We start from the raw sequence: 283,829 nt of genomic DNA, 5'->3' as shown, positions 1-283,829 counted from the left end.
TGATTGTATTACAAAATGGCCTCCGAGTGCATTCGAAGCTTGTTAATAACTAGCTATGCTGGAGCTTTGTTCGCCTATCACGCTTTTTACGCGCTATAATGGTGGCCGCTATAAATTGTGTTCGTAATATGCGAACAATCTTTTTGACAACTCTGCATACATCAAATCTGGCACTCTTCTCTTGCAACCTTACCGTGCTCTTTTTTTCGTTTACGCCAAAGAAGGTGAGCAAAAATGTGCGAAATGTGAACAAAACTATTGCTCTCCTTCTTTTGCGTAAACGAAAGAAAGAGCAACACTGCCGTCCAGGAGAAGAGTGCCCAGTTTTGATGGATGCAGAGTTGTCGAAAAGATTGTTCGAATATTACGAACACAATTTATAGCGTCCGCCATTATAGCGCGTAAAAAGCTGGATATAGTTTTCAAGCCGCTCGCCCAGGAAACACATCGAAGCTTATTGTCACATAACACATTGTTAACAATAAGCTTAATTCGATGTGTTTCCTGGACGAGCGGCTTGAAAAATATTGTGGCGGACAGCTAAATCTGGACTATTTGCCCAACCCAAGTAACACAATTGGTTTTAAGAATAGAATCAATATATATATCCAGCTTTTTACGCGCTATTATGGTGGCCGCTATAAATTGTGTTCGTAATATGCGAACAATCTTTTTGACAACTCTGCATACATCATATCTGGCACTCTTCTCTTGCAAAACTACCGTGCTCCTTCTTTCGTTTACGTTAAAGAAGGAAAGCAAAACTATGCGAAATGTGAACAAAACTATTGCCTTCCTTCTTTTGCGTAAACGAAAGAAAGAGCAACACTGCCGTACAGGAGAAGAGTGCCCAGTTTTGATGTATGCAGAGCTGTCAAAAAGATTGTTTGCATATTACGAACACAATTTATAGCGTCCGCCATTATAGCGCGTAAAAAGCTGGATAGTCACTCTACACTGAGAAAAAAACCATGGTAATGCGAAACATGTATGCATGGTCATCTTAACTATATTGCAATATTGTAGCGCTTACCATGATTATTGTCAACTTGAGAAGTTTCGTGGTTAAAACTACTATGACAACAAGCAAATCGCTGACTATTTCCGTGGTTAAATTGACTTTTCTCTCATACTTCTAATGACAATATTTTTGCAGCTTGATATAACAATATTGAATTGTCAACAGGACCATAAAATTGGTAACTTACTAACTGTAAGAATATCATGGTAGTTTTAACATTTTTATGGGTTATCGTAACAGTATAAGCTTAGTGCTTTTCAACCGACTATGGAAACGCGTTTCTTGATGACAATTTTATGTTTATTTTGCCCTTTTTCTTTCTGTCATTTGAAACCGCACCGCCATTACGAAAAATTTGAGTAACGAGTGATGTGCTTAGTTGTGAGTTTTTTTGTTTTTATTAAAATTTTTTTGATATTATGAACAGTTTGTTAGTGCAAAACAAATAATAAAAAAAATCTAATCTTTAAGTGACAAATTGTATTAAATTATTTTCTGGGTACGTGAAAACAGGTTGAATTATTTTACTGTGTAGTGTACTAACAAAAACAAACTGCTAAACTGTTATGGTGTAATCGGTGTTATTTATAGCTTGTCTGTTTTATTTTTTTAATTGCGGATGGTGCTGGACTTCCGCTCTAAACAGTTCAATCGGTGGTTTAGACGTGTCCGTGAAGTGTTTTTGGATAAAACGCGAAATGATGTCCAAATATTTCCATTTAACTTGACTGCGGCGAGGGAGCTGCGGGATAGACTGTTGGAAACGTATATTTGGAACTGTAATAAAGGCAATTTATATATCCTATCTGCATGCAGACCATCATCTATAGGTAGTATTCGATATTTTTTGATTGTATGAATTATTGGTATTATCTTTTCTTTAATATTCGTCAGGTATATTTGGATTACTACACATGAGACGCAAACTACTAGGAGCAAATTGTGATAAATAACTTTTTTAGGAAATGTACTGGCTAAGCTATGGCTTTACGATTGCCAATTGCAATCCTTGAGCGTAAAATATACCCTTGTGAATTAGTCAATGACCTGGTGAGTAACGGTTGAAAATTTAATAGTCATAATTTAATTGAAATGTTTTATACAGATCGAGTAATCCTTAAGCGACAAACATGCTCTTGAGTTAGGCCTTAGAGAGATCGCAATATGTGGAGGCGCGAGTGGAAAAGCACTATCGCAAGCGATTGAGCAGAGAATCATTACTGAACATAGATTGCAAATTGCATCAAAAGTTGCGAAACACAAGAATCTTGCAGACAGGTATGCATTTAATGTTTTTATTGTATTAGCTATTAATATGCTTTGATTTGAAATTCTCTTTTATAAAAATTACTCAATCTGAGCAATTACTTTAGATACATTAATTTCTCTTCCATGAGTAGGTGGTTTGTTGAGTCCTTCAGCAACCGCCAGTTTTAGTTTCATGTATAGCATGTAACCTAACCTAATAACCCAATAACCAACACTCTCTACTTTTAAAAGCCGCAATTACCGTCACCGAGAAAAATTGGAATAATGCGAACGATTGCCATGTCCCCATTATACTATATCTGCTCGATTTTTCGTACTTCTGAGCGATAACACTGATCTTGAATAACTGTCAAGAATTGCGTTATGAAACTCCCTCTTCTGTTGAGTACTCTTACCACTGCGTCCATTATTTTGAACTATTGTGCTATGCCCCGTTTATTTCTTTTACTGTACGCTTCAAGCTTACCTATCACTTGTTAAGTAAGTAATAGGCTCGTAGCTGGAGCGAGACAGGTACCAATCAGGGATGACTTGGTTTTTGAACGTTGTTACCTTGATCGGCGACGCAAAGCAGATCTCCCTTGGCTCTGGTAGACCATTTTTGGGATACTGCACTCTACATCCTATTAGTGCTCCACAATTGCAGAGCAAGTGTTCCGAGGTATCACGCTCGGCATTACACAAGCGACAAATGTTATCTTGTATGAAACCGAGATTCCGAAGATGGTATTTACTCGCACAATGTCCTGTCACAAGACCGGTAAGCGTGCTGAGATTTCTTGATGTCAACTTTTGAGTAACCCTAATACACGGCGTTATAATTTTTTTGATTGTTTGAGGGATTGTACGGCCATCCAATTGGCCATGCATGTTCGGCTCTCCCGTTGTGTCAGCTCACTTTTCAGCACACAGTCAGAGATGCAGCGAAATGGATTTGGAACCGTGAATGGAGGGTTAGATCCACATCTGGCTGGTTCGTCTGCAAGTTCATTCCACTCTATAGCGCAATGACCAGGAACCTAGTACAATTTTACCGAGTTCACTTGGCTTAGTTGCCGTAAGAAGCAATTGCAATCCCAGACAATTTTTGAGGAGCACTTAAAAACTTTAAAGGCTTTTAGTGCCGCTCCCATACCAATGAAACACAAATTTCCTCGTAACTCGTGAACTAATCAAGCAAGTGGAACAAAATATGACATATGGGTGTTTTTGGAGACAAGAATGTTTTCTATGATGAATTGAAACCTTTCCCCGCTTCAGGAGAGGGGGCTCCTATACAAATGAAATACAAATTTCCTTATAACTCGAGAACTAGTTAATCAAATGGAACCATATTTGGCATGTGGGTGTTTTTGGAGGCATGAATTTTTTCTATGATGAAATTGGACCCCTCTCGGTTTTTAGGAGGGGGGGGCTCCCATGCACATGCAATACAAATTTCCTTATAATTCGAGAAGTAATCAAGCAAATGGAACCAAATTTGGCATGTGGGGGGGTTTTGGAGCCAGCATTCTTTTAATGATGGTTTGAGACCCCTCACCCCTGTGGTAGGGGGATAAGGACTCTCATACAAATAAAACAGAAATTTTTGCGTAACTCAAAAACTAATCGAATTCGAGCAATTTTAGATTCTTTCATAAAACATTAATCTTGTTATTGATTAACCACCAAAAACTATCAATAGTAACATTAGATAATTCAGCGTGCGACGGCCACACGCCGCGAGTGTTGCCGGCGACCTGCAGTCGGAAGCGCCGGCCACTGTGAGGGGCAGCCCCCCGTAGAGATTACCTCTATCTAGGTTTATTTATTTTCCTAGATCTACTGACCTCTATTACTTTCCTTCAGTTGGGTCACCCCTGCGAAATGGTACTTTCTACGAAAAGATTTTCCGTGAAATGGTACATCCCGCGTAAGGTTTTTCGCGAAATAGTATTTTGCGAAACTCTATATTCCGCGTTATAGTCAACCGAGAATTGGTGTTCCGCAAAATGGTATTCGGCTAAATGGTTTGCAATGATGGCGAATATCTAAATGCTATCCGCTTTATTTTATCAGGCTAAGCAATGGGGGAAGTTTGTCGGGTCAGCTAGTTTGTTATATACTACAAAGTTTTAAATAAACATGTATTTTGTTCTACCAGCTCAATAGGGGCAAGATGGGTTAGACTGAAAAAGACTTGTGTGGCACTCTATGTTTGTCCATATATCTATATTTTTGAGTTTATTTATTGTTGTTATTAAATAAGTTTTTAGCTGGCCCGGCATATATTTTATCCACAAAACAGTTAATGCGGCAAAAGGGTAGTTTTCCGACATTTCACTTTTTGTCTGATATAACTTTTATTTTGTTTCGTTTTATTTATTTTGGTTATTTTTGGATTTATATTATTAGTGATTTATCTAAATAAATGATAAGCTGCTTAAAATTGAATTCGTAGAAAAACGCATCGGGTACTTTCCTTAGGTGACCCGTCTTGCTCCACCTGACCCTGTATTCTATTATAGCTGTTATCGCTGCCTGGACGACTGTGGGCCAGTCTCCCATAGCTACAGATATTCTTGTTCTGGGACCGTACACTCCAGCACCCATTTTGACTTCCATTTTTGACCTGTCGGTATAGAACTTGATTGAACCACTGTGGAGGCTAGGCCCCTCCCCAACTCATACCGAACGTGAGGGTTCGTTTAATGTGTATGGGATGTCATAGTTGGTTCTAGCTTCCATCCAATCACTATTCATTTCCGCAGCTGGACCGACAAACAGGTAGAAGATTCAGGATACTCAAGTGACCGGTTTTATCTCCGTCGAGTATTGTCTACAATCGTTTAAGTGTTAGGACACTTTTCTTAGCCTCTAACTGAACATGTTGGTTCAGGGGTAGTAAGTGGAGGATAGCTTCTAGAACCTTTGAAAGTGTGCTTTTCATTGCTCCAGTTACGGCCATACATGATAATCGTTGAAGTTTGTTCAAATTTTCAATAGCTGTGGCTTTTATTAGTTTTTGGCCACCATACTTACGAGGCATAAACTATCTTAGGTCTCACAACGGCGGTATAGACCCACATCACCATTTTTGGTTTGAGGACCCATTTTTTTCCTACCAGTCTAGAACATACCCATAAGGCAGTCTGCCTTGCTAATTATTAAATCTAAGTGTGCGTGCCAAGATAGTTTAGCGTATAGGATTACTCCTGAGACGAGACTCTACATTTAATTTCTTCCTTAAGGTGTAGAGATTGTAATTTCAGTTTCTTCTTCCTAGTGAAACAACACAAACAATTGTTGTTATAGAGGGATTGATGCCCAGGCCTTCTTTACTACACCAAGGCCCGATCCGATATCACGTCGTCGAATTTTCAAAGAACCATGATGACCAAATCATCAGCAAAACCCACAAATTCGAAACCTTTTGCCTCTTAGCTTCTCACAAGATCAGGTCCAAGACTTCCTGCCTCATAGCATTCATGAATGTAGGTTCATTGTTTTTATTAGCAATGTCGATATTGTTTAACGAGAGAAATTCTAAAAGGCACTCATCTCGATTGCTGATGTCGGTGCCAGCGAGGTGGTGTGGCTGTCAAATCACATACAGTACCACCCCGCTAATCCGACAAATTCATGGCCGGATTAACGAATTTTGACTCGATAATCCGGCAATCAAACTAACGTCAGCGGGGTTTTGAGATGTCGTATTGTTTACATCCAGACATAAACAATTCCGGAAATTTCCGAAAAAAATGTTGCAAATACGCAATACGCAAATTTGTGTTGTACTAAGAAATGCTCAATTTATTGTATAAAATACTTTTAAATTCTTGTTTAGCTCAGAAATGAGCGCAAGAACGTCAATCTTTTGAGAAGAGTGATGAAAAATGGAGCTCCTGGCAAAATTGAACGCAGTTATAAGGAGCACCATTTACCCTTTCCATTTAGTTGGAATGAGTAACATCTTGACTCAAATAAAGACACCCAATGAAAGCAGTGTTCGGTTGAATGAAGCTAAGTACAATGCTTTTTAATTCAGAATTTTCCGGATTAGCGAGATCCGGACTATCGAGTCGTCGGATTATTGGGTGTCGGATTAGCGGGGGGATACTGTACATTGTCCATGTCCCATTCATTGGTTTTAATACCTTTGGTGCTGGGACCTACTTAAAGGTTGATTCGTTTTAAAACAACTGAAATTAATTAGAAAGCAGTTAAACGTAACCTTTTAGTTATAATTTAACTATTATTAGCTGTTATTTTCGATACGCTGGCTGGTTCCAAATTGTCGCCATTCATGGATGTTTAGTCCGCAAAATTTTGACAATTTCACACCCCTGGTCGGTGCTTCCCCACAAAATGCGATAGCGTTGGCATCGCAGCCGATAATACAGTCTTTGTTGACTTCTATGCAGAATTTGACGAACGCCGCAACCTCTTGAGTTGCAACCTTAGGAACGTCTCCAGGAAAATGGGGCGATGCTACGATAATATCGGATTTCCCTTGGCGATTGATACCTCAACTCTGATCGCCACTATGTCTCGTTTGATGAACTCTGTAATGGGCAAACAATTAATGTTTGCGTTGGCCAAGACAGCAGCTCTCGGAGGATCATATTTGTCATCATAGAAGAACTTACATGTTCTTGTTTGAATACCTTGTATTCTTCCTTTGTAGACCCAGGGCTCTTGAATCAGGGGTGGTATTGCGATTTTCGTTTCGAGTGATTTTAGTTCGTTTCGCCCATTCATTTAACGTGGTCGAAACGAACCAAAATCATATGGGTATGGTATGGGTATTATATTTAATATACATACTGGGAAGTACAAACTTTACAACTGGGCGGCTCAGACGTATTTTCATTAGCAGCACTAGCTAGTACAATAAGAACCTTCCCTGGCCCTAAAAACCGCATACAAATTTTCACTCCGATCGGTTTAGTAGTTTCCTAGTCTATAAGGCACATGCAGAACAGACAAAATTCATTTTTCTGTATACCCAACAAACATTTTTGTTTAATAGTATACCTTATTAAAACCATTGTATAGCTAATACCGAGTAGCAAACGCCTGATAAGTTGTTATATAACAAAAATATTTGTTGGGTACAATATTTTCTTTTTCTTTATATTTTCCGCAACATATTTTTAAGAAAATTTGCATCTGTTACTTGCTTCCGAAATATCGAACATAACCGGATTGCAGCTCTTTACAAAAACTAGGAATGAGCCAACACCATCCAGCAATCACAACATTTAGCCTCTATTGTGCGAACGGTATTGTTGCCGGGTCCAAGATCCACGTCATAGATCTTCTTGATTCGTCGTAAATACAATACAATGATCACGGTTTGCTCACCAACAGATGTTTTATATCGGAATCCACAGGCCAGTGAAACTTTTTATTTTATTAGGCCAGTGAAAAAAAAAGAATCAATCCAAAGTTTTAATCGCCGTCATCATAACTCCATACCGTACGGACTACAAGAAGCACCATTTGTGCTTTAGGTAAAGAAATAGAAAAATCATCTTTTATTATCTTCAAATACACCATAATAACTCTTTTTAGGACCAGCAATGAACTCGATTAGGACTGTTTCAAACGGTTGAGGCTAATATGTTGTTTTCCAGGTACAGTGTTTTACTGGATATTTCAGCAAAAAAAAAACAGAAGTAAATACGTTTCGACAGAGGAAAGCGGCAATATAGTAGACCGACAGGAATCAAAAGTTGGTACATATTTTTCCTGACCGGTAGAGTGGCAAGCGTAGCATCCAGATGATCAGACAAACCAGTTCGAACATCCTGCCACACGTACAAACAAAAAGCAGGTTCTGGAACTGCCAACGATGGCTGATTCGTGTCGGGAATTGAGGATTACACTTTCGGTACCTTCAGTCGAATAATTCAAAATGACATCCTATGTAACACCAGCTAGACCAGTGATGGCCAAACTGCGGCTCTTGAATTTGGCCTTTGCGGCCCGCGAACTGGTTTGATAGATGGCGGACGGACACTATAGGTTGAATTTATTAATGTCAGAAGTCATTTAGGGCCGCGGATCTATTGGGGAGATCTGATTTAGCCCGCAATATGCTTGTACCGTGGCCACCACTGAGCTAGACCATCGTCAAACTATTTCCGTCAGCAGACACTGGAGCACAATAGACTTCTAAAACCGATCAGAGTCACAATTAGCAACTCCGAGACTGAAATATTTCAATCGTAAAATCTACTTCTACCAGCAGTTATGACGTCCTACTTGATCGGAAGATTTCGGCCGGCCTTTAAACTACCCCGAAACTACGGCATATCCAACGAACGAACGAAGTGAGTATTTAATTTTTGTCGTATTTCAATGTTTATTCAATTTTGTTCATTTCAGTCGTCTGTTATTCAAGTTGCTGACACACTACGAACGGACATAACGAAAACATCGCTCACAGTCGATGGTATTTATTATGTGGTTAATCCAGGATTTGTTGAGCAAAAAGTCTTCATCTCAAAAACTAGAATGGAACGTAAAACGCTTCCGATGCTGGTTCCAAAAATTTAGCGTACCGATTTGACCACAATGATATTTCAGTTGGGAATTAACGATTTCCTGCAGTTTGATTTTATGGATGCTCCGCTAGTTGAATTACTGTTGCCTGCTTCAGACCTATTGCACTCTTTATCTGCATTAGACAACGAAAGACAGCCGGCATGATTAGATTGCCGTATGACAGACTTTCCCTTAGAACCGAACATATATAAAATGCTAATTATGTCGGTTGTACCAACCTGTTCTGATGAAATTGATCAGAAACCAATTGTTAAATCACTTGACGGAGATCACCTTTGCTTGCCGTTTATAACAGTTGAAATAACAATATTTTCAATGCATGGTGCACGATGGAGAATCTTATCCTGTAGTTAATTGGCATCATGGATAGACTTAAGTTAGACGTGTTGTCTGCAGTCAAGAATACGGCATATGTCCAGAAAACTATTTCCAGGATTATCGATTTTCCCATCCGTACAGGATTCTGCTGCATAATGCCCCCGGGAGATGTTTCCAATTTATTCGAAGTCCCAATAACCGATGATCGTCATTGGATGTGCCATCATGATAAGGATTTTTAGAGTAGTAGCTACACGGGCTCGACAACTTTGAGGTAAATATTGGTATGTGTTAGTTTAGCACACGTCTAAAACCGCTTCTCATCCCAAATAGGATAACGTGAAGTTTATGCCACATTCGATTAATGTTCAGGCAGTTCAAACTAATAGGTAGCCAGTGGTTTCACTTCAGTATATTCCAGCTAAATATGCCAGATCTGACCGGCTCTGCTGCAGGCTGAACATCGCAAATTGTGGTTTTAGCCGCGGATGAATCTATACTCGGAATGCAGGTAACCACAGTCAGCAAACCTACACTGCAGAGCCACACCAAAAACGTACGTAAAATTCCTGTTAAAATTATAGTAATCTACGATATATATGTATAGACATAACCGATTGTTTGTTATTTGGATTGTGAAATAATGAGAAATCCGTCTAATTTATTTATATATTACCGTTCACATTATGCTTACTTCGAAAGAATCATATGAATCTTTTGCAATAATTGAATGTGGTGCATCTGCAAGTATACTTGAAAGTTTCTCTGCAAGTATACCTGCAGGTGCACCACATTCATTTATTGCAAAAGATTCGTTTGATTCATTCGGAGTAAGTATAACGTGAATGATCATAAAAACTATAAAATTTATAGTTGAGATGACTACGTTCATGGTTATTTCAACAATAGTTAATAACGTCATTTTTACCACGAAATTGTCACGACAACCAACTCGTCCCGTTCATTGCGTGTTTAAGATGACTATTTTCTTGTCAGCAATATCATACAAAACCTGGTCATGATAACAAAACCATTGTCATGATGACAATTGTATAGTTTTAAATTATAGTTGTCCCAACCATACATGGTCATTTTTACCATAAAATTGTCACTGCAACCAGCTAGTTCCGTTTATTTTTTTGTCCAAGATGACTATTTTCTTGTCAGTAAAACTATACAAAAAGTGGTTAAGATAACTAAAGCATTGTAATGATGACAATTTTATGGTATACAGATTATAGTTATGCCTACTATGCGTGGTCAACCGTACCATGCGTCCATTGTTCAAGCTTATAGTCGAAATAACCATGAAAATGTTGTCTAGACCAGTTTTCCCAGTCGGTTGAAAACCACCATACTTTTCTGGTCAAGCTTACCCCTAAAATGGTAGAATTTACCATGAAATTTTTCTGTGTGTACTGAAGACGTCCCGTTCCGTAACGTTGGCGTTGATGTTCGCTGACGATCAGTGTGATTCCAGCTTTATCGATACTATCGATACGTTTGCCATCTCTCTTATAGTTAAAATTCATCAGATGACATTGAAAAGAGAAGAAAACATTCAAGTTTATGGCTTCTTACAGCTGATGTTTTGACTTAAGTATATATTGTATGATTTTTGAAGATAGTGCCTAATCGGCTAACGATTTTGAAGTAATTTACTCATTTCAGTTGCAATTGTTGAAGGTAATAGCACTATTTAGTTTTGAGCTATTTGGAACCAACATGGATGCTGTGTGCGACTTGGAGACGGAGGAAAATTCATATGTGCTCTTTAAGCAAGATAGCATGTTTGCAGAAAGTTTTCCTTTAATGAAGGAAATCCGGAGACAGGGAAAACTTTGCGATGTTACATTGAAGGTTAATAAAATATGCAATATAGTTGTGACAAGCTAGTTTGTATGTAATCAATTTCAGGTGGATAACCATTCCTTTTCCGCACACCGGATTGTTTTAGCTGCAACGATACCGTATTTCTACGCAATGTTTACTCATAACATGGCCGAAAGCAGAATCAAAGAAATCACTATGAAAGAGATTGAACCACAGTTAGTATTATGGCTGTTTAGCACCTCTATATAATCTATACAAGGTAATATATATTTTCAGTGCGCTAGAGGGTCTAATTAATTTCGCGTACAGCGGTGTAATTAAAATTGACAACCAAAATGTTCAAGGATTAATGGTTGGTGCGTCTTTTTTACAGTTGAACAGAGTAAGAGATGCTTGCGCCGATTTTTTAAAAAGCAGGTATGATAAATTAATGATCTAGGGTTCTTTAGTGTTATATTAGTTATCGTAACATGGTTTTAGATGTACCTAATTCTGTAAAAATACATATTTTTGCTTTTAGATTTCATCCGCAAAACGTCCTAGGTATTCGTCATTTCGCAGATACGCTAAGCTGCACCCAACTGATTGTCTCGGCCGATCGATATATACATCAATATTTCTCAAAAGTTGCTTTCTCGGATGAATTTCTTGCTTTGAAATTTGATGAACTAGTCGATATTGTACGACGTGATGAGCTTAATGTACCATCTGAAGAATGCATTTTCGATGCCTGCATGAAATGGGTAAAATACGATACAGAAAATCGCGAAGGATTTTTACCAAACTTATTGGCAAATATAAGATTGCCTCTGCTTTCGCCACAATTTCTAGCAGACAGTGTTGCAACAGAGGAATTGGTTCGAACATCTCATAAGTGTCGCGATTTGCTTGATGAGGCGCGAGATTTTCATCTTATGCCCGAACGAAGGGCATTAGTATCAGCGTCTCGAACAAGACCGCGTTGCTGTGATTATGTAGTTGGACAAATTTATGCTGTTGGAGGTATAATAAAAGAAAAGTGTAAACCTATAAACATTACTAATCTAGCCGGTTTTAGGACTAACTAAAAATGGGGAGTCTGTCAGCACTGTTGAAATTTACGATCCGGTGTCCAAGGAATGGAAAATGGGTGAAGCCATGTCAATGTTGCGTTCTAGAGTAGGTGTGGCAGTTATGGATGGAAAGCTATATGCTTTTGGTGGATTTAATGGAACTGAGCGGTATGTATTACCTCGCATTACGTTTATAACTTATAGTCATTTAGGCTACCTGTCGAAGTTGCAAATTAAAAATGCAGGTCGTTCGAATTTATTTTATGTGAATCGATTTTACTATCGTATTTTCGCATATATTGTTTATTGTTTATTATTTAAAAATTTCATCTAAACTATTTGTAGTCTTAATGAATAAAAATAGTAATAACACTGGAAGAAAACTATCTACGCCGAAGTCGTTTTTTAAAAGCAATACTAGTCAAATTAGAATCGAATAGATCCGCAACAGAGTTGAAGCTGGATGGCATGATGCAAATCGGATCGTGTTCTCCATAGGTGGCATTGCGTTGCGGTATGTGCAGGAAAAGTGGTCTGAGTGATCTAACAGGAATGTACCGTGCAAGCACCAAATTTGACGCGGTTAAGAAATTTTCAATTTTAAACATTAATTACAAAATGACGGTTTGGCCAATAAAGTCAAGGTTTTGCACAGTAATAGTTAGACTAGCAAAGAATATGTAAAAAATAAACAAACAGTAAATATGCATTGAATTCTTTATATTTTGTCAATTTTTTGTGAGACGCTCGGGGTTCCTAAATTGACGCATGAATTTTGCAACGTGCCTTATTTGACGCGAAATGTTCCTTATTTGACGCACTTGAAAAATTAGTATAATTTAACAAAAACGACGATGTATTTTGTATTTTAGATAACTGCGCATTATTTTAAATAGTTACACAAGGTTTTCGTTATTTGTGTGGATATATTTCACCCCAGTTTTTGCGAAAACGTTGGGAGAATTGGGACAGCCCTCAGCCGATATGTTTATATTGCAAACACAACCAGGCTATTCAAAAATCTGGCATAATTTGTGCTTAACAATGAAAATTCTGGAAATGACTTTCCTAAAACAGTTATACATTGTTTTGAATGACAGCTAGGAAAGTATCAAGATTCAGGGTGTCGCAGGAAAAACTAAATTAGCCACTTACCGGAAACTGCAGTAACTGCGGGGTTGGATCGGTCAGACAAACGAAAAAAGTGTCCTAATTTAACCTAAACCAATATTTTTGATTGCCCTACCCGTTTGGGGAACTTGATTTTACGCATAAGCAAAACAAGTCATTTACAGTTTATAGGACCTCCTCTCCAACGCTAAAACCATATGTTTGCCCTGGGAAAGTGTTTTCTGCAGCTTTTTCCGACGAACTGTGGCCTCTGTAACACCTAATGGGACGGTAAACTGTTGAACAAATATCTTTCTTGGTGACTTACGAGGTATTTAGTGTCGGAATAGATGACATACTTTTTATATCTTACTCTGTAAATAATAAGGAACACTAAGAGCCTAATTTGACGCAAAACATTTTTGTCCAGAAATAAGCTAAAAAGCTTTTACAGTTCGAATAACGTATACAATATATTAATAATATTTAAGTTTTAACAGTTTTCGAAGATATTAGAACAAAAAAGCACTTTTACGCGTTAAAAAATATAAAACATAGTTGAGTGTTTCTTTAGCGTTTGTGCTAAGGTAGGAAAAAAATGGCGCATTTGACAAACCACCCTTTCTGTTCATTTTTTTTTACAATTATCAAAAGCTTTTTATGCCCTCCCATGGGTAGGTGGTTTGACGCGTACTTCGGCCAAACGACCTAAAAATTCTTAGTTCCGCATGTAGAATGTTTATAGTTTAAGTTGGGTATATGTGTAGTATGTAGTATTGCATAATTTAGCTTTATGTGTAGCATGTGTCTCGTAAAGCGGAATGGAGCGAAATCGAACGGATTTGATTTTAAATTCAATCCGTTTGGGCCGAAGCACCGGGAGGGCTTAATCGGTTCCCTAGATGAATTGCTGGTATGCACAGAAATTTCTCTAGAAAACTGAAACCAAATCCTACCCACCATTCATGAGATTTTGACTTACTCATGAAAATTAAAATGTATCGCTAGTTAGAACGAACGAGTGTTCAAAAATGATGTGATGTCTTTATTTGCGTAATCGAGACATTTTCTATGAGATTGCCATAGAATTTGTGGCTGTTATGCGATTATGGACAGCACAGCACTGAAAAATATACACACACGTACATGTATACATGTGTATGCATGTATGAGTGTGCATGGGTGTATAGGTACGAATGAATATATGTTTGAGTGTTCTATGATGAGTCGGAAATTCTTCTTATACCTATGCTGCCACATTACAATTATTAATGGGCAGGAAGTTATAGTCAGTAGATGTGTTTCCTGTATCAGTTTCCTATGCTATTACTATTATTACTAATATTGCTATCGTTGCTGTTACTGTCACCTCTATTGTATTGTTTTGGATGTAATTATAATTTTTTTTTTTTTTTTTTTTTTCTTATTTCCCTCCTTTATTAGAATGATTTGCATGTCTTGTGACTAACCGCGTTAACGGTATTCAACTAACAACATAAAATGATCATGTATGACGCTGTTTATCTCCCAAGGGCCTTCCTAATGCTGATGAGCCTCTGTCGGAGAGTCCATCAAGTCGAACGGTGGCAACTCACCGGCGGCCTGCTCCTCTCCATTCTTGCGGCTGTCGTCGCGGTCGGACTTAGTGGATCACTCGAAAAGATTTATAGCCTCGATATATATCTTGTTCTGTCCATTGCCCAATGCTGGCAGACTTCAACTGAAATTCCATTTCTAACTAAATCTTTTTAGAGTCAAAACTTCTTCAAGTAAAAACAGGTATTCGATTCTCTGGCTGATTCAAGCGATAGCGAAGGGCTGTCCTCAATCATTTCCACTTCCTAAAATGGGGTCATAGTACATAATATATGGCCGGGGTATGAGGATTTATTTTTCGATTCAATACCATCCTCACAGAATTATCAACGTTGTTAACATCTTATTAAGTCTTGCTTTAGTGACAGCTTGCACTTAAGACCTAACACGGCATATATACATATCTCCAAGTGAAGTTCTTTTTGATCCACCTCATCCCTTCTTAGTTACAGAATCATTTCAATTGACCACGGTCTGAAGAGCATACCGACAAATCGGTTGACTACCGCTACAAATATGCAATTAATGCCACCGGGAATAATACGAGCGAGTACCAGTCCCCATTACATCGCATCTGCTCTATTTTTCGGAAGTTCAAGTAGTTTTTCGATAGTTCTGAGCGATAATATTGCTCTTGAATAATATTCCGCACAAAATATTCGAAAATTTACGCCATCAGCTACAATACTGCAAAGATGGTAGATAAAGAGGCGGCTGTGGTTTTTAATGAGCATAGGTTGTGGAACAGCGCTGGGTCAATCGTGATGACATGGGTATTTGGGAGATCAGTAGCGTCCAGCCTAGCGAGTAGTTAGTCGGTAGTAGCATAGGTGATGGACAGACATAGAATTCTCGTGATATTACTAACTTGAAAATTGCAATCAACATGTTGACTAAAAAATTCCTCTTTTCTTTTCTTTTCTTTTCTTTTCTTTTCTTTTCTTTTCTTTTCTTTTCTTTTCTGCCTGATCTCTATCGCTTCTTCTCACGGCAACAATAATGTTGCCGTGAGGGGAGGCAAGAGACCAGCCACAGATGACCACACTGGTGACAACGATGGAGAGGACGGCCGGCGTGGAGCCTGCTTCAGGTTTAAGATTGACTACGAACAAGATGAGGAAACAAACAAAGGAAGGAGAAAACAAGATAAGTACAAGCCATCTTATGCTATATTAACCAAGCACACAATTATATCAAGCCAAGTTCTGTCACTCTTCTTCCGCCCATTAATCCATAATCACGAATACATTATGGAGCTAGCGTAATCCGCACGGATTCTTTTAACATTATCACAACCACCTTATCTCAGCCCTGGACAGACTTGGCTCTAACTGCCCCACCTTGTGCTGCAAACAGAAACAGAAACAGAAACAATTATCAAAAGCTTTTTATGGCATGAATGCGTTTCATAAGTGTAAACAAAGTGTCAAAGGTACACTTTTGCGAAATATTAATAGTCAAGATAAGTTATTATAGAAAATTTCTGAAAAGTGCGTCAACTTTGGACCCGCGTCAAGTATGGTGCGTCCACGGTATATATTCAAACACTGCAGTATTTCCGGGGAGTCGATTTCACCGATTAATACTTTTCCTAAGAACAGAGCTTGGGCAACGAATCTTCTTTGTTCAAGTTTTCGCATACCTACCCAGAAGTTGACAGCGATCACTGTAAGTTGGTAGCAACAAACGAATTTTCGTTGCACTAATTCTATTCTACGGACACGGTACGGACACCAAACAACAGAACTGGTTTCGAGTATCGGTCGCACGAAAGAGTGGTGTAACGACTAGAGACACAACGGATCCCGGAACTCATTGGCTATTTTAAAAATGAAACCAAACTGCCAGTTAGCTTTCGTAATGATTTCACTGTAGTGTACTCTAAACGATAGCGCTTCATCTAGAGAAACTTCTAAGTCACGTACCTGCGTGACTCTATAGAGTCATGGTGTGACTGTACATAAAAGGCTTTTTTATCGGATGAAGCAACAATTTTGGATGCTGACGGTCAGAAAATGTTACGAACACCAGTTATTAAAAACGTCAACGAACTGCTGAAGCTCATCGCAATGCAGGCTATTTCGAACAACTTTAAATATTTTTACGTCATCTGCATAGATCTTTCGGTAACCATCCGAAAGCAGCAGCGATATATCATTGATGAACAACATAAAAAGCAATGGTCATAAGTTGCTACCTTGCGGTACTCCTGAGATATTCAGCAGCAGTTTAGCTGAAAGTTGCAATCCGATTTTCACACAAAAAGTGCGGTTCTTCAGGTAAGATCGGAACCATTCCACAAGCGCAGGTAAGATTCCTAGTTTCTTGAGTTTTGCTAACTCGGTCGAAAGCCGCTCTCAGATCTGTGTACACCGAATCGATTTGAGCAGCAGCACTCATGTTCAGCAAGCATGTTGAACACTGCGCTAAGTTAGTGGTTGTTGAACGTTTAGGATAGAACCCGTGAATAGCTTGTCATTCATAATGTTTTCAAAAATCTTCGAGCACGCACAAAGTGATGTGATGCCTCTGTAATTCTGCACATCACGTTTGTCACCTTTTTTCAATACTAGAAACATAACGAAAAGCTTTCAGTTTGTGGGAAATACGCATTGCCGGAGTGATAGATCATAGAGTAAATAGTAGCCATAACGGACGTATGAATACAGCAGCACATCTTTTCAGCACACATGATGGAATTCCATCTTGACCCGTAGAAAAGGAGAATTTCAGCTTATCGATTGCAGTTTCAACGTGACGGTGCGTGAAAAAAAATGATAGGTTAAAATTGATAACATTGCTAGGTATGTTGCGTAGAGTACTGTTATGTACGTTGAAAGTTTTCAACAAAGAGAGTGCATTTTTCAGCTAGCGAACTGCCATGCCTATCACCAAGGATAGCAGCCCCGCTTTTTCATGTTTGGTATTTACAAACGACCAAAACAACTTGGGATTGCGTTTAAGATTGTTCTGCATTCGAATGGTGTGCTGCTTGTAGAGGTATGGGTTATATTTTCGGTAGATGCTGCTTACACGTTTGAAGTGCTGTTTAGAAATTGGACATCGCAGCAGTATTTTCGCAGAGCCGAGAAGCACTGTCTTTTTAACAGCCGGAGATGCTGATTAGTCCAGGGAGGTTTTCGAGCTGGTCTTCGGTAAGGAACAAAACGAGAGATTGCAGACCTAATAGCCGAGTTGAAGTATTCCAAGGTTTCATCTACGGACGGGGAGGACTCCAAAAACTGCCAGTCAATTTAAGAAACGGCAACGATTAGTGACTCAAAATCAGCTCTGCGGAAATTCTAACTCGAAGCGTCTGGGATATTCACAAATTGTGCCGGCTCTGTTAGGCTGACAGAAATCTCAAGCGCTAGTCGAGCGGAAGCAGTGGTTCACTCACTTCAAACACTTCACATCCATAATATTAACAACGCTGCATCCCAGTGTCACGTTATTTGATGAGATAAGCGGTCATCTGAAGAAGGCGGTAGCGTTGGGCTGGCAGGATTAATGAGCCTCCCTGTGACGTTGGTGTTTCACAAATTATGGTCCACCTACTATAGGATTCTGCGCTAGGCCCGAAATCGATGAGTGTCCTAAAGGGACTGGAGAAGTAACCACCATTGGAGTGACCAATGACGAGCCTGAGCCGAGGTTAGCGCGAGGTCCAACCGATGGAGTACTAGCAGGAGCAGCCGCTTGTTGGCAATGGTAATAGAACTTTTGACTTAAGTAAATTTTCCCCTCCACTGTGTGGCTCAGCAAAAGCCCTGCAATATTTTTTAGATGAATCTCTATTGCGTCGTATCTTCGATGGCGTCACTCGATGGCGATAGAAATGATGCCTTTGAGAGCTTTTGATGCAGACGAATCATACAAGCATTACAGGTATACCTCGATAGTACGTACCCTCGTTAGTACGTACCCTCGATAATACGTAAATTTTGCCTCGATAGTACGTACATTTTCCAGCAATACTTTCCAAACTTCATTCCAAACTTCACAAAGTGCAAAATATTTGATTAAAAAATAATAAAAATTAACTGCTATACTAAATCAGTACTACTAAAACATATATTTATTCAATTGTGTATGCAAATTTGCAAATTTCATGCAATATGATCGGTGCTAAGTCAGACCGAACCAAGCGACAAAAATCTAATTTCGAGAAAAACGAAGTCAAAGTTTACTACTGCTCTGTAATTTAAAGCTATCAGTCATTCGAAAGCATTTCATATCTCTGACTATTTGCAACATTTATGTAATCTGATTAGAGTAAAATATACTATTAACACGGGGTACAACACATATCGTTCTCACAAATATAAAAAATATATAAAAATATATTTACCTTTTACCGACAGGTTTCGGGTAACTAATCAATCAACTTAATCATTTTTGCGTTATCCCAGTTGATTTCATGCTGCAAGTTTGCTGTGTGTACTGCCACACTGAAATCGTTGGTTCGCTTATTTCAACTGCCTTTTTGTGCTCTTTTAGTCCAACTTTACGTCGGGTCTGCCCAATAAATACCGTCGGGCAGTCTTTGCATGGTATTTGATAGATTCCGGACATTTCGTTTGCCGGAATCTTATCTTTCGCGTTGCATAGAAGCTCACGTAGTGTGTGTTGCTTTTGTGCACGACGTGAAAACAATGCCTTCTTAGAGCATTTTCGATCGGGTTTGTCGATGGGGGCAAAACGGCATACTGATCCTTTCAATATTGTTTCTCTTTGGTTGAAGTGTGTTAACGTTTTGTTTGTGTTGCTTTCGTTCATGTGTCCGTATAATTTCGTCTACAAATTCCTTAGAGTACCCATTCAGATTGGCAGCATCGTAGATTTTTGTCTTTTCTTCCATAAAATCTATTCTTTCCATGGGAATGCTGACAAGTCGATGTGCCATGGAGTGGAATGCGGCTTGTTTTTGAGCTCCAAAGCGGTTGGAGTCACAAGTGATGTAACGATCTGTCGAAGTGGGGATATATACTAAATTTTAGCGTGTTATCAGTATTTCTTGAAACTAGTAAATCCAAGAACGGTAATTTGTTATCCACCTCTCGCTCTACGGTAAATTTCATCGTAGGGTGTCGGAAATTTAATAGTTCCAGAGTTTGCGGTATGTAGCGCTCTTTCACCATTGCAAAGACTTCATCCATATAACGTTTCCATATTCGCGGGAAAAATTTTTGCTTCTCCAAATCCGCTTACTACGTGAGCTTCTATGCAATGCGAAAGATAAGATTCCGGCAAACGAAATGTCCGGAATCTATCAAATACCATATAAAGACTGCCCGGTGGAATATATTGGGCAGACTCGACGTAAGTTCGACTAAAAGAGCACAAAAAAGCAGTTGAAAATAAGCGAACCAACGATTCCAGTGTGGCAGTACACACAGCAAACTTGCAGCATGAAATCGACTGGGATAACGCAAAAATGGTTAAGGGAATCAGGAAGACTTCACAACTAAATGCACGGGTGTCAATGTTCATCAATGATCAATTGATGAATGAAGGTGAGGCTCGCATCATATCTCCTCTCTTCAAATCAACAGGCTAATATAATTCTCTCTTCAACGCAATCAGTCGATGGGCTAGTTGCCCGAAACGGGTCGCTAAAAGGTAAATATATTTTTTTATGTTTGTAAGAACGATACTTATTGTGCCCCGTCTTAATAGTGTCGTCAGTTCTTACGTTAGCGCAAAAAGTGAAGTAAAGCTTAGTAAGATGTAGTAAGAAAATTTTTAATCATTTGCTCTCATTAACTAATTTTTTGAAATTTTGTGACTTGGTCCGATCTGATTTAACACCGACCATATTAAGCATAATACAACAATGCAACAAAACCTAGCCGAACCTTGTGATTCTATAGTGCGTACACTTCGATAATACGTACGCTAAACGAAGCAAAGGTGTACGCACTATCAAGGCATAACTGTATTGAAAATCTTTACGGACTAAGTTAGGCATAGCATTTTTGTTTTATAGTTTTTAACATCTCTTTGAAGTGATATTCATTTAGGTTCGCCGCACTGATTTTGAAAGAAAAATATTTCAAATTTGGAATAATGAAATAGTACATAAAAAACTTCACTGCCACACTTGCCCCGTTCTACCTTACGCATCAAGATATTAGGTGCTTTAATGCAATCTTCGACAGTATGCTACTAACACTGCCTAATATTTGTTTTGTACGCTAATGAAAAATATTATTTTCAGTCTATCAACTGTCGAAGTGTATGATCCATTGCACAAAAAATGGAGTCAAGGTAGGTTTTATTGCTGGTGTACGACTAGGTTTTTCTCTCTTAAACAGCATTATTTGTTTTTATAAGGAAAAGCAATGCGTTGCAAACGAAGTGCGGTGGGTGTGGCTGCCCTGGATGATTTAGTGTATGTATGTGGAGGTTACGATGGTGTAACAAGCTTAAGCACGGTAAAACTGATTCCTGACGAGAAACAATTAAATAATAAATTATTGATTTATTCAGGTTGAGTGTTATTCACCAAAGACAGATTCCTGGACGACAGTCGCACCTATGATGAAATACAGATCAGCAGGAAAGTTTTTGCATTTTTGCTAAGCATTTTGTGCTTACCTAGTATATAGCAAAAGAATAATAATTTATTTTTCATTATTTTTTATTTTCAGGAGGAGTAGCTCCACTGAGTGGTTATGTGTATGCATTGGGTAAGTTAGTGTAATCATACAAGTTTATGTATTAATGTACATGCATTAGGTGAGCTAAGGATTACAAACTATTACAGGTGTTGACCACCAACCAAGTTTTTAATCAGATTGTGAAAAAGTTTGTTATCTGAACGATCTAGTAATATTTGGATTAGTAGTCTGGATCTAGTAAGTTTGGATTTCTAATAAATCTTCTTAATTGAATTTGTAATCCGGCTTAAAATGTACCTAATAAACCTGAATAAGGATAGAGGGGTCCTCATTTAGCATTAAATCATTTAGCATAATGCTGTTTGGTATAACGCTATCTATAATCTATTTGTATCATCATCTATACTCCTAAGTGAGTCTAACTATTTATAAATAGGTTGGATTTAGCTAAAACTTGGTTAAAACTATTCAAAATGCCCTTAAGGTGTACCTACAAACTCAAGTGTTGAATAGAAAATTTGACCAATTTTGACTACTGGCTAACAATACTTGGATTATACTCCGTAACAAACAACGCACATTTAAGTACCTCCTGCCAAATTTTTGTTTGAAAAACTACTCAGAATTTAAATTTGCAGACTTTAAGGGCATTTTGAGTAGTTTTAACAAAGCTTACAGGTAGACACAATTAAAAATTCGTTAGGAGGTTTATTCGTTTCATTAGGTTTACGTTATTTTTCCTTAGTCATCCCATGAGTTAGGATAGCAAATAAGAAATTTGGCATTTGGCATAGGCATAGTCTAGTTTTTCAGTGGGTCAAATTGTCCCTAATTTTTTTTTCGAGATTTTCTGCTATAAATATCTACTATGCTCTGATTTTATATTTCAAAAATAAGTATCAAGCTATAACTTTAGACATAAAAAATATGAAAAATAACCAAGTGTAACATCGGATAAGTATGCTTCCATTGGGAGCAAAAATTGTCTTTTATCCATTGTTGAGATTCTACTAAATTTGTCAAAAATAAATGTTTTGCTTAAGGACTTATTAAAATGTCTTTAAGGCTAGACCCTTCTACTATCGACAGTCTTCACAGCCACAGGACAGGACAATTATGTGACCTAGAGTAATGATCTACTGACTCTAGCAGCACCGCTTAGGGGCTTATATTATAAACTTTTGCAGAAAACGCCATAGATTTTTTTTTTAATTTTTGGATTTTCAAGAAATCATTGAAAATTATGTATCAAGAAGTCACTAGCAGATATCAATTGGCTACTTTGTTTTCATGCACTTCTGTTTTAGGTGGTCACGATGGTCTTTCTATTTTTGATTCCGTAGAACGATACGACGTAACAACAAACACGTGGACAAAGGTACGTTAATAGCCAATTCTATTCCTGTGTGATATATGCATTTATAAAACTAATTTTTGTAGGTCCGTTCAATGCTGAATCGGAGATGTAGACTAGGCGTAGCTACATTAGGTGGAAAATTATACGCGTGTGGTGGTAATAAAACGATTCCATCTTTACCGTCACCGTCTTTATTATTTTGTATATAATTGAAATTTATATACTTAAATTTGACATACTTTACTCATCCGTTTAGGCTACGACGGAAGTTGTTTCCTTAGATCTGTCGAGGTTTATACACCAGAAAAGGACCAGTGGCAGCTTATAGCACCAATGAATGTTAAGAGAAGCAGAGTGGCTCTAGCTGCGAATATGGGTGAGTTACTTTATACTAACATGTTATATTTTCATTCAAAATGTCATATATTGCAGGTAAATTGTGGGCTATTGGTGGTTACGATGGCGAATCCAATCTGTCTACAGTAGAGGTACGTACCTACCATAAGATGTCGTCTTTATTGCATACTAGCTCACCTGACAAACTTTGTACTGGCACAAATTAAACTGAATGTTTTATAACGGTAGTCTATACAATAGACGAAGGGGAATGCTAGAAAAAGAATGTAATTAAATCAAATGTGCTTTACAGTATTCTCAGAGTGAAATAGGACGTGAGCGGAAAATTAGAAAAGGGAAGATCATCAAAGCAACACTTATTAGGTTCCCAGTTCGTCCTCTTACTAAGCTAAGGGATCCGCTATTTAAAGCAGCTTTAACCTGAATTAGCCCAATGATGCCATACGGCATGACTTAACAAATGTTATACTTCGTGCTATAAAATAAAAAGAAATCGGTATGCGCATCACTTAGTAACATTATTTTGAAGGCCAATAGATACAGTTCGACAGGAAATATTAAATGAAGTATTTGAGCTTTCTATGTTGATGCAACAGCATGTCAAAGTTGAAAGTTTGACTGATTTTGCGGGGTAATTCTGAGCTGATTCGGGTTCAATGCGAGCCAATTTTAATCAGATTTGAACTATTCTCTTAGGCTGCGGCTTAGGCTCATTATTTGCCGGCATTGCGTAACCCTTGAATTATAAGATAGTGCTAAAAGGCTAAAATCTTTATAACCTTTAAGCATTCGACCTCTATCTGACAGGCGGCGTCCAAGGGAAAGTGGGGTATAATTAGCCCCTATTATAAGTTAGTTAGTTAGTTAGTTAGTGGTAAGAGGAAATAGAAGAACTACCGTTCTTCTTTGGGAAGATTGATATTACTTTTTGAGAAAAGTCAAGTCAGTGCTTAAAACCATAATTTTACTCATCCATTTCTTAAATTATTTATTGTGGCATGCAGCAATTTTACGAGTCCAACGCAAACCTATATTTGAGAAATAAGAAGAATAAGCTTGTGAAACAAGGAGGGATACAGAGATCAGGCAATGACGAAAAATTGGTAATTCAAATTACTAAATAGCAAACGTGTGTGGGATACGCAGAAAAAAACCACGCTAATAATATTCGCGTGGGAGTCTAAATAGGTGGATTCTCCGCAATATAAAAGAGATATTTTTTTATAATTTCTAAAAAATTTAAGCTATTCTCGACAAACAATTTTTTATTATAATCATTCTTCAAACATTTTTTCAGATTTTTCACACATTGCACTATGAGTAAAAACGAGCAAAAAACGAACACAATTAAGATACGGTCTGCAGGCTGCAGGCCGAAAGATGTATAAAAAATAAAGATGTTTTACAGTAAATTTCCCGAAGAATCGCGTGGTGTCCACCCCTTTTTTGTTTGTTTATTTATTTGTTTAATTGTTTATTTGAGAAGGGAACATCCCGATGGAATGGAACAGTTAGGTATAACGTTCCTTTAGGCACAAAACCTCATATCTTCTAGTACCAACAGATTTACACCAAATGATACATTTTTTAGCTTAAAACAAGGTAAGGAGCACATAGTTTTCTTAATAAATAACTTACAAGAACTAGATGTATACAATAAATAGGAGCTTAGGACTAACACGTTACTATTGATATTATAAAGGACAAACTAAATTTGTTTTAGAGCCCAACGAAAACGGGTTTTTAGAACGGTTCAAGATACATTAAAATCAAAAGCATAATATTTATTAAAAACGCGACACATGCTACTGAGAGGCTCATTACTACCATAGTTAGAACGTGAGACGGGAAGGTAAAAAAGGCATGGTACGAAGATTTCAATGGCGAATATTTATGTTTAGGAGTTGTAGAATATCGGAACAACCAACGAACGACGTTAAGATGTCGGAGATAAAGGTAGCTTTGGTAACATCGCGCCGTAGTGTCAACGTATCAAGCCCGATAAGATTGCATTGATTTTGGTAAATTGGGAAGTTTAATGGATTATTCCAAGGTAGGAGCCGTAAAGCGAAACTCACAAATTTGCGTTGGATTGCCTCAATCCGTTGAACACTGTTCTGATAGTACGGTGCCCACACATTCGAGGCATATTCTTATACAGAGCGCACTAAGGAACAGTACATAGTTTTCAAAAATTGTCTGTCAGACATATTCTTAATTACGGAAAAGAGTATAAAATCGTCGCCATATGATAATTTCATGTATTTAAGAGTAGGATGGATATCATTGAGGTACAGCAGAAAAGTATATGGGCCTAGATGGCTGCCTTGAGGTACGCCAGATTTGACCGAAAAGAGCAAAGAGACAGTATTTCCAATTTTGGTTGACATAGTTCGACCGGTAAGGTAGGATTCAAAACATTTCAGGATATTGCCGCATAATCCAAGCCTCTGAAGTTTCGAGATAGCGATTTGATGATTTATTTTTATTGCGATGTGCCCCAATTTGCTCATTTCCCCCTATTTTTTAATATTTTTTACCCTTTTTGGAATATATCAAGCAACGTTTTGAGATAACAAAACTTAAAAACCTAATAATTTTGTGTAAAGGAGTCCGCAGAATCGAATTATGTTTATTTCATTTAGTTTAGAGCACATTAATTTTTTGGTTGAGTTCCCATTTGAGTTCCGGTTTGATAACGGTAGGTCAATCAAAAAAATTAATGTGCTCTAAACTAAATGGGATAAACTCTAATTGAATATGCGGAGTTCTTTACACAAAATTATTAGGTTTCTAAGTTTTGTTTTCTCATAGCTTTGCTTGGTATACAGTGGACCCACGTTCGTTTGAACGATTGCTCATGCAAACTAACGGGGCTCAAATCAAACCAGCGGGGTTCAAATTAAGAAGTGTTCAGATTAAAAATGGTCAAACGAACGGGGGTTCACGGTAGTCCAAAAAGGGTACACAAATGTTAAAAAATAGGGAAAAATGAGCAAAATGGGGTATTTCCCGATGACAAACAGAAAAGGGTGGACACCACGCGTTTCTCTGGAAAATTTTACATAAGATCATCTTTATTTCATCCGCCTGCAGGTCGTATCTTGCGTCCGTTTTTTTGTTCGGTTTTGCCTATAGTGCATTGTTACAATTTAGATAAATAGAATTAACGTTCAAAATACGTTTACACAGAAAAATCATTAAGATTTTTATTTTATATATTCGAAAGCTAATAAATCAAAATGGTTATTTTTTCAGGTTTATGACCCCAAAACTGATACATGGACATTTGTGGCCCCAATGCGGCACCATGGCGGAGGCGTCGGTGCCGGTGTCATACCAAATGTTATAAAATAAGATCTTATACAGTATTTAAGTATGGACAGCCAAATCGTTTGTTTTGTTGCTATTTGTTGACGTATTTTTCTTTATTTTAAAAACATGGTGCAATAGCTGCGCATTCTTTGTGTTACGCTGGAATGGTACATTATTCCTTTTTGTTTTGCTTAACAAGGAATGGTAATTGTTAAAACAATGCTTTTCTTTTACGCTTTTTAAATAATCTTGCGTGTACCAATCAACCCAATTATGAAAGCTATGCAAAAATGTAAGTCGCAGTGTGCGTATGCGTGTCTACGGATAAAACACAGGATAAACTACAGAACATTGTATGACGACGTCAAATTACACTAGTGAATGGTTTATTTACATGAATTTATCACATTCAGTGGGTTTAATTTGAGTTTACGTGAAAGGTTCTAGTGTCGAATGCTATTTATTTATTTATTTGCTTTTTTTAAATGGGGCTTTTACGTGTCGAATGCTTTAAAATGCATATTAAGCACCTTTTCTTCCAGAAAAGCTAAACAATTTGGACAATTATCTTCCGGGTGAAAATAGAAATCTTATTTCAAATTTTAACATCATGCAAGCAAACCACCCACGACTAGGCCGTCCCGTGCAACGCAAGACCAACAATTGAAAAAAAGAGTATACAAACCGAGTGAGGGATATTCTTAGCCGAACCTGCCAGCATAGGAAAATGAACTCTCACTTGGCTCAGAAAACCTGCCTGATACTACCTTACGAAATCTCTTGCTGTTGGGGATAGACGACGAAACAATTGCAGGGAAGAGGAGAGTGAGAGAGCACCTCGAAGATGCCGTTGATCAGCGGTAATTACTGCAATCGTGCCTATCGCATATTCTCGCTTGTTGCAATGCTTAGATAGTTTTTCGAAGGTGTTTTTTTCTTCTCTCCATTGCTTGCAGGCGTTCATCGTTAAACTAGACATTTTGTGCATTAGGGGTTTCTTCATCTAGCACCGCGGTTGTGACCTTATTGACGATAGAGCGTATCTATCCTCGAGGGTCGAAAGATCTAGCTCCACAGAGGAAGGTAGAACTTCATCTAGTAGGTGCGTGTAGTTCTTGGTAACTGGCGGGTTATATAATTGCCAAATGTCTAACCGAGGAGGTAGAGCCGGCAAACCTGTGCGGTCGCATAGAGCTTCGGAGGGGCCTCGCGCTTTGTGATGACTAAACAAAAATGTTAAACAAATTCTAGTGGACAAGCCCTGTCTGTATACAACACAATTGTCTGTTCCAAAATATTAGCATGATTTCCATTGTTTCCATTTCTCTTTTAACTAAATGCAGATTGTAAATTGTTAAGAAAAAATGATGAAATCAGTCCTCGCTACTTTAAAATGAGTCGTTACATAACGTGCCAAACGACTCGGCTCAGTTTGCACGCCGTTTGTTTACGGAAGTTTCAATCAAATGTGTACTTAACACAATGAAATCTCTGGGTCCGGATGGTATTCTACCCATGTTTTTACAGAAAATGGACGACGTTTTAATGTCCGAGCTCATCAACCTTTTTAGAGCCAATTTCGCGTTGGGACCTATCCCAGAGAATTGGCGGAAAGTAGAGGTTGTGTTCATAAGCATAAGCATAAGCTTGGAATACCGCTCGTATGCTGCTACTCCGTTATTGACCAGGACCAATGAAAAGTGCAAAATGATGCCTGCAAAAGCATACTTGGAACAGCACGCTATTCCTCATCGTGCATCCTTATCAGGTCCCTGCATGCTGATCAATACCAACGGTGACCACATCCGAATGCGGGTCCTGGTGAGATGGGAAGGAATGTTAGTCCAATATCTGTTGCTATTAAAGAACAGGGAATCCTCTGCATCTTCACAAGTATTTCGGGAAAGTAATTGTTGTTAGTAGATGGGGGAGCTAGATGGATAAAGTAAGTATGCAAGCTCCAGTTACATGCAACTAAGCTGGATTTTCGATAGGTTTCTTATATAGCCGGTAATTACGAAAATCACGAAAATTAAGATATAAAACATATCCTTTTTTATTATAAATCTAATATAATGGTAATGCTACTCATAAACAACCATAATTTGTTAATATCGAAAACTACTATGCACCTGCGAGATTTACGGCTCGAAAACCGTCTGGCAATTTATTATACCTGAAAACAAAAGCAGGCATAATGAAACGAGCCAATATAGTCCCTAAGTTGGTAAGCATTTCCTCTCACCAACGCTAATATGCAGAGGAATAGCGCCCTACACGCTCGGAAAGTAGAGGTTGTGTTCATACTTAAGAAAGATATAAAAGAGAAAACCATGCATAAGACTTTCCGACCAATAAGTCTGACATCAACGCTTAAGTTGATAGAAAAAATCACAAATCACAGGAAACCGCACTGCACTGTGTAGTAACGTTAACTGAGAAATCACTCAAATATCAGGAAACGGAACTTTGTGCTTTCCTTGATATTGAAGGAGCTTTCGATTCCACGTACTTCGTAAAAGTTATTATGACTCTCTTTCAAAACAGAATCGGACACACTTCAATAAGCTAGATTTAAGCAATGCTTTCGAGCAGAGCAATCACAGCATCATTGGGAAATGCATCGTTCACGATTTCGTTGATTGAAGAATGTCCACAAGTTCTCCCCCTTGCTTTGGACACTGGTGGCTGACGCACTCCTTCACTAGATACCGCAGCTTGGTTATGAGACTATTGGGACTTATAGGCCGTCAACGTAGAACTTATTATCAGAGAAGTTTGACGCAGTTTGAAGTTGTTTATCAGGATCTCAAAACACCACTGTGTTATGATGCTTACAACACGAGCTTAATATCACAAAAACAATCGTTAGCATTCACTAGGTGAAGAAAACGTAGTTTTCCCCTATACTGATTGGTGTCAGGTTTAATTCCTCGGAATAATTCTGGATAAAAAACTTAACTGGAGATTATGCTGTTAAGACAGCATCCCGTTGGAATCAAATACAGGATTGTAGACTAAACGCTTAAACAGTTTATCTACCCAAATTCTACAGTAGCTAAAAAACTCAACTTCGTAGTGAACTACGCACAATCACGGGACTCCTAACTGGACTCAGCACCGCTCTTATTTAAAGAATATCGGATGATACTCAAACCTGCCGCTTTTATAACTCTGAACTTGAAAGTTCAGCGCATCTACTCTGCAATTAAGGTGTCGTTGCTTTATCTAGGCATAACTTCTCCGGAACAGTCCCGGCGTAGTGGTCAGCATTCACGCCTCTCACGCCGAGGACCCGGGTTCAAATGCCAACCCCGCAGAAGTCACGAATGACATAAGCTGTTAAAGTGACTATAATCTAACAAAAAAACTATGCACAGGAGGCTTTGTGGATACCTTTGCGGAAAAAAGTGCTTCTGATCACCAGATCTAGGAAAGCTGCAAAGTTGATGCATCGTTGGCCGTTCTCGCTCGTGTCGGTGTGCAGGCTGTGGGGTCCAATTACCGGTCTATACACTGCAGTCACTTTTTACGCGAGGGACAGTTTTCAAGTTTTCTATGAAATCGCATAAAAAGCAACTCTTTTGCACTCCTGGCTTCTTATGAAAAATTATTTACGTTTAGAACTTATTTAATTATTTATTTCTTTTTAAATTGATATATGATTGCTTTTTAACGGAACGTGATTAGAATCAAATCGATATTTTTTGGATGCATGTAAAAAAACGAATATATGTATCACCCTAATAAGCGGATATACGATCATCCTAAAGATCTAAAAAGATGGCCTATATTTTATAACTTCCCTAAAGACACTTGCAATAATGTTGCAATTATATAATGGCTCCGCTTGTTGACCCTTTTCATATGCTACTTCTTTGGAGTTTTAGTATTATTATTTAAATAATTGTTCCTAGAAAAGGACATGTATCACTCTCGCGTAAATGGCACAATTCTTGTCAAGCAAAACTTATACCGTGTAAGTATACCCTATAAGTTATACGAAGTAGTTGAACCAGTGCTTTTATTATTTTTGTCGTATTAACATATATAATTATTCACTAAAGTTTTTATGAGCGTCTTAGCGGAATACGAACATTAAATGAAGGAAAACTTTCCGATTGTATACATGTTTGTGGTTGGTCATTTGAATGTGTGTGGGCCGCGTGTTGATAGGGCAAATTTTTATATTATTTACTATTGTAGACGTATCTTAATTGATGTTATTTTAAAAGTAAGTATATATTAGGGCATTAGTCGGATAAAAGATATAAAAATGTTACGAAAATTTGCAATAATTTAGAAAACTTTGCTAATGGTTGTCAGGATTAGATTTATATACTGATATACCCTTTGACTAATTTGTATGTTCTGACGTTACTATTAAATCATATTCCACATATAGGGGACAGGAATCAACAGTGAGACAATGGGAATAACTTCGCCATAAAGCATTCCAGATTTATGATACTTTTCTGGAAATTTGAGAACAAATCTTATGTTTTTAGTATATTTTCCAACACATTTTTAGAAGGATCAAAGTAGTTTTTATTGCAGTAATTTTCATGTAATTTTTAATAACAAAATGCATATCAAATCCAAATTAAATCTCCTGCATGGCATCACATAGTAGGTAATAAGATTCAATATTAAAAAAATAAAACAATCGAATAATGATTATCGATATTTCACTATTTTTCCTAAAACATTCCTTTTGGAAACAATGAGACAAACTGACGTGGGTAACATTGAGACAGTGCTCTCGCCATACTATTTTTTGTGCTGAATTGCAAATTAATCCATTGTGAATTTGTGATTGACTGTAAATGGGGTTTTGAGTGTAAGTTTAAAGTCAAATGACCATCGTTTGGTCTTTTATATGTACAAATAATCGAAAGTTTCGACCATACCCAACAATAATGTATTGTATCCTTGATAGACACACTAAATTACACGACCTTGAAATTGTTCTTTATAACCTAAAAATATGGTTTAACCCATTAAGCCCCACACTTTTCCCAGCAGAGATAGAAAGTTGAAACTTTCAGGAAAATTCTCTTTTAGGTCAACTAAGAAAAAGCCGCTGACATGTATTTTTAATTTTGACCCTGTGTCCCGGAACGCTACGTTGCGAAAACGCAACGCTGGGCGTTAAGGGTATACCATTTTTGCATACCTTCATTATTGTGCATATAAATACTTCATACTTTTTTACCGTTAAATCAAATTTGGGAGTTTTTTTTTGTGATTTTGAGTATTAATAAACATTAAATGAACGACTTAGAGTATTACATGTTATGTTTTATGATAGATATCGAAACATTTGGGTTGGAGGCCATCTTTGCACTCGTCGCATAGTATGCAGTTTGAATGCTAAATGCATGTCATCGCAGATGATTAAATGCCTACCAACACGTTCCGGAAAGGTTGTAACATTAAATTTGGGTCCATGAAACTGTCGTTGCCATCACTCAATTCCTGCAGATATTCCGGAGGCAAAGGTACTTTAACAATTTTATTACGCTCTTATCACAACGGCTTCTCCATCTGCCATCAGTGTTTGAAGCTGCGAATTCTATGTTATGTAAACTTTTATAATGTTTCCGGGATATTTTAAATAAGCGAAAGATAAGATTTATATTCATTTGTTTACTAAAAAGCAACGACATCAAATGAAGCACCGCAGCGAACGAACGAAAACAAATGTTCCCGTTGCAAATTTTGAATAACGTTACTTCCTAGCGTTGCGTTTTCGCAACGCAAAACTTTAAACCTATCTTAAAATTACAAAAATAATCAAAATTATGAAACAAAGTTTTTTTTTGGTAAGCAACCGATTCTAACTAACACTGATTGATAGATCAGGTGTTAATAGAGGTAAAATCGAATTTTATGAGCATTTTTCCTTAACTGTCTGAAAAATAGCAAAACCTGTTGTTTTGTCACAGCTGTAATTATGTTACATGTAACATCTGACCTTTGATCAAAAACAGGTCGATTAGTATTTTTTCCAATCTTTATTTCTCAGGGTCCAAGTTGATACCTTCAACCGGGCCGTCTCTAGAAACGAATGAAAGTGCGTTGCGTTTTCGCAACGCTGGGAGGAAATGGGTTAAATTGAGTTAAAACGGGTGTCTCACTTACTCATTATCTCACTCTTCCCACCTATTGGCCAACAGTGAGACAAAATGGCTATTTCTCATTTGTGGTTATAACCTTATAACTAGTTTAACAGGGACAATGGCTTGCTTCTGGCGCTGGTGTACATTAAATCGTGCATATAAACTAGCGCCAGAAGCAAGTGGTTTTTACTCAAAACTAGCTATCTTCAATGATCCATTGAAGAGCTCGTTGGTAGCTATTATCAATTTTGTTTTTTAAATTTTTGGAAAAAAGTGTCTCACTGTAGAGATCTCTCCCCTACTGAAGTTTCTATTTTACTGCAGAAAATTTGAAGTATTTATTACTAGACCGGACTTTAATACATGTGTGAAAACCTTTCAGCTTATCAATAGTTCAATAGCACATTTCTTCATAATTCGAAATTTCGTATTTTCGAATTCAATTCTTACCATTTTTCCCACTATTTATGTATACCCGGTGTATTTTTATTATTCTAGTCTCTAAATGTTCAATGAAATATAAACTTGGATTAGACGCGGCATTTAATGTGATAAAGATTTTTGAATCATGTCCAATATGTTTAACTACGAATTTAGATGTAACTTCGATTGTTGTATTAAAGCTTATTAATATTAAAATTATATTTTCGAAATGTATCTACTTATTAACTATAGAACTAATAACAAAGAACGTTTGTCTCATTCAAAACATTGTTAATCCTACCAAGCAGTTGAAAATTCAGCTAAATTTTATTTTGTCAAGCTAGATATTATAAAAATTTTGAAATGACTTACGAAGCAAAATTTTTATATGCAGGACATCGCCTAATAAATACATGTGTTGTTGCTTGAAATATATTTTTATTAATACGAGTGGACCAACCAGGTGTGATAGCATTTTCGAAATAACTTATTTTTTATCATTTCAGCACCAACCGAAAAAATTCATGTAGTTTCTAAGGAAAGGGTTTTAGGGTTTCAGGTTTTTTTTAAATTCCGCATAATGATGTTTACAAATAAAAATCACAAATTCGTTTTGCTAGTTAGCATTACCAAAAGAAAACTTGGGAATAAAGGGCTTCCCAGTTAGTTTCGAAGCAAGATACTCGTCTAACAAGCCAGTCGTATGTTCAAATCTCGGATGGTCGAATGGTTGAATAATGCGCTCCAGAACCACCACGAAGTTCCACAGCCTCTTATTCAGCAACTCCTATCTCTTCCTCCTCGTGGTACTATCCGGAATACGTTCCTTCGCGGAAATCGGACAACCGGTGGAAACTAGGACAGCGAATGCGGCACTCATGCGAAGGCTGGGTGTAAACTCTCCGCCTGCAGGATGGTTCTTGTAGAAGGTATAACTACTGGGAACCAAAGCAGAGGGTCTAAAGCCCCTAAAGGAGATGGCTTTAATAGCTGTTATCCATGGCTATTATGTAAAAGCTTGAATGGATAAACCCCTAATCCAAGGTGTGACGCGACCTGTGCCGAGAGATGAATGGTGGAGGGGGTTCTATAAATTCTCTCGCCGCAACGGAGCCTGTGGAGTACCAGAGCGCCTTCCACAGTAATCTGCCCTTGTTGCATCAAGCCGGTCACTGATGTTGTGGACGATTTCTTACCGTGCATGCTCCCTCTGCCGAAAAAAAAACAAAGACACGAAAGAGGTGGAGGGGAGAACAGGAGCATAGGGTAGGAACATCTAGCCCTGTTCCTCGTCTATCCTCAATACGCCCGGAGGGCCGAGTCACATATACCAATCGATAAGGTTCGACGAATTGAGCAATGTCTGTGTGTGTATGTGTGTATGGGACGCTTGACTTTAGTCGTCTGTTTCTCGGAGATGGCTGAACCGATTCATTTGATATTACGCTTATTTGAAAGGTGTTATCACCTTGTCAAAAGGCAAAAGCGGGAAAAGCGGCAACGTTACAATTTAGATAATTAATTTTCACACGTCAAAAAAAAGTTCGAATCTCGGCTGGTAGAAGCTGTTGGTTGGAGTCAATAGGATCGTAGCAACTGGCCCTGCAATTGTCCTGTACTCTAACAGCTGGCTGCGAAGTCTGTAGTATAAAAACAGAAGGTCAAGTTTCGATAACGGAATGTAGCACCTAGGCTTTGCTTTGCTACTACCCATAAACGCATAACAGTCCCATGTGATTTTTCGCCACTTTTGAAGTAAGCCTGGGAATCATCTTTAAATTGTTCGTTCTTTAACAGTAATGTTATGTTTGTTCCCAAAATTTTGAAAATAATATCAAACTATGTCAGTTACAAATAAACGCATAACAGTCTCAGTAGTGAAAACACGGTGCTCCAAATAGCGTTATTATCAAAAAAAATTCTCCATAAAATCCGAGTATACCAGTCGATTTGTATTACTTTCCACCATCTTCAGTCAAAATTTTAAAAAAATCGTAGGCACAGTTTTGGAGAAACGGCCATTTAATGTCAAAAAGGCATAAATCTCGTAGCAAAAGACAAAATACACATACAATTGTGCTTATTTTATCACACAATGATTTGAAATAATCATACTGCTGTCATGATCATAAAAAGAACATAGTAGGCCTTGTTCTGCACTACAACAAAAGTTAATGTAAGATTTATTTTTTTGAGATAGAGTAAGGTGGGGCAAAAGTCCGATTCAAGGATTTATCAGTGCCGATTCCGCATAATTTGACAACATTAATATGGACTTGACATGCTTTGACAGCTTAAAGTCCATCATATACATTTACTACTTACGAATCATAATTGCAGAGTTAAATGGAAATGTTCAATCAGTGCGGTTTGGATGTTTTATTTCGTAATACGGGAAACGCAATATAAACATAGTTGAAGCAGCATTTCACATTACTCAAGCATCTCTTTTGAAAATGCGGTGAGAAAAATTTACAAAATATATTTCTATTTTACATAATTTAATCAAATCCCGCCAAGCACCAAATGGGACAAAAGTGCAATTCAATTAGTGTAGGTATTAGCAAGTGCACTAATTTCATATATTCAAACTTCGAACTTTTGCCTCGCAGTCAACGCACTTTTTCCGTGCTAATTTGGCAAAAGTGCGATTCGGCACCTGATCAGAAAAATGATGAATTTTAATACTATTGCTCCAGATGATTTATTGCTGAATGTGAAGATGTTGAGTTGTTACATCAATATTAAATATAGTTTACTGTTGTGCTTCATTTCATGAAAATTGAAGACAACTTCAAATGTCGCACTTATGCCCCACCTTACTCTAATGGATAATCACGAAGAAAATCGTAGGAAAGTTTTACGAAAAATAAAAATGCCCATTAGCGTGGCAAAAGTTCGTTTGAATCCAATTCATAATTACCAACGCATTATTTACTTGTCCATGAGGGGTTAGTCCCGACGTAGTGGTTAGCATTCACGCCGAGTCCCAACCCCGCAGAAGTCACGAATGACCCAAGCTGGTTAAAGTGACTATAATCTAACAAAAAAAACTTGTCCATGAATCGCACTTTTGCTCCGCCCGTGAATCGCATTTTTGCAGTACAAGACTTTTTAAGGGGTTTGATCAAATTATGGAAATAGAAATATATTTTGAGAATTTCTTTCACCGCATTTTTAAAAAAGGTGTTTGAGTGATACGAAACGCTGCTGCAATGTTTCAACAAGCAATAGCCTCCATATCAACAGGAGCCGTATTTGCCATATAACGAAATATTACATCAAAACCGCTCCAAAGTAACATTTACACTTAATTCAGCAATTGTGCTTCATAAACAACAAATGTTTACGATAAATTCAAGCTATCTCATGAGATAGCTACTGCAGTATTCGACTATTCATACTAATGTTGTCAAATTACGCGCAATCAGCACTGATAAACCATTGAATCACACTTTTGCCCCTCTTTACTCTATACATATTCACAAACATGTAGTTAATTAAAGCAAAATTCATTAATACACGAGAAAAAATTGGAAAACTTTTAGTACTACAATATTTTATGTCTAAAGCTCACTAAAGAAGGCTACAAGTCCTAGCCAAAGCCTAGCCAAAGCCTAATAGCCTAGGCTTGTAGCCTTCTTTAGTGAGTGGCAAGTGACTTTACATAATAATTTATTATTATTATTCAAAACTCATTAAGTCATTCATATTTCTGTTATATTACATGCAGCACATCTCAAAAATATTAGAATACTTCTACCGATATTTGGTACTCTTGTGCGCACTAAACAAGCGTATTTGTATAGCTATGCGTCAATTTTCTTATGATTTATGCTCTTTTCATTTTAAAAGGGCATATCTCCAAAACCGTGCCTACGATTTTTTTTAAATTTCACCCAAATATAGTGGTAAGTGCTACAAATCGGCTGGTGTACTCAGATTTCATGGAGAATTTTTTTTGATAATAACGCTATTTGGAGCACCGTGGAAAATATAACAATAAACATCTGCTTTTACCAAATGCCTGGACCGATTTGACTGAATAACTACCAAACGCAAAGTGTTGTGGCCTAGAACCCAAGTAACAATTTGGGTTTTATTACATTCTTATAATGGAATTTAAGACCAAAATTGGTCATGAAGACCGCCATAAGAGTACAATAAAACTCACATTGTTGCTTTGGAAGAATTCTATTGAACAGAATTCGGATCGGATGTACGGCTCCGAAGATATGTCCGGAACAAGTTCCGGAATATATGAAACTTGAGCATAGAAGCATCTTGAATCATAACAATCCCGTCATGCGACACCTCCGAGTACTCGAAATTGCAAAACTAGACCATTGGAAGTCGTATAAAATGTTCAAGATACCAACGGACACATCTGAACACGTCCGGGAATGTTCCGGATCAGGGATCAGTTTCCGAATTGAACTAAAATACATGTGACATCTTTAAGTACTCAAAATTGAAAAAGTAGTTCATTTGTCTTCATATAAAGTGTCCAGGATTACATTGGCCACAGTCGGACACGTTCTAGGAACGTTCCGAATACATCCAGGAAAACGGCCAGTCTCTAACTTAGAACAAACCCCAGAATGCGACCCCGTTATTAACTCATAATAACAAATAAAAGGAAGACATTTTTTCATTCCTTTGAAATATTATACAAATTTATCAATATATTACATAGACATGCATATGTATTGTTGATACAATAATTTAGAAAACTTTGTTCTGAAGGCGTGTCGAATTCGAACTTAAATGACAAATGAGATGGTATAACAAAGGTTCCTTTCACCAATAGGTGGATTAAATCGGGTTTTTAGATATATTGCCGCATATTTTTATTTTTGTAAATACTATTATAATCTGCTTGTGCTATCATGCACAATACGACAGAGCTAATAGTAAAATTATCATAACAAATAGTTACGCTATAACACCTATAAGCTATAACGCTTTATTGTTCCACTTCCAGTTGTAGATTCGTTGATTATATCAACTTTGCTTCCAAGATTTATATAATGTCGGTTATGTGATAAGCAATGTTAATGGACTTCTCTTTTGGGTTTTCGGTATTATTTTAAAGTTTTACCGATATAAATATAACGTAATCGAACTAAAAATGTTCGGCGGTACATCAAAAAACGTATGAAGATAGGAAGTTTTGTGCTCAAACCGTTTATTTTATGATAGATCCCACTTGCCCCGGGTGCTCTAAAGTGCCGCCTTCATTTCGACCCATATATTTAATGCCGTTTGACAAATTATAGAGGAGAAACGTCTACAGTGAGACACTTTTTTTGCAAAATTTTTTAAAATTCTTGGGGATAGCTACCAACGAGCTCTTCAATCCATTTGAAAAGTATATTCTTCTACAGTGTGACACATATATATACGAACAAAAATCATTTTATGCTTGCAACGGCATATACAATTAATACAATCAAACTAATACGACGTATGTGTCATCATGACTTAAGTCTTACTTGAAATAGTTTTATTTTCGTATTGTGTCTCGTTCGGTGTACATGTGCCAATGTTCGAGTTATGGTCGTTGATAATAAATAAATTCCGAAACGGTGCTGCATGCAGCACTGTTTTTCGTGACCTCAAACATCTCGGCATAAGAAGAGGATTTACATACTATACAGGAAAAAGATTTGTCGAGATGGGATCTGTTGTAACCCGTAAAAAACCCGGAAGAAAACGAAGCGTTAGAACTGCAGAGGTCAAAAAGGTTGTTCGAGTGCGAATTCGTCGCAGTTGCGACCGGTCCGCACGGGAAATGGTAGTTGAGTTGAATATCAACAAAGAATCTATTCGTCGAATTTTAAAAATCGATCTGGATGTGAAAGCATTCCAAAAATGTAAAATCCATGGATTAACGGAAGCAACAAAACAAAAACAGCAGGAAAGATGCAAACTACTGCTCCGTCGAAACGGTGATTCCGAAGTGATCTTTTCTGGTTGTGGTAGGTTTCGATCATCGACGTTCCGAAGCACAAACGGAATACCAAAATTCATCAGCGGTCTTGGTATGGGAGGCATTTCAAAGAAAGGGAAACTTCCTCTTGTATTTATTGAAAAGAATGTGAAAGTTAATGCAAAATACTATCGAGAAATGGTTTTAGACCAAAATGTAATGTCTTACGTTCGGGGAATGTAGGGTGAAGAATATTCCTGCTTTCAACAGGATGAAGCTCCTGCCCACACTGCAAATCTTGTGCAGACGTGGTGCAAAGCCAATTTGACGGATTTCATGTCGTAAAAGGTATGGCCTCCAAGTTTTCCTGATTTGAACTTCTGGATTTTTGTATAAGGGGACATGTGATGACATTCTGATTGAAGTAGTGCCTGCCGCATGTAACGACTTCAAAAAGCGTTTGAAGTGTGTTATCCAGGCAAAAGGCGATTCGATAGAGCAATTGTTGTTTGCTGCGTTCTGTATCTATGGGTTAACAACTTCTAAAATAAAATTCGAAAGAAAGCCTTTATTTACAAAAATATATGACTTTGTTTTGTTCGAATACATATGTGTCACACTGTACCTAGTTGTCTCACATTTCACATTGATAATATCATCAAAAAAATGGCGAAAAAGTACGGTGTTGTGCCATTTAAAAAATAAATTGACGATTAATAGTAAAATTGAAAATTTGATATCTCTGTATAAGGCGCCAGCTCGTTATTTGCTTTTACACCTGGCTACATTGTTAATAGATAAATCGTCCCGCAAGGAATATTCGAATAATTTTTAATTGAATACTGTCAGTACGAGTAGTTGAATTTACCGAATAGTTCAATGAGTACGAATAATCCCTGAATAAAGCTCGTTAATCGTTCATATTCGTTCGATTAATCGAATTAATCAAAGAAATATTCGAATATTTTTAATCGAACACTACTAGCACGAATAGTTGAATTAATCGATGAGTGCAGACAACGCTCACCGATTAATCGGTAATCGAATAATTGAAAATTTCGGATATCACTAGTCCCGCTCAAACCGTTGTGGGAGTATGAGGTGGGATCATCATCATCATTATCATTATCGGTTGTCTGAAAAAAAAAGTTTCAGCCGTTTTGGTTATAAGCTAAATTAGTTACAATCACAAATCTGGCTTTAGTTTTCAATAGGTCGCATAATCAACCCTTTTGCGTGGATTATGCGACCTTTTGAAAACTAAAGCCAGAAATGTGTAGGTGTCTTTTTGTCTCACTGTTCCCCAATAGATGGGAAAATTGAGACAACGAGTATTGAATACTAAGACACGTATTTGAATTAAATTTAACTGGAAATTAGCAGTCATTAACTTTTCGTCGAAAAGCCCAATTTCGGAAGAAGTTTTTGGGCCCAAAAGTGGGGTTCTGTTTGTCAAAATTTAAATTCCGCATTCTTCTTGCCAATCTGAATACAGCGAATATATTTTCAGGAACAGAATTTTTGTTTCAAATAAACTGCTTTTGAAATTGGCAGAATCGATGACGACTAATTTCACCTTAAACCATATTTTTTGGTTACAAAGAATAATTTAGAGGCCGTGCGGTTTATTGTGTATATAAAGGATACATTATCGTTGCGTATTGTTTAAAATTTCCGATTATTTTCACATCTGCCTGCATTTTTATATAAAGGACTAATTCTGATCATCTGACTTTCAACTTACACTTCAACTCATCTATTAAATTTTAGTCCAAATTTAACATGTTTGGGCTCAGTTTATATGGAGAAAGACAAACGATAAACTAAATGTAAATAATCTGAAAGCAACGATTAAACACGGCGTGGCTGGAGTGATGGTATGAGGTTGTATGTCTACTAAAGGTGTTGGCAATTTAGTCGTCATCGATGTCATAAAGGATCAAACTCATTGAAAACCTTTTGGAGTATTTCTCTAATCTAATCTAATCTCACACTAACGCAGCCAATACTTGAAGGCATCCTGGAAAATCACGATTGCTTGAATCAATCATTTTTCTTGTCAACGGCCAGGCCAACTGCGCAGCATGTACCGCAGAGAGAATTCCAAAGATTCCAGTGGAATTAGAAATTATACTCAATTCCAATCAAACCTTTGAAATCGAGGGGAAGGAAGAAAGCGTGGACCTCCCGTACCAAACGCTTCCAATAAAGGTATTGATATATTTTCAGTTTTCATTGTACAGTATACAGTCGTTGGGAGTATCTTTGCTAATAAGGATTAAGTGATATTCCGGACCCTCGGGGATGAGCTTGTGATTTTTATACCAAAAGCCAGGCTGCAATAGGCCAAGGTTATAGCGCCTTAGTTCGCTCTCTGAAAAGAGACAAAAACAAAAACAAAAACAAAACAAAACAAAGGCATAACAAAGCAATCAAGGAAACTGCAGATATATGGTATAAAGTAATAATCTTGCAGGCGCAAACAATTTTGACAAGAAGAAGATATGAGAAGAAATGGATATTTATAGGTGTATTTGTATATTAGTAGACGAATTCAAAATTCTGTTTTCTTTTCTAATTTACCTTCGAAGAATGACTCCTATTCACATACTTTTTCTGCAAAGTCGTCTCATTTCTATATTTGCTATATTTTATATTTTATAAATTTATATTCATTCTGAGACGCTGCTTTCCGAGCTATGATCGTGTTCTTCTGCTTCTGTTAAGTCAGGTTCAGACTCTTCACTGTCCGAAACTTCCGGTAATTCGTACAGTTTGTACACCTCCTTACGTAATAGAGATTTATCATGAAGCAATCCCATGTAGTCGTCTCTTGTTTTCCCAAACACTGCTAGGTCTTTATCCAATGATTGATGCCAGGTATCGCATGGTCTGCACTTTCTCTTGGGGCCTTTACATGCAAAATTAAAGGCGGCGTGTAGCAAATGATTTTCCTTCCTTCTCATGATATGCCCCCAGTACATAATCCTGTGGATTAAAAACCTTTTGGAGTATTTCGACAAAAAACTTGGAAATCATCATTTGAAAAAAAAACGATCTTAGAAAGCACTTGATGGACGAATGAGAAAATTCCCAACGAATACGCGAAAAACATAGCATTCCAAAACGACTAAAAGCAGTTGCAATGAGCAAGGGATACCCTACTAAATACTAAACCTTGAAATTTAGCCATATCTGCGAAATCAAAACTGTTAATTCGAATCCCGTACGAATATGAATTTGACTGCATTTTTTCATACGTTAATTTATTTTTTTTTTAGATAAATAAAAACCAATTTCCCGCAACCAGATATCATAACTTCATATTAACATTTGACACTATGATTTTACCTAAATAACATATCCCTTAAACTTCTGTTAAACTTTCAAATGTAGAAAAACGAAATCTGCATGTTGGCGTACGAACACGAATTTGTATCACTGTATATACCTTTGTATTTAAGGTGAAATTAGACATCATCGATTCTGCCTATTTCAAAAGCAGTTTTTTTTCTTTGAAACAAAAATTCTGTTCATGGACATATATTCGCTGTATTCAGATTAGCAAGAAAAATGCAGTGAATACATTTTTATAAATAGAGCCCCGCTTTTGGGCCCAAAAACTACTTCCGAAATTGGCCTCTCCGACGAATAGTTAATGACTGCTAATTTCCCGTTAAGCTGTTTTCCTTTTTCAAATGATTGTAATACTCGATTTTTCTCCTATATTTTTTTTTTTATTTTCTTTCCTCCTTCATGGATTTTTACAAGTGTTGACGGCGCCACTTTTTGGCCAAAAATAAATTGTTTTCAATATTGCTCTAACTTTTTTGTTTTAAGCGAAAAAAATATGCTGTTATTTGTAAAAAGTTATGTATATATCTTCAAACTTTCAAATATTTGAAAAAGAAATCAAAATTGGATGATCCGATCAAAAGTTAGGACCAAAAACAAAACAACATGGGACATTCCCCTAGTTATATGTATAATCGTTTTTCATGCACTTCCTGGGGTCGGATCAATGACACATTCCAGCGTTATGGGACATTATCCCTACTATGCAGATCGGTTCCTGTTTCACCAAATCCCTGGCATGCTTCTTAGTGAAAAATGAAGTACTCTTTAAACAACTATTTTCATTGGCGAAACTAGCGCTCATTTCTAGGGGGGCTATAGCCCCGGAATTTTTTTCAACCGTTTTATTGATCGGCCAAGTAAATTTTTCTAGGGGGGGCTAAATCTCTGCTAGGGGGGGCTTAGCCCTCCCTAGCCCCCCTCTAGTTCCGCCAATGACTATTTTACAAGGTATTTGCCAAAAAATGTGTGAAACAGGAGGCGATTCACACGGTAACAATGAGTGCTAATTGTGTCCCGTAACGCTGAAATGTGTCAATACAAAATTAGTATCAAAATAAGCGGAAAATCCCTTAGAATCGAAATCGGAAATAAGTTATGATTTTTTTAAAGTTTGTGTTCCTTTCCTATATGTTTTTACGTGGTACCTCGAGGCTAAGTGAGAGTCTGATTTATTTGTGTGAAGTGTTGCTTATTAATTTTGGGTCCAATCTAGTACAAACTCAGGTTGATAAACGAAGCAACATTCTCAAATGAAAACTAATTTGAACAGTCACATACATCCGACTTGAAGATTAAAATATTAGAATAAATTGTTAGCACAACTTGTACTAATAAAAATAATATCGACATTGTTTTCTAATCTCAAGTTTTTAATCTTGACCTTGAAATGCGGTCATACATATATATTAATATTTTTTTGAAACGATGGTTCTACAATCGATGAAGGGACGGTAGGGGAAAGAAATGAAATTTATTAGTGAAGGAGGGGGAAGAGCGGAAAGGTGAGGAGAGGGGGGTATTGGTAGCTATGCTTAACAAGTAGTCTTTTTGACTCCTACCTTTTGTCCAATGCTTCCATGCACCTTCCAGCATTGGACAAAAGGTAGGAGTCAAAACGACTACTTGTTAAGCATAGCTACCAATACCCCCCCACTCTCTTCACGTTTCTGCTCTTACCCCTCCTTCACCGAAAAATTTCATTTCTTTCCTCTGCCGTCCCTTTATCGATTGTAGAACCATCGTTTCAAAAAAATATTGACATTGTTTTCGTTTTCAGGTGAAGTCGAGAAAAATTATCAAAAAGATGCCCAGATAAATACCAAAAAGCAGAAGGTGAAACTTTTGCATTTGTATTGGTTTGAAACATGTGGCTAAAGCAGGCCTTTCGCAAAAACTTTTCCTATGGGCCATTTTACATTACCTTTCTACCTTTAGGAAAATGAATCGAGACCCATTTATAATTTTCCGCTATCTCTACTGATAAGGGAATTATATGCTAAGTAGAAATGTACCAGAATATTGCAGGTAGGAAACACCCTGACATTAGTTAAAATGAGGTATTAAAGAACTTTTGTTGATTCACGTTTATTTGAGTACGTCAAATGCTTCACATGGGAAACGAGATACAAGACTCATGGCATTGCTGATATGGCTCCTCGTTGATTTGAATTAGCAATGTTTGCGTATGGCTATTAGTTGGTAATGGGAATCGTACATAATATTATGATAACTTATCGAACGAACTATTTAAACGAATCGATAAATGGGGTTTCCGTATTTTCACGGTTGAAAAGAACAACGTGGTAGCAAGTGGGCTTGAATGAAGATTATAAATTAAAGCTCAATAAAACATCGAAGTCTTCCGATTTTGTACGAGTTATTTTATTGTGTTACATAGCCTAGGGTGCTACATTCCGTTATCGAAACTTTATCTTCTGTTTTAATACGACAGACTTCGCAGCCAGCTGTTAGAGTGCAGGGCCAGTTGCTACGATCCTATTGACTCTAACAGCCTCTCCCAGTCGAGATTCGAACATACGACGAGGCACGGAAAGAAATTTGATTCCGATGCCATGAATGAAATCATGAAATGTGAATTCCTGTCAAATCATGACTGAACTGCCATATCAGACAGCACAAAATCATGAATAATAGTTCATGATTTTGCGTTGTGTTTTACTGCAAGAAGCTCGTGATATCATGATTATTATTTATGGTGTATTTTCATAAATCAAGCCTGGAATCATGAGTCATTTTGCTTGTTTTGGAGATCAAATTTCTATCCGTGCGGGCTTATTAGGCCAGTGTCATACCTCGAAGCCAACTGGGAGGCATTGGGTTACATACCGATTGCTATTTCTTGGTTAACGTTTTCAACTGATGCAAAATTGGGTTTTGAATTGCTTTTTTAAATTTTCTTCAAAAAATTTTAGCCTTCTCGAATGTGGGTGAAAAATTTTTAGATGTCAAACTTCAGATATAGGCAAAAATTGGCAGTCTGATAATATAAATAAATAGATGCTGGCAGAAATGATAAATAGGCTATCCCACATTAGCAATCAACATATACAGCTTTCCCCCGATGCGGTTAAAAATAATAAAAATAGGAAAGCGGTCACCCCGCCTGGAGAAGATCCTGAACTATCTTGCATCCAGAAGGCTTCGCCCTAGGCTCTACAGAACAACTTTGCCGATCGCGTATCGTATATGTTTTGGCCAGAACTCTACACGGTATAGACTGTGTGCATAATGACAAGTGGTGCTGCCAGCGGCTAGCGTGTAAATTTTTGTGTAACCATTTTCAATGATTATATTACCGCACATGGTAGATAGCGCAGGAAAAATGTCTAAATTAATCGTATTAGCGTATCGATGGTTAATTTTGAGCATGTGGAACTATTTATTATTATTTCATAAGCAAGCAAACTAAATAAATTCTGTACTTGTGTGTTTTTATCAGAATGGAAATAGGCTTGTGCTATTCGGAAATTGTTAAGGAACTGACTTTTAAAATCGATGGTTGAAACGGAAAAGAAAGGTCAAGACTGACCATATCAATCCTTAACATATCGGAAAGCAAAACCTAAACGGTAATAATATAATTTTAGGTTGCATTATCCGTCAAACATCAAATATTGCGACTGCCTTCATTGCACAGCTTCACATAAATATCAACAAGAAAGTAATTTTGAATTGAATAAACTTATTTACTTATGTGTCCATGTCCGCCGGTCCGGCAGAACAAAGGGATGAAATCAAAGATCTCCACTGCTGACGGTTACCCGCCTTGACTTTTACCTGTCTCCAGGACAGGTACTCGTCTACAGCCCGGATGTCGTTGGCTAGGCTGCGTCGCCATGAGCCTCTGGGTATGCCTCTTCTACGCTGGCCTTTTGGATTCCAGTCGAGTGCTTCTCTGCAAACCTCGTTCGCTCCTTTCCTCAAGGTGTGTCCGATCCACTTCCACCTACGTTCACGAATTTCTGTGGCTATCGGCCGTTGATGACACCGACGTTGGAGTTCCTCATTGGATATCCAGTTATCAGACCACCAGGCACGAATGATGTATCGCAGGCACCGGTTAATGCATAATTGCAGTTTTTGCGTTGTCTCCGCTGAGACGCACCACGTTTCGAAGGCATACAGCAGTACGGATTTAACGTTTGAATTAAAGATTCGGGTTTTCGTACGTAGAGTGATCTGGTTTGAGCGCCAAATGTTTCGCCGACCTGCAAAGGCATCCCTGGCCTTCCTGATCCGTGTGGCTATATCAGTCTTGGTACCACCATCGGGCGTTGTCTGGCTACTAAGATATTGAAAGGCGTCTACCTGCTCACCTTGTTGTCCAGCTACTGTCAAGTTGGTGGAATTGTCAGTGTTCACTACCATAGATTTAGTTTTCGCTACATTGACTGTGAGACCTGCTGTCTGGGAGCTCTCGGAGAGGTCATCTAACTTGCTCTCCATATCGTTTCGGCATTGTGTGAGCAAGACAATGTCGTCGGCTAGGTCAAGGTCATTTAGCTGCTCCATAGTTAGAGGATTCCAAGGTAATCCTCGATTTGGTCTACTGTCAATTGCTCCAACTAATATCTCATCCATAACGATGAGAAACAGAAGCGGTGATAAAATGCAGCCCTGTCTCACGCCAGCAGTAATCCTTATGGGGTCGGACAAGATGCAAAACCTTGCACGAGAACGCCTCGTACTGAGCCTCGATGAGATGGACTAGCTTATCTGGAACTCCTCTACGCCTAAGTGCGCCCCAGATGTTTTCGTAGTTGAGTCGGTCGAACGCCTTTTCGAAGTCAACGAACACCAGCAGAAGAGAGTCATGGAATTCGTTGATCTGCTCCAATATAATGCGGAGCGTGGTGATATTGTCTACACATGATTGGCCAGCACGGAATCCAGCTTGCTGCCGCCGGAGAGTAGCGTCGATCTTCTCCTGGATCCGGTTGAGGATTACCTTACAGAGTACTTTGAGAGTAATACAGAGCAACGTGATGCCACGCCAGTTACCGCATTCAGTTAGGTCTCCTTTCTTAGGGACTTTGACCAATATGCCCTGCATCCAGTCCACCGGAAAAGTTGCGGTTTCGCATATGTTGCTAAAAAGCTGATGCATCATCTGGGCTAACAAAGATGGGTCAGCTTTGAGCATTTCGGCTGAAATACAGTCTATCCCTGGCGCTCTATTGGATTTCATACTCTTAATGGCTGCTACAATTTCATCCAGCGATGGCGTCTCCAAGTTGACGCGATTAATTCGTCGAGCTGTAGGCGTCATACGCTGCTGGTTTTGTTGGTCTCTGACATTTGAAACTCGGAAGAGTCGTTCAAAATGTTCAGTTCATCGCTTAACTTAACTTAACACTTGACTTTATGTACTAGTCTATGGGGGAAGAGCGATCCACCAATGACCATGTTGTTATTACCACAGAATTCTGTAAACAGCTCCCCGTTTTCGCTCATCTCTCCTGTGCCATGGCTTCCCATGACGCGTTCAAGGTCCGCGTTGTTTGAGCCAATCTTCGCGTTGAAGTCGCCCACGTGGATTTGGATGTCCCCCTTCGGGATTTTCATAACCATGCTGTTCAGCTGGCTGTAAAAACTCTCTTTCTCCTGCAGGTCGGCAGCATCTGTTGGCGCATAGCACTGGACTGCTGTAAGGTTCCTAACCCATGTTCTGAATCTGGCAACGATTATTCGCTCATTTATCGGTTCCCACTTCATCAGGGCCGCATGTACCCCTGGGCTCAGTAGGAATCCAACTCCTCTTTCTCCAGTAGCATTTTCACCTCGTATGCCAGAGTAGAGCAAGACTTGCCCGGATGATGTCCTGTGTTCGCCAGTACCCGGCCAGCGGACCTCGCTCACTCCCAGGATTTCAAGCTTCAGGCGGCTAGCTTCCCTTGCAAGTTGAGCCAGCTTGCCCTGCTGAGCAAGGGTCAGTATATTCCATGTTCCGATTCGTGTCCGTGTTTTCATGCTAAAGGTCGTTGCCAACAATCCAGAGAGATATCTTCTTTCATTTTCGGTAACTTTTTTGTGTTCCGGTACAGTAGGCTGTTAACCTAAGGTCCTTATCTCGCTGATAGGGCTGCCATCTTAATGTGGGCGGGAGCCACTGTGCCCCCTTTTCTGTTAGCATACGACAACCGAAGTTGCGTACTCCAGCCGGCACCTCGTGGAGGTAGGAATAGGAGTTAATGAACAAAGGTTATAGAATGCACATGTTCACCCTTTGCCAGCCAGCGTTGAGGAAACGAGATGAGATAAAATAAATAGTGCAAAAGCAGCACCATAAGCGTGCTTAAAGTTGGGAAATATGATCGTTTTTCAGCGCTTGTCTTTTTCAGTAGTCGATATGACCATATGCGCAAAATTTGTATAAATTCATTTGGGAAAATCAACTCATTAATATTTTCAATCCTATACATCACTATACCTATACACTTAAGTCAACTGTTTTTCTGCTTTTCTTCTCCGATTGCGAGTAACAGCCAGTGAAGAAAATGACAAATAAAATTTTTCACTTTTCTTATATAGTTGGATTTCGAATTTGGCATGGTTCGATTTTGGCATGCCTCGTTTTTGGCAACACAAGAAATTTCACTTCCAAAAATATGCTTAAATATCAATCAGTTTTTGCATACATGCTTTAAATGACGTAAAAATGATGCACTCAGTATGTTCATGAAAAAAAGTTATATGGTTTCGAACAATAATATTTTTATTGCCGTAGGACTACGTCTTACCGCAGGGTATCCACCTTTTTGCGTGCGTAATGGCGGCTAGTGGTAAACTTTCAGAAAACGTTTGCAAGCCTTTGGCAACTTTGTTCACGTCAAGTTGATATTTCCAGCCTTGATTGTTGTTATAGAACTTTCAAGCGTACGTGAGCGGAGTTCCCAAAAGCAAATAAACATTGTCAAAAAGTGTACCCACTAGCCGCCATTAGGCGCGCGAAAAGGTGGATAAATAACTTAGTTGCACCGGACGGATAGCTTTTGGGCGGCTTTTTAAACATAAAATGATTGCAATCGTTGATGAATGATATTTAGTCAATTTCTAAAGCATTTACATGAAAACATTTTTCATGTCGAAAAAGGGTCTCGATTTTGGCACGGTTTCGATTTTGGCAACATAGGCGACACGCATTTGTTGCCAAATTCGAAATCCTACTGTATTTCAAGATTGCAATTGCAAATACGTAGACACATATACACATTCATCATACATACACATATACATAAATACATCATAAATATAAGAGGCTTATGTCTGTCGCCAAAACGAGGGGCGCGATACGTATTTTCGTGGTAATAATAGCCCACATTAAGCAAAGACTGAAACCAATCATAGCAGATTACATTCAAGACGAGCAAAAGTAACATAGTTGCACTTTATAGAGTTACATAGCGTTAGCGTTACATAGCGTACCGCCAATTTGCTCTCAACCAGACGCGAGGCGACGCGCGGGAGTTATAGCTAGTATATATATACACTGAAGTCGCTTTTTACGCGAATTTTGTAATTTACGCGGTTTTTTTTACGTGATTTTCGGAATTTACGCGGTTTTTTTACGTGATTTTCGGAATTTACGCGGATGTGCTCAAAACGTCTATTTTTCGCGTAGTGTTAAAATCCAGTTTTTTTACGCGAAATTTTGTTTTTCTACGCGTATTTTGGAATTTACGCGGTTTTTTAAGCGAATTTCGGAATTTATGCGATTTTTTTACGCCGTTTTGATTTACGCGGGACGTATCCTTCGCGTAAAAAGCGACTTGAGTGTATATATATATATACACAAACATACACCATACATATATTAAATACAATTGACCGTTGATTGATATATTTTGATTTGAGAGTTTAAGTTTAAATAGCTTTTTAATAAATCGTCCGATTTTCAACAACTTGGTTTCGTTTGATAGGTCTCAACAGTAATTTTCAAAAAATAATGAATGGTAGGATGTTTCTTATAGAATTAATACTTACATGTAACAAAAATATGTTTTAAATGCTTTTTTCCACATTTCTTTATGTAACTTTTAAACCACTAGCCCATTCGTCATGAAATTTGGTATTTAAGGGTTTGAAAGGCTCGCGTTTCATATGCAATCAATTTTGTTCAAATCGGTTTAGGGACATATGAGAAAATGATGTCCCGTATTTTTCGTATTTTTATACCTAATTTTTGAACTAAAAGTCCGATCAGTATGAAATTCAATAGCGATCTATGGGACACCTAGACCTATCATTTGACACTGAGATCATTAAAATCGGTCCAGCCATCTCTGAGAAACATGAGTGAGATTAAAAGCGTTCAACACACACACACACACACACACACACACACACACACACACACACACACACACACACACACACACACACACACACACACACACACACACACACACACACACACACACACACACACACACACACACACACACACACACACACACACACACACACACACACACACACACACACACACACACACACACACACACACACACACACACACACACACACACACACACACACACACACACACACACACACACACACACACACACACACACACACACACACACACACACACACACACACACACACACACACACACACACACACACACACACACACACACACACACACACACACACACACACACACACACACACACACACACACACACACACACACACACACACACACACACACACACACACACACACACACACACACACACACACACACACACACACACACACACACACACACACACACACACACACACACACACACACACACACACACACACACACACACACACACACACACACACACACACACACACACACACACACACACACACATCTACGGTGGATGCCATCTTGTCTATTACTAAGACAGCCGAGGTGGCAATCCAGCGTAAGAGGACGGGTATCCGCTATTGCGCAGTTGTCACGCTTGACGTTGGGACTCCATAGCTAACTCGCTTCGGAACGTCCAAGTGCCGGTGTAGCTGTACAGGATTCTGCAGAATTATTTCCAGAATCGGGTGCTGTGCTACAAAACGGAGGAGGGTCAGAAGTGCGTTCCAATCACCGCAAGGTTTCCGCAAGGTTCCATACTGGGCCCGGTGTTGTGGAACGTCATGTATGACGAGGTGTTGAAGCTAAAGTTCCCGGTAGGGGTGGTGATTGTCGGTTTTGCGGACGATACCTTGGAAGTCTACGGTGAATCTATCAGAAAGGTTGAGCTGACGGCTGCCCACTCTATAAGCATTGTCGAAGATTGGATGCGCTCCAGGAAACTGAAGCTAGCGCATCATGAAACGGAGGTTATCGTGGTGAACAACCGCAAGTCAGTGCAGGAAGCAAATATCAGCGTCGGGGACTGCACTATTTCGTCAACGCGGTTTTTAAAACTCCTGGGAGTCATGGTCGATGACAAGCTTAAGTTCGGGAGCCACGTCGACTATGCCTGCAAGAAGGCTTCCACAGCTATTTCGGCATTGTCTCGTATGATGTCTAATAGCTCTGCGGTATATGGCAGCAAGCGAAGACTTTTAGCCAACGTGGTCCAGTCCATACTTAGGTATGGCGGACCGGTGTGGTCATCGTCGTTAGGAACCAAAAGCTACCTAGGTAAGCTGGAAAGTACCTATCGTCTCATGTGCTTGAGAGTGGCGAGTGCGTATCGCACAGTTTCATATGACGCAATCTGCGTCTTGGCGGGTATGATGCCTATTGACATCATCATCAGTGAGGACGTTGAGTGCTTCAACCAACGTGGAACTAGTGGCATACGGAGTACCACAAGATCGGCCTCGATGACCACATGGCAGCGGGCATGGTCTGATTCCACAAAAGCCCGGTGGACACACCAACTTATTCCGGAAGTATCCGGGTGGTTCGGCAGGCGCCACGGCGAAGTCAAGTTATCATCCCAGTTATCATTCTCACCGGTGTTATGGGACATGCCTTTGTCCTAATATTTTGTTATTGTGATACATTTTGGTTGGTATGTATGTTTGTTTTATAGGCAGAGAATAACTGGTTTATCGCTTTTCGTTTTTGTCGGTTATTTCTGCGTATGAACAATGATATTTTGATTCCCTGTATTTATATAGTAGAAAGGCAAAAAGATAAAAATCAGCATTACGTACAGATATACATGCTAATAAAGCGTATTTGATGCGCACAATTGGCATATCCGTACTATTTTGGAGGCGATTTACGTGATTACGAATAATTTTGAGCGTTACGACTATATAAGTATTTATATACGATAATATCCGATTAAGCGCGAGTCGCTCCGTACTACCAAACGATTTTGTGCTGAAAATCGTATGTATGTCAGTTATTATCATAATATACGATAGAAAATCAGCTTGGTCCCAATTTATCTAGCCCACTTTATCCGGAATAGTTACCATGCTGCATCAATATCCGAACACTTAAGCAGGTCATATGTTTAATATGCTCCGTAAACTATAATCTCACTACAGTAGTAATTGCTTTGTACTGTAATCAAATATAAAGCTTAAATTTGCAATAACACGTCAATTATACAGTCAAAACTCAATAAAATACATTAAAATAAGAGAAATAAACAGGCTTGTCTGGTTCATAAATCCGGACACCTCACATCTCAGTGAATCAATATCCGGACACTTTTCGTTTTCCGGACAGGCAAAACTTTCTCGTATTTTGTCTAAGAAATGCATGCCTGAAAGTAAACAACTTATCACTTGTAAAAGGTAATATTAAATAATCATCTATATCTAATCTCTCTATACGTTTTTTACTTTTAATGCCACTGTGTCGTCATTAACGGTACGATTTTAGTTAAGTGCTACACTGATCCATTTACCTAGCCAGAGAACGAAAGTGATTAAGTACTTCTACATTAAATGCCTTAAAGTATTTTGGATTTCCAAATATTTTGACGGTTCCATGGATCGAGACTCCTTCTCTTACCACAGGCAAAATGCTGGTTCAAAGTGTCCTTTCGCATTTTCTAAGAAAAACATTAGGTAGTTACCATCAATAGTCAAACATGTTCGGATTTAAAAACATGGTTTTAATTGGATAAGTTTTCTTCTTATTTAATTTTAGGTTTCGTATTCTACTAAGACGCTCCAAAAACTTCAGTCAATGGTTTTATATCCGGACAGCGCAATTATTTATAGGAATACACTTTATTTCAGCACATTAATGAATGGCACCGTCTCAATTAATTAAAACTAACCTTCTTTGTTGATACTAAGTCCTAAAAAGTCTTTATAAAAATAAATTCCAAAAACCTTAAACCGCGAAAGCCACTGTTTGATGCTAACGTTACGTTTGGATTTATTTAAGTTATTTTGCGCAGCCTACTTAACCACCGATTATGTTTAAACGATCTTAGGTATATTTGCAAAGTAATCCACTTAGCTACACCCTACACCTCATAAATTGCATTTATTATTGCTTAATAAGGATAAATTAGTGAGAGTGTCCGGATATTGGTATCATCCGGATTTTGATGCAGCATGGCACGATTTCGAATTTGTTAGGAGATATTTACGATAATTTTCGTACATTGATATACGAGTTGATGCTAGCTGGGCACCTCCGTCAGCGCATAAGTTTCTATCGAATTTGTTAATAACATATAGAACTAACGTCCTGGCCAAAACATATACGTTACCCTAGATACCTTGTTGGAAGGTGTAATCATTTATACCAGCCATCGAGCATGCAGCCAATAAAAATCGATACGAGCCACGCTGTCGGAGTAGAGATCGATCACATCCCATCAAGATCGATTAGAGGAGAGCGAGGATCATCTACCGATAATTAGCGTTACCAATGACGGAGAGATCAGTCTGCCATCGATCACGGCCTAGAACAGGTGTCCCAAGGGGGAACCTCTTTAATTTATATCGCACGTTATAATAGTATTGTGTACAATAAATGTAGTTTGTGTCTAAGTTATTAAATAATTGTTTAGTACAATAAAAGGTGTTATTAGTGCACGGTGTGGTTTTCTTGCTGGATTCACGGAGCCTTGATTGCCCGTGTCGTCGTCATCACTAGTCCGAGGAAGGAAGGACAATTGGTCGTTGGCCGTGGACGATAGGCCATCCAAGAACCACATACCTCATTGGGAGAAGGACGGATTCTCTCCCAACAAAGCTGGTCCTTCGAACCGGATCCAGGAAGGAAGGATCTGGACCATTCAAGGCATCAAGCGCGGGGCGCTTCGTTCAACTATTGTGCTGCAGGTTGCCATTGTGAAGGGGCAACAAAGGAACCGACGCCAGCTAGTCGCCATTGCGGAAGAACTGACGCTATCGGGTCGCTATTGTTAATCGGCAACAAAGGAACCGACGCCAACTAGACGCCATCGAGTCGCCATTGTGAGACGCCAACGGACGGATACCAAGACAACAAGTTATAAATCGGTCAGCACTGGTCATCCGCGGAAGGCTACGAGACGGACCTGCGGCGTTCTTTACCTGTGAGGTAGGTAGAACATATTACGTATATGTCCGCCGAAGCTTTTCCGTCTTACTATATCTAACACTGGTCCTTTATTACCACTTTCGGAAAACCTTTTCGAGCGTCAGAGCGACACAGGAGACCGGTTTTGGACTCGGTCAATCGGTCGATCGATAGGAAAGGCAGACAAGGAGTAGTGTCGTTTCGGAAAAGGACTATTGCTGTCGATCTGTTGGGAATACGGCTGTGGTAAACGGTCGTGTAACTGGTTGCATCATCCGGAAATTGGTTTGGTTAGGTAAAAATTACACATAGTTATGTCCAGCTGGAGCCTGGACTGGTCGGATTCTATCGTAAATAAATTCTACCTTTTGATGCAAACTGGATTTATACTTCTACGTGGAATTGCCCTGTGATTCGGAGACTTCTACTATCGGTGTTTCTCAATTGATTTCGATCAAATTGCTCATTTCGGTGCAGATTAACGGTTGGCCAGGTAAGGCTACGGTATATGTCCTGCCGAAGCCGTATTTGTGATACTACAATCAATTTATTCCCTTTCGTGAACTGCATTGGCGAGGTTATTCAAATTCATATTGCTTATGTGAGGATTGGTTGTGAGAGGATTACCTACGTGATAGCCATCATTGGATCTGAGAGAGCTTTTATTTTTTGGTTACTGCGCCGCTGTTAGTTCTCCAGGTAGGGCTTAACAGTATATGTTCGGCCGAAGTAGGGCCACATTGTATACTACATTCGAGTTCTTCTCTACCACTCTACTCCTGAGCTAACATCATGCCGCCTGCTGCATCGTCTACAGCGAAGAAGGTTGCATCCTTGAAGTCACTGCAAACCAAATTGAAGGGCTTGCATGCTTCGTTTCGAAATATCGCCGAGTTTGTGTCCAACTACCCACAGGACACAACCGCCAGTCAGATAGCAGTACGTCTCGAACGATTGACAGATTTATGGGACAAGATAACGGAAATTACTTATGAGGTTGAATCTCATGAAGATTTTATTGTGGAAGAAGATGCCTTCGCTAAGGAGCGTTTAGAGTTCGAAAATCGTTACTTTGATATTAAATCGTTTCTGATAGATAAGGCAAGGGAGTTGCAGGATCCTCCGGTTTTAGAGCAATCTACAAGGCAATTAGATAACTCAACGCTAGGGCAAGTGGATCACATACGGTTGCCTCAAATCAAACTTCAGTCCTTCAATGGTAATATAGACGACTGGCTTAGCTTCAGGGATCTATTCACCTCTATGATTCACTGGAAATCGGATCTACCGGAGGTAGAAAAGTTACATTATTTAAAAAGCAGCCTGCAAGGGGAGGCAAAGGCTTTGATCGATCCAATTAAGACTACCAGAGGAAATTATCAAATCGCTTGGGAAACTTTACTTAAACGCTATAATAACAGCAAGTTGCTGAAGAAGCGGCAAATTCAATCACTGCTTAACCTGTCCACTGTTGCAAAGGAATCTGGTGCTGAATTACATGCGCTACTAGAGGCTTTTCAACGCATTGTCCACACTTTAGACCAGATAGTACAGCCAGCGGACTATAAGGATCTACTATTGGTTAACATTCTCATTACTCGTTTGGATGGTAGCACTCGCAGAAGCTGGGAGGAGTATTCTGCCAATAAGGAGCAAGATTGTCTCAAGGACCTGGTTGACTTCTTACAACGTCGAGTTCAAGTTCTCGAGTCTCTTCCATCAAGGCATTCCGAGAGTAAACGTGAGTCTTCGCCAGTTAAGAAAAGGGTGCCATCGTTTAGAGTAAGCCATAATGCAACACAAAATTCTACTGGTAAATGTCCAGCATGTCCTGAGACACATTGGCTTCACACCTGCCCGGTCTTTCAAAAAATGTCTGTTGCTAACAGGGAATCCTTGCTACGAATTCACTCACTCTGTCGCAACTGTTTCAAAAGGGGCCATCAAGCGAAAAATTGCCTATCTAAATATTCCTGCAGGAAGTGTAAGGCTCGGCATCATACAATGGTTTGCTTTAGGTCGGACGGAGAAGGCAAGGACTATAAACCCAGCGAAGATCAAAGACCGTCGACAAGCAACATGGTGGTAGCTGAAACATCAGAAGAAGCAATTACGAGGGTGTCGAACCAGGCTTCAACTCAAAGTGTCTCTGCTAGCGCTTCCACGGAAAGGATTACAACTATACTTCTAGCAACGGCAATAATAATAATCGAAGATGACAATGGTTTGTGTCATCATGCTCGCGCCTTACTCGATTCGGGATCAGAATGTAATTTCATTTCTGAAGCATTATGTCAACGGTTAAAAGTATCCAGGCAAGGGGTCGAGATTTCAGTTCTTGGAGTAGGTCAGGTCGCAACAAAGGTGAAGCACAGTGTCCGTGCAACAATCAAATCAAGAGTCTCAACATTTGCCAAGAAAATGGATTTCCTCGTTTTACCAAAGGTTACCGTAAATTTACCAACATCGCCTGTAAAGCACTTCGGATGGGATATACCGGAGGATATTAGACTGGCTGATCCCGCTTTCTTTCAATCGAGAGGTGTCGATTTGGTCCTGGGCATTCAAGCGTTTTTCAGTTTCTTTCAGACTGGAAATGAATTATCACTAGGAGATGGTCTACCGCAATTAACGGAGTCAGTTTTTGGATGGGTGGTATCCGGAGAAGTAGAATCTACTAAAAGGCCATCACAAACGGTATGTAACATGGCGGTATCAGGCACATTGGAGCAGTTAATGGAACGGTTTTGGGCCTCTGAGGAGGTAGGATACGATAACAACTACTCGCCTGAGGAAATGCGCTGCGAGGAGCAGTATCAGAGGACAACTCGTCGAGATTCGAATGGCCGGTACACAGTAACGCTACCAAGGGACGAAAATGTACTAAATCGGATGGGATCATCAAGGGATATCGCTTTAAAACGTCTTCTAGGATTGGAAAGAAGGCTCGAACGAGATGCAGAACTGCGCAAACAATATGAAGCGTTTATGTTAGAATACCTTCAATTAGGGCACATGCAGAAGGTGGAATGCAGTGCGCAAGAAGAATTCAATCGTTGTTATTTACCACACCATCCTGTCGTAAAAAACTCCAGTACCACTACCAAGGTTAGGGTGGTCTTTGATGCCTCCTGTAAAACGTCAACTGGGATTTCACTTAATGATGCGCTATTTGTTGGACCGATCGTACAGCAGGACTTGCGGTCGATCATACTTCGCTGTCGAACTCGTCAGATAATGGTTGTCGCTGATGTAGAGAAAATGTTTCGCCAAATTAACATGGATAACGCAGATACCCCATTGCAAAGTATATTGTGGCGATTCAATCGAGATGAACAGTTTGTAACGTACGAACTTAAAACGGTCACGTACGGAACGAAACCGGCACCGTTCCTAGCAACTCGAACACTAAAACAACTCGCTGAGGATGAACGGGAACAGTTTCCTCTCGCGGCTCAGGCAGTAAATGAAGACATCTACATGGACGATGTGATATCTGGAACCAACGATATCAACACCGCAGTTGAATTACGGAGACAGTTAGACAGCATGCTGGCGGGCGGAGGATTTAAACTACGAAAATGGGTATCTAATAGCAAGCAGGTACTGGAAGGTATACCAAGGGAGAATCTGGCACTCCCTGAGACGGAAGAAGTTAGCTGGGACCGTGATGCAACGGTAAAAACTTTAGGACTGTCTTGGCTACCTAAAACGGATTGTCTAAAATTTCAATTTGTCATTCCTCCACTCAGTGAAGAGGAACTTCTAACAAAGCGAACGATTCTATCTATTATCGCATCGCTGTTCGACCCTCTAGGGCTATTGGGTGCAACCATAGTGAAGGCAAAAATATTAATGCAAAGATTATGGCACCTCGATAACGGCCAAGGGGAAAGGCTGTCATGGGATGAACCGGTACCGGAAATGGTAGGTGAGGAATGGAAAACCTTTCATTCAGAATTACCATCCCTAAATTTACTTCGAATTCCGCGATGTGTGATCCCGGCTGGATCAGTTTCTACCGATATTCACTGCTTCTCAGATGCTTCGGAAAGGGCATTTGGCTGTTGTTTATATCTTCGAAGCACTGATGGGAACGGAAGATATACAGTCCAACTACTAACATCGAAATCAAAGGTCGCGCCACTGAAGGTACAATCTCTTCCTAGGCTGGAGCTGCGAGGTGCAGTCCTAGCCGTAGAGCTCGTGGAGAAGGTTTTGGATGCACTCAAAAATACATACAAGGTTTACCTGTGGACAGATTCCACATGCGTTCTGCAATGGATCAAGTCTCCGCCGGCTACATGGACCACTTTCGTGGCTAACCGGGTTTCAAAAATTCAAGCACTATCGGAAGGACATTCTTGGCAGCATGTACCAGGGAAATCTAATCCAGCGGATTTAATCTCTCGTGGCATTTCACCAAATAACCTGCATGAAAACAACCTATGGTGGAAGGGCCCAGACTGGTTGAGTAGAGGGGAGGAAAATTGGCCACATCAACAAGAAATTATTTCGGAACATCTACCAGATCGACGTGGAAATACAGTAGTTCATACCGCCATAAACACAACATCCTTTTCTACTGAATTCACAGCAAAATTTTGCTCATTTACAAAACTTATTCGCGCCACAGCTTACTGGTTACGGTTAATTGCTATTTTGCAACATCCTTCAAATCCCAAGCCGAACGGATTTCTTACAACACAAGAGTTAAAAGAGGCGGAATTAGCGATTATTCTGCAAGTCCAAAGGGAATCATTTCCTGAAGAATTACAGGCGTTGAAAAAGGGTAAATCAGTATCTCGCCGGTCCCCACTCAGATGGTTTAATCCTACTATCGGTGCTGATGGTGAATTAAGAATAGGTGGAAGATTGAGTCACTCTGAAGAAGCACAGAGTGCAATACATCCAGTAATTTTGCCTGCTAAGCATATTTTAACGACGCTGCTTTTCAGACATTATCACGAACGTTTATTACACGCAGGACCTCAATTACTTTTGAGTACCGTACGGTTACGCTACTGGCCTTTACGTGGAAGAGAGACAGCTCGAAAAATCGTTCATCAGTGTCAGCGATGTTTCAGGGCGAACCCAACTACGATGAAGCAACAGATGGGAGACCTACCAGCTGCACGCGTCAGGATTAGCAGACCTTTCGCCAAAACCGGAGTGGACTATTTCGGGCCGGTGTATCTACGTGACGGTAGGAAACGATCAACAGTAAAGGGATACGGTGCGGTTTTTGTGTGCATGTGTACTAAGGCAGTACACTTAGAGCTGGTTACTGACCTTTCAACCGAAAGATTTCTGCAGGCATTACGACGATTTATTGCTAGGCGTGGGAGAAGTACCGATATATATTCGGACAACGGCACAAATTTTGTTGGCGCACGGAACCACATCAAGGAGCTGTTTAAGATGTTCAACGATAGAGAATACCGCGAATCGGTTACCAAAGAATGTGCTAAGGAAGGCATGCAATGGCACTTTAATCCGCCAAGCGCTCCACATTTTGGAGGCCTTTGGGAGGCCGCAGTACGCTCAGCTAAACATCACTTACTTCGTGTAATAGGGGACAGTACGCTCACGTTCGAGGATTTCAATACCCTGTTGGTCCAGGTAGAGGCTTGCCTGAACTCACGGCCATTAACGCAACTGTCTGACGATCCGATGGATCTACGGCCACTAACACCTGGTCATTTTCTAACCGGGGGATCCTTGCAATCTCTCCCGGAACCAGATTTCTCAAATATAAAGGTAAACAGGCTAAAACGCTGGCAGTTAGTACAACGACAACTGCAAGATTTTTGGAAGCGTTGGCGGACAGAATATTTGGCGCAACTGCAGGGCAGAACTAAAAACTGGGAGCCTCCAACGAAGGTTGATGTCGGAAAGCTGGTGATCATCGCGGATAGCAACCAGCCACCAACGCGCTGGAAGATGGGCCGAATTCATAAGCTACACCCTGGTCCTGATGACATAGTACGAGTAGTCACCATCAAAACAGCCACTGGGTATCTGCAACGGCCGATCGTAAAAATATGCATCCTACCATCCACCGAATCCGAATAACTGATGGTCACGACTTTAATTTCGCTACGAGCTAAGTATTCCAATCCAATGCATCGAAAGGGAGTTTGTTTATTTTCAGAAGTTCCTGACACTTCAGGGTAGGTGAGAATGTTGGAAGGTGTAATCATTTATACCAGCCATCGAGCATGCAGCCAATAAAAATCGATACGAGCCACGCTGTCGGAGTAGAGATCGATCACATCCCATCAAGATCGATTAGAGGAGAGCGAGGATCATCTACCGATAATTAGCGTTACCAATGACGGAGAGATCAGTCTGCCATCGATCACGGCCTAGAACAGGTGTCCCAAGGGGGAACCTCTTTAATTTATATCGCACGTTATAATAGTATTGTGTACAATAAATGTAGTTTGTGTCTAAGTTATTAAATAATTGTTTAGTACAATAAAAGGTGTTATTAGTGCACGGTGTGGTTTTCTTGCTGGATTCACGGAGCCTTGATTGCCCGTGTCGTCGTCATCACTAGTCCGAGGAAGGAAGGACAATTGGTCGTTGGCCGTGGACGATAGGCCATCCAAGAACCACATACCTCATTGGGAGAAGGACGGATTCTCTCCCAACATACCTAGTTCACATATTCGTTATAATCGCACAGTGAGACAACCTGAAACTATCCCGAACACCGTATGTATATATGTTCTTGTTGAAAGTGTGGAAAATAGTTCTAGGTTATCTCACTATGTGATACTTGCGTACAGTAATGATTTGTATAACGTGGGTACCACAACGCGGTTTTCTATAACGCGGTTTTCTGCGTAAAACGTATACACGTTGCACTTGCATATGAATATTGAATTAATTTGGACTAAACCCGAATGTTGAGTTATTTTGAGTAGATAAGACTGTGCTGTCCATAAAAATGTTCGATGAAAATGTTGTTGACCATACACTCAAAAAAATATAAACGTATATGCTATTGGGATACACTAATAAAACGGTGCAATATATTATACCCGTTACAATTTATTATGGTACACATACAAAGTATTATTTTCTATGCATCAAATTGACATGACGTTTAACCATGATCCTTATGCGTTCCACACATAACGCAAATATGCTTTACATTTATTACGGATTACATAACATCTCATCACCTATCACATAAATATTTACCTTTAAATGGGTATCAAAATTAATATTACGTTTCCGTGCATATAAATACAAACAGAATTTAATATTATAAATTATGAATTGCAACGTAATATTCAATCATTAAAATGATAAAATGTAAGTTGATAATTCATTTGCTGTATGTAATATTACATTGGATGTGATATTAAATTATATTAAAGAATAAAAATATAATTTAATAAAATATAATTGTTAAATATTATTTTTTTCTTTATTTTTGAGATATTATCAATAAATTAATAAATAATTTAATAAAATATAATTAAAAACATAATTTATAACAAGGCCACTCCAATGGTCCATATTGGTGGGCTGCAATCTTTTAATCAAAGCACTTCGATCAAGCTGGCCACTTTAGCTTTGATGTCCTGTTATCGCAGGGACCTGCTGAAGATTGTGCGGAGAACGTAGCGGGCAACTTTATACGAGATGTACACTACGTCTTTGGCGGAAATGATACCATTGCCTTCGATTTTCCCGAAGTATCACCACATAGTTGTGGAGATGTAGCATACATTCCACCATTAAAGTTGTATTATAAGACTGTGTGAGAAAAAAGAGATCAAAATCATATATTTTCCTTCAGGAGATAAAATTACTTACACAGTCCGCCCTGCGAATGGCTGGACTTGGTTCCCAAGCCGCCTGATGATGAAACTTGTGATAGGATTTGCTGTTAAAGTCATTAAACGACGGTTGATTCTTAATTTGCGATGCTACCGTGTTGGATTGGTATACATTTTCCCATTTTTATCATGTACGTGTATTTTTTGGTCCTCTAGGATGTTTTTCTGTACGTTTGTGAACGTGAAGTGCATTTTTGGTGCGCACACAATCAATTTTGCTGACAAATGTTAAATTTGTTTGGTTGGCACCTGTTAGCACAACGAATTGGAAATTCTATTATCTGCGGTAACGTTCCGGGAGCCTGTATTACATTACTTATCCAGAGCACTAGCATTGAAGAATTGCCTCCAAGAAACATCACTTGAATCCAGAAAATGACAAAAGAACCAACAGCCATTATACTGAAAGCAGCAAGAACAACAAACCGGAAAGTCGCAGAGCACCACGAACCAAAAATGAATTTTGATTAGTTATTTTTAAATTATAATTACCTAAATCAACCTACCAGCCCGAATGAGGTTGCTGATTGATACAAGAGATGTTTTACGGACAATCCGAAACCGAAATATTGACGAGGATGTATTTTATTTATAACGCGGGGAAAAACGGAAAAGCACTGACTGTACTCGCGCTGCGCGATCTGACTTGACAATGACGTTTTCGGTAACCCTTTAAAAAATGTGGCGACCAAATTCAGTAGAAATGGTACCAAATGAATTGGATTGGATTGACGATAATACATTCCATAGATGCCACACATAAGATCAATATGTTTTAAACCATTGCACAGATTTGTAATGATTTGCTAATAATAGTTATAAGTTTAGTCAATTAAACTATATGCCTTCATGTAAAATGCTATTTAATACCATAGGCATTCAACTAATATGTTTTATGGCAATTAATTATTATTTGAACAAAAGAAATAACGATAATTTGTTTACCAAATGCATTCTATAAAATGAACTATTAACATGTGTTTTATAGTGAAAATAAGTGAAAGTTATAGCGATGTACTTATAGGATGCATGTTTGTTTTGTTTACGTTTAATATTCATTATCTATACCTATAAAGAAGGATTTCTGTCTGTCTGTCTGTCTGTCCTGTGTTCCTTATAGAATCAAAAACTACTGAACCAATCGGCGTGAAAATTTGCATGTAGAGGTTTCTGGGGCCAGGAAAGGTTTTAGTGATGGTTAGATACCCCTCCCCCCACTAAGAGGGGGGGTTCCCATACAAATGAAACACAAATTTCTGCATAACTCGAGAACTAATCAAGCAAATAGAACCAAATTTGGCATGTGGGTGTTTTCGGTGACAAGAATTTATTCAAGGGTAATTTGAGACCCCTCCCCTCTTTATAAGGGGAATTATAACTCCTCTCCCCTTTAAGAGGGGGGGGTTTCCATACAAATTTCCTCATAACTCGAGAACTAATCAAGCAAATGGAACCAAATTTGGCATGTGAAAGTTTTCGAGGGCAAGAAAATTTTCTATGTTGAATTAGGACCCCTCCTCACTTTAAGAGGGGGGGCTTCTGTACAAATGAAATACCAATTTCCTCATAACTCGAGAACTAATCAAGCAAATGGAACCAAATTTGGCATGTGGGTGTTTTCGGTGACAAGAATTTATTCTATGGTAAATTGAGACCCCTCCCTCTTTATAAGGGAAATTGTAACTCCTCTCCCCTTAAAGGGGGGGGTTTCCATACAAATTTCCTCATAACTCGAGAACTAATCAAGCAAATGGAACCAAATTTGGCATGTGAAGGTTTTCGAGGGCAGGAAAATTTTCTACGGTGAATTAGGACCCCTCCCCACTATAAGAGGGGGGGCTCCTGTACAAATGAAATACAAATTTCCTCCTAACTCGAGAACTAATCAAGCAAATAGAACAACATTTGGCATGTGGGTGTTTTTTTTGGTGACAAGAATTTATTCTATGGTGAATTGAGACCCCTCCCCTCTTTATAAGAGGAATTATAACTCCTCTCCCCTTTAAGAGGGGGGGCTTCCATACAAATTTCCTCATAACTCGAGAACTAATCAAGCAAATGCAACCAAATTTGGCATGTGAAGGTTTTCGAGGCCAAGAAAATTTTCTATGGTGAATTAGGACCCCTCCCCACTTTAAGAGGAGGGGCTCCTGTACAAATGAAATACAAATTTCCTCATAACTCGAGAACTAATCAAGCGAATTGAACCAAATTTGGCATATGTGTGTTTTTGGAGACAATTTTTTTTTCAATGATGAATTGGGACCCCTCCCCACTTTAGGAGGGGGGGTCCTATACAAACGAAATACAAATTTCCTCATAACTCGAGAACTAATCCAGCAAATGGAACCAAATTTGGCGTGTAGGTGTTTTTGGAGGCAAGAATTTTTTCTGTGATGAATTAGGACCTCTTCCCACATTAGGAGGGGGGGCTCCAATACAAATGAAATACAAATTTCCCCATAACTCGAGAACTAATCAAGCAAATAGAACCAAATTCGGCATGTAGAGGTTTTTGGAGGCAAAAATATTTTCTACGGTGAATTAGGATTCTTCCACACTTCAAGAGGGGGGGCTTCTACACAAATGAAATACAAATTTCCTCATAATTCGAGAACTAATCAAGCAAATGGAACCATATTTGGCATGTGGGTGTTTTTGGAGGCAACCATTTTTCCCATTATGAATTAGGACTTCTTACCTTTTTAGGAGGGGGGGGGGGCTCCCATTCAAACGAAATACAAATTTGCTCATAACTTTAGAACTAATCAAGCAAATGGAACCAAATTTGGCATGTGAGAGTTTTAGATGGCAGAATTTTTTTTCTGTGGTGTATTACGACCCCTTTCCCTTTTAAGAGGGTGGGCTCCCATACAAATGAAATACAAATTTCCTTATAATTTGAGTACTAATCAAGCAAATGGAACCAAATTTAGCATGTAGGAGATTTTTGAGTCTTGAATTTATTTTATGATAATTAGAGACCTCTCACCCCTGTGGTAGGGGGATATGGACTCTCATACAAATAAAACAGAAATTTTTGCGAAACTCAAAAACTAATCCAACTCGAGAAATTCGAGACTCTTCCATAAAACATTAATCAATAACAAGACCACAAAAACTATCTATAGTAACACTAGATCATTCAGGACGAGCCGGTCGCGAGTGTTGCCGGTGACCCGCCGTCGGAAGCGCCGCCCACTGGGGGGCTTGCAAAACTCGAGATAGTGACAAAGATCATCCGAGATTCATGATTTATGTACAACACAGGTTAATTTGTGGCAATACGAAGTTTGTCGGGTCAGCTAGTTACATATAATGTAAAAACCAATGTAAACAAATCGTAATATTTTTCCGGTATGCTTTGAATGTTCCGTGCATTATTGATTTCAAGAAAAATAATAATAATTGATGTGTTATGGGAATCATGATTCAAAAGTATAGGGGGGATGCTTTAAATTTATATGTAGTAGGATTACGGATTAAGTAATTTGTCGGCATAAAATATCCCAAATCTTTCACATGAAACAGATTACACGTTGTAACATGAATAAAACGTTTCGAATTTTTTGAGTGTATAATAGTTGACTCTCTAAGTGATATACGGAAGCCATGAAGTTATGGGTGACTAAAGTCAGATAATCGGTACAACTTTAAAAAAGTAATAAGTAAGTGATCTTAGGAAACCGTCAGATGTTCCTGCGGAAAATACGGATTATATCGCGTATACTGTGAGTGCAAATTGTACTATTGAGTGTGACTATTTGTCACTCAATTTGGCTATCGAATGGTTCACCGGGAGAAAATTCAGAGCTTACCTGAAAGTGGTCAATGAGTGATAATTCTTCTGAAAATACAAATGATTTTTAGATCTAAATGTAATAGAATACCACCAGTTTATGGCTCGACTTAACCACTAAAACGTTCACTAAAAAATTACGATTAGCCGTCAAAGTGAACAATAAATGAAAATTCACGATGAAGCCCACGTTATAATTTGAAAAAGGTTTAATATGAAGCATCTATTTTTTATTTATATAAGAGGCTTATTTCTACCGAAAACCAGGTCTCTGACAGGACGTCATAAGAGGCTTATCGGTAAAGCGGGGTACGCTGCTGAAAAGTAATGGGTTAAAAGATAGGACAAGAAATGCTCAAGAAATCGATTTCTTTTACGATTTCTTAAGCAGTACGCACCTCATAAGAAATATTATTTCACGTCCAGATGACGTTGGTTTACACGCAAGTGAATTAAAACGTCACTTTTCCGTACGGAATAATATCCGGCGCAATTATTACCACAAGAAAAAATGACAGGTGGTTGCTTGCATTGGAGTTGTCAAAATTTCTTCGGTAAATAACAAGATTTTTTCTTGAGCTGTTTTCTTTTCAGCGGCGTACCCCGCTTAACTAAAAAATCTGAGGGGTTGTGCACAAGACACGACCGCATAGGTGACGTAGGACTACGTAAGTCTCTTTGTAGCGATAGTAGCTTGTATCCATGTAGGTAATAATACGATGCTTCATGTATACAAGCTACATACGCAACGTTTATCAAAGTACAGTAGAATTTCGAATTTGACAACAAATGCGTGGCGCCTATGTTGCCAAAATCGAGACCCTTTTTCGACATGAAATTTTTTTTATATAAATGCTTTAGAGGTTGACTAAATATCATTAATCAACGATTGCAACCATTTTATGTTTGAAAAGTCCGACAAGAGCTATCCGTCCGGTGCAAATAGGTTATTGACACCCTGCGGTAAGACGTAGTCCTACGGCAATAAAAATATTATTGTTCGTAACCACATCACATTTTTTAATTAACATACCCAGGGCATCATTTTCTCGTCATTTAAAGCATGTATGCGGAAAATGATTGATATTTAAGCAAATTTTTGGAAGAGAAATATCTTGTGTTGCCAAAAACGGATACTTTTGTTGCCAAAATCGAACCATGCCAAATTCGAAATCCAACTGTAGTAACATTGTATACGTTCAATCCTCTACCGATTTTGGAGTTATATCCATGAATTGATTGAATCTATTTTATTAAAACGAATAGAAGTCACGCTAAACCAAACAGTAAATACATTTTCATGATCTGTTTCTACGTTGAATAATGCTTTTCCTCTGGTAATCGGTAGACGGTACGCGCGAGTTTTCAAAAAGCTGAAAAACTTTTCTGCAGTTTACAAAAGAACACTGATAATAAAGCATTTACAAGTTGCAGACGTTTTGGAAGTGGCAGAAAATGTCGCCCGTGACCAGTAAACTCATTCCCGCGATTTGTAGGTCGTCCGCAACGACGAAAAGTTAACCTTTTCCCTCGTTGCCTGTGTTATTATGGTATTAACTGGGCAAGAAAATATAATAAACTCTTCAATCATTGTGTGATCCTTAAAAGGACCGATTGTTTGATTATCATAACTCTAGCTTGCAATAAACTTGCACTAACGCACCACGGCTTGTTGCAACGGACCAGCCAGAAAGCCTCAACAGCTATGCGATCGACGAAGCCGTTCGTGTATGACCATGAGTCACGACGAAATACCATTCCAGGCCAGGTGGCCAACTGCAAGTGGCATGGCATAATTCTGGTGGTTTTGTTGTCGCGAGCAGCATATTTCTTGCTCCAGAACTTCAGCAGCCAGATATTCCATCACGGCAGCGAGACGAGTGCTCTAGCTCCAACACGCTCAGCATACTTTCCTTTCCTCGGCAGCCGATGAACATGACCAACTGACGACGATGTACACCGTAAGGCAAACAAGGGGGGCTCCGTAGCCGCAAGGTTACCGAGTCTGCTTTGACAAGCGAGTGGTCGTGGGTTCGAATCTTAGTAGAATCAAGCCATTCGATGTCAAGTGACTTTAGCATGGGTTTATTCTCAGGCCCCTCCATTTACCCTTCCTTCGTGCTGAATTCTATATTTACCCTCTGAAGCCTCTTGACAGTGCAAATGTCCCTCCTATAGTTAAGTGTACTGGTCAGAGGTACGAATGAGTCCTCGCCAGGGACGGCTATAATATGGGATAGTGCTGGCAGCGAGGAATAAGTGGGTAAAGTAGATTAAGCTTTGAAGGAAGGGTAAACCCCAATACACGCACGCATAAAATTTAATAAGCATATCGCTCACTCAGTAGCGATTATAGTAAAAAGAAATGCAGTGCAGGTCATACAGCAAACACCCGGGCGATATTACAATAGATCAACTATACTGGTCGCAGTAATGAGTCCACACATGAAAAAAAGGCAAACAATGTTTCAAATACAACTTTTAAAATTATGCCACGGATGTGACTCGAAATCTGCCTGCCCGATGTGTCGCAAGCCAGCTGCTTGCCGATGTGTAGCCAACGAAAGCCGCTGACCGAATGACGACGCGCAGTAAAAGGCATAGCAGCCAAAACCATATCTTTCACTGGCGGATGAGTCGACGAATTCTTTGGTTTGTTGGCGTCTCGCTTGGTGAATTTGGATGTCTTTGTTGCCTTATCCGAGGAAGCAGCAACAGCTGAAGCTCAACAATTTTCGATCGGATTCTATAGGGCGTAAATTAAATACAATCATAAGGAAGCTTAACCCATAGCTCATATCGTATATATTTCTGTCATCCGTGCCAGGGAAGCACTGACGAGGGAAGACAAAAATATGAAAAAAGTATAAGGGTCCATGCCTAGTGGCACGGGCGCAGGCTTGAAGTAGGACTACGAATGTAGTGCAATTCGTCTCCCAATGCTAAAGCCGGTGATTTTTGTATGAATTTCATATATAGATGCTCAAGTTGCGCATTAAAGAATTGTGTTCTTACATGAGAGAAATTCATAATTTCAACTCTTCAGCTAATTTATATGGTGGACCTGAAAGGTCCGTTCATTAATCTCTAATTCTCAAATTTCTGACTCGTAGTGTCCATTGTCAATTTTCGTCCTTCAGATAGTGATGTCCGTTAATCGTTCGATTAATTCAACTAATCGAATAACACAAGGAATATTCGAATAATTTTTAATCGAATAATGCCAGCACGAGTAGTTGAATTAATCGAATAGTTCAATCAGTACGTATAATCCCCGAATAATGCTCGGTAATCGTTCATAATCGTTCGATTAATCGAATTATGCAAAGAAATATGCGAATATTTCTAATCGAAGACCACTAGACCTTTCCAGTTATGTGTGTATTGGTGCTTGAAAATGAGGCAAACAACAACAGTAAACAAAAGTGATGCATTCCTTTGTCACCAAGGTACAGAATGAGTTTCGTCTTCCGCTGGCTTAAATACCAGCAAATTTTCAAAATATGTGCTTGAATTAGGAACAGGATGAAAAATTTGACCGAAATATGTGCTCTGCAGTGTGGCAAACGGAGAAACACAACTAGTAATCGCTATTTTTCGGTTTGTTCCTCCAGCATCAGCTGTTCCCCAAAATGAGGTAAACATCATGTATATACACGCGTATTTCGTGTTCGCTAGTGTGGGTGCTTGAGCTGTCAGAAAGCTTTCTAGCACGAATAGTTGAATTAATCGATTAGTGCAGACAAGGCTCACCGATTAATCGGTAATCGAATAATTGAAAATTTCGGACATCACTATTCCCACCAATTTAAACCCTTTGCTTCCGCGACCAAACTTTGGGTTTTCTAGCATATTTAATATTCTATTATAGCAGCTTATTGTCAATTGCAAGTAAAATTGTACCATCCAAAGTGCGATATCGCTCATAAAGTGCTATTTTGCATTAAATCATTTCGATCTTCGGCGCACTTTTTCGTTATCTTCCAAGCAATAAGTGCGCCGAAGAGACCGAAACGATTTAAGCTAAAATAGTACTTTTATGAGCGATTGCGCACTTATTGATTGAACAATTTTCCTTGCAATTGACAATAATAGATCGATGTTTCGAATCCAACACGGTCGGCGTAATTTCCACTCCACACCAAACAATAATCGGCTGCTGCCGAGTTTTACCACCTTTGCCGCGTCCGGATCCGGACAGGGAGATAAAGTCGTAACTCTCATTATTATTTGTAACCCAAACAACGCGAAAATGATGCCGTTCGCAAAATCAATTCAACTGCTTCATATACTTATTCAGTAGTTCTTAAAAGAACTGATTGTTTTCTACCAGCTGTTAATAATACAAATCGAAGAAATTTACTGCTTGGCAGCAGCTTTTTTCGGACCGCATTCTCCGTTAGAACTTCTTTTGGCTTTGGAGTTTTCGAAGCCTTTGCTATGGTCTTTATTGACTTAGTAATCTTGCTTCTCGCTAGCAAGTTTGGTAGGCGAACGAACCGGAAGCGCCAGTTCTTTGTTTGGACCAGCTTTCTCTTGTTGAAAACTAACTTCAAAGCCTTTTTCACGAATGTGTCCAACTTTGAAACGTCACAATTGTAGCTGGCGGCGATATACTTCTAGACGGCTTGCAACGAAGATCCGTTGACTCTTCGGTTTATTGGCGTCTCGCTTAGTGAATTTGGATGTCTTCGTTGCCTTATTCCGGGGAAGAACAGCTGAAGCTCAACGATTTTCGAGCGGATTCTATAGAGCGTAAATTAAATACAATCAAACTTTGATCCCTTTGATTCAAAGGGAATTTAATCCATAGCTGTTCTCCTATATATTTCTGTCATCCGTGTTAGGGAAGCATTGGCGTGGGAAGGCAAAAATAAGATTAAAGCAACGTCATGAGTTAGAAGACCGCATGGTGAGTCACCACATATTTATCGTTTTATAGATCAAATCAGAAGAAATTCTTCATGATTTAAAGAATCAGCGACATTTGGAAATTTAAGTAAAGAAATTTAGTATGCAGAAAATTTTCATCTCTTCATAAACAAATTCGTTCGTCCTAAAAAGGACGTGTTGTGGTAAATTATGTGGTTGAAAATCCGGCCAGCAGAATGGCTTGAATGTTTGAAACAACACCTCCCAGGGCAATGGTGACAATGGTTACCGGACAGAGCATTTTCCATTAATTCAAGCTCTTCCGCTCCCGCAACCAAATATTCTAATATAGCTGATAATAGATCGATGCTCCGGTACCAACACGTTCAGCGCACTTTACACCAAACAATGATCCGCTACTGCTGCTGCCGCTGCGCTGCGTTTTACCAGTTTGCCGAGTCCAGTGAGGGAAATCGCAACTCTCTGCTGTCTGTTCTGCTTCTGCACCGTACCAATGCCAATGCAAAAATGATGCCGTTCTGATTATATACCAGAGCAAATGGCAGCAAGTTGTAACAAAGGCGGATCAACGTAGGGCAGAGAATCATAGACACGAAAGAGAGGCGGTACAACGAAACCGTATAGTTACTATATATATAGTTCGGCGGATAGAAAATCGGGAGCCAAATAAACGTCAAAAGCGGAGCCAAAAGCTTTTCAAAATCCAAAATGCAGGAGTAATGTTAAAAAAACACTCTTTATTTTCATAGAACTAGTCATTTTCAACACCCGCCAGTGATTATTTTTCGTAAAAACCTGCACATTTCACCATAATTTCAAATTTAATTTCATAAATCAGGGATGCCAATTCGCCTGGTTTTCTATCCGCCGAACTATATATATAGTAACTATACGAAACCGTACTCCGTACATTGTTTGAACACAGGGATGGCACGGCAACGAGCATGGCAGACGTGCACTCGCAGTTGTGTTTGTCTTAATACAGTTTAAACATGTAATTTCTGACGGGCTCATACTTCGAACACTCATACTAAACTGCCAAAATCACTTTAAAATGTAAGAAAAATCAATTTAACTGCTTCGTATACTTTTATTCAGTTGTTCTTAAAAGAACTGATTGTTTTCTACCAGATATTAGTAATGCAAATCAAGGAAATTTACATCTAGGCAACAGTTTTTTTCGGGCACCTTCTCCGTTGGAACGATTTCCTTTGACTGGGGCTTTCGGTGCCTTTGCTACGGTTTTCATTGGCTTAATAGATTTTTGTTCGGGGCACCCGCATATTTACTCCAGTAGTACAGCTTTAATCGGAGCCGCCTTTGCAGCAGTTAGCAAAGATATTGTTTTCGTCCGTTTTATCAACCTTGAACAAATCGGAAGCGCCTGTTCTTTTTGTTTGGACCAGCTTTTCGACAGCTAATTTCAAAACCTTTTTCACCTTATTGTTATGGATTTTTTGAAAAATTTCCAATCGATTGATACCAATATCTCTAGAATCTGTTGACGGATGACTGAGTTATAGGCGTGCAAACCATAACCACTTTTCGTTACATGTTCCCTTTTCGTTTTTCTAAAGTGCACCCCAATATAGAAATCAAAGAAGTAGTCCTACTTCAAAAATCAATTTTTCAATGACGCGCGATTTTCCGATCAATTGGTGTAAATATCTTGGAAATCTATTGAAAATTCACTAAATTATTAGCCGAAGCGTCAAAACGCATTTCCACTTTGATGACGTCATTTCCAACAACCAATCACAAAGCGAGAATTCTGGTAAAACATAGGTTCATTATTTTCGATTTTTCAATAGTTCAATATGAAGATTCCATACTTTTCTTCATTTGAGCTAACTCTTAGAAGTTTTCCAATCGATTGGTGTAAGAATATTGAAAATCGATCGGGAAACCACTAAGCTATTAGCGTTCAAAACCTGACCACTTTTCGGGAAAGTTTTTTCGGAAAATCCCCCCTATACTAGCTACCTTAATCAGACTACATAAATGTTGCAAGCAGCCAGATGTTTTTATTCAGTTAAATAAAATCCAATACGACCATAAAAACCATTCGTTTCAGTTTCCGACTCTTTTAGTATGTACAACATCTAAGAGCTATATTATACGATTTAAGAACTCAAGGAACTAATACAAAGATTAAACATCTTCGCCAATGGAATGTATCAGCAGTTTTCTAAATTCTTAAAAGACATTTATATTTTCCGGGTTTTCAATGAGGAGAACGTGCTGCTCAAGCCACAAGTACTGATACTGAAGATTCCGGCTCAACTAGTCTGAGATAGAAACAGAAATGATACAAATACTGCGAACGTTCGGTGTTTGTTGAAATTATCCATTGCGCAAGTATAATTTGATAAATATAATATGGTAAACAGCTCTTCAACAGCTATTGTGCTCTTCTGGGAAAATTTTAGCGAAAATCTAACTATCGTAGTTAGCCACTGCCGTCCGACAATCCGCATATCCGCATCCGCGTTGACGGTGTTCGTGTTGCTGATATTTTCTTTAATATGGCTTTTAAAAACGATGATCATCTTACCCCACAAGGGTGGCCATCTTGCCCCGTAGGTTGGTAAAAAAATGCAAAGCCTAGGTGCTACATTCCGTTATCGAAACTTGACCTTCTGTTTTTATGCGACAGACTTTGCAGCCAGCTGTTAGAGTACAAGACAATTGCAGGACCAGTTGCTACGATCCTATTGGCTCTAATAGCCTCTCGTCGAACATACGACGACTGGTTTTTGGCTAGCATCACAGAACAGAAGTGAAAGTTAAAATCCAAACACGTACATGCTACTTCCTTAGATACTAGCGAACCTGGCGGTGGCGGGTCACTTTTTTCCACGAAAACACGCAAATGCTTACAAACGCACACGAAAAAATGTAAAAGCTGATATGTAATTGGCAGCGAGTGTTCTGCTTATAGGGTGCGGGTGGGTATTTCCAGCCCATTAAGCGGTAGCCTGAACAATATTTAGGAACTACGTAGGAACTATATTTATTCGGGACAAGATTTTTATACCAGTTGATAGAATAATATTTACTGAATATCGGCGTGTATTTTGGTCTTAATAAAACGCTACTGAATTTGAGTTATAGTCGCGAGAAATGATGAAGTCGCTGCGACTAAATGGAGCCCATTTTCTATAGTGGTGTTTGTGTTTTTTAAATCCGACAGGCCGAAATAGCTAGTACAGCCATTAAATGCTGCTGGCGCTAGTGTATTACTGAATCGTTCATCTACACTAGCGCCAGTTGTCACTCAAATACCAGATATGTCAGCACATATATTGGTAGTAGTGTAAATAACGCACCTTATGCTGCAATTAAAAACAAAATGCTGCTAATGGCTAGTGAATGAAAATTGATTTATATTTTCATATCAGAGGGGAATTTTTGTGTTCTTCCGTGATAAAAAGAAGTAGAATTGTTCTGTGATAGCATATTCACAGCTGTTAAGTTTCTAGAATAAGTAAACGTGATCACAAGCTGCTTTAGCTTCCAGCTTCTTGGACAAGCAGCTTTAGATCCAGCTTCTTGGCCAACCGGCATATTATTCCGGGAATTCGTCGATGTACCAAAAAACTAGATGCTGCTTCTCATGATTCTACCGTTGGATGTCACTACCCGTTTTCTTCGTGTGATTCTTCTGTTGCTGCTACTCTGGACCCGGGACACCCTTTAACAGGCACTATGGAAGCCCCAACCCCCTCCGAATCTGTTACTCGCTACTGTTATCGTCCCGGACCTGATGTCGGAGTGCGGGATGGGGTCTTCCAGCCTGTAATCGCAGGCATGTATGATTACAATTTTGAACTTTCGATACCTGACAATCCTTCCTGTTCCAGTATACCGGCGCCGTGCTCTGCCGAGGAGCAATCGAAGCTTGTTACAAACGACATTTCGCTCATGTACCAGAATGTACGCGGGCTGCGAACAAAAATCGACGAAATCTACTTGAGTACCGTTGACTGCCTGTACGATGTCATAATGTTTACCGAAACAGGCCTGGATGATCGTATTAATTCAATTCAACTGTTTGGTAATTCGTTTAATGTTTTTCGATGCGATAGGAGCCATTTGAATAGTGACAAACGGTCGTTTGGAGGTGTTTTGATTGCCGTGGCAAAACAGTACTCATCTGCTCTATTCGAACCCGTACATGGCAAACATCTGGAGCAGGTCTGTGTTAAGGCGACCATTCATGGTTCTAAATTTTTACTTTGTGCCCTGTACCTACCGCCCGATAAACGAAACGAAGTGGCAATCGTCGATGCCCACATTGCCTCTGTACGTGAACTTTGCGGCAGCAGCTCTGACAATAGCACTGTGATCGTTTGCGGTGATTATAATCAGCCACATATCGCTTGGACTGCACACAGCAGCGGGATACAGCACAACAATTCCGTACAGCTTTCTGTGGCAAGCGCAGCACTGATCGATGGCATGGACTTTTTAAACCTTTGCCAGGTTAACATAGAGCGCAATCATCTTGGGCGGGTTCTCGATTTGGTGTTTACTACTGAAACCGATTTGTTGGTCGAAAGGTCCGTCGTGCCATTAACACAGCCGGATTTACATCACCCTCCCTTACTCATCTCGCTCCCCGCCACTCACCATCAAGTGATCACTCCAGAGTGTGCTGCTTCTGTGAGAGGTGAGTTAAATTACCGGAAAATCGACTACGACGCTCTTATTGCACATCTTTGTAATATTGAATGGACCAGGTTATTCGATACAGACTCTGTTGACACCATGGCTGCGCGCTTCTGTGATGTTATTCGCTTGTGGTTATATGAGAATTTGCCCTTTGTAAAACCCGCTTCAACTCCTGCGTGGAGCACAAATTTGCTTCGTCGTCTAAAGCGCGTGCGCAATAAATTCCAACGTAAGCATCGTCGGTGGCGTACTAATCAAACTAAACAAGATTTTAAACGGGCTAGTGAAGATTATAGGCGGCTAAATGCAAGCCTTTACAAGTCGTATGTCTTACGCATTCAAACAGACCTACGCAGAAACCCGAAAAAGTTTTGGACGTTTGTAAATTCGAAACGAAAATGTTCCTCGGTTCCTTCTGATGTTTACCTTGACGATACCGAATCATCTTCTGAATCCGATTCGTCTGTTTTCGCCTGCGACCCTGGACCAACAAGGGCTACTGATTGTGGTGCGTCGCTGGTCCCAGCCGATTTCGTCGACATCGATGTCTTTGCGATTACCCCGGATATGATTACTGCTGCCGCAAAAAAATTAAAAACATCGTACTGTGCTGGGCCTGATGGAATTCCTGCCGTTGTATTTTGCCGTTGCGCTGAAGCTTTAGCTATGCCGCTTTGTTGTATATTCAACAAATCATTTGCACAGGGGAAATTTCCTAAGATTTGGAAGCATTCATTTATGTTTCCGGTCTTTAAGAATGGGGACCGCCGAAGTGTCAGAAATTACCGTGGCATTACCAATTTGCCCGCTGCCTCCAAATTGTTCGAAATAATTGTGGGTGGCGCCTTAATTCAACGTACTCGACACTACATTTCTTCGGACCAACACGGTTTCATGGCTGGCCGCTCCGTGACAACAAATCTCCTAGACTTCACCTCTAACTGCATTGCCGTAATGGAACGTAAGCTACAAGTGGATGTGATATATACCGATTTAAAAGCCGCCTTCGACCGCATAAATCACCGCATACTGCTTGACAAAATCTTGCGACTGGGTGCCTCGCAACAATTTGTCACATGGCTACGCTCGTATTTGTGTGGTAGGGTTCTGCAAGTGAAACTTGGGTCTAAGTTATCGTTGCCGTTCACAAATATATCTGGTGTACCTCAAGGCAGTAACTTAGGTCCATTTTTGTTTATTTTATTCTTCAACGACGCTGCCTCTGCTCTTGGAACTGGTTGCAGACTGGTATATGCTGACGATCTAAAAATTTACTTGACGATTCGTTCTATCGAGGATTGTCTTCTTCTTCAGTTACTATTAGACACATTTGTGGACTGGTGTAAATCGAACCACATGACCATCAGCATTACTAAATGCGAGATTATGACATTCCACCGTATCAAATCGCCGATCGTATATGACTACAGAATTAACGGACAGGTATTGAGAAGGGTCGATTGCGTTAACGATCTTGGTGTCACACTAGACTCGAAAATGGCATTTGATCGTCATCGTGCACAGATAATCTCAAAAGCAACGCGCCAGCTTGGATTTATAGCCAAAATTGGCCGAAATTTCAGTGACCCACATTGTCTCAAAGCACTTTATTGCGCATTAGTCCGACCGATCCTCGAAAACGCGTGTATAGTGTGGACTCCACACCAGCTGTATAGGACCCTTCGAATTGAACGAGTTCAGAGAAAGTTTATACGACTGGCTCTACGTAATCTGCCTTGGCGTGACCCAAACAATTTGCCTCCGTATCCTGACCGCTGCCGTTTGCTTGGATTGGATACATTAGAATGTCGACGTAAGATTCAACAGGCTTTGTTCGTGGCCAAACTGTTAAATGGAGAAATTGACTCACCGAAATTACTGTCGCTCATGAATTTCCGTGCAGCTGAAAGGACTTTGAGGCCGTCATCATTGCTGACTAACCTGTTTCACCGTACCGAATTTGGCCGCAACGAACCAGTTACATCGTGTGTCAGAGTGTTTAGCTGTGTTGAGGAGCATTTCCAATTTGGCGAATCACTGAGTAAATTTAAGCGGTTGGTGAGAACAAATTTATTATAGATATTAGAGTAAGTTCATTTAGACGTATAAGTCAGATGAAGTGTAAAACAAACAAATAAACAAACAAATAAACAAATAAACAATGATGTGTTTTCCAAACCATCGTCAAGAGCGGATACGCGTAAGCGATTGCTTGTAGTTTTTCAGCCTGGTTACGTGCTAGTGGTAAAACAGTGGTTTTGATGTTTATTGAATAAAATTAAGCAAACTACTTACATTTTTATGAAAATAGTTATAACACATTAAAGCCTATGAGTGCTACATTCGTTTCAGTATTGTTATATAGCGGCAAAGTTTTTATTTGGGAAAGTGTAGCCAAAAAAGGTAATGTATGCCGAAATTAGTAGCGTGATGGGAATACCCTCCCGTACCCTATTGCTGGTATTCACTTCTATACGAAAACCTTCCCGAAGAAAAATAAAAGCAAAAAAGACTCTGTTACCAGTTCTGATCGTCGAATCGTTCGGACTTCCACTTCTGTTCTGTGCCAGCATCATACCTCAAGGCCAACTGGGAGGCAACCCGCAGGTTGGTAAAATGCAAAACAATCGATGCATTTTTGCTTGTGAATATTTAATATGTGTTATAACTTTTAGCATCAAACATGCATACAGGTTATAGAAAAAACCCTAAAAGACAAAATATTGAGGATTTTGAGATTTTTGGTATAGATTTCTATGGATATAATTTATGGTGAGCTTGAGGTGGGCATCTTGCTCCGTGTTACCCTAACAAAGGTTCTTTTCACCATTAGGATGTGAATTATATCAGGTTTTTATTCAGTGATCGAGTTGGAACTAACTTAGGTTAAAAAATAAAAACGCTATTATATTATATAAAGGATCCAGTCATTACATTATAGGTACTATATGCTGACTTTCCACATCAGGACAACAAACAATTCAACATATTTCTGTAAAATATTGAATTCCATAACATGATTTAGTAGATTATGTAATCAAAACACATGCGATTGCAGAAAACTTTTGTATATTGGGTGGATACTATAAAATATAGTCATGCTAATAAATACATACTTTAAATAATTTAAAAATGTAACTAAAAATTTTCCCAATTCATCATTTAATTACCAATTTTTGTTCTTTAATTGAAATTGAAGAATAGTGGGATAACGAAATATTTATCATTTTGAGCGAGGTTTAACTGTGTTGTAATAATGCAAAGAATAAGTAAAACTACCCCTGATTATGAAAAAACCTGATTTAATCCACCTAGTGGTGAAAGGAACATTTGTTATACTGTCCTACTTGCTATTTGAGATAGAAATCGACACGTCTTCGGAAAATAATTCATCTATTGGTTAACGTTGCATTGTGCGTTGGTTTAGATAAAATTTTTGAAAATTGAATAAGTTTACAAAATTTGAACAAAATAGAAGCACTTATAAATTTTGATAGTTCTTTTTCTCATGAAATTGCTGAGTAAGTTGTTACTAATGTGGGTAAGTGCAAGTAAAAGTAAGTTGTAAGAAGAAATATTTCACATATACATTGCGTAGTAAAGGTCTAGCTTATAGGTTTTTGAACTATGCATAATTTCCTGTAATGCCATTCTATTTGATTCACATCAATAAAGTTTTCTTGAATAAATTTCATCAATTTTTATTGACCTTCGGTTACTCACGCTGTTGTATTTTGTACAACATGTGTAGGTTTTTGAATGCCATATTGTTATATAGTTACAAATCATTGTTTAACTAACGTATATAAACTTGTTATGTGCAAACGTTCAATAACTTGTTATGTGCAAAACGTCAGAATGATTCGATGCATTAATACTTTAAATTGTTAGGAAAACATCAGCATAAACCGACAGAAAATCACAGAAACGAAGCAAACAGCATGTGAGGTATATCGCAATTGGCCTCAACTGGTATTCTCTCTCGTATCTTCATATAGAAAAATGGTGTTTGTATGCAGTAAAACTATCAGCAAATGTAAAATGTTTAAAATGTATCCGTCTGTTGGTAGTCAAAAAATTCAGAATCAAAATTAGGGTGTTTTTTAGATTCAAAGTTCTACAGATCCTAAACAAGCAGACATAGAGGTATACTATATTCAGTAAAGTTGTGTATTTTTACTATTTGTATAACTTTGTAATACATGAAAAAGTCATACAACAATTACAAAAAGAGCTGAAATAGAAAAACTGATTTTGCAAATTCATATACAATAAATAAGATTTCTCTATCTTCGCTGAAGAGACAGAAGGTTACTGTCTTCAGCAAAATTTCTTGTAATAATATGGTCTAAAACTTTACAGAACACATCAATGTGTTAATAAATAAATAACAAATAACATCAATGTGTTACATTGAAACTGAAGAAAAATAATTTTTTTATTTTACTTTTAGGGGAATTGGTCAAAATTTAAATTCTACCAGACGATAGAACATTCAGTTTCAAAAAAACTCTTCCAAAGGTTTGATAAACTTAAAACCAAGTTTTCCTAGTCAAAACTCTAGTGCGCACGTTTTCTTTGGTTTTGGGCTATTGTGCGCGCGAGTAACTGTGTTACAAAAGTTGGCGCGAGTGTTCGAGGGTTAATATCTTTTGACCGGAAAAACCAATTCTTATGAAATTTTGCATATATATTCGTAGTGTCAAAACCTCTCGTTTGACATTAAAATAATTGAAATTAGGCAAATTAACTTGGTTAAAATCATTATAAATTATAGTTAATTTTGGTGTGGTGAATACGGTTGCTCATAACTTTCAAACTAAACGTCCAATCGAAAAACAATTCAATAGTGAACTATCCGGCTATATTACCTTTCAAATGAAACTAATAACGCATAAATCGGTTTGGCCATCTCTGAGAAACAGGCGATCATTTGAACCTTGTCAAAGCTGGTTTTTTAAACGTATCTTTTAAACTGCATATTTGTTTTCGATGAAACTTGGTAGAAAGTTTAGCGATAGCAAGAGCTTTCATTTGGTACTAAGATCATTGAAATTGGTCGTGTAATTCCGGAAAAAACCGTGTCACGTAGTTTTCACATTTTTGCCTATAACTTTTAAACGAAACGTCGTACCACGAAATAACTGAATGGTGATATACTAGGCATAAATACCTTTCAAACAAAAGTAATAGCGGATGAATCGGTTCAGCCATCTCCGAGAAACAGGCGATAGAAAATGAGCTGCACACACATACATACACAAACACACACTCACACACACACACACACTCACACACACACACACACACACACACACACACTCACACACACACACTCACACACACACACTCACTCACACACACACTCACTCACACACACACTCACTCACACACACACACACACACTCACACACACACACTCACACACACACTCACACACACACACTCACACACACACACTCACACACACACACACACACTCTCTCTCTCTCTCTCTCTCTCTCTCACACACACACACACACACACACACACACACACACACACATACAGACATTGCTCAATTCGTCGAACCCTATCGATTGATATAAGATACTTGGCCCTCCGGGCCTTGGTTCTATTTCGTGTTTTTCGACCAATTTCTAAACCTTTGTTATATAGTATAACAAAGGTAAAAGAAGTATTGTTGCGCATGTCGTTTGGATCGTTCATACTAGCGAGTGGTAGTATCCAGGTATTGCTTTAACGGTCTCGTTTAAATACAAATGTATTATAAAAACTGCAGCTTTCGTGACGATGACATTCATTCGCAAGTTACATTCAATATCGGCAGCATGTACGAAAATTTCTATAATTTTGTGTAAGAGAACGGATTGCAAAGTGTTTTGAACCATACAAAAATATTGTGAGCCTTTCGCTTTTGTTGGAGTACAGTGTGTATACAAAGAAAATAATAGACAGGTATGAACAATAATTCTCGTGTGGGTTTAAATTCTTGTAAATCGAATATCGAATAGAAACTACTGACTGGATCTAGAAAACCTATTTATTAAAAATATTTAGATCCGGTTACATATTCACAATTTATTTACTATAAAATTATTTTTAATTTCATATTTTTAAAAATTGTTTATTATTGTTTTTATATTTATTATACTATAATAAAGAGATAGAAATTGGTCTAAAATGTAAAATTATTCCGAGATCTGGAGGGCCAAGCGTCGTATACTAATAGAGAAAACTTGACGAACTGAGCAATGCCTTTGGAAGTGTGTACCGCTTTTTTTTATTTCTGTTATAGAATACACAAGTTTTATAACCTTCTATGTATAACCAACATTTTATAAAATGAACTTTTCAACCCGAACCAAATAATTTTTAACTTTTTATCATTTTTTCTGGTATTGTGAAAAATAACATATCATTACAAATTTGCTTTCAATAAATTTACCCAAATTTGCCATACAGTATATAATAAGTCTCGCTATGTTGTAAGTTTTTATTTATTAAAGTTCTTTTCTAACTATTTTGAATTATGACATCACATAGCACAGAATAACTTTTTCAAATGCATTCGATTTTAAACGATCAGTGATCTATAAATATGGTTTGAAAAAGTGAAGTTTTAAAGTTAAAAAAATCAGAGAGGTTGTGTACAAGATACGACCGCATATAGGTGACGCAGGACTACGTAAGTCTCTTTGTGGCGATAGTAGCATATATCCATGCATGTAATAATATGATTCTTCATGTATACATGCTACATGCAGCATATATTTGGTTTGTTGAGACTGCAGGTTGAGAATATTCAATTATTTTCGAATGTATGTTAATAGCGCCTCAAATCTAACTTCAACATCAAACACTATTTAGTTAGACATATATGTATTTACGTATTTGATTTGATATCAAAAAATTGTTACGTTAAAATGATTTGGTTGTGCTGCAGGTTGAGAAATCCAAATTTTTGCAAGTCGATAATTTTTTACAGCGTTTTATTCATTCTCATGATTGAAAGTTACTGAATAAGTTAAAGTTGTTTTCAAAATGTTTTGTACCTTAGTGCCTTATATTGAGTTGACTGTCAAATAAACGTTAGCATCACTACTGGTCCCTCTTGCCTTATCTTGTCCATCATTTTCGAAAGAAATTGATCTAAATGTAATGCTTAACGATGGAAACTATGTAAAGAATTGCCAGCAACTAACTGATGCAAAGCAGCAAATGAAACGTTCAAAAATATTCTCGGATAAGAGAGTCGCTGATTTCCACGTCACATGCACAAATGCAAGACAACAGTTTCGGACAAATTCTTGCAGTGCCTATATGGATACAATCTGGCAAAAGGAAAAGATGACTTTTCTATGACGTTTTGCCTTCAGGACATCAAATTTGACTAATTTCAATCTTAAATGTTAATGGCGGTTCAAGAAAAAGGGGGGGTTTTATACTTTAAGAAAATTGTTTACCTTTAGGACATCACATTGGATTAGGTTCTGAAACGATAACATCGGTTGAAGAAGAGGGTTGATTTTGCACTCTGAGGTACTTCCCAAGCACAGATATCAAATTGATATGTGTTTAAGCGCCGAAAAGAATCTTCGACCTATTGGGACGAGGAGTTTGTCACTTTTTTGCAAAAAACACGTGCAAACCATGATGACGTCTTTTCTTCGACCAATCAGGATGCGAGGATTTCTAGTTGGACAATGCTTCATTCATTGAACGTCAGGGGCCTGCGCACGAAAATCGATGAGCTGTTTGTAGCTGTTTGCGATGCTGAGTTCGACGTTGTCATTCTAACCGAAACCTGGCTAAATGACGAAATTACCTCACTTCAGTTGTTTGGAGCAACCTACAGTGTTTATCGCAGAGATCGGGATCCTTCTGGTAGCGGTAAAACTCGTGGTGGAGGCGTCCTCGTCGCTGTATCGAATAAGCTATCTTCAAAACAAATAACGAGTGTCGGTTCAGAGCTTGAGCAATTGTGGGTGTACATTTCTTATCGTAATACCAATATCTGCGTGGGCGCTGTATACCTGCCTCCAGACTCCTCCTCTGATGTCACCGTAATTCAGAAATATGTCGACTCCTCGCTCACTGTTGCTAATTCCTTAAATCCCAACGCAGTCCATCTACTATTTGGGGACTATAATCAGCCTGGACTAGTTTGGAACGGCACACCCTTTGGCCATGCGGTACCCGACCCCGTCGAATCCACCTTCACACAGTCTAGTACTGCGCTACTTGACGGCATGTCTTTGTTGAACATGCTTCAGATGTCTACAGTTAAAAACTGCCGATATCGAACACTTGACCTTGTGTTTGTAAATGCAGAAGCTTCTTCGCAATGCACTTGTTTCGAAGCATGCGACCCGCTTGTCGATATCGACACGCAGCATCCACCGCTTTCAGTATTCCTTACGTGTTCTCACCAAGTACTCTACGAAGATGTGTTCGAGGTAAAGGAGTTTAATTTTTCAAAAACGGATTTCTCTGGGCTCCAAGAATCACTCTCCCACATTGACTGGAATAATCTGTTAGACAACACAACCGATGTTAACGCCGCAGTAGACATTTTCTCGAACACACTAATTCAGCAATTCACAACATTTGTACCTCCCCCCCGCCCTCGACCGAAGCCGCCTTGGTCGAACAATCATTTACGGCTATTAAAGCGGCTGAGAGCTGCCGCACTTCGCAATTACACCAATCGACGTGATCCCCTGGCAAAGCGGGAATTTACTTTTGCCAGCAATAATTACCGAAGGTACAATCGATTTCTCTACTCTAAACACGCGTTACGTACTCAAGCAGATTTGAAACGAAACCCCAAACGCTTCTGGTCTTTTGTTAACGAGAAGCGTAAAGAAAACGGGCTACCTTGCAGCATGTTTCTAGCAGACGAAACTTCCAGCAAGACGAGTGACACTTGCAATCTCTTTGCTAAACACTTCTCGAGTGTGTTCGCAACTGCTTCAGCTAATCCGACTCAGGTCCAAAATGCTATCCGTGACGTTCCGGACAATGTGCTAAACCTTAGAAGCATCCGCTTCTCAGACGAAGATATCTTTGTTGCACTGAAAAAATTGAAGTCTTCAACATCAACAGGGCCTGATGGAATCCCGTCGATAGTGTTAATAAACTGTGCGAACGCCCTATGTGCTCCGTTGAAAATACTTTTTAATCAGTCACTGGCGCAGGCGATATTCCCAACGCGCTGGAAAAAATCGATTATGTTTCCAATTTTTAAAAAAGGCGATAAACAAAACATAGCAAATTATCGAGGAATTACGTCTCTTTGTGTGGGCTCAAAGCTGTTTGAAATTCTAATTGGTGGAGTGCTATTCCGAGAAGCTAAAGCATACATCTCAACAGACCAACATGGATTTTTTCCAGGCAGATCAACTACGACAAATTTAGCACAGTTTACTTCGCACTGCATTAAAACTATGGAAAGCGGAGCTCAAGTAGATGCCGTGTATACGGATATAAAAGCAGCATTTGATCGCGTAGACCACCTCATCCTATTGGCGAAACTCGAGCGCTTTGGAGCCTCTTCCAACATAATTGAATGGCTGAAATCATATCTAATTGGCCGCACCTTATCTGTAAAAATAGGCGGTCACGAATCACAATGCTTCACAAACTTGTCGGGCGTACCACAAGGAAGTAATCTGGGACCATTTCTTTTTTTATTATTTTTTAACGACGTCTGTAAGATAATTCCATCAGGTCGATATTTAATTTATGCTGACGACCTAAAGCTTTACCTTGTTGTACGCTCGACAACTGATTGCATCGAACTTCAGCGACATCTGGACGACTTTAGCGATTGGTGTGCTCGAAATTTGCTTACCCTAAGTGTGTCCAAGTGCTCTGTGATCTCTTTCGCACGCAAAAAGAACCCAATTCACTGGAATTATTCCATATCTGGAGAACCAGTCAGTAGATTAACGGTAGTCAAAGATCTAGGTGTTCTTCTTGATGATCAAATGTCCTTCAGAAATCACTACTCCCATGTCGTTTCAAAGGCGAATAGAAATTTGGGGTTTATTATTAGACTTGCTAAAGAATTCACTGATCCGTACTGTTTACGAGCATTATACTATTCCCTTGTTCGTTCCGTATTAGAAGCCTCAGCTGCCATTTGGAGCCCATACACAGCTGTTTGGTCAAACAGGATCGAAGCTATTCAAGCAAAGTTCTTGCGCTACGCGTTAAGAAATCTACCCTGGAAAAACCCTCTGGAATTACCTCCATACGTTGAGCGCTGCCGCCTGCTTGACATGAATACCTTGGCTAAAAGAAGAGATATATGTAGAGCAGTTTTTGTGGCAAAGCTGCTTTTAGGCGAAATTGACTCTCCTCTTATCCTTTCCAAAATCGACATCAACACCCCATCCAGAAACTTTAGGTCATGGGATTTCTTAAGACTGCAATATCAGCGCACTGATTACGGCAAAAACGAGCCTATAAGGGCAATGTGTGACGTGTTCAATAAATACTACGTGCATTTTGACTTTTCTATGTCCATTGATGTGTTTAAAAATAATTTAAAGAGATTACCCTAGTACGTAAGATTTCTATTAATTGTTTAAAGTAGTCGTAAGTTAAATGTGATCCAAAATGTATTGTAAGCCCTGTAAACGTATACTATGTATTGATATCTAAAGATGATGGGGTTTTTACGCCTGCTTGAGAACGGTCGATGTATGATCATCTCAAGGAGGCTTTTCCCCATCCAATCCAATTCATGAAGGCCTGTATGGCCAGATGAATAAATAAACAAATAAACAAATAAACAAATTATTTTCAGTTTTTCAACAGCGTACACTTACGAAATAATAGCGTTCTTCTTTTGAGCCAATTCTTAGAAGATGTTCTGATCGATTGGTGCAAAAATATTGAAAATCGATCGTGAAACCGTTAAGCTTTTAGTGTTCAAAACCTGACCACTTTTCGAGAAATATTTTTTGGAATGACACCCTACCCAGCCAAACCTTGCCGTAAGACGTAGTCCTGCTTCAAAATTGGATGACTGGACTCGGCACTTGATTACTTGGGGTACGGGAAGCTATTTTCAGCCTTCCCTTAAATGCGCACGATGATAAAAGCTCATCTTAAAAAAAACTTTTGTTTCTGTCACGTTTTCTATTCCAAAACCAATTATTTTTTGTAAAAAACATGAGTAAAATATGATATTCTAGACAGATACGATTATGTTGTTTTTAAACAACATTGAACCCTTATCGAAAAATGGAAGAGAAAAATTAAAATAAATGTTAAACAAGATAAGTTATTATTAATCAATTTATTTATCAGTTACTAATAAACCAAAGTGATATTTATAAAAAACATTGATATCTCCTGTATTACACAAAGAAACTCCACACTTTTGACAAAAGCTGTATGTAAAACCTATGTATTAGGGGTACTTGCATCGGTTTTGATTATCGGACTACGTTATCCAGTGTGAAGATTGATCTATTCGAACATCTTTAACTGGGACTGGCTGAGCTGGGCCTTTGTGCTTCTTTTGCTGAAGTTTCTTTTGTATTCCTGAGCTGCTGGTCTATCACGTTTTGCAGATGGTAGTCCAATATTACTCACCTCACCTGGTAAGAGTTGTATTTGCTTACTACCGCTAAAAGTCATGAGCAAAACCTTCCATGCCAGAAAGTAGATACAATTTGAAACCCCAAACTGTGGCTTATATGTGGCTCATTTGGTGAATATTGTTTCATATAGCTAGACATTTTCGATGCGCACATCGCGCACGCTCATCAACGGATAACTTCGGTTCCATTGGCACACAAGTGAAACGTTCTCTAAGGGATTCTATAACTGGTCGAATCTTATAGAGTTTATCATGCTAAGGATGTTCTTTAGGCAACATGCCTTCATTGTTGTTGAAATGAATAGAAGAGTTAATGAAGGTATTCTGACACATAGTAGACTTGATAGGATCATAACCATACTTGTTGCTCCGATACGACTTTATATTCGGAAATTTAGCTACTGAGCTATATTCTATATATCAATATACCCAGATACTTCGGTTCTGGAGATACTTATGGGATTAAAGATATTCTTCTGAGCAACATATGTATTACTTTCGTCAGCAATATTATCCATCAAATTCGGTGTGAAAAAATATGAAAAAAGAAATCGTACGGTGTATCGCAATTCATCAACTCATCGGGCAAAATGCTATCACCCTGAAAAGTAATTCGCTTTTCATCAAAGGTCATTTTTCTATTTCGAACAGGTTGAGTGGTGGTCCTGGAAGTGGAAGTGGAAGATTTAGCCGAGGGTTCACCCTTTTCATTCGCACTGCATTCTTCGTCTGAAATGTCTTCTGAAACAGATACTGCATCATCATCTTCAAATTCGTAGTCGGAGTTCCCAATGTTCCATACCGATCTGTAGTATTGATGCTCATCCTCAATATTTAAATCTGACTTCTCAAACCCATCTTCTGAGTCATCTAGATTCTCTAAATATTGTAGAATCCTATTGTCGGTGGAGCGGGTCATGTTTGCCTGTGAGTAATTGAAAGATTCTATAAAGGCGATGTTGTTTTAAAACAACAAACACAATTTGTAAGTGACCAAACTCGTGACTTTAGTCATGACCTTGAAATGCGGTCAGCAATATATTATTTTTTTTTTTTTTGAAACGATGATTCTACAATTGATGAAGGGACGATAAGGGAAAGTAATGAAGAAGGATTTTTTCGGGAATGAAGGAGAAGGGTGGAAAGGAAGGGGGGGGGTAATAGGTAGCTATGGTTAACAAGTTGTCGTTGTGACTCCTATCTTTTGGACTTTTGGTTTGGACAAAAGATAGGAGTCACAACGACAACTTGTTAACCATAGCTACCTATTACCCCCCCCCTTCCTTTCCACCCTTCCCCTTCATTCCCGAAAAAATCCTTCTTCATTACTTTCCCTTACCGTCCCTTCATCAATTGTAGAATAATCGTTTCAAAAAAAAAAAAAAAAACAATTTGTAAGAAAAATCTTAGTTTGCAATATTACTAAAACAGTAATTTCATACTTTAAATAATGTAATTCCCGACAGACTATCCATTTCTATTCACTACTTACCCCCAACATTTTCCTTTTACGTCTAAAGAAAAGCAACGTCACTCAAACTATGCAAGTATTCACATTTCGAAAACTTGACAGTTAAAATCAAAACAAAACACTTCGGCACAATGCTCCCAGTTGACAAATATTCTTTATTGAGATCAAAATAGCTGTTCCAGAAGATAATTTTTCTAAAGCCGGTAAAAATAATTTACTTTGGGAATGTTTTTCACTATGTTATTGTAAAGCAACATTGCGCATTTAAGGGTTAAGCGATTGCTTTTATTTCTTCAGTCTAGGCCTAGTTGGAAGGAACAGGTGGTGTTGATGTTCCATTACAGAAATTGAAAACATGTGTGTGTGAATTAGGGGCGTAGCCAGCAATTTTTCTTAGGGGGGGGTTTACAAAAAAAAAATTACATAGCCTAACCTTAAGGGGTTTATTCAGGAAATGGGGAATTATTTTCAATCATCATGAGTTTTTTTTGGTTTATACTCCGGGTTCTTCATTTGACTTAAAAAAAAACAAATTGATGTGAAAGAAGGTAAATGTTGAAATTGCACCTCCCAGTTGGCATCGTGGTACGTTGTATATTCAAATCTTGGCTGGGAGAGACTATTAGTGTCAAAAGGATCGAGTCCCTTCCAAGCGCGGCAAAAGTCGAGTCAAGTTGACAGCTTAACCTGCATGCTTTTCAACATCGTCCTTGAGAAGATGATCCGGCGAGCAAAATCGAAACGAGAGACTCAATTTTCAGTGAAAGCACAGACAAACAGACGTAATACTGGAGTCTTATTCCATCGTCATTAAAAACGATCATTTCAAATTTTCGCTTAAGCCAAGACTCAAACAACAGTCGCTGCGCGAGAAAGCCGCTCGCCTGTGCTGGCGCTATTGTCAGATAATATACAAATAAATTTATAGCTTTGCTAAATTTATAGCAACTTTCTCTGCGTAGCGCGAAGACGGCACCAGGTGTGGGGCTAGTGTTTTTTCCAAGTTTTAGGGGTGTCATTGTAACGATGTTTTGTTAGAAAATTTGTTCGAGGTTTTACGTATGTTAGTCTATGATGAAAGTATCAAACTTCTTGGCTACGCAGATGACTTTGATTTTGTAGGAACAAAACTTCGCAACGACGGAGGCCATCTGCGCTAGACTGAAAGCGGAGACTAGTAGGATTGGGCTAAAAGTAAATGCGTCACAGACCAAATACATGATTGGTAGAGGCTCAAAAAGACGAACGTGCACTTTTCGTGGACGGTAATCGTTGGGATCGCTGGTGGCCGCGGTTAACACAAATAAGGAGATCCTGCGGCGCATTTCAGCAGAAAATCAAGTCTACTTTGCCCTTCGCAAAACGCTAGCAAACCGTACGATGCTGACAAAGTACATAGCCCTTATTAGACTGATAGTTTTTATGGATTTGACGATACTGAGGGAGGACAGCCCGCACTTGCGGACGATATTTCATGGAGCAAAAGCTGAAAACGAAGAGCGGTGGAGGTACACTAGAATCTCTTTTTACGTCCATTTATTTTACGTTATTTCCTTTTGCGTCAATATTTTTACATACGGAATTTGACTTAATGTCGTCTCGTTTTACATCTAAAATTTGAATTAACGTCCACCCTTTTTTCGACCGATTGTTCTTATGTCCCTTAATAGTGGACGTAAAACGAAATTTGCATGTATATGAATCACGAGTAGCAGACACAACTTGGGGAGATTACCTTCGGACATCTGGTAACGGTAAACTACGGTGAACCGGTCAGTCATAAGGAATAATTTTCTATTTAACAACCCCACGGGCACCCAGGACAGAGGGGCTCTACGTGCGAGATGACTTAACTTAGGCTTGCGATTTGCGCCTTCTGAAACGCCTGGGAAATAGGTGACGCGTAACCCGAGATTGAGTTGCATGCAGTCGACTAGTTGAAACAGCACGAGGTCTAGGGTACTGACGACGACAACGAGGATCGTACAACTAGTTCCGTAAATTTTCCGGTGCTCTAAGCAATTGGTAGCAGAAATTTCAACCTTCAAAGTGTAACACAAATTTTCGCTGGGGAAGGAGGGGTACTCCCAAACCCCCCCGTCGCTGCGCCCATGGATATCTGGATATCTGAGCATGATATACCAAACCCCCTTACATAACGCTCCGGAGAATTACTCGACACGGGAAACTGCTTTGCACACAAAGTACGCCTTACCTGTCCTAGCGCTTGTCATCGAAAGAGGGCGATGTGCGAGCGATGTTGCCAATGTTTATGACGACTTCGCATGACAGCGTTGCCAATAATTTCGTTAGTAAGGGGGAAGGAATCTAGAAGCTTAGAATCTCGTATGCATGTACCTCACAATGTGTTCATATCTTAATCTTATGTGTTACTAGCTGACCCGACAAACTTCGTATTGCCACAAATTAAACTATGTTGTGTACAAAAATCGTGAATCTTGTGAACCTTTGTCACAATCTCAAATTTTGCAAGTTGCTGAGCAGTTCATGGGTGTTTTAATATATAAATTTTCCTCACAGTAAAGTAGAAAACAACTCCCCCCAACGCTCAGCCTGATAAAATAAAGCGGATAGCATTTAAATATCCGCCATCATTACGAACCATTTCGCCGAGAGTTACGCAGAATACCATTTCGCGAAAAACCTTACGCGGGATGTACCATTTCACGGAAAATCTTTTCGTAGAAAGTACCATTTCGCAGGGGTGACCCAACTAAAGGAAAGTAATAGAGGTCAGTAGATCTAGGAAAACAAATAAAGCTAGATAGAGGTGATCTCTACGGGGGACTGCCCCCCGCAGTGGCCAGCGCTTCCGACGGCAGGTTGCCGGCAACACTCGCGGCCTATGGCCGACTCGCGCTGAATTATCTAATATTACTATTAATAGTTTTTGGTGGTCTTGTTATTGATTAATGTTTTATGAGTCTAAAATTTCTCGAGTTTGATTAGTTTTTGAGCTACGCAAAAATTTATGTTTTATTTGTATGAGAGTCCTTATCCCCCTACCACAGGGGTGAGGGGTCTCAAACCATCATTAAAAAAAATCATGCCTCCAAAACCCCCCACATGCCAAATTTGGTTCCATTTGCTTGATTACTTCTAGAGTTATGAGGAAATTTGTATTTCATTTGTATAGCGACCCCTCCCTCCTAAAGCAGGGAGAGGTCTTAATTCCTTATAGAAAACATTCTTGTCTCTAAAATACCCACAAGTCAAATTTTGTTCCATTTGCTTGATTAGTTCTGGAGTTATGAGGAAATTTATTTTTCTTTTGTATGGGAGCCCCCCCCCCTCCTAAAAAGGTAAGGGGTCATAATTCATCATAGAAATAATTCATGCCTCCAAAAACACCCACATGCCAAATATGGTTCTATTTGATTAATTAGTTCTCGAGTTATGAGGAAATTTGTATTTCATTTGTGTAGGAGCCCCCCCTCCTAAAGTGGGGAGAGGTTTCAGTTCACCATAGAAAAAATTCTTGCCTCCAAAAACACCCACATGTAAAATTTTGTTCCATTTGCTTGATTAGTTCTTGCGTTATGCAGAAATTTGTGTTTCATTTGTATGGGAGCCTCCCCCCTCTTAGTGGAGGGAGGGGTCTCCAACCATCATAAGAACCTTCCCTGGCTCCAAAAACCCCTATATGCAAATTTTCACGCCGATCGGTTCAGTAGTTTTCGATTCTATAAGGAACATTCGGGCAGACAGACAGAAATCACTTTTTAATGGGAATAGATTTGTATGGGAGCCCCCCCTCTTAGTGGGGGGAGGGATCTCAAACCATCATAAGAACCTTCCCTGGCACCAAAAACCCCTACATGCAAATTTTCACTCCGATTGGTTCAGTAGTTTTCGATTCTATAAGGAACATAGAGCAGACAGAAATCCATTCTTATAGGCATAGATTTGTATGGGAGCCCCCCCTCTTAGTGGGGGGAGCCATCGAGAGAACCTTCCCTAGCCCCAAAAACCTCTACATGCAAATTTTCACGCCGATCGGTTCAGTAGTTTTCGATTCTATAAGGAACATACGGACAGACAGACAGAAATCCTTTTTTATAGGTATAGATATTGTTGTTGCAGTTGAAAACCGTAATAATCGACATTCGATTTTATTCTTGTTCTGTGTGTTGCAACTACCTCGCACGTGGTGCGCTATGTTCAAACATTGATGCGCTATATAGCGACGTAGTTGCGACACACAGAACAAGAATAAAACCGAATGTCGCACGCCGATTATTACGGTTTTCAATTGCAACAACAATATCTTAATCACATATTCAGGAAGCCCAACAGCCTTTTGATGTGCTGGTGGCCGGCCAAATAAAACAAAAAGAAACATTCAGGACTATTATGTTGCGTGTTCTAATAACCGCTGTATAAAATGTATGATAGTCAAATACATACATAGATAGGCTTTTAGCCAACGTGGTCCAGTCCATACTCAGGTATGGCGGGCCGGTGTGGTCATCGGCGTTAGGTACCAAAAGCTATCTAGCCAAGCTGGAAAGCACCTATCGTCTCATGTGCTTAAGAGTGGCGAGTGCGTACCGCACAGTTTCACATGACGCAATCTGCGTCTTAGCGGGTATGATGCCTATTGGTATCATCATCAGCGAGGACGTAGAGTGCTTCAACCAACTAGAAGCATACGGATACTGGAACTAGAGGCATACGGAGTACCACAAGATCGGCCTCGATGATCACATGGCAGCGGGCATGGTCTGATTCCACAAAAGGCCGGTGGACACATAGACTTATCCCGGAACTATCCGGATGGGTCAACAGGCGTCATGGCGAAGTAAACTTCCACTTGACACAGATTCTGTCAGGGCATGGTTGTTTTAGACAGTATCTGCACAAATTTGGGCATGCGGAGTCCCCCGAGTGTCCCGAATGCGCGGACGTTGAGGAAACTGCAGAACATGCTTTCTTCATATGCCCTCGTTTCGAGGGCGTGAGAAGAAACATGATGGCAGTTAGCGGACAGGACACTACTCCGGATAACTAGGTCCAAAGGATGTGTTCTAGCTCGGACGTCTGGGGTGCGGTCAATGCGGCTGCTACCCAGATCGTACTTGAGCTACAAAACCGCTGGAAAGCCGATCAACGGCGAATAAACAGCCTAACTACCATAGTCCAGTAGTTATCTAAGAGCGTGCGTTAAGCACAATAGCCCCTCCCTGAAGTAATACCGATAAGGTGGTTCCAGGGGGGATTGAGGCTGGAGACTCGAGTAGGGTTTTAGTGGGTCTGGATCTTCACGATCTTCACGGGATACCAAACCCCACTCCCTGAGCTGTCTTCTCAGGTGTCTGATAGCAGATTTCCCTACTCGTTAAAAAAAAAAAAAAAAAAAAAAAAAAAATACATAGATACAAATGATTGTCAAAATTTTTACACGTATATTGCCTTCCCTTTGGTACTCGTTCAGATATGATTTCATTTAATTTAACTTGTTTTAAAAGGAACGAATTAGATTGAGGCAACAATCAATTAAACAATATATTAGTGCAATTTGGTACCGCTTTTGTTGGAGATATGCCGAAGTAACTACCCTAATTTTGGATGTTGGGGTCATAAAACTCAAAGATACAATTTTTTACCATGCATTGGATGCATGCAGAAAGGATGCTAAACTCTTCGAAATATAACATTTTCAAAACAATTTGTTTTCTTAAAACATGTCGGTAGCACACATATTCCAAGCAAAAAAGTGTTTGCTACTTTAGGAAAATAGGAAAAATTCCAAGTTTGCATATTCTTGCTTTCCTTCTTGCACCCTTGCTTTCATAGTTACGTAATAGTTACACGTATATTGCCTTCCCTTTGGTACTCGTTCAGATATGATTTCATTTAATTTAACTTGTTTTAAAAGGAACGAATTAGATTGAGGCAACAATCAATTAAACAATATATTAGTGCAATTTGGTACCGCTTTTGTTGGAGATATGCCGAAGTAACTACCCTAATTTTGGATGTTGGGGTCATAAAACTCAAAGATACAATTTTTTACCATGCATTGGATGCATGCAGAAAGGATGCTAAACTCTTCGAAATATAACATTTTCAAAACAATTTGTTTTCTTAAAACATGTCGGTAGCACACATATTCCAAGCAAAAAAGTGTTTGCTACTTTAGGAAAATAGGAAAAATTCCAAGTTTGCATATTCTTGCTTTCCTTCTTGCACCCTTGCTTTCATAGTTACGTAACTGCTCCTCAAAAACTTGCACAACACAGTTTAATTTGTGGCAACACGAAGTTTGGCGGGCCATCTAGTAATACATAATGTCATAAATCTGCACATAAAAATAATTTTTCCAATTCCATAGCGCTGCATATAATTGTTACCCCTCTATCGAACTAAAGTTCCAGTGATTTAAATGCAGATAGTTGAAGACTAAAAGATTAAAACAAAATATGAACAAAATTTCAACACTTTAAAAACAGCGTTAATTTCTTTTGCATAGATCTACTTGTGCTTTTTTTGTTATTGTGATTACCCTAGTCTACGGTAATTGTACCGTATGTAACCTATGTAACATTATGTATCAGGTGTCTGTAATAGAATAAAATAATCAACTCCAAGAAAGTTGATTTTTGACAAAAAAAATTGTACGAGATAACAGCAGATCTTCACGTTTTATGTATTTTTCAGTAATTTTGCATCAAAAAAATTGAAACCCCCGAATTGACATAAGTATTTGAGGATTTCCTGGTTGCAAAAATCTTAAACATTGACGGCTTTGTGACACCAGTCAATTAAATCCGATTGAGTTGAAAATTTGCACAAGATGTTTTTCATGGCAATGAACATGTTGCAGGTTGGCATATATATCAGGCAGATATCTGACAGATATCTAGAACAAGATAAGCCCAAACTTCAGCCTCCCAGTTGACCTCGAGGTACGGCGCTGATCTAACAAACCAATCATCGTTTGTTCGTCAAAAATTTAGTTTGTAGCAAAATAATATGCGGAATTCCGCTAGAGGTTTTGCGAATCAAAAAAAGCTTGGGCAGCACTGCTCTAAATAATTCTAGCGTGTCTATAAAGGGTTTATTTATATAAGGGGCCAGTTTAGAGGGGGGTGGGGGGGGTATGAAAGTGTCCACGCTTGCCACGGAAGGGGGTATGGAAAATGTCCACGAGGACAAGCTTTTTTTTCATACAAAAAATCTAAAATTAAAAATTAAAAAAGAAGAAAACTTATCCAATTTATTTCTACTATGTAGATTTTATTCACCACAGATACGTATAGTAGTACATAGTAGAATTAAATTGGATAAGTTTTCTTCTTTTTTAATTTTAGGTTTCGTAGTCCACTAATACGCTCCAAAAACTTCATACAAAAAATTAAAACTTAGAAACAGAAATATTGAATTAATATATTAATATTGAATAATTATACAAATTAGTTTAATGCTCAGTGATCAGTGGTTGTTTTGTGTTTTGTGATTAGTGTTTTTTTAAGCTCAAATGAAGTTTTCTCTTCTGATGTGGAATATGTTGAGGTAAACACATGAACCGAGCATTACGGAAGGATTCACATTCAGAAAATTTTACGAAACACATCGCGTCGGAAAGGTCTGAAAGCTGAAACGGACTTTCTTGCAGTCGATAATAATTCACAGTAGACATGATCACTATGAACAGAAGAACTAACACCTTGCATACGGATTTTTAATACGCTGCGGGAAATCCATGGAAAAGCTCAAATTTCGGAAATCCGGATGCATTGTGTCGGGCCCTTTAGGCTGGAGCTTCCTTTCATGTAAACTTTTTTAATTAATACTGCATAAATCAAATTGAAAACAAAATTTAGTACCATGCATTTCTGTTTTTACATATTACATAAGAAAAAATTGTCCACATGGACAAACAAGGAAGGGGTGGGGGTTGAGTCAATGTCCACGCTTGGCCACGGAGAGGGTTGAAGGGGGGGTTGAAAATTGGTATCTGGAAGACCCCTAAATGTTAATAAAATACAAGTAAAAATACAATACAGGTAGAACTGGTCATAATAATTATATGGATTAAAATAAATCATCAAAATTATAAAAATGGTTAAAATCATATTTATATCATCAAATATCCTCATATAGTACAATTGCCGGTTTCTTGAATGCGGCTCTTCTGTTTACTAGTAAGTTTCAAATACTTTTAAATATTCAGAAGCTCGTAAACATACGTGACGACTACGGGATAGAGGGTACTAGACGATAGTTAGCCTATGTAAAGCGTGGGTTCTGGAGAATTGCATTCATTAGGTGAATAGCAAAGGATGCAATGTTAACGTTTTCTTTATTACAAAGCAACTGTTTCTGTCCATTCACAATGCCCTGCAATGATGCTGCGATGCCCTTCAGACTTGTTGCATTTTCAAGAGCGCTGGATAAAGCATGCACCAGTTTGTCTCGCAGGGAAAGAACTCTTTAAGTGTACGAATATATTTTTCCGTGCAAGGTTTATCGGTGATGAATAAAGATGTATCAGTTATGTGTTTATCAAGCCCCAGGGAATTTTTCTAACGATTAATATTTATGAAATATTATATGAATGAAATAAATTTAGTTTATTTAGTTTGCTATATTAAAATATTAAAATTTTTGATTGTTTACTACTACCTAATTATCGGTAACTTAACTTTTTAGTAATAATTTCAGTAAGCAATGATCGAATTCAGTTTTTGATTTGTGATAACTAGCCGATCAGATGATTCTAACAAATATGTTACTGAATTATTACTCCATTTTATATTTTTATCAAAATTTGTTACAAAAGTAATAGAAGATCTTGCGACACACAAAATGTTCTAGAAAGTTTTATTTTATTTATTTATTTATTTATTTTAACTACTAATAAGATCAAGTTGATAACAAAACACAAAGGAGGTTTTGTTATTGAGAACTTGTTGTTTTGAAATGATCATTAAATGTAAGAATGTCGGATTTTGGTCATACCTACTGCTTCAAAACCAATTTTGACAATCTAAATACATCGTTGTAAAGGTGAGCAAAAATTCATGAGTATATTTTTAAAAGCCCCAAACTGATTCATTGAAAAGTAAAGTTTTGATGACAACTTATATCTAGATGTATTATTACCATGAGATTTGCTCGATTAGGGTTCGTGTTTATTGATTTATTTACATTTACATTTATTTACATGTTACATAGTAAAAAGTAGGTACAATCCACTGGCAATTGGTAGCTTCATGTGAGGCAAGTCCTGCTTACTCATGTGTCCATGTCCGCCGGTCCAGCCGATCAAAGGGATTAAATCGGAGGTCTTCACTGCCGACGGTTACCTGCCATGACTTTTACCTTTCGGCGGGACAGGTTTTCATCAACAACCCGGATGGATTTCGTTGGCTAAGCTGCGTCGCCATGAGCCTCTGGGTCTGCCTCTTCTACGCTGTCCTTGCGGATTCCAGAAATGCTTCTCTGTAGATCTCGTCCGCTCCTTTCCTCAAGGTGTATCCGATCTACTTCCACCTACGTTCACGTATTCCTGTTGCTATCGGCCATTGACATCGACATCGACGATGGAGTTCCTCATTGGATATCCAGGTATCAGGCCACCAGGCACGAATGATATATCGTAGGCAGGAATAAGGCGCTATAACCTTGGCCTAATTTTCGGTTTAAATACCCCAAGTTCGCCCTCGACGGGCTGGCGTATTATTTAACCTTTACTAGCTAAATACTCCCAGTTGGCCTCGAGGTAAGACGCTAGTCTAATAAGCCAGTCATCGTATGTTCGAAACTCGGCTGGGAGAGGCTATTATAGTCAATAGGATCGTAGCACTGACCCCGCACTGTCCTGTATTCTAACAGCTGGTTGCGAAGTATGTCGTATAAAAACAGAAGGTCAAATTTCGATAACGGAATTCGCACCCAGGGTTTACTTAGCTAAATACTCCCAACGAAAATAAATAATCAAGTTAACAAATAATCAGAAGCGATTGGCACGAGACGTCCCAGTTTTTTCCTCCCCCGTTGGTTCAGGAATGTACGTATGTACGAATAACGTAAAAAAAGCAAAGCCTAGGTGCTACATTCCGTTATCGAAACTTGACCTTCTGTTTTTGTACGACAGACTTCGCAGTCAGCTGTTAGAATACAGGACAATTGTAGGGCTAGTTGCTACGATCCTATTGATTCCAACAGACTCTCCCAGCGGAGATTCGAACATACGACGACTGGCTTATTATGCCTTCATCATACCTCGAGGCCAACTGGGAGGTGTACGAATGTACGAATAACACATTCTTACAACATTAATTTCGCAGAGTCGTCTTTGCGACAATACTTCACAGTTGGCCTGGTCTATTTAACATTTATTATATATCTTAGATGTTTTCCAAATGTCAATACTGACAAGAAAATAGAAATTAATTTTTTTTAAATCCTTTATTGTGGCAGTGACGGAAAGAATAAAGAAAAAATAAGCTGCCAAAGTCGAGCTATCGATATGACGTTCTCTATTGAATATTGTGGTTCAGTGCTCAAGAATATGATGGCCCAGCTTTAAATACTTGAGTGGCCCTACCTCTACGATAAACGGCCCTGCATTTACGATTTACGAGAAAAGTTCACTGCATCAAGAAAGCTGCTTTCATGTGGTTTAGATACTGAATTCAAAATACCTGTTTTGTATACGCGATTAAAAACTACTATATTATGAACAGTTAACTGTCACGAAAAGAAGTAAATGTTAAACGAAAACATTCAGTTCTAGAACAAACTGTAATCACCGATTTTACGCTGCGCGCCCCGCCGTCTCGTTCCAATTCATGGTTCGTTCGCCTCCTCCACGTTCCGTCTTCCATCTGTACTCCACCGTAGATGGTGCGCAACACCTTCCGTTCGAAAACACTAAGGGCGCATTGGTCCTCCATGAGCATAGTCCATGTCTCATGGCCGTAAAGGACTACCAGTCTAATCAGCGTGTTGTAGATTGTTAACTTTCGTGCGGTGGCGAATTTTGTTCGATCGCAGCGTCCTACGGAGTCCAAAGTAGGCACGATTTCCTGCCATAATGCGTCTTTGTATTTCTCTGCTGGTGTCGTTGTCTGCGGTAACCAGTGAGCCCAGATACACGAACTCTTCTACCACCTCGATTTCATCACCGTCGAAATGAATCCGGGGAGGGAGGTCAGCATTCACTTCTCTAGAACCTCTTCGTTTCATGTATTTTGTTTTCGATACATTAAGGACAAGTCCAATCCGTTTGGCTTCAGCTTTCAGTCCGATGTACGTTTCCGCCATCCTCTCAAAGGTACGTGTAATGATGTCAACGTCGTCAGCGAAACCAAGAAGCTGGACGGACTTCGTGAATATTGTGCCACTGGTGTCTATCCCCGCTCTTCTTATCACACCCTCCAAAGCGATGTTGAACAGCAAACATGAAAGCCCATAACCTTGCCGTAACCCTCTTCGAGATTCAAAGGGACTTGAGGCTGCCTCTGATACTCGAACAACATACATTACTCGATCCATCGTTGCCTTGACCAATCGCGTTAGTTTAACCGGAAATCCGAAGTAGTGCATAATCTGTCATAGCTGATCTCGATCGATCGTGTCGTACGCCGATTTGAAGTCGATGAATAAATGATGCGTGGGCACGTTGTATTTGCGACATGTCTGCAACACTTGCAAAAGCGCGAAAATCTGATCCGTGGTGGCACGGGCACCCATGAATCCCGCTTGATATTGCCCCACGAACTCCTTTGCAAATGGTGATAATCGACGACATAAAAGTTGGGAGAGTACCTTGTAGGCAGCGTTCAACAGTGTGATTGCGTGGTAATTACAACAATCCAACTTGTCGCCCTTTTTGTAGGCCGGACACACGATGCCTTCCGTCCACTCCTCCGGTAGTAGCTCCTCCTCTCAAATCTTGACAATGACCCTGTGCAGCGCTCTAGCCAGTACGTCACCACCGTATTTCAGCAGCACGCCGGGTAGCTGACCAGCCCCAGCCGCTTTATTGTTCTTCAGTCGACCGATCTCTTCTGCTACCTCCTGGAGGTCGGGGTTGGTATTCTGTCGTCTTCTGCACGTGCTCCAAGATCTATTGCCATATCGTCACCTTCATGTTCAGCTACATCGCTGTTAAAGTGCTCGCCATAATACTGCTTCCACTTCTCGATCACCTCACGTTCGTTCGTAAGAAGATTGCCGTCTGAGTCTCGACACATATCGGCCTGCGGCACATAGCCTTCGCGCGAACGGTTTAACTTCTCGTAGAACTTCCGTTTAACGTTAGCACGGTACAGTTCTTCCATCGCCTCGCGATCTCGTTCTTCCTGTTGGTGCTTTTTTCCTCCGGAAGACCGAGTTTTGCCTGTTCCGTGCTTGTTTATATCGCTCCACATTCGCCCTCGTACGGTGTTGCAGCATTCTCGCACGTGCTGCATTCTTCTCCTGCACTAATTGCTCGCATTCGCCGTCGAACCAATCGTTTTTTCGGTTCGGATTCATTGGACCTAGTGCCGGTAGAGCAGTACTACCGATGGCGGTCTTAATGCCTTTCCAACCATTTTCAAGAGTTGCTGCGCCAAGTTGCTCTTCCGTTGGTAGCGCTGCTTCCAGATGCCGCGCGTATTCCTGGGCAACTCCGGTGTCTCGTAGCTGCTCGATGGCACCCATATGGGCCGTGAATGGATCATCATATTTCAAGTGAGCGGTAAAAGGGGTCATGATATTGCATTACTTTAAAAAAAAGTCACTATTATTAAATATTTAGAAACCAAGTAAATTTTCTTGTAAGCACAATTGTTTTCTCTATCTTATGACGCAAATTAGGTTTTGAATTTGATGGACCTCAATTTAGATTTGCTATGGACAAACTAACTTAGAATCGTTTTTAAATGACCGGTAGATGGCGACCATATGGTAGATACAACTAAAACTAATGTGAAATGTGCATTCTGCTTGCAATCTTTTTCTGTGCCAAAAAGACATAAGTGGCATATTCGAAAGAAAAGTTTCAAGTATATGAAATGGCATAGCCGGGTATTTTCTAGTAGAAAATTCGTACAAAAGTTTAATTATACATGCACAAAAATCTCATTCACCAAATTATTCAATAATGCAATTGCAATTGAGTTGTGGGAATGAAAGGATATCGACGCGTTGTTTTAATTAAAAGCGTAAGAATAGCAACTGATGCGCATAGAGTATGCTTCAAAAGCTGCCAACATAGGTGAATGTACAGCAACGTGTCGCTAAAGGGAATCGAAGTGAAAAATAGGCACCATAAGCGCACAAATTGAATTACACTTGCACATAATTCCATCTGACGGGATAAAAAGGTGCAACATGTGGGTTTTATCAAATTGATAATCGAATGGGCCACGCATTTTTGCTTAGACTGGAGCAGTAGGTTTTGCACCAATATCTTTATTAAATTATAAATTTATTTGCTCATGCAATATTTGCCATTGTGCGAATATCAGCGGATAACGAAACAGGAAAAAGATGGTCCAACTGTCAATTTACCTTTGCACGATATTTCATCCAAAAAATCACGTAGCAAATGTAATGTTATCTGCATCTGCGGAATGCTCAATAACTCACCCCATATAGTAAATAGTACCTACAGGTCCGTCGGTAGGAATGATGTACTTCGCAAATTGAGGCCTTTCATTGCAGGTGAATTTGGTAAGCCGGAGCAATTGGGGTGCACTTTAGAAGAACGAGAAATGAGCATGTAACGAAAACTGGTTATGATTTGCACGCTTATTACTCAGCCATTTTTCAATGGATTTTAGAGATTTGCATCAATCTATTAGAATTTTATCTAAAAATTGATAAATATAGCAAATATAAAAATAATTTGTCAAATCACTATTGAAAAAAGCAGAAAATATTAGGCATTGTCAAGAACGAACGAATCAGTCAATCACATGGAAGCACTCTTTTGCTTCCCAGACCCGGTACGACAATCTTATACAAACGCGGTTTCGTTTACTTCGATTCTAAAAAAAGCATCCGAAACCTTACTTTCCAACAGGACAGGAATTATTTATTACCAATTAACCTCGACCAAATTAAAATTCTGAAGGTAAACAATTTTGTAAAAATTCGAAACTACCTCACTTTTTGATTGATGTTATTCGCCCTTATTCTTGTTTTCGATCGAATGATATTCGTTCGAGAGTTAAGAAAGTTAATTATCCCTACCCTTCGATCGATCTTATCATTTGAACATTAAATCTAGACAAAGTTGATGTTCTGAAAGTAAACCGCTTAAGAAAAGAACGCACCTACCTTATCTCTTCAGCCAATATAGAGGTCAGAAATCTTAAATCTTAAATCTTAAATCTTAAATCTTAAATCATAAATCATAAATCATTAACTGCTCGAATTAACTGCTGGATTCAACTGCTCGACTTAACTGCTGGAATTAACTGTTCGACTCAACTACTTGAATTAACTGCTCGACTCAATTGCTCGAATTAAGTGCTCATATGCTCTAATTAACTGCTCAAATTAGCTGCTCGAATTAACTGCTCGACTTAACTGCTCGATTCAACTGCTAGAATTAACTGCTCGAATTAGCTGCTCGACTCATCTTCTCGAATTAACTGTTCGACTTAACTACTTGAATTAACTGCTCGACTCAACTGCTCAAAGTAATTCTTCGATTCAACTTCTCGACTCAACTGCTCGATTGAACTGCTCGAATTAACTGCTGCAATTAACTGCTCGAATTAGCTGCTTGACTTATCGGTTCGAATTTACTGCTCGACTCAACTGCTCAAATTAGCTGCTCGAATTAACTCCTCGAATTAGCTGCTCGAATTAAGTGCTCAAATTAACTGCTCGAATTAACAGCTCGACTTAACTGCTCGATTCAACTGCTCGAATTAGCAGCTTGAATTAACTGCTCGACTCAACTACTCGAATTAAGTGCTCATCTGCTCGAATTAACTGCTCGACTCAACTACTTGAATTAACTGCTCGACTCATCTGCTTAAATTAGCTGCTCGACTCATCTGCTTAAATTAACTGCTCGAATTAACTGCTCGAGTTAACTGCTCGAATTAACTGCTCGATTAAACTGCTCGAATTAACTGCTCGATTTATCTGCTCCAATTAGCTGCTTGACTCATCTGCTCGACTCATCTGTTCGAATTAACTGCTCGACTCAACTGCTGGAATTAACTGTTCGACTTAACTACTCGAATTAACTGCTCGACTCAATTGCTCGAATTGACTGTTCGACTCAACTACTCGAATTAACTGCTCGACCCAGCTGCTCGAATTAACTGCTCGATTCAACTGCTAGACTCAACTGCTCGACTCAACTGATCGACTCAACTACTCGATTCAACTGCTCGAATTGACTACTCCATTTAACTGCTCAAATTAGGTGCTTGATTCATCTGCTCGAATTAACTGTTCGACTCAACTACTCAAATTAAGTGGTCGAATTAAGTGCTCCTCATTTGCTCGAATTAACTGCTCGAATTAGCTGCTCGACTTAGCTGCTCCAATTAACTGCTCGACTTAGCTGCTCGACTTAGCTGCTCGACTTAACTGCTCGAATTAACTGTTCGACTCAACTGCTCGATTTAACTGCTCGACTTAACTGCTCGAATTAACTACTCGAATTAACTGCTCGATTCAGCTACTCAACTCAACTGCTCGATTTACTATCAGTATTCTTCTTTTGTAAGCCGCAAAAAAAGTGCTGCGTAAGATTTTCAGCTTTTTGAAAATCTCGCTCGCGCTCGCGCGTACCGTCTGCCGATTACTAGAGGAAAAGCACTGTTCAACATAGAAACAGACCATGAAAATTTATATACTGTTTGGTTTAGTGTGACTTCGATTCGTTTTAATAAAATAGATTCAATCATTTCGTAGCAATAATCTGTTGTCCGATATCTGTTGAGGATTGACCGTATATAAGGCCATTACAAATATTTTATAGTTTTTTTGCCCCTCGATTTTTCAAACCAATTTCCAATGGGTGGGGGAGAACAAAAACTTTAAATATGATTTGCAATGGCCTAATAACGTATATATTAAAAGCAAGAATAAAGAGGCGAACCAGCCGCAGGCTGAAAACCTCTCTAATATAGAATTAAAAAAAAAAAAAAAAAAAAAAAGCAAGAATAGATTTTGTTTTCACGTTTAAGCTTTAAGTAAAAATACCTGAAATCAATTTCTTTGCGCAATTAAAAAAATCTCTTTGTTTCTTTCGCTCCCCCCCTTCAGTGGCACAACACCGGAAGGACAAAAACATTATGAAATATTACTAATGGCCTTAACTGCTCGACTCAATTGCTCAAATTAACTGCTCGAATTAAAAGCTTGTATCAACTGCTCGACTCAACTGCTCGATTCAACTGCTCAAATTGATTGCTCGACTCAACTGCTCGAATTAACTGCTTGACTCAACTGTTCGACTCAACTGTTCGAATTAACTGCTAGACTCAATTGCTCGAATTAACTGCTCGACTTAACTGTGCGACTCAACTGTTCGACTCAATTGCTCGAATTAACTGCTCGACTCAATTGCTCGAATTAACTGCTCGAAATAACTGCTCAAATTAGCTGCTCGAATTAGCAGCTCAAATTAGCTGCTCGACTTAACTGCTCGACTCAACTGCCCGAATTAACTGTTTGACTCAATGGCTCGAATTAACTGCTCGACTCAACTGCTCGAATTAATTGCTCGAATCAACTGCTCGACTCATCTGCTCTAATTAACTGCTCGACTCAACTGCTCGATTAATCTGCTCGACTCATCTGCTTGAATTAACTGCTCGACTCAACTGCTCGAATTAACTGCTTGACTCCACCGCTCGACTGAACTGCTCGACTCATCTGCTCAAATGGACTGCTCGAATTAACTGCACGAATTAACTGCTGGACTCATCTGCTCGACTCATCTTCTCGAATTAACTGCTTGATTCAACTGCTTTAATTAACTGGTCGACTCAAATCATAGATCATAAATCATAAATCATAAATCACTCACATGGGCGCCATTTTTCCGGCCATGTTTGGATTCAGTACCGTTTCACCATAAATCTGAAATCTGAAACCTGGAATCTGAAATCTGAAAAATGAAGTCTGAAATATATTTTAAATCTAAAACCTGGAATCTAAAATCTGAATCTGAAGCGTGAAATCAGAAATCTGAAGCCTAAAATCTGAGATCTGAAATCTGAAATCTGAGATTTGAAATCTGAAATCTGAGACTTGAGATCTGAAATCTGAGATCTGAGATTTGAAATCTGAAATCTGAGACTTGAGATCTGAAATCTGAAATCTAAAATCTGAAATCTGAGATCTGAAATCTGAGATCTGAAATCTGAGATCTGAGATCTGAAATCTATGATCTGAAATCTGAGATCTGAATTCTGAGATCTGAAATCTAAAATCTGAAATCTAAAATCTGAGATCTGAAATCTGAGATCTGAAATCTGTGATCTGAAATCCTAGATCTGAAATCTGAAATATGAGATCTGAAATCTGGGATCTGAATTCTGAGATCTGAAATCTAAAATCAGAAATCTGAGATCTGAGATCTGAAATCTAAAATCTGAAATCTAAAATCTGAAATCTGAGATCTGAAATCTGAGATCTGAATTCTGGGATCTGAAATCTAAAATCTGGAATCTAAAATCTGAGATCTGAAATCTGAGATCTGAAAACTGAAATCTGATATCTGCAGTCCGAAATCTGAGATATGAGTTTTGAAATCTAAAATCTGAAAACTGAGATCTGAAATCTGAAAACTGAGATCTGAATCTGAAGCCTGAAATCTTAAATCTGCAATTCGAAATCTAAGATCTGAGTTTTGAGATCTGAACTCTGAAAATTGAGATCTGAAATCTGAAAACTGAGATCTGAAGTTTGAAATCTGAGATCTGTAATCTGAAATCTGAAATCTGAGATCTGAAATCTGAGATCTGAAATCTGAGGTCTGAAATCTAAAATCAAAATCTGAAATCTGAAACCTAATATCTGAAATCTGAATTCAGAAATCTGAAGCCTGTAATCTGAGATCTGAAATCTTTTTTTTTTATTTTATATTAGAGAGGTCTGAAATCTTAAATCATAAATCAAAAATCATAAATCAGTAACTGCTCGAATTAACTGCTGGAATTAACTGTTCGACTACTACTACTTGAATTAACTGCTCGACTCAATTGCTCGAATTAAGTGCTCATATGCTCGAATTAACTGCTCAAATTAGCTGCTCGAATTAACTGCTCGACTTAACTGCTCGAATTAACTGCTAGACTCCAATGCTCAAATTAACTGCTCGACTCAACTACTCGAATTAACTGCTCGACTCAACTGCTCGAATTTAGTGCTCGAATTAACTGCTCGACTCAACTGTTCGACTCATCTGCGCGAATCAACTGCTCGAATTAAGTGCTCGAATTAAGTGCTCGACTTAACTGCTAGATTCAACTGCTCGAATTAGCTGCTTGACTCATCTGCTCAACTCATCTGCTCGAATTAACTATTCGACTCAACTACTTGAATTAACTGCTCGACTGAACTGCTCGATTTAATTGCTCGATTTAACTGCTCGTCTCAACTGCTCGATAGAACTGCTTGATTGAACTGTTCGAATTAACTGCTCGAATTAGCTGCTCGAATTTACTGCTCGAATTTACTGCTCGACTTAACTGCTCGATTCAACTGCTCGAATTAAGTGCTCATCTGCTCGAATTAACTGTTCGACTCAACTACTTGAATTAACTGCTCGACTCAACTGCTCAAAGTAACTCTTCGATTCAACTGCTCGACTCAACTGCTCGATTGAACTGCTCGACTCAGCTGCTCGAATTAACTGCTCGACTCATTTGCTCAAATTAGCTGCTCGACTCAACTGCTCGAATTAACTGCTCGATTTATCTGCTCGAAATAGCTGCTTGACTCATCTGCTCGACTCATCTGTTCGAATTTACTGCTCGACTCAACTGATCGAATTAACTGCTCGACTCAACTGCTGGAATTAACTGTTCGAGGCAACTACAGCCCGGACTCGATTATCCGGGTGCTCATTTCTATTTTCAGCCCGGATAATCGAATCACCCGGATAATCGAATCATCATTTTTGGTACAAATTTATTTTTGGTATGTCAAGTTTTTTTGACTTTTAGGTATCAGAAATGTTTTACTTATTATTGATCTATCTTCCCAAAAGTCAGAAAAAACCTTTCTTACGACTTTTTCCACTGTTGATTTTTTTGGCACAATATTATTTTTTGTATGTTATGGTTTTCAATATTTAGGTATTATAAATGTTTTTTTATTGTTGATCAATCTCCCCTGAAGTCATAGAATTCTTTTTTTGCAATTTTTTTACTGATGATTACAATGATGATGGTGATGATGATAATGATGATGGTGATGATGATTTTTAAGTAAAAAAATTGATTTCATCATCGCACGATTTATTTTTGTTTTGTTCGCCGATAAAAGGGATATAAGAAAGGAATTTTGTAGCTTTAGGGAGGTGAATCAATGGTGCGAATTAGGTGCTTGATTCATCTGCTCGAATTTACTGCTCGAATTAACTGTTCGACTCAACTACTCGAATTAGCTGCTTGACTCATCTGTTCGAATCAACTGCTCGTTTCAACTGCTCGTCTCAACTGCTCGATAGAACTGCTTGATTGAACTGCTCGAATTAACTGCTGCAATTAACTGCTCGAATTAGCTGCTTGACTTAGCTGCTCGAATTTACTGCTCGACTTAACTGCTCGACTTAACTGCTCGATTCAACTGCTCGAATTAACTGTTCGACTCAACTGCTCGATTTAATTGCTCGATTTAACTGCTCGACTCAACTGCTCGAATTAACTGCTCGGCTCAACTACTCGAATTAACTGCTCGATTCAGCTACTCAACTGCTCGATTTACTATCAGTATTCTTCTTTTGTAAGCCGCACAAAAAATGTTGCGTAAGATTTTCAGCTTTTTGAAAACTCGCGCGTACCGTTTGCCGATTACTAGAGGAAAAGCACTGTTCAACATAGATACAGACCATGAAAATTTATATACTGTTTGGTTTAGTGTGACTTCGATTCGTTTTAATAAAATAGATTCAATCATTTCGTAGCAATAATCTGTTGTCCGATATCTGTTGAGGATTGAACGTATATAAAGCCATTACAAATATTTTATAAAGTTTTTGTCCTTCCGGTGTTCGGTCACTGAAAGTGGAGGGGGGGGGGGCGAAAAAAAACAAAGTGATTTTTTTAATCGAGCAAAAAACATGGGTGTTAAGCATTTTTATTTAAAGTTTAAACGTGAAAACCGAATCTATTCTTGCTTATAATATATACGTTATTATTTTCTATGCAAAAATCTACGGAAAAAAGACAAAAACGAAGGAAAATTTTTTGGACGATTTTCGGAAATTCCATTATGCGAATTTCCATTTCTATTTCGTGCTAGAAGCAGGGCTTGAAAAGGGATCGCAAGTTGAATGTGACTGCCGTGAATGCGAACTTTCCGCATTCAAACTCCGCTTTTTGAACGATCATTTGACTGTTTTTTCAATCCAGTCAATCTCCCGCTTGCGCTGCTGCCGTCTTACAATTCATGCGGCATCTCTGCAGAAGCAAACAGTCAATCTCCCGTTTTGCTTTGCGCTTTGAGAATATAAACTGCAAACTGACTGGAAGCATACGGTGACGTATTTTTTCGTTTCTCTTTTTGTCTCCAAATCGGCTGCTCACAGTAATAGTTTGTCACCCGGACGTCGGTCCGACGCAAGCAAAATATTCGTTTGTATTGGGCGGAGTCCGACCGACTTCTTCCATGCACATGTAGTGGTTGTTTTTTTGTAGTATTGAATCATACGATTGTGCGGTTGCTTTTCGTAAGCGTGGTGACTGCCAGTCATTTGACTGTTTTGCAGTCATTCGCTGCTCCAAACGGTAAAGGCAACTTGATCGAAACGAAAATGTTAAAAAGCGTTAGAATGCGTTCATACTACTGCGTGCCATCGGCGTTTGACTGAGCAAACTGCCAGTTGTGTTATGCATAGCGTTCGTATTCCATCACTAAACGGACGGTGTGAACTTGAATGCGCGTTGGTGGGACTGCGGTAGAAAAAAAGGATCGGTCGAAGCCCTGGCTAGAAGTGTTAACTCAACTCGTGCACTCATTTTTCGAGTTTTTCAGACTGTAGAGTCCACAGACAATTGATTTTATAAAAAAATTGACTCATATCCTACAAATTATTTTTTGCCCCTCGATTTTTCAAACCAATTTCCAATGGGTGGGGGAGAACAAAAACTTTAAATATGATTTGCAATGGCCTAATAAAGCTTATACAAATTTGGAAAAAAGTTTTGTCCTGGTCTCGAAATATTGTTCAAGGGGGGGGGGGGCAAGAAAAAAATAATCAAACCTTCAATAACTAGACAAAGGAGAAGAAACTAGTGTTTATTTTTCAGATTAATAAAAGTTTAATACAAAAAAGCTGTACAGTACTTAAATTTTAGTTCAAACTAAAACAACTTTCAAAATTTTTTGATCCAAGCACATAAAGTTAGTATTCTGACTGAGATGAATCAACTTGAAAATAGTGGAGTACTACAGGATCACTTTAGAGAGGCATAAACGTGTAACTTGACGTTCATTTGAATTTTGCTTTTTACTTGCATGTCACTCGGTTAGTTACCTTGAATTTTAGAATAATTCAAATCTGTGTCACTTACTAGTTCAGTAACCACAAAATAGTATAGGAATCTAATCTTCTCGTAAAAATGGCAATTTAGGTCCCTACAACTTTTTTACATGGAACGCGTGTGCTTTGCTGCCGACATTTCCTTAAAAAATCTCTGACACCATTCACGTTTGAAACCACTTGTTTCTTGGTCAACCTTTTAGTCATATAAATATAAATATAAATATAAATCCTCAACTGATGATGGTTCTCAACAATAACGTGTTTATCTTTGATATATTAAGGATGCAAACGCATCACTATCAGCAACGATTGTCATTGTTTGACTAATAGCATTTGTCCAGTCCGGTGCTGTACTTCGGATGAAGTGCAGTACTGCGCTGGCAGTTGTTTTCCAAATATCGGGGCTTCTAACAGCTCTCTGTCGAAGAACCTTAATCTTTAATTGAAAAATGCCGGACATCGGCATAACAGGTATTCCGAGTCTTTTTTTCTGTGCCACAGAATCGATATTTATCACCTTGCAGTTTTCCCATAAGCTTCAGATAATAGCGATTTGGACAATGTCCTGTTATAAGATCAGTAAAAATGTTTAGATCTTTCTTCGAAATCTCTAGGATTTTGCGAACCATTGAAATGTTTGGAGAGATAGACTGTTTCGACTGCCTAGCAATGAAAGTGTTATTCCAATTTAATTCCACTTTCGTACATTTCCATTCTAAAGCTCAATGAAAAAGCAATAATAACTGAACACGACTTGATTTGATGTAATGGTTGGGGCCACCGATGATCCTTATGATAATCACAACATGACAATAGTCAGAAAAATTTCGAACAGTTCAGTGACATCCTATCTGCATGCGACCAATGCATGGTAAAAATTGTATCTAAGTTTTTCGTCCCTTACATCCAAAGTTAGGGTAGGTTCACGGACACTACGGAATAAAACGATCAATTTGAAGCCCCGAAAGCACCGTAAGCTGATGTTCCGGAGTGTGTAATTTGTTGTATTTCTATTTTAACGGGAAATTAGCAGTCATCAACTTTTCGTCGGAGAGCCCAATTTTGGAAGCAGTTTTTGGGCCCAAAAGCGGAGTTTTGTTCGTAAAATTGTAGATACTGCATTCTTCTTGGGAATCTGAATACTTCAAATATATTTTCATGAACAGAATTTTTGATTCAAACAAAAAAATGCTTTTGAAATTGGTAGAATCGATGACGACTAATTTCACCTTAACCTTATCTACTACCTATGACAGCAAAATACAAATGCCACAGCAGTTCGGAATATCTCCGTCAAAAGTGGATACGGAACAGCTACCGGAGGAGTGGAAAGATGGGGTTATCTGCCCGATCTACAAAAAGGGCGACAAGTTGGACTGTGAGAACTATCGAGCGATCACCGTTCTCAATGCCGCTTATAAAGTGTTGTCCCAAATCATTTTCCGCCGTCTATCACCAATTGCGAATAGATTTGTGGGAACTTATCAAGCCGGCTTCGTCGAAGGTCGGTCTACAACGGATCAAATATTTACACTGCGGCAAATCCTCCAAAAGGGCCGTGAATACAGAGTTCCCACGCATCATTTATTCGTTGACTTCAAAGCCGCATATGATACCATCGACCGGAAAGAGCTATGGAAAATCATGGACGAGAACAGCTTCCCCAGGAAGCTCATCAAACTGATTAAATCTACGATGGATGGTATGCAGTGCTGTGTTCGGATTTCGGGTGGATTGTCAAGTTCATTCGAATCACACAGAGGGCTTCGTCAAGGTGATGGTCTTTCATGCCTGCTGTTCAACATAGCGCTACAAGGTGTTATGAACCGAGCGGATATCAACACGCGGGGCACGATATTCAACAAATCTAGTCAATTCGTCTGCTTTGCCGATGACATGGATATTATCGGCAGAACATCTGTGGCGGTGGCTGAACAGTACACCAGACTAAAGCGCGAAGCAGAAAAGATTGGGTTAAAGGTAAATACGTCTAAAACAAAGTACATGCTGGCCAGCGGAACCGAGGCCGAACGACACCGCTTGGGCAGTAGTATATTGATCGACGGCGATGAGTTTGAGGTAGTCGATGAATTTGTCCACCTTGGCTCACTGGTAACGGCGGACAATGATACCAGCCGTGAGATTCGGAGGCGTATTATCAGCGGAAGTCGTGCTTACTATGGGCTCCACAAGCAATTGCGGTCGAGCAGACTAAGTCCCCGTACAAAGTGCACCCTGTACAAGACGCTTATTAGACCGGTTGTTCTCTACGGGCATGAAACATGGACAATGCTCTAGGAGGACCTGCGAGTGCTCGGAGTTTTCGAACGACGAGTGCTAAGAACGATCTTCGGCGGCGTACAGGAGAACGGAGTATGGAGGCGGAGGATGAACCATGAACTCGCACAGCTCTATGGCGAACCCAGTATCCAGAAGGTGGCTAAAGCTGGACGGATGCGATGGGCAGGGCATGTTACAAGAATGCCGGACAACTACCCTGCAAAGATGGTGTTCGCTTCAAATCCGGTAGGAACAAGACGACCAGGAGCGCAGCGAGCAAGATGGTTAGACCAGTGGAGCGAGATCTGGCGGAGAGTACTCGGTGTCCGAGGAATTGGAGAGCGGTAGCCCTCAACCGAGTTACATGGAGAAATTTTGTTCAACAGGCTTTGTCTTAGGACGGCAAGCCACCTAAGTAAGTAAAGTAAGTAAGTTGTTTAGTTGATTGATGCGTCAACCTAATTCGGTTCTTTTGAAGCAAGTTGAATTAAAATGGAACAAAATTTAAAGTAAATGGAGCAGTCCAAGCAACCCAATTTTCGGCGTAATATGTTTGGTAATTTAGACATGTAAACTCGTTGAATTGTAAAAATTTGCTTACCATTAAAGAATACAATATTACATATTGCACTTTATTTTTTTGCCCCTTCAAATTTCGAAAAATTTTGAAGGGGGGGTGACATAAACTTTTTTTCAAATTTTTATAAGCCTAACGTATATATTAAAAGCAAGAATAGATTTTGTTTTCACGTTTAAGATTTAAGTAAAAATACCTAAAATTAATATTTTGTTTGCTCAATTAAAAAAATCTCTTTGTTTTTTTTCGGCCCCCCACCCTTCAAAGGCACAACACCGGAAGAACAAAAACTTTATGAAATATTTGTAATGACCTTAACTGCTAGACTCAATTGCTCAAATTAACTGCTCGAATTAACAGCTTGTATCAACTGCTCGACTCAACTGCTCGATTCAACTGCTTGAATTGATTGCTCGACTCAACTGCTCGAATTAACTGCTCGACTCAACTGCTTGACTCAACTGTTCGACTCAACTGCTCGAATTAACTGCTTGACTCAATTGCTCGAATTAACTGCTCGAAATAACTGCTCAAATTAGCTGCACGAATTAACTGCTCATACTAGCAGCTCAAATCAGCTGCTCGAATTAACTGCTCGACTCAACTGCTCGAATTAACTGCTCGACTCAACTGCCCGAATTAACTGCTTGACTTAATGGCTCGAATTAACTGCTCGACTCAACTGCTCGAATTAGCTGCTCGAATTAACTTCTCAACTCAACAGCTCGAGTCATCTGCTCGAATTAACTGCTCGACTCAACTGCTCGACTCAACTGCTCGACTAATCTGCTCGACTCATCTGCTTGAATTAACTGCTCGACTCAACTGCTCGAATTAACTGCTTGGCTCAACCGCTAGACTGAACTGCACGACTCATCTGCTCGAATGGACTGCTCGACTCAACTGCACGAATTAACTGCTGGACTCATCTGCTCGACTCATCTTCTCGAATTAACTGCTCGATTCAACTGCTCTAATTAACTGGTCGACTCAAATCATAGATCATAAATCATAAATCACTCACATGGGTGCCATTTTTCCGGCCATGTTTGGATTCAGTACCGTTTCACCATAAATCTGTAATCTGAAAACTGAAGTCTGAAATCAGATATCTTAAACCATAAATCTTAAATCTTAAAGCTGAAATCTGTGAGCTGAAATCTGAAACCTGGAATCTGAAATCTGAAATCTGAAAATTGAAGTCTGAAATATGATATTTTAAATCTAAAACCTGGAATCTAAAATCTGAATCTGAAGCGTGAAATCAGAAATCTGAAGCCTAAAATCTGAGATCTGAAATCTGAGATCTGAAATCTGTTACTGCTCAATCGTTCCTGCTCAGCCTGAAGGGCTGAGTCCAAAGCCCCTAGTCCCTGGTCGAACCACTGGGGACTCTTTGGGGTTGGGTTCCCAAGACCTCTTTTGTCTCCCAGTCGGCCGTGAGCGACTCGAAGGTCCTCAGGGTCGGCTCCGGGCCTACTTCGGAATCAAGTAAACAACGGAATAACTCTTTAGTTGGTATTTATTAAACACACTCACTCTGTGCACAATTCCGGACCACAAAATCTAATCCACGCGGTCGTCTGCAACGGCGGCACTACGCTGGCGGTACTGCTGCTCTGCTACACGTTCTGAATGCGACACCGTGTCGCTCGAATCGCAGCCCGTTGTAGCTCCTGCTGGACGACTACGACCTCGAAGGCTGCGATGCAACCGTTGATGCGGTTGGGATGGCTGTTGCTTAGAGAATCGACGGGAATTCAGCCGGATATTAATGGGTCCTGGTGGATTGTTGGGGAGAGAAGCTTGAGGTTAGGTCACCTGGTACCATACGTCCAACGAGGCTTTTAATAATTTGTAGTAAGTACCTGACTCGTCCGTATAGTACGATGTACTTATACAGGCACTCGGCAAGAAAACTAGTAACTTTTGGCTCTTAGCCAGAAGATTTTAGACTTCGTCGTACAATTTTAACTTTTAACGTAAGTTTCAGACGTTCACTTTTAATTTGCGATTTTTGCTTTTAGCTCGTAATTTTTAGTGTCTTCACACGTCGACGGTTAGATCAAGAAGACTTGAACCGGATCCTCTGCTTCTCATCCACCAACATCCATATCCTCTTCGCTTTACAGCAGTGCATTGTGCAGCGACTTTCGTGCGGTGCATTGTGCAGCAACTTTCGTGCAGTGCATCGATAGGGGTGTGGGTTATGTTTTTTAGTACATGTCATTTTAACGTTATAGAACAACTGGAGTTTTTTAATATGTCTTGTCCCTAAATTTATATTTATTTTAATTGATTTTATGCTCTGACAATTTTTAATAATAGATGTAATATATTTTAGGTTTTAGCCAATTAACAATAATAAACAAATAATTTTAACAATAATAGATAAACAAATAAACGCATGCCCAAACTACCACTAACAAATAATACAAACATATTTATTTTAATAACGCTACTCTGCTGGTTCCCTTGTATGCACTTTCCTGCATGGGCATTGTGGGGTAAGAGCTACGCAACGGTAACAAATCTGAGATCTGAGATCTGAAATCTGAGATCTGAAATCTGAAATCTGAGATCTGAAACCTAAAGCCTGAAATCTGAGATCTGAAATCTGAGATCTGAAATCTGAGATCTGAAATCTGAGATCTGAAATCTGAGATCTGAAAACTGAGATCTGAAAACTAAAATCTGAAATCTGAGACATGAGATCTGAAATCTGAAATCTGAGATCTAAAATCTGAAATCTGAGATCTGAAATCTAAAATCTGAGATCTGAAATCTGAGATCTGAAATCTGAAATCTGAAATCTGAAATCTGAGATCTGTAATCTGAGATCTGAATTCTGAAATGTGAGATCTGAAATCTGAAAACTGAGATCTGAAACCTGAAATCTGAGATCTGAAATCTGAAATCTGAGATCTGAAATCTTTGATCTGAAATCTGAGATCTGAAAACTGAGATCTGAAAACTAAAATCTGAAATCTGAAATCTGAGATCTGAAATCTGAAACCTGAAATCTGAAATCTGAGACTTGAGATCTGAGATCTGAAATCTGGGATCTGAAATCTGAGATCTGAAATCTGAGATCTGAAATCTAAAATCTGAGATCTGAATTCTGAGATCTGAAATCTAAAATCTGAAAGCTGAAATCTGAGATCTGAAATCTAAAATCTTAAAATCTGAAATCTGAGATCTGAAATCTGAGATCGAATTCTGAGATCTGAAATCTAAAATCTGAGATCTGAAATCTGAGATCTGAAATCTAAAATCTGAGATCTGAGATCTGAAATCTAAAATCTGAAATCTGAAATCTGAAAACTGAGATCTGAAGTTTGAAATCTGAGATCTGTAATCTGAAATCTGAAATCTGAGATCTGAAATCTGAGAACTGAAATCTAAAATCTGAAATTTGAAACCTAAAATCTGAAATCTGAAATCAGAAATCTGAAGCCTGAAATCTGAGATCTGAAATCTTTTTTTTTTATTCTATATTAGAGAGGTCTGAAATCTTAAATCTTAAATCAAAAATCATAAATCATTAACTGCTCGAATTAACTGCAGGATTCAACTGCTCGACTCAACTGCTCGACTTAACTGCTCGAATTAACTGCTGGAATTAACTGTTCGACTCAACTACTTGAATTAACTGCTCGACTCAATTGCTCGAATTAAGTGCTCATAAGCTCGAATTAACTGCTCAAATTAGCTGCTCGAATTAACTGCTCGACTTAACTGCTCGATTTAACTACTCGAATTAATTATTCGACTCAACTACTTGAATTAACTGCTCGACTCAACTGCTCAAAGTAACTCTTCGAATGAACTGCTCGACTCAACTGCTCGAATTAACTGCTCGACTCATCTGCTCAAATTAGCTGCTCGACTTAACTGCTCGAATTAACTGCTTGACTTAACTGCTCGATTCAACTGCTCGAATTAACTGCACGATTTATCTGCTCGAATTAGCTGCTTGACTCATCTGTTCGAATTTACTGCTCGACTCAACTGATCGAATTAACTGCTCGACTCAACTGCTGGAATTAACCGTTCGACTCAACTACTCGAATTAACTGCTCGACTCATTTGCTCGAATTAATTGCTCATCTGCTCGATATAACTGCTCCATTCAACTGCTCGAAGTAACTGCTCGAATTATCTGCTCGAATTAACTGCTCGAATTAACTGCTCGAATTAGCTGTTTGACTCATCTGCTCGAATATACTGCTCGACTCAATTGCTCGAATTAACCGTTCGACTCAACTACTCGAATTAACTGCTCGACTCAACTGCTCGACTTAACTGCTCGATTCAACTGCTCGAATTAACTGCTTCATTTAACTGCTCGAATTAGGTGCTTGATTCATCTGCTCGAATTTACTGCTCGAATGTACTGTTCGACTCAATTGCTCGAAATAACTGCTCGACTCAACTACTCAAATTAAAAGGTCGAATTAACTGCTCGACTCATCTGTTCGAATTAACTGCTCGAATTAACTGCTCGACTTAACTGCTCGACTTAGCTGCTCTACTTAACTGCTCGATTCAATTGCTCGAATTAACTGCTCGAATTAACTGTTCGATTCAACTGCTCGATTCAACTGTTCGACTCAACTGCTCGAATTAGCTGCTCGACTCAACTACTCAAATTAACTGCTCGATTCAGCTGCTCATCTCAACTGCTCGATTTACTATCAGTATTCTTCTATTGTAAGCCGCAACAAAAGTGTTGCGTAAGATTTTCAGCTTTTTGAAAACTCGCGCATACCGTCTGCCGATTACTAGAGGAAAAGCACTGTTCAACATAGAAACAGACCATGAAAATTTATATACTGTTTGGTTTAGTGTGACTTCGATTCGTTTTAATAAAATAGATTCAATCATTTCGTAGCAATAATCTGTTGTCCGATATCTGTTGAGGATTGAACGTATATAAGGCCATTACAAATATTTTATAAAGTTTTTGTCCTTCCGGTGTTCGGTCACTGAAGGTGGGGGGGGGGGTCGAAAAACAACAAAGTGATTTTTTTAATCAAGCAAAAAACATGGGTTTTAAGCATTTTTATTTAAAGTTTAAACGTGAAAACCGAATCTATTCTTGCTTATAATATATACGTTATTATTTGCTATGCAAAAATCTACGGAAAAAAGACAAAAACGAAGGAAAATTTTTTGGACGATTTTCGGAAATTCCATTATGCGTGCTAGAAGTGTTAACTCAACTCGTACACTCATTTTTCGAGTTTTTCAGACTATAGAGTCCACAGACAATTGATTTTATAAAAAAAATTGACTCATATCCTACAAATTATTTTTTGCCCCTCGATTTTTCAAACCAATATCCAAGGGGTGGGGGGGTGACAAAAACTTTATAAATGATTTGAAATGGCCTAATGTTACTACTTTGATCAACATTACGTACAACGCATGTAGCATGTATACATGAAGAATCGTATTACATACATGGATACATGCTACTATCGCTACAAAGAGACTTACGTAGTCCCACGTCACCTATGCGGTCGTGTCTTGTGCACAACCCCTCTGATTTTTTTTACTTTTCTTCGTCTTCGCCCTCGACTCTACACACGGGTGGGCGCGCGAATCCTCGCGAGGAATCAGTATCAGTAGCTCGGGTTGCAGCGACGACTGTAACTGTTAGCTAAACACACACTCGCAAAAACTAAATGCAGTGTAGGGTTATTGATCGTGGTTCGGCCTATGCAAAAAATGATCCTGGTTTGGTCCATCAGCTTAATCATCGATAATTTATTGAATATTTAAAGATTTAAAGGCAAAATAGTTTTATAAGCTGCCTATATTATTTTCCTATGCATTGCCTTCATTTATTTGCCATAAAAATTAATGTAACTAGTTCAGATAATTAAATTTATAACGCATGTGAAAGCGGCTTCCAATGTCGTCATCAGAGCTGCCTTTTTAAACACCTAGAAAGTGTTTTAGTCTGTGAAGTATAGGTTAAAATCAATTTTAAAACATAGTTTCATCTATATTCTTTCATTATTGGAAAGTGTTATTCCAAAAAAAAAGCGAGATTACGACTTATTGAGAAAATACAATTTTAATATTTTGATCTTAGTTCGGCCTACAAATGATCGTGGTTCGGCCTATCAGCTTCACTGAGTCGCCGCAAGTGGCGCCGCGCTTCGCCCACGTTTTAACCAATTTCTGACTGCACGTACCACTCGTGTTAAATCTAAATGTTGGGTTTTATTCCATATTTTATTATTTCATGCATTTCAGAAACAAATTTATTATCATCCTAAAATTGAGCTTTTCTTTTAACAATAAATATGAGGCTATTTTTTCCAAAGTAGCGTACAAACTGGGTTGTAATGTGTTAAAATTTTAAGCAACCTTGTACACAGCTTCAGGGCTTGTGCATGAAACGATATTTGAAAAAAAATCATGGTATCGTGTTTTCCTAGAAAACTCAAATGGAAATTTTCCGATTTTCATGTACATCCCCTATTTTAAAAATTCATAGCTGTTGAGCCAAGTATTGTAAAATAAATATTTTTTCATGATAATGTAAGCAAATTTATTCACCGATCCAGAAAAATACTACCTGGAAAAAAAATTTCTACAAAATTTCATGACTGTGGGAACTCCAAGGAAAAATCAATAAAAGTAGTACATATCACGAACTAATTGGAAATGAATTCCTTTCAGTTCTACTATAATCTGACTTACGTCACTTATACGCGTTTTTCGGTTATTCAGCGTGGCAAATTTGATCAGCGTGTATAATTTCTGCAGAAATTATACTAGAACTAAAAGGAATTTATTTCCAATTAGTTCGCGACATTTCTCGAGTTCTACTAAGACGCTCGTAAATAATTTTTTATGCTTTACCTTTTGATTTTTTTTAAAAAGTCTTTCGGTTCGCCAATTTCTATTCATTTAACGATAGAAATTTAGCATAATTTTTTGTCCCTGAATTAGGTCAAAAACCAATGACTGACGTCGGTGTATGACGGGTTATTAGTTAACACAGTCGTTATTTCCATAGCAGCTATTTTCATATTCTGAAATTTAGTGTAAATTCAGTCTTTCTTCGAAGGCACCTTTTAGAATACAGGACAATTACGAGGCTAGTACTTCGATCCTATTGACTCATTGACGTCTGGTTTGTAAGATCAGCGTTGTACCTCGACTCCAACTGGGAGGAGAAAATTAATAACTGTATCTAAATTAACTTTATTTGAAATAACCACATTATTGTCTATGTACAAGTTTATTTAACACTGCTAGGTAGATAAGGTGAAAAAAAGATACTAAATTTAGCATCAAAAATACAACTGTACTACTTGCAATGCTTCAATATTCTATTGAATATGACCGAAGAAAATAAAAAATTGTCTTAATTTATGTAACTCGAAATAGTTAGAATATTAACCATGTACAAGCTCATTTAACACTGCTAGGTAGATAAATTGAAGTAAGATACTATATTAGGCACCAAACATAAGCTTATACCATTTCTGATTGTTTAATATATAAAAACATTCGTTTTAGAAACTTTACATCGCATTAGGCCGAACCAAGATCATCGATGGGCCGAACCACGATCAACGTAGGCCGAACCAGGATCATAATTTGACTGTCATTAAAAATCAAATTATAAATCAACTGGTCTTCTAAATTAAGAAATAGAATCGTCTTTAGTTATTCTTGCCACACATTCTAATTTTTTTCGAAAAACATTGTGATTTAGATAGATTTACACGCATTAGTCCAAGGGTGCTATGTGAAACAATGAGAATAGGCCGAACCACGATCAATCACCCTATGAAGAAATAAAAGCGGGAGTTTTAAAGGGATGCTTATGCCGGCGTGTTCATTAGAATGAGTACGCGTGTGTGAAAAAATTAGACCACACGAGTGAGCCTACACTAATGTCATTCTCGTTAGTGACGTAACCGTAGATTTCTCCATTCTGTATTTTACTTCTTTGCATTATTTTCAGGCGTACTGGTCAAAATGAAGACACTGGAAAAAGTCATAAACCGATTTTTAATTGTGTTTATCTGCAATGCTCATATTATACATTTTGCAAGCAGTACGATGGAGCCGGAGACACAGGTAAATAATCAAACTACAAAAATGATCGTTTTCCTATGAGTGATACAGTCACGTAGCCTGGGGGGGGGGGGGGGTTTGGCTGTGGGCCTTGAGCCCCCTCCCCCCTCGAAATATTTTGGCTTACATTAAAAAAATCAATGCAGAATAACAATACACCAAGCTAAAACTGTAGCAAAACTATATTTTTGATGAGTGCGCCTTTGAATAACAATATAACCGACATCGTTTTGAATTGCTCATAGTCTTTGAAAATTCTCAACTATGTAGCTTATTGACTTTGTACCTGGAAACGCAAATCGCTCAATTTCGTTGGTGGAGACAGGGTGTTGCTCGATCAGTAAGAACCCCGAAAGTTTGGCATCGTGGCACTGCAGGAAATCTGTCGAAAAAGGCGAGAAGGTGTGGAGAATCCGTGGCGGCAAAGCCCAATTTTACAAGAGCGGTGGAGCGACCAACGAGCTGGGAACGCGCTTCGTTATGTTGGGCAAAATACAGGATCGCGTATTGGACTGAAAAGCGATCAACGAGAGGATGTACATGTTGAGGATAAAAGGCCGTTTCTTCAACTACACCATCATAAACGTATAATGTCTACACGACGGTAGACCCCACGACGAAAAGGAAGCGTTAGGAATAGGACTATGCGCAGCTGTAGGTAACGTACGGCAGCTGCTCACGACATGACATCAAGATCGTCATCGGGATATGAACGCCCAGGTCGGCAGGGAAACAATGCATAGACCGGTGATCGGGCCCCATGGCCTGCACACCGACACGAATGACAACGGCCAGCGATGCATCAACTTTGCAGCTTCCCGAGACTTGGTGATCAGAAGCACTTTCTTTTCCTACAAAGATATCCGCAAAGCCATCTGGAGATCACCTGCCCAACGAACTTCGGACCAAATCGACCATATTCTCATCGAGGGCTGGTTTTTCTCGAACATCACTAACATACACTCCCTAGCATTACCTACTAGCAGTACACGTGCACCTCGCGACAATCCGCCCTCCTCGGTTAAACATTCGGCAGCTAAACAACCCGCAAGTTGCCGAAAACTACGCGCGCGTGCTGGATGAATCTCTGCCTTCTTCTGTGGAGCTAGATACTTCGACCCTCGAGAACGGATGGAGAATGATGCGCTCGGCCGTCAATGAGGTCGCAACCGCGGTGCTAGGAGTGGAAACCTCGAGCTCACGAAATGACTGGTTTGACGGAGAATGCCAACAAGCGGTAGAGAGGAAAAAAGAGCTTGGAAAATCTGTCTAAGTATATCCAAGAGAGAGAATTTGGCCAAGTATCGACGAGCGCGGAATGAGTTGACCATAATCCTAAGGAGGAAAAATCACCAAAAGGAGGATAGAGATTGTGATGAGCTGGAACAACTATTCTGGGCTAATGACACGGGCAAGATTCACAATAAGGTGAACCAAACTCATAAGGGCTACACACCTATACCTGACGTGTGTAGGGTCGAGGGAGGGGATTTAATCACCGATATCCGGCGAGAAATTCATCAGCTGAAGAATAGGACTACGGACTACCGGTCTAATTAGCGCTTTGTACATCGTCAGCTTTGTGCGGCGTATACTCTTTGATCGAAGCTTCTTGCGGAGGGAAAAGTAGGCTCGATGCGAGAGTGCCAGAAGCTACGCAGTCTTTAAAAATCCTGTAAACATTCTTTTCAACAGCAAACTAATTAGCAGAAATCAAATTGTACGCAAACTTTTGAAAACCACTAGAAAGTTACTTGTGTTGCATGAACACTTAGTTTAATAAATTAATTAGTAATTCGAAAGAAAATTCTGTAACATAAGCATTAAATATATAGCTTAAACAAATGGTTTACTGCATAATAACCTGGCCTCCCTAGTCTGACAGACACCAGAAATCAGAAAAATGCAACAGATGCGTTATGTATCAAAATACTATTCTTAGGGGTTATATACAGTTAGGAGGCTTAAAAAAGTAGGATACGAATTAAGTTAGGAAGGTTTTCCGTTTTAATCTACTAAAGTAATATAATCATTTTCAACAAAATGGCGGCTTGTTAAACAAAAACTACAAGATATACAGCCCTAGGTTGTACGAAAGGATGACGAAGGACTATATCAGATCATTAGATCAAAGACTAATGTAAACTGCATTTCTGGCATAGGGTAGTTGATCCAATAGTTGTGGTAGTACCAATAGTTGCGCTACTATTCATTATTAATGCATATTTTTGTCACCGTAGCATTTTAAATAAAACAATTATGTTCATTATATAAAACAAGTTTTTATGAGTATTGGTAGATAGACTAAACTTTTTACAATTAAGGCATTTTTTGCTAAAATGCCGATTTTCAAAAACTAACACAACTATAGGCGCAGTTGGAGCGCACAACTATAGGCGCTCATTTCTATAGTTGCATTACAATGTTTTTTCATCTAGCAACTTAGCAATGTATACGGAATACCACAATTAAAGGAACACCAAACTTAATTAAGGGAACATTAGTGCAACTATTGGTATAATATAATTGAATCGGAAATTTCAATTTTTTTCTTTATAAAGCTTCTCGTAGAACGAATGCAATTGTCTTGCCTTGTGACAAATGCCTTGTGTTTGATAAATTTATATCCCACAAGCATTGATTGAAGCATATACCTCAATAAACAAGAAAAAAGAATTGACTAATCTCATGTTTTTAGTCTTCACCTTGAAATGCCGTCATATATATATGAAGTAATTTGCGGTTTCGTCACCAACGAGAATGACATTTGCTGAGGATCGCTTATGTAGTAGTGAGAGGGGAGCAAAGAGTGGAGGAGGGGATCCGGGAGTTTGGAATTTGATGTTGTTGATATTACTCCTACTGCAAACAGCCTCAGCGAGGGCCTCAGCTAATGTCAAAAAATCTTTATATGTGTGCGTGGTGGAATACTTCATATATATATATATATATATATATATATATATATATATATATATATATATATATATATATATATATATATATATATATATATATATAATATTTTTTGAAACGGTGGTTCTACAATTGAAGAAGGGACGGTAAAGGAAAGAAATGAAAATTTTTGATGAAGGAGGGGAAAGAGCGGAGATGTGAGGAGTGGGCGGGGTATGATAACTACGCTTAACAAGTAGTCGTTTTGACTTCTACCTTTTGTCCAATGCTGGAAGGTGCATGAGTGCAAGCTATAATCTGAGATTATAACCGGATTCGAACCCACAACACCCGCCAGGGCATGTGGTACTTATACCTTTGAACCATAGAGGCGCTGGTCCAGCGGTTTTAACCCCCACATGTCAAATTTGGTTCCATTTGCTTGATTAGTTCTGGAGTATTGAGGGAATTCGTCTTTCGTTTGTATAGGAGCCCCCCCCCGTCTCACTCCCTCTATATAATTGCTGGTCATTTATCTATCCAACGACATATGAATTGTTCAGTTTCGTGCAATAGTTTAGTAGTTATTTGCATTAGAAATCTTTCATTCAAACGTTACACTTCTATTTTCATTGTCACAAAGTGCTACCCAGTCCCAGTATAGTAAACAAAGACGTAGTCCTACGTCAAAAAATCGATTTTTGGCATAAGTTTTGCTCCTAAATCTTCTATATAAAAATGGATTTCTGTCTGTCTGTCTGTCGGGATGTTGTGGTACGGATGATCGTTATCGTCTCGACTTTGTTTATTTAGGATCTTGCTTTAGGAAACAGATCCGCAAGCATGACGAGACGTGTTTTATGATCGATCCGTCTCACAACATCTTATCGCGTAGGGTATAGTTAAACAGAAAGTAGGTAAGCGAAAAGTAGGTAATCAGGAAGTAGGTAAAAGATAGTGAAGATAAAATGTGAAATGGGAAGAAATGAAAAAATAAAGTTAGTTCTAGTCTTACTGTGAAGTCGGAGTGTTGTGTGAAAGAAAAGGTCCTACATTAGGGATGTTCCTTATAGAATCAAAAACTACTGAACCAATCGGCGTGAAAATTTGCAAGTAGAGGTTTTTGGAGCCAGGAAAGGTTTTAGTGATGGTTAGAGACCCCTCCCCCCACTAAGAGGGGGGGGGGGGCTCCCATACAAATGAAATACAAATTTCCTCATAACTCGAGAACTAATCAAGCAAATGGAACCAAATTTGGCATGTGAAAGTTTTCGAGGGAAGAATATTTTCTATGGTGAATTAGGACCCCTTCCCACTTTAAGAGGGAGGCTCCTATACCCATCTCCCTTTTAAGAGAGGAGTTATGACCCATCTCCCTTTTAAGCGGGTGGGCTTCCATACAAATGAAATGCAAATTTCCTCTTATCTCGAGAACTAATCAAGCAAATGGAACCAAATTTGGCATGTGGGAGTTTTAGATGGCAGAAATTTTTTCTATTGTGAATTACGACCCCTTCCCATTTTAAGAGGGGCGCTCCCATACAAATAAAATACAAATTTCCTTATAATTTGAGTACTAATTAAGCAAATGGAACCAAATTTGGCATGTGGGGCTTTTAGGGGGCAGAAATCTTTTCTATGATGAGTTAAGACCCCTCCTCTGTGTAGGATGGGGGGCTCCCATACAACTTACTTTACTTAACCCTCTAGTGCCCAAATTTTTGATTTGCTTGAAAATTTTTTAAAATGCTCATTTCGTGGCCAGAATAATGGAAAAAATATTCTTTAATTACTAAGTTCAGGAATAGTTTGATTATTTATAAAAATTCGTAACCCGCCAATTGGCGGGGTTGGGCACCTGGGCGCAAAAAAGTTGCAAAATCAAATTTTTCGATTTAATTCGGGACATCGATTTCAGAACATCTATTACAGTGCTAGTATTTATGGAACTAGTTATAATGAGCTTCAACTGAAATTTTTGACCATATGGCCGATTCCAGGTCCCGGACAAATTCCTTCGAAATCCGTTCCGTGCTTGAATCAGAAAAGAAACACTCCCCGGGCCTGGAACCGGTCATACGGCTTCTGTGAGACATGAGATGATCGCCAATCGCTATTTTGTCGAGTGCTAATGTTTTTTGAAATGCGACACGACATAATTTACTGATGCTGAAATGTCTTTTTATGGGAACCGGTTCCGGATTTATAATATCCCCCCGGACTCGAATGGCGCGCACCATGGCTCATAACTGGCTCATACCAGCATATTTTTTCATTAAAGGCCAATCCAATGTGGTTCTTTTAAGACAAGTTGCATAAAAATCGATTGAAAATCAGATGAGATAGAGCCAAAAGTGTAACTGAAAGTACCTTCATTTTTGATGTCGGGGACGTAAAGGTTGAACTCGAAAAAAATCAATAAATACAACGAAAACAACACGTTGTCAAATAACCGAAAAAAAGTTGACGTTAATGCCCAACCCCGCCAATTGGCGGGGTCAGTTCCTTGATAAAAATCGGCCAGTTCCCACACTTTTTATTGCAAATTTCCTTTTTTACCATGAAGTACAACTTATCAGCTACTCACCAATAATTTTTTTGTTCATTTATTCCAAGAAATAAGCAATTTACAACAATTTGAATTTCACTCTGCAGAGCAAAATAATTTTTTTCTCAGTTTTCTGGCATTTTTCAAGTTTCGCACGAAATATCTGTTTCAAATTAACGTAATAAAACAAACAAACCACTCGAATAGTTAGATTAGACTATAATGAGAAGGTATGGGTGGATCTCAACATAAAACGAATAAGCATAGTAGATTTACAACGATTTTGCTGAAGCCCGCCAATTGGCAGGGTTGGGAACTAGAGGGTTAATCAGCTCCAGGCCGTAGTTTCCTCTGCTGTACGAAGAAGTCGTCTCCATTCCACTCGGTCCATGGCCACAATTCGCCAGCCACGTAGTCTACGTAGGGTCCGCAGGTCGCCTTCCACTTGATCGATCCATCTTGCTCGCTGCGCGCCCCGCCGTCTCGTTCCAGTCGGATCGTTATTGAGAACTTTTTTAACCGGGCTGTCGTCCGACATCCTCACGACGTGCCCAGCCCATCGCAGGCGACCGATTTTTGCGGTGTGGGCGATGGGTGGTTCCCTAAGCAGCTGATGCAATTCATGGTTCATTCGCCTCCTCCACGTTCCGTCTACCATCTGCACTCCGCTGTAGATGGTGCGCAACACCTTCCGTTCGAAAACACTAAGGGCGCGTTGGTCCTCCACGATCATAGTCCATGTCTCATGGCCGTAAAGGACTACCGGTCTAATCAGCGTCTTGCAGATTGTTAAATTCGTGCGGTAGCGAATTTTGTTCGATCGCAGCGTCCTACGGAGTCCAAAGTAGGCACGATTTCCTGCCATAATGCGTCTTTGTATTTCTCTGCTGGTGTCGTTGTCTGCGGTAACCAGTGAGCCCAGATACACGAACTCTTCTACCACCTCGATTTCATCACCGTCAAAATGAATCCGGGGAGGGAGGTCAGCATTCACTTCTTTAGAACCTCTTCCTTTCATGTATTTTGTTTTCGATACATTAAGGACAAGTCCAATCCGTTTGGCTTCAGCTTTCAGTCCGATGTACGTTTCCGCCATCCTCTCAAAGGTACGTGTAATGATGTCAACGTCGTCAGCGAAACCAAGAAGCTGGACGGACTTCGTGAATATCGTGCCACTCGTGTCTATACCCGCTATACGCCGTAACCCTCTTCGAGATCCAAAGGGACTCGAGACTGCCCCTGATACTCGAACAACACACATTACTCGATCCATCGTCGCCTTGACCAATCGCGTTAGTTTATCCGGAAATCCGTAGTAGCGCATAATCTGCCATAGCTGATCTCGATCGATCGTGTCGTACGCCGATTTGAAGTCGATGAATAAATGATGCGTGGGCACGTTGTATTCGCGACATTTCTGCAACACTTGCCGAAGCGCGAAAATCTGGTCCGTGGTGGCTTGATATTGCCCCACGAACTCCTTTGCAAATGGTGATAGTCGACGACATAAAAGTTGGGAGAGTACCTTGTAGGCGGCGTTCAACAGTGTGATTGTGCGGTAATTGCAACAATCCAACTTGTCGCCCTTTTTGTAGATCGGACACACGATGCCTTCCGTCCACTCCTCCGGTAGTAGGTAGTAGGGCTCCCATACAAATGAAATTCAAATTTCCTTATAACTTGAGAACTAAACAAGCAAATGGAACCAAATTTGGCATGTGGGAGATTTTAGAGTCTTGAATTTATTTTATGATAGTTAGAGACCTCTCACCCCTGTGGTAGGGGGATATGGACTCTCGTAAAACAGAAATTTTTGCGAAACTCAAAAACTAATCGAACTCGAGAAATTCGAGACTCTTCCATAAAACATTAGTCAATAACAAGACCACAAAAACTATCTATAGTAACACTAGATCATTCAGGACGAGACGGCCGCGAGTGTTGCCGGTGACCCGCCGTCGGAAGCGCCGCCCACTGGGGGGAGGCAACTCCCCGCAGAAATCACCTCTGTCTAGGTTTATTTGTTTTCCTAGGTCTACCTGGGTTTCCTTGAACGAGCGACAGCGAGTAAGGAGAGGATCGCGAAATGGTACTTCCCACAAAAATTTTTTCTGTGAAATTTTACATTCCGCTTAAGGTTTTTCGCAAAATGATATTCGGCGAAATGTTGTACAATCATGGCGAATATTACTATCCGCTTTCTGGCTATGTAATGAGGGGACAGGGGAGTTGTTTTCTACTTTACTGTGAGGAAAAATTGCAAATTTGTAATTAAACTACCCATTCCTGGTAACTAATAAGCAGCAAATCAGCGTATCTGGCATTTTATAGTGCACGTTGCTGTATATTAGCTTTTTGACTGCATAGGCGTTGTAAATTGGCATCCAAAATTGTATTCAAATTCTTCGTGTCGGTAATTAGCTGTAAATTAGCATTGTCAGCACTATAAGAAGGTTATCAGTAAAGTAGCTGTATATTTTGCCAAAATAGCATTTATGTAGCATTTGAGACGACTTATGCTTGTGCTTATTGGCCTACATTTGAATAGCATTGGTGATGCTTATTGGTTACCTGGGATGCTTTCATAGTTACGTAACTACCAAAATGAATCATCTAAGGTTGAACTCCTCAGAAACTTGCAAGACTCGAGATTGTGACAAAGATCATCCGAGATTCATGATTTATGTACAACACAGGTTAATTTATGGCAATACGAAGTTTGTCAGGTCAGCTAGTTATCCATAAAATATGAAATATTAATCGGCGAAGAAAAACATTCGATTAGTCTGTAGAATATATCCTTAGAACACTTGTGTCAAAATTTGAATTAATTCGGTTCAGCCGTTTTCGAGAAATCTTGCTCACCGACTTTGAAAACATGGTTTTGAGAAACACGCGTCCAAAGTTTCGCGTTCCTTCTGCAATCTCTCTGACACGTCGTTGCAAATATGCGTATAACTTCGTTAATATTTGCCGGATTGGCATGAAATTTTCTGTGTGCATAGGGTACGGGAGGGTATTCCCATCACGCTACTAATTTCGGCATACATTACCTATTTTGGCTACACTTTCCCAAATAAAAACTTTGCCGCTATATAACAATACTGAAACGAATGTAGCACTCATAGGCTTTAATGTGTTATAACTATTTTCATAAAAATGTAAGTAATTTGCTAAATTTTATTCAATAAACATCAAAACCACTAGCACGTAACCAGGCTGAAAAAACAGCAGCAATCGCTTACGCGTATCCGCTTTTGATGATGGCTTGGAAAACACACAATTATGATCACGTTTACTTGTTCTAGAAACAAAACAGCTGTGAATATGCTATCACATAACAATTCTACTTCTTTTTGTCACGGTAGAACACAAAAATGCCCCTCTGATATGCAAATATAAATCAATTTTCATTCACTAGCCATTAGCAGCATTTTGTTTTTTATTCCAGCATATGGTGCGTTACTTACACTACTACCAATATATGAGGCCTGAAATGCTTCTATCGTATTGATATAACTGATATTTGAGTGACAAGTGGCGCTAATGTATATGAAAGATTCAATGATACACTAGTGCCAGCAGCAAGCTGTTGTCACTGCAAAACTAATTATCTTCAATGAGCCCGGAATGCAGACAAGAGCGACAAGTTATCCATCGGTCGGTTTTCTTGTCTCTTTTGATCTGTTTTTGAAAAGCATTTAATCGCTGTGCTAGCTATTTCGGCCTGTCGGATTTAAAAAACACAGACACCACTATAGAAAATGGGCTCAATTTAGCCGCAGCGACTTCATCATTTCTCGCGACTATAACTCAAATTCAGTAGCGTTTTATTGAGACCAAAATACACGCCGATATTCAGTAAATATTATTCTATCAACTGGTATAAAAATCTTGTCTCGAATAAATATAGCTTCAACGTAATTCCTGAATATTGTTCAGGCTACCGCTTAATGAGCTGGAAATACCCTCCCGTACCCTACTTAAATATATGTACACTACGATCATGAAATAAACAGAAAATCGATTTTTAGAAAATTCTAACTATATGTAACCCATTTAAGTTTGGAGTGTCTTCCCGACTCATATCTGCGGTCTAATTACGTCCAATAGCTTGCTTAAGGTGAAACGGTACCGAATCCAAACATGGCCGGAAAGATAATGCCCATGTCAGGATATTGCCTCCCATGGGCGCCATTTTTCCGCCCATGTTTGGATTCAGTACCGGTAAAACGGTACAGATATGTACTCAATTCTAAAATAATCAAATAATCTGAATTTACATTATTCAAATATAGGATTTATTAAGTTAAGTATAGGTGTCCAGCAGACTACCAACTACCACGTCAGCATAATTCAAATTATCTTTAAGTACTATCCCCCTACATAATCCCACTATTACAGGAGCATCGACCCTATGTTGCTTCTAAATAAATTTGTTATGTATTACGGAACAGGTGTTCTATTCTGCCAAGTAAGCCATTCTATATGTCCCGCAACTAGAAATAATCTGGTCACTTAATGATATACACTTTTTTAACAGGACATTCGTGAAAAAAGAAGCTTGAGTCTCAATAGTAAAAGTATAGAAAACTATTCAAATATCAACCGAGCTGATAATGATGCCACCACAACATCACCTTTACTGGGATCGTATAACAATGTTGCTGATTTTGATGAGGTCGATCAAAATAGTTTGGCGGATGAATTCGTTCCACAATATTACTTATTTCGGTACTTTTTATGCAAAATTTCTGCATATTCAAATCTAATTTATCATTTTCTATCAGTCCCTCGGACACGCTAATACCAGGAAGTGCATTCGATAACCAGGGAAATAGTATAGAAAGATCTGCACCATTTGAGAACTATAATGATTATTTGGTAAGTTTATATTTACACATTGTTTACATTTAATAGACCTGCGGATGTAAAATCATCAAATCTGGTTAAGAGAAACTATTATATGCACTATACTATAGACCCGAGGACACTTGACATTTGCGAGTCGAAAAGAGCTTCCGAATCAGCGAGCCGAAGCGAAAGTAGAGGGTGGACGGGGCAAGACTTCCTGTCGGAGAAAAACCGCCCAATTTAGTTTTACGGTGCCCAGTTTAAATTGATGTTAAATTTTTATGACAGACAAATGACGGAATCACTACCGTGAACCCCCTGTAATATGAATGACAACTCGTTCAGATTAAGCGAGTTCAGACTATCAAAGAGCGTTTAGTTTGCAACATTTGTCTTTTCAATACTTCGATGAATTGCATTCAAAACCGTATTCTCATTTAGTGTCGGCGCTACACATGTTTCATGCCAAGCACGAAGTGTATACGAGTTTTGCTCAAAAAGTATCGCAAATTTTTCTTTTTGTGGCGTTATGTTTGTACTCATTACCCTCACTGATGTTGACAATTTCGGTTATTTTCAATTTTCAGGCAGGTTTTGACAGCTATTGTGCGTGGACGTGTTTAAGCTTGTCTCCGGTTTTTATCTATTCCAAAAAATGGAACAAAGAATTTGTATAAAATTTTGTGTAAAAAAACATCTTGCAGTGCGAAGCTACTTTGGACAGAAGCAACGTTCATTTTCTCAGAGAACCGAAAAGATGTGACAAAAATTAGCTTTTGCACCATGATGACGCCCCTGCTCAGGCATCATTACTAAAAACCCGATTTAATCCACCTAGTGGTGAAAGGAACCTTTGTTATATGGTCTTACTTGCTATTTGAGATAGAAATCGACACGTCTTCGGAACATAATTCATCTATTGGTTATCGTTGCGTAGTGCGTTGGTTTACATAAAATTTTTGAAAATTGAATAAGTTTACAAAATTTGAACAAAATAGGAACACTTTTAAATTTTGATAGATCCTTTTTTCATGAAATTGCTGAGTAAGGATAAGTAAGTTGCTATTAATCTGAGTAACTGCAAATAAAAGTAAGTTGTAAGAGGAAATCTTATTCTTTAACATATACATTGTCTGGTAAAGGTCTAGTTTATAGGTTTTTGAACTATGCATAGTTTCCTGTAATGCCATTCTATTTGAATCACATCAATAGAGTTTTCTTGAATAATTTTCATCAATTTTTATTAACTTTCGGTTACTCACGCTGTTGTATTTTGTACAACACGTGTAGGTTTTTCAACGCCATATTGTTATAAAGTTACAAATCATTGTTTAACTAACGTATATTCTTCAACAAACTTATTGTGAGCAAAATATCATAATTATTCAATGCATTAATAATTTAAATTGTTGGGAAAATTTATGCAGCAAAACTATCAGCAAATGTAAAATGTTTAAAATGTAACCGTCTGCTGATAGTCGAGTAATTCGGAGTAAAAATTAGGGTATTCTTTATAATCAAAGTTCTACAGTTCCTAAACAAGCAAACATACAGGTATACTATTTTCAGAAAAGTTGTGTATTTTTACTATTTGTACAATTTTGTAGTACATGAAAAAGTCATGCAACAATTACAAAAAGAGCAATAATAGAAAAACTGATTTTACAAATTCATATACAATAAATAAGATTTTTCTATCTTCGCTGCAGAGGTAGAAGGTTGCTGTTTTTATCAAAATTTCTTGTAATAATATGCTCTATAACTTTGCAGAACACATCAATGTGTTATATTGACACTGAAGAAAAACATTTTTTTTTATTTCACTTTTAGGGGGATTAATAAAAATTTAAATTCCACCAGACGATAGAGCTTCCAATTTCAAGAAACTCTTCCAAAGGTTCGATAAACCTAAAACCAAGTTTTTCCAGTCAAAACTCTAGTGCACACGTTTTCTTTGGTTTGGGGCTATTTTGCGCGCGAGTAACTGTGTTACAAAAGTTGGCGCGAGTGTTCGACGGTTAATATATTTTAATCGGTAAAACCAATTCTTATGAAATTTTGCATATATATATTCGTAGTCTCATAACCTCTCGTTTAATATTAAAATAATTGAAATTAGGTAAATTATCTTGGTTAAAATCATTATAAATTATTGTAAATTTTGGTGTGGTGTATACGGTTGCTCATACCTTTCAAATTAAACGTCCAATCAAAAAACCATTCAATAGTGATCTATTAGGATATATTATCTTTCAAATGAGACTAATAGCGCATAAATCGGTTTGGCCATCTCTAAGAAACAGGCGATAATTATTACCTTGTCAAAACAGGTTTTTTAAGCATAACTTTTAAACTACTTGTTTGTTTTCAATTAAACATTCCTGAACAATTTAGCTTTAATAAGGGCTTTCATTTGATACTAAGATCGTTGCAATCGGTCATGTAGTTTTGAAGAAACCCGTGTCACGTATTTTTCACATTTTTGCTTATAACTTTTGAACGAAACGTCGTGTCACGAAACAACTCAATAGTGATCTACTAGACAATAACACCTTTCAAACAAAAGTAATAGCGAACCATTCGGCTCAGCCATCTCTGAGAAACAGGCGATAGAAAAAATCATTACATACATACACACACACACATTGCTCATTGCATTGCAGACATTGCTCAAATCGTCGAACCCTATCGATTGGTATATGTGACTTGGCCCTCCGGGCCTCGGATCAATTTCGTGTTTTTCGACCAATTTTTAAACCTTTGTTATAGTATAACAAAGGTAAAAACAACACTTCAATAATGCCTCACCTACCGTATTCCCTAGACTAGGCCTCTGTGTCTTTTTCTTGTTCCCGAAACTGAAGAGGCCTATGAAAGCATGACGCTACGCCACGATTGAGGAGATAAAAACAGCATCGAAGAAGGAGCCGAACAAGATCGCAAAAAATGATTTTTTGAAGGGGACAAAATAGATATTCATGAATAAATAAATAATTCTTCAAAAAATATGAAATTCGCGATACTTTTTGAACAAACCTCGTATCTTCTGTTTACTATAAAATATTAAAAAGGAAAGGATGCTCCGTGTTGATCTATAGCAGCATCGCTTAGTCGAGATTCGAACATATTACGATTGTTAGGCCAGCATCGCACCCCGGAGCTAACTGGGCGGGCGACTTGCCCATTTGGGCAATTTGAATTTGAAACAGGGTGTCGATTTGTCTCCGTAGAAATCAGAGTTGCTCGTTTTCGTTAGGTAGCATGCTCCAGGTCAGCTGCAGCTTCCACTTAAAGTAAAACGATCTCTCATGTTTTGGTTTATAAATATCGATATCTTGTTCAATTGTAAATGTAACTGAACATGCTACATTGGATGTTAATTATCATATTGCTATTAACCGCATGTGTTATTAACATTATACATATACTATATTGGTTGAAATTCTCTTGTGTTTGCGCTTAAATTTGATGTAGTCTTTGACTAGCTCGAAATTGACCTGTACGCTGTACCTGTACCAAGTCTGTCGAATGGAAAACAAAAAGTCAAGTTCCAAAAACGGAATGTATATAGCATCTAGGTTTTGCTTTGCTTGACGTGCTTGAGAAATGGTTCTGCGCACGCGAAATATTGCGCTGGCTAAGATTACGTTTTTTGTGCGCAAACGGACCAACGATTTTTGCTTAAGCGGCGGAAACTGTATGGACTTGGAGAGTGTGGGGTGTCTCAGTACACGTATCTGTAATTCTGTATTTTTAGTATTGTTCTGTATGTTTATAAATTCTAAGTAACCCGCCCGAAAGAAGTAAATTAATATTTTCACGATATCTATATTTCATTTGTTAGGACCCACGCGGAAAAAAGTTTTTTCCAGTTTTTCCACTAAGATCAAGCCCAAAGAGAGCTCCATCAGGATTTTTAGGTTTGAGAGGAAAAAAATATTACAATGGAATAAAACGCGCACCCCTAGGTTTTACAGGTAATGTTCGCAATCATATATTTGTCAGCGTGCAATCAAAAACTATTTTGTTATAGGAATGCGTGGTAAAAAGCGGGATGAAACTGCTGATGCTGACTTTTACGATTTGCTGCAAAAGGAAAGAAACTTACTTGATGCTGTTAACGACATATACTCTAGCGATAAAGAACTAAGCTCAAGCGACGAGTCATTTTTATATGGTGAAAAGCGTGCTCCGTACGGATTTGTAGGTCTGCGTGGCAAAAAGGCCTTTGATCAAACAGGTTTGCTTTGGGAAGTAAAACGAGCTCCATCTGGATTTGTAGGTAAGGCTGTAAAACAACAATCTATACTAGTGTCCAATTTTTAACTTTAACTTAAAATGAGCTCAGCTGGATTTGATTTTCAAAGGAAGAGGGGGAGAGAGTAAAGCATCCACAAAACTGTTTACTATTTGAAACACATTTGAAGTTTTATTGGGGCGCACCAACTACCGGATGAAAACCCATTAAAAAAATAAATAAATAAATAAATACATAAATTTGAAGTTTTACAGATTTCAGAGAGTCAATAATTATGGCCAAATATTATTACAGTTGATTACATAAAATATAGCAATGTGCATTTCGTATTTAAACGTTTTTCCGGCGATTTCGAATAAGAACATTCCCAATATGTAGCGGTAATAGCGAACACAGGATGGCAGAGGCAGACTTGTAATAATTGCGCTCAATAGACTGGACGACGCTACTGGCGGATTGTGACGTCAACGATGCTGTTCTCCGGTTTTATGACAAACTCTTCGAGATCATCCACGAACATACTCCTATTCGACGACGCAGGGTCAGTATTCTTTACAATCAACCATGGTGGATGCCCAAATTTCGGAATCTTCGGAACAAATTGCAAGTACTTTTACGCATTGATTCCTCTAAAGATCCGGGTCCAGACAATTTAACGCCATCGTTCATTAAACAATTCGCCACATCACTTGCCTCACTCGTTTCAATTATCTTCAACCAGTCGCTAGCTAGTGGAGTATTTCCGACAGCGTGGAAAGTCGCCTCTATCACTCATACACAAAGCTGGTAACATCCACAATATTGAAAACTACCGTGGGATTTCCATTTTAAGCTGTCTTCCTAAAGCTCTCGAAAAGGTGGTATATGCTGTGGTTTATCGTGCTGTTCAACCAATAATTTCTCAGCATCAACATCGCTGTATAAAGAGACGCTCCACGACGACGAATTTGATAGTGTTTTGTAAACTCCTTAATTTCCAGCATCGAAAAAAGGCGCCAAATCGATGCGCTTTATATTGACTTTAGTAGGGCCTTCGATAGGGTTCCACATGCGCTCGCGGTTGACAAAGGAAATGCCTGGGATTGCCCGACTGGGTTACTCAGCATCCATACTACAGTCATCCCAGTATTACGGGCCAGTTAAGCATGATGATGCTATAAAATTATTGGTAGAAACACAGATTTAAATAATTTACAGTTTATTTTTAACTTAATTGGTTATAAATATTTCACAAATTGATGTCCTGTAGGCAATCTTGTTCCAAAATCCCATACTTTTTTGCAGAACAACAAAATGTAAGCATATTCCATTCCCAGTATTATGGGCCACTTATAAACCTGGTCAGAATTATGGGTCAATGTTCCCAGAATTATGGGTCAGTGAAACAAAATTGGTTTTATTTCGAGAAAAACGCGCGCGCTCGTGTGTGTGTGTGTGTGTGTGTGTGTGTGTGTGTGTGTGTGTGTGTGTGTGTGTGTGCGTAATTTTCGCGATTTAAGGATCTTGTTGTATCTTGTACTGAACTCAGCAAGTGTCTGAGTGAGGTAAGGTTAGATTCAATTTTAGCTTTTTCTTCAGGAAGCTCATCAAACTGATTCAATCTATGATGGATGGTACTAAATTCTGTGTTCAGATTTCGAATGGATTGCCCAAGTTCATTCGAATCACACAGAGGGCTTCATCAACGTGATGGTCTCTTTGGCAAATCAAGTATACAAAAAGCGACAAGCTAAACGGATACGATAGGCAGGACAAGTTGCAAGAATGCCGGACAACTATTCTATAAGATCCCCTGGTCATCTTCATCGGTCATCGCAATAAGCAAGATAGTCAGACTAGGTGGAGCGAGATCTGGCGGAGAGTACACGGTGTCCGAAGAATTGGAGAGCGTTGGCCCGCAACCGAATGCATTGGACTAACTTCGTTCATCAGGTTTTGTCTTAGGACGGCTAGCCAACTAAGTTCAGGAAGAGAAAAAGTATTTGGTCCTAGCGTATTAGTTTTGGATGGTTTCCAAAATTAACGCGGAACTGTACTGTACGGTAGATTGTGATCCCTTGCAACTTCCTGAACTTTTTCGGTTTGTCTTGCTAGATCAAGAGCGTGATGCAATATATCAGGATCATAGTGCTTCGATTTCTGTATATTGATATTCGTATATTGTATATTCGTTTTACTGAAAACAAATTACAATTTTAGTCAAAAACAGCGATTACTGTTGATTTATATGCTTGACCCATAATACTGGGAAAAGCAAATTTTGCTCCCAGTATTATGGGCCATTGTTTAACTTCGTATATTAAAGCGGAAAATGAAATTTTCTAGGTGGTTTCACCGTAATTCAATGATTCCCTCGATTCCCATCCATTTTGCGCCCGGACATAAAAATTTACGCCGCTATTCAGCTTATAATTCACTACCGACTTTTTATAACAACCGCAAAAATAAGAACAAATCGACGGTCGATTGGAGCCTACTGACGATTATCGGAAAACTAGGAAAATTAGCGCATTGGAACTAAATGTATTGCTCTCAAGCATGCAGCGGAATGTTGCTTCTGTCTATTAAACTCATACTCGATGGTTAAATATAAGTTTTCTATGTATAAAACTATCGTAAAGTATAGCCTGACCCATAATACTGGGTGGCCCGTAATACTGGGGTGACTGTACTTAACTGATCGCTCAGCCTTTGTCAATATTAACGGTGTTAGCTCGTCTAGTTTTGTGATACCATCGGGTGTCCCTCAGAGTAGCCCTTGGGCCCTTAATTTTTATTCTCTTCATTAATGATCTGTGCGAGGTCAGTCCCGAAGTGGTTAGCATTCACGCTGAGGACCCGGGTTCAAATCCCAACTCCGCAGAAGTCACGAATGACCCAAGGTGTTAAAGTGACTATAATCTAACAAAAAAAAAAGATCTATGCAGTAAACTGCGTTCTTCTAAGCTTATGTACGGAGACGACTTAAAGATATATTGTGAAATCAAAACCACACTTTCCTGCTGCGTCCTCCAGGAAGATATTCGTTCTCTTCTATACTGGTGTACATTGAACGGTAGCAAATCAATGCATCAAAATTTGAAAATTGTCTCAGTTTCGTCGCTACGTACTGGCATGCCACCAGAGAAAACAAGCACCCGAGCGCCGTGCTATAATTTCGGGTCGCACTTCGTGGCCACCGTACCTGCGAACCTGTATGTTTTCATTCTTCGTTATTTTCTAGTAGATCCTACGGGGTGAAGTGGCTGTCAAATTCATACATTTTCAATGTCCCACGCATAGGTTCCAAACTGTTAATTTTGACAGGAACCAAAAAGTTTGCTGGGAATTCCCCTTTACCGAGGACCATTTGAAAGTTGCTCTCTTTACTCCTACATGAGAAAGAGATAGCAACACACCATGCCCTTGAGTAGATCTAGTAGATAGCATGAAACGAAGAGGAAACATGAACTAACACAACACATGTGGTACGATCCCAGAACAGAAGTGGAAGTACGAACGATTCGGCGATCAAAACTGGTAACAGAGTCTTTTTTGTTTTTATTTTTCTTTGGGAAGGTTTTCGCGGTTTTTTCATAGAAGCGAATAACAGCAATATAAGCAGAACGCTCGCTGCCAATCGCATAGCAGACTTCACATGCTTTCGTGTGCATTCGTATGCGTTCGTGTGTTTTCGTGGGAAAAAGTGACTCGCTACCGCCATGTTCGTTAGTATCTGTAGAAAGTAGCATGTACGTGTTTGGATTTCTACTTCCATCCACTTCTGTTCTGTGATCGTACGTTTAAGTCTCAATTGGAAGAGACTGTTAGAATCGTTGGTTGCGAACTTTGCCGAACAAAACTCAAAAGGTAAAATTCTGGAAACTGAATTGTATTGTATTGTATGTATTTGAATATAGGCTTTGAGCCCGTTACCCAATCTTAACCTAGTTACAAAACATAAACATAAAACACACTTCTTAAAATGAATAATACATATAAACAATAAAGACACTAATACAATTGTTCTCTAAAATACAATCTAAGCTTATGTCTAATTGTATCTAGGCTCATATCAATAGTGACAATTTCCTGCAGTGTATTGTAGGCATTCATGAAGCGGGACGTAGGCTCATTCTGCGTGTAGTTCCTGGTTCGTACGGTGGCTCAAAAGTCCTCCTTCGCCGTAGCGAGACTGGACTATCGTTCAATATTAGTCGGCTGGCAAGCGGTTGGCTGACAGTTCGTCCTGCAAGAATATTCGTGAAGAACACGATGTCGGCTATCTTATGCCTCGCGAGGACCGAGTCAAGCACAGGTCCTGATAAGGTGGTAGCTCTTCTCCGATCCATCCGAGATTTCTGAGAGCAAATCTAACGACCCTACTAGCACGGTTGTTACAAAGCAGTTGTGGTAACCGAATTATGACTAATTTCAGTCGTAATTCGGTTGCTTTAACTAAACGGACCTAAAGTGTGTTACTTGGGGAATCTCTTCTGGATTCCTTCTATTCGCTGAATGTGAGTTACATATTGCGGGTGCCATATTACGCTAGCATAGTCCAATTTGCTTCTAACGAGACCTTTGTAGACTGCTAATATAGCATAAGGATCTTTGAGGTCACGACCAAATCTTCTAATGAGCGAGAACAGTTTCAGGCTTTCTTTGTCTATTGAAGGAGAGCGCGCGGTCGAATGTTACACCCAGGTCACGAACATATTCTGTGCGCGGCACTACTCTATTTTGGTACCCGTAATGGAAGATCACGGGGTTAACTTTTCTGGTGAATGTCATTACTGAGCACTTGTCTGCATTTACTTTTAATCCACGGTTTTCGCAGTATCTTCCAACGTGGCCTAGGTCAAGCTGCAATTTCCGGCAATCTTCCGTGGACTTGATAGGAAAGAAGATTTTTATATCGTCTGCATAAATTAGAATTCTTGCGTGGGTGATAGTATCATGCAATTTGTTCATTAGAATCACGAACAGCAACGGTCCTAAGTGACTACCTTGTGGTACTCCGGAATGTACGGTAAATGAGCAAGATTTGTTGCCGCGAATTTTAACAAATTGTACTCTATCCATCAGATATGATATCATCCAGCTGTACAATGGACCTCGAACGCCAAACTCTTTAATTGCCTCCAAGATGCTATTAATGCTAACGGTATCAAACGCTTTGCTCATATCGGTATATATGCAGTCCACTTGAAAACCTTTCGATATGTAGTCCGTAACCATTGAAGTGAACTCACACAGGTTTGTTACAACCGATTTCTTCTTCAAGAATCCGTGTTGCACAGAAGAAATACGTCCGACTACATTGTCATAAAGGTGACAATAAACTAATGATTCGAAAAGTTTCGGGATAGCCGATTGTATAGCAATCCCACGATAATTTTCTACATCGCTTCTGGCACCTTTTTTGTGTATCGGAGTGATGTGCGAAATCTTCCAGATTCCTGGGAAATGACCGGCGGCCAGCGACGCGTTGAAGTGAGCGGAAATATAAATTCTTGCCGAAATTGCTTGAGAATACTATTTGTCAGCATATCAGGACCAGCGGATTTGTTGGCATTGAGTGCACAGTGAATATTAGTATAACTTAAATCACTGACGAACTGACATGACACTTAGAAGAAAATCCTTTAAAAACCATCGTCCTGCACATTTTGCTTGCACACTAGCACCCTCTGTTATGCATGTTGCGGAGTAGCTTGCATTTGCAGGGTTTTATGCTGTAGGGTTTTGTACATTTGAATGGTTTTATACTGAAAACTCAGAGCAACACTTGCGCGCCGCGGTGTGGCCATGTTGCGAAACATGCTTTTTTGAAAAATGAGTGGTTTTTGATTGGACGATGGAATTATCGCGAGTGTCTCGTCTGTTTGTCTGTGCTTAAATCTTCTGAGCAATTAACTGTTCATATTACGAATTATGAATTCTTACATAAAGGTAATATAACATTTATTTGATTTTGATGAATAAATTAAGATCTAATCCTTTTCATTTATGTACTATTTCATAATAAATTTCTACTTGTTTTGACGTAGGACTACGTCTTTGTTTACTATACTGGGACTGGGTAGCACTTTGTGAAAACGAAAATAGAAGTGTAACGTTTGAATGAAAGATTTCAAATGTTAATAACTACTAAACTTCTGAACGAAACTGAACAATTTATATGTCGTTGGATAGAAAAAAGACCAGCAATTTTATGGAGGGGTAAGAGAGCAATTTCATGGAGGGCGTAAGAGGGGGGGGGGGAGTCTCCCATACAAATGAAACATAAATTTCCTCAAAAATCGAGAACTAATCAAGTAAATTGAAGCAAATTTGGCATGTGGGGGTTTTCGAAGGCACAATTTTATTGTATGGTTTACTGGAGACCCCTTCCTCTTCTAAGAGGGGGGGCTGCCATACAAATGAAATACAAATTTCCCTATAACTCGAGAACTAATCAAACAAATGGAACCAAATTTGGCATGTGGGGGTTTCAGAAGGCAAGAGTTTTTTCTATAGTGAATTGAGACCCCTCTCCTCATTGGGAGGAGGGGAGCCCATGCAAATGGAATACAAATTTTCTTATAACTCGAGAACTAATCGAGCAAACGGAACCAAATTTGGCATGTGGGGGTTTTTGGAGGCATGAATTTAATTTATGATGGTTTGAGACCCTTCACCTCTGTGGTAGGAGGATAAGGACTCTCATACAAATGGTCGGTGTTAAGTCAGACCGAACCAAGTCACAAAAATCTAATTTCGAGAAAAACGAAGTCAAAGTTTGCTACTCTGTGTCGTTTAAAGCTATCAACCGTTCGAAATGAGGTCATATCTCTGGCTATTTGTAACATTTATGTAAGCTGATTAGAGTAAAATGTAGTTTAGGAAGTTCTTGATCGTTTGCTGTCATTAACTCATTTTTTTAAATTTTGCGACTTGGTCCGGTCTGACTTAACACCGACCAAATAAAACAGAAATATTTGCGTATGTGTCATATTTCCTGCTATGTAACAAGCATAGTAAACTAGTAAACAACTAAACTAGTAAAACATTCTCGGAGCAAGAGACAGTGAATCGACGCCGCTAACTTACGTGCCTGTTGCCATTCATGCCAAAAGAGAAGGACATTCGAATGGCACATAATATTTGCGATGAGCATGCTTTGTCTTTAATGTTATTTGTAACCAATTGTAGAACCTATACGATGTTCGCAAAATAGCTTCCCAGAGAACTTCTCAAAACGGCGCGGAAGACGGAAGACTAGGACGTTCGGATTATGGACAAGCTTGTCTCTATCTAAGATTAATTTCGACTGACTATATATTTAATAGAATTTATCGTTTTATATCAAAAGTGTTTATATGTGTGAGTAAATTGATCATGGCTATCTTTTCTCCAATTGGACCGGTAGCACCGACTTTTTATCGGTTTACAACCGGACACCCAGTATCACCTTATCTTCAATTAGGTGTCTTTTGCATCAAAAATCAAATATATAATTACATCTTATTTTCACAACTATCCATCTATTGTAAGATAATCTAAAACCTCATCGGTTAATTCAATTCCTTCGATGTCTTCCAGATGCCCCCACCGTTTCATCCGGGCCGCCGAATAGACCGTGGGTTTGATTCTGCCCGACGTCCGCGACACTGGAATCTCCTGCAGCTCATACCGTTCATTTCCCAATATAGTCTTTACGATATATGGGCCTTTGAACTTTGCTTCCAATATCCGGCTATGGCCCATAGCAGTTGAATATCGTTCCACCAACACTAATTCACCTACTTCATAACGATTAGCGCTCCTGCGGCGATCGTCAAAGTAACGTTTCTGCAACAGTTGACTCCTCTCAATTGCTTGGATTGCCTGACGCTTAAGCTCCTCCGAATCTTTCACACCGTTGTCCTTTTCGTCGTGCAACACCGGAATGATAGCGTTGTGATGCACATCTCTCGGTTTGTACGAAAACACCAACAACTTACTTACTTTACTTATGTGTTCATGTCCGCCGATCCGGCAGAACAAAGGGATGAAATCAGAGATCTCCACTGCTGACGGTTACCCGCCATGGCTTTTACCTGTCGCCAGGACAGGTTCTCGTCTACAGCCCGGATGTCGTTGGCTAAGCTCCGTCTCCATGAGCCTCTGGGTCTGCCTCTTCTACGCTGTCCTTGTGGATTCCAGTCGAGTGGTGCTCTGCAAACCTCGTTCGCTCCTTTCCTCAAGGTGTGTCCGATCCACTTCCACCTACGCTCACGAATTTCTGTGGCTATCGGCCGTTGATGACACCGACGATGGAGTTCCTCATTGGATATCCAATTATCAGGCCACCAGGCACGAATAATATATCGCAGGCACCGGTTAATGAATACCTGCAGTTTTTGCGTTGTCTCCGCTGAGACGCACCACGTTTCGCAGGCATACAGCAGTACGGATTTAACGTTTGAATTAAAGATTCGGGTTTTCGTACGTAGAGTGATCTGGTTTGAGCGCCAAATGTTTCGCAGACCTGCAAAGGCACCCCTGGCCTTCCTGATCCGTGTGGCTATATCAGTCTTGGTACCACCATCGGGCGTTGTTTGGCTACCAAGATATTGAAAGACGGCTACCTGCTCAACTTGCTGTCCCGCTACTGTAAAGTTGGTGGAATTGTCAGTGTTCACTACCATAGACTTAGTTTTCGCTACATTGACTGTGAGACCTGCTGCCTGGGAGCTCTCGGAGAGGTCGTCTAACTTGCTCTGCATATCGTTTCGGCATTGTGCGAGCAAGACAATGTCGTCGGCTAGGTCGAGGTCATTTAGCTGCTCCATCGTTAGAGGATTCCAAGGCAATCCTCGATTTGGTCTACTGTCAATTGCTCCAACTAATATCTCATCCATAACGATGAGAAACAGAAGCGGTGATAAAATGCAGCCCTGTCTCACGCCAGCAGTAACCTTTATGGGGTCGGACAAGACGCCGTCGTGCAAAACCTTGCACGAGAACGCCTCGTACTGAGCCTCGATGAGATGGACTAGCTTATCTGGAACTCCTCTACGCCTAAGTGCGCCCCAGATGTTTTCGTGATTGAGTCGGTCGAACGCCTTTTCGAAGTCAACGAACACCAGCAGAAGAGAGTCATGGAATTCGTTGATCTGCTCCAATATAATGCGGAGCGTTGTGATATGGTCCACACATGATCGGCCAGCACGGAATCCAGCTTGCTGCCGCCGGAGAGTAGCGTCGATCTTCTCCTGGATCCGGTTGAGGATTACCTTACAGAGTACTTTGAGAGTAATACAGAGCAACGTGATGCCACGCCAGTTACCGCATTCCGTTAGGTCTCCTTTCTTAGGGACTTTGACCAATATGCCCTGCATCCAGTCCACCGGAAAAGTTGCGGTTTCCCAAATATTGCTGAAAAGCTGATGTATCATCTGGGCTGACAAAGATGGGTCAGCTTTGAGCATTTCGGCTGAAATACGATCTATCCCTGGCGCTCTATTGGATTTCATACTCTTGATGGCTGCTACAATTTCATCCAGCGATGGCGCCTCCGAGTTCACGCGATTTATTCGACGAACTGTAGGCGTCGTACGCTGCTGGTTTTGTTGGTCTCTGACATTTGAAACTCGGAAGAGTCGTTCAAAATGTTCAGTCCATCGCTTAAGCTGTTCTGTACGGTCAGTCAATAGCTGACCAGCTCTGTCCTTTAGCGGCATCTTTGTATTCATCCTGGCACCACTAAGGCGCACAGTGGTCCCATTGGTATCAGAACACGCGTTTTTTTAATTGCGCCGAAATAGTTGATTATACTGGTTAAGTATGTTCAGAGAAATTTCTCAGCGTTAAAAACTGTTTCATATGACATGAACGATTATTGGATTAATCCCCCTAAAAGTTAGATAAAAAATTTATTTTTTGAACAGTAAGAGATACTGCAAAACAATGTTCTACAAAATTTTTGAAAAGATTATTATAAAGAACTTTGCCAAAGAAAGTAACCTTCTAGCTATTATAGTTTTAGAGATAAAGAACAATTTTTATGGAGACTTTACGAAAATCAATTTTTTGACCCCAGTTCTTTCTACAGTATTTATACGCATTAGACATGTTCGGCAAAGATTTTCTAACAGTCAAATTACATACTTTTGTAGAATATAGTAACTTGCTATCGTCAATATTTGCGGAGAAAATTAAGGTTTTCGTTTAAAAATTAACCAATTTTCAACAGCAATCACTCCCAAACATGCAAATATATTCAAGCCATTTATTACCCATGTGAAAGTACAAGAAAAATACTACAAAATGCAAAACAAATTAGCTTGACCCTGGCTATCCTTCTACCAAAACACTCGCATTGAAAATTGTTACTCGGTTGAAGTTAATATGGCGTAGTGTAAAAACCGTGTTATACCGATCAAGTAAAGTGTGCAAAATAAATTATGAAAATGTGTAATCCAAGCGGCATGGATTATTAAGATATTCAAAATTCGTTTTCGGATGAAATTTAATTACTGCAGTTCGAGGTGTACAAATTTCGAAGTGTATTTGAAGATACTTCATCCTCACTATCGCTGTTACTGTGCATATCAGACCTCGTCAAGTATTATCAGCTCGAAAGCTGCATCACTAAACACGTTTTCTGATGAAGAACTGAAGACAGTAACTTTTTTCGTAAAGTACGGTTGCGATGGAAGATGGAACCGCAGATCTTAGCGAGTATTAGCAAACATTCATTGATGATGATGGCAGAAGTCCAACTCAAACCTTTGTGTCACATCAATTGTTCCCATGAAAGCAGTAACAAATGGAAAGAATATATCCCTAAATCTACATCCATCTTCGACCAGATATGTTTCTTTGAATTAACCTAATTAGATCGTCTTCGACCAGGTATTGCCGGCCGTTGCATCTCCAGTTTGCAAAGGAAACGACTGCACTAACGCTGCAAGAAAAAATTAACATAGACCAGCAAATCGCAAAAATTCATCCTACATCCATTGAATGTGAAGGTAGAACGGTAGTGGTTACGAGCTGATGATGACAATGGTGGACAAGGACATACAACAGTTCCGAACTCATCACACAAGGAAGATCTCCAGAATGGCTACAAATACGGATCTTCTGCCGTCTATTAGAATCTTCTGATCCGGTAATTTCTAGCATGAGGGAACTACCAAATAACAAAAACGCCATGTCTTCTGAAGATGTACCTACTGCAACTGTTGGTCAGTACATATGATATGCACAATAATAGCGATAGTGAGGATGAAGAATCTTCAAATACATTTCGAAATTCGTCACCTCGAACTGCAGTAATCAAATTTCATCCGAAAACGAATTTTGAAAATCTTTTTCTCTACAAATAATCCATGCTGCTTGGATTACACATTTTCATTATTTAATTTGCACACTTACTTGATCGGGATAACACGGTTTTTACATTACGCCATATTAAATTCAACCGAGTAACAATTTTCAATGCGAGTGTTTTGGTAGAGGGATAGCCATGGTCAAGCTAATTTGTTTTGCATTTTGTAGTATTTTTCTTGTACTTTCACATGGGTAATAAATGGCTTGAATATATTTGCATGTTTGGGAGTGATTGCTGTTGAAAATCGGTTAATTTTTAAACGAAAACTTTAATTTTCTCCGCAAATATTGACGATAGCAAGTTACTATATTCTACAAAAGTATGTAATTTGACTGTTAGAAAATCTTTGCCGAACGTGTCTAATGCGTATAAATACTGTAGAAAGAACTGTGGTCAAAAAATTGATTTTCGTAAAGTCTCCATAAAAATTGTTCTTTATCTCTAAAACTATAATAGCTAGAAGGTTACTTTCTTTGGCAAAATTCTTTATAATAATCTTTTCAAAAATTTTGTAGAACATTATTTTGCTGTATCTCTTACTGTTCAAAAAATAAATTTTTTATTTAACTTTTAGGGGGATTAATCCAATAATCGTTCATGCCATATGAAAGAGCTTTTAACGCTGAGAAATTTCTCTGAACGTACTTAACCAGTATAATCAACCATTTCGGCGCAATTAAAAAAACGCGTGTTCTGATACCAATGGGACCACTGTGAGGCGGCGAGAAATATCGTACAATAAACGGATATCACCATTGGCGGCGGCGGTTTCTCCTTGTTCGGCTAGGGAGTTAGTCCAGGCTCTCTTGTCCCGCCTACAAGCACGTTTAACAGCCCTCTCCAGTTCGGCGTATCGTTGACGGGCAGCTGTCTTAGCCGATCTGGTCCGCGCTCGCTCAATGCCGGCTTTCGCCTCTCTCCGCTCGTCGATCTTCCTCCAAGTTTCATCCGAAATCCACTCCCTCCGCCCACTGCGCGTTTTGCCGAGGGTTTCATCACTGGTCGTGATGAAGGCGTTCTTGATGCCGGTCCATTGCTCTTCGACGGTTCCACCAGATGGCAACTCCGAGGCTCGAGATTCAAGTTGTTCAACAAAGGCCCTTTTCACCTCAGGATTCTCCAATCGGCGGACGTCGTAGCGGCACCCAACTTTCTCCTCCCGTCGTTGGACACGTGCGACGCGCAGACGTATCTCAGCGATAACAAGATGATGGTCGGATGCAATGTCAGCGCTGCGTTTGTTGCGTACATCAAGAAGGCTCCTTCTCCATTTCCGGCTGATGCAGATGTGGTCGATTTGGTTTTCTGTTCGGCCGTCGCGGGAAACCCACGTGACTTTATGTACTGGTCTATGGGGGAAGAGCGATCCACCAATGACCATGTCGTTATTACCACATTTTGTAAACAGCTCCCCGTTTTCGCTCATCTCTCCTAGGCCATGGCGTCCCATGACGCGTTCAAGGTCCGCGTTGTTTGAGCCAATCTTCGCGTTGAAGTCGCCCATGTGAATTTGGATGTCCCCCTTCGGGATTTTCTCAACCACGCTGTTCAGCTGGCTGTAAAAGCTCTCTTTCTCCTGCAGGTCGGCAGCATCTGTTGGCGCATAGCACTGGATTGCCGTAAGGTTCCTAACCCGTGTTCTGAATCTGGCAACGATTATTCGCTCATTTATTGGTTCCCACTTCATCAGGGCCGCACGTGCCCCTGGGCTCAGTAGGAATCCAACTCCTCTTTCTCGAGTAGCATTTTCACCTCGTATGCCAGAGTAGAGCAAGACTTGCCCGGATGATGTCCTGTGTTCGCCAGTACCCGGCCAGCGGACCTCGCTCAGCCCCAGGATTTCAAGCTTCAGGCGGCTAGCTTCCCTTGCAAGTTGAGCCAGCTTGCCCTGCTGGGCAAGGGTCAGTATATTCCATGTTCCGATTCGTGTCCGTGTTTTCATGCTAAAGGTCGTTGCCAATAATCCGGAGAGATTTCTTCTTTCATTTTCATTAACTTTTTGTGTGTTCTGGTACAGTAGGCTGTTAACCTAAGGTCCTTATCTCGCTGATGGGGCTGCCATCTTAATGTGGGCGGGAGCCACTGTGCCCCCTTTCCTGTTAGCATATGACAACCGAAGTTGCGTACCCTAGCCGGCACCTCGTGGAGGTAGGAATAGGAGTTAATGAACAGAGGTTATGCAATGCACATGTTCACCCTTTGCCAGCCAACACCAACAAGCTAGGCGATAAGTTGGTTGTTGAATTCGGCAAATTGTTTATTGCCCACTGGATTTTTGGTAATCATTCATCCCATCGCGTGCTAGCTTCCCCGACCATGCAACGAATAGCGTTCAGCACAGTTCGGTTCGATCTTTCCACTTGCCGCGACAATATGCTTCGAAAATATTAGCAGTAAACGCCGTGCCTCTATCTGTAATGGTTCGCTTTGGTGTTCCAAACGTTCCAGTCACCTCCTCCATAAATGTTAACACTGGTCCTGTTTTAGTTGACCGCACCGCTCGAGCAATAACAAATTTCGAAAACCCGCAAGTGAGGAGCAGCACATACTGATTTCCCCGTGCTGAACGTAGAAAGGGACCCTTGTGATCCAAATGAATGGTGCTGAATGGAACTGGATCTTTCTGTATACGATGTAAAAATCCTTCCGGCTTCCCACCTTTGCTCTTATGAAAAGCACACTGCGGACACGCGTCGATGTAGGACTGCACGTACTTCCGCATCTTCGGAAACCAAAACTTCTCTCGCAAGCGTTGTAGCACTTTTTCTTCCGCGAAATGACCCATCTCATCGTGATACGTATGGACCATTCTCCAACGAACTCTATTCAGCACCACAAAACACATTTCTCCTGCCACTATTCTCACCAAACGGTTTCGATCTAATCGGTAATTCTGCTGCACTTGTCGTTCTTCGTCAGTCTCCGGATCTCGTTGCAACACATCGATGATATCAACTAACCGCGGGTCTTGCCGTTGAAGCGCCACAAGGAAATCACTGTTGCCTATTTGTATCTGCAGCATGTCACACAGTACAGGTTCAACTGATCGGCCACTTTCTACCGGATTCCTACTGAGGGCATCGACGTGTTTCATTAATCGTCCCGCTCTATGGTCTAGTCGGAAGTCGTATTCAGTTAACTTTAAAAACCATCGACCGATTCGAGCATTCATATCCCTTTTCGAGTAGGTATCTTTCACTGCACTACAATCCGTTCGGAGCACAAAAAAACTTTCCAATCAGGTAGTGGCGGCGCCCAGGGTTCTCAACCGTACCATAATTATCGCGCCTGTACGAGAAGGAGGAGGAGGAGTTTGTACCACTGACAAAAAACGTGTACGATAATTATCAGAAACACGATAATCACTTTTATGGGCCCTATTCTGTAAGTCACATCAACCGGCTCGACTCGAATCAGTCAATGTCGAATGCGGATAGAACCGATAGAATGGGCAGCACAGCGGCTCGATGAAAAACCAAAACAAATTAAGTTGAGACGTCACTTGATGACAGCTGATTCACTAGCTGTCGTTGAGGTCAACTATTTGAAGCTAACAACCTTTAAAAGTAATCTGTAATTGTTCGTTTTCTCAATGCAATTTTTTGCGTGAATCTATGAAGTTTTAAGAGCCGTGCAGAATTGGTACGTTATGGTAGCGGTTGCGGCAAGTTGACAGTTATCCCATACAATCTGTCAGATTGTCGCAACCGCTACCATAACGTACCAATTCTGCGCGAGTATTTAAGGCTTCCATGCACGTACGTACATGTTGGCTGAAAATGTTGGTTAATTCATGTTCGGCCAACACGCTCGCCGGTGTTTGAGTGCCACGAACCAAGCTGACAGAAGAGGATGTCGGGCGCGGCGATCGACCGGAATGACCCTCCAACATTTTGTTTGTCTCCAATCCAACATACGCGTCCGTGTAAGGGGGCCTTTGCGGTTGGAAAAAGGCACGATAATTTCGACACAAAACCGATAATATTACAGCCCTGACACGATAACTGTTTTCTGCGATGTTGAGAACCCTGAGTGGCGGAACCATTCTACACTAGCTACGACAGCCAGTACTTCCAATTCGTAGCTGTGATACTTTCTTTCCGCCTCAGAAGTCTTTTTACTGTAATAGCTGATCGGCTGCAACCCTTCGTCCATACGCATTAGCAGAATACCAGCTAACCCATCCTGCGATGCACTTACAACTTACAACTTACAACTTACAACTGAGCATCTTGTACACGATGTAAGATTGAGTGGGTGATCTATGAGAAGCAACCAATTCTATAACTCTTAAAAATGGTCTCAAATTTGCAAATGTTGACCGATTTGGCTGAAATTTTGACCAAAGTCTTAGGATTGAATTTAAAGCAAGTGATGTTGAGCTCAGGAATGTGGGTCATTTTTAAGGTCACTTTTAGGACCCCTAAAGTGAGAAAAATTTCATTTTTGTAGTTAAATTTCATATTTAGTAAAAAAAAATCTCATCTAACTTTTGTAGAACCATAGTGAATGTGTACATATTCTGAAAGCTTGTCCTCTAAGCTTTCCAAAAATACATAAAACACTTAAAATTGCTTGAAAAATTATTGAGTTATTCATGATAGTATGTGTACACCTAGCCAAAAACGTTTTTTTGCAGTAACTTAAAATTTTGGGGGTGGTAGGAAGATTTCAAATGTGTTTTTATGATGTATTAGGTGTGACTAACAACGTACACTAGGTCATTTGAGAAGTATTTTTTCCGTGTAACACCGTGTTATTAAGGGGCAACTTCGGAAGTTTCCTTCTTATTTCATATCAGGTATTGAGCCTAAATCCCAAAATGGTCATTGGCTTTATTAACCATGTAGTACCAAATTGAGGGACAGGATTACAACTATCCCGCTCAACTCTATCAATGGGTATGTATGAGCGGTCCGTAAACTGCGTACAGCAATCGGGGCCTGCCACAAAAGACGATCATTAAGACTGTCGCAGTGGCCTTTTAACCCAATGCCCTTCAAGCATCCAAAAAAAAAGACCTCCCTCTGTTATGAGCCCCCCCTTTTGGCAACCCCCCAGTGCTGATTCTCTAATATCAAGGAACATGTGTGCCAAGTTTGGTGGAGATCGGTCAAGGCATTCTGAAGTTATGGTGGAACATACAAACATACTCACGATCACTTATATATATATACTAGCTGACCCGACAAACTTCGTATTGCCACAAATTAAACTGTGTTGTACATAAATCATGAATCTCGGATGATTTTTGTCACTTCTCGAGTTTTGCAAGCCCCTCAGTGGGCGGCGCTTCCGACGGCGGGTCACCGGCAACACTCGCGACCGGCTCGTCCTGAATGATCTAGTGTTACTATAGATAGTTTTTGTGGTCTTGTTATTGATTAATGTTATATGGAAGAGTCTCGAATTTCTCGAGTTGGATTAGTTTTTGAGTTTCGCAAAAATTTCTGTTTTATTTGTATGAGAGTCCATATCCCCCTACCACAGGGGTGAGAGGTCTCTAACTATCATAAAATAAATTCAAGACTCAAAAATCTCCTACATGCTAAATTTGGTTCCATTTGCTTGATTAGTACTCAAATTATAAGGAAATTTGTATTTCATTTGTATGGGAGCCCCCCCTTTTAAAAGGGAATGGGGTCGTAATACACCACAGAAAAATTCTGCCATCTAAAACTCTCACATGCCAAATTTGGTTCCATTTGCTTGATTAGTTCTAAAGTTATGAGCAAATTTGTATTTCGTTTGAATGGGAGCCCCCCCCCCGCTCATAAAAAGGTAAGAAGTCCTAATTCATCATGGGAAAAATGGTTGCCTCCAAAAACACCCACATGCCAAATATGGTTCCATTTGCTTGATTAGTTCTCGAATTATGAGGAAATTTGTATTTCATTTGTGTAGAAGCCCCCCCTCTTGAAGTGTGGAAGGATCCTAATTCACCGTAGAAAATATTTTTGCCTCCAAAAACCTCCACATGCCGAATTTGGTTCTATTTGCTTGATTAGTTCTCGAGTTATGGGGAAATTTGTATTTCATTTGTATTGGAGCCCCCCCCCCTAATGTGGGAAGAGGTCCTAATTCATCACAGAAAAAATTCTTGCCTCCAAAAACACCTACACGCCAAATTTGGTTCCATTTGCTGGATTAATTCTCGAGTCATGAGGAAATTTGTATTTCGTTTGTATAGGACCCCCCCTCCTAAAGTGGGGAGGGGTCCCAATTCATCATTGAAAAAAAAATTGTCTCCAAAAACACACACATGCCAAATTTGGTTCAATTCGCTTGATTAGTTCTCGAGTTATGAGGAAATTTGTGTTTCATTTGTACAGGAGCCCCTCCTCTTAAAGTGGGGAGGGGTCCTAATTCACCATAGAAAATTTTTTTGCTCTCGAAAACCTTCACATGCCAAATTTGGTTGCATTTGCTTGATTAGTTCTCGAGTTATGAGGAAATTTGTATGGAAGTCCCCCCTCTTAAAGGGGAGAGGAGTTATAATTCCTCTTATAAAGAGGGGAGGGGTCTCAATTCACCATAGAATAAATTCTTGTCACCAAAAAAAACACCCACATGCCAAATGTTGTTCTATTTGCTTGATTAGTTCTCGAGTTAGGAGGAAATTTGTATTTCATTTGTACAGGAGCCCCCCCTCTTAGAGTGGGGAGGGGTCCTAATTCACCGTAGAAAATTTTCTTGCCCTCGAAAACCTTCACATGCCAAAGTTGGTTCCATTTGCTTGATTAGTTCTCGAGTTATGAGGAAATTTGTATGGAAGCCCCCCCTCTTAAAGGGGAGAGGAGTTACAATTCCCCTTATAAAGAGGGAGGGGTCTCAATTTACCATAGAATAAATTCTTGTCACCGAAAACACCCACATGCCAAATTTGGTTCTATTTGCTTGATTAGTTCTCGAGTTATGAGGAAATTTGTATTTCGTTTGTATAGGAGCCCCCCCTCCTAAAGTGGGGAGAGGTTCTTATTCATCATAGAAAACATTCTTGCCTCCAAAAACACCTACATGCCAAATTTGGTTCCATTTGCTGGATTAGCTCTCGAGTTATAAGGAAATTTGTATTTCGTTTGTATAGGAGCCCCCCCCCCTCTTAAAGTGGGGAGGGGTCCCAATTCATCATAGAAAAAAATTTTGTCTTCAAAAACACACACATGCCAAATTTGGTTCCATTTGCTTGATTAGTTCTCGAGTTATGAGGAAATTGGTATTTCATTTGTACAGGAGCCCCTCCTCTTAAAGTGAGGAGGGGTCCTAATTCAACATAGAAAATTTTCTTGCCCTCGAAAACCTTCACATGCCAAATTTGGTTTCATTTGCTTGATTAGTTCTCGAGTTATGAGGAAATTTGTGTGGAAACCCCCCCTCTTAAAGGGGAGAGGAGTTATAATTCCCCTTATAAAGAGGGGAGGGGTCTCAAATTACCCTAGAATAAATTCTTGTCACCGAAAACACCCACATGCCAAATTTGGTTCTATTTGCTTGATTAGTTCTCGAGTTATGCAGAAATTTGTGTTTCATTTGTATGGGAGCCCCCCCTCTTAGTGGGGGGAGGGGTTTCTAACCATCACTAAAACCTTTCCTGGCCCCAAAAACCTCTACATGCAAATTTTCACGCCGATTGGTTCAGTAGTTTTTGATTCTATAAGGAACACAGGACAGACAGACAGACAGACAGACAGACAGACAGAAATCCTTCTTTATAGGTATAGATATATATATATATATATATATATATATACTAGCTGACCCGACAAACTTCGTATTGCCACAAATTAACCTGTGTTGTACATAAATCATGAATCTCGGATGATCTTTATCACTTCTCGAGTTTTGCAAGTCCCCCAGTGGGCGGCGCTTCCGACGGCGGATCACCGGCAACACTCGCGACCGGCTCGTCCTGAATGATCTAGTGTTACTATAGATAGTTTTTGTGGTCTTGTTATTGATTAATGTTTTATGGAAGAGTCTCGAATTTCTCGAGTTGGATTAGTTTTTGAGTTTCGCCAAAATTTCTGTTTTATTTGTATGAGAGTCCATATCCCCCTACCACAGGGGTGAGAGGTCTCTAACTATCATAAAATAAATACACGACTCAAAAATCTCCTACATGCTAAATTTGGTTCCATTTGCTTGATTAGTACTCAAATTATAAGGAAATTTGTATTTCATTTGTATGGAAGCCCACCCTCTTAAAAGGGAAAGGGGTCGTAATACACCACAGAAAAAAAATTCTGCCATCTAAAACTCTCACATGCCAAATTTGGTTCCATTTACTTGATTAGTTCTAAAGTTATGAGCAAATTTGTATTTCGTTTGAATGGGAGCCCCCCCCCTCCTAAAAAGGTAAGAAGTCCTAATTCATCATGGGAAAAATGGTTGCCTCCAAAAACACCCACATGCCAAATGTTGTTCTATTTGCTTGATTAGTTCTCGAGTTAGGAGGAAATTTGTATTTCATTTGTACAGGAGCCCCCCTCTTAGAGTGGGGAGGGGTCCTAATTCACCGTAGAAAATTTTCCTGCCCTCGAAAACCTTCACATGCCAAAGTTGGTTCCATTTGCTTGATTAGTTCTCGAGTTATGGGGAAATTTGTATTTCATTTGTATTGGAGCCCCCCCTCCTAATGTGGGAAGAGGTCCTAATTCATCACAGAAAAAATTCTTGCCTCCAAAAACACCTACATGCCAAATTTGGTTCCATTTGCTGGATTAGTTCTCGAGTTATGAGGAAATTTGTATCTCGTTTGTACAGGACCCCCCCTCCTAAAGTGGGGAGGGGTCCCAATTCATCATTGAAAAAAAAATTGTCTCCAAAAACACACACATGCCAAATTTGGTTCAATTCGCTTGATTAGTTCTCGAGTTATGAGGAAATTTGTATTTCATTTGTACAGGAGCACCTCCTCTTAAAGTGGGGAGGGGTCCTAATTCAACATAGAAAATTTTCTTGCTCTCGAAAACCTTCACATGCCAAATTTGGTTGCATTTGCTTGATTAGTTCTCGAGTTATGAGGAAATTTGTATGGAAGTCCCCCCTCTTAAAGGGGAGAGGAGTTATAATTCCTCTTATAAAGAGGGGAGGGGTCTCAATTCACCATAGAATAAATTCTTGTCACCAAAAAAAACACCCACATGCCAAATGTTGTTCTATTTGCTTGATTAGTTCTCGAGTTAGGAGGAAATTTGTATTTCATTTGTACAGGAGCCCCCCCTCTTAGAGTGGGGAGGGGTCCTAATTCACCGTAGAAAATTTTCTTGCCCTCGAAAACCTTCACATGCCAAATTTGGTTGCATTTGCTTGATTAGTTCTCGAGTTATGAGGAAATTTGTATGGAAGTCCCCCCTCTTAAAGGGGAGAGGAGTTATAATTCCTCTTATAAAGAGGGGAGGGGTCTCAATTCACCATAGAATAAATTCTTGTCACCGAAAACACCCACATGCCAAATTTGGTTCTATTTGCTTGATTAGTTCTCGAGTTATGAGGAAATTTGTATTTCATTTGTATAGGAGCCCCCCCTCCTAAAGTGGGGAGAGGTTCTTATTCATCATAGAAAACATTCTTGCCTCCAAAAACACCTACATGCCAAATTTGGTTCCATTTGCTGGATTAGCTCTCGAGTTATAAGGAAATTTGTATTTCGTTTGTATAGGAGCCCCCCCCCCCTCTTAAAGTGGGGAGGGGTCCCAATTCATCATAGAAAAAAATTTTGTCTTCAAAAACACACACATGCCAAATTTGGTTCCATTTGCTTGATTAGTTCTCGAGTTATGAGGAAATTGGTATTTCATTTGTACAGGAGCCCCCCCTCTTAAAGTGAGGAGGGGTCCTAATTCAACATAGAAAATTTTCTTGCCCTCGAAAACCTTCATATGCCAAATTTGGTTCCATTTGCTTGATTAGTTCTCGAGTTATGAGGAAATTGGTATGGAAACCCCCCCTCTTAAAGGGGAGAGGAGTTATAATTCCCCTTATAAAGAGGGGAGGGGTCTCAAATTACCCTAGAATAAATTCTTGTCACCGAAAACACCCACATGCCAAATTTGGTTCTATTTGCTTAATTAGTTCTCGAATTATGCAGAAATTTGTGTTTCATTTGTATGGGAGCCCCCCCTCTTAGTGGGGGGAGGGGTCTCTAACCATCACTAAAACCTTTCCTGGCCCTAAAAACCTCTACATGCAAATTTTCACGCCGATTGGTTCAGTAGTTTTTGATTCTATAAGGAACACAAAACAGACAGACAGACAGACAGACAGACAGACAGACAGACAGACAGACAGACAGACAGACAGACAGAAATCCTTCTTTATAGGTATAGATATATATATATATATATATTTTTTTTTTTTTTTTTTTTTTTTTTACGAGTTGGGAAATCTGCTGAGCACCTTAGAAGATACGGTACTATCAGACACCTGAAAAGATACCTCAGGGAGTGGGGTTTAGGTATCTCGACCCCCCTAATGGGGCGTGAGGATCCCGACCCACTAAAACCCTACTCGAGTCTCCAGCCTCAATCCCCCCTGGCACCACCTTATCGGTATTACTTCAGGGAGGGGCTATTGTGCTTAATGCACTCGCTTAGATAACTACTGGACTATGGTAGTTAGGCTGTTTATTCGCCGTTGATCGGCTCTCCAGTGGTTTTGTAGCTCGAGTACAATCTGGGTAGCAGCCGCATTGACCGCTCCCCAGATGTCCGAGCTGGAACACATCTTTTGGACTAGGTTATCCGGGGTAGTGTCCTGTCCGCTCACTGCCATCATGCTGCTTCTCGCGCCCGCGAAACGAGGGCATATGAAGAAAGCATGTTCTGCCGTTTCCTCAACATCCACGCATTCGGGACACGCGGGGGACTCCGCATGCCCAAACTTATGCAGATACTGTCTGAAGCAACCATGCCCTGACAGAATCTGTGTCAGGTGGAAGTTGACTTCGCCGTGGCGCCTGTTGACCCACCCAGATAGTTCCGGGATAAGTCGATGTGTCCACCGACCTTTTGTGGAATTAGACCATGCCCGCTGCCATGTGGTCATCGAGGCCGATCTTGTGGTACTCCGTATGCCTCTAGTTCCACGTTGGTTGAAGCACTCTACGTCTTCGCTGATGATAATGCCAATAGGCATCATACCTGCTAAGACTCAGATTGCGTCATGTGAAACTGTGCGATACGCACTCGCCACTCTCAAGCACATGAGACGATAGGTGCTTTCCAGCTTGGCTAGATAGCTTTTGGTACCTAACGCCGATGACCACACCGGTCCGCCATACCTAAGTATAGACTGGACCACGTTGGCTAATAGCCTTCGCTTGCTGCCATATACCGCAGAGCTATTAGACATCATACGAGACAATGCCGAAATAGCTGTGGAAGCCTTCTTGCAGGCATAGTCGACGTGGCTCCCGAACTTGAGCTTGTCGTCGACCATGACTCCCAGAAGTTTTAAGGACCGCGTTGACGAAATAGTGCAGTCCCCGACGCTGATCTTTGCTTGCTGTACCGACTTGCGGTTGTTCACCACGATAACCTCCGTTTTATGATGCGCTAGCTCCAGTTTCCTGGATCGCATCCAATCTTCAACAATGCTTATAGAGTGGGCAGCCGTCAACTCAACCTCTCTGATAGATTCACCATAGACTTCCAGGGTGATATCATCCGCAAAGCCGACAATCACCACCCCTACCGGGAACTTTAGCTTCAACACCTCGTCATACATGACGTTCCACAACACCGGGCCCAGTATGGAACCTTGCGGAACCCCTGCGGTGATTGGAACGCACTTCTGACCCTCCTCCGTGTTGTAGCATAGCACACGATTCTGGAAATAATTTTCCAGGATCCTGTACAGCGACACCGGCACTTGGACGTTCCGAAGCGAGTTGGCTATGGAGTCCCAGCTAGCGCTATTAAACGCATTTCTCACGTCAAGCGTGACAACTGCGCAATAGCGGATACCTGTCCTCTTGCGCTGGATTGCCACCTCGGCTGTCTTAGTGACAGACAAGATTGCATCCACCGTAGATTTGCCTTTTCGGAAGCCGAATTGATTCCTTGACAGACCGTTTGTACCCTCCGTGTACTGTACGAGTCTGTTAAGGATAACCTTCTCCAGCACCTTACCGGCAGTATCGAGCAGACAGATCGGCCTATATGACGAGGGAACACCCGGAGGTTTTCCCGGCTTCGGCAACAGCACGAGGTTCTGTCGCTTCCATCTGTCCGGGAAGTGGCCAGCTTCCAGGCATCTCCTCATTACTGCTCCAAATAACTCGGGAGCCTCTAACATAGCCGCTTTAATGGCCATATTCGGGATTCCGTCTGGCCCCGGTGCCTTGCTCACCTTTAGGGATTTAGCGATCTCAATGAGCTCCTCATTCGTAACCGTCACTTCGTCCCCGACCGCCAAACCGCCGTCGCCCACGTTACTTTGGATGTTCGGCTGGGAGGCCGACCATCCTACGCTATGGTCTGAGATACTGGAACGTCGGCCGTGGGACGACTCAGCGGCCTGGGGCCAGGGCCTTGGCTCGTGGCGCGGAAAGAGGCCCTCGATGATCCGCTCCAGCATCTCTGGCGATTGCTCTGAGGGCGCCATCACTCCCTTGGTCTTTGCCATTACGACCCTGTAGGCATCACCCCACGGGTTCGCATTGGCACTAGCACATAACCTTTCAAAGCAGGCTCGTTTACTAGCTTTTATCCCACTTTTAAGCGCTGCGCGTGCAGCAGCAAGTGCTACTCGACATTCAGCCCTGCCTTCGTCCGAACGAGCTCTTTGCATAATTCTCCTCGCACGAAAGCAGGCTCCGCGGAGTTCCGCAATTTCATCTGTCCACCAGTAAGCCGGTGACCTGCCATACCTAGGTCGACCTTTCCTAGGCATGGTAGCGTCACATGCTCGCGACAGTACCTCAACCAAATGATCAGCGTTCGGATCGGGCATACCACGATCACCGCACTCTCTTCGGATTGCTTCCACAAATACTTCGGGATCGAAGTATGAAGTCTTCCATCCACGGGTGGTTGGAGTGTCGGCTCTACTCGCCGCCTGCCGTCTCGTTATCTGACCGACACCATAGCGGACCGCCTGATGGTCGCTGTGAGTGTAGCCATTGTCTACCCTCCAGTCTCCTATCAGACCAGGACTGCCGAATGTCACGTCGATGATAGACTCCGCACCGCTCCTACTGAAGGTACTTGTGGTGCCGACGTTGACCAGATCTACGTTGAGCTTTGCCAGAGCTTCAAGCAGAATCCGGCCCCTGTGGTTCGTGCGACGACTTCCCCACTCTACCGCCCAAGCGTTAAAGTCGCCCGCCACAACCAACGGCCTTAGACCAGTCAGCACAACTGATACTCGGTCTACCATCCGCGTGAACTGCTCGATAGACCAACTCGGCGGAGCATAGCAGCTGCAGTAGAACATTCCACCCACTTTGGCAACCACGAATCCCTCGTCTGCAGTTGACACAACATCTTGAACCGGGAACCTGCTTGTCGTCCATATAGCCGCCGTCCCGGACCTATCCGACACCCAGTTACCGTTTCCGGCAGGGATGCGGTATGGGTCCGAGATGATTGCAATGTCCGTCAACGACTCAGTAACTGCTTGGTACAACAGCTGCTGAGCCGCGTGGCAGTGGTTCAAGTTCAGTTGCGTTACCTGCACTACGCCCGGGTTTTAGTCGCCAGCGCGCCTGCCGGGCACTTCGGGCCTCCTGTTGTGTGCTTAGCGTCCCGTTGGCCGGTACATATCAGGCACTTGGGTGGCGCAGTACAGTCCCTCGCTATATGACCCGTACCGCCACATCTCCTACACAAGTGGCTTCGGTCTGGCCCCTTACAGCTCCAGGACCTGTGCCCTCTCTCAAAGCACCGGAAGCAGGCCTCCGGCTGCTGGAACACGCTCAGTGGGCACACGGACCATCCCACCTTCAGCTTAGCCACTTTCAGGGCTGCATTTCCGTCTTCCAGTGGAAGTCTTATAGTTGCTACCTGGGTTCCCGCCGGTCCCTTACGCAGACGAACTGCCTCGGTAGTCACCACCACTTTGCATTGCTCGTTGAGAGCTCGTGCTAGTTCGCCCGCTTGGGTGATCTCGTCCAGGTTTTTAAGCTGGAGAGTCATCTCGGGCGTTAGTGCGCGGATCTGCACGCTATCGCCAAGGACCTTTTCTGCCAGCACTTTGTAAGCGGAACCCTTTTCAGTGGCGTTCTTTTTGAGTTCAAGAATCATGTCGCCTGTGCGAGAGCGGCGGATACTCCGCACATCCGCGCCAAGACCCTTCAACTGATCATGCCCTCTCATGGCCTTTAAAACTTCCGCATATTTCGGCCCCTCAGTTTTGAGGATAAGGGCATCGCCTTTGCTCCTTTTTTTCCTAGCCACTTTCGGTGGAGCTCGATCCTCCTCTTTCTTCCTGGCCTTCTTCTTTTTGACCAACTCCCACTGGTTGTCGGACGCTAACAGCGTCTTGTTACCCTCAGTAGGTTCTTCAGTTGGCTTACGACCCTCTGCTATCATGCGCTTCTTTGGACCCGTGGGGGTTTCTTCCCCTGGGGACTGCCTTGCGCGTTTGGCGGATGCCTTGTCGTTAGACTGCTCCGTAGTCGCGAGTGCCACGGAATGGTCGGTCATTGACGGGCAGGCATCTGTTTGTGCAGACCTTGATACAAGCGTCTTCTCTTTCTCTGCAACTTTTACTCGCGCTTCGAGTTCGCTGTGCTCCTTCGTCGCAGCACGCATGGTGCTCCGAAGCATGAGCAGACTTTGTTTCAGGTCCTTCGCTAAGGTGCTGCGACCTGCCACGAACTCGATAATGGCATCGAGTTGATGAGACGCCGCTACCACTCTTGGTAGCATGTCTCTCTTGCCTGCCACTGCTTTTATTAGCGACGGGCCGTTCATTGCTGCGTCCGGCGTAGATGCAGTTGGAGCGACAGGTGTGCCGTTTCCTTTTCCGCTTACGCTGGCGCTTCTACTGGTATCCATCGGCGGAGACCTCTGGATACCACTTCTTGCGAACGGATTGTCTAATCCGTCCGCGCTCACTGAAGTTATTATTTTATTTTGATTGCTCATATAGAATCCCACGAGTTGAGGGGAAAGAAGAGTCCGCCGCATCAGAGCCCCTCATGATGCGGTAAGGGCTGTTTACTGTGGAGGGCGCTCTGGTACTCCACAGGCTCCGTTTGAGGCTGAGTATTTATGAAACCCCCCCCACCATTCATCCCTCGGCACGGGTCGCATGACACCTTGGATTAGGGGTTTATCCATTCTTGTTTTTACTTTTAGCCATGGATAACAGCTATTAAAACCATCCTCCTTTGGGGGCTTTGGACCCTCTGCTCAGGTTCTCAGTATTTTCAGGTTCATCGAACATGCTTCTACTGAGATCCGTCATTTGCAGGCGGAGAGTTTACACTCAGCCTTCGCGTGAGTGCCCCCTTCTCTGTCCGCATACGACCCTAGTTTCCACCGGTTGTCCGATTTCCACTAAGGAACGTATCCCGGATGGTACCACGGGGAGGTAGAGAGAGGAGTTGCTAAATAAGAGGCTGTGGAACTTCGTGGTAGTTCTGGAGCGCATTATTCAACCATTTACCATCCATATATATATATATATATGCTACGTCTAATACGTACAGTAGCTCAAGCCGAACGAAGCAGCCAACGCCGAACGCAGCCAGCGTTCCCCGCAAGCAGCAGCCTTCCCCGAAAGCATCAGCCAGCTCCAGTAGCAGCCGCTCGTAGATCGAGTGATTTCCTCTCCGCAGATCCAGTAACAGCAGCCGGCCGGCCCCGATATACTCACACATTGTAAGTTAGGATAAATAAAAATCATCATCTAAATTGAAAGTTCTTTCTAAGCCGCCGTGTGTCCCTGATCGGTGTCAGAAAGCCGACCTCGAGAAGGAGACTCTCTCCCTGTAGATCGAGCTAGCCAAGAGAAAAGAGATCGTGAGTATCCACCCCGGAAGTCCCCAGTGGTTCGACCAGCGACTTGGGGTAGTAGCGGGTTATTTGCTACCAATAATTGAATAATGCATTATGCAACTGTGACAAATAACACAGTTTTGTGTTCCTACTACCACTTTTTTGGTAGTAGGAACACAAAACTTTGAATCTAATTACACGTAAATTCATTTAAGACTGTACGAAACTGTTTCGTGGTAGAAAACAACGAAAGGAATTCGTACATTTTATGCTTCATGGTACTGATACAAGATTTTACATTTTTACGACGATTCTGGAATTAACACGGTTTTTTTACAACAATTTTTGAATTAACACGGTTTTTTTACAACAATTTTCGATTTAACACGTTTTTTTTTACAACAATTTTTGAATTAACGCGGTTTTTTTTACACGGCACGTATCCCCCGTGTAAAAAAAGACTTGAGTGTAGTTGAATCGAGTAGTCTGGTCGAGCAGTTCAGTCAAGTAGTCCAGCCGAGCAGTCGAATCGAGTGTTCTAGTCGAGCAATAGAGTATAGCAGTTGAGTCGAGCAGCTGATTCGAATAGTCCAATCGAGTAGTTCAGTCAAGCAGTTGACTCGAGTCGAGCATTTGAGTCGAGTTGTCCTGTCTGTCTGGCAGTTGAATCGAACAGTTGAGTCGAGCAGTCGAATCGAACAGTTAAGGGGTTATATACAGTCAGGAGGCTTAAAAAAGTGGATTTTTCTAGAATTTTTCTAGAGAAAACCCTTCAACTGATTGAAGTAAAAATTTGTATACATCTTACAGTAGCTTTTGGTTATATTTCAACATATTTTGTTTTTGAAAAACGTTGTTTAAATAGCTACTATAGTTAATCTCCTGGAACTCTTCTAAAATAAGGCGTCTTGCGGTGAGCACGATATCTTTAGACTGAATCGTCGAAAATCGAAAAACCGAAAAGGAATCGGTGATAAAATATTATCTATAGATTGATCGAAGGATTTAGCAATATAATCATTTTTGACAACATGGCAGCTTGTTAAACATAAAAAATCGATTTTTGGGGTAAAATCTTAAATCTGGCTCTTAAATTATCCATAAAAAAGAAATATTAATCGGCGAGGAAAAACCTTCGATTAATCTGAAGAATATATACTTAAAACACTTGTGTCAATATTTGAAGTGAATCGATTTAGCCGTTTTTGAGAAATCTTGCTCACCGACTTTGAAAACACGGTTTTGAGAAACACGCGTTCAAAGTTTTGCGTTGTTTCTGCAATCTCTCTGGGACGTCGTTACAAATAGGCGTATAACTTCGTTAATATTTGCCGGATTGGCATGAAATTTTCTGTGTGCATGCTTAAATATATGTACACTACGATCATGATATAAACAGAAAATCGATTTTTCGAAAATTATAACTGTATATAACCCCTTAAGTCGAATAATCGAGTCGAGCAGCTCAGTCGAGTAGTTGAATCGAGCAGTCAAGTCGAGCAGTTGAATACAGCGACCCAGTTGAACAGTTTAATCGAGCAGTTAAGTCGAGCAGCCCAGTCGGGCAGTTGAATCGAGTAGTCCAGTAGAGCAGTTGAATCGAGCAGTCGAATCATATAGTTCAGTCATCTAGTCTAGTCGAGCAGTCGGGTCAAGTGGTTCAGTCGAGCAGTTAAGTTTCGTAGTGAAACCGAGCAGTCGAATCGAGTCGATCAGTCCAATCGAGTAGTTTAGTCGAGTCGAGTAGTCCAGTCAAGCAGTTGACTCGAGCAATCGAATCGAACAGTTAAATCAAGCAGTTGAATCGAGCAGTCATGTCGAGTATTTAAGTCGAACAGTTGCGTCAAGCAGTGAAATCAAGATATCCAGTCAAGTAGTCCAGTCGAGCAGTTGAGTCGAGCTGTCAAGTCGAGCAGTCGAATCGAACAGTTCAGTTGAGCAGTCCAGTCGAGCCATCAGATCGAGCAGTCTAATCGACCAATCCAGTCGAGCAGTCTAGTCAACCAGTTGGGCAATCAAAAAGTCCAGCAGTCAACCAGTGAGGTGGTTGAGAATAGAACTTATTGTTACGAAAATATGACGTCCTGTTTTAATTACGGATAAGCCTCTTATGGCGTCCTGTCAGAGCCCTGGTTTTGGGTACAGACAAGCCTCTTATATAAATAGATAGAATAGATAGACTGGGGCGTATTTAAAATAATCTTTCTTTTCAATTATCAATTATGAATTGCTCTTTATGATATTAACAGAGGTGGGCACCGCTAACCGAAATTTTAGCTTCGCTAACAGCTAATTCGCTAAATCAAAACGTTAGCTTCGATAACCGCTAACCGCTAAATCAATCAACAATTTAGCGGAAGCTAACGCTAACCGCTAACAGCTAAATTTGTTAGCACTGTAGAATCAACATTACTTAAGCGAAAAGCGCTGATTTCGGCAATAAAAGATAATTTTTGTTTCAAAGTTAGTAATAAAATTTCAAGTTTTAGTTAAAATACAATGAAATCAGAATAAAGGGAATTAGCAGGTAGAAAATTTGTAAAAACATATTTTGTTGATAATAATTGTCCTTGGTTGTTGTGAAAACTTTATTGCGTTGATACTTGGCCCAACACTTATGAATTTATTAAACTAGTGATGTCCGAGAAAATTGAAAAATCTCTCTTGATGTTTTCAGTGAATGTAGGAGGCCTCGAATTTTTTTAAATATCGATTTATTTGAGCCCGCGTACAAAAGTAGTCCTCTACGGACTTGAGACAGCAACTTTGTTTACGGAAGTGCACTTGCCGTATTTGAACGAAAGGTATTGCGAACTATTTTTGGCGGAGTACAAACGGATAGCGGAGAGTGGCATAGGCGTATGCACCATGATTTGTAGTCACTATTTGGAAAAAGTTGGGAGACTACTGTGGGCCGGCCACATCGCAAGGATACCGAACGATTGTGCAGTAAAATCTGTTCTCTACAAGAGCCCCACCGGCACCAGGAATAGAGGGGCCAAACGAGTTAGATGGCTTGACCAGGTTGAAGCCGACTTGCATGTGCCGAGACGCGTAACGATTTGGAAACGAGTAGCCCAGGACCCAGGGGTGACATTGCGATTCTCGTTTCGAGTGATTTTGGTTCGTTTCGACCACGTTAAACGAATGGGCGAAACGAACCAAAATCACTCGAAACGAGAATCGCAATGTCACCCCAGAAGTACAATGGAGAGGAATTCTTGATACGGCAAGAGAATTTGGAACCCTTCAACCGAAGCCTGTGTGATATTTCTCAAAAATTTTCCTTCTGCCAAAAAAAAAGTTAGCGGTTTATTTAGTGGTACATAAATTTAGCGGAAGCTAACAAAAACGCTAACGGTTATAAAAATTAGCGAAAACGCTAACCGCTAACCAAAATGTTAGCTGAGCTAATTAGCTGTTAGCGGATTAGCGGAATTGTGCCCACCTCTGGATATTAACCCATTATGTCCTAGCGTATGATATATCATACCTCGTCTTCAAAACCTGTTTACTGCTGAATTTCAATAGTTAGCATTGTTAATATATCACTACAAGAGAGATAAGACATTAATCTGATGTGTATGTGAGATAATCTGTCAGTTTTTGTCATTTCACCTGTATTTTAAACAGTGCAAAGTTGTGATAAATGGCGGAAAAAAAGTTGAAAAAATGGCGAAAAAAACTTTGTCTCCAAAACGCATGAAAAAGTCTACATTTAGTGATGAAACATTACTTAACATGTAAATTGATATTTATATGTAAAGTCTATCACAAAATTCGATAAGAAATCTGTAAACAACTTTGTAATTTGTTTGTTTGAAACTGAGCCTATGAAATATTAAACCGGCGATATCTTGGCCTTGAAACCATTCCAAATGACGAGTTTGTATTTCCCGACACATTCGAGCCATAATATAATAGATTACAGAGTTTCACTTCATTTGGTCCAAATTTAGGTATACCCGGGTCATAATGGGTTAAGCAAAGGTTATGCTTTTCATACTACCTCCCATTTGGCCTCGAGGTAAGAAGCTGGTTTAATAAGCCAGTTGTCGTATATTCGACTCTCGGCTGGGAGAGACTGTTAGAGTCAATAGGAATAGGATCGTAGCACTAGTCCCGCATTTGTCCTGTATTTTAACAGCTGGCTGCAAAGTCTGTCGTATAAAAATCGAAGGCCAAGTTTCGGTAACGGAATGTAGCATCTACACTTTGCTTTTCATACTATACAACACAAGATATTGATTCGATTTCCACATTACCCATTTATGCTTTTCAAAAAAATTAAATATGCTTGACCGTTAGAGTTGAAAAACAGAAATACATTTCGCTTGCGGAATTGGACGGAATTCTATTGGCTCACCCGGTCGACATTCGGACATACGAGAACTGGCGTGTTGGAATAGTGTCGTACTTCGAGGCCTAACAAATAAGACCCTATTTGATTTTCAAATCTATCTGAGTTCGTATACGGATCTTAACCATGGAATTGCACACTGAATATGATTAGCTACTTCAGACATTATTTAATTGTTTAGTTAAGCTGATGTGGGTCATTCGTGACCGACACACTATACATATATAAAACATTTCAAATTCATGAAATTTATTTATCATATAGGTTTACGAGGTAAAAGACAAATCACTTTAGGCGTTCATGAAGAAAACCTTAGTAGCCCATATTCCTCATCATTAGCATCTAATGGAGAAAAGGAGTCTAAGGTAAGTGACAGGTGGTTTTCCTGGCAATAATCCTATAAGATCCTATAGAGCTAGGACAGGACGTGACACGTGACGATGACAACGTTTTCGTCTTTAGAAACATGTTCCACGCTTTCTCTGCGTCAATTTGACTAACTAAATACTACGAACTACTACGTTTGCCGTAACGCTTATTTGAAAAGTCGCAACTTTGTAGATCATTCACAGACTATCAGACGTAACACTGAAGCCTCGTTCCATCGCCTAAAAAACGATCATTTCAAATTTTCACTTAAGCCAAGACTCAAACAACAATCGTGCGCGAGAACGTCACTCGCTTGCGCTTGCGCTATTGTTAGATAATTCACAGGTAAATTTACAGCATTGCAAAGTTTATAGCAACCTACTCTGGCGTAGCGCGGAGACTGCACCAGGAGATGCTAGTGTTTTGACGTAGGACTGCGTCTTTCATGAAGGTAGTAATTCCAAAAAATCTTTCTCGAAAAGTGGTCAAGTTTTGAACGCTAATAGCTTAGTGGTTTCCCGATCGATTTTCAATATTCTTATTCCAATCGATTGGAAAATCTTCTAAGAAATGGCCCAAATGAAAAAAGGTATGGATTCTTAATGTTGAACTATTGAAAAAAATTGAAAATAATGAACCTATGTTTTAACAGAATTCTCGCTTCCTGATTGGTTGGAAGATTCTTTACGATGATCTAAACCAATACCAATTTGATATCTGTGCTTGGGAAGTAAGCCAAAACAAGTGACAAAGTTTCCTCATTTCAAAAGATTTCTCAACACCGCGATTAAACCCAGACCATTTTTGATGTACTTGCTTGGGAAGTACGCCAGCAAGAGTGACAAAGCCCGCTCGTGCCAACAGATTTCTTACGAACGCAATTAAACCTAGTCCAATTTGATGTCTGTGTCAGGGAAGTGTGCCAGAAAAAATGACACAGGTTCGTTGTCCCGACAGATCGCAAATTCTTTAATGCGAGACGATTAAACCTAGGCGAATTTGATATATGTGTTGGAAAAATGTGCTACAGCTCTAGTGTTCGGTTATAATATGACTGTGTATGAATACGCATGCTTGCCATTTCATTAGAAGTGTAGTGAAAAGATGTGCTGTTGATAAAATAGGATTGAATTGGTAAAATCCCTTCAACGTGGGGAACCATGGGTAATAAAAACAATCTTTACTTTCTGTAAGGTAGCAGGAAAGCAATAGTTTGTGTTCTTGATTTCGTTAAATTGTTTCCAAATGCACATAGAAATAACTCTTTTGAGGATAGAACATATGCAATGTTACTACTTTGATAAATGTTACATTGCCCTTCAACACTGGATTAATGTACTCAGGTACACACACTTACGCAAATTCAGCTGCTGTGCCTCACAGAAGCCAAATCTGTAAAAGATATGTAAGAGCTGAATGTAATCTACAATTTCGTTGAATAGAGTTGTGCATTATTTTTTCCTTTTATAATAAAGACGGCCTTTAAGCCTTGTTATTTAAATAGAACGTTTGTTTGAGCTAAGGATAAAGTTGCAATACAATTACCACGTAAATACAAATATAATGGAGTACTCAATTCAGAAAGATTATAGATTGCATTCAGTTCTACAAATGTTTCATATATGACTTTTATCAAACTTGCTTCTATAAGGCAGTACAGTCGACTGAGCGCAAGTGGGTGTATTTGAGCGCACCAAATTTGCTTTAAAATAATATTCTGCATAGTTTCTCCATCGTATATGGTTTTCTTCCAAAACATGGAAGAGTTTACATTAATAAATACAATTCTGATGTAAAAATCAATTTTTTAATGTAATTTACATTCGGGATATTTCTGCTGCTTTATGTCTAAAACCAACTTTCAAGATTATTCAACAAGTATTACATGAAAACGTGACGTGATGGACAATTTTTATTATTTTTTCTGAATTCAGTGGACAAAAATCTATAAGAATCAGTTGAAAAATCCTGTGCAGTTTTTTTGATGCAGACCTGTGTTATTGATAAAGAAATGTGTGATAGGCATTTTCCAATTATCATCAACTTAGGACAATAATGTAAACTAACGTTTCTTTAGCTACACTTGAGTCATTTTTGGATGACAGCAGTGATGTCCGGTAATTGCTTGATTAATCGAGTAATCGATTAGAGCTGAGAATCATCGAATAGTTTGAGATCGAATACTGCCGGTACGAGTAATTCATTAAGCGAATAGTGCAAAACATTCATGGTAGTCCACTGCTGCGCCCATTTTTCTTAAACTTCTGCGCTTAACTTAGTTTGCTCTTAGCTTAACGATTATGGTGACGTGGTAGTCTGCTGGACATCTAAACTTAACTTAATAATTGTTAGAGAACATATGTCAACCAACATTTGAAAAGGGCGGATAAGCCAACTGTCAAACAGAACGAGTGAGAGTTATTTTTTGCTGGAGCAGCATAGGAAAAATGAACCCTCACTCGTTCTGTTTGACATTGGATGTAATACAACCGCAGATATAAGTCGGGAAGACATTGCAAACTTCAGAATAAAAATACAATAGATCATTTTGCGATGACGTCATTTTGCCGTCAAATGACACCACTTGGTAGTTTGTTTACATGTTTTTTGTCACATCCAGCGGTTTCGATTTGAAATTTCGTGAAGGATTACCGCATCAGGTGCTTTAAAATGCATGTAAGGTACTTTCTCTTAAATAAAAACTCTAAGTTTTTATCATTATCTGCCGGACAAAGATAGAAAACTCAATTCAAACTTTAACACCATGTAAACAAACCACCAAGTGCTGTCAAAAACGTGTGGTTAGAAGCTCCCGTGTAATGATCTATACATAGCACATCAACAACCCTTATACAAGAATAACTAAAAGAGAAGGGTTACAAGTGAAAAATCACTCGTCAGCAAGTAAACAAGCAATGCGGTTAGTGTCATACCTTGTTGGGATGCTTGGAAAGCTCCGAGGCACCAAAGATATATATTTTTGGATAGAACTAAATGTAAACTCAACTATCTGAATAATTTTAGGTGAAATTAAAGCAAAATTGTAACTGTGTGGTACATACATATTGTACCGGGATGTTGAATCTAAACATACTGTCGATAATTGTAAGCGGTAGGCACCATATAATTGTCCTAGAGCTACCGAAACATCAGCATTCAGTCTAGATTTGAACCCTTTTGAACATCTTTTTAGATAATCTCATTTCTAAATGAGAAATCATTCGATTTCTTATCACAATAACTTAAACCGAGCTCTTGTAAAAAATGGTCAGCAATTCACAGAGGGATATTTGAAAAATTGTTAATTTTATCCCAAACAGATTAAAACAGGTCATCAAGAATGTAAATGGTCCTACGAGGTAGTAGATGAGCGAGAAAGTACATTTGTTTCAACTAATAGTTAACTGTCCGAATACTTTTTTGGCTGCATTTTTGAGGAATTCAAACTATATGCACCCTATCTTCAAAACGGAAAGCTTTTCCCCGAATTTTTGTTGTGCATATAAATATGCTTTAGTTAAACATTGTTTTAAAAAATATGTGTTACCATCCTTTGCAAAAATACTGTGCAAAATTACTAAAAGAAAATTTTATGCGCTGCTGTCCGAATACTTTTTTGGTTGACTGTATTTGAGATTAACCTATAACTTATATTAATTTTTATAACTTTTTAAATAAATATTCATAACCTCAATGTTTTCAAATTAAATAGTTCTAATTAGCGCTTTATATTTCAGATAACAATGGTCAAATAAATTGTACATCGTAAAGTGGATAAAGATGCTGCTACCTATGAAAATCGGTACATAAGCGAAGAGATTAGTAACCTGGCTGATAGTAAGAATAGTATATGAAAAGGAATATCAAATAATTACCGTGAATAAATAGTAATGCAAAAGCAAATTGTTATTTAATAGCAAACACATCTTGACCTGTTTGACAGGCTGTCTACTCAGTTTCGAGAAAAGAATTCCCTTAGATTTCCAGGTTTTTTCCAGGATTGGAGGAAAAACCAGATTACTCAAATAATGTTTAAACTATGTTATTCAAGAAACATTTGCGGCAAATAATATTAAGATATTTTAACAACATGCCAATGATAAAACATTAAACATATTATGGCTTTGGTAATCAAAAACTTCCGTTTCCACCAACTACTATCAAATAAATATTGTATATGGTAATCGATGAAACAGACGCCATTCCCGCGCTATTTGTTTTTTTTTTGTTTTACTTGGTATTTTATTTGGTTATTTGTTTTTTTTTTGTTTTATTAGCACAGCGAAAGGCTATTGGGCCGTCTTTGGTTTTCTGGTGATCAACAGAGCCATACTTCTTAACCACGTAGCCAGGGAAGGGGGGGCTGGGGGCCTTAGCCCCCAATGCAATAACAATACATCAAGCTAAAACTGTATGTTTTTGATGAGTACGCCTTTGAATAACAATATAACCGACATCGTTTTGTATCTCTCATAGTCTGTAAAAATTCTCAACTATGTAGCTCTCCGTTACTCGGAACATTCGTCATGGATAAAGGCGACGAAATAAGGGCATGGAATGGAGACTTAGTACCCGCTACTGCAGATCGCTAAATTTCGTTGGTGGCGACAGGGTGCTGCTCGATCAGTTAGAACCCCGAAAGTTTGGCATCGTGGCACTGCAGGAGATATGTCGCAAAGGCGAGAAGGTGTGGAGGATCCGTGACGGTAAAGCCCAATTTTTTCAGAGCGGTGGAGCAACCAACGAGCTGGGAACGGGCTTCGTAGTGTTGGGCAAAATGCAGGATCGTATAATGGACTGAAAAACGATCAACGAGAGGATGTGCGTATTGAGGATAAAAGGTCGTTTCTTCAACTACACTATCATACACGTACATTATCCACACGAAGGTATACCCGACGATGAGAAGGAAGCGTTCTATGTGCAGCTGGAGGCAACGTACGACAGCTGCTCACGACAGGACATTAAGATCGTCATCGGGTCTATAAACGCCCAGGTCGGCAGGGAAGCAATGTGATCGGGCCCCATAGCCTGCACACCGACACGAACGATAACAGCCAGCGATGCATCAACTTTGCAGATTCCCGAGACTTGGTGATTAACAGCACTTTCTTTTCCCACAAAGCCACTTGGAGATCACCTGACCAACGAACTTCGAACCAAATCGACCATATTCTCATCGAGGGTAGATTTTTCTCGAACATCACCAACGTATGCTCCTTATCGACTCGAACCATTACCTAGTAGCAGTACAGGAGCTCTTAAAACTATCGACGGGTTATACCTCGCGCAAAGCCGCCCTTCTCGGTTAAAGCTTAAGCTCCTTCAGCCGTCCCGGAACTGTACTCGGGTCTGGGGAAGGGGTCTTCCAACCCACATTCTCAGGCAAGTATGCGTGCAGTACTGAACACTCAAGCTTGTCTAAATCGTTTCCGGATTCCAGATGCAACCTCAATTATTCCATTTCGACTCCGGATCTCAATTTGCGATGCGACCGTTCAGTCGCAACACCTGGGTATTCTACTACAAGGATCTTCCGCGACGGAGTAGGGGGCAAAGTCGACAAACTGTGTTCACCATCGGTAAACCGCCAACTTTTTTCGATATATTACCAGAATACCAGAGGTCTACGTACAAAAACGAGCGAACTGTATGGGTCACTTGCTGCTAGTGACTATGACATCATCGTCTTTACTGAAACGTGGCTTAATGAGAGCTTCTCCAACGCCGAACTCACCCACAAATACACATTGTATCGCTGCGACCGTAACCCACAATCAAGTCGGCTACTCAGAGGCGGAGGCGTTTTGGTCGGAATAAGAATGACTCTAAACAGCTCTTCCGTGCATCTGGCTGATGCAGACAGTTTGGAGCAAACCGCGGTTAAGATTAAGTTTCGTGACTCATCGCTTTTCATCTGCGTTGTGTATATTCCCCCGAACACCGAAGCTGATCGTTACGTAAAACACTCGGAGTGTATCCAAAAATTATGTGATTTGAAAAATGCGCGGGACGCTCTTCTTATCATAGGGGACCACAAGCTGCCGCACCTGCAGTGGTGCTATGATACCGAATTGGGTCAACTGCTTCCCACAAATGCTACTACTGACCAAGAACTTGTTTTGGTGGAACATGTTGTTGCTGCTGGGCTTCAGCAACTGAACACCTTCACTAATGCCAACAACAGAATTCTAGACCTGGTTTTCACGAACGATGCTGGTTGCTTTGAACTATTGGAGCCTTCTACAGGGCTACTCAGAATAGATGCTCACCATAACCCATTTGTTCTGACGTACCACTCAGTCATCAATATGGTCCCGGAGTGCTGGAGTCAAGATTATGATTTCAATCGCTGTAATTTTGCCGACTTGAATACCTTATTCGACGAAATCAACTGGAGACAACTGCTAACCAGTTTGTCATGCGACGATGCGATTCAGCAGCTTTATTCAATTGTGAAGACGACGCTACGTGATAAAGTGCCGACAAAAAACCTCACAAGACGCTACAAGAAGCTTCCTTGGTGGAATGCGGAGCATCAAACTTGCGCAACCGATTGCGTAAAGAGAGAAAATAGTACTTTCGATCCAAAACGACAACTGCTAAACTCAAAGTGCGCGAAATGGAAGAGCAGTACCACTCCCTTAACGTTTAAGGGACAACTTAACTATAAGTTTTAACGCATATATCAGCCGCACTCAAAACGACCTGCAACAAAACCCACAATCTTTTTGGTCCTATGTGAAACGCCCTAAACAAACGGACGGTGTGCCACAATCTGTACACCACGGCGATCAGTCTGCTGAAAATCCAACTGATATTGCTGATCTCCATGTTTTTTTCGCGGGGTACTGAACAACGATGAGCCGCCCTTTGTAGAATCTTATTTAAACAGTCTACCTCAGCTTGGTGCATCGATTCCACACCTGTCATTCTCGCCAAACGATGTCCTTGTTAAACTTCGGTCACTCGATATTTCAAAAGTACGTAGCGTCGAAAAAAGAGTGCAAGTCGACGCTGTATATGTGGACTTCTCAAAGGCCTTCGATCGTGTACCGCATAGACTCGTCGTAGAAAAACTGAAACGGAGCGATTTTCCAGATTGGTTGCCAACGTGGATTTCTTCATACCTGAGTAACCGAAGCGCGTCTGTACGAATTGGAGGCATCTTGTCGCAACCGTTTAATATCTGCTCTGGCGTCCCACAAGGCAGCCACCTGGGTCCGCTGCTCTTTGTTTTGTTCGTCAATGACTTATGCAACTTACTCAAAGCACCGAAATTTATGTTCGCCGATGATCTCAAGTTCTTCCGTGCGATTACTTCAGTTGATGATTGTATCGCACTCCAGGAAGACATTGATCTGCTTGTGGAATGGTGTGCAACAAATGGAATGGAAGCTAACGTTAAAAAGTGTCACATCATAACGTTCACTCGCCAGCGCAACCCAATCTATTTTAACTACACTATGTCATCAACTGACCTGGACAGAGTGCAGACCGTCAAAGATTTGGGAATCACATTGGACAGTAAGTTAACCTTCTCGGAGCATATTTCATCATGTGTAGCAAAAGCATTCTCCGTGTTAGGTTTCATCAAGCGCAACACTCAGCAATTAAGCAACATATACTGCTTAAAGTCGCTATATTGCTGCCTGGTACGAAGCATCCTAGAGTACGGAGTTCAAGTTCAAGTTTGGGCACCATACCAAGCCATCCACATCAACGGGATTGAAAGAGTTCAGAAAATGTTCATCCGCTACGCACTTCGTTCGCTTGCTTGGAATAATCCAATTGCACTTCCACCGTATGAACAACGTTGTCAACTCATCTGTCTGACTACTCTCGAATCCAGACGGTTGCTGCTTCAACGGCTGTTAATTTTTGACATTATCAGCAATAACATCGACTGCACGCACTTGTTATCGCAATTGCGGTTCAACATCCCGCCAAGGAACACCCGGTCATCAACTTTCTTCCGAACGGTTCATCATCGCAGTATGGCCAATTTAATCCTCTGGAAACCTGTTGCCGAAGATTCAACGAAACTTGTGATATGTATGATTACAATATAACTAAGTCAGTGTTTAGATTAAGACTTTTAAGATACGAACTGTCTGTACGACAAACTTGAGTCGAAGACTGAATAATAAATAAATAAATAAAAATAAACATTCGGTTGTTTAACTACCCGTCAGTTGCCGAAAACTACGCGCGCGTACTGGATGAAGCTCTGCCTTACTCTGTGGAGCTAGATGCTTCGACCCTCGAAAACGGATGGAGTATGATACGCCCGGCCGTCAACGAGGCCGCAACCGCGGTGCTAGGTGTGGAAACCTCGAGTGCACGAAATGATTGGTTTGACGGGGAATGCCAATAAGCGATACAGAGGAAAAAAGAACTTGGAAAAACTATTTAATCATATCCACGAGAGAGAATTTGGCCAAGTATCGACGAGCGCAGAATGAGTTGACCATGATCCTAAAGAGGAAAAAGCGCCAGAAGGAGGAAAGAGATCGTGAGGAGCTGGAACAACTATTCTGGGCTAATGGCAAGCGCATGTTTTACGAGAAGATGAACCAAACTCGTACCCAGATGACACAAAATCGTAATAGAAAGTTCACATTAAATCGTTTTCTTGTCAATTTCATATTGGAGTTGTATAATGCTTAGAGTATGTCAAATCGAAGTGAACAATAAGTTGTTTTGCAGTCGTGCGTGTCTTCATATACAATTCATGACTGTGAATTATAAAGCAGGATAGACAATTGCAATATTTGATTATATCTATATCATATATTCAGGAGTATTTAGTTGCGTCTTATAAAAACTGCGCAAAATAGAATTACAAATAGTTGTCAAAATTTTCGCACGTATATCGCCTCCACTTTGGTAGGGTAATGCCGTTATCGTCGGGCTACAGTTATGGTCGGGCCACCACGATTTTTTCAGTTTAAATACCTCGTGATACGTATGTACAAGCAATGTAAAACTTCTTACTGTGATTGCTAACTTTTCACAATATTGTGAGTTTCAATCGTGTATTCAAAACACGCGTACTGAATTCACTGATTGAATCAATACAAACAAGTTTTGCAGGTGCAGTTAATTTTTCTTCTTTCTTGAATCATTTCATGAAATGCAATTATCGGGATAAATATTGAAAATTTATTAAGTGTGTTGTGGTCACTCCAAGGCTATTGAAAAATCCCGTCCAGTTAGGTGTTTGGGTAGGGTAAGGGGGTAAATGCCACAAAAGCGCTTATTGTAAAAGTCGGGCCACTTGTGTAGTCATGGTTGGCCCACCAAAATTTTAAGCACAGAAGCGCAATTTTCGCTAGAGAACGTCAGTCGCGGGAAATGTGATGAAATGAAGCAAAATTAGTATAATAAAAACCTGATTTAATCCACCTAGTGGTGAAAGGAACCTTTGTTATACCGTCTTACTTGCAATTAGAGATAGAAATCGACACGTTTGGTTTACATGAAATTTTTGGAAATTGAATAAGTTTACAAAATTTGAAGCAAATAGAAGCACTTATAAATTTTGATAGTTTCTTTTCTCATGAAATTGCTGAGTAAGTTGTTACTGATGAGGGTAAGTGCAAGTAAAAGTAAGTTGTAAGCTGAAATATTATTCTTTAACATATACATTGCGTAGTAAAGGTCTAGTTTATAGGTTTTTGAACTATGCATAATTTCCTGTAACGCCATTCTATTTGATTCACAACAATAAAGTTTTCTTGAATAAATTTCATCAATTTTTATGAACCTTCAGTTACTCACGTTGTTGTATTTTGTACACCATATGTAGGTTTTTGAATGCCATATTGTTATATAGTTACAAATCGTATATTACGTATATACTAACGTATATTCTTCAATAAACTTGTTATGAGCAAAATGTCAGAATTATTCAATGCATTATTACTTTAAATTGTTAGGAAAATAGATTAGCATAAACCGACATCACAGAAACGAAGCAAGTAGCATGTGAGGTGTACCGCAATTGACCCCAACTGGAATTTTCTTTCGTTTCTTCATATGGGAAATGGTGTCTGTGTGCAGCAAAACTACCAGTAAATGTAAAATGTTTAAAATGTATCCGTCTGTTGGTAGTCGAGTAATTCGGGGTCAAAATCAGGATATTTTTTATAATCAAAGTTCTACAGTTTGTAAACAAGGAAACATAGAGGTATACTATATTCAGCAAAGTTGTGTATTTTTATTATTTATACAACTTTGTAATACCTGAAAAAGTCATACAACAATTACAAAAAGAGCTAAAATAGAAAAACTGATTTTTCAAATTCATATACAATAAATAAGATCTCTTCGTTGAAGAGATAGAAGGTTACTGTCTTCAGCAAAATTTCTTGTAATAATATGCTCTAAAACTTTGCAGAACACATCAATGTGTTATATTGAAACTGAAGGAAAATAATTTTTTTATTTCACTTTTAGGGGGATTAATCAATATTCAAATTCTACCAGACGATAGAGCATTCAATTTCAAGAAACTCTTCCAAAGGTTCGATAAACTTAAAACCAAGTTTTCCTAGTCAAAACTCTAGTGCGCACGTTTTCTTTGGTTTGAGGCTATTGTGCGCGCGAGTAACCGTGTTACAAAAGTTGGCGCGTATGTTCAAGGGTTAATATCTTTTGACCGGCAAAACCAATTCTTATGAAATTTTGCATACATATTCGTAGTGTGAAAACCTCTCGTTTGATATTAAAATAATTGAAATTAGGTTATTTTTCTTGGTTAAAATCATTATAAATTATTGATAATTTTGGTGTGGTGTATTGAATTACTCATAACTTTCAAATTAAACATCCAATCAAAAAACCATTCAATAGTGATCTATCCGGCTATATTACCTGCCAAATGAAACTAATAGCACGTAAATCGGTTTGGCCATCTCTGAGAAACAGGCGATCATTTGAACCTTGTCAAAACTGGTTTTTTAAGCATAACTTTCAAACCACTTGTTTGTTTTCAATAAAAATTGGCGTGAAGTTAAGCAATAGTAAGAGCTTTTATTTGGTACTAAGATCGATGAAATCGGTTATGTGGTTCCGGAGAAAATCGTGTCACGTAAATTTCACATTTTTGCTTATAACTTTTAAACTAAAAGTCAGACCACGAAACCATTTAATAGTGATATACTAGGTAAAAATACCTTTCAAATAAAAGTTATAGCAGACGAATCGGTTCAGCCATCTCCGAGAAATAGGCGATTGAAAATTGAAGCGCACACACATACACACATACACACACACACACACACAGACATTGCTCATTCGTCGAACCTGATCGATTGGTATATGTGACACGGCCCTCCGGGCCTCAGATCGACTTCGTGTTTTTCGACCAATTCCTAAACCTTTGTTATATTGTATAACAAAGGTAAAACCTAGATTGATGTTGATTTTTCATTGTAGTAGTGCACTTCGGGAAACGCGATTGTAGTAATATTGATTTTACAAGATCACCAAAAATTTCGCAAAAATGTTATTAAAAATAGGATATGTATACTTATAAGGACCGTTGCTCACGAAATTCTTTCTTTTGATGTCTCTACATCAGTGCTTGGAGAGCGCAGTGCGAACCACTGAGTGAATCACTCTCGCATAGTTTCTTGCTTGTGAACGCCGATGCGATGCGAACCACAGCAAACAAAAATATACAGCGATGACGCTCATTCACGACTTGCATACGTTCATGAACCAACTTGCATCGCGAACCAAATAAACTGGTGAGCGAACACTGGAACTGTTCCTCATTCAAATGCTGTGCGCTTGCGGCTCTTACACTCTGAACCGAAGAAACTATCATGTTGGATGTTGCATCAGGACTTCGTGTCGTATTGGATCAATTTTAATAATACACTGTAATGTAGCACAAAAGTAACATTGTGATGCTATAAAGTTATCAAAATTAAACGTAAAGTTCACAAACCATAATGGTAACGTAGTTACTTTTTAGATGTCACGTTACATTATTTAGCAAAAGATTTTAGTTTGTAACATTACAAAACATAGTTTTTGTAATTTAGTTGTTACATCATATGTACTGAGTATTTTGAACTTGCTAATGCGATTCAAAAGTGACGTTACAATGTTAGGAAATAACAAATGAACGTAGCAGCTATGTTCTGCTAAGCACATTCATCGATTAATAAAATCGTTTATTCAACCAGTTTGGACGAAATGAAATAGTACTCAAAAATACCCTTTGCGACACACATTTAGCTTCTGGACGCATAAAAGATGTTGGTTCACCAACAAATATTTTGGTGAACCATATTGCGTCAAGGCATCAACGTTGAGGTGAATCAGGCAGTTCAAGCGTATGGAACGAAAATGTTCTCTCACGCGATTGAACACTCGTGAATGAGAGTCTTTCGTGAGTGCTGCTGCTCAGTTTGTAAAGCCGGTGGTAGTGGTTCAGGCGTATCGCTCATTCGTATTTCTTACATTAAGAGCGGTGACCCAACCTGTACAACGTGGCCCGAGTATGACAACATTTTTTGTCTTCACGCAAATGTCTATAACTTTATTATTTTTTAAGCAATCTGTTCAAGATTTTCCAGAAATATAGCTTATTCTTAGACCGTCCAACGATCTTTTTAGATTTTAAAAATTATTTTTGAAACGGAAGTTATGGGCGAATGTCAAAAAGGCGGCCCAACCACGACGACATTCCCCTACATATATGCTCTATAAGAGGCGTGAAATATAACTTTTTCGTTCAGATATGATTTCGTATATCTCTGTTGCAATCGAGATATATAAACCAAATGGTTTACTGGGTAAGGGCTACACACCTAAACCTGACATGTGTACGGACGAGGGAAGGGATCTAATCACAAACGAGCGCGAGGTGGACGCAGATTGAAGCAGTATTTCGATGAGCAATCAACGGCGGTATAGCAATAGGAGACGCAACGGAAGTTACCTTACCTACCTTACTTACCAACGGAAGTTACCTAAGTGCCTACAATCGACAACAGTGTGCCGGTTCCCGATCTCGAAGAGAACGTCAGTTGAAGAATAGGACTACCGGTCAGATTAGCGCTTTGTACATCGTCAGCTTTGTGCGGTGTATGCTCCTCGATCGAAGTGTCTTACGGAGGGAAAAGTAGGCTCGATGCGAGAGTGCCAGAAGCTATGCAGGCTTTAAAAATCCTGTAAAACATTCTTCTCAACAGCAAATTAATTAGCAGAAATCATATTGTACGCAAACTTTTGAAAACAATTAGAAAGTTACTTGTGTTACATGAATACTTGGTTAAAATAATTAATTAATTGGATAGAACATTCCCAGATAACACAAAATCGCAATAAAAAGTTCACATTAAATCGTTTTCATGTCAATTGTATAATGATTAGAGTATGTCAAACCGAAATGAACAATAGGTTGTTTTGCAGTCGTGCGTGTTTTCATATACAATTCATGACTGTGAATTATAAAGCAGTATAAACGATTGCAATATTTGATTATATCTTAATCATATATTCAGGAGTATTTAGTTGCGTGTTATAAAAACTACGCAAAATAGAATTACAAATAGTTGTCAAAATTTTCGCACGTATATCGCCTCCACTTTGATACATATATGTTCTTATATGGCGTAAAATATAACTTTTTCGTTCAGATATGATTTCGTATATCTCAGGTGTAACCGAGATATACAAACCAAATGGTTTACTGGGATTCTGTAAGATAAGCATTAAATATATTTCTAAACTAATAGTTTTTTGTATAATAACTTGGCCTCCAGAAGCGAGTAAACCTCTTAAGTTTAAAACTTCTCTAATAAAAAAATGGCTTGGCCCCCCAAACTGGCTACGTCACTGATACTTCTTATCGTTAATACTCCACTTTCTCAAAATCCATTCCAAATCATTGGGGATCATTAATGGGCCTTATTTTGTAAGTCAAAGTCACGTCGAGCAACTCGATTCGACTCAGTCACTTTCGAGTGTCGAGTGCGAGGTAAACGGGCAGCATAGCGGCTGAATGCACCAACAAATTAGACGAGTACACTCGTTACTTGCTGACGGTTGAGTCACTAACTTTTTAGCGGTCTACTCAGCCGTGTTGCGCGACAAAATCGTGTGTCGCATGTGACTTACATAATACCGAAAGTAGACCAGTCGATCAAAGTGTCACACAACGTGACTTACAGAATAAGGCCCGTCTCAGACAGATTTCAGATTGCAGCGAAAATGTTAGGGCAGCCTATATTCATAATTGATGTTCATAAATGTGCCTTCTTTGCTATTGAAGGGTAGTCCGGAGAGCTACGCTACGACCGCAGTACTAAAAATTTGAGGAATGACCACGAATAAAAAACGCATTTTCTCCGTGTACTGACCACCCAGTAAACCTTTTGGTTTGTATATCTCGATTGCAACTGAGAAATACATCATATCTGAACGAAAAAGTTATATTTCATGCCAGTGCCAGATAAGGACATATATGTACCAAAGTGGAGACAATATATGTGCAAAAATTTTGACAATTATTTGTAATTCTATCTTGCATTTTATAAAGCGGTTTTTATAACACGCAACATAAAACTCCTGAATATATGATTAAGATAGAGTAATCATCTATACTGTTCATCTATACAGACATGAGTTGTATATGAGGATACGCACGACTGCAAAACAACTTGTTATTCACTTTGTTTTGACATACTCTAATCGTTATATAATTTCAATGTGAAATTGACATGAAAACGTTTTAATGTGAACTTTCTATTACGATCTTGTGTTATCTGGGGTCTGGGCATCCGGCTGGACTTGTCAACTTTTGTATATTTTCTCTATTCTCTGATTCCCTCCAACCAACTCGGAGTCTGTCTGAATGTTGACATTGTTGGCAACTTGCCACGTTACTTTCTCAAACATCAAAGCTGATAGAGCTGTGGATTCTTGATGATAAATAAAATTAATAAGATGTATTTCTAGTCTGTGTTATGTTCTTTGTGTCAAATGAAAGGTCTAGGTGTCCCATAGGCCGCTATTGAATTTCATACTGATCGAACTTTTAGTTTAAAAGTTATGTATAAAAATACGAAAAATATAGGACTTCTTTATCTCATAGGTCCCTTAACCAATTTGAACAAAATTGATTGTATATGAAAGAGGAGCCTTGCAAACCCTTAATTTTCAAATTTCATGACGATTGGGCTTGTAGTTTGAAAGTTACATAAAGAAATGTGAAAAAAAGTATTTAACACATATTTATGTAACATATAAGCATTAATTCAATGAAAAGTCCGAATTAATCCACCTAGCGGCGTGACCTGGCCTTTCTACTAGATCATTTTTTTATTTCTTAGTATCTGAATATGTATCTATAATTCAGTTAGCCATATTTTTAAACTTCAATTTACTGCAAGCAACTATTGTATTTTGTATTTTCCTTACTAGACTCCAGAATGAATATATGTAGTAAATCAATAATTCAACAATCGAGCTGGAATGAAAGATATACTGCAAAAGTAGCGCCACAAACATTACCGATTGCGGGTAACAGTAAGAGAAGAAAATTACGATTGAAATATTTCAGAGCACTTCCTGCTTAAAATGCTTATCAGCATTAGGAGGGTCTTTGGGACACAATTACTCACAAGACATACAGATCACTCTAATAATGGAAAGAAGTGAGAAAAGGAAGTAATAACACGGTGAGACAAAAAATTTTTTTTTGATATACTGGTATAGCAATAGTGAAAATGGTTATAATTGTGACATTAGTAGCAAAACAATAATAATAATGAAGTAATAACACAGGAAACAGCTACTGACTATAACTTCCTGCCCATTAATAATTGTAGTGTGGGGCAGCATAGGTATAAGAAAAAATTCCGACACATAGAACACTCAAACATATATTCATACATACCTATACACCCATGCACACTCATACATGCGTATATATACACATCTATGCATGCACATGTGTGTATATTTTTCAGTGCTGTGCTGCCCATAATCGCATAACAGCCACAAATCCTATGGCAACCCCATAGAAAATGTCTCAATTACGCAAATAAAGACATCACATCATCTTCTCACAAAAAGATATTGAGTTTTTACGCCGGCTGGAAAACTGCCATGTGTGCACTTCAACGCGGCGCTGAAATATTCATTAACCCATTTTAGTCGGATTTCAATAAATAATAAATAAGAATATACTATAATATCTATATATAACATCTTCAAGTATTTATATTCTCACAATTTTAATAATCTGTCAGATCAGGAAATTTAAAGCTCCATGTTACAGAACAACATAATTTAAAGACGTTGAGATTATCTTCTGCTGCTGAATAAAAACGTTGAACAACAATAGTTAGCTACTAATTTTCGAGGAAAAAGTAGACCAAAAACAATACAAATAATTACGAAAAAATTATACCCCATCGTCATAGTGGTGACGGTTGGTTTGCAGTTTATGGTCATCTACAACGGTTATCAACGAGTAAGTTGTTAACTGCCGCTGGAAACATATCTGTCCCATGTTACAAAACACGAAAATGAGAAAATCGCACTCATAGTTGAAAAACTGATTTTTCTAAAATTATTTAGTTTTGATGTTATTATTTGTCCCTCTTTGAGATAATGTTGAACAACTTCACTCAATTTTGTATACAAATTGAAAACACAGCGAAGACAAATATGCGTCCATTTTTCCAGTGGGACAAATTGTCTTCAAATTTTTTCGAGTTTTTCTGGTATAAACACCATGTTGTCGATTCATATTACAAAAATACATAATTATATAACGTAATTATATAACGTTACATAATTATATAACGTTAGACAACAAAATGTCGAAAATGACAAAATGTAACATGGGACAGTTATGCTTCCACCGGCAGTTAAGTACAACTACATAACCTTTAGCACAATGCTTCTACTACGTTCTGAAATAGGAATATCCATATTCGAATATCTTAAATATTTGATCTGTTGATTTTAGTATTGGAAGTCATGGATCACCTGTGCTATCATGGGACAGAGAGGGTGTAAGCCTAAGTGAGTAATGGTTGACTATGCATGTCACGTTTGCTATTCTATTTTGTTGACTAATTAAGTTTCACAGCGCTGTGTTCCGTTCATTATGTATAAATAGATCTAATTGAGAACCAGATAGATTGGATGACATCAGTCGTTCAAGATGCACAAAAGATTCAGTTCCTGTTGTATTTGGTTTCCGTAAACGCATATTACTGGTTTCTTCCGGTGCGGTTTCACCATCCCTATCTGTGAAAAATTTATTACTCAATCAACTCAACCAAAAGTAGAGAACATATACTTACTTAGTCGGGCGCGTAGAGTTTCCTGCTTTATTATAATTTCATTTGTTATATAAGCTTCGCGGCGAATTTGATCTCGAAGCTCCTGGGACATATCAGGTATACACCATCGCACTAGTATCATAACAATCGCCACTAGATTCTAAAATAAAATAAGTATTTGATAAACTTGCCAAGTCATCCTTCCCAGTGTTAAACGTTGAAATTTACTTCGAACAAAACGACGAACATTAGACGGGCTGCCATAATAAGCCAGTACATTGTAGTTTTTTCATACGGTTGTTGGGCCCAAGGGGGCTCACGAAAATCAGGATATCGACATATTTCTACATTGTACTGTGATTGAAATGGCTCACTGCCTCTTTGAAAATCACTTGTATTGAAGTAGGCCAATGTATAATTCAAATAACCGTTCAGCGACCCGTCACTCGAAACAGTTAACCGATAAATCAGCTTTGGGATAAAATCTGACGTAAATGCTATAATGAAACCCTGCAACAAAGTAGCTAAATTGATTGAGGCTTACTTTAATTGTTTCACAGTCAGTACATTAGTTATAACGCTTAATTTTCCTATGCTGTCTAGAATGCGATACCAAATTCCGATATCTCTTACTCGTTGGGATACTGGTCTTCGGTAAAAGGTAAGAAGTTTTTTAGCATCAAGCCGCATTTCCAAAATATTATTCATCAGTGCAAAAACAGGTGCTAAAGGAAACGCAGCAACAAATATCGTCACGAATCCATACTGAAGGACTGAAAAAAGTAAGTGATAAATATCGAATATTTTGAGAGGCTGTTGTATGTTTCTAGAGTAAAGGTTCAGTATTTGCAGGACAAGTTGAGTAGTTAATCTGTTCACAGAACAGAGATGGCCAAACTCCATTGTTATAGGTAAGCGAATTTAACTTTCGAGGCAAAAATGGGCTATTATGGTCGGTACATTATATATCAAGCTTTGTTGGCCGGTATAGGAAATTCTCGAGTCTAATTTTTGGATAAATCGTATTTTTTGCATAGATGTACTCTGCGAATCATTAAAATTTCAAAAAATGAAGTTGCCAACCTGTTTTTGCATATTTGGTCTTGAACTGAGACGAGACATGACAACTGGTTTCTTTTCAGCTAACTTTCGACACTTTTCGCACTTTGCCTGTAGTTTTACCGAAAGTTATCAATATGTTATTCTTGGTAGCATTGTTGAGTGTCCTTTTTGTGTTTTTTCATGCGCGAAAAGCAATCCAATTCGGCCAATCAGCGGCTCGTCTAAAATGGTCTAAAAATCTGCTACGAGTTGACATATCTTGTTTCAGGTCATGAACAGAATGATTATTATGTTCCACAACAGAACGGTCTTAAAAGTGGTCTTTTTGCCTTGAACAACAGTGTTTTACGAGATCGTTTTGACATACCCATTTCTAAGTATTCTGGGAATAATCCGCGAGAACCCCACTCGACCAATTTCAAATCTTTAACGAATCGTTGTCCTTTGCTCTTTAGTGATTGATTGCGCTCCTTGCCTATGCGTACTTTTAGCGAATTTAGCCATCGGTAGAAAATTGGAATTACCATTTCCAAAACAGTGTTTACCGCTTGTTTGCCAATCATAATAATACCAAGCTGTATACATAACTCCATTAGACAGCCACCAAAACCACACTAAAAAAACAAAATCAAACATTACATGCTGAAATACCACCTTTAAAGATAATATTTGCCTCCTCTTGTCTAAAGTTAAAAAACCGATTGTAGTTTCCTGGATATCCAATGAATTTTCCTTTGAAAAATGCTATGTAGAAAATTGAAGCGTAATAATTAACGAACTGTAAGAGGTATATCTTAAGAGTCAATGAATCATCGAATTCGGTTTGCGTTCTAAGAAGCTCTCGCTCCGTTAACCACTCGGCAAGATATGTGTAAATCCAATTGAAAACCACTATAAGACATAAATTAATAGTGGCTGCTGTGGCCGTTGTAAATAAGATTGCGGTAGAGGTAGTAACTTCATCACCATAAACGCTTAACGTGGCAAGTATTGACATCCTATAGAGCACCACAGCCAGTACAGCTACAATAGCAAGGCACACCTGTTAAACAAAATAGAAGCTCAAAACGACATCCATTTTAAATAATATTACGCATGTTACCAACAGCAATACAACGGAAAAACTGAGAATTGTAGCTGGAAGTTTCATACGCCAAAACGGAACTTGTGGTTCTTCGGTATTAGTTACAGCATTGATTTTTTTCCTTCGGACATGTGCCAATCTGGCCAGATACTGAGGACGTGGATGCTCCTCATAAATGTCAAATCCAGTTAAATCCCACCGATGAGTAATTTCTGCCGAGTATCTTTTCCAAAGCTCAAGAAATAAAGTAGCTGAAAAAACGCACATAAAATGTTTTAGGAACCAGAAAAAACAACAACAAATTGGTAGTTTATCTCAATAATTATGTATGAGTAAACTATGATGGATATAAAGAGCAATTCAAGTAATTATTTAACTGCATTCACGTTGCTTTGTTCATATGGATTAGATTGTTTTTCATATGCATGCATAAATCTCGGGTACTTTTTTAAAAGGGTGTAAGTAACAATGAGAGATTCTCCATTCTCCTCATTTGTCTTCTCTTCCGCTTATCACGGCGGTGCAAATCCACTTTAACTTATCAGTTTTACATTAATCCGTGGCTGGCATAATCAGTTAGCTAAGTGTTAAGAAAATTTTCTTTTAAATACTTTTATGTCCTGGAAATAAAATACTGAGAAACTCCAAAAACTTCAGACTTTTATGTCGCCGCAATAATCGAGGACAATAAGAGAGGGACATCATAGAGAATTTCTCAATGTTATGGGTCTTTTAAAAAAGTGCCCGGGAAATATTCACCAGTTGAGTTCCCTGCGGAATAAAAAACATTATTTAAATTTTAATTAGTCTGTGTTTAAACTATGCTTAGTAAGTTTTTCTGTAACCTGAATCAACTCAGAATTACTCAGCAGCTCTTGAACAAAGCGTCATAGAACAATTTTTTTACCATGCATAGTATCCATTTAAAAAAAAAGTGATATCTCTTTTTAAAACACGGCGATATTTAAAAAGTTTTGCTCAGACGATTAGAAAATTATAATTTTGGAAACACTACCAAGTAAGTGGCTGGTAAACGGCTTGGTAATGCATACCATCAGTGCCTTGTGCACTGGGCATAAAATAGACCCCACAGTGGTTCACAGCCTCTTACCTAGCAACTCCTACCCCAACCTCCTCGTGGTACCAGCCGGGATACGAGCAACCCCGGTGGAGATCGGGTAACCAACCCCGGTGGAAACCAAGGTCGTATGCTGACAGGGGAGGAGGGCTCCTTCGAGCTACGTTGGCCCTCCGGCGATACTGTGGGGTTGGTTGCGGGCTTTGCAAGCCTGAACCACTAAAAAACCAAAGCAATGGACTCCGTAAGTAATAATAATAACTCTAATCGGAACAATCGGCAAAGACCCAGGCGACGAAAACGGACTAACGATTGGAAATTAGGAACATGGAACTGTCGGTCTCTAAATTTACTCGGAAGTACCCACGTGCTTTCTAAAGAAGTGAAGAGCCGCAAGTTCGACGTCGTAGCGCTGCAGGAGGTATGCTGGAAAGGAACGATGGTACGCACGTATAGAGATGGTCATACCATCTACCAGAGCTGCGGCAATACACACGAGCTGGGCACAGCTTTTATAGTGATGGGCGAGATGCAGAAGCGGGTGATCGGGTGGTGGCCGATCAACCCCCGAATGTGCAGATTAAGAATCAAGGGCCGATTCTTCAATATAAGCATAATTAACGTGCACAGCCCTCACCTCGGAAGTACCGATGATGACAAAGAAGAATTCTACGCGCAGTTGGAGCGTGAATACGACCGTTGCCCAAGACATGGTGTCAAAATTATCATCGGGGACTGTAATGCTCAGGTTGGTCAGGAGGAGGAATTCAAACCGGTGATTGGACGGTTCAGCGCTCACCCGCAAACGAACGAAAACGGCCTAAGGCTTGTCGACTTCGCCGCCTCCAAGAACATGGCCATACCTACCATCGGTACACCTGGAGATCACCCAACCAGACAGAATCACAAATCGACCACGTTCTGATAGATGGTCGGCACTTTTCAGACATTATCGACGTCAGAACCTATCCGGGCGCTAACATTGATTCGGATCACTACCTAGTGATGGTAAGGATACGTCAAAAACTATCTGTTGTGAACAACATACGATACCGCCGCCCGCCACGGTATAATCTAGCGCGACTGAAGCAACCGGAGGTCGCCGAAAACTACGCGTTATCTCTCGAAACCGCGCTGCCGGAAGAGGGTGAGCTGGATGAAGCCCCTCTTGAAGACTGTTGGAATGCCGCGAAAACAGCCATTACCAGCGTAGCGGAGAACGTCCTAGGCAGTGTGGCACCGAATCGACGTAACGAATGGTTTGACGAGGAATGCCAGCAGATATTGGATGAGAAGAACGCAGCGCGGGTACAAATGCTGCGTAGAGCCACCCGTCAGAATGTGGAGCGATATAAACAGAAGCGGAGACAGCAAATCCGACTCTTCAAGGAGAAGAAGCGCCACCAAGAGGAGAAGGAGTGCGAAGAACTCGAACAGCTGTACCGCTTTCACGACACACGGAAGTTCTATCAGAGACTCAACGGATCTCGCAAAGGCTTCGTGCCGCGGGCCGAAATGTGCAGAGATAAAGATGGAGGTATCTTGACTGATGACCGTGCGGTGATCGAAAGGTGGAGGCAGCACTACGATGAACACCTGAATGGCGTGCAGGCGGAAGACCATGATAGCGGAGGAAGTGACCACATTGGTGCAGCAAGCGACGAAGATGTGCCACCCCCATCGACAAGGGAAGTTAAAGAAGCCATCAAGCGGCTAAAGAACAACAAAGCAGCGGGAAAGGATGGCATTGGAGCGGAACTTATTGAAATGGGCCCGCACAAGTTGGCCGGCTGTCTGCATCAATTGATTGTCAAGATTTAGGATACGAAACGACTACCGGAGGAGTGGAAAGACGGGGTTATCTGCCCAATCTACAAGAAAGGTGATAAGCTGGATTGTGGAACTACCGAGCCATCATTATCCTGAATGCCGCCTACAAAGTGCTGTCCCAAGTCCTCTTTCATCGACTATCGCCAATAGCTAATAGATTTGTGGGAAGTTACCAGGCCGGCTTGATGGAGGGTCGGTCTACAACAGACCAAATCTTCACCCTGCGGCAGATCCTCCAGAAGTGCCGCGAATTCCGAGTCCCCACGCATCACCTGTTCATCGATTTCAAAGCCGCATATGATAGCGTAAACCGACAAGAGCTATGGAAAATTTTGGACGAAAACGGCACGATTTTCAATAAATCCAGTCAATTTATCTGCTTTGCTGACGACGTGGATGCTGTCGGCAGAACATTTGAGGCGGTGGAAGATCAGTACACCAGGCTGAAACGCGAAGCAGAGAAGATTGGATTGCAGATAAATACGTCTAAAACGAAGTATATGCTGGCGGGCGGGACCGAGCGCGACAGGGCTCGCTTGGGCAGTACCGTGGTAATCGACGGGGATGAGTTCGAGGTAGTCGACGAGTTCGTATACCTTGGCTCGCTGGTAACAGAGGACAACAATACCAGCCGTGAGATTAAAAGACGTATTATCAGCGGAAGTCGGGCCTACTACGGACTCCACAAACACTTGCGGTCGAACAATTTGAGCCCCCGTGCAAAGTGCACACTGTACAAAACGCTAATTAGACCGGTTGTCCTCTACGGGCACGAAACGTGGACATTGCTAGAAGAGGACCTACGAGCACTAGGAGTTTTCGAACGGCGGGTGCTAAGATACGTTGGGCAGGACATGTTGCTAGAATGCCGGACAACTATCCTGCAAAAATGGTTTTCGCATCAAATCCGGTAGGAACAAGACGAAGAGGGGCACAGCGAGCGAGGTGGCAAGACCAGGTGGAGCGAGATCTGGCGAGCACTGGGTGCCCGCGGAACTGGAGATCAGTTGCCATGGACCGAAACAGATGGAGAAATTATACTGCGCAGGCCTTGTCATAAGACGTTAGACCAATTAAGTAAGTAAGTAAGTACCAAGTGAGTTTTAAAACTTCTTAATCAATTATGTGCATACTGCAACTGTTATGTGCATACTGTTGTATACATTACACCTCAAATTTGCAGTTCGTTGAAGTTTTGATTTTATTCTAAAACTAAAGGACCCGGCAAACTTCGTACTGCCACAAATTAGATCGAATATTTCAGATTGTAAAATTCAGACGAATTGAGAGAGCTGCTGGTTTTTAGGAAAAGGAGTGTACTAATGGTATAAGCAGAATTTTGTAATTTTTGAGGATTCCAACGTGTAGTGTATACACGACTATAGTCGATAAACACCGTATTTTCAGAGATCATGTATATCTAACAACCGTATTAAGCCATTAGCAAGATATGAAAATTTGACAAAACCTCAAAATTTACTATCAGCTATACGTTGGAAACATGTCGGTGTAAAAGTTGGTTTGCCAACGGTTGTGTTGGTAGAAGTCGCATCGAGTCTTGTCTTATAAACCCTACTGATTGTTAACTTATTTTTTGCCAAAGTGAATTCGATGGTTTAAATAGCGCCAAATTGCGTATGCTGCAGTTGATTTTTTAATTATAGGCAATATACGTAAAAACCTCCCTGAGAACATAATCATTACACCACAATCAACTATATTTTAATTGATGCTGAAATATATCATAGTTCCATTTAATGCTCTCAAACAATTTTTTTTACTTTAGTAAATCGCCCCATTATCATCTTGCTATTCTGTATGCTGGTTCTTAAGTTAGAGCCAACAATTTTTTAATACTCAAGCATATTCCCTTCATCACAATCAATGGTTCATTTGGGATTCCTTGATAATTTAAAATTCAATTCAATATTCTGATAGGTATACAATGTCAATAGGCATATGATTTTTGCTTTTATTATATTTGTATCGTCAAATATGTGAAAATGCTAATAAAAGTACACATTTAAACCCATTTGATTCTCTTTGTTCCTTTGGTATTTCCCGCACTAAAATAATTTGGCAGAGAAGCATAATTTTGTGAGACTTTATATACCTTTAACCCTCTAACGGGCAACATCGTAAAAACGATGCGGTCGAGCAAATGATTATTTTATCATGAAAATACACTCAAAAGAAGCTCGAGTGTTGATTTTCATGGGAAAATATTTATCAGGACCGCTAGGTATGAAAAAGTCCAATTTCTCTTTTTAGTTTTTCATGCCTAATGCTCTACCCAAATATTTTTTCAGTTCAAATATATCATAAAATTGAAAAAAAGCATGTAAATTACTCATAGGGAAAATTTGAGGTCGAACAGTTTGTTCTAGATGTCCCTTTTCTTCTTATCTTATCTTATCTCACACTAACGCAGCCAATACTTGAAGGCATCCTGGAAAATGCCGATTGCTTAAATCGGTTATTTTTCTTGTCAACGGCCAGGCCAACTGCGCAGCATGTACCGCACAGAGAATTCCAAAGAATTAAGTGGAATTAAAAATGATACTTAATTCCATTCAACTCATTGAAATCAAGGGGAAGGAAGAAAGCGTGGACCTCCCGTACCAAACGCTTCCCTTGAAGATATTGATTAATTTACAGATTACAAATTGTAGTCGTTGGGAGTATCTTTGCTAATAAAGGTTAAGTGATACTCCGGACCCTCGGGGATGAACTTATGGCATTAACCATAGTCTGGCTGCAATAGGCCAAGGTTATAGCGCCTTTTTTTCGCTCTCTGAAAATTGAAAAATGCCGTCTACCTGGCATCATTTTAATTACTTAGTAAAAGAATAAAATTTAGAAATAATAAAATATATGAATGCAGGAAAATCAAATAGATAACCGGGTGAAGTTATGAAACGACCTCACGGGCATTTGTTTCTTCGTCCATTCCATTAAATCCCGCCACTCAACAGCATCTTCGATTAAACCTGAAACAGTCCAAAGTCCCATTCGAAAGCCAGGTTTTGGGTGCCTCCGGGGCAGAAACCGCAAAAGTCACTACCGTATGCACAAGCGTAAATTCGGACCGCTTCTAGTAACAGTTGCCTCCAGTAATTCCGTCTGCATCCAAACATGTAACTTGCTTGTCACTATCTTCAAGGCACATGCCAATTCTATATCTGCTGCCGCTGGCCGAAAAACTAATCTGTTTGACTATTTCCAACTTCCCAACTCGTACGGAACCGATAATTCGTTTTATTAAATATTGCTTCACAAACTGTAAGAAAAATTTTGACAGCGAAAAATTTTGCTGCCGTCCACACGCGCTGTTTACTGCGATCTTTTTCTTCTAGATGTCCCTTTTCTTCAAACGTAAAAAAGGGAATATTCGCACCATAATTTTTTTCTGAATTTTTGGATTTCTTGTTTTTGAAAGATGATAACTTTTGAACGCATGGTCAGAATGCTGTGATAAATAGTATCAACATGTCAGGAATTCTGTTCTGAACATATTTCTCATATTGTCAATTCAAGACAAATTTCGTATGTGGCTCTGGAGCTCCAAAAGCGAAGGCCATCTACAGACGGTCTTACCCGTTAGAGGGTTAAGGGGTGCAATACGAAATAAAACCGGCAATTAGTTATGAACTGTTGTAAAATTTTTCATTTATATAAGTACTTTCAGGATAGATTTGTTGCTGAATTGCTGGAAACTCTATTTTACTACATATGTGACATGTTTTCTTCATTTGATGATTGGGAACTGGCAATTTAGTTAATTAAGTGCTTAAACCAGTTGTATTAGATCTTCTGGATAAGCATACCATGTAAAAAGGGATAAAACAGTATTGTGTTTGTTTTCGTTTGTTTTGTGGCGATTTCAATGAAGATAACCACGTGTTTATTTATCAGACGACGAACGGTAACGAACTCGAACGATGATCGTAGCCACCCCATCGGCAGGCAACCATGTTTTCGCTGCCAACATCTCGTGTGTGCGAAAATGAGATAGCATGTCAGCACTGCGTTTCACTCAACTGCCAGCAGTCTGATTTGGGCCCGCTGTCAAATTTTGAGCCCAGGACATCCTGTCGCTGACGTTCACTGCAGCTCGTTATAGAGATGTCGATGGGGTGATCGTAGTAGACACTGACATGGCGTTTGCAATACGCTGTGGATTTCATATGGAAAACTAATTTTTCGAGTTTTCGAGTTCATTCCAGTAAATTTTCCGATTTTTCTCGCCGTAAAAACATAGCGGTGGTGGTAACGAACATAACGAAAAAAAGCTGGTTCAAATCGGACGTTCCGTTCTCAAGTGATGCGTGGTCGAACTTTTTCGCTTCACTTTTATATATAAGATTAGTGTAAAAATCCATTTTTACTTCAACTAATTAATTGATTAGGAGCGAAATGAGCATCTTTAAGGTGAAGGTCGTCAGAGTCTCTAATCTCAGTATTTAGTGTAATTAATGACCGAAAAAGTAATAGAACTTATAGAATGCAATGTTTAGTGCTTCGAGTTGCAAGATCTTATTACGGCTAGCAGGTTAGTTGAACTAATTGTATATTATTGTGGTGGTTTCTCGAGTCTATGGGAGCATGTTGGTACACTGAAGAAAGGAAGGGAAGGGTGATATTCGGTGCCATGCTGACTGCCATAAATGGACTCTGACGACCTTGTCGTTAAGTGAGGTGAAACGGGTGAAACGAGCACAATATGTCGCTAAACTAACCTGTCAGTTTCTTTGTTTATATCATCAGTGTTTGTTTACAGTGACGACGGTACGAACATACAAAAAAGGAAATCCAAAAGACAGAATTGTTAGAAAAAGGCCCTGCAAGCGGCCTTGACCACTATAAGATGAGACGGAGCATCCACAAAACAAGCCGCCAAGTAGCACGGCATTCCGCGGCAGACGTTGGCTCGGTATGTGGGAAGATACGAAGCGGCAATGACGGGGAAGGAGGTGGACCAAATTGGTTCCTTCAAAACTGTTTTCACTTCCGCTGCAGAACAAGAGCTAGTAAACCATATTTTGCATATAATGGTTAGATGCTACGGTATTATTATCTGTGAAATCAGGAGCCTTGTACTTCAGCTGGCGGAGAGAAACGGAGAAAGTCATGTTTTCAAATCCATAACACAGCTAGCTGAACTGGAATTAGCTGCGCGGCTTCCGAAACTTTTTGCGTCCTCCGAAACTTTCTGAACGTACTCCGGAGCAACCTCTGCAGCTCGATTGCAACGCTATCGCGCGGGTAGCGGTTAATAATTTTTTCGACGTTTTGTGTTTGCGTATGTACGTGTTTATGTGCAGGAATATGTGTATGTGTGTGCTTGTTTACACCTCCCAAGCAGGTGTTTATAATGGTGCTCATTGTGCCCCACACACTGAGTGATTTTTAGTTTTTTAAACATAAATTCATGTTGCAATTTATCACCATATAAATTATTTTCCAGTTTGTAAACAGTAGATATGCCTTTAATTATCGATACTACATTTATGTTTTGCAATGGCGCCACTTTAAAAATTCAGTTAGCATTCAATTAAATCAGCCAAAAAGTTAAGCTGGTCATTATGCCCACCTATGCTTATTTTAAGTGCTTATGATAAGGAAAAAACATCGTAATTTCCAAAAAGCATTAACCCTCTAACGGGCAACATCGTAAAAACGATGCAATCAAGCTGATGACTATTTTATCATGAAAGTACACTCAAAAGAACCTTAAGTTCGGATTTTCATGCAAAAATAAATATCTGGAGGAGCGCTAGGTTACAAAAAGTCCAATTTCTCTTTTTCGTTTTTCATGTCTAACGCTCTACCCAGATATTTTTTCAATTCAAATACACTACAAAATTGAAATAAAGCACGAAACCTACGCATAGAAAAATTTTAGGGTCAATCATTTTGTTCTAGATATCCTTTTTCTCCAAAAGTAAAAAGGGGAATATTCGTGCATTAATTATTTTCGAAATTTTTCGGAATTTTTGTTTTTGAAAGATGATAACTGTTGAATGCATAGTCAGAATGATGTGATATTAATATCACATCATGTCAAGAAATCTTTTCTGAACACATTTTGCATATTGTCAATTCAAAACAAATTTCGTACCTATGCAACTCTGGAGCACCCGACGGAGCGAAGGCCGTCTATAGGGGAACAAGGGGCAAGACGACCACCCGGGGCAAAAGTGCCACTCTTCAGTTTTCCATGAAAACGACGAAGAATTTTAATATGGTTACTTTTTATGATTTCTAAAGTGTCTTACAATATACCATAAGAAAGTTCATCGATAAAAAATATAAACTCAGACATTAAAATGATTTTGAAATTTTACTTTTTGAAAATTGCACAAAATGATAGTGACCATGCCGAAAACAAGCATACTGAAATCTTATTTATCTTTATGTGTATTATTTTTGGTCTAACACATTAATTAGACCTAATTCCTATAGATAGAAGATGAAATTTAACATTTCTCTACTTGTGGTCATTTTCCCCACCATAGTGGCACTTTTGCCCCGCACCTATTCAATTCGTGCGAAAAAACATCTGAAACGAAAACGTTTTTTTTTCTATATTTATATTATTTTGATATTGAACTCACTGAAACTGTTTAGATTGTACCCTCATCTAAGTTTTAGGCCTTTTCAGGTTGAATGCAATTGGTTCTTTTTGCTCGTAATTAATTGAAAACAGTTAAGGTGTCCTTTATGCCCCGGGTCCCCCTATAGTAACGCTAGGGCGAAACGACCGAAGGCCGCGAGTGTTGCCGGCAACCCGCCGTCGGAAGCGCCGGCCACAGCGGGGGGCAGCCCGCCGCAAGAATCACCATTGTCTAGGTTTATTTGTTTTTATAGGTCTACTGACCTCTATTACTTTACTTCAGTTGGGTCCGAACGAGCGACAGCGAGTAAGTAGAGGATCATCCCTGCAAAATAGTACATTCCACAAAAAGGTTTTCCATGAAATGGTACATTCCGCGTAAGATTTTTTGCGAAATGATTTTCAGCGAATTGTTATACAATCACGGCAAATATTGCTATCCGCTTTATTTTATCTGACTAAGCAATGGGGGGAGTTGTTTTCTACTTTACTGTGAGGGAGAATCGCAAATTTGTATATTAAGCTACCTATGCTTTCATAGTTACGTAACGGCCAAGATGAATCATCTAAGGTTGAACTATTCAAAAACTTGAAAAACTTGAGATTGTGACAAAGGTGATCCGAGATTCACGATTTATGTACAACACAGGTTAATTTGTTGGAATACGAATTTTGTCGGGTCAGCTAATTATTTATAAATGATCAGTAAATGAGTGAGGAAGGGTCAGATAAAAATAAATAAAAATAGGGCCAGTTTAAATGATTTGTCCTATTATTAATTTTCAATCTTTTTCTGTGACCGGATCGTTACAAAACTAATTAAAAAAACAGAGAAATCTATAGTAACGAAATCTAAAACACCGATTTGTTAAAAAAACAACGTCGGTCATATCACTTGAATTGTGTCTAAAATAAAAACTTTGATATCTCCAATAATATTTGAAAAGGGCCAATAAGCCAAACGTTACCAAACCGAGAGAGTTATAATAAAAAAGAAAACAAAAAGTTATTTATATCCTTTAATTCTACTACTGTGTTTTATTGATAAATACGTATTTCGGTCTCGACGTGAGACCTTCATCAGTATCTAACTAACTTAGACTGTTTAGTTAATTCGAGAGAGTTATATTTTGCTGGAGCAGCATAGGAAAACGAACTCTTTTCAAATGCTAGTCGAGATATCTTTTTCTGCTAGTAAATATAATATTGATGCAGATGTTAATAACACTTACCCCAAAATGACATAAATACAGCAAAGAGCACCGTTGTTGGATTGTCGAATAAGTAGGTAACGCGAGCATGCAAACAGGTTTCTTTCAACTGCCAATAATCACACCAGTGATCACAAAGAGGACACATTTTAATGTCATTACCTTCAGAACAAATTTCTTCGCTGTGTGAAAATATAATAAATAAATGGATTATTTTCAGGTGCGCCTAACCTTTGCCACCTTGGAAACTGAGTATTGCAAAATAATCTACTCGATATTAATAAGTCATATTATAAAAAGTTTTATGAAAAACTTATTTGTTGGTTTATTAAATAATTCTAGTAATAATAATTATTCACGATTATTTTTTTCATTTTCTTTAATTATGTACGCACACATAGGAGAAGAGAGCATATCGAATGGTAATCAATTGCATTTCAGTCAGAATCTTGAGTAATTTTTGTTGAAATGGGGCCACTACTGACACGATGTCTTCAAATACTACAACTTTTGTACTGATTGGTTGAAAATGGTTAACAAATTAGAATTGATTTTTAATACTTCGAAATAGTGGACCCCAGTTTGCCAAGTGGCCTGACAGTTTAAAAAAAGGTTAAATTTTTACCAAATCATGAGATCTATATCATGTGATATTTCCTTAATTTACAATGAAACAACTAACAAATGGCATAGTTCTGTAAAAAAGAACAGGGCTTTCAAATGGAGTAAAATTTTTTGGCGGCCATCGGTTTGAGGGCTCATGGTGAAAATGGCGAATTTTAAATGAAATTCAATATGGCGACCAAATCCAAGACCCGCCAAAAATTTTTTTACTCAGTTTGAAAGATCTGTACTTCTTCTTTACAGAATCATGCCATTTGTTAGATGTTTCATTGCAAATTTATGAAATATGATATAGGTCTCAAGGTTTGCTCAAAATCCAACTTTTTTAAGACTGTAATACTTTTGAGTACTGTTTAATACCCCTTGGCGAACGAGGGGTCCGCTGTTTCGAGGTATTAAAATGTAATTCTCATTTTTCAGCTATTTTCAACCAATCAAGTAGTGGTGTCAGTCTCGGTGAAGTGGTTAGCATTTACACCTTTCACGCCGAGGACCCAAGCTGTTAAAGATACTATAATCTAAAAAAAAGTATAAAAGTTCCAATATTTGAAGACCTCGTGACAGTATTGGCCCCGTTTCAGCGAGAATTACTGTCTTAGTTAACGGCGAGCCAACCTAACTCAAAGTAAGTCATTATAAATTAAAAAACGAATATTTCTTAAAATTTTCAGCAGATTCAATACTCAATTTCGACTGAAGAACTCACACTTAATGGAAATATGAATCGTTTACCTGGGTACGTTGTATTTTAAGGTCTTCCATGAATAAACAAAACAGATAATTCCGACAATAGATGCAAGAAGCAGCATGTAGGTATAATAGCCTAGCCAAGCGAAATATAATCCTATTTTGACACCGAAATAATCTTTAATGTAATCCAAGGGTTGGTATCGATACCACTTTAACACAGCTGCCCATTTGGTATATAATAAGTGACGCATACTACCAGGAACATTTATTTCCCCCTGTTCAAATAAGTACAAGTAGTTTTAGAATGATATAATTATCATTGAATAAGAATATTGATTGTGTAGAAGGCGTATCGACAAATGTGTGAATCTATTTGAAAAGACTTTCCCGATTTGGCTAACAATTTACACGATTAATCATCAGGATCAAATCCACTGGTTCACACTATTAGTTGACCATTACACTGCCCTTGGATGCATAGTTGACGTAACGGCCAACACCATGATTGTTGAGAAAACGCATTTTTATCGAGAAAAACATTTAAAGCCATATATTCTTTACTGTAAACTTTTTCAATCAAATAATCTGTCAATTTAGTAGAGTTTGTCAGTCAAAAGAAGGCTGATGGGGTTTTATGATCCATTTCCCGTTTAAAAAATTTATACGCCAATTTAGGCGAATAAATAGACTGTTTGTTGAACGTTTAGTCTCCTAGTTTGACGTAAAGCTGTTGAAAAACAGGCTACTTTGCTGGTAGATTATGCGGGGAGTTACGTCAACTATGAAACCATTAGCAAAGTATTTCCCAAATATCTCGAATGTTTCCAAAAAAACATGTTGTTTGAGTATTGGGCATGTATATTACATAGTTAAGAATGCGTAGGACTGAAAAAGCACGTTTTGACCATTTTGGCTTTTACGTCAACTATGAATCCATGGGCAGTACTGCAAGAACAATACTTATTTGAATAAGCGATACTTAATTCAGCAATATTGTAGATAGTAATTAACTTTAATTACTAAAGTAATAATTATTATTAACACTTCAACACTAAAGATACTCACATCATGCAATGGATAAGCAGCGATGTAAACTTCATCAGTTATCAGTCGCTCTATACCAAAAGCGTAATCATTTTTTGAATCATCTGAAAAACGTTTTCGGTCCAGTATAAATTGCACTATACGCGAACGAACAGCTGCAGTAAAGAAGCAAGCCTGTTTCAAGTCGAATCTAGAAGAAACATAAATAGTAGTTGGGATTACAACAGAAAAACCATTAAAATGTTAAGAAACATACAAGTATTCCTTGTCTCTGCTATAGACAGCTGTAAAACGATGAGATCGCGGGGGAAAATATTTTTCCTCGACCAAAATTCGCTGGGCCATTATTCTGCCAATCCCTTTTAAACGTGTTAGTATTGATTTCGTACCAGATTTAACTCCGGCCATCCCAGGGATCTATCAGTTGGAACAAATAATGTTTGTTTTAATTATCAACTAGATATGATAGCCATGCCAAATTGAAGGTTAATTAATTAAGTTATTAGCACGTCCTATTTATATGCTTATTTGTATTAACTGCCAATAAATAATTTAAAACCAACAAATGCCTAACGTACATACTTGAATAAAACAGAATTATTTTTTTTTTAATTACAAGCATTCTCCATACCCAGCAAGAAGATTTGTAGTCCCTTGACAGTCAACACGAATGACACATCTTTGGTAAGCACAGTGTTAGTTTGCAGTTCAAACAAAAACCAAATGAGTAACTGAAAAGTATTTGAATAAAAAGTAACTGTTATTAACAACAAATTAAAATGTCAATGAAAATTATATCAGGGCTAATAATTGTATTTACGATAAGCCCAGAACACAATTTGCTTAAGTTTCATGTTTATGTTTTCTAAATGGAATGAGTCACATTTATTTAAAAAATAAAGAATATGCAGTAATAAAATATATCGGCAGTAAATTATCAACTCCCACTCAGTTCGTAGAGATTGGAAGCAACGTGCTTTTGGATACGAAAGTAAATTTCATCTAAAAGAATAGCATTTGAAATGCATGGGTTAAGAAAAGAAAGCGAAATTGCTAAACCAGAACGTACTAAAGGTTCAATACATTTTTGATTTTCAGACAATCGAATTTCGTATTCAGGCAGAATATATACGGATTTAAGTAGTGCTGCGTAGACCTTATGAATTACGTAATTTTGGCCAAACCATCCCGGGAGACCTGTACCGACAACACGCTTTAACCCTTTATAAGGCCGTGGCAATAAAATTGCCACCAACGAAAAACATTTGTTTTGCGTCTATAATGACATCAATATAATTATAGAAGCAAAATAAAAAATGTTTGTTGGTGGCAATATAGTTGCCACTGCCTTATAAAGGGTTAAGCGAGAATTATCAGAAAAATGGATAAAATTTGCAACTAGCCATGAATCTAAAATTTTTCATCAAATTTGGCAATATATTGTAATATCTAATTACAATTTACTTGAAGAATGGCTAGTGGGAAGTTTTTCACATTCGTAAGCTATATTTATCAGATTTGGCAGATTTGGCGCCGTCCGACTACCATTGATTTCGACCGGTACAAAACGCCCTCGCTGGAATGAGCTTCACATTGAGCAAAGTATTAAAAATTGGCTTTGTTCGTTCTTAGCATAAAAAGACGAAGCCGTTTTCCAACATGCATACTGCATACAACTGATTCCTTGAAGTTTACGACTCTTGATGGCTACGCATCATAGGTTTTTCTATGGCAACAATACCATCCGTGGTTAGAAAATTCACGTAAATTTATCGCTTTTGAACATAAAGTATTTGTCACCACCAACAATAATGCCATTGTTGGTTTTTGATTTTATTGTGAGTGAAACGGATTGACATTCGTTTAAAAATTTAATGTTGAATTGAACGCTGAATGTAACCAATTTAGTAATTATAGCATACCCGGATTGACGCATCAAGAAAGAAGTTTAATGGGTGAATTACTTACGAAGGAGCTAAAAATATTTAATAGAATTCAGAGTTGATAAAATGGAGCGGTCGTTCTAGAAAATTAATAGAATTGAACGGTTGGTTCTAATAAAACTAGAATAAGAGAATAGTCAAAATTAGGCCATTGTAAGCTATTTTAGGTTTTTGTCGCCCCACAGTGCACTATGGGCAAAAACGAGCGAAAAAACAGACGCGATGAAGATACGGCCTGCGTGCAGGCTGATAAAATATAGGTCATATTATGTAAAATTTTCCGTAGAATCTCGTGGTGCCAACCCTTTTCCTGTTTGCCATCGAGAAGTGTCCCATTTGGCTCATTTTCCCTTATCTTTGACATTTTTTCACACTTGTTGGACTATACCAATCTAGACTTCGATGAAGTAAAACTTAAAAACCTGATAATTTTGTGTAAAAAAGTCCGCAGAATCGAATAGGGTTTACCCCAATTAGTTAAGAGCACATTAATTTTATTGGTTAACCCTCTAACGGGCAACATCGTAAAAACGATGCGACTTAGCAAATGACTACCTTGTCATGAAAGTACACTCAAAAGAAGCTCGATGTTGATTTTCATAGAAACATATTCATCTGGAGAACCGCCAGGTATGAAAGAGACCAATTTCTCTTTTTTGTTTTTCATGCCTAACGCTCTACCCAAATATTTTTCAGTTCAAATTTATCACAAAATTGAAATAAAGCATGTAAAGCATTCATAGGAAAAAATTGAGGTCGAACATTTTGTTCTATATGTTCTTTTTCTTCAAAAGTAAAAAAGGGAATATTCGCATCATAATTTTTTTCGGAATTTTTCGGAATTATTGTTTTTGAAAGATGATAACTTTTAAACGCATGGTCAGAATGTTGTGATATTGATATCAAAATGTCAGGAAATCTGTTCTGAATATATTTTTCATATTGTCAATTCAAGACAAATTTCGTATGTGGCTCTGGAGCTCCAAAAGCGAAGGCCGTCTACAGACGGTCTTACTCGTTAGAGGGTTAAGTTCCCGTTTGTTATGGTCGGTTTGGTAACGCGAGTTTAAAAAAAAAAATTATACTCTAAACTAAATGGGATAAGCCATATTCGATTCAACAGACTTTTTGACACAAAATTATCAGGTTTTTTTTGTTACTTTATTAGTTCTTTTATTTCAAACCGTATTAGTATACACTGTTCACTGTATACACTGTGTTGTCGGTTGGTTCTGGGCGAGTTCAGTTGGTGCTTGTGTGTGTACTTATCACTAAGATTTTTAATCTACTTCTTATGTACTATACTTTTGGGAAAAAGTGGGAATAAGGATGGAGACTATTCAAAATGGAAATGTTGAGTTGGAATTTATGCTGCCGCTATGCCACCGAAAAAGTTCCACACCAGGTTGTGTCTCTTAAATTTAATAATAGTTCCAGAGCATTTTATGTTGTTTGGTAAATTTAACGGTATTTTGAACACCGTGGATAACGTATCGACCGCTTTAATAATGACGACCCATATCCCACAGACACCAAATCTATACCTATAAAGAAGGATTTCTGTCTGTCTGTCTGTCTGTCTGTCTGTCTGTCTGTCTGTCTGTCTGTCTGTCTGTCTGTCTGTCTGTCTGTCCTGTGTTCCTTATAGAATCAAAAACTACTGAACCAATCGGCGTGAAAATTTGCATGTAGAGGTTTTTGGGGCCAGGAAAGGTTTTAGTGATGGTTAGAGACCCCTCTCCCCACTAAGAGGGGGGGCTCCCATACAAATGAAACACAAATTTCTGCATAACTCGAGAACTAATCAAGCAAATAGAACCAAATTTGGCATGTGGGTGTTTTCGGTGACAAGAATTTATTCTAGGGTAATTTGAGACCCCTCCCCTCTTTATAAGGGGAATTATAACTCCTCTCCCCTTTAAGAGGGGGGGTTTCCATACAAATTTCCTCATAACTCGAGAACTAATCAAGCAAATGGAACCAAATTTGGCATGTGAAGGTTTTCGAGGGCAAGAAAATTTTCTATGTTGAATTAGGACCCCTCCTCACTTTAAGAGGGGGGGGCTCCTGTACAAATGAAATACCAATTTCCTCATAACTCGAGAACTAATCAAGCAAATGGAACCAAATTTGGCATGTGTGTGTTTTTGAAGACAAATTTTTTTTCTATGATGAATTGGGACCCCTCCCCACTTTAAGAGGGGGGGGGGGCTCCTATACAAACGAAATACAAATTTCCTTATAACTCGAGAGCTAATCCAGCAAATGGAACCAAATTTGGCATGTAGGTGTTTTTGGAGGCAAGAATGTTTTCTATGATGAATAAGAACCTCTCACCACTTTAGGAGGGGGGGCTCCTATACAAATGAAATACAAATTTCCTCATAACTCGAGAACTAATCAAGCAAATAGAACCAAATTTGGCATGTGGGTGTTTTCGGTGACAAGAATTTATTCTATGGTAAATTGAGACCCCTCCCTCTTTATAAGGGGAATTGTAACTCCTCTCCCCTTTAAGAGGGGGGGCTTCCATACAAATTTCCTCATAACTCGAGAACTAATCAAGCAAATGGAACCAACTTTGGCATGTGAAGGTTTTCGAGGGCAAGAAAATTTTCTATGGTGAATTAGGACCCCTCCCCACTTTAAGAGGAGGGGCTCCTGTACAAATGAAATACAAATTTCCTCATAACTCGAGAACTAATCAAGCGAATTGAACCAAATTTGGCATGTGTGTGTTTTTGGAGACAATTTTTTTTCAATGATGAATTGGGACCCCTCCCCACTTTAGGAGGGGGGGTCCTATACAAACGAAATACAAATTTCCTCATAACTCGAGAACTAATCCAGCAAATGGAACCAAATTTGGCGTGTAGGTGTTTTTGGAGGCAAGAATTTTTTCTGTGATGAATTAGGACCTCTTCCCACATTAGGAGGGGGGGCTCCAATACAAATGAAATACAAATTTCCACATAACTCGAGAACTAATCAAGCAAATAGAACCAAATTCGGCATGTGGAGGTTTTTGGAGGCAAAAATATTTTCTACGGTGAATTAGGATCCTTCCACACTTCAAGAGGGGGGGCTTCTACACAAATGAAATACAAATTTCCTCATAATTCGAGAACTAATCAAGCAAATGGAACCATATTTGGCATGTGGGTGTTTTTAGAGGCAACCATTTTTCCCATGATGAATTAGGACTTCTTACCTTTTTAGGAGGGGGGGGGGGGGCTCCCATTCAAACGAAATACAAATTTGCTCATAACTTTAGAACTAATCAAGCAAATGGAACCAAATTTGGCATGTGAGAGTTTTAGATGGCAGAATTTTTTTTCTGTGGTGTATTACGACCCCTTTCCCTTTTAAGAGGGTGGGCTCCCATACAAATGAAATACAAATTTCCTTATAATTTGAGTACTAATCAAGCAAATGGAACCAAATTTAGCATGTAGGAGATTTTTGAGTCTTGAATTTATTTTATGATAGTTAGAGACCTCTCACCCCTGTGGTAGGGGGATATGGACTCTCATACAAATAAAACAGAAATTTTTGCGAAACTCAAAAACTAATCCAACTCGAGAAATTCGAGACTCTTCCATAAAACATTAATCAATAACAAGACCACAAAAACTATCTATAGTAACACTAGATCATTCAGGACGAGCCGGTCGCGAGTGTTGCCGGTGACCCGCCGTCGGAAGCGCCGCCCACTGGGGGGCTTGCAAAACTCGACAAGTGACAAAGATCATCCGAGATTCATGATTTATGTACAACACAGGTTAATTTGTGGCAATACGAAGTTTGTCGGGTCAGCTAGTCTATACCTATAAAGAAGGATTTCTGTCTGTCTGTCTGTCTGTCTGTCTGTCTGTCTGTCCCATGTTCCTTATAGAATCGAAAACTACTGAACCAATCGGCGTGAAAATTTGCATGTAGAGGTTTTTGGGGCCAGGAAAGGTTTTAGTGATGGTTAGAGACCCCTCCCCCCACTAAGAGGGGGGGCTCCCATACAAATGAAACACAAATTTCTGCAAAACTCGAGAACTAATCAAGTAAATAGAACCAAATTTGGCATGTGGGTGTTTTCGGTAACAAGAATTTATTCTAGGGTAATTTGAGACCCCTCCCCTCTTTATAAGGGGAATTATAACTCCTCTCCCCTTTAAGAGGGGGGGCTTCCATACAAATTTCCTCATAACTCGAGAACTAATCAAGCAAATGGAACCAAATTTGGCATGTGTGTGTTTTTGGAGACCAAAATTTTTTCTATGATGAATTGGGACCCCTCCCCACTTTAGGAGGGGGGGGCTCCTATACAAGCGAAATACAAATTTCCTCATAACTCGAGAACTAATCAAGCAAATGGAACCAAATTTGGCATGTGAAGGTTTTCGAAGGCAAGAATATTTTCTATGATGAATTGGGACCCCTCCCCACTTTAGGAGGGGGGCTCATATACAAGCGAAATACAAATTTCCTCAGAACTCGAGAACTAATCAAGCAAATGGAACCAAATTTGGCATGTGAAGGTTTTCGAAGGCAAGAATATTTTCTATGATGAATTAGGACCCCTCCCCATTTTAGGAGGGGGGGCTCCTATACAAGCGAAATACAAATTTCCTCATAACTCGAGAACTAATCAAGCAAATGGAACCAAATTTGGCATGTGAAGGTTTTCGAAGGCAAGAATATTTTCTATGATGAATTGGGACCCCTCCCCACTTTAGGAGGGGGGGCTCATATACAAGCGAAATACAAATTTCCTCATAACTCGAGAACTAATCAAGCAAATGGAACCAAATTTGGCATGTGAAGGTTTTCGAAGGCAAGAATATTTTCTATGATGAATTAGGACCCCTCCCCACTTTAGGAGGTTGGGTTCATATACAAGCGAAATACAAATTTCCTCATAACTCGAGAACTAATCAAGCAAATGGAACCAAATTTGACATGTAAGTGGTTTTGGACGCAAGATTTTTTTCTATGGTTCTCTTCTTTAGAAAGCGAGTTATGGCCCATCTCCCCTTTAAGAGGGTGGGCTTCCATACAAATGAAATGCAAATTTCCTCTTATCTCGAGAACTAATCAATCAAATGGAACCAAATTTGGCATGTGGCAGTTTTAGATGGCAGAAATTTTTTCTATGGTGAATTACGACCCCTTCCCCTTTTAAGAGGGGAGCTCCCATACAAATGAAATTCAAATTTCCTTATAACTTGAGAACTAATCAAGCAAATGGAACCAAATTTGGCATGTGGAAGATTTTGGAGTCTTGAATTTATTTTACGATAGTTAGAGACCTCTCACCCCTGTGGTAGGGGGATATGGACTCTCATACAAATAAAACAGAAATTTTTGCGAAACTCAAAAACTAATCGAACTCGAGAAATTCGAGACTCTTCTATAAAACATTAGTCAATACAAGACCACAAAAACTATCTATAGTAACACTAGATCATTCAGGACGAGACGGTCGCGAGTGTTGCCTTTGATCCGCCGTCGGAAGCGCCGCCCACTGGGGGGCTTGCAAAACTCGAGATTGTGACAAAGATCATCCGAGATTCATGATTTATGTACAACACAGGTTAATTTGTGGCAATACGAAGTTTGTCGGGTCAGCTAGTCTATCTATAAAGAAGGATTTCTGTCTGTCTGTCTGTCTGTATGTTCCTTATAGAATCGAAAACTACTGAACCAATCGGCATGAAAATATGCATGTAGAGGTTTTTTGGGGCCAGGAAAGGTTTTAGTGATGGTTAGAAACCCCTCCCCCCACTAAGAGGGCGGGCTCCCATACAAATGAAACACAAATTTCTGCATAACTCGACAACTAATCAAGCAAATACAACAAAATTTGGCATGTGGGTGTTTCCGCTGACAAGAATTTATTCTATGGTAAATTGAGACCCCTCCCCTATTTATAAGGGGAATTATAACTCCTCTCCTCTTTAAAAGGGGGGGCTTCCATACAAATTTCCTCATAACTCGAGAACTAATCAAGCAAATGGAACCAAATTTGGCACGTGAAGGTTTTCGAGGGCAAGAATATTTTCTATAGTAAATTAGGACCCCTCCCCACTTTAAGGGGGGGGCTCCTGTACCAAAGAAACACAATTTTCCTCATAACTCGAGAACTAATCAAGCAAATGGAACCAAATTTGACACGTGAGTGTTTTTGGAGACAAACATTTTTTCTATGATGAACTGGGACCCCTCCTCACTTTAGGAGGGGGGGCTCCTATACAAATGAAATACAAATTTCCTCATAACTCGAGAGCTAATCAAGCAAATGAAACCAAATTTGGCATGTGAAAGTTTTCGAGGTCAAGAACATTTTCTATGGTGAATTAGGACCCCTCCCAACTTTAAGAGGGGGGGCTCCTATACAAACGAAATACAAATTTCCTCATAACTCGAGAGCTAATCAAGCAAATGGAACAAAATTTGGCACGTGGGTGTTTTTGGAGACAAAATTTTTTTCTATGATGAATTGGGACCCCTCTCCACTTTAGGAAGGGGGGCTCCTATACAAATGAAATGCAAATTTCCTCATAACTCTAGAATTAATCAAGCAAATGGAACCAAATTTGGCATGTGAAAGTTTTCTAGGGCATGAATATTTTCTATGGTGAATTAGAACCCCTCCCCACTTTAAGAGGGGGGGCTCCTATACAAACGAAATACAAATTTCCTCATAACTCGAGAACTAATAAAGCAAATGGAACCAAATTTGACACGTGGGTGTTTTTATGGACAAAAATTTTTTCTATGATGAACTGGGACCCCTCCTCACTTTAGGAGGGGGGGGGCTCCTGTACAAATGAAATACAAATTTCCTCATAACTCGAGAGCTAATCAAGCAAATGAAACCAAATTTGGCATGTGAAAGTTTTCGAGGGCAAGAATATTTTCTATGGTGAATTAGGACCCCTCCCAACTTTAAGAGGGGGTGCTTCTACACAAATGAAATACAAATTTCCTCATAATTCGAGAACTAATCAAGCAAATGGAACCATATTTGGCATGTGGGTGTTTTTGGATGCAACCATTTTTTCTATGATGAATTAGGACCCCTTACCTTTTTAAGAGGGGGGCTCTCATACAAACGAAATACAAATTTTCTCATAACTCTAGAACTAATCAAGCAAATGGAACCAAATTTATCATGTGGGTGTTTTTGTAGGCAAGAATATTTTCTATGGTATATTTTCTATGGATTTCCCCACTTTAAGAGGGGTGGGCTCCTACACAAATGAAAAACAAATTTCCTCATAACTCGAGAACTAATCAACCAAATGGAATCAAATTTGACATGTTAGTGGTTTTGGACGCTAGATTTTTTTCTATGGTGAATTGAGACCCCTCTCTTCTTTAGAAAGCGAGTTATGGCCCATCTCCCCTTTAAGAGGGTGGGCTTCCATACAAATGAAATGCAAATTTCCTCTTATCTCGAGAACTAATCAACCAAATGGAACCAAATTTGGCATGTGGGAGTTTTAGATGGCAGAAATTTTTTCTATGGTGAATTACGACCCCTTCCCTTTTTAAGAGGGGAGCTCCCATACAAATGAAATTCAAATTTCCTTATAACTTGAGAACTAATCAAGCAAATGGAACCAAATTTGGCATGTGGGAGATTTTGGAGTCTTGAATTCATTTTACGATAGTTAGAGACCTCTCAGCCCTGTGGTAGGGGGATATGGACTCTCATACAAATAAAACAGTAATTTTTGCGAAACTCAAAAACTAATCGAACTCGAGAAATTCGAGACTCTTCCATTTTTTTTTCCTGTATGGACTCATCACTGCGACCAGTATGGTTAGATCTATTGTGATATCGCCCGGGTGTTTGTTGTATAACCCGCACTGCATTTATTTTGGCTATAGTCGCTATTGAGTGAGCGATATGCTTATTGAATTTTATGCGTGCTTGTGTGTAATTTGAGTACCCTTCCTTCAATGCTTTTTCTCTACTTTACCCACCTCGTTCCACATGACAGCGCTGTCCCCAATTATAGCCATCCCTGGAACAGCTAACCAGTGCATTGAACTATAAGGGCCTCATTTTTGCACTGTCAATAGGCCATAACGGGATAACATAGAATTTAGCACGAAGGAAGGGTGGTGCTGGTGAGGGGCCTGGGAATAAACCCATGCTAAAGTCACTTTGCCATCGAATGGCCTGATTCTACTAAGATTCGAACCCATGACCATTCGCTTGTCAAAGCAGACTCGCTAACCTTGCGGCTACAGAGCCCCCCGAGACTCTTCCATAAAACATTAGTCAATACAAGACCACAAAAACTATCTATAGTAACACTAGATCATTCAGGACGAGACGGTCGCGAGTGTTGCCGGTGACCCGCCGTCGGAAGCGCCGCCCACTGGGGGGCTTGCAAAACTCGAGATTGTGACAAAGATCATCCGAGATTCATGATTTATGTACAACACAGGTTATTTTGTGGCAATACGAAGTTTGTCGGGTCAGCTAGTATTTGAATAAAAATGAACTCGCTTAATGTGAACGAGGTGTCATTCATATTACCGGGGGTTCACGGTGCAGCAATGTGCTAGCACAATTTCCTAAGCGACTCACCCTTGAAAAAAAAGTTGATTTTCATACTTCAATAGGCAAAACTACAGTTTTCGATAGTTAAGCCACAGACTAACAGACGTAACACTTCGAACAAATTTTCTAACAAAACATCGTTTCATTGACACCCCTAAAACTTGGACAAAACACTATAGCATCACCTGGTTCAGTCTTCGCGCTACGCAGAGTAGGTTGCTATAAATTTAGCAATGCTATAAATTTACTTGTATAATATCTGACATCAGCGCCAGCGCAGGCGAGCGGCGTTCTCGCGCAGCGACTGTTGTTTGAGTCTTGGCTTAAGCGAAAATTTGAAATGATCGTTTTTATTGACGATGGAATGAGGCTTCAGTGTTACGTCTGTTAGTCTGTGGTTAAGCCCAAGAAATCTGTAATGTTATGTTAACATGTTTCGAAAAATGTAATCGTAGCATGCGTTAAATAATTAAATGATTTAATGTGAACTTAATAATCAAATTGGCTAACCTTCTGTGAGAAAAAATGTGCAGCATCCGCCAGCTTGCTCAGTCTATCGGAATTTTTAATCATGCACAAAGACTATGTTTTGGTGAATGAAAGTAAAATTAAAATAAAAGGAAAAAAAACTTCTTTGTTTACTCATATAACAATAACCTGAACACCCGAAAAATAAATCAATTAGGACAAAAAGCTTACTCACCTCTTTCATCGGCATACGCAGCTTTAATATTTCGCTATATCTTCGTAGGACTTCGATTGGAGCATGAATCTGGAATGATTGCGTTTAAAAATATATAAAGAGTAAATCGATCTATAGGAATAAGAGACAATATTCAAAGACTGGTGTAATACAATGTCTGTGTTCTATTCTAAATTTTATTACAGTTTTGAAATTTACATCACGTAAAAAATAAAACATGATACTAACAACTGTAGGAATAGTTTTACTTACTAGTTCCATTTAATTCTTTTCAATGTTTTGAGTAAACTACGATTATTGCTATCAAATGTTGTTTAGCTATGCTTTGCTCTGTTGTATACTACGCATACGCCTGTAGATTCATTTGAAACGCTGTTTCACTCGTGTTCCAAATATCTGCAATAATAGAACGTATAGCTGTTCTAAATTTGAGACTCAACTGAAAAAATGGAATTGAAACGCTATGGTTGAGGATTTGTTAAATTTGCTTCGTTTTAAAACTTGCATGTGCCTATAGCAAAACAGTCGGCATTACGGCATTACTTATTAACAAGAATGTTCTACCGTACTCCCATCAAAAAGGTGTACAAGAATTCATAAACATAACAAATAAATAATATAATCAAAGTAATACATTTACTTTTAACCCTAAAAGAGGTTTTCTACTAGGGGCACATGAAAAATTACGCATTTTTTACGCAATAGATTCAGCATCACAGTGCGCGCTAATCTGACACCCAATAACCAGATGACTCGATAATTCGGAACTCGTTAATCAGGAAGATTCCGAATTGAAAAGCATTGTATTTAACATCTTTCAATCGAATACTGTTTTTATTGGGTGTCTCCGCTAGAGCCAGATTGGTACTCCTTCCAACTACATAGAATTGGTAAATGGTGCTTTCTAACTTTGCCAGGATCACAATTTTGACGTAGAACTACGTCTTACCGCAGGGTGTCAATCCAAAATTTGGATTCAACCCAGCGCCACGAACGAATGATTTTCCACGCTGATAGCTCTGCCTATTATGAATGGATTTTCATGGTTTAGATACCGATCGACTCATAAAAGATGTAGCAATTATGTGATTTCGATTGTAACATTCTTTTTCAATCACTTATTAGTAAAAATTACCGAACAGTTTCAAGGTCAAATTATCCCATACATTTTCTTTGTGATCGCCTTGCTCCACAGGCAGGGACGACAGTTAAATACACCATCTGCTTACTGTGGATGTGATTTCGAATACTTTATGTTTAGAAAAAAAAGCAACAAAACCCCCTCGTCCCAATAGGTCGAAGATTCTTTACGAATTACAACACTTAGACTTATAGTAATTTGATATCTGTGCTTGGGAAGTATGCCAGAAAGAGTAATAAAGTCTTCTCGTCTTAACAAGATTTCTTAGGATTGCGACAAACGTACTCCAGTTTGATGTCCTGAAAGTAAACCATTTTGGTAAAGCATAACATAACAACCACCCCTTCCATTCAACATAGTTTATTTTTAAACATTGAATCTAGTCCAAATTGATGTCCTGAAGGTGAAACGTCACAGAAAAGTGAGCAGCAATCCTTTCCTTTTGCCAGATTGTATTCACGTTCGCGCATACGAAGTAGCTAATATTTGTTTGGTTTTTGCGTGAGAAAAAAATGAAGGAAGTTTTTTTGCTTTTGGTTTCACGCAAGTTTTGACAATGGGTGTTCGTGTAAGTGCAAAAAGGATTAAAAATCTCGCGATTAGGTACTGCAAGAATTTTTTCGGGACTATTGTTTTACAAGGACACAGCTGAAGGGATATTTGTGCAAGTGAAGTAACGCAGCAATTTTCAAAGTGAGGAAAATCAGCGACTCTTTTCCCCGTGAATAGTTTTGAATGTTTCAATTGCTGCTTTGCGTCAGTTAGTTGCCTGCAATTCTTTACTATTCAATAGAAATGGAGAAGACAATGCAGAAGGGATCCGTAGTGGTGCTAATGTTTATTTGACCGTCAACCAGCGTTGCCAACCGGTTTTTACGAAAATCTGGAAAACGAGAATAAAAGTGTCTGGAAAAGTCTGGCTACCATTTGCTCCAATGGAAGACAATGTTTGGAAAACGTCTTTTTTTGTCTGATTAGGCATCAAAAAGTCTGGAAAATCCAGACAAATCTGGAAGGTTGGCAACGCTGCCGTCAACTCAGTATAAGGCAGTAAGGTGCAAAACATTTTGCAAACAACTTTAACTTACTAGTAGCCTTCAATAATTAAAATGAATAAAACGATCTGAAAAATTATCGACTTGCAAAAATTCGGATTTCTCAGACAAGCCATTTTAACATAACAATTTTTTCATATCATCAAAATACATATATATGTGAATAGTGTTTGGTATTAACGAGAGAATTTTGTTAATAGCTGGGTGCGTGAGGGAGATACAGTTCGTTAATTGGGTGTTCGTTAGTTGGGCCATGCTCCAACTTGAATGTCAAAATTCTATTGAACTTTTGAGTTTAAAAATTTCAAACAACTGTCAGGCGGAAATAGCGAATCAGCTGAAGTGCAGTCGTGACTCAATTAACGGATTCAGACTGTACTCCAATTCTGGCACAGGTTTTCTAAATAGGCTGACTTGCACGCGTGTAGGGCGCTATATCTCTACATATTTGCGTTGGTAGGAGGAAATGCTTATCAACTTAGGAACTATTTGTCTCAAGAAATACCTTATTGGCTTCACTGTTCCTGATTTTTACTGTCAGATATGATGAGTCAATTAGCATTGTGTGATTATCTACATCTTCATGAAAATCGTCAAGAATTTTGAACTGTTTCGTAGTGTGTTCGTCAATGTTCTTAATATATTTTGTTCTAATCATTCATGAAACAAAATATTATTCTGTTTTCGTTACTTCGTTCGTTAATGGTGCTGAGGTATTCAGGTTCTGAGTATTTCATTGCAAGGGAAGTATCGCTTGCTTTCGGGCCTCGTTCGTTGCAGAAAACTTTGACAACAAAATTTTTCCGAAGCCGTAACGATTACGCTGGCTTACATTTCAATCTGCAGTCTTGAATAATAGTGTGGTATAGATGAAGTGCCGAGTATAGGAGTCCCGTTACTTGCATGATTTTTGCAATGAAGCAGTAAATTCGCGGAGCAGTAAAGTTTTTAATGTAACGGTTCGTAAACGAATTAGAACGCGTGATTTTGATGACCTCGATAGCGTTATCTTGAATTTGCTAGAAAATGTTTAATCAAGTCAAAACTTTCTTGATAAATCGTCAGCCTCATCTAGCAAGACTGATATAATATTTTTCGTCCATACAGTGTATTTGCGCGGGACTAATCTGTTTTACTTGCAGAAATACATGTTCAAAGCATAATATTCATATCATCGAATCGAATTCAGGACCAAAAACGCCGCACGCGTATTCTAAACGACAATCTATAACGGTGATCGCGGAAACGTTTTTGTAATGGATGAAATGTAATCGCTGACGCGCGTGTTGCTTCTTTGAATCATATCATCTACCAAGATGAATCCTGATCTGTACCTTCCCCTACTAACACAAATCCTATCCTGTGATACCTGTGGAGATGCAGTGGTACCCGCGGTCTCTAGCAACAACAAGTATCGGACTAATATTCTTTCCTTTTCCCATGTAGTACAGCCTTTTGGTCGTGACCGGCGTCGTTATTCGTCAATCTTCAAAGTATTGAATCAGTAGAAGTTGTACAATGAGAGTGTCATGCTACTCCCAAACACCATTCAGTTGGTTCTTTGTGCAATATTACTGGTTCGGCCAACCAAGGAGTGCAACTACGGGCAGTCTGCCTAAGCTAAGCTAAGCTTTTGTAAATAGGCTGACCTGCTTGCGCTTATTTCAAAGCTGACAGAGAATTTATAATTATTTTATTGACCAGATTTTATTGAAGCACAATTTACTTTAATGAGTATAAAACAAATTTCCTACGTGTTCCGACAATTTTTTTCCAAAAATTTCCGGAGTTGTTTACTGTAACTTTTATATTATTAACAGTTTTTTGGACTTTCGGGCAACGGATAGAGCAGATGTAAAACACGTCTAACTCAGTCAACGTTCTAAACGTAAGAGGTTTTATTTTATTTCACTGCTCAGCAAACCACCTTCGCAGCTCATGCATATTGTTTACTTATATTCCCAACTAGCGGGAATGGTCATAAGGCCCACTGAATATTGTTTATATGTACATGCCAAAGTATATTATAAAATATGAAGGTATACTACATTTACGTATGAATGTAAACATGTATGTACATTATCACTACGACCAGCTTTTTGATCTATTATGATATCGTCTAAATGTTGTATTCCGCACTTCGTTCTTTTTTCAGTGTCACTATGAATGAGGAAACTGCTTATTATCCGTGCTTAAGGGGAAACCGAAAGTGGCTCAAGGAAGGCTGGATAAATGGCTACCGTTCGATGCGTGTATTGCTTTGTGCCTTAAAAATGCATCTGAATTGGCAGAGCACGCTTTCGCTACATAATTACTCCTTCCAGTGCTGTTATAATTTCCTAAAACTTTTCATTTCATTTATCGATCCGCTATATACCAACAAACGTTCAGCAAAACATAATTGCTAATGGAAAATAAATTTAACTGATCATGTAGATCATTACGTGTTCATAAAACTTATAATCTGGAGTTCGTTGATAGATACATGGTTGCGCACATATTCCTTTGCACTAGCGATTTCCGAAAAAACAGCACCACAGTTTCAAAGTTTTGCCACATCGATGAGCTTTTAAAGAGCTTTCAGCTTTCGCCGCATCGATAAGCTTATAGTGAAGTAAAAACGAAAAGCAAACCAGGAATCAAAAAACTGACCTTCAATGCAAACGGATTAATTCAGTTGCTGCTGCAAATCTTAAATAAATCGGCATGACTTGATAAAGAAAACAAACCATATTTTGGGATGTTCGTAGCCGGTGCGGTTGGCTGCAGATCAGTTGTGTTTATGCTTGCAAGCTCTGCTATTTGACATACAGGGTGTTCAATAAGTTCGAATACAACTTTTCATCGTTGTGTAAGTGCGCATCATGTGCATTTTGTGTATTGGTATATTGATGTCAGCTTTAGCCTTATATATAGGCTAACCGACGCGCAAGGTGTCGACTTGATATCATTTGTTATTTGTTTACCGCGCGCGATGAAGGAGTACCGCAACGTCGTAGTAAAGTTGTTTGCGAGAGGTGATCGACCCGGCGACATATTTCGGCGGTTGAAATCCCACGGGGTGAAGCGGAATTTCATCTATAACACCATCCGTCGGTACCGGGAGACGGGCTCGGCCAAGGACCGTGCTAGATCCGGGCGGTCGCGTTCGGCGAGGACGCCAGCAGCCATCAAGGTGGTAAGGGAGCGGGTTCGTCATGGCAAAGGACCTAGGATGCAAGCCGTACAAGAAACGCAAGGTTCACGGGATAACGGAGGCTACAACGAAGAAGAGGCAAGACAGAGCAAAACTGATACTTTCGCGGCACGCTGGTCAGGAGTTCCAAAATCCAAAATGAACGGCTGCGGGTGCCGACGTTGGCCTGCATCCCCCGTCCCACATAAACATCCCGCGGTTCCAGAGCGCAGCGTCGGTGATGGTTTGGGGGGCCGTATCCAAGCATGGGAAGCTTCCACTGGTGTTTATCGAGAAAAACGTGAAAATCAACGCCGCGTACTATAAGACCGAGGTTCTGGAGAAGCTTGTGGCCCCGGCACTTTGTAACCTCTACGGGAAAGATCATTACGTCTTTCAACAGGACGGCGCACCGGCCCACACGGCGAATATTGTCCAAGCGTGGTGTCGGGAGAATTTGACTGATTTTCTCGATAAGACTTTGTGGCCTCCCGGCTCCCTGAATCTTAATCCCCTGGACTTTTATGTATATCGGATACGCTGATCAAGCAGAGCGAACATAAAGTGAGCACTATGGACCAATTTAAGAAGCACATTTCCAAGATCTGGGACGAGATGCCCATGGATCAGGTGCGTGCCGCGTGTGATTCTTTTAAAGCACAAAGGGGGAGGGGGGGGGGGGTGCTGCCACCAAATATGTCGTAAAGCTTCTCAATAAACACTGCTTCAATAAAAATTGATTCAGAAAAGAATATCTTGTATTTTCATTTTTAAAACACATTTTTAAAGTGTATTCGAACTTATTGAACACCCTGTATATTACCAATATTAATGTAACATTCAAATAAACGTTTAGGTTTTTAACGAACACATAAGGTGTACAGTACACTGAAGTAACTTTTCACGCGGTTTTTTCACGCAGTTTATTTTCTACACGACTATTTTTACGCGAATTTCGAAATTCACTCGGTGTTTTTTACGCGAATTTCAGAATTTACACGGATGTGCTCAATTAGTCTATTTTTTCGCGTAGTGTCGAAAACCACAGTTTTTTTACGTGAATTTTAGAATTCACGCGGTTTTTTTACGCGAATTTTGGAATTTAAGCGGTTTTTTACGCGAATTTCGGAATTTACGCGGTTTTTTTTCACGAATTTAATTTCGTACAGTGTGTTTTTTATGCAAATTCTTGTTTTTTACGCGAATTTTGAAACTTACGCGTTTTTTACGCGAATTTCGAAATTTACGCGAATTTGATTCACGCGAGACGTATCCTTCGCGTAAAAAGCGACTTAAGTGTACAGTGTTTGTTGCTCTCTCTAATACAACAATGTTAGCCACTTTCGGTTTCTCCTTAAGTGGCGGTGTTTTCAGATCTCCACTCCTTTTTCCATTTATGCTTTTTACTACTGTTCAACCAATCGACGATCTCCTTACTACTTTGCATCTCATTCCTAGAAACAGGCAATGGAACAAGTTATAATTTGCCCTTTTACAGGTGGCTTCAAAACGCACCTCAAAACATTTACCACTCTAATTACTGGTTGAATTCATTAGGAAGAAAGGATGCGAAGGGGCCTGAAAATAAACCCATGCTAAAGCCACCTAACATCGAATGACCTGATTCTACTAATAGCGTTGGTTTTCTATTTTTTAACCCTGTAGCTTCAGTAGTAGTTTCGTTCTGTGCAAGCAAGAGTAGAGCTTACGGTACTATATCGACCCGAACAGAATAGGATTTGTGAACGCGTATGAACAGAACACTTGTTGAAAAGTCGCATTTCATATTACACGATTCTGCCTTTGCCGTGTGTTTTGGGGAGAAGCGATACAAACTGTTTTTGTCAAACAGAAGCCCATGCACCGTTCTTGATTCGAATGTGACGCCATGTGAAGTGTGGGAAGATAGGTAGGTACCCTGGTGTTTCCTATCTGTTTGCGTGTCTTTGGATCGCTTGCTTACACCCCATCGACAGGCAACCATGCTTTTACAACCAACATCTCAGCGTTAGCGAAAATGAAATAGCATTTCATCACTTCGTTTCACTCGACTGCCAGCAGCTTGATTTGAGCCCGCTGTCAAATTTTAAGCCCAGGACATGCTGTCGCTAACGTTCACTGGAGCTCGATATAGAGATGCCGATGGGGTGCTTGCTTATTGCTACATCCCAAAAGAACACCGGAAGAAACTTGATGAGACTACATGCAAGGGAATGTTGGTTGGATATGTATTGTGTGAATGGGTATTACGTGTGAAACCACCGGAAGCGGCAAATTGTTACTACGCGTGATATCATTGTCGACGAGAATTCGAGATTCTCCGATGCGATTACGAACAAAGAAAAGGTTCTTGAATTTAAGGTCTGGGATAACGCTGAAGAAAACAGTGCACTCGATGAAAATATGGACAGTGATGAAAAGATCGAAGAAGATCAAGTTGAAGGGTGCGAAGGCTCAGACGATTTTGCCACGGGTGCTGTTTAACTGTTAAAAAGCAGATAAATCGGAGATGGATCTATTGTCGAATATGCGAATGTCGAATAATGACATGCTATCTTTGTAAATCATAAAGCAGGTTAGGCGTTTATGCGGCTTGAGTCAACAACGATTCCATAAGGATTCGGGCGAAATTGTTCAATCGGGTGAAATTGATGACCTCGGACCAACGAGTAAAAAACTCATTATTTTACGTTTATAGTGATTCATAAAGCTGAATATGCCCCCATTCATATAAAGATTGAGTTACGGGTCAAAGTCACTTGGATTTCAGCAAGATTGATGTTGTAAATAGCTTGATTTTTTAAAATATACTATTTTGATCGAATCGCAATTTTCTACATACCCGATAAAACTCCTTGCCGTTAATACAAACTTCGTTACAGAAGAAAGTTTTAATAGAACTAATTCGGTTCTCTAATTATCTGGCTATGCTTTGATAGTTTCCATGAATAAAATAACGCAATAGAAATTGTTTAATTTGACCTTATACAAAATAAAACGATTGATAACATCATGAACAGGCAATACTTCGCACAAATTTTACAAACGCTCCATATGGCAGTTGCATGAGAGTGCAAGAGATCGGTTTGTGCTTACATAGCGAAATGCAACTACGCATTCAAAGAGACAGTCAATCTCCCGTATGTGAGGAGAATTAAATTATTTGTTTCACTAGATAGGTCAAGATTGTATACGTAAATCGTACATTTACACATATATAATGCTATGTTTAAAGAAAAAACGCGAATACGATGCTAAAATTTCCTTATTATCTTTTTATCGTTCGTATTTATTTAGCAGACGCATAAACCATGCTAATGTAGAGCTGACTGTAAGAAAGCGATTTTAGACGGACAAAAATGATTGCGCCTAAACGGAATATTCTAGCTCAATGAAGTCTTCGGCAACTTTTTGAATGAAAACATGACGCATCTTTTGAAAGAGTCGTCCAATGTTCAGATGATACCGTAACAACAATTCAAGTAATAATTTTTTAAATAAGTTTGTTTTCCATTTTTTAGTTTCAAAACATTAAAGATAGATTAATTTCCCATAACTTTTCTAAACATTTCAAATTTCTAACTCTTACGTATTTTCAGCAGTGGACGTTTGTTTATGGACGACCCGTAAAATCATATTTCCTCTTATAACTCATTTATCTCAACAAATAGCTCAATATGATGTTCTACAAAAATTTGTATACGTAAGAGAAGAATATTTTTGCAGAAGACTGTTTTGTTTGATCTTTATGAGTTAATAAGTTATAGCCGAATTCAGGTTAAAAACAGACCAATTTTACTGAAGCATAACTCAAAAAGCGGCAAACGGATCTTGATGAAACTTTGGCGATTTAATATACACATATGCATAAAGTTTTTAGCAAAAAATGGTGGAGGTGTTATTTTTTTAAAAAAAGATAAAATTCTTTGAATTTTATGATTTACTATAGCTAAAATTGTCGTTTTCTTCATAGATTCACATTCAAGTAATCAAGTATGCGACCACGGAATACTATACACAACAAATATGCTGGCAATAATCATGGTTGATACTAAAATAGTGAATGCATTCAAAGAGTTACATTCGCAATCTTGTTTTTAAGCGAAAAAACTAAAAGAATGTTTAATAATAACCTTGAATTAAACGATTTTTACGATCCCTTTAGATACTAACACGGACTTTTACTGTTATACGCGTATATTCGCAATATGTTTTGAATGTTTTTTGAAAATATTTTATAGACTAAAAATAATTGCGATGTGAAAAATGACGAAGATGAAGCAGAGCTGCGGAAAACTTATGATTTGCGCGTAATCGAACTACTTACGAAGGAAATTCCACTAATTGTTATACTTTTCGGGAAATTTACCATTGAAATTCAAGAAGAATTCTATTATGATTTTTAAATCCATTTAAAACTATAAAATTAACAATGGAAATAAATCGGGATTTTTTTTTCTTTATTTTCAATCTTAGTATTCCACTGAAATGCTCAAAAAACTTCAGTCAATTTCAACATTTATTAAATATACACCACGTTGATTTATTTGAGCGAATGCACGAGATGCTAATAATTATTAGCAAACATATAACTAACCCTTCAACGGGTAGAGTTCTGCAGATAGTTTGACATGGCTTTTGTCGGAGTTGCCCTAGGTGCCATGAATTACGGAAATAATTTGCCGGCTACCAATGCTGAATAGAGAACGCGAGTTTACTGGCCGAATTCGATGTTGGCCGCACAGGAAGAGGTGGAGTTGTTGGAGAAAAATTGTATGTCGACTCTGTGCAAGCTTCCGGAGAGGCGACATGCGCTAACATGCAAGTGATTTTTCGTATAAAACCTGGCGATGACGGATAACCGGACTGCTTCAAAGCAAGGCTAGCAGTCGGGGATTTGTCCAAAAGAAAGGGTTTGATTCTACGGAGACATATTCACCCCTCGCTAAATTGGACGAGGTTAGGCGTTTATGCGGCTTGAGGCAACAGCGATTCCATAAGGAATGTACTAAACGTGAGTTTCAATTGGATCCAGAATACGTAATCACTGATAAATCGTTATTTGTTAGAAATTTAAAATCTCGTTCAATACAACGGAGCAGATTACGAACTCGGGAATCGTCTTTCATTGCTTGTGGGAAACATCTTTTAAATTCATTTACGAGCATGTCTACCCAGAATGGTTCCGATTAAGGAAGCGCTGTGTCAGGTAAGGCCGAATTGGCTCAAACCATGGCCCAAGCTGTAACGGAAAACGTTAATAAAGACGCCCTACAAAACGATCACGTTCGTACCTCTATCATGTCAGACAATGTAACCCCTTTCACTCCCGGTACCACGATCGGTGGCAGTGTATCTCTAAATGTCAATGACCCCCTCACAGATATGCGTAAGAATAAACCTCGAAACAGCTGTCGGAGCAATGGTCCAGTGTGATCAATGTGATAAGTGACATCATTATAGTTGCGTTGGTGTTAGCCAGGAAGTGGAACATCAGCCTTGAAATTGCCCGAAATATGTAAAGGCGAGGGCAGGGGCGTAGCCAGAAATTTTTCTTAGGGGGGTTTTACAAAAAAAATTGACATAGTCTAACCTTAAGGAGTTTATTCAGGAAATGGGTAATTATTTTCAATCATCATAAGCTATTTTGGGTTATACTCCGGGTTCTTCATTTGACAAAAAAAATTCAAATTGATATAAAGGAAGGTAAATGTTGAAATTGCGTCTCTCAGTCGGTCGGTTTAACACCGGTTCAGACCCGATCAAGTCGCAAAATTTAAAAAAAAAAAGTTAATCACAGCAAACGATCCAGAATTTTCACAGCTACATTTTACTCTAATCAGATTACATAAATATAGCCAACATCTAGAGTTATGAGATGATTTCGAACGATTAACAGCTATAAACCATACACAGTAGCAAACTTTGAATGCGTTTTTCCAGAAATCAGAATTTTGTCATTTGGTTCGGTCTGACTTAACACCCAGTTGACATCGGTGATACGTTGTATATTCAAATCTTGGCTGGGAGAGACTATTACAGTCAATAGGATCGAGTCCCTTCCAGGTGCGGCAAAACTCGAGACAAGTTGACAGCTAAACCTGCATGCTTTTCAACATCGCCCTTCAGAAGATGATCCGGCGAGCAAAATCGATTCGAGACTCAATTTTCAGTGAAGGTAGCAAACTTCTTGGCTACGCAGATGACTTAGAAACTAGGCCAAAACTTCGCAACGGCGCACCGTGGGATGAAACCCAAATCTAGGTGGACAAACGTAATTACGCTAAACCGTTAGTTCTAGGTAGATAGTATGTTCGGAGTAAATTTGTTATTTTAACTTCCGCATTTTTTGGTGTATATGACATTAGGGTGACCATCATAGTAAGCGAGTGCAAAATATAAACTTTTTATGGCTTAAATTAGCTGAATAAAACGTTCAGCAAAGTTAAATAACATTAAATTTTAAGTAACTTTGCCAAGTAAATGAAAGTTCTATCTCTTATGGTTGATGGGCTGGAGCTATTTAAAGTTTTTTGGTCGGGGTGGACCTAAAATCCGTTTTTTCTTTATATCTTCGTTCGTGTTTATTTCTCACAAATCATGCCTTCTGAGCACTTTCACACGCATGGAAACTGCACATTTTGATTGAAGGAATCAAGTTGCTATCTCCATCGGTTCCGGCTACAGGCATTTTTTCTAAAAAAAATAGTTTTTTCAAATGTCAATAACGTAAAAACTGCTCAACAGCAGCAAATCAAATTTTGTATAAATGTTTATTAATATATTGGCCTCCGAAATTAATTGAGATCACATCGGTCCAGGTTGGCCCTTTTTTGCTAGACCGTATTGAATATTGAAGTGAAAATTACCGTTTTACTTACCAAAATCACAATTTTTACGTAAATAGAATGGATTAAAAAAGCGAAAATAAGTCTGGTTTAAACGGTTTAGACAAGTTTCTCGACGAATCTCTCTACTCTCTCTTTCTCTGCGATGTATCGTCTACGGAGTGAAGTGGCTGTCAAATTCATACATTTTCGATGTCGCACGCATAGGTACCAACATGTTAATTCACTCCTACATGAAAAAAAGATAGCAACACACCATGCCCTTGTGTATCGTGAAGTTCAGTGATGCCAGATTGACAGGGGAATTATGCGCACCGCAACCTCAAACAGATGTCCAAAGCATGGAATGATAAATTTTACGACTTTGTGACGAAATTGGAATTTCGATCAATGCTTTTATGTACCTACGTGGCACTGGCAAGAAGAAGACCTTTCTATTGCTTTACGTAGATGACATTCTTAATAATGGACATGATTTGTCGCTCTCGCGTTAAAAGGAGTCTTGCGAGGGGCTTTAACACGACAAACGGATGAGAAATTTCAAGTTTCCTTGGGATAAGTCGAGAGATAAAAGTCGAACGGGATTTGTAACGTCGAATAATGAACATTAGTCAACGAAGGTACCTCGAAGCTTTACTTTATCGTTTCAACGTGACCAATTCAGGGCAAGCTCTATACCGATGGAGTGCCACCTTCGTTTGGAAAAGGGTATTGAAGAAAATCGTAAGAGTAAGCTCTACAGAGAACTAATACGCTGCCTCATGTATGTAATCCTTAATACTCGTGCGAATCTGTCAGCTACAGTAAATTACTGTCTGTGACGGAGTACAGATACCGGTGCCGTATCATGAAAATAATCAGTTAATAATAAAGATTATTGAAGAATTCCGTGTTCGAAGCAAACAACATATCGAAAACCATGGCGTCATATTAAAAAGTTTGGCCAATTCCAACGATTTATGGCTGCCGTAGGGTTGCGGGATGCCGTTAATTAAGGGGAGGTATTAAGGTATAATTTGTTATAAGATACCTTATAACAGTGTAACTATCTTTGCAATGAGTTCTTGCCGTGCCACTCAAAGATTCCATTTTGTTTCATTATCATCATTACTTTATATAAGAACCACAGGTAGTAAAGACGCGTTTATTGCATACTAGTTATAACCAGTGAGTTATTCATCATAATTCAAAACGTCCGGTTGTCCCTTGGTTACCTCGAAACATATGTACCGTACAGCTAGATAAATGCTTAGTTTTATTTAAAAAAAAATATTCAGAAATCTAAAATGTTGAGTATCATGATTGTTATTACTATAAAGTGGACCCAAATTTTGCGTTTTGTTTATTTATTTTATTTACTAGCTGACCCGACAAACTTCGTATTGCCACAAATTAACCTGTGTTGTACATAAATCATGAATCTCGGATGATCTTTGTCACAATCTCGAGTTTTGCAAGCCCCCCAGTGGGCGGCGCTTCCGACGGCGGGTCACCGGCAACACTCGCGACCGTCTCGTCCTGAATGATCTTGTGTTACTATAGATAGTTTTTGTGGTCTTGTATTGACTAATGTTTTATGGAAGAGTCTCGAATTTCTCGAGTTCGTTTAGTTTTTGAGTTTCGCAAAAATTTCTGTTTTATTTGTATGAGAGTCCATATCCCCCTACCACAGCGTGAGAGGTCTCTAACTATCGTAAAATAAATTCAAGACTCCAAAATCTCTCACATGCCAAATTTGGTTCCATTTACTTGATTAGTTCTCAAGTTATAAGGAAATTTGAATTTCATTTGTATGGGAGCTCCCCTCTTAAAAGGGGAAGGGGTCGTAATTCACCATAGAAAAAATTTCTGCCATCTAAAACTCCCACATGCCAAATTTGATTCCATTTGATTGATTAGTTCTCGAGATAAGAGGAAATTTGCATTTCATTTGTATGGAAGCCCACCCTCTTAAAGGGGAGATGGGCCATAACTCGCTTTCTAAAGAAGAGAGGGGTCTCAATTCACCATAGAAAAAAATCTTGTGTCCAAAACCACTTACATGTCAAATTTGGTTCCATTTGCTTGTTTTTTGTTTGTATAGGAGGAAATTTGTTTTTCCTAAAGTGGGTAGGGGTCCCAATTCATCATAGAAAAAATGGTTGCCTCCAAAAACACCCACATGCCAAATATGGTTCCATATGCTTGATTAGTTCTCGAATTATGAGGAAATTTGTATTTCATTTGTGTAGAAGCACCCCCTCTTAAAGTTGGGAGGGGTCCTAATTCACCATAGAAATATTCTTGCCCTCGAAAACTTTCACATGCCAAATTTGGTTCCATTTGCTTGATTAGTTCTCGAGTTATGAGGAAATTTGTATTTCATTTGTATAGGAGCCCCCCCTCCTAAAGTGAGGAGGGATCCCAGTTCATCATAGAAAAAATTTTTGTCTCCAAAAACACCCACGTGCCAAATTTGGTTCCATTTGCTTGATTAGTTCTCGAGTTATGAGGAAAATTGTGTTTCTTTGGTACAGGAGCCTTCCTCTTAAAGTGGGGAGGAGTCCTAATTTACTATAGAAAATATTCTTGCCCTCGAAAACCTTCACATGCCAAATTTGGTTCCATTTGCGTGATTAGTTCTCGAGTTATGAGGAAATTTGTATGGAAGCCCTCCCTTTTAAAGAGGAGAGGAGTTATAATTCCCCTTATAAAGAGGGGAGGGGACTCAATTTACCATAGAATAAATTCTTGTCACCGGAAACACCCACATGCCAAATTTTGTTCTATTTGCTTGATTAGTTGTCGAGTTATGCAGAAATTTGTGTTTCATTTGTATGGGAGCCCCCCTCTTAATGGGGGGAGGGATTTCTAACCATCACTAAAACCTTTCCTGGCCCCAAAAAACCTCTACATGCATATTTTCATGCCGATTGGTTCAGTAGTTTTCGATTCTATAAGGAACATACGGACAGACAGACAGACAGACAAACAGAAATCCTTATTTATAGGTATAGATTTATTTATTTCAAAAATTCTTGTAGAGTAAGGACTTCTCCTTTTTAATTTCTACAATCGGCGTTTCACTGACCACATATTTAACAACTATTTCATATCTATATAATTAATATTTTTCCATAACTAATACTCATTCTGTTTAATTTACATTTACATTCCTTCCGTTCAACCAATCCATACATGCACGTTGGAACCGACTATAATAGCGAATTCATAAATTAACCTGGCTCAGGTCGATTAGCACTCAGTTTTAATCGAAGTGCTGTCAAAGCGTTCATAAATTAACCGAGATTGCATTTCGGTTAAACTGACAGCATTCAGTTTGAAGCGCAGGTTAAAACTGTCTAGCATTACGGTTTACGGGTCGATCTGTCAAACTGCCCGTATCGTTCATAAATGTCGGGTTCCAGTTAGCACGAACCCAGGTTAATTTATGAATTCGCTATAAGATTGACTACTTTTTTTGTCAGCTGGAAGATGGTTCCACAAGTTGACTGCTTGCACAAAAAATAAGTCCCTAAAGTGAGCAGTGTTGATCCGAGGCAACAGAAAGTTCCTAGTTCGCACACTTCTTACTAGATTCAATTTTTCCGATAAATAACGGGGACCTTGGCGGATTATTTTAAAAATAGCCGAGCAATACCTTAATTTAAGAAAATCTTGAAAAGAACACCCAATCAGAGTACTATGAAGACGGGTAACGCTTGAAAACCTGGAGATATTAAATACCCATCGCTAGTGATGTCCGTTAATCGGTCGATTAATTCAACTAATCGAATAGTTATAAAAATATTCGAATAATTTTTAATCGAATACTGTCAGTAGGCACGAGTAGTTGAATTAATCGAATAGTTCAAAGGAAATAATATGAATGCGAAAAATCGCTGAATAATGGCCGCTAATCGTTCGATTAATCGAATTAATGAAAAAAATATGCGAATATTTCTATTCGAATACAACCGGCATGAATAGTTGAATTAATCGATTAGTGCAGACAACGCACGCCGATTAATCGGTAATTGAAGTAATCGAATAATTGAAAATTTCGGACATCACTGCCCATCGCACGCATCCGTTAAGCGCAATTCTCAGTCGCTCTAAGGCAGCAGCAGAGGCATTAGATGTTAGTTCTAAGCCATACGTGAGATGAGGCAGTAGTAGCGACTTGAAGAGTTTAATTTTCACTGGAACTGGTAGCAATTTGGTTGTAAGCCTTAGGGAACGCAGGACACCATAAATCTTAAAGCATTGTGTATTAATGTGGCTATCCCATTCTAGGTTTTGTTGGAAAATGATTCCTAGATTAGAAACTTTTTCAACATAATCTAGAACTTGATTATCAAGAAAAAGAATAGGTAACGATGTAGGTAACTGGCCCATGGTGATGTACATTGTTGTCAGTGGTATAATACAATGGCGTCATAAATCACTTGACGATCAACATTTTGATTGTATATTTTTTTTATAATGGACAGAACATCTTAAATACCCAACTTACCTTAATAAAATGGATTTCATTTTCAATCGTTTCACGTTCTAGCTCTAATCCATCTCTAACTAAATTTTCTTCGAAAACTAGTCTTTTTTTCTGTCGAGGTACCTCCAAATGTAACTGCTCTTCTGGAACATCTTTCCAAACCAGAACAAAATCTACAGATCTTAGCCCATCCGTAAAATAAAGCGTATTATTAACGGAAGGCGTTTCTTCATAGGGATTACATGGACACTCGTTACTGTTGTCGAGTGTTGGCGGTTGAGAGATTATTTTCGTATTATTATCAGTCTTTGTAGTTGAGAATAAAATTGTTTCGTTGTCATTTTCGGAAATTGCTGCCGAGCTTATGGACTTGCTGTCATCAGACCTTTCAAAATATAAGAAAAATTAATAATAGCAAGAGCTAATCATATATATTACTGTACCTGATAGTATTCATTGCCGTAACATCTCCTTCATAAAGACTAGCTACTGACATGGCTCTAAAATCGTCGTTAGTTTTGCCACTTTTCAATCCAACGTTATTATCAATCGTGTGTAAAAACTTTGCATCTTCGTTGTAGAAACAATATAAGTTTTCTGCTTTACTAGGAGTAGTAGATAGTGCAGCTGAAATAACGGCAAAGACAAATGTGTCAGATTAACTATCGTATTGAGTTCAATTTCAATTTGTATTAAACTGCAAGGAAACAATTCTCAGGGGACAAATTGGGAAAGGGCACTTGTTTGAAGCTATCTCTAAGGGAGAGCCAGTGATCAATTTCATAGGGTGAATATCAACCTAGTTAATAACATATGATAAAAACCAGCGTGCCATTTTCCCCATCTAATTGCTTTCTGGAACCAGCTGCCATGTGAGCTTCAAACAAATCGAAAATAGGGTTTGAGAAGCCGTGTTTAGAGCATTTCAATTAAGGTAATTTATTTTGTTAATTTGTTTTTCTGTTTAATGTTTGTAATAACACTTTATCTGATAGAATCGTGAAGTCTTAAGTTTTTTACGAGTAAATAAACTAAACTAAAGTAAACCTAAAGGTATTATTATGCAATAATGTATAACCTTCGATTTACTTAACGATTGACTCATCTGAATTAGTATTTAAAAGGATTCAGATTTGGACGAAAATTGTTAAGGGGACATAAACGACTAAAACTATTGAAAATTTCATTATTTTTTATTTCAGATTTTGATTCTGCAGTCTTTTCCGTTTTTTTTTTGAAAATTAGTATTGTAATGATCCGATCCCGGGAAGTGGCCGAAAAACGATCATACGCATAAGCCTTCCAGTGCGGCGTGGAACAATCTCGACAGAATAAAACGCCGCTCCTGAAAAACCACGATTTTCAAACTTTATGTAGGTAAATTTTTCTCAGAAACTACACAACGTATTGAAACAAACCTTTGTTTGTTTTGTTGGTAGGAGCTTGGCAAAGACTTTTATAACTTTTGAGCTTTGTAAACGAAATACAGCTTGAGAAAAACAAAAAAGAAGAAGAAAAGATTACTGAAAAAATAAAATTTTGCCTTCTTTTTCTGGTTGTGTTTCGTTTACAAAGCTCAAAAGTTATAAAAGTCTTTGTCAAGCTACTACCAACAAAAAAAAAAGTTTGTTCCAATACGTTGTGTAGTTTCTGAGAAAAAGGTACATAAAGTTTGAAAATCGTGATTTTTCCAGGGGTGTGAAATTGTCAAACTTTAAATGAATAAACCTTTAAGTTGGCACTAGAACCAAAAGTACCAAAACCAATGAGTGGGACATGTACAATGTATGTAGTTTGACAGCCACACCACCCCGCTGGATTTTTCGGGAGCGGCGTTTTATTCCGTCGAGGTTGTTCCACGCCGCACTGGAATGCTTATGTATATGATCATTTTTCGGCCACTTCCCGTGGTCGGATCATTACAAAATTAGTATCAAAATAAGCGGATAAGACTGCAAAATCAAATCTGAAATAAAAAAATATAACGAAATTTTCAAATTTTAGTCGTTTATGCCCCCTTAACTAATTAAAGTTATTACGTTGAGAAAATTGTTATTTACTGACCAATTCTGTTTGTGCACCTTGTGCCAATGCTATACTAAGGACAATAATTTGCAATATGCAATATTCTGTTATGACCCATTAAATTCTTCTAAGAAAAAGTTTTCTTTGTACGTTTGATTACCTTATATCTCAGCGTTGTACTTTTTATGCATTTGTGTTTATGTAAAATATTTTCGTTAAGCTATCTGGTGATTTTTACAGCATTGTTCAATAATTGTAAAATTTAGCTATTATATCTTTTAAATGTTCAATTTTGATGACATAGGAAACAGCAGCAAACAATAGGCATGACTGAAATGTCTACATTAACGGTTTACTTACTAATTTCGAATGCGAGAGCTATAGAATCGAATTTTAAATGTTTTATAACCTTTTTTTGTTGCAACCATGATGCTCGAGTTTTGCAAATACTGAAATTGACTACCTAAAAACCAAACTAGTGCCTTTGTAATTTGTAATTTGTAATTTGTTTGTTTATTTCTTACGGTAGCCTGTTAGTTTGAAACTTTTGTATCAGGTCAAGGAAAATACATCAAGGAAAATAGGTACAATGTGACTAAATAGAACATACAAATTAGATAAATATTATTCTTAATAAGTAAGCACTAACATTAAACAATTAAACTAGTCTTTTTGTACAGTTTTTGAAGGCAGACAGAGTTGGCTTTAATTTAGCGTCTATTGGGAGACCATTCCAGCACGTGGCTCCGTATATGAGTACGCTTTTTCCACTGCTTGTTGTATGCCTGGGAATGATGAGACATCGCGTTCGTTGTTGCTGCCCGGGTTGCAGATGCTGTTGAATATAGCCAGGTTGGTTACCGTAGTAGGCCTGTCGTATGAAGCAACAGATTCTAAGTCGATAGTTAGAAGGTAAATCGACTCCGAGGATAGAATTTCGAACAGCTGCGGTTGTGTCTCGTCGCCGCAGCTTGTAGACAAATCGTACAGCTGATTTGAAACATCGTTGCAATTGATCTTTTAGGGTTGCTGACAGTCCAGGATAGTATACAATATCGCCATACGTGAAGATGGGCATTACCACCGCTCTCACCAGCTTACATCGTGTCTGCAGTGAAAGCACCGCGGAAAAACGGCGAAACGTGCGTAGAACGTTGTAGGTTTTCATGACGACGTCGTTCACTTGATGAGCCCAAGTCAAACTCCGATCTAGTTTAAGTCCAAGGTTCGTTACTTCATTAGAGAGTTGCACTATTTCACCACAAAAACTAATGCTGGTTTGTGGTAGTATTGGCCCAGTCTTACTGAAGATGATGGCTTGAGTTTTCTTTGGATTAGGGGCCAACCGGTTTGCATCGGCCCAGTGCACAATGGCTTCGAGGTCTGTGTTGATGGCTCGTACAAGTCTGTCCACATCAGAGGCTGGACCAGAAAAATAGACCTGTAAATCATCAGCGTATAGATGGTAGCTGCATTTTAACGTCGATGGCAGGCTGTTTATGTACAAGCTAAAAAGAATCGCGCTCAGACAAGACCCCTGGGGAGTTCCATCGTGAACATCTCGCTCCTCTGATAGGATTCCACCCAGGCGGACCGATTGCTTTCTGCGTTCCAAGAATGAAGCCACCAGATCGCATGCTGCATCCGAGAAAAGGAACTCGTTGTGAAGTTTAGTCCCAAGGATCTGATGATCTACGCAGTTAAATGCGAGAGAAAAATCAACAAGGACCATGACTGTGCAAGTGTGGTTGTCGAGGTTGGAATATACATCATGTACTACTTTGGCAAGAGCAGTAGTAGTACTGTATGATTTTCGATAGCCCGATTGATGTTTCGCCAGCAGAGGAAAAGGCACGTGTGGATTATCCAGGTACTCCGTGATTTGTGAGAGAAGGATTTTTTCTAGCACTTTCGACATGGCAGGTAGTACACTAATTGGCCGAAAGTCTTTTGGCTGGGTTGGGTTGGATTGTTTGGGGATGGGGGTGATGATAGCTTTTTTCCAGTTGGAGGGGAAGGATTTAGATTCAATTATAAAGTTGAACAGGTGGGACAGGTGTGGAAGGATAAATGGACATAATAATTTAATGAAGGAAATAGGAATTTCATCCGAGCCAGTTGCATTCGTTTGGATTGCAAATATTTCACGACATATTTCGTTAGTGTTTGTGCGACGGAAGTTGAATTCGGTTGCACCTCGATCAATCATTGAGCGGTGGAGGGGTGCAAACGGTGTTCTGCCTTGGTTTGCGCCCTGCACCTGGCGATGTCCTATTTAATTAAAAAAAAGTGCCGCTTTCATATCATCTTAACCCTCTCTGTCCCAGGGTATTTGGGTGATTTCCAACTTTTCGTCATCTAAAAATTACTAATAAACAATTCGTAAAGCAAAACTATTCAGCTTATACGACAATGTTTTTACTACGTTCTAAGATAGAAACAGCCATATTTAGAAGTCTTTTAATGTTATCGGCTGTTTTGGGTGTCGCAAGTCATGGATCACCTGTGCTACCATGGGACAGAGCGGGTTAACCGGGGTTAAGAGCTGTACTACATAGGTAGGTATATGATGTATTTTCTCTATTTGTATATTTCCTTACAAAATAAATTCCACATTACTCACCCATGAGGACAGCAAGAAGATCAAAGCGATTGTGCTCTTATTTTTCACGATTTAAACATGGTGCAGTCATCTCATTAGAAAATCAGAATACACAAAATAAAATAATTGTCTGATATGACACTTTATTGTTATTATAAAATCAGGGGCTTGCGATGGGTGCCATGTTTTTGTTGCCAACATCTCAGCACATCTCGACAAAGGTTGGCAGCAAATCTACCTGTCAGACGGGCGCTATTTCTTGCATTTTTTGAAATAGCGCCCTTCGTTAAGTGGACTGTCAAACACCGTTCGTTAAGATACGGATAGCACCCCGCTGTATAAAATTGAAGTATGATCAATCGTTGATCGCACCGTGCGCGCACCTACCTTTTTGAAACGTTTCACTCTTTTGAAATATTTCACGTTCCAAGGAATCAAATAAACACTGAAAAAACTTTTCGTATAGTTTCTATGTGTTTCACACATAGATTTTTTCCATGTGCCCAGTAAATGAACTTTATGTGCCAAACAGTTACCTTTTATGTGTTTTTAAAATTTACCTTTAAAATTTGCACATACTATTCATGTGCATATAATTTTCATGTGTACTTCTGGGCGGATTGTGTTTATATGTGGCACATAATAATCATAAGGATTTTCATATGGAAATTTTCCATTAGATATGTGCGGATTATTTTGAGTGAAGAATCCTGAAAATAGAGTGACTATATACAGAGTGGCGACAAGTCATACCAAATGTATGCAATGCGGTTTTTTCAAGGTTTTTCTTTCTCTTTCCTGCATACGCGTTGGATAGGTGGTCTGCTCGATTGGAAGGACACTGACAGATTATTATTGCGCTCTTCGCTCTCAATTGGACTGCACAGTTATAAAGTGCAACCTTCAAAACTGTGAAAAGTGTGCTTCTGATAATATCGCTAGTAATCTTATATCGATAATACCATCAAACTTTATCGTCACGGAAGAATATCGAAAATTGGAGGGTTTAAAGTGAAATCTTCTTCTTGGCTTGTTATTATTTTAACATTTTTGTTCTATTTCTTAGGTATTTTTGCTTATACTGTCATATTATCGTTATTAATTATTAAGGATAAGAAAACTTTATCAATAATCGTTACAGATTTTGATCGACATTTCCCATCATTACAACTCTCCCATCTGAGCTGACATTTGATTTAGCAGTGGCGCCAATACCAGTTGTAGGAAAAGCAAATAGTATTTAATTTTTCATTTATTTCATATATGCTGCATATTTGTTCAAGTTATGAATTATGCGTGGAATTATGTATTTAGAAACTATTTTTATATTATTCTTAATGTCGATAACAACTCTACGTAAGCATTAGAATTCAAATAGGAATCAACCAAGATTCATGGTTTTTTCCCACGAAATATTGGCAACTTTTCTCACCTACAAAATGTGTGACTGAACAAATGTGTTCAAAATCCAACTTTCAATTCGCTATGTAAGCACAAATCGATCTCTTGTACTCTCATGGAACTGCCATATGGAAAGTTTGTGAAGATTTGGTGCAAAGTTTTGTCTATCCTTTTCACTCTTTAACAAACCTGTGCACAGACTTCACAAATAGAACAAACTTGGGAAGGTGGCAGCACCGTTTCGCGCACATAGCGAATGCAAAGAGCAATATCATTCCAATTTTGACATTGTCGCCACTCTGTATATAGTCACTCTACCTGAAAAATATTGTACCTTGCAGCTAGAGTGACTATATACAGAGTGGCGCCAAGTCATCCCAAATGTATGCATTGCGGTTTATCCTAGGTTTTTCTTTCTCTTTCCTGCATACGCGTTGGATAGGTTGTCTGCTCGATTGGAATGACACTGACAGATAATTATCATTCCAATTTTGACATTGTCACCACTCTGTATATAGTCACTCTACTTGCAGCAATTTTACGAGTCCTGCGCAAATTCGTCTTTTAATAATAACGATCCTGTACTTACACCTTAATTTCATGTGAATTGCAACAGGATATGATCTGATGGTAAAACACGTGAATTTGCAATGCAAAAGAAGTGACTACCATGTTGATTGAAGGTTTGTTGGAGAAACATGGTAATTTAACGTGTTTTCCATATGAAATATTTCATTTCACGTTAAATCGAAGGGAAACGCTTTTGATACCCGAATGATTGACATATGAAACAAGATTATCAATATTTGCACGTTGAAATTCATGTGTAAGATCTTTTGGTAACGCCGTGTCTATTTTTATCAGTGTACACTAGAGGTCAAACCAACGATCGGAAATTTTAGTCGGGGGAGCGGAATTCTAAATAGAATTAACAAAATGGCGAATGTCGCAAATGTAAACAAAACGGGTGAGAGTTATTTTTTGCTGAGCCAGCACAAGAAAATCAACCCTCACTCGGTTTGTTTACGCTTGCGACATTCGCCCTTTTGTTAATTCTATCTTCAATTCAACTATGAAACAAGATTATCAATATTGGTAACGCCGTGTCTATTTGTATCAGTGTGTAGTCGGGGCACCCCATCGGCAGGCAACCACCCGCTTACGAAAAAGTCGGATGCCTGGCAGAAATCGAACAGAACCCGCTTACGAAAAAGTCGGATGCCTGGCAGAAATCGAACAGAAACAGTCTTCATTTTTCGCCCGATTCTCTTTATGTCAAATGTGACACTTTGAGGCAGGAGAAAAGTGGTTCATCAGGTTTGCAGTTTCGAGCAAAAGGTAAGAGAATAATATGAAACATGACAAAGCAGGTATAATTTAATTGTTAACCTGTTTATTGCACGCTTCTTGCTGCTACAATCCGCTGCTGCTACCCTCCAAAAAAGGAGGGAAAGCTGAATCGGTACAAAACTGGATTTTATTCGAAACCTCTGGCAGAAATCGAACAGAAATCCGGCAGAAAAACGGTAAGGCGAAATTTCTGCCTGAATCTGCTTGTTTTCACGGGTGACGGCGGCCGGAAATCCGGCAAAAGTTTTTCGCTGCCAGATTTTTGTTCGATTTCTGCCGGACGCGCCAAAGCGGGCATCCCCTGCTGCGTTGTGTACTATTTGAGCGGCACCTTGATGGTATTCGCGATCCGCAAATTGAAATCGCCCAATAGTGGCCAAACTGCGTTCTTGGCAACTTTGCTCATATGCAATTGGCGAATTGTCGTATACGTCAATTTTCTTCAGTCGTTCTCGTTCGTTTTACTTCGTTTATCCGAAATTGAAATTAAAGTTTATTGTTTAATACTGCTTTAAATTCATAATTTATCGCGATAATCAGCCGTATAACAGTATCTAAACTTAATCGTTATGTCTTGGCCCGGACGGTTTCATTTACTTGAAGACTATGACGGCTACAACCCGGATACTTTAAACCTTTCTGAGGACTCCGAGGCTAAAGATTATTGGTTTCAGTGTTTTATCCAACTTGTATGGAAATTTGAACAACAAGCAGCTAAAAGTCAGAGTTCTGATCCCACCGCGGTTGATCGGGCAGCGCAGTTTCGAAAATATTATTTAGAACAACTTGAACAATTGAAACAAGAGGATTGCAGTTCGTAAGTTCGTGAGTTTGTTTGGTATAATTTTCTTAAAGGACTGTTTAGCTTATGCAGACATTCATTAAGAAATTCGACAAAAACTACGTTCCGATAATGAACAAAACTTTAAAATTATATAACAATTAAAATATTTAAGTCATTTGAAATCTAATAGGTTGTTCATTACAATGACAAAAGAAAACTTCACAATAAAATAACAAAAAATAGAGTGGTTCTAGTTTATGTTCTAACTTTATGTGTTTGATTGTTTGTTTGCAGGAGCCAAGAGCCATTGGCCATCAGAAATTTACTAGAGTTGAACGAGGCATCTCTAAGATTATATGGCTTTGACGATCCGTGGAAAGAACAGAAACGTCTAGAGAATGAAGCTTCCATCAAAAAGCTTAGTTTACGTCTTCAACGGTTAGATCAGTTGGAGGATACAATAGCTAGATGGACAGAAATAATAAAAGGCGTGTTGGCAGGTGGGTTCGTTGTTTGTTTATGTCTTATCGTTTTACTACGTTTTTATTTAGATAAGGCAATTTGCTGAAATGATGTAAAATAAAATGTAAAATGTCGTAAATCTGTAATCTCAGTCATTTCTAAAAAGCTAATTCATATTAACTGGGTTATTAATGTCTGGAATAGTAGATCTTTATAAGTTTTCTTTTTCTATTACTCTGTTATTGTTACTACGGTAAAAAAGGCGATTTGTATGCAAAAATGACATTGATATTTGAAAAGACAAGCAAATGAAATGTAAATGGTATTAGATTAGTTAGATTAGATTAGTTAGATAGTTATAAACTACGAGCCTGCTGCTTTCTACGTCGCGGCTACCTACGTGACCTACCTAGTTACCTGCTTCAGCCTTTTCAACCATGGATAAACGACCGGGCAAGGTCACTTGTCCTCCCACATCACTCAACTTCCAGCGGAAGGAGCGTGCTCATAAGCGGGGCTGCGGTGTGGAATAGCATACCTTTGGCCGTTAGGCAATTACCATCCTTAGCTTTATTTAAAAAACACTTCAATTAGAGATAATATTTTTCTACTATTTTAAAATTTTAATCTGTAACTGAATATTTGTTTACCCACTTGATGTTTTATAAATGTGCTTTCCTTGACCTGAGTAAAAGCAATGTAGCTGACAGGTTTTCGTCAAATTATTGATAATAAATTATAAATTATAGGTAACATGTTTGATTGGGGGGCACAAGCCGTCTCTCAAATATTGGAAACTGATAAAAACTTTGGTTTAGATGAAGCCTTGCAGCGTATACAACAACGTCCCTGGTTAATTGATTGTCTGGATCAATGGCTCGATAGACTGCAGGTATACTATTTATAACACTTAATATTGTGAATTTCCCGAGCTTATTATTTTTCAGGGTCCTCCACACAAATGTGTCACAATTTTCACAGATAATTCAGGAATTGATATAGTACTTGGTATAATACCCTTGGCTAGAGAGCTTCTGTTGCGTCAAACCAAGGTGCTACTATGTGCAAATAATAAACCAGCACTAAATGATATCACGTATGATGAGTTAAAGGAAGTTGTAGCCAAATGTTGCACAGAATGTAAAATTATTCGTGATGCATATGAAACTGGAATGCTAAAAATTTTGGGAAACGAACAGAATGGTCCATGCCTGGATTTTCGTCTTATTACAAATGGTATGTAGCGATATTTGGGAGGCAGTTTAATTTTCACTATTTTTGGGACAATCCGAACGTGATTAAAATTCTAGTCGATATGTTGTTCAGAATTGCGTCTCTAGAGAAATATGTGTAAATTGCACAGAGTCTTGCGTGTCTTAATTTCAATTGTCTTTGCAGAATTGTGTGGTGCAATAATAGAGTGCGATTTACTTATTATAATTGGAATGGCAAGAGCGCTTCACACTAACCTAAATGCCAAGTTTACTTGTGAAACTCTGAAACTTGCAGTTGTTAAGAATGAGTGGCTAGCAAAGCGACTTGGAGGAAACACGTTTTCTGTTATTTGTAAATATGAAAATGTTTGATATTATATGTAACAAAAATATATACGGATACTTTGATAAAAAAAATGTTTTTATTACTTTCTATGCAGCTTTAATGTAACCTGTAACATCAACAGAAATAAAACATTAATGTTTTTGTTAATAGATTCAAAACGATTTGAGCAAAAAACATAGTTCATTTGATCCAACCGTTCATTTTAAAATTATCACAATACGTATTTACACAAAACATGACCAATGTGATTGCATTCTACGATTCTATACAACAGGTACTACCAGATAATTTGTTTTCTTTATCCGAAAGTTATTTTTTAACTCATTCATACCGAATAAAGGTAAATTTAGATATACGTATGTTTATTAGCCTTCATTAGTCAATTTTTAATGAAAACGATGCGCCACAAGAGCAACCCTTTTCTGCTTTAGGATTTCCAACAATTCTAAACCCTGATCTTATCAACTCTGTATGGAAATCAATTGTCGACCCATCCACATATTCCAGTGAAGTTTTGTCGATTACTACGCGTGCTTCATTTGCTCCGTAAATGAGATCGTCAGATTCTAGTTTGTCATCGACTTGAAACTTGTATTGAAATCCAGAGCAACCTCCGCCTTCGACAACAACTCTCAAAAAAGAATCGTTATCGCAAATCTCTGAAAGACGTTTTATGCAAGAATCGCTAAGTTTCAGCCCATTTTGTGCTGTTGAAAAATTTATCGTTCGCGAAAGTATACGCTGACTGAAAAACAAATACTGTTAAGACAGTTAAATTGTATGTTAAAATATCTACCTTAGTTTAGAATGCTGTATAAAACGTAATGCCGAAGCCATTCAATCAACCAAGAATTGGATATAGCATAAGATTGATACAAATTTTTTATATCGTAATATATAAACGACAGATGTTTAAAAAACTTTTAAATTAGAAAATTACGTAAACACAACTTTTTTGACACAATTTTTGTTATCATTTTCGGATCTTACACGCTCATAAAGTTTAATGCACGGATCAGTGAAATTAATGTAAAAAGGAGTTGCATTCGAAGCAAAAATCTAGATAAAAACAACAAAAGGGCGATTGTCACAAATGTACACCCCATCGGCAGGCAACCATGCTTTTGCAGCCAACATCTCACAACGGAGTGGCACGCTTATCCAGCTTTTTACGCCTTTTACGCGCTATAATGGCGGACGCTATAAATTGTGTTCGAAATATGCAAACAATCTTTTTGACAACTCTGCATCCATCAAAACTGGGCACTCTTCTCCTGTACGGCAGTGTTACTCTTTCTTTCGTTTACGCAAAAGAAGGAGAGCAATAGTTTTGTTTACATTTCGCACATTTTTGCTTTCCCTCTTTGGCGTAAACGAAAGAAAGAGCACGGTAGTGTTGCAAGAGAAGAGTGCCAGATTTGATGTATGCAGAGTTGTCAAAAAGATTGTTCGCATATTACGAACACAATTTATAGCGTCCGACATTATCCAGCTTTTTACGCGCTATAATGGTGGACGCTATAAATTGTGTTCGTAATATGCGAACAATCTTTTTGACAACTCTGCATACATCAAATCTGGCACTCTTCTCTTGCAACACTGCCGTGCTCTTTCTTTCGTTTACGCCAAAGAAGGCGAGCAAAAATGTGCGAAATGTAAACAAAACTATTGCTCTCCTTCTTTTGCGTAAACGAAAGAAAGAGCAACACTGCTGTACAGGAGAAGAGTGCCCAGTTTTGATGGATGCAGAGTTGTCAAAAAGATTGTTTGCATATTACGAACACAATTTATAGCGTCCGCCATTATAGCGCGTAAAAAGCTGGATAGGATTTCAGCGTAACGAACATGTATTTTCATTCCGCTTGCACCAAAACTGGATAAACTGTTGTCGTATTATCGCTCATTCTACAGAAAAACATTATATGATGTATAATATGTATTGTCAATTTCCCACCCTTTCGTACGCGATGAATTATAACCGTCGCGGGCGAAACCGTCGCCAGAATCATCGCGGGGGCAAATATCGTCTATTTTATCAAGTAAATCAATAGCTTACGTGCTAGACAAGCATAATATATACTTAGAACTTACATACAGCCAAGCAGATTCTTCCTGCGACGATTTCAAGCTATCAAAAAAGTGAGCAGCGCGTTTTGTTACCAAAGAAACGGGCAATATATTACAAAGCCGCAAGAATATTTAGCAAATTGTACTAAACTGCATAAATAATCTTATAATGCCATCATTTGGTACAGCCAGTAACAAGTTTTGTTGCCCGATTTAACATTGCTTTAGGGTGAACAGGTCATTTTTCGGGTGCCAGTGCCAGTGATGTCGGTTACGCACCAAATATATGGGAGATGACAACCTTGCCATCCCGTTGACATCTCAGCGTGAACGAAAATGAAATAGCATTTCATCACTTCGTTTCACTCGAGTGCCAGCAGCTTGATTTGGGCCCGCTGCCAAATTTTAAGCCCATAAGGGCGACCTACTACATCCAACTTATTGAACTTTGTAACGTTTACTATTAATGCAATGGATAATGGAAATTATGTTGAAGCACTATATACCGACTTTAGTAAGGCATTTGGTAGAGTTGATATCCCTCTTTTACTTTTTAAATTATCTGAGATGGGCTTCCCAAGTAACAATTTCTGGCTGATCAAACGCTTTTATAGCTGATTTTATTCAACCTGTGACTGAATTATGGTTTAGGTTTAGAAATAAAAACCTTTTTTCAGCCCCTAAACATCTAAATCTGGTTTTTTTTTATTGGGGAAAATATTCGATTACATAAAATACTTAAGAGTAACTATCCCATATCATATTGTGTGTTCAATCACAAGTGGTGACTTTTCAACACTATTAGAATTGCAATATATATTATTATTCTGATTTCTTATGATTTGTTACGACAATTAAGATTATTTAGCAGTAGGGATTACAACCTAAATGTAAGGAAAAAAAATATAAATCTTAACCTAATATCTAACCTAGCTAACTTATGATCTATAAAGAGACCTAATCATAGCAATAGAGGATTGCAACGATTTTTGTCGGAAATTTGAAATAATTTTGTTTGACATAGTTTCTAGGGTTTCAACACCAGTAAGTCTATCTAAATCTGGTGATTTTATCAAGCTTCAGACTTGTTAAAAGCCGCTTTCGAAGCTGCGATGAAGCTTAATAGAGTTTTTTGCGCGCTTTTAAATAGCCAATTTGCGCAATGCTGTCAATTCTATTTTTAGAACGAGAAATAGTTTTGCAGCATGCTCTTCCAGCCGCTTGATCAACGAACCTTTAAAAAATCTATATTTAAATTTTAAAAAATGGAACGCATCATTTTTTTATTTTGCCGTGCACATTGTCGAGCGCGATATTTTTTTTAATTTCGAATAACTTTAATTCGTATAAGTAAGCTAACTAATTAAAAATGCATGTCTTTTTTTCCGGGAATTGAACCCGCCATCTTTTGATCCATAAGCACTCACCGTATGATCCGCCCCATTTGCATCTGCAGAACAGACAGTGAAAATATCTTTACACCTGAAGCCTAGCCCGCCTAGCGTGAAGCAGTCAATAATGTCGATAACTGACAAACTTTTGCTGTCAGCCGAATTGCGAAATTCTATGATCTGACAGTATGTGTGCTGTGAGCCGAAAGAAAACTTGGTAGAAGTTTATAAAGCCACTTTAACACCCTTAAGCAGCCTTCAAGTAGTTTGAAAGCTGCGAGTCTAATGAAAGCTCCCACTCTACACTTTAACACCTTTAAGCAGCCGTAAGACGGTTTGATGTTTATGGCTGTTTAGAAGCAGATTGTTTAGCAAAAAAAATCCGCTATTAAGCTTTTTTATCAGTTTTTGGGAGAGAACTGGTTTGAAAAACTTAAAGCAGCTTGCACATCGCTTATTTAAACACCATTTGAGCGCTTACTTTATGCAGCTTTGATCGCTTTAAACCAACCCGTAAACAGCCATTGCTCTTGCAATTGGGTATTTTAGCGGTATTTAAATTCTTACATATTATGATAATATATGTTGTCACTGTAAAGTCACATGAAGACTTTTTCAAATTTGACGAGTGAAAGTAATAAAAAAAGCATTTTTTTCATTTAAAAAATTTTTTTAGGATAGGACGATAGCTTATAAGTAAACCATTTTTCTTCTCAGCTCGCCTTAGACAACACAGTGGATAGATAAACTATGGTCATCAGCCGATACAGGTTTCATATGGGAGCTGTCAAAAGCTCGGTCAAAATGAAAAGCTCTATCAGAAAGATAGAAGAGAGGAAGAGAACTTCTGACATCATTTCAATCAATCGGTTTGGTTGATATCTGTCAAACAGCAAATCACTCTATTTTTGATTTTTATTAATTTTTTCATCAAATATTCACTTAATTGAAATAAAAAAAAAAGAACTGTTAGATTCAGAAAACGGCGGGCTATCAAATGAGGCAAAAAAAGCAACATTTTTGGGAAAATTAAAATACCCAATTCAGCTATCATTGTTACTTGGGTTCAATCATAAACTATTAAAATGGGTTCAATCATACTTGACTAAAAGAACACAAAAAGTGAAATTTGAAGGATGCTTATCATCAGTAGTGAATGTTACATCCGGTGTACCACAAGGATCCCACCTTGGCCCACTTCTGTTTAGTTTGTTTGTTAACGATGTAGAATATATTTTTATATTTTTTTTATAATATATTTTTAGAATCTATATTTTAAATCGTCTTTCTTAATGGTTTAATTTACATAGACGATATGAAACTGTTTTTAGAAATATGTAATTGGAACTGAATGTGAAGAAATGTAACTCTGTCTCATTCACAAGAAAGCGCGTTACTAGACAAGAGGAAATAACTATAAATCATAAAGTAGTGACAAGACACAAGCAAGTTAGAGACTTAGGCGTTATACTTGACTCTAAATTAACTTTTGCAGATCATTATAACAACATTATATATGGGTCATTCCACGTGAAATTTACAGTCAAAATTTTTTTTCTCTTCGGAATATTTCTTTTACGTTCTTTGTTCAAAAAAAATCGACACGTATTTTTGTATTTCGATGTTACTGTTGGAATTCGCAAGATATGATTTTTTAAAGTATTGTAATCCGAAAAAATCACTATTTTTTAAATACTGATTGTAAACATAGTTTGTAATATCAAAAAATGACTTTCTACCAGATGTGTTCACTGTTCCACAAGCTTTCAAAATTGGTATACCATACCTCCTCTCGATTGTTTTTCAATAGTTGAATAGTGCATTTTTATAAACAATTGCAATTTTTTCAAAGTTGGAACTTTTTTTTCTCGATTTTTTTTACTTTAAAATATTTGTTAATCTTTCTCGAAGAAGCATGCAAATTTTGGAAATGGAGAAATGAAAACTCAAGAAGCTATGAATTTTTATATCGAAGCGCGCACGTTAACGCAAACGAGCGGACGAACGCGTGTGCTTCAATGACACGTTACACTTAAAAGCATCAAAGGCGGCCTCGTCATGAAGCTGTCCGTGGGTTAGAACATCGATTGAGCACCACCGCCCGCTTCACATTAACACACGCGCTGAGACATAAAAATGCATAGCTTCTAGAGTTTTCATTTCTCCATTTCCAAATTTTGCATGCTTCTTCGAGAAAGATTAACAAATATTTTTGTAATTTTTGTAATTTATTTATTCATCTTCAACATATAGTTACACAGACTGTTTACTAAATTAATGCCTTAATTCTAACTTTGTAGGTAGCCTTACTAATGTTAAAATCAAATACACTTGACGTTTCGTTAAAAGCTCTACAGCATATTTCCCACGGTTCATTACGGCCATAGTTGGTACGGTGGGGACGATGCCATAGTAGAGTGTAGTTACGCTGTTGCCTGTGAGGGATATGTATACATATCAGGCTAAGAAGAGGGCTGCAGTCAATATCGCCGTTGATTAGTCCGAAAACAAACATTCGCTGAAGTAGTTTTCTCCTGGCTGACAATGTATCGATATCGATAAGCTTGCATCGTTCGACGTATGGAGGTAGATTCATTGTATCGTTCCGCGGGAGGACACGTAATGCGTATCTTACAAAGTTCTTTTGGATGGACTCAATTCTATTTGCATGCACAGCGTAATAGGGTGCCCATACAATAACCCCATACTCAACAACGCTCCGAACGAGTGTGCAGTATAGCGATTTCAGTGCATAGATGTCTTGAAAGTCATTAGTGTTCCTTTTCAAAAAACCGAGTGTTGCGTATGCTTTAGCAATACTCATGGAAACATGTGCCGTGAAGTTGACTTTGGTATCAATGACAACGCCCAAGTCCTTAGCCGTGTGGACACGGAGCAGGCTACTGTGTCCTAAGATATACTCGTAATGCAGGGGGTCGCGTAAGCGGTTAAATGATATAACCCAGCATTTTGATGCATTGATTTGCATACCGTTCAATGTACACCAGTATATAAGAGAACGAATATCTTCTTGGAGGACGCAGCAGTCAAGTGTGGTTTTGATTTCACGATATATCTTAGAATATAGCTTAGAATGAGCTTAGAAGAACGCAGTTTACTGCACAGATCATTGATGAAGAGAATAAAAATTAAGGGCCCTAGATGGCTACCGTGAGGGACACCCGATGGTATCACAAAACTAGACGAGCTAACACCATTAATATTGACGAAGGCTGAGCGATCAGTTAAGTAGGACAGCATCCACTGAGTAACCCAGTCGGGCAATCCCAGGCATTTCATTTTGTCAACCGCGAGCGCATGTGGAACCTTATCGAAGGCCTTGCTAAAGTCAACATATATCGCATCGACTTGTCGCCTTTTTTCGTTGCTGGATATTAGCGAGTTTACGAACACCATCAAATTAGTCGTCGTGGAACGTCTCTTTACAAAGCCATGTTGATGCTCAGAAATTATTGGTTGAACTGCACGATAAACCACATTATATACCCCCTTTTCGAGAGCTTTAGGAAGACAGCTTAAAATGGAAATCCCACGGTAGTTTTCAATATTGTGGATGTTGCCAGCTTTGTGTATTGGAGTGATAGAGGCGACTTTCCACGCTGTCGGAAATACTCCACTAGCTAGCGACCGGTTGAAGATAATTGAAACGGGTGAGGCAAGTGAAGTGGCGAATTGTTTAATGAACGATGGCGGTAGATTGTCTGGACCCGGACCTTTAGAGGAATCAATGCGTAAAAGTACTTCCATCACTTCTTCAACCGATACGTTCAATTGCGGTAGATACATAGTTATGGACATTAGCGGCACCAACATCAACAACACGTGGGCTCTTCCCTGTTTCAACATGGAACAGCCGACAAAGACGCCAACACACGCTTAGCAGCGAATATTGCCGACTTCAACATCAGACATCCGGCACGCCACGCTTAACACAAATATTGCCGACCTCAACATCAGACATCCGGCACCAATATCGATTGACATCAGCGTGCTGGAGTTCGCCCAGAACTTTCGCACGCCCGGATTCCTGACACAGCAGAATGCAGCCTTCGATGCAACCTGGATACACCTGGAGCATGTTCGGACACGAAAATCCTGACAACGCAGAATGTGCCAGCAGCTTAGGTTCAGAAGTAGACTTTAGCGGTAGCAGTAGTCAGTTCTTGTTAGACCTCAAGGCAGTGAAAACGTGTAAACTCTGTGTTAGATTAAGTGATGGTGAATAAAAGTTTATTTTTTTATTAATATAAATGAACCCCTAACGTAACTGGCGCAGTCGTACGGCTTACCCTACGACTTAGTGAAAACTCGGACTAGCAAGCCAAATTAATCTATTAGTGAAAAGGCCCAACCCGTGGCATAGAAAATAGTGCACAATCAAAAACTGTTTCGGACAAAGTGCTAGTGTCAAACCATTGACTACGAGAACCCGGCTACAGTGTTCATCGAGAAGACGACGGCCATCCCTCAACCCGCAGGCGATTTGTGGTGCTCGGACCGGAAACAACTAAGTTGGTGGATTTTCATCCTTCAAGGGTAAAGAACCGTGAGTAACTTATTTCCTCTCCCTTTTTATGAAAAGATTTAACCCCGTTCCTAGAGTTAACGCATTAAAATATACTAGAAAAATGGAGCCAAACTTCCAACACCTGTTTGACTCGATTCAAAATATGGAGCAGCGAATCGGCGCTCTCCAGTTGGAAAATGAAAATCTCCGACAACAACAAAATCAGCAACAGCAACAGTTGCAACGACAGCAGCAGGCCCCCGTTGTGGAGGACCGGCGAATTGATTTCTATAGGATTCCTGATCCTATTAGAACGATTCCCTCTTTTGATGGGAATAAGAAACAATTAAGTTCATGGCTGACATCAGCTAGAAGAACTTTAAATTTATTCAGGCCACTCGTAACAGCCGAATTACTCGCTGTTTACGAACAGGCTATAATAAACAAGATCGACGGCAAAGCCCGTGATACGATCTGTGTTAATGGAAACCCTTCGACGTTCGAAGAGGTGGCAACAGTCCTAGAAAGTGTTTATGGTGATCGTAACAATATTGCTACATACCAGACACAACTATGGTCAACAAAAATGCAAGATTCCTTGCACACGTACTACAAACGTACGAAAGAGATCATGATAAACATGAAATCTCTAGCCAAACGAAACGATACTTACAACCAACACTGGGTTGCAATAAATCATTTCTTAGAACAAGAAGTTCTAGCAGCTTTTATCAATGGACTGAGTAAACCATATTTTGGGTATGCCCAAACTGCTCAGCCAAGCGATTTAGAAACGGCATACGCATTCTTATGTGGCTTCCAAAACGCAGAAAAAACGAAATCTCAAACACAACCTGCACACGAGCAACCTCACCATAGCAAAGTTTACAAGCCATTTAACCAAGAAAAGAACTACAAACCATTCAATCAAGAGAAAAATTATTCCAATCCAAAACCTGGACCATCATCGGACAGAAACAGAATTACGCCCATGGATATCGACCCATCCCTTAGATCTAATCAACGAAATAGGCTTTTTAACCATACTGCCGAGAAGGATGAAGAAATTGAAACAGATAGTGAAGCTTCAGAAGCGGAAGAAGAGTCAAATTTTCAGATAGGCTCTTACAAGGACATTATGAAATAAATGCTACTAACGGCCTACCATTTATCACATTTAACATTTTTGGCAAACAGGCAAAAATCCTTATAGACAGTGGTGCAAATAAAAATTTCATATCTCCACATTTGGTTCCAAAAAACGTACGGATTCCATGCAAAACAATTAAAATTTCAAATAGCTCAGGTAGTCACAAAAGCAGTGAAAAGGTAGCCATTAAATTGTTTGCTACTGGCGAAAAAGCTAATTTTTACCTTCTCAGATTCCATTCATTTTTTGATGGTATTTTGGGATATGAAACTCTTTCAGAACTTGAAGCAATTTTGGATATTGCAAACCACAGACTCGTTTTACCAAAACAAACGGTCAAGCTGAACATACGAAATCTTGGATCACCGGAAATTAAACTTAATGCTCACACTGCTACAGGTTTGGAAATACCAGTAACAGAAAAAAGTGGTGACGTTCTACTAAAAAGACCAATCAGGATAGGAGACGCAGAAGTTCCTGCCGGACTCTACAAATTTCAAAATGGATTTATTAAAGCTCTAAGCATGAATTATGGCGAACAAATCACATTCAAATGGACAAAACCTGCACAAGTACACGGAATTCTCTCAAAAGTCGAAATTAATTTAAACCAAACTTCAGAACACGAAAAGCTAAGCTGTCAGGATGTCGCGAAACTCATTAGAATTTCGCACCTGAACATAGAAGAAAAACATGCTTTACTTAATGTACTTTCGAAACATTCAAATATTATACACGACGAAAATTTTAAATTATCGTGCACTTCATCCATACAACATCAAATAAAAACGGTTGACGACATACCCATCCATACAAAAACATATCGGTATCCCCACGTTCATAAGCAAGAGGTCGAAAAACAAATCAATGAAATGCTTGCTGATGGAATAATACAGCACTCGATTTCACCCTGGACCTCGCCCATCTGGATCGTGCCAAAAAAGGCCGATGCCAGCGGGAAACAGAAATGGCGCGTAGTCGTAGACTACCGTAAGCTAAATGAGAAGACGGTGGACGATAAATTCCCCATTCCTCTCATTGAAGAAATTCTAGATAAACTTGGCCGTAGTATCTACTTTACTACATTAGATTTAAAATCCGGATTTCACCAGATCCAGGTACACCCTAAAGACAGAGCTAAGACAGCATTTAGTACTGATAAGGGACACTTTGAATTTATTCGCATGCCATTTGGTTTAAAAAACGCACCGGCAACATTCCAACGCGTTATGAATAACATTCTAGGGAACCTTATTGGCACCCGTTGCTTAGTGTATTTAGACGATATCATCATTTTTGGGAATTCTTTGCAACAACACCTTGATAACCTAAACAAAGTACTTCAACGACTTGCTCAAGCCAATCTAAAAATCCAATTTGACAAATGTGAATTTTTACAAAAACAATGTGAATTTTTAGGTCATATAATAACACAAGATGGTATTAAACCCAACCCGGATAAAATAGAGAAAATTCTCAACTGGCCAATCCCTAAAACAACCACACAAATTAAAGGTTTCCTAGGACTATTAGGCTATTACAGAAAATTTATACGAGATTTTGCAAAATTTACAAAACCACTGACGAAATGTTTGAAAAAAGATACAAAAATTGTCCACGATGAAGAATTTATTAGGTGCTTTACCGAGTGTAAACATTTATTGACCACGGATCCTATTTTAAAGTACCCTGACTTTAATAAAAAATTTATTCTTGAAACAGATGCAAGCGACTACGCACTCGGCGCAGTTCTATCCCAACGCTTCGACGATGGCAAAGAACACCCAATTGCATATGCTTCACGTACACTGAATGATACCGAAGTGGGATATTCAGCAACGGAAAAAGAATTATTAGCTATCGTATGGTCCGTAAAGCATTTTAGACCTTACCTATTTGGAACTAAGTTTGAAATCAGAACAGATCACAAACCGTTAATCTGGCTTAGACAGAAAAACGATCTCAACAAACGACTTCTTCATTGGAAATTGGCCCTAGAAGAATTCGAATTCGAAATAAACTACAAAAAAGGGACACAAAACAGTAACGCAGATGCTCTTTCCAGAATTCAACCTGAAATAGAAGTAAACGCAAACACTTCCAGTGACAGCATGACACAACATTCTGCAGACACTGACGACAGTGATTTCATTCCCTCAACCGAGAGACCGCTCAATGATTTTAGAAACCAAATAGTTTTAGAAATCTCTAACGAAAATAGCATAGAGTGCAACACAATCTTTAGAAACTACCATAGAACAATTATCAAAAAACCAGTGTTCAGCCCCGCTATACTTATAAACATTCTAAAGGAACGTGCATCACCGAACTGTGCTAACGGCCTTTTCTGTGACCAACACACACTCCTTAATTTACAAACAGTATACAAAAATTATTTTTCTAGAGCAAAAACATTTAAAATCTTTTGGACCGAAAAAATGCTCGAAGACGTCACAGACGAACTCGAACAAGACCTAGTCATTCAAAGACAACACAATGCTAACCATAGGGGCATCAATGAAACAAAAGCCCATATTTCTCGAAAATATTTCTTTCCAGGCATGAAAAGTAAAATCACGAAGTTCATTAACATCTGTAAACCCTGTCAAAAGGCTAAGTACGAAAGACGTCCATATAAACAAAAATATGAATTAACAGCAACTCCAACGAAGCCGTTGCAAATTGTTCATATGGATATCTTCATCATTAATAATAATAATTTCCTAACGCTTTGCGATAGATTTTCGCGACTAACCATGGCTATTCCCATAAGAACCCGTAACACAATCTATACCTATAAATAAAGATTTCTGTCTGTCTGTCTGTCTGTCTGTCTGTCTGTCTGTCCGTATGTTCCTTATAGAATCGAAAACTACTGAACCAATCGGCATGAAAATATGCATGTAGAGGTTTTTTGGGGCTAGGAAAGGTTTTAGTGATGGTTAGAAACCCCTCCCCCCATTAAGAGGGGGGGCTCCCATACAAATGAAACACAAATTTCTGCATAACTCGACAACTAATCAAGCAAATAGAACAAAATTTGGCATGTGGGTGTTTTCGGTGACAAGAATTTATTCTATGGTAAATTGAGACCCCTCCCCTCTTTATAAGAAGAATTATAACTCCTCTACTCTTTAAAAGGGGGGGGCTTCCATACAAATTTCCTCATAACTCGAGAACTAATCACGCAAATGGAACCAAATTTGGCATGTGAAGGTTTTCGAGGGCAAGAATATTTTCTATAGTAAATTAGGACCCCTCCCCACTTTAAGAGGGAGGGCTCCTGTACCAAAGAAACACAATTTTCCTCATAACTCGAGAAGTAATTAAGCAAATGGAACCAAATTTGGCATGTGGGTGTTTTTGGAGACAAAAATTTTTTCTATGATGAATTGGGACCCCTGCCCGTTTTAGGAGGGGGGGATCCTATACACATGAAATACAAATTTCCTCATAACTGAAGCACTAATCAAGCAAATGGAACCAAATTTGGCATGTGAAAGTTTTCTAGGGCATGAATATATTCTATGGTGAATTAGAACCCCCCCCCCACTTTAAGAGGGGGGGCTCCTATACAAACGAAATGCAAGTTTCCTCATAACTCGAGAACTAATCAAGCAAATGGAACCAAATTTGACATGTGGGTGTTTTTGGAGAGAAAAATTTTTTCTATGATGAACTGGGATCCCTCCTTACTTTAGGAGGGGGGGCTCCTATACAAATGAAATACAAATTTCCTCATAACTCGAGAACTAATCAAGCAAATGGAACCAAATTTGGCATGTGAAAGTTTTCGAGGTCAAGAATATTTTCTATGGTGAATTAGAACCCCTCCCAACTTTAAGAGGGGGGGCTCCTATACAAACGAAATACAAATTTCCTCATAACTCGAGAACTAATCAAGCAAATGGAACCAAATTTGGCACGTGAGTGTTTTTGGAGACAAAAATTTTTTCTATGATGAATTGGGACCCCTACCCACTTTAGGAGGGGGGGCTTCTATACAAATGAAATTCAAATTTCCTCATAACTCGAGAACTAATCAAGCAAATAGAACCAAATTTGGCATGTGGAGGTTTTTGGAGGCAAAAATATTTTCTATGGTGAATTAGGACCCCTCCCAACTTTAAGAGGGGCTGCTTCTACTCAAATGAAATACAAATTTCCTCATAATGCGAGAACTAATCTAGCAAATGGAACCATATTTGGCATGTGGGTGTTTTTGTAGGCAAGAATATTTTCTATGGATTTCCCCACTTTAAGAGGGGGGGGGCTCCTATACAAATGAAAAACAAATTTCCTCCTATACAAACAAAAAACAAGCAAATGGAACCAAATTTGACATGTAAGTGGTTTTGGACGCAAGATTTTTTTCTATGATGAATTGAGACCCCTCTCTTCTTTAGAAAGCGAGTTATGGCCCATCTCCCCTTTAAGAGGGTGGGCTTCCATACAAATGAAATGCAAATTTCCTCTTATCTCGAGAACTAATCAATCAAATGGAATCAAATTTGGCATGTGGGAGTTTTAGATGGCAGAAATATTTTCTATGGTGAATTACGACCCCTTCCCCTTTTAAGAGGGGAGCTCCCATACAAATGAAATTTAAATTTCCTTATAACTTGAGAACTAATCAAGCAAATGGAACCAAATTTGCATGTGGGAGATTTTGGAGTCTTGAATTTATTTTACGATAGTAAGAGACCTATCACCCCTGTGGTAGGGGGATATGGACTCTCATATAAATAAAACAGAAATTTTTGCGAAACTCAAAAACTAAGCGAACTCGAGAAATTTGAGACTCTTCCATAAAACATTAGTCAATACAAGACCACAAAAACTATCTATAGTAACACTAGATCATTCAGGACGAGACGGTCGCGAGTGTTGCCGGTGACTCGCCGTCGGAAGCGCCGCCCGCTGGGGGGCTTGCAAAACTCGAGATTGTGACAAAGATCATCCGAGATTCATGATTTATGTACAACACAGGTTAATTTGTGGCAATACGAAGTTTGTCGGGTCAGCTAGTACATATACTAAAAGCAATAACACACTATTTGGCAAACCTTCCCTTCTCGTCATGGACCAAGAAGCTTCTTTTACATCCACAACTATAAAAGAATTTCTCGAAGAACACGACATAGAATATCATTTCACATGTGTTGGGCAATCCTCATCAAATGGAACCGTAGAAATCGTCCATAGAACATTGAGAGAATTGCACAACATTCTAACGAACAAAGAGTCAACCAAAGATTTATCAGATAAAGCAAAAATAAATCTAGCAGTGTCTATTTACAACGACTCTATACACTCAAAAACCATGTTGACCCCAAAAGAATTATTTTTCGGATTCCGTAACGAAGACTCTGTCCCCACAAACCTTGATGAAAGAATCAAGCAAAAAGAAGAATTCTACAGGAACTTTTCTACAAGGCACGAAAGAATGAAGATAAAAGACCTAGACAAAATCAACAGGCCCAGAGAAGAACCTGAAGAATTTCTACCAAATGACAAAGTCTTTGAGAGGAAAAGAAATAATCTGAAACACCAAGAAAGATACCGAGAAATAACAGTAGTTGATAACATGCGTACTAACATCATCGACGAAAACGGAAGGAAAATTCATAAAACTAAACTGAAACGCAAAAGGAAGACTTAACTGTAACCAATATTAATTTTTTCTGTTTCTTTTTCTTTACCATTTCAGCAATAACATGACACATATGATAAACGCAATCCTTGTTACTTTATCCCTTATCATCATATCAACACCCAGTCCATTATCTCATCTAGAGATAACCGACCTAAGTAATAACCCCGGCATATTTGCCATTAAATCAGGAAGAGTTTTTATAAAACAAGGTTACCATAAATTAATTCATGAATTCAAACTTCATCCATTTCATTCTATCTTGAGACAATACGAAACTATCATTGCAGATTTAGAACAAAATTCACAACTAGGGGAAATAACCAAAATTCTTAAACAAAAGCATAATCAAGCTAGCATTACTTTACAAAATTTGACACCAAAACGCAGACAGCAAAGAAGTATTAATATTCTGGGAACTGTTGTTAAATCAATTACTGGTAACCTCGACAACGAAGATCTCGTAAATCTAAATAACCAAATTAACTTGTTGAAAATTTCCAATAATATGTTGATTACAGAAAATAATGAACAGATAAAAATTAATATTTTTGAAAAAAGAATTAACAATTTAACAAAAGAAGCTTACAGACAATCAGTAGAGATCAGTAGGTTTATTAGACAAGCAGGTATGAATTTAGATAGGTCAGTCGATTGGCAACACATGCTGCACATGCACAACATCATTTTCAACCTGGATACCATTCATCACCAGTTAGACACCATATTTGAAGCTGTCCAACTTTCCCGACTTAACGTAATTTCAACAGCTTTGTTATACCCTTCAGAACTAGAACTGGCAACCCGCCTTTTGAGATCACAGGAAATCGAAGTCGTAAGCTACGACCAAACGTATGAATATTTGGAAATGACAGCAATCCATAATGACTCCTCTATCATTTTCATAGTCAAAATACCAAGCCTGAGAAGAGGGAGTTATCAATTACTACGCATCGAACCAATACCAGTTAATCGAAAGTTAATTAAAATTAATAGCAAATTCGCTATTACTAGCAAGGAAGAATCATTTCTAACAAATGAAAAATGCAACCAAATCGAGAGCACTTCCTTGTGCAATATTGAAAACCTGATCAACGTAACACGCAATGACTGTTACCACAAACTTCTACGAGGTAAACCAAGCAGATGTGTGTTCGTCAGCGACACAAGTTCTCCTGAAATTAAAGTTATCGAGAACAAAGGCATCCTGGTAAAGAATGCGTTCACCCCCATACATCTTAACAATACTTGTGATTATGGACCAAAGAATCTTACTGGAACGTTTTTCATAACATTTAACAACTGTTCGATTAACATTGGAAACACCCATTTCAACAGCAAGACATTTCGATTTGATAACAAACCGAATGGCGGGTTTGTTTGTTTCCCCACTACACTTTGTGACCGTTAACGAAACAGAGATGATAATGGAGCCTATTGAGATGCTACAGGACTTGCAAACCAACAACCGCCACAGGATAGATCACCTAGAAATCACTAACCGAAAAGACGTCCTAGTGAATTGTCGTGTATGTGGGTAGATTTGTATAGGGATCTTATACGCGGTTCGATATACGCGCAGACATAACGGAATTCGAATTATTATTTGAGAAAATATGATTTTTACGGAGGAACATTTGTAAGCGCGAACGCGGTTTTTATTTTCTAGAAAGAACTGACAGTTTACACTGGAAAAATTATGACGGTTGGATTGCATACATAACATTTCCTCCCTCCTTTGAGAAAGAAATCCGATCCTCACGACTACGGTGAATATCTAAGAGGGGGACGGCGTGATCTGTCTGAGCGACGTAAAATGAACGGTAAACTTTCCTGATGCTGCTCTGGACTGCTACGAGGAGTCAGGAATCGGGCATCTGGTGAGCTTGTAGAAACGGACGAACGTTCCAACGAAGTACTGCAAGGTGAATTGCATCGCTGATCCGGTGACGTCATTGTATCTCCATAGAAACGCACTCGTCGTTTTGCCACACCTGTTGTACCATTATCACTGATTGTACAGCCGTCAAACCTTCGCATTTGATTTACATGACGTTTCAGACGTTTCCCATTGTAAACCACTTCGTAGTGCAGGTCTCCTAAACGGGCAGCCACTATTCCCGAAATCCACTTGTCCATTCGGGGGTTTCCGGAAAGAACATAGACGTGTTGCCCTAATTCGAATGACCGGAACGAAGGATCGAAGGCTGCTTGTTGTTTTTCGGAAATCCTAGTGTTAAGATTCTGCGGTCTAACCAGATCAAGTCGTGTTCGAACATTCCGACCAAGGAACAGTTTTGCCGGTGACTCTCCAGTTTCAGCATGAGGTGCTCTTCGGTACTGTTGCAGAAATTTATTGATGTTTGTTTGCAATGTGTTGTTTGTCGTATTCATCGCCTTCAGTGCGTTTTTAATTGTTTGGACATATCGTTCAGCTTGCCCGTTAGTAGCTGGATGGTATGGAGCCGAAAGTTTGTGAAACTTCACCCCGTTCGCCTGTAGGAAAGAATCAAACTCTGCAGCAGTAAACTGCGGCCCGTTATCGGACACCAGTGTGATAGGGGCACCGTATGCAGTGAATACATCATCCAGTATCTTGATCGTGGCGGATGTCGTCGTAGAATGGGTGATTTTTACTTCGAACCATTTGCTGTATGCATCGACAATTATCAGCAGCATTGCTCCCGCTACCGGGCCAGCGTAATCCACATGAATACGCTCCCATGGACCTTTTGGATACTCCCAGTGGTGGTTACTGAATTTCGCAGGGGCAGGTGCGTGACGTGCGCATTCTGTACATGATCTTACCATACACTCGATGTCTGAATCGATTCCAGGCCAGTAAACGAATGAACGTGCTAGTCCTTTCATTTTCACCACTCCGATGTGCGCTGCGTGTAGGTCATTCAAAATGGGTTGACGAAGAGTGGGCGGTATTACTACGCGATGCTCGAATAGCAAGCAGTTGGCAACAATAGTGTATTTTGCTTCTGGAGCCTTATATCCTAGTTGAGCTAGATTACGGCCCAGTTCGAGTTCTTGTATGATTTTTCCGAGGTGTAAATCCTTACGTGTTTCTCGTGCTATGTGTTCAGCGCGCACTGGTAGCTGCTGCATTTGATGAAGAGCGAATAGTCCGAAATCATCCTCGCTATTTCCTCCCTCGCGCAGAGGCAGGCTGTCGATATCGGAATGCTCCAATTTGCCTGGAATTCGTGAGCAGTAATCAGCATTTGTATTCAGATTAGTTGGCTTATAAACTATGTCAAAATTGAAATGGGCCAAATAATCAGCGTAGTTTGCCATACGGCTGATGCAAAGTGTAGGTAAAGATTTTTCCGGGTGAAAAATCTGTGTAAGAGGTTTATGATCAGTAATGAGCGTAAACTTTCGAGCGTAAAGGTAGTGGAAAAACTTTTTCACCGCCCACACGATGGCAAGTGCCTCCTTGTCTATCTGCGGGTATCGTTGTTCTGTCTTGGACATAGCACAGCTAGCGTAGGCTATTGGCCGTTCTATTCCGCTGCTAAGTCGGTGTGAAAGCACAGCACCCAAGCCCGTTTTACTAGCATCCGTTGCTAGAACCACCGGCAATGTAGGATCGTATTGCATTAATACTTGCGGGGAGATTAAAGCGTGTTTCAAATCGTGGTAAGCCTTCTCAGCTTCTGGTGTCCATTTAAACGGATCGGTAAGAAGCATGTCGCGTAAGCTTCTGGCTCTAGAGGAAAGGTTCGGAATGAATGAACTATAATAAGTTGCCTTACCTAAGAAAAGCTGCAATTCATCTGGCGTTGATGGGCGTGGAGCATCACGGATGGCTTCGATATGTTTATCCGACTTGTGGAGTCCCTGGTGATCGATTTTGTGCCCTAAACATTCGAGAAACGGTACGGCGAACACACATTTTGATCGGTTGAGCCGCAAACCATTTACTTTCAACCTTTCCATTGTATTTGTTAGCGCTAGCAGTAGATCGTCGAAGTTGTTTGCGAAAACGATAATATCATCATAGAAACTGACGACGTTGTCCAGCTCCTGAAGGACGGTTTCCATTCGGCGTTGCCAAATAGCAGGGATATTGGCAGCTCCATAAACCGCTCTCGTAGGACGGATAAGCCCGTGTGTCGTGGTGTTCAGCGTAAGTACGTGGCTGAATTCGTTGTCGATTGGCAAGTGTGTATAGGCATCGGTTATGTCCAAATGGCAAAACAAGGCAGCTCCCTTCATTTTATTGAAAATTGAGTCGATTCTTGGTATTGGATGTTCATCGACGACCATCCTCGGATTGACGGTTGGCTTGTAATTACCGGTGATCCGAATACTACCATTTTTCTTCACGACGATGTGTGTCGGTGATGCCCATTCCGAAAAGTCCACCTTTTGGTAAAATCCTGAAGCGAGTTTTTTATCGATTTCTGTTGCATAACGTTCGCGTAAGGCAAGGGGTACGTCGTGTGCCCTAGCGAAAACTGGTGATACATCTGGTTTTAAATGCACTTTTGCTGGTGGTCCCACAAGCTTACCGGGAATGTCGCTAAAAATGTCACTAAAATGTTCCAGTAGTTCTGATAACTTAGCTTCTTCTTTCTGACTTAGTGCGGTAGTAGCAAGCGAATTGACAGGCACGCCGGGTGCGAAAAGTCTATTTAAGTTGATCTGGTCAGCAAAGTGTGTGATCCATTCTCGACCAAAGAGGGCTTCAGATTTTCCGGATACTACGTATACATTGAGCCTACGCGTTGCAGCTCCGACAGATACGTTCACAGGTGTGCGACCAATACAATTGATACGGTGACCGGAGTAACTCGAAAATTGTCGGTCCGTTGGTAACAGCGAAAGTCTCGGTTTGATAGCTTTTAACATTGTTTCTCCAATAATCCCGCATGGTGCTCCGGTGTCTAACTCCATTTGTAAAGACCGCCCTTCTATCTGCACGTTGATCATCTTTTTCCCGATCGAATGTACGTCGTACACCTGGCTTAACGACTGTATCGAATCAAGCTCAGAAACTGCGTCCTCTTGTGATTGAACTTCGTCGGTGGAAGAATTTTGTAAATTGACCTTCGTTGATCTGCACACTCTAGCAATATGGCCTTTCTTGTTGCAATTGTTGCACCTTGCATTACGGAAACGGCAATGATTCCGTAGGTGGTGACCGCCACAACCATTACAGGGGTCCGACACCCGATCGTTGTAACTACTGGATTGCTGCCTACCACCTAGCGACTCGAAATTTCGCTGTCGCTGTTGTGCCGGGTATGATGTTGACGGACGGCAATCAGGTTGCGTTAGTTTTCTATATCTGGAGTTTTCGTAACCGAGCTTGTTTGCGGTTTCAGGATTCGGCGATAGTGTCCCTGTGTTCACCTCTCGTGCTGTGTTGTGGGTTGCTTCTAGCGTGTGCGCGATTTCGTAGGCAGCGTGAAACGTTTCTGGTTTCTTTGCTAAGATTTCATCACACGTATCTGTAGCCTCGAGTCCATGTAAAAGTTGTTCGATCAACATTCGGTCCAGAAAGTTACCGTATTCACAATGTGATGCACCTTGTTTCAATCGTAAGGCGAACTGCGCGACCGTTTCACCTTTTTGCTGGACGATCTGTCTAAATTTGATGCTTTCTACAAATTTGTTTTTCGTTCGGTCAAAGTAGTTGACCAGCGTAGCACGTAGTTCCTCATATGGTACTTCTGCAGGATTCCGGGGGGTTACGAGGAACTTCAACGCGTTGTTCAGTTCAGCTCCCATGTGAACTCTGGCATAGTGTGCGTACTGACCTTCTGGTATGTGGCTCAGTTGCAGCGCCCACTCAAATCGGTTGAGATAGTCCGAAACGGATGTCCCTTCTGCGGACCGGTATTCGTTCATAGAGAATGACGGGACTTTCGGTGTTGGAGCAGCAGCGTCTCCAGCAGGATTCCGAGGACCGATATTCGCCTGTTCAACAGCATTTCCGATTGACGTTCTGAGGGTTTGCACAATCATTGCAGATAGCGCCTGCATGAATTCGTCATTGGCTTGGGCCATTTTCGACCGATTATAACCTCACTTTCGTACGACCGGTTTATTAATGTTATCCCACTTCTGACACCAAATTTGTCGTGTATGTGGGTAGATTTGTATAGGGATCTTATACGCGGTTCGATATACGCGCAGACATAACGGAATTCGAATTATTATTTGAGAAAATATGATTTTTACGGAGGAACATTTGTAAGCGCGAACGCGGTTTTTATTTTCTAGAAAGAACTGACAGTTTACACTGGAAAAATTATGACGGTTGGATTGCATACATAACATGAATATTGGAGGCATTGTCATAATCGCCTTATTCGCGACCATTCTCTTCGCGTACCTCATCAAAGAAATTTGTTTCATCAGGAAATTCATACGAATTCAACAGCCCAATTCAACGCAGTAAGTTGAACCGGGACGGTTCAATTTAACGTGGGGGAAGTTATGGACATTAGCGGCACCAACATCAACAACACGTGGGCTCTTCCCTGTTTCAACATGGAACAGCCGACAAAGACGCCAACACACGCTTAGCAGCGAATATTGCCGACTTCAACATCAGACATCCGGCACGCCACGCTTAACACAAATATTGCCGACCTCAACATCAGACATCCGGCACCAATATCGATTGACATCAGCGTGCTGGAGTTCGCCCAGAACTTTCGCACGCCCGGATTCCTGACACAGCAGAATGCAGCTTTCGATGCAACCTGGATACACCTGGAGCATGTTCGGACACGAAAATCCTGACAACGCAGAATGTGCCAGCAGCTTAGGTTCAGAAGTAGACTTTAGCGGTAGCAGTAGTCAGTTCTTGTTAGACCTCAAGGCAGTGAAAACGTGTAAACTCTGTGTTAGATTAAGTGATGGTGAATAAAAGTTTATTTTTTTATTAATATAAATGAACCCCTAACGTAACTACATATCGTAAAACACTATACCGTTTATCCAATCACTATATTCGTCCGCAGAATGAACTGGAGAGGTGTTTGAGTATACATTACCGAAAAATTTTGCAAAAAGTTCTGCAGCGCCTTCAGCAGCATCAGCGCGAGCATCTTTATAGAATACATCGTGAGGTACACCGCCATTACGCCGCAGCTTTTTAACGAAAATCCAAAAAGATGACGGATCTTGCTTAGAATTCGACTCAATACGTAGTATGTATTCGTGGAAGACTGTATTCAGTCTGCTGTTAAAAAGTTTCTCCACGTCACTAAGTAACCGCTTGTTTTCCTCCGACCGTTGTTTGAAATAGCGTTTCCTAGTTTTCCGCAATTTGTTACGAAGATTCCGAAGTTCGGGCGTCCACCAAGGTTGGTTGTAAGGAATACTGACCCTGCGTCGTCGAATAGGAGTATGTTCGTGGATGATCTCGAAGAGTTTATCATAAAACCGTAAGTAAAAAAAATCGAGAAAAAAATCAGAGGGGTTGTGCACAAGACACGACCGCATAGGTGACGTAGGACCACGTAAGTCTCTTTGTAGCGATAGTAGGATGTATCCATGTATATAATAATACGATTCTTCATGTATACAAGCTACATCCGTAAATAAATTTGTATGATATGTTTCTACGTTGAATAGTGCTTTTCCTTTGGTAATCGGTAGACGGTACGCGCGAGTTTTCAAAAAGTTGAAAATTTTGCGCAACTTTTCTGCGGCTTACAAAAGGACACGGATAAAGCATTTACAACCTGCAGACGTATTGGAAGTCGCAGAAAATGTCACCTGTGACCAGAAAACTTATTACCGTCATTGGTTGGTCGTCCGCAATGGCGAAAAATTCAACTTTTCTCTCGTTGACTGTGTTAATTATGGTAATAACTGGGCAAGAAAATATAATAAACTCTTCAATCGTTGTGTGGCCCTTAAAAGAACCGATTGTTTGATTATCATAACTCCTGCTTGCAATAAACTTGCACTAACGCATTTAACGTAATTCTCTGTTCGGTAAATTGGAGTACCGATAACCGCTAACCAGGCACGGCTTGTTGCAACGGACCAACCGGAAAGCCTCAGCAGCTATGAGATCAACGAAACCGTTCGTGTATGGTCCTGAATCACGAGAAATACCACTCCAAGTGGCCAGCTGCAAGTGACGATAATTCTGATCGTTTTGTTGTCGCGAGCAGCATATTTCCTGCCAATTCCAGGACTTCAGCAGCCAACTATGCCATCACGGCAACGAAATGAACCACCAGCAACAAGCGAACAGCAGCGCAAGGCGATCGGTTAAAATTATTGCAAAGAAGCGAATAATCAGATCAATCTAAGTTAAATAGAATTTAAATCTGTGAGAGAAAATTCCTCAAATCTTCATGAACAAATATTTCGTTCTTAAAAGAACGGTTTTTCAACGTGATATGCCGGAAATTTAAGCCTTCTTTTCCCGTCTTCTTGGGCAGCAACAAAACAGTTTGAATGTTTGAAAAGACACTTCTCATAGCAGCGGTGACACGGGACAGCAATTTGTTCAACTCTTCGTTGCTGCGGATGGCCAGCTGCAAGTGACGATAATTCTGATCGTTTCGTTGTCGCGAGCAGCATTTGTCCTCCCAATTCCAGAACTCCTGTTGCCAGATATTCCATCACGGCAGTGATCATTGAGTGCTCCAGCTCCAACACCTCGCTTGGTGAATTTGCATGCCTTGGTTGCCTTATCCGTGGAAAGCAGCAACAGCTGAAGCTCAACAATTTTCGATCGGATTCTATAGGGCGTAAATTAAATACAATCATAAGGAAGCTTAACCCATAGCTTATATCATATATATTTCTGTCATCCGTGCTAGGGAAGCACTGACGAGGGAAGGCAAAAATATGAAAATAATTCAAATTTTCAAAATCAATTCAAAAACAAAAATTTTTCAAATTCATTTTCCAAAACAAAATCAAGTTTTCTATATTTTCAATATTTTCAATCGATTTCCCGATCAATTGGTGTAAATATCTTGGAAATCTATTGAAAATTGACTGAATTATAAGCCGAAGCGTGAAAACGCGTTTGTACTTTGATGACGTCATTTCCAACAACCAATCACGAAGCGAGAATTCTGGTGAAACATAGGTTCATTATTTTCAATTTTTCAATAGTTCAACATCAAGAATCCACACTTTTCTTTATTTGGGTCAATTCTTAGAAGATTTTCCAATCAATTGGTGTAAGAATATTGAAAATCGATTGGAAAACCGCTGAGCTATTAGCGCTCAAAACCTTTCATTTTTCGTGACGCTCGCATTTTTCGATTTTTTGGAATGACACCCTATCTCAAAACTTGCCGTAAGACGTAGTCCTACGTCAAAAAAAGTTCCAACTTTGAAAAACTTGCAATTGTTTATAAAAATGCACTATTTAACTATTGAAAAACAATCGAGAGGAGGTATGGTATACCAATTGTGAAAGCTTGTGGAATAGTGAACACATCTGGTAGAAAGTCATTTTTTGATATTACAAACTATGTTTACAATCAGTATTTAAAAAATAGTGATTTTTTCGGATTACAATACTTTAAAAAATCATATCTTGCAAATTCCAACAGTAACATCGAAATACAAAAATACGTGTCGATTTTTTTTGAACAAAGAACGTAAAAAAAATATTCCGAAGAGAAAAAAAATTTTGAGTGTAAATTTCCCGTGGAATGACCCATATATAGCAAGTGACATGCTAGCATTTTTCAAAAGGTTTAGTTTACAATTTAATGATCCTTGTACAACCAAAACATTATACGAAGCATATGTTAGGCCTCATCTAGAATATTGTAGCATAATTTGGGCTCCTTATCAGGATATACATGTAAATCGTATCGAATCGGTTCAAAAGCAGTTTTTATTGATTGCACTACGAAAACTTGGACGTCTTTATCGTTACCCTCCTACGAAGCACGATGCTCATTAATTAGGTTAGATGTGCTTAAAAGACGAAGGGAGTTTGTAATGATAGCTTTTATAAACGACGTCATTGCCCAAAGAGTAAATGACGTAGATATACTATGCAATTTGAACTTTTATACTCCCACTCGTTCGCTTAGAAATAGGAATTTGTTTTATATTAATAATCAAAGAACAAATTATGCAAAAAATAGTCCTTTAAATAGAATGATGTCATGCTACAACTTATACTGTGAAAATATTGATGTTACCATAAACAAAAGAGTGCTTAAGAAATATTTATTTTCTAGATTTAGTTAGTTTGATTTCTGTTACCAAATTACTTGTTTATAATTGTAATTTTATTATTGAAATGTATAATGTATATATGTGGTCTACTTTGTTTGACGACTAATAAATAAATAAATAAAATACAATATTTAATAGTGCGTTATTTGTCATAGAGAATAATTCAATTAACGGTAGCAAGTTGCCAAAATGGGTTGCAATTTTTACCCATAGTTTGAGTTTGTACACTTCTAGGGCATTTTGAGTAGTTTCAACCTAGCTTTAACTAAATCTGACCTATTTAAAGGTAGAATCATTTAAGAGTGTGGGGGTTTCTTGGACTTCTGTTACAGATTGTTATGTAATTTTTTTGGAAAGGAGGTTTTGACCCATAATGTTACGCGTAACATTATAGTGACTATAGATAAAAATATCGAAACACTGAACTATTTATATAATATTCATAAAATTACACAAAAACTACTAACCCAACATTTGGGAGCTAAATTTAAATAACTTATTGCACCTGGCAACAATTTTACGAGTCCTACGCAAATTCATTTTTTAATAATAATTAGCCTGTACTTACTAAATACATTGAAAATATGCTTGTCAAGCAAGGAGGGATGCAGTGCATGAAAAAAATAACCATAGCACGAAGATAAAAATTATGCAGCAGGAACAAAATAAAGTAAAAACAATAAAACTTATCGTGAGAAACGATAAACAAACCATCAAACTTATTGTAGTTCACCATAACTTTCATAGTTTTAAGAGATTCTACCATAAAAATGACGGGTTGTTAATTATCTTAACAATGAAAAAAATTATTTTGTAGAGAACAAAAATTTTCATCTGCAGTAAAAGTTATCGTCCTTTTATGGCAATTTTTTGAGGCGAGAAAACAAAATATAATTAAAAAAGGTAATAAATTTGTGATGAGATATGGCCAATTTTATTGCATAAAATAAGAAACAAAAATATGAACAAAATTTAAAGTTGAGACACTTTTACAATGAATTTACCATGAGTTTCAATGTCCACAATAAAAACTGTTGCAGATGCATTGTTTCTAGTACAAAATTTAATGTAAATTTTTTTTTTGGGGACCTAGCCTTTCTACTGCCACAATAATTATTTGTTAATTTCTGAGGAATATCTTTAACTTGACTACATTTTTAAATACCCATTACTTATTCCTCAAACTTATTCCAGTAACGTACTGCGTATAACAATTATATTTTCTTTCCTAGGATGCGTAAAAACCCGTAAAAAAAATTACAATAAATTTTGTAGTATAAACAATGCACCTACAACAGTTGAATACATTGACTTCATTCTGAAATACTACGACGTCATGGACATTTTTAATTGTCATATATATTTTCATGTCGTACTTTTGAGTACTTTTGAGTGGTTAAGTATAAAGGAAATGTCATTTACGTGTAAAATGAAAAGAAGTGGCCCTAAGTGGGAACCTTGTGGAACCCCGCATTTTGAAAGCGAAAAATTTGTTTACGTTCCGTTAAATATGACTGAAGCCATTTCAAGAGTTTCGGTTCTATTCCAATTAATCCAATTTGAAGGTAGGGTAAACCCCAATGCACACAAGCCAATAAGCACGCATAAAATTTAATTAGCATATCGCTCATTCAATAGCGATTATAGCTAAAAGAAATGCAGTGCAGGTCATACAGCAAACACCCGGGCGATATCACAATAGATCAACTAAACTGATCGCAGTGATGAGTCCACACATGAAAAAAAGAGATAATGGCAATTCCACGGTAGTTTCGGATGTCTGATTTTGTTCCTGATTTGAAGATAGGGACTAAATACGAAGATTTCCATATTTCCGGGAATTTTCCATTTTTCAGAGACATGTTAAACGGTGTAGTAAGTTCTTTGGCCAGGGTTTTGAGAAATATGGGTGCTATCCAGCTTTCCACGAGCGATAATGGCGGATATTGAGCACAAGTGGGCACAATCTTTTGACATTCATTGCAGGAGCGTCGAGTTCGCCCTGACGGAGTTACTATGGATTGTTTGCTGTTAGAATGTAAAAATGTAAAGATCGTTCAATTTTGCAGATAAGCTAAAGAGGAACATAATTGAACGGAAAAGAAGATTTATGGATTGTGGCTTCGCAGTTTTCGCAAACTTCAGGGAGAATGTCCAAATACGCAACGGAAAGTTTCTCATCAAGTCGAAACGCTGTTCGAGAGCAAACTTGACATCGGCTCGACCAACATGAAGTTAATATTTGCGTTAATGTGTATTGCTCTTTGCATTGAAAGTTGGATTTTGAACACTCTTGTCCAGTCACTCATTTTGTAGGTGAGAAAAGTTGCCAAAATTTCGTGGGAAAAAACCATGAATCTTGGTTGATTCCTATTTAAATTCTAATGCTTACGTAGAGTTGTTATCGACGCAAAGAATAATATAAAAATAGTTTCTAAATACATAATTCCACGCATATTTCATAACTTGAATAAATATGCAGCATATATGAAATAAATGAAAAATTAAATACTATTTGCTTTCCCTACAACTGGTACTGGCGCCACTGCTAAATCAAATGTCAGCTCAGATGGGAGAGTTGTAATGATGGGAAATGTCGGTCAAAATCTATAACGATTATTGATAAAGTTTTGTTATCGTTAATAATTAATAACGATAATATGGCAATATAAGCAAAAATACGTAAGAAATAGAACAAAAATGTTAAAATAATAACAAATCAAGAAGAAGATTTCACTTTAAACCCTCCAATTTTCGATATTCTTCCATGACGATAAAGTTTGATGGTATTATCGATATAAGATTACTAGCGATATTATCAGTAGCACACTTTTCATCACAGTTTTGAAGGTTGCACTTAATAACTGTGCAGTCCAATTGAGTGTGAAGAGCGCAATAATGTCTCGAATATTTAATTCGCACGATTGTGAATAAGTATTCTGAGCCAGTGCCTTCAGCAAATTATGGCCGCAAACGACTATAAAAGTTTGAATCCATCTAGTTATGTTCCAGCTGATCTGTTAAACAATGTTTACATTTTTACACTCGAAGAACAAACAATCATGGTTGTTTTCATAGTAACTCCGTCAGGGCGAACTCGACGCTCCTGCAATGGATGTCAAAATATTGTGCCCACTTGTGCTCAATAACCTCCATTATCGCTCGTGGAAAGCTGGATAGGCGAATAAACGCAGGGGCTTGCGATGGGTGCCATGTTTTTGCTGCCAACATCTCAGCACATCTCGACAAAGGTTGGCAGCAAATCTACCTGTCAGACGGGCGCTATTTCTTGCATTTTTTGAAATAGCGCCCTTCGTTAAGTGGACTGTCAAACACCGTTCGTTAAGATACGGATAGCACCCCGCTGAATAAACGCAAAACTGATGAAGCCCATGCGACTCCTACATTTGGCTGTCCGAACTAGGAAAATGATGATCATTTACAATTTTTCTGGACGGATATACAAATCAAAACAATTTTTATCAAAATCTCAGTAAAATGAATATAGGCGAGTTCGAGCAAAACTAATAGCAGCCGTTCGCTACCTGGTTGTGATTATTGGAACTACAAAAAAGTGCAATTCCCAAAATGCTTGCTGGTACCTATATGGAACTCGACTTTAAATTTAATATTTTATTGAATTACCAACAGTGGGAATGATGAAAATGGATAATAAAGGTAAGAAAAAGTATTACCTTTCACTTGATATATATTGTTTCTGTTTCGGGAGATTATTAGAGCTTCGCAAGTGTATTTATGTTTACGAACTGATAGGTTATATGTTTGGTTCTTGGCGCAGATTATGCTAATCACGAAAAAAAATTTGAAAACACATTGAAAAACACTGAAGACTGAAAATAATTGGTGATTCTCTATCCAGGATATGTAAACTTTACAGCTGACTCTATGTACTTTTGTTTCATGCGGTACAAAATCAAACATTAACATTTTTCTGCCATAAAGTTAATTAATTCGAATGTTTTCACTTGCCTTAACGTAAATAAACAAATTTCTTCCAATATTTCGCTATCTAAAATCCTGACAATTGAAAGGGTTAATCAAAAACTGCATTTTATTTCAGCTTTTTTCAAAAATGTATGGAGTTTGACAGCGATTTTACTTTTCATCACTTTTTTTATGCAGCGCCTCTAAGCGGGCGATAGTTTGTCAAAAACGCCTATTGCGAACATTAAACTTTCTGCAGCAGGTTAGAAATCTTATTTACTAGCTACTGTGTTACCTGACTCACTGCGAAATGCGTTGTATTCGCGGTATCGTGTTGGTTCGAAAGGTTTCGAAAAATATCGCCCTTGTATCGAAAATATCGTTAATTTTGATCACTAAAAATAACGTACTTAAACGTTATATTTCATGTGCCAGTAGTACGCAATAATTGTATTGTGAAACTGAATTGTTATTTATGCAACTTTTTACAAATTAAATGCAATAACAAAAGCACAACTTACAAAAAATCGTTTGTTATCGATATTAACTGCATATGCGTTATAAACGAATAAAGCGTATGATTACGTTTTATTTCAATAATACGCATATTCGCAGTGAGTCAGGTAAAACAGTAGCGCACTGGTGGTTGCAAATTGAATGTGTACTTAGGACAAGTAAATTGAGATCCGGATTTAGTTTAGGTGTGTATGGTTATGTTTATAGGTGCGGGACCGAAAAATTTAGATCCAGATATATTCATGAAAGTGTTCTACTTAACTAGTTCAGGTAATTTTAATGGTTTTAAGCAAAATTATAACAATATTTCATCCAAGGAATGCTGAATGAATGTCCTTATTGTTTAGTAATTATTATGTAATAAAATTTTAATAGTTTTAAATAAAATACAGGCAAGTAAAAATTATAGCACAGACAAACAGACATAACTCTTAGAAGAAAAATCAACAAAAATTATCGTACCTCACATTTAGCTTGAACACTACTGTTTTACCTGACTCACTGCGAATATGCGTATTATTGAAATAAAACGTAATCATACGCTTTATTCGTTTATAACGCATATGCAGTTAATATCGATAACAAACGATTTTTTGTAAGTTGTGCTTTTGTTATTGCATTTAATTTGTAAAAAGTTGCATAAATAACAATTCAGTTTCACAATACAATTATTGCGTACTACTGGCACATGAAATATAACGTTTAAGTACGTTATTTTTAGTGATCAAAATTAACGATATTTTCGATACAAGGGCGATATTTTTCAAAACCTTTCGAACCAACACGATATCGCGAATACAACGCATTTCGCAGTGAGTCAGGTAACACTGTAGTACCATCTATGATCGACATTCCCATATATCAAATAGCAACAGGAGTACCCCTCGAACTAGCAAGTATTTTTTATGGGGAATTCCCCTTCTTTGGTTAAAAAGCGCCAATTTGACCAAAACGAGACATTCCCAACTAAGCCCAAATTTGAAATGACAGTTTAATCGGTGCGAAGAATGGAAAACGAGTGTTATGTCTGTTTGTCTGTGATTATAGTAAGTATATTGTTATTTTCTAACCCAACCATAACATTTAATTGATTCCAAAACGCGTATATTTTTTTAAATTGAAATTCGCTTCTGATGATTTTAGTTTTCTATGTGTTTTGACAGCTTGAAATAAAAATATCATCATTTTTACCGCGGCGCCAACTACTTGTCGAATGAAGCTTTTGTTCACCTATTTCGTCAGGCCCCGGTCCTTTTGACGCATTCAGGCCTTTGAGTGCTTCAAATACGTCAATTTCTGATAGTTGAGAAACAGATATGTCGTTAGAAAATTCAGGGATAAATGAGAAATATTCGCGGTCGCGGTCTTCTTCGGTAAATGTTGTATATACTTCTTGAAAGAAATTTGCAAAAAGATTGCAGATTTCATTATTATTATTTCCAATGAGCCCGTCAAGTTTCATTTGGGATGGGAAATTGCTACTTTTTAATTTAGTATTTACATAGTTAAAGAAATTTTTTGGGCATGATTTGACGTCATTTTCCACTTTACTATTATATTCTTCATAAGCGTTTTTAGTGGCCGAGTTGAGTTCTTCGCAAATATTGAGATAGTTGTTCAAATTAATGCTATAGTTTTCATTTTTGAACTTTTTGTGTGCTTTTTGTTTTCTATTTTTAACACAGGCCATTTACTATGTTGAGTTCGTCTTCTTCTTTTCATTGGCACAATTTCGTGCAAAAGGTACTTCAAGAAAAGGGTGAATTTTTCTACTTCGTAGTCGACATTTCCTTCAGCACAGAACACATGTTGCCATTCTGTTGTACATAGTCTACGCTTACCCAGGTAACCAATAAGCATTTCCAATGCAATTTAAATGCATGCCAATAAGCATTTAAGTTGCCCTAAATGCTACTTAAATGCTATTTTGGAAAAATATGCGGCTACTTTACTGCTAGCCCTCTTATAGTGCTGACAATGCTTATTTGCAGCTAGTTACCGGCAAGAAGAATTGAAATAGAATTGTAGATGCCAATTTACAACAGTTATGCAGTCAAAAGGCTGATAAACAGCACAGCAACCTGCAGTATAAAACGCCAGGGATGCTAATAAACGATTGATTTATTGCTTATACTAATGCTTATTGTTTACCTGGGTAATTTCTATAAAATTTGCTTTGTTATATTCCGGCACTTCTTCATATTCCAAGTCAGTAGGGTAAGAGCTATTGTGTGTGAAAATGAGTATTCGACTGCTGTGTGAAATGCTTCATTTTGAAGTAGGATACTTCTTTGATTTCTATATTGGGGTGCACTTTCAGCATCTTTGGCTCGAGCAGCACGTTCCTGCACTGCACTTTAGAAAAACGAAAAGGGAACATGTAACGAAAAGTGGTTATGGTTTGCACAGCTATAACTCAGTCATCCGTCAACAGATTCTAGTTATATTGGTATCAATCGATTGGAAATTTTTCAAAAAATCCATAACAATACGATAGATTCCATGTTTCCCAAACAGACGTTTAATAATTGAGAAAATATTAGACTATATTCATTATTTCATTATTTTCATGTTTTTGCCTTCCCACGCCAATGCTTCCCTAGCGCAGATGACAGAAATATATACGAGATGAGCTATGGGTTTTGATTGTATTTAACTTACGCTCTATAAAATCCGCTCGAAAATTGTTGAGCTTCAGTGGGTGTTGCTTGCTCGGAATAAGGCATCGAAGACATTCAAATTCACCAAGCAAGACGCCAACAATCCGAAGAAGCCACCGACTCGCCCGCCAGCGAACGATATGGTTTTAGCTGCTATCAATACCCAGTAAAATCAATGGATCCTCGCTGCAAGCCGTTAGAAGTAAATCGCCGCTAGCCACAATTGTGACGTTCCAAGGTTGGACACATTTGTGAAAAAGGTTTTGAAATTAGCTGTCGAAAAGCTGGTCCAAACAAAAAGAACAGGCGCTTCCGATTTGTTCAAGGTTGATAAAACGGACGAAAACAATATCTTTGCTAACTGCTGCAAAGGCGGCTCCGATTAAAGCTGTACTACTGGAGTAAATATGCGGGTGCCCCGAACAAAAATCTACTAAGCCAATGAAAACCGTAGCAAAGGCACCGAAAGCCCCAGTCAAAGGAAATCGTTCCAGCGGAGAAGGTGCCCGAAAAAAACTGTTGCCTAGATGTAAATTTCCTTGATTTGCATTACTAATATCTGGTAGAAAACTATCAGTTCTTTTAAGAACTACTGAATAAAAAGTATACGAAGCAGTTAAATTGATTTTTCTCACATTTTAAAGTGATGTTGGCAGTTTAGTATGAGCGTTCGAAGTATGAGCCCGTCAGAAATTACATGTTTAAACTGTATTAAGACAAACACAACTGTGAGTGCACGTCTGCCATGCTCGTTGCCGTGCCATCCCTGTGTTCAAACAATGTACGGAGTACGGTTTCATTGTACCGCCTTTCTTTCGTGTCTATGATTCTCTGCCCTACGTTGATCCGCCTTTGTTACAACTTGCTGCCATTTGCTCTGGTATATAATCAGAAGTAAGTCGGCGAACATCATTTTTGCATTGGCATTGGTACGGTGCAGAAGCAGAACAGACAGCAGAGAGTTGCGATTTCCCTCACTGGACTCGGCAAACTGGTAAAACGCAGCGCAGCGGCAGCAGCAGTAGCGGATCATTGTTTGGTGTAGAGTGCCAGTGCGCAGAACGTGTTGGTACCGGAGCATCGATCTATTATCAGCTATATTAGAATATTTGGTTGCGGGAGCGGAAGAGCTTGAATTAATGGAAAATGCTCTGTCCGGTAACCATTGTCACCATTGCCCTGAGAGGTGTTGTTTCAAACATTCAAGCCATTCTGCTGGCCGGATTTTCAACCTCATAAATTACCACAACCCGTCCTTTTTAGGACGAACGAATTTGTTAATGAAGAGATGAAAATTTTCTGTATACTAAATTTCTTTACTTAAATTTCCAAATGTCGCTGATTCTTTAAATCATGAAGAATTTCTTCTGATTTGATCTATAAAACGATAAATATGTGGTGACTCACCATGCGGTCTTCTAACTCTTGACGTTGCTTTAATCTTATTTTTGCCTTCCCACGCTAATGCTTTCCTAACACGGATGACAGAAATATATAGGAGAAGAGCTGTGGATAAATTCCCTTTGAATCAAAGTTTGATTGTATTTAATTTACGCTCTATAGAATCCGCTCGAAAATCGTTGAGCTTCAGCTGTTGCTACTTCCCCGGAATAAGGCAACGAAGACATCCAAATTCACTAAGCGAGACGCCAATAAACCGAAGAGTCAACGGATCTTCGTTGCAAGCCGTCTAGAAGTATATCGCTGCCAGCTACAATTGTGACGTTTCAAAGTTGGACACATTCGTGAAAAAGGCTTTGAAGTTAGTTTTCAACAAGAGAAAGCTGGTCCAAACAAAGAACTGGCGCTTCCGGTTCGTTCGCCTACCAAACTTGCTAGCGAGAAGCAAGATTACTAAGTCAATAAAGACCATAGCAAAGGCTTCGAAAACTCCAAAGCCAAAAGAAGTTCTAACGGAGAATGCGGTCCGAAAAAAGCTGCTGCCAAGCAGTAAATTTCTTCGATTTGTATTATTAACAGCTAGTAGAAAACAATCAGTTCTTTTAAGAACTACTGAATAAGTATATGAAGCAGTTGAATTGATTTTGTGAACGGCATCATTTTCGCGTTGTTTGGATTACAAATAATAATGAGAGTTACGACTTTATCTCCCTGTCCGGATCTGGACGCGGCAAAGGTGGTAAAACTCGGCAGCAGCCAATTATTGTTTGGTGTGGAGTGGAAATTACGCCGACCGTGTTGGATTCGAAACATCGATCTATTATTGTCAATTGCAAGGAAAATTGTCCAATTAATAAGTGCGCAATCGCTCATAAAAGTACTATTTTAGCTTAAATCGTTTCGGTCTCTTCGGCGCACTTATTGCTTGGAAGATAACGAAAAAGTGCGCCGAAGATCGAAACGATTTAATGCAAAATAGAACTTTATGAGCGATATCGCACTTTGGATGGTACAATTTTACTTGCAATTGACAATAAGCTGCTATAATAGAATATTAAATATGCTAGAAAACCCAAAGTTTGGTCGCGGAAGCAAAGGGTTTAAATTGGTGAGAATAGTGATGTCCGAAATTTTCAATTATTCGATTACCGATTAATCGAATCGATCGATTCAACTATTCGTGCTAGAGAGCTTTCTGACAGCTCAAGCACCCACACTAGTAAACACGAAATACGCGTGTATATACATGATGTTCACCTCATTTTGGGGAACAGCTGATGCTGGAGGAACAAACCGAAAAATAGCGATTACTAGTTGTGTTTCTCCGTTTGCCACACTGCAGAGCACATATTTCGGTCAAATTTTTCATCCTGTTCCAAATTCAAGCACATATTTTGAAAATTTGCTGGTATTTAAGCCAGCGAAAGACGAAACTCATTCTGTACCTTGGTGACAAAGGAATGCATCTCTTTTGTTTACTGTTGTTGTTTGCCTCATTTTCAAGCACCAATACACACATAACTGGAAAGGTCTAGTGGTCTTCGATTAGAAATATTCGCATATTTCTTTGCATAATTCGATTAATCGAACGATTATGAACGATTACCGAGCATTATTCGGGGATTATACGTACTGATTGAACTATTCGATTAATTCAACTACTCGTGCTGGCATTATTCGATTAAAAATTATTCGAATATTCCTTGTGTTATTCGATTAGTTGAATTAATCGAACGATTAACGGACATCACTAAGCCCATCTGAAGGACGAAAGTTGACAATGGACACTACGAGTCAGAAATTTGAGAATTAGAGATTAATGACGGACCTTTTCAGGTCCACCATATAAATTAGCTGAAGAGTTGAAATTATGAATTTCTCACATGTAAGAACACAATTCTTTAATGCGCAACTTGAGCATCTATATATGAAATTCATACAAAAATCACCGGCTTTAGCATTGGGAGACGAATTGCGCTACATTCGTAGTCCTACTTCAAGCCTGCGCCCGTGCCACTAGGCATGGACCCTTATACTTTTTCCATAAGGGAGTTAGTGAAGCATTCATGGCAAAGTCGCCTGTGCAGTTTGTAAAAAGTAAGTCCAAATAAGCATTTTGACTATTTTTGACAGAATTTATTTAATGCAGGCCAAATTGTGAAATTTTGTCAAAAATGTAATGCAATGTTTCATTTTCGCCTACTACTGGAAGCAAAATGTATTCATTGTCAGCGTCTACAATGAAGTCCACGTTGCGCTGATTAAAGTCGCCGTAAATATGTAATTCTACTTCGGGTTCCATATTTGACAATGTTTTCTACTGTTTCGAAAAATAATTCATAAGACAGTTTATTAGCAGGTTCGGGTGGAAAGTACACTGCTGAAAAATGTGTACTTCACCGTATATGCACAGACAAACAGACATAACACTCGTTTTCCATTCATCGTACCGATTAAACCGTCATTTCAAAATTGGGATTAGTTGGGAATGTCTCCGTTTTGGTCAAAGTGGCGCTTTTTGACGAAAGAAGGGGAATTCCCCATAAAAAATACTTGCTACTTCGAGGGATACCCATATTACTATTTGATATTTGGGAATGCCGATCATAGATGGTGCTAGTGTTCAGGATAAATGTGAGGTACGATAATTTTTGTTGATTTTTCTTCCAAGAGTTAGGTCTGTTTGTCTGTGGTATATGGTTGCTTTGGCCCATATATTTTCAAATTAAATTTTTTTTCTAGTAATTATTTCTTCCAAAGGGAAGTCAGAGCTTATGGCTATGAGGACACCTCCTCCAGATTTTTTCTGACTAAGAGATAAATTACGGTCAAGCCGGAATACGTTAGATTTCCAAAAATTTCTTCGCTTTTGATTTTGACGCTTTCGTCCCAGCTACGTTCGGTTCCAAGAATGACTTTGAAAGAAGATGACAATAGATTTTGATGAGTTTCTTTCGTTTTGGCTGGACTTTTCAGGCGGTTGAAATTCTGGCAATACACAAGAATTTCAGCAGCATTCTGTTCTAGAGCAGAAGTTTTTTGAAAATTGTTACTTACGTTTAAATTTACTAGCTCCAAAGAGCGCGTCGATAAGATTTGTTCTTCATTAAATTGACCGTCGTCGTTTGATAATTCAAATACTTCCGGGTTGTGCGTCAATTGTAGAGAAAATTCGCGTTGTAAGACTTGCGTGAGGGTACCACGCTTGTTGAAAATTTATTGCTACTTTCGCGCAATTGCTGAAGGCGGTGAGTTCGTTCGCTTACTAAAAATTGCTTCTACGACTGCAAGTCAGTTTCTGCTTCCGGCGCTAAAATCCCATATTCCTGATAGACTTCTTTGAAGATGCGCTTCAGATGTTCGGGAGACGTTGGGAGTCCTTCGGATGCTAAAAGCATTCGAATCCTGGTCGACGTAAGTCCTTCTTTACATACTATTGGCTGCTGGTCTTTCATATACGCCAAGTACAGGCCGGAGATTTTCATTATTTTGGGGTCGCGCAGTCTAGCATTTAGAAAGCGCCTGTCGCCGTTTGTAGACTGCTGAGTTAGACGGACTATAGGCGGACGCATTGGGCCACATTCGAATTGGCTGTCTTGAGGAGGTGCTGGAGCTGGGTGTGAGGTATTCTTGTTGCAGTCGTTGTTATTTTCATTTTCGTTCAGGCTGACGCTTATGACGTTAGAATGATTTTCGGTCCTATATGGATTAATTGTTTCGCCTTTTTAAAAATTGACGAATTTGGATGTGATGTACGTTTTTGGTGGTCCAGAAAATTGTTGCTTTGCAGCTGCCACTAGGTCCTTGTCCAGAGGTAATGAGTTATTTTTCGGAAATACTGGCAAGCTGGTTTCGACATTTCTATGGTGATTGTGGTGTAATAATGCCGAAGGCATTATTATTGTTGTTGTTAGAATTGCGGTGGTTGTTGTTAGAAGTTCTGCGCTGACGTTTGCGTTGTTGTCTGCTTCTACGTGCAATTTCTGCCTATTTTTCTTACAGGCAACGGTTTCGTTGCCTTGTGTCAAAAGAAGTCCTTTTTCAGATTTTTATGCTGCCTACTATACGCCAGCCGGAATTTTGTGGAGGGTCATTTGTTGTGGAAGAAGTGGATTCATTTCTTGTGGATGGAAGAAGTGAGTTTTATAATTCTTTAGAAAGACTGCGGTGATTGACTGTCGTTGGAATGACATTCAATTTAGAAGTTTCGGCAGAGTACTTTTAGTTCTTTCAGAACTTCTTTTGCTGCAATACTGCAATTGAACTTTCTAATTGAGGAGATTTCAATTGACGATTCAATTGCGTCAATCTTTGATTCAAGCGCTGCAAAGGCTGTTCCAAAATGTGTTTCAAAATGCTGTTTTGTTTGTTCATTTGCCTTACGTATTTCAAGAGCAACATTTCAAATAGGCCGAAGTCAAAACTGACAGTTTCGAGAAAATCGATGTTGAAACTTGAGCATCATTTTTTAACTCCTTATTTGATATAAACAGTGTTGCTTAGAATTGAATGTCACATTATGATGCAAAAACATAATAGTTTAATGTGTAATGCAACAACTAGCAGAAAAAAACATTGATTTACTTTGTAATTTGCAAAAATATGCGTTTGGCCGTTTTCGGAGATCTTTCGGTAATACGACTTTTTCATAAGGCTGATTTGATTATCAATTGTTGATGGGGCCTTTGACATGAGGCTTTTATTTACTGTCAGTGGTGATATGATTTTGGTGTTGGGCCAGTTTTTAAACAGCGTTTCGCGTTTGGCCTTTTTTTATCACGTTGTTTTGAAGCGCAATGGCTAGAAAAGGTTAAAAATTCGTAACTGGGACACCGATCAGTTTTATTATTTCTACTAGAAAAGTTGGGGTTTAATTTCATCGGCAAATCTGCCACCGTTCAACAGGTTTGTGAAGCGGGACGTGTTACCCGTGAGGTGCGGCAGTGCGGCAGTCGCTATTGGTAGTGTGAAGCAGCAGCAGTTCATTCATTTAGCATTTCTAACTCACCACAGCGTGCAAGTGCATCACGCCTTGGCAGTTCAGCGATAGTAAATGTCTCGGGCGCGCTACTAACGAACTCTGTCCGGTTCCTCCACAGGTGATATATATATACAGCGAAATAGTTTTTTTCGTGTAAACCGAAAAGTAACTTAAATTTTTGTTGCCGCGCAGGCTTAAGTACTAAACATGTCGTGTCTGTGAATGACCGTGTTATTTATGCAGGTAGCATCGTATTGTTTTTTTCGGTTGTCCGTCGAGTCTCTCGCGCAATTGTACGGCGGGGATCATCTTCGCAGCAGCAACTGCAGAACTGGCTGTTTCTAAAATATTTAATTTGCACTGTTAACAATTGATTACCAACGGAAATTCAAAAATTGTGTATTTACTACTTACTAAACGTACTTAACCGGAGATGGCCAGTGATTATTCGCCACTATGCGTAGAAATCCCACAACAAAAATAGGGCCGAATGCAAACAAAACACAAACTGCGTATAGGCTTTTTCATACAAAAGGCCCAAGGTACAAAATGAAAACTTTGTTGCCAGTTTTCACATAAGGCTTTTTCAAATTTGCTTTTTAAGACTCATAAAGTTTTCAAATCGCTATGATGTTTGGTATTATTATAGATACTTAAAAAAGCTTTAAATATAACCAAAAAACCAGTTTTTTTATATTTTGCACTTGGGCCCTATTGAAATGTTGCTCTTTTCTTCTATATGTGCGTCGGTGCTGAGCCCGTCCAATAGTGCTAATATTCGGTTTATTATTTTTGTTGATGAATTGCTGGTGGCGGTGTCGATATTTTTTATTTCGCCTTTTAGTTAAGTTAGCGAAATTTCAATATTGTCGATAGCTTAATGCACATTCATTTTTTTGAGTTGACTAGTTAAAGCATGGTTTGTTTCCGGTTGTGCTTTTACATTTTCTGTAAGTTCTTGCTGTTGACGGACCAGTTTACTTAAATTTAAGTGGCCCGCAAACTGCCCTTGGCAGTCAGCACATAGAGGCAGCATGAACGTCCGCAGTAATTCTTCCTTATTTCTAGCTGCGCCTATGCAAATTCCGTGAAAGAAGCGATTCAGTTTCCTTCGCACTTCCATAGGTCGCAACTGTCGTTGGCGATGCAATTTTTGATTCCGCACTTTATAATTTCACGCGTGACCGTACTGTTTAAGCGACGATAATAAATATGTTTGTAAATTAAAAATAGTTCTTACATGCATGTGTGTCAATATTAATAAAAATTAAAATACGCGGTACTGCGACGCGAGTCAAAAAAGAACGTCCATTCGGTCGGACGTTTAAACTAAGAACTAAGAAATTTACTTTATGAACACTTTATTTAGCTTTATAATATAACAGCAGATAATAACAGATTTTTTGATATTTTGTACCTTGCGTTTCAGAGTTAGCATCTTTCAAAAACGAATATTCAGAAAAATTACGAAAAAGTTTCGAGGTATACAGCCCTAATAGGGCCGATAGGGTGACATAGGACTATGTTAGATCATTTAATCAAAGACTAATGTAAACTGCATTTCTGGCACATGTTACATGTATGTTTATAAGAATCATTCCCCTGCGGTTGTTCGGATGTAGCCAGGTATATAATGAGTTTATATAGCCATCCACGATGTGTGCAACCTCATATGCTAATGCAATTTTGGCTGGCAAATGAGTGAACATGTGCAAATATATCACCTCTGTTTTCTAACTCCTATCTCTACCTCCACGAGGTGCCGGCTGGGGTACGGTAGCCAAAGTTGCGCACCTGGTGGTACGCAACTTTGGTTGTCGTATGCAGACAGAGAAGGTGGAACACTCGCCGTGTGGTTTCCGGCTAACTAATCATGCAGTTCGGCGCAGGAATTTCGGAGGGCGCGGCTGCGGGATGTGAGCACACCGGGAGAGAGTTATTTTCTCAGCTGGCTTAGCACAGAGAGAGAGAGACTCTTAATCGGTCTGTTTTACACAATCTGCACTTACGCCCTTTGGCGGTTGGGGCCGAATTGTACGTTTGGGCAAAAATTGAGCCACGGGACCTGATCCTGCCGGGAGTCGGCAAATCAGGTGCCCCTAAGTCAAGGTCTACCTCCGTGCCGATGACTGAATGGCTGGAGGGGTGAAAACATGCCAGTCGCGAACGGAGTGCTTTGGGCATCTTGCCCCTACTATGCCATGCGGGGCTCTGGCACGGTCGATCTTTGTTGTCCCTTGCGTTTCGTGGGAACAGCATAGTAGTCCTGCCCAATTTCCCTTATGGGTTTTACGCCAAGTGCGTTCTGGCCAACTTAATTGGCTTCGCTTACAATTTGCTGTCTGATCTGTGTTGGAGATTGTTTGTGCATATACTGCGCTAGTCAAATAGTTAGAGTCGCACAAATAAATCTTCAACACAAACGGGCAGCAAATTTGTATTTATGCGAAAAACTTTTTAATGGCTCTGTCACCATCGCATTGGTTCAGGAGCCATATTTTCGCAAGGGGTACTTTCATTCGACGGATATTGGAAACCAAAACTTTGCTGTTTTCAGCAAAACTGGTATGACAAATCCTTGTTTGATGCCCAGGGCATGCATATTGTTGCATAGGTCAATAAGTGCATGCCTTATCTCTGAGTTGACTACTCGAGATATTTGTGCAGTCACAGTAGAACTCGTCGTGGATGATGTCCATAGGCGCTATGTCTACTGTTCTGCATACTTACCACACGATGAACCGTCTCCCAGCGACGATTTCAGAAATGTGGTGAGATACTGCCAATCTAATGGGCTTCCGCTCATTGTAGGCAGTGATGCCAATGCCCATCACATCATTTGGGGCAGCTCGGATATCAATCTGAGAGGCTCTGATTTGATGGAATATTTGAGTAGTACCAACCTTGGAATACTCAACATTGGCAATTGTCCAACTTTCATACGAGCTGGTAGAGAGGAAGTGTTAGATATAACACTCTGCTCTAACAGGATCAGTCATGAGTTGGCACAATGGCATGTTTCAAATGAGACACCAATATCTGATCATTGTTTTATATATTTTGATCATTTGGGTGTCTCCTTGAACGCTGCAACATTTCGCAATCCGAGATTTTCTGACTGGGAACTCTTTGAGGAGGAACTGGCGACGAAATTTCAAGGATTCGAACCGACGATTGAGTCATCGATCGACTTGGATGTGGCTGTAGATGTCACAACATCTTTTATTGCGGAAGCTTTTGAAGTAGCTTGCCCGCTAAAAACTATTAAAACGACTAGAGGAACACCGTGGTGGAACTCTTATCTCGCGGAACTAAAGAAACGATGCAGGAGAGCCTGGAATAGACGTCGGAGGGATGGCGTGGAGCCTTTCAAGCAGGCCCGGAAAGCCTATGCAAAGGCTCTACGATCTTCAGCACGCACGAGCTGGCACAGGTTCTGTAGCAACGTTTCCAGTTTCGGCGAGGCAAGTCGACTTAATAAAATACTGTCAAAATCGAAAGATTATCAGGTTAATAACATTCGAAGTTCGACCGGTGAACACTGTTCGAATGACAATGAAATCCTGGAATGTCTCTTTTATAGTCACTTTCCGGGCTGTGTGGAACCTGAAGTTCGAAACGATCCAGAAATCGTTTTAGGTGGCTTAGACTCATGGGCTTTTGCTCGGAGACTTGTCACAACTGAAGCAATTGAGTGGGCCGTGAACAGCTTCTCTCCATACAAATCTCCTGGAACAGATGGAATATACCCTATTCTACTGCAAAAAGGATTCAAGTACTTCAAACACATTCTGAGAAGGATGTTTGTGTGTAGTATTGCTATTGGGTACATACCAACTCAATGGCGTGAAATAACCATTAAGTTTATTCCTAAAGGTGGACGCGCGACATACGAGCAAGCAAAAAGTTTTAGACCAATCAGTCTAACATCTTTCTTGCTTAAATCACTTGAGCGGATTGTTGATCACCACATCCGCGAAACAAGCTTAGTAGAAGTTCCTCTTCATTCAGCACAGCATGCTTATCAAAGTGGCAAGTCTACAACCACTTTATTACATGATGTGGTGGATAAAATTGAGGTTGCTTTTTCACAAAAGGAATCTTGCTTAGGAACTTTTTTGGATATTGAAGGCGCGTTTGATAACGTATCTTTCGCTTCCATTTTGGAGGCTGCTCGTTATCATAATGTGCCTTCAATAATCATAAAGTGGATAGAACAAATGCTTAGTAACCGATTGCTTTTTTCGTCCTTACGGCAAGCAAGCATTTGGAAGCAAAGTGTTTGTGGATGTCCAAAAGGTGGCGTTCTCTCGCCTCTTTTATGGAACCTTGTGGCGGACGGCCTATTGAGGAAACTCAACGGTCTAGGCTATCCGTCATATGGTTTTGCGGATGACTATCTCATCCTAGTAGTTGGAAAGTGCATAAGCACATTATTTGACTTAATGCAGCAGGCACTACGTGTCGTAGAAACGTGGTGCCGAGAAACTGCACTTTCGGTAAATCCGAGCAAAACATCTATCGTCTTATTTTCAAGACGTAGAAATACCAATGGAGCTCGCGCTCTGCGCTTTTACGATTCGGATGTTGATGTTGTGAACGAAGTGAAGTACGTGGGGTTGATTCTCAACTCCAAGCTTGACTGGTCCACAAATATTGATTTCCGAATTAAAAAAGCGTGCATGGCCTTTGGGCAATGTAGACGAGCAATTGGGTATTTTAGTGGTATATACATTTCCGCATATTCTGACAAGATATGATGCCATTCAATCGCTACATGAAGACTTTTCCGAATTTGACTAATGGAAGTAATGAAAAAACATTTTTTTATATTTGAAAAAAAAAAATTTGGAATAAGACGATAGCTTACAAGTAAACCACTTTTCTTTTGAGCTCGTCTTAGACAACACAGTGAATAGATACACTATGGTCATCGAACGATACAGGTTTCATATGAGAGCTTTAAAAGCTCGGTTAAAATGAAGAGCTCTATCAGAGAGATAGAAGAGAGGGAGAGAACTTCTGACATCAAGTCAATCAATCGGCTTGGTTGATATCTGTCAAACAGCAAATCATTCTAGTTTTGATTTTTATTAATTTTTTAATCGAATATTGACTTAATTGAAATATAAAAAGAACTGCTAGATTCAGGAAACGACGGGCTATCAAATGAGATAGAAAAATCCACTTTTTTGGGAAAATTAAAATACCCAATTGGCAACTCTTGGGGGCTTAAACCCAAATACATACACTGGTTATACACGGTCGTTGTCAGACCAATACTGGCGTATGGTTGTCTTGTATGGTGGCAGAGAGGGGAAGTTGTGACTGTCCAGACAAAGCTAAACCATCTTCAAAGGATGTGTTTAATGGCAATGTCTGGTGCATTTACTACAACTCCTACTGCCGCCCTAGAAGCTATTTTCAATATTAAACCTCTACACTTCCACCTGAAGCAAGAGGCACTAATATGTGCTTATCGACTACACGAGATTGGCCTTTGGCAGTCTGTGGACGGTTCCACTGGTCATACTCGATTGTGGTCGCAAATTGTTGCTGAGGACAAGTTTGCCCTTGCTCCTAGCGATGTAACGCTCATGCGTACTTTCCCGTATAGGACTTTCTCAAGTGACTTTCCTCCTAGAGAGGATTGGATGTCAGGCTACATGGAAAGGAAAATTTCCGACTATGTGGTCTGTTATACCGATGGTTCCTTGTACGAAGGTCGCGCGGGTGCTGGTGTTTACTGCCGTGAGCTGGAATTGGAGGAATCCTATTCGTTGGGTAGTTACTGCACCGTTTTTCAAGCTGAAATCTTTGCAATTATGTGCGGAGCTCAGTTTGCACTTCAGAAAGAACTGATAGGCAAGATTATCTACTTCTGTTCTGACAGTCAAGCCGCTATAAAGGCCCTTTGTGCGGGTAATTCTAAATCTAAAACAGTCATCGCCTGCCACACCCAATTAGAAGAACTAAGCATTCTAAATGCCGTTCATCTGGTTTGGGTGCCTGGCCATTCTGGTATAACCGGAAATGAATGGGCTGATGAACTAGCAAGATCTGGAGCAGAAAAGTCGGTTTTCGGACCGGAACCTGCTTTACCAATTGCGGCATGTTGGATAAAACAAAAGATTCGATCTTGGTTTTCATCTGAACATGTACGTTATTGGGAAAATCTTGAAACTTGTCGTCAAACGAAAAGTTTCATTGTTAAGCCTTGTGAGAAGGTTGCGAAATTTCTTTTGCAACACTCAAAGGTAAATTGCAGTATTCTTGTCAGATCACTGACTGGTCACTGCAGACTAAATTATCATATGGCTACGATTCAGCGATTCGAGGTATACAGCCCTAATAGGGCCGATAGGGTGACATAGGACTATATTAG

The 283,829-nt window shown here is 39.2% G+C and overlaps 7 protein-coding genes across 11 annotated transcripts; 5 read left to right on the top strand and 2 right to left on the bottom strand.

The window, feature by feature from the left end:
- The first annotated feature begins 10,696 nt into the window (after positions 1–10,696).
- On the top strand, positions 10,697–33,197 carry LOC128733669 (kelch-like protein 18). Of its 2 annotated transcripts, none has more exons than XM_053827415.1 (15): positions 10,697–10,760; positions 10,832–11,020; positions 11,078–11,208; positions 11,270–11,410; positions 11,514–11,995; positions 12,051–12,213; positions 20,972–21,021; positions 21,088–21,188; positions 21,244–21,315; positions 21,407–21,443; positions 22,682–22,752; positions 22,815–22,887; positions 22,988–23,107; positions 23,164–23,219; positions 26,347–33,197. In XM_053827415.1, exons 2-15 carry the CDS (start codon positions 10,886–10,888, stop codon positions 26,443–26,445), a joined length of 1,731 nt encoding a protein of 576 aa, XP_053683390.1. In that variant the 5' UTR covers positions 10,697–10,760; positions 10,832–10,885; the 3' UTR covers positions 26,446–33,197. The 2 variants fall into 2 exon arrangements, with proteins under 2 accessions (XP_053683390.1, XP_053683391.1); XM_053827416.1 differs by having other exon boundaries at positions 10,730–10,769.
- Positions 33,198–55,541: 22,344 nt separating this feature from the next.
- Positions 55,542–58,872, top strand: LOC128735836 (uncharacterized). The gene is made up of 2 exons (XM_053830321.1): positions 55,542–58,676; positions 58,792–58,872. Exons 1-2 carry the CDS (start codon positions 55,542–55,544, stop codon positions 58,870–58,872), a joined length of 3,216 nt encoding a protein of 1,071 aa, XP_053686296.1.
- A 980-nt stretch (positions 58,873–59,852) lies between these two features.
- On the top strand, positions 59,853–60,824 carry LOC128735835 (uncharacterized). Its single transcript, XM_053830320.1, has one exon. It carries the CDS (start codon positions 59,853–59,855, stop codon positions 60,822–60,824), a length of 972 nt encoding a protein of 323 aa, XP_053686295.1.
- Positions 60,825–131,612: 70,788 nt separating this feature from the next.
- On the top strand, positions 131,613–172,228 carry LOC128735834 (tachykinins). Its single transcript, XM_053830319.1, has 7 exons — positions 131,613–131,645; positions 131,715–131,905; positions 131,962–132,055; positions 135,870–136,002; positions 136,059–136,307; positions 168,199–168,299; positions 172,041–172,228. The coding sequence occupies exons 1-7, from the start codon at positions 131,613–131,615 to the stop codon at positions 172,056–172,058; spliced, it is 819 nt and encodes a 272-aa protein (XP_053686294.1). The 3' UTR covers positions 172,059–172,228.
- A 12,333-nt stretch (positions 172,229–184,561) lies between these two features.
- LOC128738535 (anoctamin-1) lies at positions 184,562–233,514 on the bottom strand. Of its 4 annotated transcripts, XM_053833747.1 has the most exons (16): positions 233,420–233,514; positions 229,215–229,398; positions 228,793–229,156; positions 212,079–212,147; positions 211,886–211,957; positions 201,117–201,277; positions 200,882–201,050; positions 199,859–200,091; positions 198,524–198,684; positions 187,786–188,018; positions 187,357–187,725; positions 187,051–187,297; positions 186,189–186,394; positions 185,850–186,131; positions 185,643–185,781; positions 184,562–185,586 (listed from the first exon to the last, which is right to left on the bottom strand). In XM_053833747.1, exons 1-16 carry the CDS (start codon positions 233,421–233,423, stop codon positions 185,420–185,422), a joined length of 3,060 nt encoding a protein of 1,019 aa, XP_053689722.1. In that variant the 5' UTR covers positions 233,424–233,514; the 3' UTR covers positions 184,562–185,419. The 4 variants fall into 4 exon arrangements, with proteins under 4 accessions (XP_053689722.1, XP_053689723.1, XP_053689725.1 ...); XM_053833748.1 differs by lacking the exon at positions 211,886–211,957; XM_053833750.1 differs by lacking the exons at positions 184,562–185,586; positions 185,850–186,131 and having other exon boundaries at positions 185,727–185,781; positions 186,166–186,394.
- Positions 233,515–236,633: 3,119 nt separating this feature from the next.
- Positions 236,634–239,055, top strand: LOC128734797 (4'-phosphopantetheine phosphatase). Its single transcript, XM_053829148.1, has 5 exons — positions 236,634–236,966; positions 237,228–237,433; positions 238,145–238,287; positions 238,343–238,631; positions 238,794–239,055. The coding sequence occupies exons 1-5, from the start codon at positions 236,719–236,721 to the stop codon at positions 238,979–238,981; spliced, it is 1,074 nt and encodes a 357-aa protein (XP_053685123.1). The 5' UTR covers positions 236,634–236,718; the 3' UTR covers positions 238,982–239,055.
- Positions 239,056–255,508: 16,453 nt separating this feature from the next.
- Positions 255,509–259,771, bottom strand: LOC128735833 (uncharacterized protein K02A2.6-like). The gene has a single exon (XM_053830318.1). It carries the CDS (start codon positions 259,769–259,771, stop codon positions 255,509–255,511), a length of 4,263 nt encoding a protein of 1,420 aa, XP_053686293.1.
- Between the last annotated feature and the right edge of the window lie 24,058 nt (positions 259,772–283,829).

Source organism: Sabethes cyaneus, chromosome 2 (assembly GCF_943734655.1).
Source record: "Sabethes cyaneus chromosome 2, idSabCyanKW18_F2, whole genome shotgun sequence".
NCBI classification, from domain to species: domain Eukaryota; kingdom Metazoa; phylum Arthropoda; class Insecta; order Diptera; family Culicidae; genus Sabethes; species Sabethes cyaneus.
This window is presented reverse-complemented; position numbering and strand designations above follow the sequence as displayed.

Coding starts and splice junctions, on each gene's coding strand:
- LOC128735834 (XM_053830319.1), top strand. CDS start 131,613: ATGTATTACGGAACAGGTGTTCTATTCTGCCAA. Junction 131,646..131,714: donor CAGGTGTTCTATTCTGCCAA/GTAAGCCATTCT, acceptor CTTTTTTAACAG/GACATTCGTGAAAAAAGAAG. Junction 136,308..168,198: donor AGCTCCATCTGGATTTGTAG/GTAAGGCTGTAA, acceptor TTTATCATATAG/GTTTACGAGGTAAAAGACAA.
- LOC128735836 (XM_053830321.1), top strand. CDS start 55,542: ATGCCGCCTGCTGCATCGTCTACAGCGAAGAAGGTTGCATCCTTGAAG. Junction 58,677..58,791: donor ATGAACCGGTACCGGAAATG/GTAGGTGAGGAA, acceptor ACTGCTTCTCAG/ATGCTTCGGAAAGGGCATTT.
- LOC128738535 (XM_053833747.1), bottom strand. Junction 229,157..229,214: donor ACGGCAATGAATACTATCAG/GTACAGTAATAT, acceptor ATATTTTGAAAG/GTCTGATGACAGCAAGTCCA. Junction 198,685..199,858: donor TTAAAATACAACGTACCCAG/GTAAACGATTCA, acceptor ATTTTCACACAG/CGAAGAAATTTGTTCTGAAG.
- LOC128735833 (XM_053830318.1), bottom strand. CDS start 259,771: ATGGCCCAAGCCAATGACGAATTCATGCAGGCGCTATCTGCAATGATT.
- LOC128734797 (XM_053829148.1), top strand. CDS start 236,719: ATGTCTTGGCCCGGACGGTTTCATTTACTTGAAGACTATGACGGCTAC. Junction 237,434..238,144: donor AATAAAAGGCGTGTTGGCAG/GTGGGTTCGTTG, acceptor TATAAATTATAG/GTAACATGTTTGATTGGGGG. Junction 238,288..238,342: donor AATGGCTCGATAGACTGCAG/GTATACTATTTA, acceptor ATTATTTTTCAG/GGTCCTCCACACAAATGTGT.
- LOC128735835 (XM_053830320.1), top strand. CDS start 59,853: ATGAAGCAACAGATGGGAGACCTACCAGCTGCACGCGTCAGGATTAGC.
- LOC128733669 (XM_053827415.1), top strand. CDS start 10,886: ATGGATGCTGTGTGCGACTTGGAGACGGAGGAAAATTCATATGTGCTC. Junction 11,021..11,077: donor TTTGCGATGTTACATTGAAG/GTTAATAAAATA, acceptor AATCAATTTCAG/GTGGATAACCATTCCTTTTC. Junction 21,316..21,406: donor TGAAATACAGATCAGCAGGA/AAGTTTTTGCAT, acceptor TTATTTTCAGGA/GGAGTAGCTCCACTGAGTGG.